Source organism: Cheilinus undulatus, linkage group 17 (assembly GCF_018320785.1).
Source record: "Cheilinus undulatus linkage group 17, ASM1832078v1, whole genome shotgun sequence".
NCBI lineage: Eukaryota > Metazoa > Chordata > Actinopteri > Labriformes > Labridae > Cheilinus > Cheilinus undulatus.
Window position 1 is genome coordinate 2318721 of NC_054881.1, and position 212423 is coordinate 2531143.

Here is a 212423-nt window from a genome sequence, read left to right on the forward strand (position 1 = left end):
CCAAGGGCTTCTCTGTCCCCTGTTCGGTCTTTATTTTGGCAGTTATTAAAGAGGAAGTGAACTTGCTGGTTTCTTCTGTCTTTGGCACATGTGATGTTTGCAGCCTCGAGAGTTTTCAGAGTCTCTTTAGGTTTCGTTCCATCCGAATGTGTGATGAGGGGGACGATGTTCCTCTCCATGTCTTTTCCAAACAGAGAAACCACTGAATCCAAGATGTACCTCAAGCGGTCACTCAGGCCATTGCATCCTGTTTTAAGCACCAAACCAACAACATTGATTTCATGAACTCCATCCCTCAAGCGGAACAAGTCAAACAATCTTTCCCTGACAACAGCTCGAGCTACCCCTCTGAAGTCACCGAATCCTGGTGTATCGATGACGGTCAGAGAGTAGGGCAGAGTTTTACCTTCAAAATCAAAGATCTCGTACACGATCACGTCTGATGTGTGACCTTCAAACTGGCTTCTCTCTTTGTCAACGATCTTAAACCAGACATTGTCCTCCCACGTCACTCCCATGTCATAGTTGACCAAAGCGTTGATCATGGTAGATTTCCCCGTATCTGTTTCACCAACAAGCAAGACGGTTCTGTTCGTCTTGTTCAGATCTTTTTCACCAAAACTGAGTCTCCTGATTGTTCCAATATAGTCCTTCTTTGGTGTCAGCTGGTAGACTGTGGGAGATCCTGAATGGATCAGTTCTTTGCAGATGATCTTGTCAAATTTGCAGGAGCTGTCCATTTTCCTGTAGAAATAGAAAAACTTCAATCAAGACTTGAAAATTCTCAACCTCCACCTCTCTTCATGAGAGTGAGAGCTGGCGACAACAGCTCAAATCTGTTACTAATAACTGAGTTTGGCATAACCTATTATTTGTTAGTTAGAAGCATTCATTTATTATAATCAATCTTAAACTTTTACATCAATTTGAAAAGCCAGAATGGCTAAGTTAGCATTACCAACATAGCTAAAGTTAACAGAGCATATAAAGGCAGCATTGCTACATAAGCTATGCTGGCTGCATTAGGATGTTTTCATGGAGGACCAGCTTTTTCCTGTAAACAGACTGTTTATTTGGCTTTATTACATGTTTTGTAATGGGGTGTTCCTGGTCAGGTTTTGAAAGGGATACTTCAACATTTTGGTAAATTCACCCATTGCCATAATTCCTGTAGTCTGAGTAACAGGTTCGTTTCCTTTAGTTGTCAGTGCAAGCTGTTTCTAGATCTGGGGGAACCGATATACCAGCTGTGCAGCTAACGCTATGGAGACAGACGGTATTTTTGGCTTTCCAAAAACTCATCAAATACACAATCCAACAACTCCAAAATGCTCTCGTGGACAAGTTGTGACCTGCACATTCACCACGCTATGAAATACTAACGTATAATTATGTTACATTACGACACATGAAGCAAATACTCGGAACTACTTTCCGAGTAAACCACTGGGCGGAGTGACACAGTGCGCGCCTGTGGCAGTGCCGTAGTTACTTGGTAGTTCCAGCTTTGCATTTAGCTTTAAAACATCTCCTTCTCATAATGTTCCATGATTATTTCATAGTGTGGTGAATGTGCAGGTCACAACTTGTCCACGAGAGCGTTTTGGAGTTGCTGGATTGTGTATCTGATGAGTTTGATGAGGGAAAGCAAAAAATACCATCTGTCTCTACTGAGTTGGCACAGCAGCTATGAACTCAGCAGCGCCAATCTAACAATAGCTTGCATGGACAACTAAAGGTAACAAACCTATTACTAAGACTATGGGAATTATGGCAATGGGCAAATTTGCCAAAATGTTAAAGTATCCCTTTAACTGTAAACATTAGGTATCCTATCCCTGACCCTAACCCTAAACCTAAGTTAAATCGGATTTTATCCCAAATTTTTAGGGTGTATTTTTTGTTCTGAAAGAGAACAGAGTCTCAGATAAATGGCCTGTGAGAGTGTCCATCAGAAATAAACGGTCTGTAGCCAGTCCCCCTCCTAACTGTTGAAAACAGCATTCTGTCTAGACCGTGACTCTCCACATACGCTCATCAGAGCTCCAGCCTTGAGAAGGTGGACGACAACAACAACGTTGGCCACCTGAGTTCTGTTTGTGCTCAGTCAGAGAAGCTGAAATTCTGTAAACTTACCAAGCCACTTCAGAGGCTTCGGCCACTGGAAGATTGAGACGAGTCTTCGCTAGAGATTTTCCATTCTGGTCACGTTTGTCCTGATCTGTAAACATGGAGGAGACATGAGATGAATTAAACAAGATTCATACACTCTTAGATTACTAATCAACTCATAGTTTATCCATAAGCAACATTTGGAAGAATTCTTTAGTAAATTTAAGAAGACCCAAAATATTGGATTTGTTATTTTTGAGGTGTGATTGCATCTTAAAGTAGGGGGCACTACAGTAAAACCATAAAAATTAACATTGAAATTAGTAGAGGGGCACACCCTGATCATACATGTGAAATTTGAAGGGTAATCGAGTGTTTCATAAGTTACCCCCACTTCCTGTGTCATGGCGAAAGATCAATATGGCCGCCATGGCCACTGGGGCATCTGTTAATGAGTCATGTCAATGTTAGGACAGATATTGGTGAGTTCAGGTGAAAATCAGAGCATGATAGGTGCTACAGCAACACTCCCTGACAGGTTGTATGGCATGGCTGTCAAGCTTGATGGGGGCGGGCCTTCCTGCTCTCATGGCCGGCAGCTGATGAGAGGCAGGGGGCCGCTGTTTTGATCAAGCTGAGGCAGGCAGGTGGGCTGGAGAGGAGTGTAGAACAATGCAATGCCGAGAGCTACCTCGTGGAGAACGCTGGACCAAAAATAGAGTTTTTCCTCAGTTTAATTTATGTTTCTAAGTTTATCTTTGAGTTTCGTCGTGTGTTTATGTTACAAAACAATTAACTATCATCCGTCACCACTCTGAGGAGGAGGTGTGGGGTCTGAAGTGGAGCGGGTAGGCCGAGGCAGAGTCGCATTGTGGCGGAGGTTAAGCTGCAACAGGTAGGGTCCGTCTCCTGTTCCTTGCCACATGCTAGTATGGCACGGGCAGCAGACGCCTGGAAGCCCTAGACCAACGTTATGTTTCCCAGGGTCGTGTTTGCCATGACAATAGGTTCAAAACACTAAAAATAACACAAAAATGACCCATTTCCTGACTGAGGCAAAGGATCAAAATGGCCGCCATGACCACTGGGTCATCTGGGAATGAAACATGTCCATGTCGGGACAGATATTGAGGAATTCAAGTCAAAATCAGAGCATGATAGATTCAATACATTAAGAAAAATGCAGAAATGATCCATTTGCATCACTTCCTGTTGGCAGGGAGGGCGCCATGATCAGCTGTTTTCATGTGGGGAAGTTCAGTGTGATACTGATGTGTTGCCATAACATGTTGAAGACCATAGAATGATGTCCCCCAAGTTGCATCAGTTTTCAGTGAATAATTGTCAAAAAAAAAGGACTTATTTTGAAATTCGGGCGGAGCTGGTGGACCCTCCTGTTGGGATTTTGGCATGGGTCCAAGAGGCTTTTTTGTAGGTGTGGTCATGGTGCATGTCCTGCCCAAAGATCAGCTGTTTAAGTTCAACGGTGTTCGGGGGCTGAATTTTTAAAGTAAGAAAAGAGGAAAAAGTGACAAATTCAATGTTGTTTTGTCAGAGGAGGGCGGAGTTATGAATTTTTGATGTTAGTGCATGATTTGATAAAGGGTCAGTGTGTGATCATCTGTGGGAAGTTTGGTGATGATTGGTATAAGCACTGAACAGTTATGGGCAATAATTGTTGTTTTTACACCATGTTTTTTGAGAGAAATGGTGAAAAAAAGTGGTCATCAAAGTTTTGGGCCTTATCATGGCCCCGTCCCCTGGTGAAAACTGAAGCTTTTGGTAACTTTTGGTGTCCATCTTGTGTAGTTTCAGTAGAAACCACTCTGGAGTCAATCAGATAAGTCCCCTTAGATAAGTTCATTCAGATGCGAGGACTGTAAATTGACCAAAAATGGCCAAATTCTGACACTTTTCCTTGATGATATCATTCCGTGCATTTTAGAGGATGGTCCCAACAGGATTTTTTTCTACGTCTAGCAATGATACATATGTGTACCAAGTTTCATGCATGTCGCTCAAACCTGTGCGTGGAGCTTCTGAATAAAAGCAAAAACCAGGTTTTGGGGCCCCTGAGGGGCACTTTTTTGAGCGAGATGAACCGAATCACCAGAAGACAAAATTTTTCACCAGGATCTAACAAGCCACCAAATTTCGTGAGTTTTGGTACACATATGTATCATGACTAGACGAACAAAAAATCCTCTTGGGACCATCTTCTAAAATGTACAGGAAGTGACATCATCAAGGAAAAGTGTCTGAATTTTGGCCGTTTTTCGGTCAATTTACAGTCCTCGCATTTGAACGAACTCGTCTGAGGGGATCTATCTGATTGACTCCAGGGTGGTTTCTGCTGAAACTACACAAGATGGAGATCTCAGCGTGTGCTCTGCAGGAGTGTTCACAGGGGGGCGGGGCCATAATAACGCCCCAAACTTTGAAGACCACTTTTTTCACCATTTTTCTCAAAAAATATGGTGTAAAAACAACAATTATTTTTTCAGTGCTTACACAAATCATCACAAAACTTCCCACAGATAATCACACAAGGACCCTCTATCAAATCATGCACTAACATCAGAAATTCATAACTCTGCCCCCTTCTGACAAAACAACATTGAATTTGGCACTTTCTCCACTTTACTCACTTTAAAAATTCAGCCTCCAAACACCACTGAACTTAAGCAGATGATCTTCTGATAGCCACACCTACAAAAAAGCCTCTTGGACCCATGCCCAAATCATCATCTATGGTCTTCAACATGTTATGGCAACACATCAGTATCACACTGAACACGCCCACATGAAAACAGTTCATCATGGCGCCCTCCCCTGCCAACAGGAAGTGATGCAAATGGGTCATTTCTGCATTTGTCTTAGTGTGTTGAACCTTTCACACTCCATGGCGGCCATTTTGATCCTTCACCATTGGACAGGAAGTTGGTCATTTTTTGTGTTATTTTTAATGTATTGAATCTATCATGCTCTGATTTTGACCTGAATTCCTCAATATCTGTCCCGACATGGACATGTTTCATTCCCAAATGACCCAGTGGCCATGTCAGCCATTTTGATCCTTTGCCTCAGACTGGAAATGGGAAATTTCTGTATTATTCTCAGTGTTTTGAAACTATGATGCTCTGATTTTCACCTGAACTCACCAATATCTGTCCTAACATTGACATGACTCTTTAACATATGCCCCCTGTGGCCATTTGATCCTTCGCCATGACACAGGAAGTGGGTGTAACTCTCATATGAAAAACCTGATTGCCTTCAAATTTCTCATGTATGATCAGGTTCTGCCTCTCTACAAACATCAATGTTAATTTCATGGTTTTGTTGCAGCGCCCCCTACTGTAAGATGCCATTAGCACCTCCAAAATAAAAAATCAAATTAAGACATTTTTAAAAACACTCCATCAGCTGGGAATTTAAAGGCCACTACTGAAGATAAACATCATCAGAAACAATCTCTGTAAAGTTGTTTATTTTAGCAGTCCTCCAGCTGTTTACTGCCTCCTTCCTACTGATCCTCGTCTCCTGTACAGACTTCCTGCCACTCAGCTGCTGGAATTATACTGGTTCCACCCACCGTGACATCATGTTGTGTTATAAATACAGCAGAAGACATGTTTAATGTGTTCCCCTCTCACAGCTGACCTTGTCCTCCCGTGCTGCTGCTGATTTCTAGTTCCTCCACCAGATCTCTCCTCCTCATCTTCTCTAGAATCTCTTTCACCACATCTGTAGACTGCAGGTTGTACGTCCCCATGATCTTATCCACGGTGTCCATCGGGTCCGCTCTCTCCAGCTCTCTCTTTGGGATCTTGATTCCATAGTCTTGGAGGCACCATTTGAACTTCTTGAACTCTTCCTCTCCCAAATCCTCCAGTGTGTCTGAAAGCAGTTCTCTAACAGACATCCTCCCCTCCTTCTACTGGACGTTTCACTGTTAAAACAGACCAGACAGATCAGATTAAACAGACATATCTAAATACAGCTGAGGTGCTGTTAGAGACCCTTGGTTAAACATGAAACTTTGATATTTTGATCATGAAAACATGAATATTATTTCGAAGGCCCTAGCACTGATCTACTTCTGTATCTGTATGTGGTATTTCCTGTTTGAAGAACCTCTTATTTGGGGGCTGGATGCTCAAAAACTCACCAAACTTTACAGACAAGGGTCCCACAGTAAAATGTGAGACAGGAGACTGGGTAAGAGCTACATCCATGAAAATTGGTACACATATGTATCATGATAAGATGTTTAAAAAAAAAAAAAAAAGTCTCTTGGGGTCATCCTCTAAAATGTACAGGAAGCACACTAAAACAGTTAAGGGTCAAATGTTGGTGTTTTTGGGCAATTCACAAGTTTCATACTTTAACTAACTAGTGTAAGGGATTTCATGCAATTGACTCCAGATATTTTTTGCCCATACTAGACAACCTGGAGGTCTAAAGTTGTAAGAACTGAGAGTTTTCACCTTGAGACAGGGCCGTGACCAGAGCCCAAACTTAAACTACTTTTCTGTACATTTTTGTAGTGAAAATACACCAATAATGCCTTATAACTTTTTAATGCTTATGTCCATCATCACCAAACTTCACAGGGATGATCACACACTGATCTTAAACGTTCATACATCAACATCATTACTGTGTCACAGCGCCCCCTTCTGGCAAATCAACATTTCTGCCTCTGACTTTTCCACAGTGTTCCCTTTAAATATTCAGCCCCCGCACACCATTCAGCCAAGGCTTGTGATTTTTGGTCTGCATATGGGTCATCATCAGACCTACAAAAAAGCCTCTTGGACCCATGACCAAATCCGAACAGGAAGTCCACAAGCTTCTTATTAATTTCAAAATAAGTCAATTTGATGGTGCCAAATGACTTTAACATATAACTTAAGTATAAAACATTGTGATATTCTGCTCTTTCTTGCAACACAACGGTATCACACTGGACACGCTCCCATGAAAATATCTCATCACTGCGCCCCCTACTGGCAACAGGAAGTAACACAAACAGGTCATGTCTTCATTCCTCTTGTGCTTAACCTACAGAGCTCTGATTTTGGAAGAAAGGCCTCAATAACTGGCCACAACACAGGTGTGTTTTATTGAAGGATGTCTCACTGGTGATGGCGAGCGTTTCAATATCACGCCAATTTGACAGGAAGTATGTGCAACTTCCATACCAAACATCTGATTGCCTTCAAATTTAACATGTAGGATCAAGGTTCAAAAGTTAATATATCATTATGATGTAGCACCCCTACTGGCAACAGGAAGTAAAACAATTGAGCAATTTGTTACCTCGCCATTTCACAGGAAGTCACTGGAAAATTCTGAATTGTATCAAATCTCACATATTAGCACGTGTCACCAGGGTTTCCGCTACATGTAATTGATCGTGGTGAACCGCCACACCAAAATAAAAGCCGCCATGCCTTCAGAATTATGATCTTTTTTATCAGATGTCAGAAACGTAAATTATACTGTATGAATGGATCCATATAAACATATAGTCTATATTTGCGCACATTTATGTACCACAGGAGTTTGAGATCGTAATCAACAACTGTGACACTGCTCTGCAAGTAACTTAATTTTGAAAAATGAACACCGGAGTCTCAACTTCCTGTCTGTCATCACACACAGACAGCTGATAAATTCAACTTTCGCTTAGGTTAGTACTTCCCTGATTATAATCTGGTGATTATCATCATCAACCGTGTACCATGATGGCTCGTTGTCGTAAAAACTCCAGCATAACTTTGGTTCCATTTCTGTTAAAATACAAGTCTGGATAAAAACAACAGCAGTGGACTGTCAGGCGTTCATTTCATCCGTGATATTTGCCTCACTATGTGTCCTAAATGTTCCGTCCGTGAGTGCGGGTCGGTCTGACAAGCATTGACGAGCGTTAGCCTGTTGAATAAGTGAGTGATAAATGTTTATAAGTTATAATATCAATAACTTTAAGAGGCTGAGGCTGACCTGTGGCCCCTCTGGGATAAAATAAATACAAGAGGACGTAATAAAAGCAGAATCCCACTATGAGAGTCTGTCATTGAAATCATATCATCAGGCTGTTGTCATTAGTGTGATCTTAAGTGTTCATGTATGTTTGTAAGGGGAAGGCAAAGTTAAAGCATAAGAAATATGATTTTCATTTTTTGGAAAAAAATAAAAAATCTGTGTGTGTTTATCCTGTAACATGTTCAAGTTGTTTAATTTAGCAGAACTAAAATAATGTTTTCTTTTAGTTTTCAGAATATAGACATTTAAACTCTAACATTATTTTGACAGCTTTGGAATATCCATGGTCAAGGGACCCCAATGTTTTTTTTTTGTTGTTTGTTTGTTTAAAAAAAAACACATTAAGTTTTAAGTTGTGAGAATTTTTGTGATAATTTTACTTAAAAAAAGCACAGTTTTAAAAAATCCTGGAGGAAACCCTAGTCACTCTACATATTTAAATGTGTATTTAAAAGTGTATTACATGATTCTGCTATTGCACCACCAGAAGCATCTCTAATGTATACTTTCCTGTTTTTTTTTCTCTGTTTACATGATAAATAACAGTCCTAGGAGGACAGACATGCTCTCTGAGCTCTGCTGCCTCACACTGGTTTACACCCAGTATCCCCACACCCCCCTGGTTGTGACATGAGCCGGGGTGCGAGGGCCCCTCGGTGCTGCTGCAGCCCAGTTATCGTTACAGTGAAGTTAAATGATTCAGTGACGTCTTCATATCCAGCTGTTTTCCAGCTGAGCGTCGTGCTGGCATGTCAATAAATACCAAACAGTCCTCAGCTGTGAAAAACAGGAAATGACTGCAGAGTTTGCAAAGATCTGAAAAACAAGGGATCAATACAGATAAGAAGCACACAGAGGAGTTTTTTGTTTGTTTACAGTTTATTATAACAGACTGCTCAGGATCACTGTGGCCTTAAAAGTTAAGATAAAACACTGAAAACGTCCTGTATGCTAGAATGTGATTAATAATCTGATTAAGGCAGATCCTCCAGCTAAACCAGGTCTAGTCTCATGTTGTTTTAGATGCTGTAAAAACTCTTAAACCAGTGCTGGGCCTCTTTCCCGCCTCAGTCAGAGCTTCTCCAGTAGATTAATTCTCATGTGTGCGGCCTGAATCACATCCTGACTTCAGAGACAGAACAGAAGCTTCACTCACCACAGACTTCTCCATCAAACACGGAGGAAAGTGTTTCTTTATGAGGCTGGAGGTGAAATAATCCTCACAGGATCAACAAATACAGCAGTAACATGCTGTTTACACGGTTTACCGACTGAACTCACGTTTAACTTAAAGATTTCGACGCCATTGCCACATTTCCTGTTCACCGTTTTCCTTCTTTAAAACAGTGAACCTGTAGGTCTGTTTTCATGCAGTCACAGCGCCCTCTGCTGGACAAACTGCACCACCCCTGTAATCTGAGCTCTCTGCTGTGTTTAAAGACTGGATATGAAGTGAATACTGCACTCAACATTAGAGTTACTCTGGGTGAAATGGACTCAGTTAGAGGGAAAAATACTGGTGGATTATTTATTTATGTGAATCAATTTAACTTTAAATAAAAAAATAAAACATGCGGCCTTGTTAAAGTCAGTAAAATACACAGAATTGGTGAAAGTAAAGAAAACTAAAAAACAAAACAGGATTTAAAAAATGAAAGAACAACTAGAAATATAAACTCTGTGACTGTTGAGTGGTCTGGTGGACCCCCTTCATAACTGAGTTTCTTAAACAAAGACAGACCTGACAGAGTATCCCCCTTTAAATCAAATTCATCATTTCTTTCAAAGACATTTAATGAAAAAGAAACTGCACTTAAATCAACATGTTGGTGGAAAAAAAAATCTTTCATCACTGTTAATGTTCATTTTTTTACCAGTTGTTGTTTTTTTCTTTTGTTGCTGTTGAGTTTGTCTTCAGTTGTGCAGTTGTGTTTCTACCTTTCAGTTGAGTTTTCTGCTATTTTGTCATTTTCTATTTTTTTCAGTTGTTTTTATAACAGTTGTGTGTTTTATTTTAACAGTTATGTTTTCTAGTTTTTGCAGTTGTGTTTAGTTTTTTGTTGTTTTTGGATGTTTTTCTTTGCAGGTGTGTTTTGCACATCAGGGCCTCCTTATTTGTCTCAAACGTCACAGCAGTGATGGAGAGTTTTAACGACTCAGACCACAACAGCTGACAGAAGCATCCAGGATGTGAGGAATGATGTTTTTATGGTAATATTTATTTATTTATTATTTAAATCTATTTAACCAGGAGAACCTCACTGAGATGGAGAATCTCATTTACTAGAGTGTCCAAGACAGGCAGCAGCACAGTCAAAATATAACAATATTATAATATAAAATCAAAAATACATCCTTGCAGAAGCATGTGATGATCAGGTGGACATCCCTGTTGGCTCTAATCAATCAGTGATCAATACTGAAACAGATAAGAGAAAGTTTCTGCAGTAAGGATTACTGTAAAGTTCAGCTGAGTTTGTTCAGTCTCTCTGAGAATGATAAAGTTGAGCTGAGTTTGTTTAGTCTCTCTGAGAATGATAAAGTTCACATCAGTGAGCGTAAAGTTCAGGCTGCTTTACAGGAATGTCAGAGTGAGTTGGGGGGGTCCAGGCTATACAGACGGATAAATAGAGGAGAGTTTCAGTGACCAGGGACAGCTGCTGATCACTTCAACCACAGAAAACCCTCTCAGAGTAAGTCCTTTTACTCCGCTAGCCTCTTCTGTTAAAGGGATATTCTGGAGTTTTTGATGCTGGGTTGTATAATGTACTGGACAATAGCAGTGGTATTATTGTCCTCTGGAGGGGAAGCATAGAGGGACATTTTTCCTTTATTGTCATTTTAAAATGCAGCCTAGAAACTCTTTGTCATATATCCTGATTTAGAGGGAACTTGAGAGGCACTTTGTCAGATTTAGTGTTTAGAGAGCACTGAGCTTATTTATGTCTACACCTAAAAGGTCACTAGGTCAATTCTGTCTCTTAAAGGGCACTGATTGTGTCTCTTTAGAGCAGGGACCAGAAAATTTGGTTATCAAGAGGGCTGCATTCATTTCACTGTCAATGCCAAAGGGCTGAACTGTTTCAGACTGTTGGATATTCTCAGTTTAAACGCTGTGATTACTAATAACAGTCAAAAGAAGAATAATTTATTAGACCAATGTTCATGTTTTTAAACTCGGGTACAAATAAAAATGTTTTTAATAAGATATACACAGAATTACATCAGTTTAAAGCTGCTTTATCAACATTCTTACTAAGTATTTTACTTTGATTTTTGTTATGATGAATATAAAATATTTTTAAAGAAACTGTTTCAGCCAATTAAATGTACCAAAAAGAAAAACAATAACTCAATATATATACAGTTCTTAACAAATGTATTAGACCACCTGTCATATTTGTCTCAGAGACCAGCCAGCATCATGAAGTGCTTTAATGCGGACTCTTTCATTTTCAGTCAGCTCTCCATGTTTTGAACAGGAATGAGGAATTTCAAACCACACCCAAATGTGAGCCGGCTCACTGGGCTTCTCTGAGAAGTCAGAAATGAATCAAGCATAACATTCAACCACTAAAACTCTTTTTTCTGTTCAGGAATGACAGTTAATAACTATAATTTAACATATTAATCAAGAAATATTAATGTGCTTTATGATTTTTTTCAGTTTTTTTGGAAATCAGTAAATTTGAAAATTCATGGATAACAATAATAATTAAATTGTAGCATTAAAAATATCATTTGGGTTAAAGAGCTTCTACATATTGGTGTATTAACCATTGCAGAAACATCAAAAATGATTTTGGTAATTACCAATGCTGTTAATTTAGGGCAGCTGTGGCAGAAACCTGACTGTGGTTAGGGTTAGGGTGGGCTAATACATTTGTTAAGCACTGTATATGTATATGTGTGTGTGTGTGTGTGTGTGTGTAAATCAGAAAATAAGTAGAAAAAAATAATGAATCAAAATAACAGCATGAAGATAAATTACAAAACATTAAAATTAAGAAAATTAATAAAAATTTAAAAATAAAATAACAAAAAAACGAAGAAGAAATTAAGCGTCGATAAATTTCAAATATTTAATGAAAACTGCGTCCTATATGTCTAAGATATGCTACATAATGTTCAATGAAAATCTTTTCCAAAGAAAAATTTTTAATGAAATCAAATCAATCAAAAATTACATTTAAAAAATGAAAATAAATTGTAAAATTATAACAACAATAACTGTCTAATTAAAAGACAGGAAAAACTGAAGTTAAATAAAATTTTTAAAATTAAAAATGTAACCGAAACAAAAATAAAAGAAATTTAGAATTTAATTAATACATTTCTAATGTTGATGAAATAAAACATAGAAAATAGATATTAAACATAGATATAAACAGAGATTCAAAATGAATTTAAAAATGAATAAAGAAAGAAGAAATACATTTTTGCTATATGTGTCTAATCAGCAAACATGTACGTCTCAGCAGTGTTAAAGGAGACGTGCAGTGGCTGCTGAAGGTAGCTGATAGCATGCTGTAGCACAAAAGTTGACACTGTGGTCCAGGGATGGCCCCCTTGTTACCAAGTCTGGCCGCCGTACAGTACGCCTATGAGGAAGCATCTACGATAACAGTGGGTTATCCTGTTACCATTTTCTCTCTCCACAGGATCACTGAGCTGATAATCAAGGGAAGTTTGTGGTGACAGTCCTGGTGTTAGTCTAGGCCTGTGCTGACGTACCCTGACGTCACCATAAAACCGTGTACCTCACTGAATCCTGATGATGTCATTCAGTTTGAGTTTTTAAGGTGAACCTCATGAGTGTGTCGCTGAGGCGATGAGACACACAAGGCTTTGGCCCGACCTGGACTCTGATCCATAGCCAGGTGCTGATGTGGCTTATTTTGGTGATGGTTCCTGTTTTCGGGGCCATTTGGGGGATGAATCATGCTGGTTTTGTAATAATAAAACAGAAAGGAGAAGTGTTCTGCACGGCTGGTGGGATTGAAGGCGTTGACAGAAGCCTGTAAATGAGCTTCTAATAAAGTGGCTAACATTTTCACAGTCTCTGCCTACGCACGTGTGTGTGCCGCTTGTCTGGACCAGTCTGGAAGCAGAGGGGCTTCAAAAGAGCAAATGAAAGTCTGATACAGTGTTTGATTTGATGTCAGCCAGGACGCTCCTGACACGGCTTGTTATTGTGAAATGTCAGGCCCACAGAAAGGGGAACAGCGGCATCATACCAGGTAACAATGCAGTTCATGAGGCTGCTAAAAGTGCCTCCAAGAGTCACGTAGCCATACTGGCACCAGCCATCTCTCTTGAGGATATGCAGAAGAACGCCTGAACCTGAATTAAAAAATCGGACCAGTAAGATCTACGCCAGCACGAAACTTATCTGGTTGGATGCTCTGCCGCTAGCACTAATGAGCTAGTGGAGAAATTGGTTAGAAGTGGCAAAAATGAGAAAAAATCGCTGTCAAGCCAGAATAGGAAAAAGGTCGTTTTACTGTTTAGTTGTGTATTTGTTGGTTTGTTTGTTTTATATGGGGGGTGGGACTTAGGTTTCCTAAATGTGCTGCTGCAGCGGAGGCAGAGTAGACAGCCACATGCAGCAGCACCAGGTGTGCAGCATGCTGCTTGATTATACTACTGGGTAGGAGCTGCAGAGCAGCAGCAGGAGATCAGAGGAGACATTGGAGACGCCACCGGTCAGTTTATTTGTTTATTTAACAATTAAAGTAACTTTAAACTGATATTTTGAATTAATAGATATGATTGAACTGCCTAGATGTAGTAGTTTGTAGTAGTTTAAATGCTATTTGGGGTTGGGCAGAGTTAAGCAGTTTTATTCAGCAGATAATTTTGATTTTTGGTCAGGAAATAGACATTAAAAATCTGGGTTTTTTAATAGGTTGAGTGTTTCAACATGTTTGGGTTTTCCTGGATTATTTGTTTACAAAAGGACTGATTTTCATTTTGGAGAAAATAAATGAAAGAAACTTCAAGAACTGAGTTGTCCTGCGTCCTCTGGTGTCACCTCAGCCCTTTCAAGTTCAGGCAAAACCTCCTGATCAACTAGAGAACTTGACCATTGCAGAAGTGGGTTAAAGTGGCAGAAAAAGGGCATATTAAGTGGTAAAAGGGGATTCAATAGTGTTTGAAATGGTGTTAAAGCAGCAGAAATAGCTGGAAATTTGGTGAAATGGGATGAAAATTGATATAAAGTGGCAAAAATGGTCATAGCAAATTGTGAAATGTGGCTTAAAAAGTGGTTGAAGGGGTTAATAGTGGAAATAATGAGTCAACAGGGCCAACAATAGGCAGATAGTGGCAAGATTTGGTTTAGAAGTGGCAAAAACAGGCAGAAAAAAGTGGTGGAAAAGGTTTCAAATTGACAAAAATGGGGTTTAAGTTGCAAAAATGTGTTAAAATTGGCGAAATTGATGGAAGAAGTGATGAAAATGGGTTAGAATTTGGCAAAATTGGTGTCAAGTGGCAACAGTGTGATTCAAAAATGTTCTTAGTTTTTTTAAGGCATCTGGAGACCCCCTCTCAGTGTCTCGTGACTCCAAATGGGGTCCCAACCCCAACATTGAGAACCCCTGGTTTAGTGGACCTTATAAAGGTCCTCCGCTTGAGCAGTTACAGGAGTTAAAGGAGAGCTTACAGCAGCTTGGTGCCATCCATAAATCTGTTTTTTCTGCAGGAAAAAAGCCGAGAACCAGAGGTGGAGAGGCCGGAGACCGGGTGTACCTCAAGGTCTTCCTAAGGAAGTGGCACGAGCCGCGTCGGGAGGGTCCTTACACAGTGGTGCGAGTGACGCCTACGGTCCTTCAGGTGGAAGGAAGCACGACGTGGTATCATCTGAATCTGAATCACTGCGTCAGAAGGCCCAGCAGAGATAACGGCGGTAAATACTCTTAAAAGAAAGGATCCCAGAATGACTCTGCCTTTGGGCCTGAGAGGAACTGTGCTGTTGGTGTGGTTGATGACAGGCTACTGGAGCCCAGAGGGGCCAAAAACAGTGCTGGGGGTGAAGGGGACGGGGCCGAGCAACGTCGCCAAGAGAGCAACACGGTCACCAGAAGGAGTCAAAGACGCCGCCATAGGTGAGAACGATGCAACCCAAATTCCACCAACACAACTCCAGACAGTGTTGAAACCCACGCCAGTGTTCTCAGACACACCAAACAACGCAGGAAGACACAACGAGTATGGACACATTAAAACACGTACGAAAGCAGCCCTTCAAAGACTGTGGTCCTGGCATGCTCAGTGGAATATTCCTGATGAATACGCCACATTAGACACAAAATACAACATGATAGTGGTCTCAAAAGTTTACACCAGACCTCAGCTGTGTGGTATCACACTGACAGACGGTAGAGGAGAGTGGGGAGGGTCACGGTGTCAATTAATTGTGAGACGAGGAAGACCACTGAGAGTTGAGATGAAGTTAGCCACTGAATTTTCTCCAAACTGTGAGTACTTCCTGTACGTAAGGGCGAAATATGAAATTGGCGAAGCGAGAGTCTCCCTGAAGTTTACACGAGTGGTCAGGGAAGATCCGGAGATTCCAACAGTTCCCCCTATGAACGGACAAGTATCTGCTACTAGAGCGCAATTCTCTGTCTCGCCACAAGAAGTGAATGATGACGAGTTCAAACGTGACATTCGGGTCATAAAAGTAGAGGGTCAAACCGGGGAGGAAAACGCACTGTGTGGGTGGACGATTGAGTACAGGAAGGGTACGTCACACTGGGACTCTAACGCATGCAGGATGGTGGTCGATAACAAGCAGGGGAACTGGTTTGTTGAGATTTCTCTGCAGATAGTTGATCAGAATAACGGATATGTTCTCGAGCTGACAGCCACTAAAAGTGGAGGAAGACAGGAGAGGAAAGTTCTCCCGTTAGCATTCCCACGTGTCAACGCTGGACCAACAGTTCCCACCAACATGATTAGAACAATGCCAAGAGTCCTGACAGAGCTAGCTACAGGAGGGGAGAAGATGCAGGACATGACTTTGACAACACGGGGTCCAGAGGTAAATGTTAGAACTACTATAGAAGCCACGAAATCTCCCAGTATTGTAGTAAAAACTGAAAAATCTCAGGTTAAGCCGACGATTAGCACAAGGGTAACTGCAGAGAAGCCGGCAACACCAACAAAGACACACGGGCCTGAAATGAACCCTAACCCTACGACTGCTGTCCTAACCACAACAAATAAAGAGGAAGAGGATTCTGATGATGAGGCAGGGCTGGATGTGATGTTCAAAGGATGGGGGTCAGGGTTCACTGATGAGCTGTGGGAGGCAGCTAGACATAATGGATGGTATAAATGGGCGTTGTTTGCAGCCAAAGAGATGCAGTCTGATGAGTGTATACTGTGCACAGAGTCTCCACTCTCTCTGCCGACAGTCGTACCAGAAAAATACACATTTGAAGGATGTGCACGATACCAGAGGGAGCGGTGTAAGAAAGGACAGGTCTCTGCTGATTTGCTGAAACAGTCTCCGATGTTTAAGAACATTTTCAGGCTCCCGGTATGTGGTTTCATGTGCCGCCTTCTTTACGGATCAAGGCGGAGTCACCGCTACCTTGGCAGGTGTCCAGCTTGTAAGACTGACGGGGCTTGTGCAGAGTTTAGGGTTCTTACTACACAAGCAGAGCCACCGGTGGATTATAAAGTAGATTACTCACAGGACTATGAGTGTTTTACCAGTGGAGGATTCTCCAACGACACTAGGGGTGTGTTTGTAGGGAATACTACGGTCCGTTGCAACGTAACATGGGTATTGTCATGGTTCCCAGAGTCAAATAACGCTAAGCCCTTTATTCATGATCCTGCTGAAGATGAAGTCAGTGTAACCATGACGACACCGATGTTGCATCTGTTTTTTGAACAGTCTAACGGTGTCGCGGATAGTTACTGGATGTGTGGAGGTAACAGGCTAAGAAATGTTCTGCCGTCCAGGTGGATCGGGTTGTGTACCTTAGTGAGACTACGTATACCGGTTGTTCTGACATATGAGGGAGTGAGGGAAGTCCTGGGCACAGATCATGCACCACTGGTAGGCAGAAGGTCTAAGCGACAGTACAGTCCTGTTCAGGAAATTAAACTAGGCGCCCTCGGCCTTCCAACAGGAATACCGGAGGAGTTCAAGGCTCAGAATGAAGTCAGGGCGGGGCTACGGTCTCTACTGCCCTGGCTTCAGATCCATGCTAACGTGAAATGGATTAACTATCTCTACTTCTCCTCACAGAGATACTTAAATGTCACTTATGAGCTGTTCAGGACCGTTGGCGATCAACTACACGCCACGAGCACGATGGCGTGGCAGAACAGGCAGGCGTTAGACTGGCTCCTGGCGGAGAGAGGAGGCGTGTGCTCACAGTTTGGAGATTATTGTTGTACTTATATTCCTAATAACACAGCTCATGAGGGAGCTTTCTCAGTGGCTATGAGGAAGCTAGAACAACTGGGGGCGGAGCTAAAGGAGAATGCTGGTAAGGGTGGGGACCTGTCTCTGGATTGGCTGGACAAAATCTTAGGAAAATGGTCGTTGTTGGCCAAAGCAGCCGTGAGTGCTGTGATAGTCCTAATTCTGATTTCCTGTTTGGCATGTTGCATCGTACCCATCCTACGGAGGCAAGAAGACGCCAGACCTCTAGATGGGACTCATGGTCGATCTCACTGTGGCGCAAAAGGTGACGCCAGGTGTGACGGCTCCGTTCGTGCCTGATCTAATCCCTGTCCCGAGCTTCAGACGAGGAAGAGGACTCTGGGTAAAAATAAAGGTGGAATATACGAAACTGTTTTCCATCAGGGGCGTTTCTCGGCTGTTGCTGAAGAGGACTTTGCATAAGATGGTCATCGTGGATGTGTGTGCGGTTCCAACATCAGAAGAGACTCTGTGGACCTGACAGTGACTGTTTCAGTGCTCTGTAAACAAAAATATCAAAAACAATAATGTATTGTACTATTATATCCAAATGTGTTATCGTTGATTCTGTGTTACCTCAGTGCGTCCAGATGTGGATGGTTGCTTCGGTGAGCTGGACAGGGGTGTCGGTCTTCTACACTGACCTTTTGTAAACCCTGAATATTCAGATGTGTATAACAGGGGTGTCAAACTCAAACACAGCAGGGGTCCAAATCTGAATTTAGGTCAAACCTGAGGGCCTAACAGGGTCCAGATTTAACCAAAAGCTGTCAACCGAGTTTTTACAGATAATGAATTATAGGGGAAATTAAACAGTGATGAAAAATCACTGTAAGATTTCTATAAAGAAAAAGTAAAAGTGATTAAATATCACAGCATCAGTGTTACTGTGTCCTTGTCAAATACATGCTAAATAAATAAATAAATGAGTTAAAGGCTCAAAAACTTTATAAGTCCTAAAGCATTGGTCATCAACTGGCGGCCTGAGGGCCAAATCAGGCCCCCCAAAGCTTTCTATCTGGCCCCAGAGGATCGTTAAATTCAGAAAAAGGAGGAAAAGATGTTCAGATTTTAGGAGTGTCTTCTGGCTTCAAATGTCTGGAGCTGTTTAATAAAATCCAAGAACAATGACTGTTGAAATAGTTTTAGAATGATCTGATTTTCATCTGTTTTTACAGAAATTCACTCCTCAGTCAGTATTAGTAAATATATTTTTAAAAATGGGTTAGGACTGGCTGAAATGTTGCAAGAATGGCCAGAGTAAGTGATAAAATGGGTTAGAGTGTGTCAAAATGGGGCAAAAATGTGCAGGAAAAGAGGTTAAGATGGGGCAAAAAAAAGGTAAAAGAGGGAAAAAGGGGGCAAAAAGTCTAAAAAAATGAGTTATTAGTGGCAAAAATGGTGCAAAAAAAGTAATAAAAAAAGGGGTTAAAAAGTGGCAAAATAGATACTAAAGTAGCACAAAGGGGCAAAAATGTGCAGGAAAAGAGGTTAAAATGGGGCAAAAAAAAATTGGTAAAAGAGGAAGGCTCAGAAAGTCTAAAAAATGAGTTATTAGTGGCAAAAAAAAGTTGGAAAAAAGTAATGAAATGGGTTAAAAAGTGTCAAAAATGGATGCAAGAGTGGCACAAAGGGGATAAAACATGCAGGGAAAGTGGTTTAAAAGGGGTTAGAGAATAGAAAAATGGCAAAAAGCATCAAAAACGAGTAAAAAGTGGCAAAAACATTGCAAAAATAGCCTGGCAAAGTAGTGAAAAGCGGTTAAAGAGCGGCACACAGGAGCAATGATTGGCAGGAAAGTTGCAAAAGAGGGTTAAGGAGTGTCAGAATGGGCAAAAGTGGCAAACAATGTTTTAAAAGGGGCAGAAACGACCAAAAATAAGTTGAGGGGCAGAAAATGTTGCAGAAATGTCCAAATGAAGCAATGAAAGGGTTAAAAGTGTCATTAATGAATAAATATTAGAGCTTAATCACAGCTGGGGAGGGACCATTAGTTGGGACTTTCAGGGGCCCGGACAGTTCTGTGGGCCGGTCTGTCTCTCTGTGACTGCTGCATTAAAGATAACAGGATAGATCTCACTGGCAATGACTGAAAATGTCCTGAGTTTTTAAAATAAATGCAGATAATCATACAATAATATTTTAATCAGAATGAAATTTTCATTTAATTTTTGTCAATTTGAAAGTCCGGCCCCCAGAGTCTCTGTGGAGACTAAATCTGGCCCTTGTGCAAAGGTACTTGATGACCCCTGTCCTAAGGGGTCAACATGTCCTGGTCATTAATGCTGCTAGCATTTATATTTATGGGTGTTTTGGTTAGATTAAGTTTGCAAGCTTTGCTTAGGGTTGTACAAAATAAATTGGTCATTAATGTTTGTAATCTTTGTATCCTCAAACTAAACCTGTACATTGTAATATACTTTATATAAGAAAAACAATCAAGTGTAGTGTGTTGTTACCTCCGCCAAGGAGGTCATGTGATCGGGTGGGTTTGTTTGTTTGTTTGTTTGTTTGTTAGCAACATAACTCAAAAAGTTGTGGATGGATTTTGATGAAATGTCAGGAAATGTCAGAAATGGCACAAGGAAGAACTGAGTAGATTTTGGGACTGATCCGGATCACCATCTGGATCCAGGAATTTTTTTAAGGATTCTTTACTATTGGGAGATAGGGCTAATGGCGGAGGTCTGCGCTGTTACCACTTTACACCAGGAGATGGCGGACATGAGTAACTTCAATCCCAGCAGCATTTTGGCCGTGTTTCCATTCAAAGTTTTGGAGTTTATAGAGTTTGAAAGACGCACGCCCGGTCGAGGAGACGAGTCGGAGCGTAACAGAGAGAAAGACAGAGAATTATGGCGAGAATACTCACAATGCTGGGATGGATCCAGGTATTTTTAAAGGATTCTTTACTATTGGGAGACAGGGATAATGGCGGAGGTCTGCACTCTCTGAGTGCTTTTCTAGTTTTATAATGTACCTTGTTTTTAAGTCCCTGGAAAGCTAAATCCAATCTTTGTTTCCCAACACTTCAGATGTAGTGGAATAAGGCATTTAAATGCCTGGAATGATTTACAAAAAAAAGTTGAAACTTAATGAACTGATCTCATCGGACACTTTAAAGAGAAAGTTGAAAGACTTGAAGTTAGACACATCAGATTGTGTGTGTGTGTGTGTGTGTGTGTGGGCCACTGATGTATATGGACCATAGGTGGTTTAACCATTAGGCAAAGGTAGGCAATTCCCTGGGGCCTCATCCATAAGGGGGGCCTCAAGAGTTTGCCTAGGTTTGTTTTCCTACAATTGTAGCTCACTTGTGTTTTTGCCACTCCCCAGATCAAAGAAAATTATTCATAGTTTAACATTTAGAGCCGTGAGGAACATCGTAAAAAAGAGGCACGGCAGAGCGCAGCTGCAGCATCACCTCTGCTCTCTCACTGAGTCTTGTCTCCACACCTCTGACTGGTTTCTTGTACAGGGGTCTTAATGAATGTCAGAGCCAGAGGATTTTACCTTGTAGAACCAAAGTTCTTCCCCTGAGTGGGATTAAAACAGCTGCTCTCAGGATAACAAACACTTTCTCTAATTGTATTAAACTCCAGCTCTCAGTAAATGGTAGAAATTCTTCTCATAACAGTGAAAATGATTTAATAACTGAACATTCAATCCTAATCTGGACACAGGCTGTCCTAGGACATGAGAGGTCGGCATGTTTGATCTGGGCGCAGCTCATCCATAATTACACACGGAGATGGCCCCATTCATGATGCATGCAGGGGTGTCAGGGGATTCAGAGAGTGGACATGAAGAAGAACTACTCTAGGGGCTCAGACGTGCTTAAAAGTCAAGTTTTTACTCAGCAGGTGAGGGTTTATATCTCTACAAGCAGTAATAGCACTGAAGTGTGATGAATCCTCGTTCATATGGTGGTCATCAAAGAAGTTGAGGTGAGTGATGGGGGGGCTCCCATTGAGCTTTGCCTGGGGCCTCCAAGTCACCAAAACCGCCCCTGTCGATACGACAAAATATGAAGGAGGAGATAGCCGGCGAAGAAGAAGAAGAAGAATATAGTTTTTTTTAAAAATGGCCGATGTGAATATGACACTATTACACTTGTATAATGGTTGGCTGTCCTCAAACAGCCTTTGACTCCTGTTCTAGGTGGACAGATGTTTCCTGGACCAGTCAATCGTTAATGTGACGTGGTGGAGCCGAAAAACTTGGAAGCATTTTCCTGTATTCCGAGAAATGTTTTGGCAGTTAGTTTGGGGCAAATGTGTGTGTGTGTGTGTGTGTGGGGTGAACATTGAGAAGTGTTTAGTTAGGTGCACGTAGACACACACAAGGACTGAGAGGTCTCGCTCTTAACTCTGTGACTCTGCAAATACGTGCCGAATTAAAATATCATCCAAGGTTGCTTTTAACTCCTTCGTCTTTTTGTATAAGTGCTGAGCAGTAACCTGAGCCATGACGATTACTAATGCAATCAACAGAGGAAGAAGATACTGGTAATTTATTATACCAACATTCATGTTTTTAAACTCAAGTTCAAATGAAAATATTTTTGATAAGATATACACAGAATTAAATCAATTTCAAGCTACTTTATCAACACACTTACTTGGTGTTTTACTTGGACAAAAATAAATAACAGATTGAAAATAAATTTTAAAATAAATAAAGAAATTAAAAAGTAACTGCCAAGAAATTGAAATAAAAACTCAAATAAAAGAAATTCAGAAGTTAATAAATACATTTTAATAACAATTCTGCACATAAAGAGTTTAAAAAGAAAAATAAATTAAAAGTTCATACAAAAAAAATTAAATATTCTTTTAAAGCAACCCACTCAAAAACAAACATGGCGACTGTGGAGGAGGTATCGATAATGTACCTCTTGCATAAAAGACAAAGATGGAGGCAGCATTTCTACCCACTCACACAACTTTCCCTCAAAAAGTTCTGCCATTGTTATTTCTTCTTCATGTCTCACCAGAGCTACGCATCGGATAGTGACAGCAACACCGCCCCCACGGTTTCCGGTGGTACTGCTCCGTTTGGCCCGTATCCATAAGCTTTATGGAAACGTGCAGAAATACCCACAAAATGAATGCAGAGCACGGACAGAAGGCTCCGTCCGTATCCAGATTCGTATTTAACGTTGAGCATAAATGGGCCTTAAGCCCCCCCCCCTTCAATCCTAGTGACGGCCCTGTTTACTAGAGTGTCCTGGCCAAGACAGACAGCAGCACTGTCAAAGTATAATAATGATAATATAAAATCAGAAATACATCCTTGCAGAAGCATGTGATGATCAGGTGGACATCCCTGTTGGCTCTAATCAATCAGTGATCAATACTGAAACAGATCAGAGAAAGTTGCTGCAGTAAGGATTACTGTAAAGTTGAGCTGAGTTTGTTTAGTCTCTCTGAGAATGATAAAGTTGAGCTGAGTTTGTTTAGTCTCTCTGAGAATGATAAAGTTGAGCTGAGTTTGTTTAGTCTCTCTGAGAATGATAAAGTTGAGCTGAGTTTGTTTAGTCTCTCTGAGAATGATAAAGTTCAGCTGAGTTTGTTCAGTCTCTCTGAGAATGATAAAGTTCACATCAGTGAGCGTAAAGTTCAGGCTGCTTTACAGGAATGTCAGAGTGAGTTGGGGGGGTCCAGGCTATACAGACGGATAAATAGAGGAGAGTTTCAGTGACCAGGGACAGCTGCTGATCACTTCAACCACAGAAAACCCTCTCAGAGTAAGTCCTTTTACTCCACTAGCCTCTTTGGTTAAAGGGATATTCTGGAGTTTTTGATGCTGGCTTGTATAATGTACTGGACAATAGCAGTGGTATTATTGTCCTCTGGAGGGGAAGCATAGAGGGACATTTTTCCTTTATTGTCATTTTAAAATGCAGCCTAGAAACTCTTTGTCATATATCCTGATTTAGAGGGAACTTGAGAGGCACTTTGTCAGATTTAGTGTTTAGAGAGCACTGAGCTTATTTATGTCTACACCTAAAAGGTCACTAGGTCAATTCTGTCTCTTAAAGGGCACTGATTGTGTCTCTTTAGAGCAGGGATGAGAAAATTTGGTTATCAAGAGGGCTGCATTCATTTCACTGTCAATGCCAAAGGGCTGAACTGTTTCAGACTGTTGGATATTCTCAGTTTAAACGCTGTGATCATGTAGGCATACTGTGTTTTACACTATTATACTTGTATAATCCAGCTCAAAGGATGATTATGTAGGTATGTCGTGTTTTGCATATGTGAACTAGATAAAAATGCAATTTCACCTGAAATTGCGTGGGAGCTGAACTGTGGAAGAACTGCAGAAAACTGTTGGAAAGCAAATAAAAGCTGAAAATAGCATAAAATGCCATAAAAGTAGCAGAAAATGGCATTTAGTAGCTAAAATATGATTAAAGAAATACTTGAAAAAGCCTAAAATTAGCTGAAATTTGTATTCAATTGCTGATAATGCATAGAAAAATTGGTTCCTCAGGATGGAAATTTATGTTAGTGCAGCTGAACAGCTGTAGGGGTGTTGGTCACACTTTGAAGCTTACTGTGCAAAAACCTTCGATCCTTTGACCTGAAATTGTTTTTTGTGAGCAAGAGGAGACGTGTGGCTACATTTTTTTGTTTATATTATAACTGTGGACCAACTATTTTGTTCAGGAGAGCAGTGTGTCGAGGAAGTTCTGCCTCTATTTTAAAAATTATAAAAGTTAGAAATGTGAAAAGTCACAGCAGTCCAATGACGAAGAAACTGAGTTTTTTAAACTTTAAACGGTGTCGACACAAAAAAGTATGAAGGAGGAGATAGCCGGCAAAGAATAATAATGAAAAAAACTAAATGGCCGAAGCAAATATGACACTATTACACTTGTATAATGGTTGGCTGTCCTCAAACAGCCTTTGACTCCTGTTCTAGGTGGACAGATGTTTCCTGGACCAGTCAGTCATTAATGTGACATGGTGGGAGCGATGGACTGAGAGGTCTCACTCTTAACTCTGTAACTCTGCAAATACGTGCCGTATTAAAATATCACCCAAGGTTGCTTTTAACTCCTTCGTCTTTTTGTATAAGTTCTGTGGAGTAACGTAAAACACGACAATTACTGACAGAAATCAAAAGAAGAAGAAGTTGCTGATAATTTATTATACCGATATTCATGTTTTTAAACTCAAGTTCAAATAAAAATATTTCTTAAATAAGACACACACAGAATTAAATCTGTTTCAAGCTACTTCATCAACACACTTACTTGGTGTTTTACTTTGATTTTTGTTTTGTCTACTATAAAGAAAACAGTAACTCTCTATATACAGTGCTTAATAAATGTATTAGACCACCCTAACCCTAACCACAGTCAGGTTTATGCCACAGCTGCCCTAAATTAACAGCATTGGTAATTACCAAAATCATTTTTTATATTTCTGCAATGGTTAATACACCAATATGTAGAAGCTCTTTAACCCAAATGATATTTTAAATGCTAAAATAGTATTATTATTGTTATCCATGAATTTTCAAATTTACTGATTTACAAAAAACTGACAAAAATAGTAAACCACATTAATATTTCTGATTAATATGTCAAATTAACGTGGAGAGCTGACTGAAAATGAAAGAGTCCGCATTAAAGCACTTCATGATGCTGGATGGTCTCTGAGACAAATATGACAGGTGGTCTAATACATTTGTTAAGATCTGTATATGTAAATTAAAATATAAGTTAAAAAAAATACATAAATAATAATAAATTTAAAAATTAAGATAAAACACGAAAATTTTAATGAAGAAGATAAATAAAAATTTAAAAAATAAAATAAATAAATTAAAAAAAAAGAAATTAAGCATTGATAAATTTCAAATATATTTATAAAATCCATGCCCTCTATGACTAAGACATGGTACAGAGTTTTCAATCAAAATAATTTCCAAAAGAAAACTGTTAATGAAATCAAATGAAAAAAAAAAATCTCAAAGATAATCAATAATTGCCTAGTAAAAAACATTTAAAAAAAAACTGAAGTTAAATACAATTTTAAAAATTAAAAATGTGTCAGAAAGGGAAAAAAAGGAAATTTAGAATTTAATTAATACATTGCTAATGTTAATATAAAAGAATAGAAAATAAATATTTAACACAAATAAAAAAGAGATTAAAAATAAATTTAAAAATGAATTAAAAAATATATAGTAACTGCCAAAAAATGTAAATAAAAACTCAAATAGAAGAGATTCAGAAGTTACATTTTAATAAAAATTCTGCACATAAAGAGTTTAAAAAGAAATTTCAAAAGGAATTAAAAATTAAAAGTTAATACAAATAAAATAGAAATTTGGAAATAAAGGTTTGAATAGTTTGAATTAATCAAAAGACTCAATAAAATAAGTAATCCTTTATCAGCAGCTAGAGATCACAGAGAAATGTCTCTGTTGTCATGCTTTGATGGTATTCAGACTTTTTTTAAGGTTCATGATTTATGGCTATGTTGGTGTCGTCTCAAAATAAAATTAAACTAGAAAAGCACTTGGAGAGCGCAGACCTCCACTATTAGCCCTTTCTCCCAGCAGTAAAGAATCCTTTAAAAAGGTCCTGGATCCAGCCAGTAATCCGGTTCACTCCCAGAATCTAATCAGCTCTTCCTTATGCCATTTCTGACATTTCCTGAAAATTTCACCAAAATCTGTCCACAACTTTTTGAGTTATGTTGCTAACAAACTAACAAACCCTGCCGATCACATGACCTCCTTGGAGGAGGTAAAAATAAACCTGGGGTCCAGATTTAAAGCTGTGGGGGTCTGGTGTGGCCCAGGGTCCATCAGATAGAGACTGATTCAGGGCATTTTTATTCATTAGTACCTTGAACTGATCTAACGGACGCTCCTGTGTTACTGATGTGTTCCAGGCAGTCATGTGGAGGTCAGTCCTGGTGCTCAGTTTGCTCTGTTGGGGGACCGACGGGGCAGTGACCTGCAAAGACGCGAGAAACAACGCAGTACCCTGGTAAATAATCCCACAGGCCTGATGAAGTGGTCCTTTTCCACTGAGATAAACAGATTAACAGTCAGCGCCCACGTTTGTCTTTGCTGCCTTTGACAAAGCTGCTGGAAGGAAATCTGTCAGACCTCAAACTCAGAGAGAAAAATCTGTGTGGTGGAGCTTTGGTTAAAAATGTTCAACAGTTTTATTTTTTGAATCCGTACATTAACGTCAGCCTACAGGCAGTGAGAGTTTGAAACAGAGCTGTGTCTGGTTCAGAGGTGTCAATGACGAAGTAAAAACACTTCGTTACCTTACTTAAGTAGAAATTTTGTGTATCTGTACTTTACTGGAGTAATTATTTTTCAGCCTACTTTTTACTTCTACTCATTACATTTTCACGCAATTATCTGTTCTTCCTACTCCTTGCATTTTAAAAATAGCCTTGTTACTCCTGTGTTATTTCGGCTTGTTTTCATTCCAGCTTGTCATCGTTCAAAAAAACACAAAGAAAAACTAGGGCTGCAAAGCCGCACTGAAGGGCCCTTGCACCCTGGCACATGTTGGGGTGTGGCGCAACCGCCAGTGTGTGGCAATAGTGGAGTGTTGGCAGACCTGTGCAGTGTGCAGCAACACTCCAGAGAGACCATGGAGATTGTCCTCTGAGCGTCCTTGCACTGAAAAAAATAAGCACAGTGCACTTTGTCTATGAGATAGTCCTGACCCTCAACAGTAGTAATATGTCAGAGGTGGATGTTGATGTGTAGAAATGATGAGGGAAGGACTATTCATCATGTAAAATTGAGTAAAGATAGCAATTGTTATTTCTGAGGTGTAATTGCATCTTACAGTAGGGGGCGCTACAGCAAAACCATGAAATTAACATTGAAATTTGCAGAGAGGCAGACCCTGATCATACATGTGAAATTTGAAGGCCTTTGTGTGTTTCATATGAGAGTTACACCCACTTTCTGTGTCATGGCGAAGGATCAAAATGGCCACCATGGCCACTGGGGCATCTGTTAATGAGTCATGGCAATATTAGGACAGATACTGATGAGTCTAGGTGAAAATCAGAGCATGATAGGTTCTAAACAGTAAGCAAAATACAGAAATGACCCACTTCCTGTCTGAGGCAAAGGATCAAAATGGCCGCCATGGCCACTGGGTCATCTAGGAATGATACATGTCCATGTTGGGAAAGATATTGAGGGCTTTAGGTCAAAATCAGAGCATGATAGATTGAACAGAGTAAGAATATCACAGAAATGACCCCGTCCTGTCCAGTGGCGAAGGATCAAAATGGCCGCCATGGCCACTGGGATGCCTGTAAATGAAAGGGCGTGTTCAGTGTGATACTGATGTGTTGCCATAACATGCTGAAGGCCATAGAATGATGTCCTCCAAAATCACATCAGTTTTCAGTGAATAAATGTCAAAAAAGAGGCATTATTTTGAAATAGTGGCGGAGCTGATGGACTTCCTGTTGGGATTTTAGCATGGGTCCAAGAGGCTTTTTTGTAGGTGTGGTCATGGTGCATGTCCTGCCTGAAGATCATCGGCCTAAGTTTTACGGTGTTTGGGGGCTGAAGTTTTAAAGTGAGAAAAGTGGAAAAAGTGACTAAATCAATGTTGTTTTGTCAGAAGGGGGCGGAGCTATTGATTTCTGATGCTGGTGCATGATTTGATAGAGGGTCCATGGGTGATCATCTCTGAGAAGTTTGCCGATGATTGGTGAAAGCACTGAAAAGTTATGGACAACACCTGTTGTTTTGCACCATGTTTTTTGAGAAAAATGGTGAAAATAGTAGTTGTCAAAGTTTGGGCTCTTACAACGGCCACGCCCCCCGGTGAAAACTCCTGCAGCTGAGATCTCCATTTTGTGTAGTTTTAGGAAATACCACTCTGGAGTCCAGGAGGTAAGTCCCCTCGGACGAGTTCATTCAGATGCGAGGACTGTAAATTGACCAAAAAACAGCCAAATTTGGACACTTTTCCTTTATAATGTCACTTCCTGTGCATTTTAGAGGATGGTCCCAAGAGGATTTTTGGTCCCAAGTATCATGTATGTTGCTCAAACTTGTGGACGGGGCTCCTGAATTCCAGCGAAAACCAGGTTTTGGTGCCCCTGAGGGGCACTTTTTTTTTTAACAAGATGAATGGAACCACCAGAATAGGAAACTTTTCACCAGGATCTAACACGCCACCAAATTTGGTCAGTTTTGGAGCATGTTGAGGCCCCCAAAACTCAAAAGTTGTGATAAAAAAAAACCAAAGGACTCCTACAGATACAATAAGGCTCTCGCACTGGCCAGTGCTCGGGCCCTAAATATAACATTATAGTCATTATGGCCTTTAGAAAAATGTTTTTTTGGGGAGGTGGGGTAGTGAACTATAGGCCCCTGTGGCGCGGCCTAAGCTTTTGTCCTTAATAGCGTTTTTTCTATCTTACATTACTTTTACTTTTATACTTTAAGTAGTTCAGAAACCAGTACTTTTATACTTTTACTTGAGTAAAAAACTTGAGTTGGTACTTCAACTTCTCCAGAAGTCTTTTTAAACCCTAGTATCTAAACTTCTACCTGAGTAATGAATGTGAATCCTTTTGACACCTCTGGTCTGGTTCAGGTACATCCTGTATAAGGCCCCCTCCCTACAGGCCAAGTACCTGACCGGTCTGGAGTACCTGTACATCGATTCAACTACATCGACAGATGTCGATCCACAGCGCTACAATAACATCGCTGACAGAAACGGCGTCCTGGCAAACACTCTGCAGCCCATGTTCACTCCCATCAGATCCATGGTGAGATAACACACTGAGCATGCTCACACTCGTCTACCTGGGTTCAGAGAGTTAGACAGTTGGTGAGACTGATACTACATTTAATAACTGGTGGTAAAGTTGTCCCCTTCTGGCTCCGCCCACAGGGGGGCCAAACTGGGGGCCCATGGAGGTCAGGAAAGCCATGGTCCACTGTGATAGCCATGTTTTATTTCTAATATGAATAATAACCACTCTTAATAAAGCAGCAATAACAACAATACTAAGACTAGGAAAGTCAGACTCCACGGCCAAGATATGACGTCCACAAACGTCAGGATGCCCAAGAATAAGGCAGAGAAAACTGAACAAACTTAAAAGAAGCAACACAAAAACTGAGCACCGGCAAAAATGGGTTAGGAGTGGCTAAAGAGAGGCAGCATGGGTTTAAAGAGGAAAAATATGTGTTCAAACAGACAAAAATGAAATAACAGTGGCCAAAAGTGGGTTAAGAAAATCAAAAAAGGGTAAAAAAAAAAAAAAAAAAAAGGGATGAAATGAATGGAGAAAAGCGGTTAAAGAGTGCAAATATTGGTTAAATATGACAAAAATGGAAAAACAGTGGCAAAATAGTCCAAGGACCAAAAGAAGTGAAAAAAAGTGGTTGAAGAGGGGAAAGGGGGGTGATATGGGCAGAAATGGGTTTAAACAGTCAAAAATGGGTTACCAGTCCTAAAAACAGGCTGGGAAGTTGGCTAAAAGCCAAAATGGGTAAAAATGGTGACAAGTAGTTAAAGAGTTCAAAAATGGGTTTGTAGTGGCAAAAATGGTGGAAAATAGTTGTGAAAAGTGATTAAAGAGAAACAAATGGGTTTAAAGAGACACAATTTAAACAGCAGCAAAAAGACGTGTTAAAGAAGGCAAAACGCAGGACTGATGGGTTTTAGGTGGCAAAAAGTGATGGAGAAAAAAAGTGGTTAAAGAGAAACAAAATTGGTTGACAAAAATGGGTGGGGAAAAAATGGCCTCAGAAAGGTAAAAAGTGGCAAATGGGTAAAAGGGGGATACAAATCATCATTTAGATGAGTGTAAAGGGGCTTAAAAGCTGCTATAAAGGTGAATAAAATAAACGTCCCTGTCTAAAGCTGTTCCTAAACCAGTAAAGGTCTTCTGGTCCTCTGAACCCTAGTCCAGTCAGCAGTCTTCACCGTGGTCACAGCTGTGTGTGCTGAACCAGTCACAGACTAAAGGCTCAGGAAACATTTTCAGCAATATTCTGATATTCTGGGTTTTTGATTTTCATGAGCAGTACGCTGATGATAATCTAGTTTTTGACAAACACCTGTCCCTCACCTAAAAGAGAAGCTAACATAGATGTGTCTGCAGGGAAGTGAACATTATCTCTGCCTGCTGAACGTGGAATAACATTCATTCTAATCTGAAGCTGATCTTCTGTCCTGTTCTTCTCGTTTTCTCTCATTTCAGCCGGCTACCTTTGGATTCATCAGCTACAGCGATCAGCCTCCAGGAAGCAGAGCTAGTGACAAGTTTGGCCACAGTAAAGGTAAAAATCACCTGTGGGACCGTCCTGTCATTTCATCCCCAGCAGATGGATGAGCATTAGCACCCCATCCTAGAACAGGCCTGGATCAGTGTGATTTAAGGAGAAGGGGGTGGGGCTACCTATGGGCGGGGTTAAGCTGGACTACAGGATGGTAAAATGTGGTGAGAACTGTAGCAATTTGCAAAGATGTACAGTGCTGTGGAACAGTTTCTTCACACTACTTTAAACCCATGTTCACAACTTAAGTCCATTTTAGCTACTTCTTTATGCTACATAAAACCCATGTTCACAACTTAAGTCCATTTTAGCTACTTCTTTATGCTACATAAAACCCATGTTCACTACTTAAGTCCATTTTAGCTACTTCTTTATGCTACATAAAACCCATGTTCACTACTTAAGTCCATTTTAGCTACTTCTTTATGCTACATAAAACCCATGTTCACTACTTAAGTCCATTTTAGCTACTTCTTTATGCTACATAAAACCCATGTTCACAACTTAAGTCCATTTTAGCTACTTCTTTATGCTACATAAAACCCATGTTCACTACTTAAGTCCATTTTAGCTACTTCTTTATGCTACATAAAACCCATGTTCACTACTTAAGTCCATTTTAGCTACTTCTTTATGCTACATAAAACCCATGTTCACAACTTAAGTCCATTTTAGCTACTTCTTTATGCTACATAAAACCCATGTTCACTACTTTAGTCCATTTTAGCTACTTCTTTATGCTACATAAAACCCATGTTCACTACTTAAGTCCATTTTAGCTACTTCTTTATGCTACATAAAACCCATGTTCACTACTTTAGTCCATTTTAGCTACTTCTTTATGCTACATAAAACCCATGTTCACTACTTTAGTCCATTTTAGCTACTTCTTTATGCTACTTTGAACCCACGTTCAGCACTTTAGTCCATTTTAGCTACCTCTTTATGCTACATAAAACCCATGTTCACTACTTAAGTCCATTTTAGCTACTTCTTTTGGCTACTTTGAACCCACGTTCAGCACTTTAGTCCATTTTAGCTACTTCTTTTGGCTACTTTGAACCCATGTTCAGTGCTTTAGTCCATTTTAGCTACTTCTTTTGGCTACTTTGAACCCATGTTCAGCACTTTAGTCCATTTTAGCTACTTCTTTTGGCTACTTTGAACCCATGTTCAGTGCTTTAGTCCATTTTAGCTACTTCTTTTGGCTACTTTGAACCCATGTTCAGCACTTTAGTACATTTTAGCTACTTCTTTTGGCTACTTTGAACCCACGTTCAGTGCTTTAGTCCATTTTAGCTACTTCTTTTGGCTACTTTGAACCCACGTTCAGTGCTTTAGTCCATTTTAGCTACTTCTTTTGGCTACTTTGAACCCACGTTCAGTGCTTTAGTCCATTTTAGCTATCTTTTTTGCCACTTTAAGCCATTTTTGGCTCATTTTAACCCATTTTTGATGCTTTTGGCCATTACTACCTTTTTTGTAACTTTTGGCCACATTTTACTAATTTTTGCCACTATTTTCCTCTTCTTTAGTGGCCCATTTTAGCTACTTAATTTTATCAATTTCAACTCTGTTTTGCTGCTTTCTATCCCTGTTTTTCACCTTTATTCAAATTCCCCCTTTATTCCCCCTGCTTATACATTCATACAGTATGTAATGCCAGTCTGTATTTAGGCTCATTAATGTGACCTCAGCTCTAACTCTTCTGGTTCTCCAGGGGTCCTGATGATGGATAAAACCAGCACTGGAGTCTGGCTCTTTCACAGCACACCTCAGTTCCCTTTCAGGAGAGACCGGGATCATTTCTGGCCTGACAGCGGAACGACTAACGCCCAGATCTTTCTCTGTGTCACATTCCCCTACAGCGAGTTCAGTAAGATAGGTAAAAAAAACCCTGAGTGTGTAGATACAGGCCTTGTTGGTTGAACTGAAGGTCGCTGTAAACACCCTGTGTTCATGTTTCCAGGCACACATCTGCAGTACATCAGAGCTTACCCGTTTGAGCATGATCTGCCAGCGGACTTTCATCAAGAACTTCGGGACGCTGTGAACTGGGTCTCAGCTCAGCCATCCAATAACTTCATGACGTTGATGTCAACCGACCCGTTTCAGAGATTTTCCAGCATCGCTAAACGCACATCAGAGCAGCCAAAAGGTGAGGTAGGCTGGGTTCCTGTTCAGCCAAGTTATGACCAAGGATTTGCAACAAGATGAGACCACTTTAGGGCCGGATCAGACTGCACAAAGTCAGCCCAGTGCAGTCTTGGATGCTGGTTTAGTGTAGATGCTAGAGCAGGCGCCCACATACAGACTCAGATTCAGTCTGGACTAGAGTTCACCAGAAGGCATGAGGGAGACTCCATGGTCAAGAGGAAGAAAGTTCTTTGGTCTGATGAGACCAGAATGGAGACTCCAAACACTGACATCACCACAAACACACCATCCCCACTGTGGAGCACACTGGTGGCAGCATCATGCTTTAGGGATGCTTCTCAGCAGCATTGTGACATGGGGATGCTTCTCAGCAGCATCACGCTGTGGGGATGCTTCTCAGCAGCTGGAAGGCTTGTAAAGGTGGAGGGTAAATAAATGAGGAACATACAGGAAAATCCTGGAAGACAATCTTATTCAATCTGAATGTTTTAACCACATTTTAACACATTTTTTTTGCTACTTTTAACCTTTTTTTTGTTTTTTGCCCTCATTTGCTACTTTCTGCCCACTTTAACTGATTTCAGCTACTTTTTTTCCAATTTTGTCACTTTTTGGCCACATTAATCCATTTTTGCCCCTTTTCATCACTGTTGTTGCCAGTTGTGGCCCATTTTTTGCTGCTTAATTTTACTACTTTGTTCCCAGTTCTGCTGCTTTTCTAACTGTTTTATGCTGTAAACATGAAGAATTTCTTGCCCTTCATGTCCCAACCAGCAGCATTATTGACCCAAACACATGGCAGATACCTCAGAGTGTCCGTACTTTTGGAGAACTTCATGGTGGAGGTGGTGTAAGGAGTGGGGTGATGAACCAGCATGTAAACATCACTGAAGCTACTCCCTCGCTGGGACTTCCCTGATTTCACTGACTTAAATAGAGGCAAACGTGACAAACGTGTACATGAATATCTTCATCTATTACTGCTGCAGCTCTACGTAGTGGTCAGTGGTAGCTGTGAGCGTCCTCTTTCTCCTCCTCCAGAGGTCACATGACTGAAGCTATGAGTTTAACTCACTAGATGTAAAGTAACTCGTGTCTTTCTTCTTACAGACGGAGATCTTTACGTCACCCTTGCACAAAGACTCAACAGTGACGTTCACGTCTAGACGTGGGGCGGCCAGCGTGAACGTGCACGTTCGTTTTGCTCTGCTGGTTATAAGAAAGTGTTGAACGTCAAGAGTATCTCGACCTCCCTGGGTGACTGGGAGCCTGGGAACGACCACTCTAAGTGGTGTGTGACTAAGAGCCAAAATATCCCACGGGTCTGTATCGGTGATGTAAACAGGGCGACGACACAGTACCTGAGGTGGGGGGGTGCTCTGTGCGTTGAAAACGAGGGGACAAGAAACATCTTCCTGCAGTTTGCTGGGGCACCTGAGGGCTGCCCAGCTTTAGACTCAGTGATAGAGTTCTTTGGCTTTAAATGGTGAGTCCAAGTGACAGAGTCTCTTTGTTATTGGTTAGAAACTATTAAGATAGCTGAATGTTTGACTAACTTCTATTGATCTAGACCACTGATACTCAACCCGTGGCTCTGGGGCCACATGTGGCTCATTTGTGATGATTTGTGGCTCTTTTATGTCTTAATTTGAAATATTTTTCCAGAACAAACCTTAAAAAGTAAAATTTTACCTCAAAAATTATCTATTAATCATGACGTTAATACGCTGGTTTCCCACACTTATACAGTAGGTTTTAATGTTCAAACTTTCCCTTTTTTTGTAATTTTTTGTCCCTGTTTTTACTTTTTTTGTCACTTTTAATCAGTGTCTGCTGCTTTTAGCCTATTTTTACCACTCCTTGTAGTTACTTTTTGACCATAATTGCCACTTTGATCCTATTTTTGCCATTTTTCATCACTTTAATTCTACTTCTTTGCAATTTTTCACACATTTAAGCTCCCTTTTGCTATTATATGCCAATTTTCCTTAATTTTCCAACCTTTTTGCAGCTTTTTCGCCCATTTAAGTCGCTTTTTATTCATTTGTTGCAGCTTTTTGATGACCTGTAACTCAATTTTTTGTGACTTTGCACCCATTGTTACCACTTTTCACCCAATTTTCTCCATTTTGTGGCTATTTTGCCCCCTTTCACTTCATTTTTTGCCACTTTTAATCAATTTCTGCTGTTTTTAGCCCATTTTTACTGCTTCTTGTAACAACTTTTCAACCATTATTGCCACCTTTATCCTATTTTTGCCGTTTTCATCACTTTTAGCCACTTTAATCCTAATTCTTTGCAGTTTTTCACCACCTAACCTTCCCTTTGCCATTAAATGCCAACTTTTCCCTCTTTATCCAACCTTCTTACAGCTTTTCACCCATCTAAGTCACTTTGTACTCATTTTTTGCAGCTTTTTCACCACCTGTAACTCAAATTTTTGTGACTTTGCACTCATTTTTACCCCTTTTCACCCTGTTTTTTGCCCCCTTTCACCTCAATTTTTTGCCACTTTTATCCATTTCTACTGCTTTTAGCCCATTTTTTTACCGGCTCCTTTAGCTACTTTTTGACTATTATTGTCACCTTTATCCTATTTTTGCCCTTTTTCATCATTTTAAGCCAATTTCATCCTATTTCTTTGCAGTTTTAACCCATTAAACCTGCCTTTTGCCATTAAATACAAATTTTCCCTATTTTTCCTTACCTTTTAACAGCTTTTTTCCCATTCTAGTCACTTTTTACTCATTTTATGCAGCTTTTTGACCACTTGTAGCTCAATTTTTGTGACTTTGCACCCATTTTTACCACTTTCACCCAGTTTTCTCCATTGTATGCCTATTTTGCCCACTTTCATCTATTTTTTTGCCACTTTAACCCATTTTTGCCACTTTTCACCACTTCGATTGTGGCTCTTGCAAAGGTATTTTTCAACTCTTTGGCTTTTTGCTTGAGCAGGGTTGAGTAACGCTGATCTAGACTTCAATTGATTATAGTCTTTGATAAACGTGTCCTCAGTGTAAGAATAAATACAAAGACAGGGCCGATGTTTTTTCATCCAAAAATACAAGGCAGACTCACCTTTAGTGTGTTAGAATGAGTAAAACCAGTCTGATCTACCTGTCATTTAAGATGTGCTCAGTGAATGAATATGGTCAAAGAAAAATAACACCCAGAATTAAAGGGTTAGGTAGAGTTAGCCCTCGTCTTTTTGCCTTTTTGGCCCCTGCCCCTGAATGCACCACCAGCTATTCCCCTAGATCTCCATGCAGATATCCACAGTCACACTGTTTAACCCTGCTGCAGTAACCAAACCAAGGGGTTACTTCCATGCATTGATTTGGCCAGGAGTGGAGCAATCTGATTGGTGGACCAACAGGCCAATCAGAGAGGTAATGAAGGGCTCAAACTTATGAGATTAACGGCGTTGACATGTTAGCTCGTTGTTAGCACTGAAGTGGTGAACTGGTTCAAATGTATTGTGTTAAATTTCAAACAATAAAAGCTTTTATTCTGGCCATCCTGTGTTCTTTGAAATGCTCTCAGAGATCCTGACATCAGCTGATGATGGATGCTGTTAGGCACCACATGAGAAACTCATTAACCCTTAGAGAGAATGTGACAAACTGTTCATTCTTCATGTTCTGATGTTCATGTTCATGGCATGGATTTTAGCAGGACTGTGAATTTTCATTTGATCTTGTTATTTCCAGCTCAGCTCCTACAGCAGTGTTACTCAACCCTGCCCAACCAGAGAGCCACAGTGTTGAAAAACAGATTTACAAGAGCCACAATCTAAGTGGGGAAAAGCAGCAATTAAAATAATTTAAAGGTGTCAAAAATGGTCAAAAAGGGGCAAACACTGGGAGAAGAGTGGCAAAAATGGCAGGAGGCAACCAAATAATGAGATAAAAGTGGCAAAAATGTTGCAAAAAATGAGTGAAAAGTGACTAAAATGGGCTAAAATTGGAAAAGAGGTGGGAAAAATGGGGAGAAAGTGTCATTTAATCACAAAAGGCAGCGTAAATGGGTGAGGAGTGGCAGAAAATTGCAAAAAGCAGGAAACACTGGGTGAAAAGTGGCAAAAAACTTGGTCAAAGGTGGCAAAAATGGCCCAAAAGTGGAAAAAAAGGTGGAGAAAAATGAGTGAAAAGTGACTAAAATGGGCAAAAATCAGAAAAATGGTGGGGAAAATGGGCAAAAAGTATGAATTAAGTGATAAAATGAGGAATAAGTGGCATATAATGGCAAAAGGCAACTTAAATGGGTAAAAAGGGGCAAAAAAGGCAAAAAAAAGGGGTAAAAAATTGCCAAAAGCTGCATTGAAGTGTCAAAAATGGGCTAAAAGTAGCAATTAAATATGCAGAAAAAAATAGTGGTTGACAATTAAAGCCTGCTGTGTAAGTGTGGGAAACAAACTCATTAATGTTACTTGCAATGAATAATTTCTGAGGTAAAATTTTCTGGGGAATAATATTTTAAATTAAGACATAAAAGAGCCACAAACCATCAAAAATGAGCCACATGTGGCTCTAGAGCCACAGGTTGAGTATCACTGCTCTACAGTAAGTCTAAAACACAGTTTACAAGCAAACGTTACACTCAGTGACAAAAAACTGGTATTCAGAGTTAAAATCTTAATAACTACGCCAGTTTTGATGACAAAGTAGAGTCAGTATTTGACAATGCAGATAATGAATAAAAATTAATGTTGCTGTTTATCATTGACGTGCCCCAGGCCGTTAAAAGTAAAATTAAAAAATCATTTTTTAAAATGTTTTTTATGATATGTTTAATATTGAAAATAATACATTTTTCTGTTGTTTTTTCCGTGTAAAGTGTGTCGGCATCATGACAAAAACTGGCATTCAAAGGGTTAAAGCTTTAAAATTCATGAAGGTTTGGCATCAATAATTAGGTCAAAAATATTCTTAATGAAAATAGAATAAGATATTAATCTATAATATCTTTATAGCTGCTGTAGGAAAATCACATTTTTTGCACTTATTATCTTGAGCATGACTGATATTAAAGTGCACTTTTCTGGAATATTCCAGCCTGTTTGAATGCAGAGAAATGTTTTTATAAATGCATCTAAAATCAGAGTAGTGACAGGATGAAAGTCTGCAGCTTTTATTTGATTTGACAGTTGAGGCACAACAAGAAAACATTTAGAAACTCTGCATGCAGGCCAGTCCTATAAACATGCACACAACATACAAAAAAGAAATAGTTTAAAGACATTTAGAGACCGATCTGTTCAAAAGTAGAGAATTTAAAGATTCACAGGAAACAGAACGACTAACATCAATAATGTTAACATCCATCTGTAGAGCTACAGTGAGACATTTCTTTAGTCCACACGCCGTCATCAATGTTAAATACTCTCATAAACGTGTTGGTCTGGCAGACATGGCTTTTCAAAGAGCATCAAATCTCCTGCAAGGAAGGCTTTATTCTTCATGGCAGTGCACGGTGGCGGTCAGAGCGCCGCGGTCTTTAGACGTGTGAAAGGAAAACATGAGCACATGAACACGACTTCTTGATTATCAGGAGTGTGTTCGGATGGAAAAAAGCTTCAAACTTTAAAATAATAACGCTGGATTAACACTGAAGAGTTTGTTTTTTTAGTAAATGCTCTGAGCTCTGTTCTTCTCTAGGCTGATATGGTTTATGTGCATTTCTAATTAAAGCTTTTTTTTCAAGTTTGGGGAAAGACTAATAAGAACACAACAACTCTAAAAGTCTTAATTCACTGAACAGCGGAGGCTTCTTCTTAAAGCAGCGACACAGTTTTATATCTGAGGACATTAAAACCAGCATTAATAAGAGGAGAAAACATTTTTACAAAGATCTTCTCAACCAGTGGCTTTAAACATCCTTAATACAGATTTAACGTACTTCCTTCCTCCTTACGCTGGCTAAACACTGACAATGTTAGGGTGCACCACATTAGGGATCCAAGCAAGATGGAGAGGAGCGACTCTGAACGCCTCCTGTCTCTTTAGATATCCAGGAGTCCGCCATATTGCTTTTCATCAGTCAGTCCTCAGTGGTTCATGAGACAGATAACTGAAGTTTAGGTTGGTAAAAACAGGACATGTGGGAGAGCAACCAGTCTCAGACTGCCATGGCCATTCTGCAGAGCTCAGTGGTTCTGTGATGCAGTGGTTCTTAACCACTGGGTGGTGCCAGAGACCCAGGACCCCAGAGGCCGCCCATAAAGAGGGATAAGAGAGTAGGTTTCTGGGACCCAGCCAAACAGGGGGCCCATGGAGGTCAGAAAAATCATGGTCGATTGTGAAGTTAAGCTGTGAAAAACACATCTCATATTTGACCTGAATGATAACCACTCTTATCAGTGGTGTGCACGGGGTGGGGGTGGGGGGGCAGTCGCCAGAACTATATCTCACAGAACCAGTTTGGATTATCTGCTACTAATATGGTGTTAAAATGCACTATAATACAGGAAATGGCATTTACTTCATTGAAAATGTTGATGCTGATCCTAACTACAAACTAACTTGAGTGGTCTGTCTAGTTAGTCTGTTTTAAGGCTATATAATGTGCCATTTTTGGAACATATAATCATGTCTAAAGTGCCCTCTTCAGTGGCGAGAACGCGCTGTATGTGCCCTTTTCTTTCTTTTTGCCCCTGCACTTGAAAAAATCTGTGCCCGCCACTGACTCTTATCAAAGAAACAAATATCTCTTTCTATTCATTTGTGTGGTAAATAGCCTTCTTAAAATGAAAATAACACGTTAAAAAATATTTGAAATTGGTGAAAAATTGCTTTAATAAGTTAATAATGGCAGAAAAAGGTGGGAAAGGTGTTGAAATTGGATTTTTGAAGTTTAAAATGGGTTAAAAGCGGCAAAAAAAATAGATAAAAGTGGCAAAAAACTAACAAAAAATGGATTAAATTAGCAAAAAAATTGGGTGGAGTGAGATGAAAAATTGATATAAACTATCAAAAATGGGATAACTGTGGTTAAGATGGGCAAAAAAGGGGTGCAAAAAGTGGTTAATAGGGCAATAATGAGGCAACAAGTGACAAAGTGACAAAAACAGGCAGAAAAAAGTGGCGGAAAGGGTTTAGCCTTCTTAAAAATGTTGATCGCTTTTGTTGGAAAAATAAGAATTAAAATGGGACTAAAATGGCTAAAATGGGTTAATAATGGCAAAGAAAAGGTGGAAAAAGTGGTGAAATTGGATTTAAAAGTAGCAGAAATGGGATAGAAGTGGCAAAAATGGGCATAAATAGTGATAAAAGGGAGTTAAAATGTGGCTGAAATGGCTTTATAGTGGCAAAAATAGGTGGAAATTTGGTGAAATGGGATGGAAAATTGATATAAACTGGCAAAAAAGTGTTAATTGAGAGAGAAAGGATAGGCAGATGTTGGCAGAAATTGGTTAAACTTGAAAAATTGGGCATATCAAATGGTGAAATGAGGTTAAAATGGGAAAAAATGGGTGGAAAAAGGAGTTAATAGTGGCAATAATGGGTCAACAGTGTCAACATTAGGTTTAAGTGGCAAGAATTAGTTTAGAAGTGGCAAAAACAGGCAGAAAAAAAGTGGTGGAAAGAGTTTAAAACTGACCCAAATAGGTATGAAATGGCAAAAATCTGTTAAAATTGGTGGGGAAAAATGATGAAAAGGGGTAAAAAAAAAAAAAAAGACAAAATTGGTGTAAAGTGGCAACAGTGTGACTTAAAAAATGTTCTTAGTTTTTTAGGGCATCTAAAGACCCCTCTCACTGTGTCGCGACTCCAAAGGGGGTCCCGAACCCAAGGTTGAGAACCACTGGCTTAATGGATGTGGCTGTAGTCATGTGCAGACAAGGTCACTCATAAGTGGGGTAAATGGGAGAGGTTTCTGGGGCCCAGCCAAACTGGGGGACCATGGAGGTCAGCAGAACTATGGTCCTTAAAGTTAAGCTGTGATATCCATGTTTCATGTTTAACCTGAAAAAATAACCATTTTTATCAAAGAAACAAATAACTTTTTTATCATTCATGTAGTAAATAGCTTTCTTAAAAATGTTTATCCCTTTTGTTGAAAAAAAAAAAAAGAATTATAATGGGATAAAAATGACAAAATGGGTTAATAATGGCAATGAAAAAGTGGAAAAAGTGGTGAAACTGGATTTAAAAGTAGCAGAAATGGGTTAGACATGGCAACAAGAAAAAAAATCAATGGGAAAAACTGGGAAAAAATGGGCATAAATGGTGGAAAAGGGGAATTCAAAAGTGGCTGAAATTGATTTAAATTGGCAAAAAAGGTGGAAATTTGGTGGAAAAAAAATGGAATTGAAAACTTGATAAAGACTGGCAAAAAGTGTTAACTGAGAAAAAGAAAATAGGCAAAAAAAAAAAAGGTTAAAAATTGGTGTAAAGTGGCAACAGTGTAATTTAAAAATATTCTAGTTTTTTTTTTTAGGGAATCTGGTGACCCCTTATCAGCGTCTCGCGACCCCCAAGGGGTTCTCCACCCCAAGGTTGAGAACCACTGGACTAGAGTGTAGCCAGCTCAGTGAAATATACCTGTATAGTGCAACTAGTGGTCAGAAACGTCACCAAGGCGCCATTTCTACAGGAAGTGTGGGGAGAAGAGAAAACATAAGAACATGTTCTGGTCCTTTAGTGTTGCTATTTTTTCCACTAAGTAGTTTTTTTGTGCGTTTGCAGACCATTTAGGGATAAATGATAATCATGTCTTTGATATGTTTTGCTCTTCTGAAAGTCCAGTGGACTGTTTTCTTTAGATTGGGGTTAAATGTTGTATCATTTGGTAATAAAACAGGAATAATCAGCCAAAATCATCCGTACTGTAAACATGTTCAAACTTCACCTTCTTTCTGATTCTAAAGCAGGAATGGTGCGTTCAAGGCCACATGAGAGTCACGAGTTAGTCAACGGTCACGGCATCACGTCACGTCACTGTACGTACGCAGTGAGGGTTCACTGATGGAAGCGGCGGTGTGGCGCAGACATAGACGAGCGTGCCGGGGTTTAACGTTTGGCCTCTCGGGGGTAAAACTCGGCCAGCGTGCTCTGAGGGATCCTCTTCAGCATCTCTTTGGGGAAGATCCTCAGCAGCTGCCAGCCGATGTCCAGCGTCTCGAACACGCTCCTGTTCTCGTAGGCACCTGCACGCACAAGCACACGAGACATTTATAAGGCTTCGGCATCCAGACGAACACAGTGAGAGCCATTAGCCACAAGTGGGGAAAACTTGGAGCACTGTGTGCCAGAATGAATCCAAGAGTGCGTGGACAATTCATCCAGGAAGTCCCAAAAGAACCAAGAAAAGCATACAAAGAACTACAATAGTCGGCCATAGTTGGAAGTTTTGGGGAAGTGGGTGGAGCTGGCCAGGAGCGAGGGTTTCCCTCGCTCCTGGCCAGCTCCACCTGCTTTCCCAAAACTTGCCCACAAAGAACAGTCAACAAAAGGATGTTCTGTTTTGCCCCACTGCACCTTGGGAGATGAAGTTCTTCTCAAACTTGGTGAGGAACTCCAGGTAGAGCAGGTCATCAGACGTCAGCGCCTCCTCCCCGACCACCGCCTTCATCGCCTGCACGTCCTTCCCGATGGCGTAGCACGCATACTGCAACACACAGACACGTTTTCAGGACGGGGGGGATGAAGGCGAGCAGTAGGAAACAGGAAGTGTGTGTGAGCTCACGAGCTGATTGGAGACGTCAGAGTGGTCCCTGCGGGTCATTCCCTCTCCGATGGCCGACTTCATCAGACGAGAGAGAGACGGCAGCACGTTGATAGGAGGATAGATCTGCACCACAGAGGGAAAGCAAAAACTGAGGCTTGTTCGGAGATTTCTCAAAGATAGAAAAAAAAGAACAGCTGGAGAGAGGCAGAAAATATGGAGAGAAGAAGTGGAGGAAGACGTGCAGCAAACATCAGCGGTTGGTCAGTTCTTTGGGGTCTTCAGAAATGAGAGGGATGGGGGACTGGTTCAGGCCAAGCATAACAAAATTTACACTAAAAGTTCTGAATTTCTAGGAAATTTTCCTTTCTAAACATGCAAACAAATTCCCTAAAATTAAAAAAAAATTACCTAAAAAATTCTAGGAAAAATCTTCAACATATTTTTAGGTATCTCATAAAACCACCCCCAACCTTCTTCAAATATTGTTGTAGTAAAGCCTCGACATTCCAATAAAAAGGTAAGTCCCGCAACCGGGGAAGAAACTAACTCTCTGTGAAATTTATATGAAAAGATTTAAGTATTTAAAAAAACAAAAGTCCAAATTATTACAACTACAATATCTAAACATTCACAAAAAAGCCTGAAAAGCTCCAGTCAGATTCCCCCAAACATCCAAATATATTTCCAAAATTCCCATAAAAAAGGCACAAAAAAGTTCAAACAAATTTCCCACCAAGCTTCCAATAAAACTCTAAACTATACAAACATGAACAAAATCTATACTTAAAGTTCTGAATTTCTTGGAAATGTTACTTTTCAAAATTTCACACAAATTCTCTTAAAATATTAAAAGAACAAATCATTTCTGTGAACATTGTTAATTATCTTGTTATGTATCCTCTAAAAATGCCAAATATTTTCTTTAAATACTGACCCAAAATGTTGTCATAATACCTGAACATCCCACTAAAAAATCCACTAAATTATCATCAAACTCTCCAAAATGTCAAATGAAACTTCTTATCAAATCCCAGTGATTTACAAAAACATTCACTAAAATTCCATGAAAAAGATGGTCAGTTTCCCAAACATCCAAACAAATTCCAATAAGTTTCCATGAAAATTATTCAAAATGTCAAAGGATTCTTCCACCTAAATTCCCAATCAAATTCAAAAATGTATATAAACATTTCCCAAACTCCCATCTCCTCATTGGCTCATTAAACCAACTGGCTGGTAAGTCCCACAACCGGGGAAAAGATTCACCATCTTTGAAATTTCAGTGAAAAAATAAAAAATTTAAATCATACTCCAGAATTAATTAGAATCGCAAAATCAACAAATAGATTTCATAAATCTCCATGAAAAAGCCCCAAAACAAGTTCAAGCGAATTTACCCAACACTTCCAATGAAACTCGCCAAAATACACAAACCTCAAAATTTCCAAGCAAATTCCCATAAATTATTATAAAGCAAATTTCCAATGAAACCTCAAAATATAGAGGCATGATACAAGCACAAAGTTCTGAATTTCTTGGAAATGTTCCTCTCCAAAATCCACACGCATTCTCTAAAATAAGACAAATAAAAATATATAAAAAAGTTCTTGAAGTATGCCATAAAATACCACAAAACCTCTTCAAATATTGTTCCAAAACTCTTATTATCACAAAGCTTTAACATTAAAAATATCCTCAAATATCTGTTGTGATCACCTGAAAATTATCAAGCAAATTTCCAACATTTCAAATTTAATTCTTCTTAAAAAGAATTACATAACATTTCCCAATAACTTACATACATTCACAAAAATTCCATGAAAATGAAGGAAAATTTATTCCCTAAAAATTTCCATTAAAATTATTTAAAAAATGTTAAAAATGTACATATATATATTTACCAAGCTTCCATCTCCTCATTAGCCTGTCATTTCAGCAACTGACTGGTAAGTCTCACAACCTGGGAGGAAACTCTCAGGAAAATTTTATGTAAAAATCAAAGAAAATTCTCCCCCCAAAAAAACTCTAAAATTATAAACTCAAAATGTATGAATAAATTTCCTAAATTCTCATGAAAATACAAAAAAAATACAAAAATAAATCAAAACTAATTTCCCCCTAACTTCCATTGAAACTCTGCAAAATACGGACGGCCATCTCCACAGCAGTGCTTGAAAATTTCTAAGCAAATTCTCAGAAATATTATAAAGCAAATTTCCACTGAAACCCCAAAATACACAAGCATGAACAACATATCAACTTTTTAGAGTTCTTGGAAACTTTCCTCTCCAAATCTACACACATTCTCTAAAATAAAAAATTATAAAAAATATGACATTCCTTAAGTATGCCATAAAATACCAAAAACATCTAGAAATATTGTTCTTAAATCATCGTTATCTTAGAGCTTTAGCGTTAAAAAAAAAAAAAACTTCTATGTGAATTCCTGAAAATTATCTGGCAAATGTCGAACATTTTGAATTTAATTAAATTTTTTTCTATAAAATTCCAAGTAACTTGCATAAATATTCCCAAAAATTCTGGAAAGAATTGATGGAAAGTTTGTCCCCAAGAAATTATCCTTAAAATGGTTTAAAATTTAAAAAATGTAAATGTATAAATTCCTCAAACTTCCATTCACCCTTCATTTAAGCAACTGGTTGGTAAGTCCCACAACTGGGGAAGAAACTCTCATGAAACTTTGATAAAAAATCAAATATTCAAAGCAAATGCCCCCCAAAAAATTCAAATTAAAATCTCCAAATTTATAAATGGATTTCCCAAATTCCCATGAAAATGCCAAACAGTTCCAGTGCAAACTACCAGTGAAAAATCTCTAAAATATGGACTACCATCTCCACAGCAGTGCTTGAAAATTTCTGAGCAAATTCCCTAAAATATTTTAAAGCAACCCCCTAAAATTCAAATCAAAGTTCAAAAATATGAACGCATTTCTGTCAAAGATCCTACCAGCAGAAATCAAGACTACTTCTCAGGAAAGGTGAAATGTAACGTCCTCATATGTTCATGCAGGGTCTAGCTCCAGTCTCAGTGCCCCAAATGCTTTGTTTGTTTAGTGTAGCTTCCATTACAAGGATGTCCATGTCAAAATGAGGGAGAAAAGCTGTTAAAAAGAGACCGATAGTAATTGTGAACTGGTAGCTGGTGGAATGACAGTGCTGAAGGGGGCGTGGCCAGTACCTGTCTGTTGTGAAGCTGTCGGTCCACGTAGATCTGCCCCTCGGTGATGTAGCCCGTCAGGTCAGGAATGGGATGAGTGATGTCTGAGAGGAACAGCGCTCATTAGCATCCTGTTAGCATTAGCATTAGCATCTTTGTGGGTGTGCGTACCGTCGTTGGGCATGGTGAGGATGGGGATCTGAGTGATGGAGCCGCTCCGTCCCTCCACCCGTCCCGCTCTCTCATAGATGGTCGCCAGGTCGGTGTACATGTAACCGGGGAAACCGCGGCGTCCGGGCACTTCCTCTCTGGCTGCAGACACCTGAGTTCACACGAGTTTTGTACAGGTGTTATTTCCTACTTCCTGGAGTCCTTTCAGAATAAAAGCACAGAAACAGTGTCTGACCTCTCGCAGGGCCTCGGCGTAGGAGCTCATGTCGGTGAGGATGACCAGGACGTGTTTCTCGCACTGATAGGCCAGGTACTCTGCTGATGTCAGAGCTAAACGGGGCGTGATGATTCGCTCGATGCTGCAAGAGAGAAGAGAGTTTGTCCTCTGCTCACTTTGACTTTTTCTGACGGTTTCTGTTCAAGGTAAAAGAAAAAAGTAAAACAAATATTTTAACTCTCTGTTTCAGATAATATACAGTACTGTAGCGAAGGTTTAGGCCTGTAGGGCAGTAAGGCTTCACCACAGGGGCCATTTTTACCACTTTTACCTTTAATTAGCTCCAGCATGTAGTACCACCCTACCTTGTCACACTTTTTGTTAGTGTTTCTCCATTTCACAGCCATGTTTGCCACTTTAACCCTTTTTTTTTACAGCTCATTTAGTTTACCAGTTTCAGCAGTTTTTGCTGCTTTTTCCCGTTTTTGCCACTTCTCACCACTGTTTTCCCATTTAAAACCTTATAATGCTGCTTTTTGCCATTTTTGCCACCTGTTACCATTACATGACACTTTTCTCCATTTCTTAACATTCTTTGTGCTGCTCTTTGTCCATCTTTTACTGAATTTTGCTTCCCGTTGCCACTATTAAACCATTATTGCTGCTTTTCTTCCATTTCTGCCACTTCTTTTCACCACTTTAACCCTTTTTGTCATTCTCTGCTCTTTTTCTAAACCACATTGCCATTTTTTCTTCTTTTTTTCCATCTTTGTCACGTTGTGCCATTGTTTATCATCTAACAGGTATTTTTACCACTTCTTACCAATATTTCCACATTTTAAAACCTTTTTATGCTGCTTCTTACCAATTTGTGCTGTTTTTTTTTTTTTTCATTTTTCTACTTTGTGTAACTGTTTTGCCACTTAACAGCCATGTTTGCCACTTTATACCATTTCTTGCCACTTTTATGATATTTTAAAACATTTTTTCCTGCTGCTTTTAGCCCAGTTTTGCTACTCTTTTCGCCACCTTTATCCATACTTGGCTTTTTTCCCCATTTTTGCCCCTGTCGCCACTATTAAACCATTATTGCTACTTTTCGTTTTTTGCCACTTTAACCCTTTATGTTGCTGTATTCTGCTCATTTTGTATATCAAGTTGCCATTTTTGCGTTTTCCCATCCTTGCTGCACGCTGTGGACCTGGGTGAGATCGTCTCTTTTTTGTATTTTCTCTCCTGGTATATCAGTGTTAAGCGATCAATCGCATATTTTTGTTTTAGTGCTGTTTTCTCATGAGGAGATATCGTGGTTTTCCCTCCTTCCTGTGGATTATATTGATTGTGTTTGCTTGCAACATGGACTTTAAAAAGACACTTAAAAGCGCTTGGAAAAGGACTAGTTAGCGGTTTGCGTTAGATTGGGACTTTTAGTTCATTTTGAAATTCAACAGACTGAGATAAAATCATTACTTTTTCTTTTAAGTTTAGACACGAGGTGCGCTGATGTTCTGGGGAGGGTATAATCAAATGTGAAGCACTTTGAAATTATTATGTTCTGTGGAGAGATTTCTTGATGGCACTTATTCAGAGTTGTTGTTTATTTCATTGTCAAATTTTCTTTACATTTAAAGGTTTTCTATTTTCCTTAAAACTTCCCCCTTGTGTGTTTAACACTAACTTGGGAAAGGTTAAGTGTTACAAACTGTCCTCCAGTTTGATGGTCTGATTGTTTCCTAAGCAGTGAAAGTTCAGAGGTCATCTCTCTATCAGAACAAAGGCGGTGAGAAGAAGGAGGGCGTCCTACGTGGGGTCGTTGGCGAGGTTCAGGAACAAGCAGACGTTGTCCATCGAGCCGTTCTCCTCAAAGTCAGACTTAAAGAAGCGAGCTGTCTCCATGTTCACCTGGCAGCAGAGAGAAAAGACACGCTGGTCACATTTCAATCTTTATAGTCGAGAAAAAAAAATACCTTTAACAGCTGGTCTGTGCGTTTAAGATGTTGGTTCATCCAGGAATGATCAGAAAAAATGTTACAATAAAGAATGGAAACTATCAAATAAATCTCTGTGAACATAAATACAGACATATTACATTTACATTAATATCTGGCATTTAAAAGATAATTTTTAAACCTTCTATGTCGTCATCATAGGGTTAGGTTGTAACATCAAGTTAATCTGTATTTCTTTTCCTGTTTTATTGTGAAATCTAACATCATTTCCCTGCCTCTCAGCTCCTAGATTACCAGCAGCTGCTCTTAGCGCTGACCTGTCTCCAATCATCTCATTAGCAGCTATATATACTCCTTTATTCACCCTGAGGCTGTCTCTGTGTGTTCACTGCTTCCCAGCCTGACTCTAGTTTCTGTTTCTTTCTCAGATTAACCTTTACCCTTTACCTGTCGTCAGGTTGGAATTTCTGTGTCCCATTAAGTTACGCTGTGATAACCATATTATGTTTCATATCTGAATAATAACCCCTCTTATTTACACTGTAGTAAAATCTACCCTTCTTCATTATCTAAACCTCTTTACTTAAAACAGAATTGTCTTTTTATTGGTAATGTTAACAGAGTGGAGCGGCACAGAGAACTACACGATGTGGAAAGACTTCATGCAACATCTGGATGCCAGAAAATAAAGCAGAACAAACTGAGACAAGTTTAATGGAAATGAATAGAATATTTATGAAAAGTGACAAAATAGGTGAAAAGAAAAAAATGGGCCAAAATTGTTTAAAAGTTGTAAAATGAAGCAAAACTGGGCCACAATTGGCAAAAAAAGGAGCAGCGTGAGGCCAAAAGACAAAGCTAACATGGACTGACAGCAGCAAACATGAGTTAAAAATAGAAAAAACCAGCGTAAAAGTACCAAAAATGGGTTGAAAGCTCAAAAATGGGGTAAAGCAGCAAAAAATGGGTTAAAGGGGAAAAATATGTTTAAAAAAGAAAAAATAGAAAAGGGTTTAAAAGTGGCAAGAAGAAAACAGCTAAAATGAGCCACAACTGGCAAAAAGTGGCAAAAGTCAGTAACTTGTTGCCAAAAAGGGGAAAAAATGGGTTAAAAGTAGCCAAAAGACATAGCTAACATGGACTGACAGCAGCAAACATGAGTTAAAAATGGAAAAAAAGGGCAAAAAGTACCAAAAATGTGTTGAAAGCTGTGAAAAAGGGGGAAAGCAGCAAAAATAGGTTAAAGGGGGAAAAATAGGGTAAAGATGGGGTTAAAGGTAGCAAAAAATACAGATAAAATGGGCCAGAAATAGCAAAAAAGTGTCAAAAGTAAGTTAAGAGTGGCAAAAAAGTGGAAAAATGGGTGAAAAGAAGCAACGAGACATAATCAAAATGGGCCAAAAGCAGGAAAAGTGGGTTAAAAGTGAAAAAGCAAGGACAAAAAAGTAGCAAAAAATAAGTTGAAAGTTGCAAAATGGTAGAATCGCAGCAGAAATAGGGTGAAAAAAAGGGCTGAAATTGGTAAGAAGAAATATTTAGAAAGAATTACAATTGGCTAAAAAATTTGGAAAATAAAGGCAAAAATTGGTCAAATGTGGCCAAAAAGTGACAAAAGTGGCAAAAGGCAGCAAAAATTGGTCAAAGTAGTAAAAAGGAGTAGAACTAGGCCGAAAAAGTGCTAAAATTGAATTTTGGCAACAAAATAGCAAAAATAAGTAGCTAAAACGGGCTTAACACTGCAAAAATTGGCAAAAAGTGGAAAACAATGAAGTTGCAAAAAGCTGCTGAACGTTGCAAAATGGAGGAGAAGCAGTGAAAAAATGGTTAAAAGTAAAACAAAGAAATGGATAAAACAGGCCACAACTGTCGAACAAAAGTGGCAAATAGCAGCAAAAATGGGCAAAAAGCAGGGTTAAAGCAACAGGTGTGCATTCAAAGCAGAAAAAAATGGTTAAAGTAGCAAAAAAAGTAGCAAAAGTGGTCAGAAAATGTGTTAAAATGTGTTAAAAAAAATCAAAAATAATTTCAACACCTGAACCCATGGAGGAATTTAAAGTCACCATTTAACCTCACAAGCATGTGTGAGCATGTGTTTGGTGGTGGGTGAAGGCTGGAGTACCCGGAGAGAACCCACGCATCCACGGGGGGAACATTCAAACGCTGCACAGTAAGACCCTGACCGGGACGTGAACCAGGAACCTTCTAGCTGTGAGGGACAGCGCTAACCCCTGCACCCAGAGTGAATCTATTCATGAAAAGTCATCCTCCAGTCCTCACCCCCATGGCTGCAAACACGATGGCGAAGTTGTCCTCGCTGTAGTCCATCACATCCTTCGACTTATTCACCAAACCGGCCTGACGACAGATCTGAGCTGCGATCTGAAAACACCCGAGACGTTTAATTCACCTTAAAGATTAATAATAGAGGAATCTATAAGCAGATAAATCCAGAGAGAAGGAAACATCAGCTGCAGAACATGATAAAAAGGAGCTCAATCTAAAAAACTCCAACATCAGACCCATGGCCCATTTACGTCCTTAAAGGGAAAGACTGGAGATTTTGATCATAGTCTGTAATCTAATCCAGAAGGAGTTGTAGTAAAAACTGTACTCATGCTTCTGTGCAGTTATGAGCGTGCATGTGAGAACCTCGTTGTGCGGCAGTCCTGCAGCAGAGAAGATGGGTATCTTCTGTCCTCTGGCGATGCTGTTCATGCCGTCGATGGCTGATATTCCCGTCTGGATCATCTCCTCGGGGTAAATACGACACTGAGGGTTAATGGGCTGACCTGAAACATGAGAACAGTCATTAGGAACAAAAATGGAGGACAGATTCATGGAAAAGCTTTTAGAAACTTAGCTTTTATAATATGTGTGCTATCGTTAGCCCTTTGCTAGCTAAGCTAAGTCACATCTGACCTCTCCCCTCTTGGTTTTTCAGCCTTATGAAAGCAGAAACTTTAACAACACTCTAAAGTAGATCCTGTAGTTCACCGCTTACGTGTGCTAACCTCAGCTAAAGGCTTGACAGGCCTCCTGTGCATAGTAATAGTTGCTAACGTAGGACTGAACATTGGCTGTTTTAGGGAGGGGCCTAACAAAGTATCAATTTTAGACTAGATATAAATGCAATTTCAGCTGAAATTGCGTGGGGATGCTGAGAGCTGAACTGTGGAAGAACTGCTGAAATAGCTGAAAATAGCATAAAAAAATCCCTGAAAATAGCATAAAATAGCTGAAAATAGCATTAAGAATCTCTAAAAATAGCATAAAATAGCTGAATAGCATACAATGGCTGAAAATAGCATATAAATGGCATAAATAGCTCAAAAGCATAAAAATTGTTGAAAATTGCAAAAAAAGCTAAAGAGTGCAATACCTGAGTATTGAAAAATGTAAAAAAATAAAAAAATTTAAAACAGACATTTAGAATTTTGTCTCAAGATTTACACTTAAGCACATTGTTCTATAATAGTTATAGTTAAAAAAGTATAAATAGTATTAAAAGTGTTATATATAATAGCTGAAAAGAGCACAAGAAGCTGAAGAGTTTGACAGTAGAATAGTCAAAATAGCCCAAGAAATGCCAAAGTTATGCGGAGTTGAAAAAAGTGCAATGTTTTTTAGAAAAGCCCCATTCATTCGAATGAGAAAAATTTTGCAGAAAAAGTTAATTATTTTAAAAATTATAAAAGTTATAAATGAAAAAAGTCACAGCCATCATGTCCAAAAAGAGCTGAATAGAATGATATTAGAACGATGAGTATCGCTCAAAGAGTGAAAGAGGAGATGGGGTCCAAAAACGTACGGGAAAACAAAATGGCCGACGCGAATATCAACAGTGCGGATGCTTACTCAGCATCCCCACAAATTAGCCCAGCTCTTGCACATAAATTGACTCAGTTTAATTAAAAAAAAAAAAAACTCACCCATGATGTCCAGGTAGTCTTCAGCCAGGACTGCTGGTCCTCTGTCGATGGGTTTACCAGATCCATTAAACACACGACCTGCAAACATGATTAAGACTTTATCTCCTCTCCTCAGATCCACACTGGCACACCAGCCTTCAGTTTAAGTAACTCATATCTGCAGAGCCTCAGATTCCACCACATTAGTGGCTTTAAATGATGAATTGATTTAATGAATTTCCCTTCAGGGATTAATAAAGTTATTGTATTGTTTCTTACCCAACATGTCCTCAGAGACAGGGGTCCGTAAAATGTCCCCTGTGAACTCACAGCTTGTCTTCTTAGCGTCGATACCTGAAGTTCCCTCAAACACCTGCAGGGGGCGGAGTGGAAGAGAAAAGAGGAGACAGAACCATGGATCCAGGCTGTTCACCACTGAAGAAGAAGGTTTACTTACTGTGGTTGTGTCCGAAATCACTCCCTATTTACTATATAGTGAATACGCCATGTTGTAGTGGTGTCCGAATTCTGAGTGAGCATTGTTATTCACTATATAGTGCACTCATTCTTTCCCACAATGCATTGAGAAAAGTAGAGACCAACCGATGGTCACTAGCCCAGCAATATTTACCATCATGCATCACTGCTGCTGCTGTCAAACATGACGGACGAACGAGAGGAGCACAGGAACACATATAAAAACTTTTTAAATGCTTTTTTCTTTGCTGGTTTTACCAAATCTGTAAGAAAACGTTAGGGAACTCTGAGGATTACAAGACATGAGACCACCATCTTTATGCAAAAATAATGATAAGCTTTTGGGAGAATATCCGTTTGCAGTAAAGAGGAAGCCAGCCCTAGGTATAAATGCACCAGACGTTTCCGCATCATGATTCCGCAACAATTTTCGTCCGTGCAGCCGTCCGCATGGGACGCATAAGTGAGCCTTAACTAGCAGTAGCTAACTGCTTAACGAGTGGAAAGACTGAGGCACTAACTGGTTAACTAGCAGAAAGACTGAGGCACTAACTGGTTAACTAGCAGAAAGACTGAGGCACTAACTGGTTAACTAGCAGAAAGACTGAGGCACTAACTGGTTAACTAACAGAAAGACTGAGGCACTAACTGGTTAACTAGCAGAAAGACTGAGGCACTAACTGGTTAACTAGCAGAAAGACTGAGGCACTAACTGGTTAACTAGCAGTAAGACTGAGGCACTAACTGTTAAGTTAACCAGGAAAAAAAAATGTAACTAACTGCTAGATAACCAGGGAAAGTATGATGAACTAAAAAGGGAGAGACTTAACCCCAACCAAGACTGCTTGCCAGGAAAACTAGCAGTTAGTTCCTGATTATATCCATTATTAACTAGCAGTTAGTTACTGATTATATCCATTATTAACCAGCAGTTAGTTCCTGATTATATCCATTATCAACTAGCAGTTAGTTCCTGATTATATCCATTATTAACTAGCAGTTAGTTCCTGATTATATCCATTATTAACCAGCAGTTAGTTCCTGATTATATCCATTATTAACTAGCAGTTAGTTACTGATTATATCCATTATCAACTAGCAGTTAGTTCCTGATTATATCCATTATTAACTAGCAGTTAGTTCCTGATTATATCCATTATTAACTAGCAGTTAGTTACTGATTATATCCATTATTAACTAGCAGTTAGTTCCTGATTATATCCATTATTAACTAGCAGTTAGTTACTGATTATATCCATTATTAACTAGCAGTTAGTTACTGATTATATCCATTATTAACTAGCAGTTAGTTCCTGATTATATCCATTATTAACTAGCAGTTAGTTCCTGATTATATCCATTATTAACTAGCAGTTAGTTACTGATTATATCCATTATTAACTAGCAGTTAGTTACTGATTATATCCATTATTAACTAGCAGTTAGTTCCTGATTATATCCATTATTAACTAGCAGTTAGTTCCTGATTATATCCATTATTAACTAGCAGTTAGTTCCTGATTATATCCATTATTAACTAGCAGTAAGTTCCTTATTATATCCATTATTAACTAGCAGTTAGTTCCTGATTATATCCATTATTAACTAGCAGTTAGTTGCTGATTATATCCATTATTAACCAGTAGTTAGTTACTGATTATATCCATTATTAACTAGCAGTTAGTTACTGATTATATCCATTATTTACCAGTAGTTAGTTACTGATTATATCCATTATTAACTAGCAGTAAGTTCCTTATTATATCCATTATTAACTAGCAGTTAGTTCCTGATTATATCCATTATTAACTAGCAGTTAGTTCCTGATTATATCCATTATTAACTAGCAGTTAGTTCCTGATTATATCCATTATTAACTAGCAGTTAGTTACTGATTATATCCATTATTAACTAGCAGTTAGTTCCTGATTATATCCATTATTAACTAGCAGTTAGTTCCTGATTATATCCATTATTAACTAGCAGTTAGTTCCTTATTATATCCATTATTAACTAGCAGTTAGTTCCTTATTATATCCATTATTAACTAGCAGTTAGTTCCTGATTATATCCATTATTAACTATCAGGTAGTTCCTGATTATATCCATTATTAACTAGCAGTTAGTTCCTGATTATATCCATTATTAACTATCAGGTAGTTCCTGATTATATCCATTATTAACTAGCAGTTAGTTACTGATTATATCCATTATTAACCAGTAGTTAGTTACTGATTATATCCATTATTAACTAGCAGTTAGTTACTGATTATATCCATTATTAACTAGCAGTTAGTTCCTGATTATATCCATTATTAACTATCAGGTAGTTCCTGATTATATCCATTATTAACCAGTAGTTAGTTACTGATTATATCCATTATTAACTAGCAGTTAGTTCCTGATTATATCCATTATTAACTATCAGGTAGTTCCTGATTATATCCATTATTAACCAGTAGTTAGTTACTGATTATATCCATTATTAACTATCAGGTAGTTCCTGATTATATCCATTATTAACTAGCAGTTAGTTCCTGATTATATCCATTATTAACTATCAGGTAGTTCCTGATTATATCCATTATTAACTAGCAGTTAGTTCCTGATTATATCCATTATTAACTATCAGGTAGTTCCTGATTATATCCATTATTAACCAGTAGTTAGTTACTGATTATATCCATTATTAACTATCAGGTAGTTCCTGATTATATCCATTATTAACCAGTAGTTAGTTACTGATTATATCCATTATTAACTATCAGGTAGTTCCTGATTATATCCATTATTAACTAGCAGTTAGTTCCTGATTATATCCATTATTAACTATCAGGTAGTTCCTGATTATATCCATTATTAACTAGCAGTTAGTTCCTGATTATATCCATTATTAACTATCAGGTAGTTCCTGATTATATCCATTATTAACTAGCAGTTAGTTCCTGATTATATCCATTATTAACTATCAGGTAGTTCCTGATTATATCCATTATTAACTAGCAGTTAGTTACTGATTATATCCATTATTAACTAGCAGTTAGTTACTGATTATATCCATTATTAACTATCAGGTAGTTCCTGATTATATCCATTATTAACTAGCAGTTAGTTACTGATTATATCCATTATTAACTAGCAGTTAGTTACTGATTATATCCATTATTAACTAGCAGTAAGTTCCTTATTATATCCATTATTAACTAGCAGTTAGTTACTGATTATATCCATTATTAACTAGCAGTTAGTTACTGATTATATCCATTATTAACTAGCAGTTAGTTCCTGATTATATCCATTATTAACTAGCAGTTAGTTACTGATTATATCCATTATTAACTAGCAGTTAGTTACTGATTATATCCATTATTAACCAGTAGTTAGTTACTGATTATATCCATTATTAACTAGCAGTTAGTTACTGATTATATCCATTATTAACCAGCAGTTAGTTACTGATTATATCCATTATTAACTAGCAGTAAGTTCCTTATTATATCCATTATTAACTAGCAGTTAGTTCCTGATTATATCCATTATTAACTAGCAGTTAGTTCCTGATTATATCCATTATTAACTAGCAGTTAGTTCCTGATTATATCCATTATTAACTAGCAGTTAGTTCCTGATTATATCCATTATTAACTAGCAGTTAGTTCCTGATTATATCCATTATTAACTAGCAGTTAGTTCCTGATTATATCCATTATTAACTAGCAGTTAGTTCCTGATTATATCCATTATTAACTAGCAGTTAGTTACTGATTATATCCATTATTAACTAGCAGTTAGTTACTGATTATATCCATTATTAACTAGCAGTTAGTTACTGATTATATCCATTATTAACTAGCAGTTAGTTCCTGATTATATCCATTATTAACTAGCAGTAAGTTCCTTATTATATCCATTATTAACTAGCAGTAAGTTCCTTATTATATCCATTATTAACTAGCAGTTAGTTCCTGATTATATCCATTATTAACTATCAGGTAGTTCCTGATTATATCCATTATTAACCAGTAGTTAGTTACTGATTATATCCATTATTAACTAGCAGTTAGTTCCTGATTATATCCATTATTAACTAGCAGTTAGTTACTGATTATATCCATTATTAACTAGCAGTAAGTTCCTTATTATATCCATTATTAACTAGCAGTTAGTTCCTGATTATATCCATTATTAACTAGCAGTTAGTTCCTGATTATATCCATTATTAACTAGCAGTTAGTTCCTGATTATATCCATTATTAACTATCAGGTAGTTCCTGATTATATCCATTATTAACTAGCAGTTAGTTACTGATTATATCCATTATTAACTATCAGGTAGTTCCTGATTATATCCATTATTAACCAGTAGTTAGTTACTGATTATATCCATTATTAACCAGCAGTTAGTTACTGATTATATCCATTATTAACTAGCAGTTAGTTCCTGATTATATCCATTATTAACTATCAGGTAGTTCCTGATTATATCCATTATTAACCAGCAGTTAGTTACTGATTATATCCATTATTAACTAGTAGTTAGTTACTGATTATATCCATTATTAACTAGTAGTTAGTTACTGATTATATCCATTATTAACCAGCAGTTAGTTACTGATTATATCCATTATTAACTAGTAGTTAGTTACTGATTATATCCATTTTTAACCAGTAGTTAGTTACTGATTATATCCATTATTAACTAGCAGTTAGTTCCTGATTATATCTATTATTAACCAGTAGTTAGTTACTGATTATATCCATTATTAACTAGCAGTTAGTTCCTGATTATATCTATTATTAACCAGTAGTTAGTTACTGATTATATCCATTATTAACCAGCAGTTAGTTACTGATTATATCCATTATTAACTAGCAGTTAGTTCCTGATTATATCCATTATTAACTAGTAGTTAGTTACTGATTATATCCATTTTTAACCAGCAGTTAGTTCCTGATTATATCTATTATTAACCAGTAGTTAGTTACTGATTATATCCATTTTTAACCAGCAGTTAGTTCCTGATTATATCTATTATTAACCAGTAGTTAGTTACTGATTATATCCATTATTAACTAGCAGTTAGTTCCTGATTATATCCATTATTAACCAGCAGTTAGTTACCCTTTCTTTCTCTTATTAACTAGCCGTTAGTTATTCTTTCGGCCCTTGGTTTACCAGCAGTGATTAACGTGTTTTTTACATTGATAAACAGATTGTTTCGTCATGGTTGACAGCAGTGAATGACTCTTTTTTTCCAGGTTAATTATTATTTACTTCATCATGTTTTTTCCTTACAAACGAGCTGCTAGTTCCTCATTTATTCTCTCATTACATACGCCAATCCTTGTGTTACCCACTTAATTTCTGTTTGTCCCACCAGGATATTCCCGCTCTGCTGCTGTTGGTTAAAAACTCAAAGCTGTTGTCTGAATGTCCCACCAGCCACTGTGACGTTTTTCTGAGAGTACCTGCACCACGGCTTTGGAGCCGGTGACCTCCAGCACCTGTCCACTCCTCTTCGTCCCATCGGGCAGCGTGAGGTGGACGATCTCTGCGTACCGCGGGAACTGAAGAAACAGCCATGCAATAGTTAGTGACAGAAAAATCTACGTTTTAACCCTGAAAAAAACAATCATTGTTGATTTGAATGTTTCTTCAAAAAAATGTGAAGCCATATAAAGTTTTAAAAGTAGCCGTTAGTTTGTGACAGCTATAGCGGGGTTTAGTTCGCTGCTGTTGAAGCGATTAGCTCAGGTGTAGCTTTAGCAGCAGTTTTATAACAACTGTGCCACATTTGTTTATAAAAATAAGAGTGAAGAAGTTCATAGAACTGCATAGAAAGGTGGTAATGGCTGAAAAGATGTTATTCTTCTCCCAACCTGCTGCAGCATGAGTCTGTGATAGTTAGGCAGGGTAAACCAGTCAAAGTGACTGCTGCAGGGGAAACTACTAGCTTGGATGTAGCTTTAGTGACTGTGTTTTTACAACCAGATCTGGACACGGTGTATCTACTGAAAGTGGAGCAAAGACTCGCACTGAAAACCTCACTCAGTGGGGGAAATGTTTGTCCAGTTCTCTCTAGCCTCGGCTTGAGTTTTATCCACCAACAAGTTCCACTGCAACAGCCACTAACAGCTCACGCAACGTAGCTGAGCATGCATACTACCGGCCATTATGAGCTCGACAGGCAGAATGTTCGTCCAATCACCTCCCGAGAATCTTCTGAAAGGTCCTGCCCTTCCCAACGCCCTCTACAGGAGGTTTTACCAGAATAATGTGAAATACAACACGACCTATAAGGCGTGTCTGGTTCCTCTTTTCCCCACAGTTACTTGGGTGTCGGCCTATTCTTCCTCGCCTCGTCTCTCGTTAGTCTGACAGAAGCTGACAGCTGCTGGTCGATCATTTTGAAGCGTAGGAAGATTCAGCTGACAGGCTAAACACCTCCTTTCTGTTTGGCTCAGTTTGATCAGAACTCCTCAACATTTCTTTTTAAAAAGGAGAGCAGAGAACCACGCTGAAAGGAGGAAAAGATGCTTTTTCTCCTCTCCTGAACGGCTTCACCTTGAGTTTGATTGACCAACTGGCTCCACTGATAGTGGAGACTTAAGGATGGACTGTCTTACTCTTCATATATGTCTGATTGGCCCAGTTATACTGAAGTGAAGACGAGGGTTAAGACCCTTAACTTTCTCTTTCAGAGCTGCACTCTGCTCTGTGTGAATGAAACACAGTGGAGTTATTCTTCTATGTTTGCTCGTCCTTACCTTCACCTGATCCAGGATCACCAGTGGACCGTTGACTCCAGACACGGTTTTATAGGCTGAGGAAGCAGGAAATAAAACATCAGAGCTTTTAGAAGGTAAATCCAGATCCAGTAAGAGCCCTATGATCTCTACTGTGTTCCTTTAATACCAGTAATCTCATTAGCTTCCGGTCTAAGACCTTTAGAGTCTTCCGTTATGGTGTGCTCATCTCTGATGGAAATTCTTCTTGTTTTAAGATGAGAATAAAGAAAATAACCTTCCTGTCTTAGAGTGAATCCCAGTTTAATGGGTGTAAGGTAAAACTTTAATGCATCTGATCACATTACTGTAGTTGAGGCTGTGGAAGGACGAGCAGAGCTGCAGAGAGGATTTATTTTTGTTCTAGGAGGCCCACACACATTCAGCAGCTCAAACATCCAAATCTGCATCATAGTTTTACTCCTTTGGGTTGTAAAATGCAAGTTGATCAGGCAAAAGCATCAAAATTGTGAGCTTGCATCTGTAAATGACTCATTTTGTCAAATTTCTAGTCAAAGCTTTAAACAGAATCAGGGAAGTGTCACAGCAGATCAAAGGAGCTACAATAGGAGAGCTGCAAACACTGATTTTTGCACAATTAACATCCTCATTATTGAGGATTATTTTACTGATTTTTGCATGATTAATATCCTCTTTATTGAGGGTTATTTTACAGATTTTTGCACGATAATTATCCTGATTATTGATGATTATTTTACTGATTTTTGCCCAATTAATATCCTCATTATTGAGGATTATTTTAGTGATTGTAGCACAATTAATATCTTCATTATTGAGGATTATTTTACCATAAATTGCTCACAGGATCAACAAATTCTATCAGCTCTTTTCAGCAGAATAAATGATGATATAAATGAAATTTTTCCTTTGAATTCAGGCTCTGACGTTTCACGTTGACATGGATTAATCTTTTAAAACGATGCACACTACAATGTAAAGTCATATAACCACGCAAAATTGCACAAAAATCAAAAGTTTGCATCTCCACATGTCTGATTTTGTGGAACTCTTGGTCAAAATAATAAGTTTGACAAAAGAACTGCAAATATCAGATCAGATCAGCTGCAAACTCTCAGATGAGGAGGAAGATAAAGCATGATTAGCAGGTTATTAGCTGTTAATTTTCCACGCAGGAATCAAATAGCTTCATTTAGGCACACTGATCAGTCAGTAAAGTCTGAACTAACAACCCCTCTCCAGACTAACTAACCCTCTGCAGACTAACTAACCCTCTGCAGACTAGGAAAAAACTCTCTGCAGACTAACTAACTAACCCTCTGCAGACTAACCCTCTGCAGACTAACAAACTCTCTACAGACTATCTAACCCTCTGCAGACTAACTAACAAACCATTTGCAGACTAACTAACAAACCATTTGCAGACTAACCCTCTGCAGACTAACTAACAAACCATTTGCAGACTAACTAACAAACCATTTGCAGACTATCAAACCCTCTGCAGACTTTCTTACCCTTTGCAGACTAACAAACCCTCTGCAGACTATCTAACCCTCTGCAGACTAACTAACCCTCTGCAGACTATCTAACCCTCTGCAGACTAACTAACCCTCTGCAGACTATCTAACCCTCTGCAGACTATCTAACCCTCTGCAGACTAACTAACCCTCTGCAGACTATCTAACCCTCTGCAGACTAACTAACCCTCTGCAGACTAACTAACTAACCCTCTGAAGACTAACTAACCCTCTGCAGACTATCTAACCCTCTGCAGACTAACTAACCCTCTACAGACTAACAAACCCTCTGCAGACTAACTAACCCTCTGAAGACTAACTAACCCTCTGCAGACTATCAAACCCTCTACAGACTAACAAACCCTCTGCAGACTAACTAACCCTCTGAAGACTAACTAACCCTCTGCAGACTAACTAACCCTCTGCAGACTAACTAACTAACCCTCTGAAGACTAACTAACCCTCTGCAGACTAACTAACCCTCTGCAGACTATCTAACCCTCTGCAGACTAACTAACCCTCTGCAGACTATCTAACCCTCTGCAGACTAACTAACCCTCTGCAGACTAACTAACTAACCCTCTGAAGACTAACTAACCCTCTGCAGACTATCTAACCCTCTGCAGACTAACTAACCCTCTGCAGACTATCTAACCCTCTGCAGACTATCAAACCCTCTACAGACTAACAAACCCTCTGCAGACTAACTAACCCTCTGAAGACTAACTAACCCTCTGCAGACTATCAAACCCTCTACAGACTAACTAACCCTCTGCAGACTAACTAACCCTCTGAAGACTAACTAACCCTCTGCAGACTATCTAACCCTCTGCAGACTAACTAACCCTCTGCAGACTAACTAACCCTCTGCAGACTAACTAACTAACCCTCTGCAGACTAACTAACCCTCTGCAGACTAACTAACTAACCCTCTGAAGACTATCTAACCCTCTGCAGACTATCTAACCCTCTGCAGACTAACTAACCCTCTGCAGACTAACTAACTAACCCTCTGAAGACTATCTAACCCTCTGCAGACTATCTAACCCTCTGCAGACTAACTAACCCTCTACAGACTAACAAACCCTCTGCAGACTAACTAACCCTCTGAAGACTAACTAACCCTCTGCAGACTATCAAACCCTCTACAGACTAACTAACCCTCTGCAGACTAACTAACCCTCTGAAGACTAACTAACCCTCTGCAGACTATCTAACCCTCTGCAGACTAACTAACCCTCTGCAGACTAACTAACCCTCTGCAGACTAACTAACTAACCCTCTGAAGACTAACTAACCCTCTGCAGACTAACTAACTAACCCTCTGAAGACTAACTAACCCTCTGCAGACTAACTAACCCTCTGCAGACTAACTAACTAACCCTCTGAAGACTAACTAACCCTCTGCAGACTAACTAACTAACCCTCTGAAGACTATCTAACCCTCTGCAGACTATCTAACCCTCTGCAGACTAACTAACCCTCTACAGACTAACAAACCCTCTGCAGACTAACTAACCCTCTGCAGACTATCTAACCCTCTGCAGACTAACATCCACACACAGCCAGGCTTCACTCGGACTCACTGAGGCGGGGTTGGGAGATGTAATCCCGGCTCACGGCCATCACCTGCTCCCGGGTGGCGGTGGGGGCGACCGGGGGAGCCGCGGGTCTGGTCCCGCTGACCGCGGAGGTGAGCTCGCTCATGGCTCCGTTCACCATCCCTCTGAGCGCCTTCATCGCCATGTTTGCACCTGCAGCAGCCGCAGAGGCAGCGCACACGGTCGTGACAGGCTCCGCGCATGCGTAGTAAGCACGGCAGCTGCATCATCGGGGTGTTGATACTATGAGGATGTTTGATCAGTCTTTAAAGTCACCAGAAAAGGTTTGTGTGTGTCAACAGCTGTAGTTTTTCTCTGCTACGTAATAAATGTGAAAAAAGAAAAAACTGAGGGAGACATTAGCGTGAGCTACAGGTGGGAGAGTTAGATTTACTCACAGCTACATGGCTGGACATGTGCTGGCTTATACCTCTAGAGCAGGGGGGTCAGACTCAATCACAGCAGGGACCGGATTCTGGACTCGGGTCTAACCTGAGGGCCTATAGGGTCGATATTTAACCATAAACTGTCAACCTTGTTTACAGCAGAAATGAATCATGGAGGTAAAAAAAACTTAACACTGATGATAAATGATTTTGATTTTGAGATTTAAAGGTCAACGTGATGAGTTAAAAACTCAAAATCTGAGATAAAAAGTCAAACTTGTAAGTTTTAAAGGTACAAACATGACATTTGAATGTTTTTAAAAGGCAAAATATGAGATAGAACACTGAAACCATGAATTTTAACAGTCAAAAACCAAGGCCCGGGGGCCAAATCCGGTCCTTGGTGCAGTTATACCCGGCCCACCAGATCATTTATTTTTATTCTAACTGGCCCACCAGTATGAGGTCTGCAGATTTCCTCCAGTATAAAAATGTAAACGTAACCTTGATGATTTATAATATTCTTGTTGAATTAAAAAATTAAGAGTAAAAATAATCTGATAAAAAGTTAGGAATGTAGGAGAAATGTGTGTTTTCTCTTTATTTTCAATTTTGCATCTCACAATAATGACAAAAAGTTAAAGTTTTGACTTTTTCTTTCATATTTTAACATTTAAGTCTCATAACTTTGACTTTTTCTTTCATATTTTTACCTTTTAGATTTATAGTTTTACATTTTGAATCCTATTTTGACCTTTTAAAGTCATGATGTTTGATTTCATCTCACATTTTGACCTTTTTCAACTCCTAACTTTAACTTTTGTCTAGTTTCCTTTAAAACTCTTGATTTTTAATGTTATTTCATATTTTGATTTTGAAATTTAATGTCATATTTTGAATTTTTTACTGACATTTTTGATGTTTATCTACTATTTTCATTGTTAGATGTCATGATTTTGAGTTTTATCCCAGTTTTGCTGACCATTTCAACTCAGGTTTTTTTTTTTAATTAAAAAACATAAAAAAAAAAACATTGAAAATGACCCTTTTTCAGTATGCTACATGCAAAGGAATGTTTTTCTGGGTAGAATTATTGCAGCCTTGGATATGTCAATAATTCACAGCAACATCAGTGTTTATACATTTCTATTTTTTGTGCAATGTCAAATACTGACTCTAAAGCTGCTCAGTTCCAAAACTGTGCTTTTATACTGTAGAAATACATTTAATTATACATTAATGAGTTTTTTATGTGGTGCCTAACAGCATCCATCATCAGCTGATGTCAGGATCTCTGAGAGCATTTCAAAGAACACAGGGTGGCCAGCATCAAAGTTTTTATTGTTTGAAATTTCACACAATACATTTGAACCAGTTCACCACTTCAGTGCTAACAACGAGCTAACATGTCAACGCCGTTAATCTCATAAGTTTGAGCCCTTCATTACCCCTCTGATTGGCCTGTTGATCCACTAATCAGATTGCTCCACTCCTGGCCAAGTCAATGCATGGAAGTAAACCCTTGGTTTGGTTACTGCAGCAGGGTTAAACAGTGTGACTGTGGATATCTGCACAGAGGTCCAGGGGAACAGCTAGTGGTGCATTCAGGGACCGGGGCCAAAAAAGTCAAAAAGACGAGGGCTAACTCTACCTAACCCTTTAAATCTGGGTGTTATTTTTCTTTGACCATGTTCATTTACTGAACACATCTTAACTGGCAGGTAAACCAGACTGGTTTTACTCGTTCTAACACACTAAAGGTGAGTCTGCCTTGTATTTTTATGAACGCGGCCCTCAATGAAAAAATGTTTACCCTGTCTTTATATTCATTCTTTCACTGAGGACACGTTTATCACAGACTATAATCAATTAAAGTCTAAATCAATAGAAGATACTCAAACAGTAAGCTGTTTTAATATCTAACACAGGGGTGTCAAACTCAGTCACAGCAGGGGCCGGATTCTGGATTTGGGTCTGACCTGAGGGCCTAACAGAGTCCACATTTAAACATTGAGTGTCAACCTAAATGAGTTTAGGATTAAAAGGTCAACATGATCAGTTAAAAACTCAAAATCTGAGATAAAACGTCAAACTTTTAAGTTTTAAAGGTAAAAACGTGACATTAAAATGTTTTTAAAAGGCAAAATATGAGAAAGAATACTGAAACCATGAATTTTAACAGTCAAAAAATGAGATTAAAAAAAATACGAGTTTTAAAAGTCAAAATATGAAGTAAAATTCAAAATCATGAGTTTTAAAGGTAGAAAAATGAGATAAAAGTCAAAGTTAGGAGTTGAAATGGTCAGCAAGACTGGGATAAAATTCAAAATCGTGATATTTAACAACCAAAATGCGAGATAAACATCAAAATCATAAGTTAACTATGTCCAAATATGTAATTAAATTTCAAATTCATGCGTTTTAAAAGTCAAAATATGAAATAACATTTAAAATCATGAGTTTTAAATGTAAATAATCAAGATTAAAGTCCAAGTTAGGAGTTGAAAAAGGTCAAAATGTAAGATAAAAGCCAAAATCATGACTTTAAAAGGTCAAAATAGGATTCAAAATGTAAAATTATAGCTCTAGATGGTAAAAATTTGAGATAAAAAGTCAAAGTTATGAGATTTAAAAGTTAAAATATGAAATTATAAAGTCAAAACCGTAACTTTTTGTCATAACTGTGAGATGTAAAATTGAAAATATAGAGGAAACACAAATTTCTCCTACATTCCTGACTTTTTATCTAGTTATTTTTACTGTTTACTCTTTCTAATTTTTATGATTCAACAAGGATTTTTTTTAAATCATCAAGGTTAAGTTTATATTTTTATACTGGAGGAAATCTGCAGACCTCATACTGGTGGACCAGTTCTAATAAAATATCATATGATCTGGTGGGTCGGGTATAACTGCATCACGGGCCGGGTTTGGCCCCCGGGCCTTGAGTTTGACACCCCTGATCTAACAGGAAGGGTTAGCGAAGGATTCACTATCCAGTTAACTGTAACCCATAGAACTCTCTCATTGAGTCTAAAGCTGAGCAGTCATCAGTGGCCCTGGCAAACTGCAGAAATGCGTGCTGTATCCTGGCGTTTTCCATGCACAGAGCACCCCCCCACCTCTGGTACTGCGTCGTCGCCCTGTTTACATCACCGATACAGACCCAGAGGTTATCTTGGCTCTTAGTCACACACCACTTAGAGTGGTCGTTCCCAGGCTCCCAGTCACCCAGGTAGGTCGAGATACTCTTGACGTTCAACACTTTCTTATAACCAATAATGCAAAGCGAACGTTTACGATCAGGCTGGCCGCCCCACGTCTGGACGTGAACGTCACTGTTGAGTCCTTGTGCAAGGGTGACGTAAAGATCTCCATCTGTAAGAAGAAAGACACGAGTTACTTTACATCTAGTGAGTTAAAACTCATAGCTTCAGTCATGTGACCTCTGGAGGAGGAGAAAGAGGACGCTCACAGCTACCACTGACCACTACGTAGAGCTGCAGCAGTAATAGATGAAGATATTCATGTACACGTTTGTCACGTTTGCCTCTATTTAAGTCAGTAAAATCAGGGACGTCCCAGCGAGGGAGTAGCTTCAGTGATGTTTACATGCTGGTTTATCACCCCACTCCTTACACCACCTCCACCATGAGATTTTACAAAAGTACGGACACTCTGAGGTATCTGCCATGGGTTTGGGTCAATAATGCTGCTGGTTGGGACATGAAGGGCAAGAAATTCTTCATGTTTACAGCATAAAGCAGTTAGAAAAGCAGCAGAACTGGGAACAAAGTAGTAAAATTAAGCAGCAAAAAATGGGCCACAGCTGGCAACGACACTGATGAAAAAGTGACTTACTTTTATGATACCTCTATCTAATCAATATGATCAATAAATTATTTTTAATAATTCTGAATACAACCTGATAAATACTAAAAATGCCCTCAATTGGATTATCAGTTACCAAAAACACCTAATGAATCAAATGAGATACAAAACATATACAGCGCTTAACAAATGTATTAGCCCACCCTAACCCTAACCAAAGTAAGCTTCCTGCCACAGCTGCCCTAAATCAACAGCATTGGTAATTACCAGTCATTTTTGATGTTTCTGCAATGGTTAATACAACAATATGTAGAAGCTCTTTAACCCAAATGATATTTTTAATGCTAAAATAGAATTATTATTGTTATCCATGAATTTTCAAATTTACTGATTTACAAAACAACTGAAAAAATAGTAAAGCACATTAATATTTCTGATTAATATGTCAAATTATAGTTATTTACTGTCATTCCTGAACAGAAAAATGAGTTTTAGTGGTTGAATGTTATGCATGATTCATTTCTGACTTCTCAGAGAAGCCCAGTGAGCCGGCCGGTCATAACTTGGCTGAACAGGAACCCAGCCTACCTCACCTTTTGGCTGCTCTGACGTGCGTTTAGCGATGCTGGAAAATCTCTGAAACGGGTCGGTAGACATCAGCGTCATGAAGTTATTGGATGGCTGAGCTGAGACCCAGTTCGCAGCGTCCCGAAGTTCTTGATGAAAGTCCGCTGGCAGATCATGCTCAAACGGGTAAGCTCTGATGTACTGCAGATGTGTGCCTGGAAACATGAACACAGGGTGTTTACAGCGACCTTCAGTTCAACCAATCTACATCCGATCTACACTCAGGTTTTTTTATTTTACCTATCTTATTGAACTCGCTGTAGGGGAATGTGACACAGAGAAAGATCTGGGCGTTAGTCGTTCCGCTGTCAGGCCAGAAATGATCCCGGTCTCTCCTGAAAGGGAACTGAGGTGTGCTGTGAAAGAGCCAGACTCCAGTGCTGGTTTTATCCATCATCAGGACCCCTGGAGAACCAGAAGAGTTAGAGCTGAGGTCACATTAATGAGCCTAAATACAGACTGGCATTACATACTGTATGAATGTATAAGCAGGGGGACTAAAGGGGAGGTCTTTCTAGGGCCCGGCCAAATGGGGGGCCCATGGAGGACAGCGATACATGATCCATTGTAAAGATAATCTGTGAAAACCATGTTCTATTTCTGACCTGAATAGAAACCACTCCAATCAAAGCAGCACAAAAACTGAATTTTATTTATTTACGCTTTGGTACAACAACAGAATGATGGTGAAAAAAAGAGACAGAAAATGGGTGAAAATTTGCAAAATGGGTTAAGAGTGGAATAAGAAGTAACAAAATTGGGCAGAAATGGTAGAATTTGTTTGAAGGTGGAAAACAAGGATAGAGAGCAGCAAAAAAGAGTTGAAATTGGTAAACTGAAGTGGCTAAAATGGGCCAAAGCAGTGAACATGGGTTCAAAGTAGCATAAAGAAGTAGCTAAAATGGGCTAAAGCAGTGAACATGGGTTCAAAGTAGCATAAAGAAGTAGCTAAAATGGGCTAAAGCAGTGAACATGGGTTCAAAGTAGCCAAAAGAAGTAGCTAAAATGGATTAAAAGCAGCAAGTTTTTTTGTCTTTTTCTCAGGAATGTGAAAGATTAAAGACTTTAGAGTTGTTTGAGTCACAATATGTTTCATTTTTTGAGAAAATTCAACAAAGTAGAAATTCTGTGCTCACTATGAATACCGTACCATGATGTACTCTGATGAGTTTAATGTTTTTCTGTACATGGTCCCTGATGAATAAAAGTAAAAATAAATAAAAATAAATGAATACAGTACCAAGAGTTGAATAAAATGTTAGTGTTATTTAGCAAGTTAGGATAAATGGTGGAACTAGTTGAGTGGATTGAAAAAAGTCAGGTGGTATTTACGCTCTGCTGGAGGAAGACTTCTGGATCTGTGAGCTATGACACGCCACTTCCCACCCTGACGTTGATACAGTACGGCACCAAGACCTTCATTCAAAGCATCTGTATGCAACACAAAGGGGGGGTCCAAGTCTGGGTATGCCAGGATTGGTGGATTAGTGAGCATGTCCACAAACCTCCAAACCATGGCCTGGTGTTCTGGTGGAGGTCCACTTTATCAGTGTTTTTCATGACAACTGCCCTTTGTCCACTTTCTTCCTCATCTGGTCCTTTTTTGTGTGTTTAGCTGAAGATGTTTCAGTGCATGATGTTAGACTCTGCAATAGTTCAAACAAGGGTCTTGTAAAGCGGGGAAAGTCCTGAATGAAAGACCTGTAGTAGCTTAGAAAGCCCAGTAGGGTTCACCTACTGTTTTTGCTTCTCTCACTTTCAGTTTCACACAAGAGTACCTTGATGCAGGCAAGATGGCCGACATACATCCAATCCTTGCCAGAAGTCTCATCTGGAAGTCTGTACGTCTAAGGTCAGGCTTAGGCATTAAAACCTGAGTGGTTCGGTTCAGGGTAAGGCAGTGGGGAAGGTGATTTATTTTAGTTTTTTTTCTGAGTCTAACAAAAAGAAGAAACTTCCGCCTGGGACTTCCGGCATGGATTGGATGTATCACGACGCCCATGTCGGCCATCTTGACTGCAGTTGGGTCCCTCTCAGATCTCTTGGATCAACACCAATGCCATCTGCGGACACTATTCTGCCAACACGTCTGATTTGACCTTTGAACAGTTCACACTCCTTAGGACGCACTTCAATTCCATGTTCACGCATTCTGCAGAGTACTTTCCTCACATCTTCAAGGTGTTCAGTGATTCTTTTGGAAAAGCACACAACTAATTTTTGGTTTAAACTTCCCACTACAATTATTTGGGGATTTTGGGGGCAAAGAATTTGGACTAAAATGTGATTTTCAATTTTGTAAACTGCCAGTCAAACTATCAAAATTCCACCAACAGGTCCTCCATCACTGGAAACTCATATTTAAACATCATTTCTCTCCCCACAACACACCAGTTTGGAACGATTGATGTATATTCATTAAAAAAAATCTTTCTATTTTAAAGGGCGGTTTGATCAAGGAATTTGGTCTGTTTTACATTTAATGGATGACAGAGGCAATATTTTAGATTTGACAGAATTCTGTAATAAAAATAACTTCAACTGCACCCAAAAAGAATATAATGTTGTAGTTGATGCAAATCCAAGAGCTCTTCTAACTACAACCAAGGAATACTTATTTTATGAAACACTTCCCCATCTGAACCCAAAACAGTCTTTTTTCAGATGAAAAACGTAGCAAAAACACATTTCTAAGATCATTACTCTAAAAGAGTGTTTCCCCTCACCCTTCAAAAGGAGCTTTTACTTACAAGGATACTCAAATATTGTTTTCACCTCTAGAAAAATCACATGCAACGATTTGAAATATCCTATTCCCCCTAAAGCCAAAGAAGTGCACTTTAAAACGATGAATGAGATGTATCCATGTAGACATTTTATGCACCTTAACTTTAATATCAATGTACACTCTGCAAAAATGCTACTCAAACTCAGGAACACCTTTTCTTTTCTTGTCATACTTATGATTTATTTTGGAAAAGTTAACGTTAACATATAATAATGTAAAACTTGGCATTGTTTTGGAGGATTCAAAGTTGGAATTTCTGTTAAATAACCTATCAATCCTTGCAAAACATTTTATTCAGAAATGTAAGTTTACGAATGTTACTTCCTGGTCTTTTTGAAAGAGCTTTCTATTTTTTTAATACTTTAAAAGGTATCAAAGCTAAAAATGCACAGTGTCTTCTGAGCATTTGTTAGTCTTCTCCTTTGATCAGACCCCAGGAAACTGAAATTAGAATAGTTTATTGAACTTCGGGAATTAGCTTTTTCTTCCCCCTTTAACTGGCTATCTATGGTTGTTTTTCTTTCTTTTCTTTATTGTTCTGCTCAGTCTCAAAAGTGATTGTCTTTGGAAATTAATCTGCTTGTAAGATTTGTATTCACAAATAAAGTTTAAAAAAAAACAAACAAACTTGTTCTGACGTTTTCATGGCTTCCTGGCTCTTTTCCCCTTTTCCCACAACAAGACTTCTTGTCACTGTGAGTGCAGAGCGCCGTCTTCTGGACAAACTCAGTGCAGCACATTAGCTCCACACATACTGCTTCATTCACTGACTTTCCTTTTAGAAAATTCACATGAATTTACACAAAAAACAAAGGCTTTTCAACAAACTTGTTAATTTAAATGAAGTGCAATTTCAAGACCTGTACACATATGTAAAGAAATAAATGGACTTCAAAGTTAAAAAAATTAAGAAATAAATAGGGAAATATGAAAATAAACAAATATAGAAGCATATAAATAAATAAATGAGTCATGAAAGGAAAAAAAGACAAATAAATACATCAATATTTCCACATTTTTGCTTTTTTAAATGCATTTATTTATTCCTGCATTTATTTATTCATTCATTTCTATCCGTAATTATTTCTCTATTTATTTCAACATTGATTGATTGATTTTTACATTTGTGATTTTTTGCTCCACCATAGTGCATGGCCACTCTTCACTCATTTTTGCTGCTTTTTCACAATTTTTTTTGTCACTTGTAACTCATTTGCTGTCACTTCTCAGCCATTTTTTCCATGTTTTCTTCTGGTTGTTGCCTTTTTATGCCCATTTTGCCACCTTCAGCTTATTTTTATTGCCACTTTAAGCCTTTGTTGCCACTTTTCGTCACTTAGATTGTGGCTATTGCTCGGGTATTTTTCAACAATTTGGCTCTTTGCTTGAGTAGGGTTGAGTAACACAGCTCTACATACACTGAAAGAAATGGCTCATTAGATTTACTTGATTAAATCCTCCTAACAGTTTGCACACACTCTAATTAAGTTAATTCTACTGCTCTATTGTCATGTACAACTTACTTGTGAGAATCAAGTAAAATATACTTACTGACAAGCTTAAAGTTACAGAAAAAATTAAGTAAATTTTACAAAGCCAAATTTAACTCATAATTTTATCGACTTGATCTAATTAAGTAAAGTCAATTTACCTTTTTCAGAGAAGGGAACATTAGTTTCACCAAAATATCAAGTAAATATAATGTATCTTCTATATTTACCGTTATGAAATTATTTAGTGTTTTTAAATTATTTTTCTGACATTATTAATTACTTAGTTATATGAGGTAAAACAACCCTGCATAATCATGCATGTTGCTGATTTACTTTTGTTAAAGTTACATGATTTATAAAAACCTTTTAACAGAATTTTAGTAAAAACTACACGACTGCAAAAATACAGTAAACCGTGTTTATTTTTTTTTTAAATCAAACTCAGCGATGAGACAACGATCACATTTGCACAACAAACCCTGAAACATTTCACAACCATAAACTAAGGACGCCCAATAGAATAAGAAAGTTATTGGTATTGACTTTAAATATAATACCAGATAGTGGCCAACAGAGTAATACAACACACCAAACAAACACAGGGGTGCTGCTTCCTTGTTTAAATGCCCAATGCTAATGCCATGTCTGGAGTGATGATGATTTGAAAAGCAATTTGCAAAAACTAAAAATATAAATATCAAATAATTTTAATATGTAAACTTGCTCTAAAACAGTGCAAAGCAAGTGCACAATTAAAACCTTGATACCTTAAAAGGATACTTTAACATTTTGGCAGATTCATCCATTGCCATAATTCCTATAGTCTTAGTAATAGGTTTGTTTCCTTCAGTTGTCGGTGCCAGATGTTTTTAGATCGGGGGGACCCTTAAACCAGCTGCACCGCGAACGCTACATTAGCGGGCGGAATTTTTGCTTTCCCTCGTCAAACTCATCAAGTACACAATCCTCCAAAACGCTCTCGTGGACAAGTTGTGACCTGCACATTCACCACGCTATGAAATAATCGTTGAACATGTTCAGAGCTGAAGAGGGCACTGCCAGTCAGAGCGCAGAGAACCATGTGGCTGCATGTTTATGGAGGGTCAGATTAGCTGCTGATGTAGTTCCAGGCTGTCAAAATCATTTTTAGCTGAAGGTTGCATTAGCAGCCAAAGTCCTTGTCATGGACAGTAAATTAGAGACAGTAATTTTAGCTTTAAAGTTTGCTTTAACCTTTGGGGACAGTTCTGTTCCATCTAGTTGAGGAAGAAATTTTCAAACACTTCAAAAGTGTATCAAAGAGTCGGTGGGTAGGCAATGTTCAGGGCATGTATCAGCTCCACGAGAAGCATGCAGGCTTTAGCAGTTTTTTAGCAGCTTTCAAGAAGACTGGACTGTTACGTCCGGGAACTTTACCTCTCCCTCTTTGAGTGTGTGTGTGTGTGTGTGTGTGAGTGTTCTTGTTTGTATGCAACTGTCTGACTGTGCAAGGGACGTCTGACTGGCCTGGAGGTCCTACAGCCCTATCCACCAACCAGAAGGGAGTGCAGAGAATAAAAAGAGCCTGCTGACCAGAACCCGGCAGCAAGCTGTAGCCAGCCATGCTCGCGTGCCTCTTTGCTAATTGCTGTTAAACTTCTGACGATTCTGTAAACTTGTGGAGGCACTAGATTTGTGATTTTGGTATAGCCAAATTAGTTACTTCTTACACACTCTTAGTTTTATTTGTTAGTTGGGGCTGTTCTGTATTTCCTTTTGTTAATTAGAGTAGTAAGGTTTTTGTTTTCTTTTATTTTGGTAAAACTTTAGTACGTTTAATGACTCTAGGCTAAAGTCTCTTTTTGTTCTCGTTTTCCACTTTGCACAGCACTCATTTAGTCTTCAGTTGCCTCATTTTGGTTCAATTGTCAAACCAACTTTACTTTTGTCAATAAAAAACTTTATTCAAACCTTTTAACATCCTGGTTTTTATGTTACTTCCCTTTCCCTAGCGAGCTGGTTGTAACATGGACACATCCACTGGTTCCTCTCCATCTATGCCGTGGACAACCAAGATCTCCCTGCGGCTGTCCTCCTGCAACATCAACACAGGAAAAAGACAGCACAACTTAAGAAAACTCTGTTCAGAAGCAAACTTAAATAACTGTCAGTGACTACAGAAAAATGTAATTTGTTAGTAGAACGTGTATTTAAAATCCTACGTAAAAAAGATAATGATGGTTTAATTTAAAGTGTAAATATATCCATTAAAACTCAGTGAATCTTTCCATGTAAGGCTATTGTTAATAATATTTTTGCTGTCCAAATGAAGAGTACACCTTGTGCATTATTTTGCTTGAATGTTGCTCTCATTGATTCAGTATGTGGGACCTCTGCCTCAACTAGATTTTATTTAAAAGGATAACTTTATGTCATGAAACAAAAGAATGAGGCTGTAAATAACAGCCTTGTGTCTTATGTCAATTCTCTGGTTCTGTGAAGACATTCGTGTTGTCATACACAAACACCAGAGTTGTGTAAGGTATCAAAAAGTCATATTTCAACCTTGATAAAAGATAAACTCACTTAAAGGGATACTTCAACATTTTGGCAAATTCGTCCATTGCCGTAATTCCTATAGTCTTAGTAATAGGTTTGTTACCTTCAGTTGTCGGTGCAAGCTGTTTTTAGATCGGCGCTGCCGAGTTCAGAGCTGCTGTGCCAACTCAATGTAAGCAGACGGTATTCCGGCTTTCCCTCATCAAATACACAATCCAACAACTCCCAAACGCTCTCATGGACAAGTTGTGACCTGCACATTCACCACGCTATGAAATAATAACCTATAATTATTTAACATTAGGACACATGAAGCAAATACTCGGAACTATTTCTTGAGTAAACCACTGGGCGGAGTGACACAGTGCAGCAGCCATGTCTGGAGTGTAGTTCCAGCTTTGCATATAGCTTTAAAACATCTCCGTCTCGTAATGTTCCAGGATTATTTTATAGCGTGGTGAATGTGCAGGTCACAACTTGTCCACGAGAGCGTTTTGGAGTTGTTGGATTGTGTATTTGATGAGTTTGATGAGGGAAAGCCGGAATACCGTCTGCTTACATTGAGTTGGCACAGCAGCTCCGAACTAGGCAGTGCCGATCTAGAAACAGCTTGCACGGACAGCTGAAGGTAACAAACCTATTACTAATTTTACTGCATATATATTTGCATAACATTTTTTTGCATGACCACCTCATTACATAGGAAGCCTACTTTTTCTGCCGGTTGCCAGCGTTGAGTTCAGTCTGTCTGCCTCGCTTCCTAGTCTTCAGTTGTCCAGCCTGGATGGGAGGAAGGGCAACCTTTGAAGAAAAAAGACACATTTATAAAAGTGAAACCATGACCGTAAACTTTAAGCCACTATTATCATTATTTTTTACAAAATCATGCATTTAAGAAAAAGAAACTATGTGATGCAGACAGAAGTATTTACATGCATGAATCAGACTACTGTCATAGCTTTGGACCAACAACTACTCCTTCAAACCCCTCAGTTAACCCTTTCTATATGTCTGGAGTTTTATTGCCATAACTCTGTCAAAGTTTGTCCGATTTGAAAAATTCCAACGGTGTTGGAAAGCTGAGAATTGTGGGCATGCTCACATATATGGTTCATCACGGTACTCGCAACCATATAACGTGGGCATTCATAACAATACACCAGAAGTTAGGAGAGACAACTACACAGATTCTCAGCACCATAACTCCTCGAAAGTTTGCTCAATTTAAAAAATTCCAACTCTGACAGAGAGCTGAGAATCTGTGCTTTCCGGCGATATATGATGTGTGGTATATATATTACAGTAATGTCAAACAGCACCATGAAAAGGTCAGCTTTGCAGAAGACCAGTGAGAAAGGAGAGTGAAGGAAGAGAGTAAAAGGAGGGCGAGCGAGAGTGGTGTTTGGTTTTCTAAAAATAGCGTTAGATAGTGGCATTTGTGCATGACTGTGTTTTATCACACACATTTATAATGTCGGGGAGACCATCAAGAACGGTAAAACAGCCGCTACGGTTCATAGAGGAGGACAGCGATTTGAAGGATGCATCTTCTGAACTGAGGTTTAGTATAGCTCTCTTTCGCACACCCAGAGTCCTAGACTCCAAAAAGGACTGGTGATTGGTCTAAACATGTATAGGTTCACATTTCAAATGTCCAATCAAAACTTCATGAGCAATAACAACATTTCTTCTCATAAAAGCCATGAAAAACAAATCTGTTTTTGTGTTTTTCTTCTTTTAAACCGCTAACAATTCCATATAACGTGCAATAATCATTAACCAGATGTTGAAAAGTCAAGTTCAAGTACTCCTGGGAAAAGGGAGCAAAGCTCTCAGACTGAGGGCATTTCCTGACTACTTTACAGCCAGAATAACTAAATATGTCCAAATCGCCATTTTTAGACCCAGCAGGTGAAGGGTTCATACTCAAGCAGCTCACCTGTATCTGTAAAACTGACGTCACCTGGGCAGCTCCCTGTTGACAAAGATGAAGCATTTTTAATACATGCTAAAGCTAAATGCTTTAAAGCTCTTTAACTGAATTTAATTTGAGGAACACTTGGTTAACACAAAATGCCTTTGCCAGCATGTTTCATTGTCTAGTCTTTAAACAACCTGCACCTTCATAGTTTTGATGCATTAAAACGAAAACAGACTGAGCTAGTCAGCAAAAGTTTTATTGTGCAGTGCTTTACAGGGTAACTATCCTCTCAGAAATGGGAACATGACAGCTGTACAGATGAGCTAAATGCGGGGTTTTCTCTGCCCTCGTCCCGGCGTTTAAACCTCCCCAAACTGGCAAAACCTCCCCTAAACCCCCGAAGACAAAATTCTTCTGCGTGCTCTGAAAGTGCTCATTTAAATCTAGCTCTAACAAATACAATAAAACACGGAACCATTGAGTCATTTTGTGGGCAAAAAATACGGACTTTACAAGCATGCTGCAACGTTTTTCCACAGTTTTTCCGTCTAACGTCAATAACTGCTGCATTTACCCTGCTAGCCTGTTTCAGACTACTGTTTCTGCTATCAGAAATTTCACCGCTAACACACAAACAACCCTCCTCATGAGTGCTGCAGAGGTGGAATATAACGCTAGAGCCTATGTCTGCATACTTGGATGTCATAGTAATAAACACTAGGGCAAAAACATCTTAACTGCGGTCTGAGTCACTGTGCATGTTTCTACGTCTGATAAGCTACTAATACGGTATTTACACAGAGAAGCAAGCAATGTCAGAATCAGATAAGTAGCGTAAAGCTCAAACTCAAACCGCACACTGACCTTCATTTCTAAAATAAAGACCAAAAACTCAAAACTTACCGTCAAAGCTCCGGACGCCGCTGCTCTGTTGAGAAGTGAGAGACGTCGGCCGGCTGATGCAACACCGCGCACGGTCTGATTCAACTGAGCATGTGCAGGATTCAAACTGTTAAAAACTTTATTTGATTAACATTTACTTGGTTTATTTAGGTTTGTGAGTTACTAGCACAAAACACTTACATAAAATGACAAAAACGGTAGTAAGGTTTACTTTTTGCACACAGTTCATCGATTACATGATTTAAACGTGTATATTTACTTGAAAATTCAGCTCAAATTCAATGTGAACATATGTCTGAGGGAACTGTAAAATAGCCATGCTGTGGCCTCAGGTAGTCCATTGATGAAAAAGCCATAAAGAAACGACACGGAGACCGGTTTAAGGTTTTTAGGTATACTTTAATTACGGGGGGCAGAGTGACGGCGCGCACGGGGTACAGGTCACCGGGCAAACCAGCTATATACCTGTGGGTCTGTGTGTGAGTCACCTACCTTGGTCGGGCCGCGAACCAGCGACCTCTTGCGCCGGCGGCGAGCACCCTAACCACTACGCTATATCACTCCGCCCGTAACACAGCGGAAGAGAAGGGGGTTTTATCTCTATCCATGTGTTTTTGTCTTTTTGTTTTCATAACGGTCGGGCAGATGCTCGCATGCTGCGGGAACTGGCGAATCCTCTGAAGATAGAATTAATCATTTGTGACACTTTCAATCAAATGCGATGAGATCCAGCTGAAATGTGTGGAATCCCGTTTCATCACGTTTTAAATCTCGCGCGGTTAGCATGCTACAGGCTAGCCAGGCTCACAGCCGTGAAGACGTAACTTCAGTTGGTGGAGGGATGAAGGCTAATGAGGACCAAAATCGGTGAGCAACATAGTTCATTTTAAATGCAGAGTTTTTTTTGTTGGTGTTTTGCGTAGAGGATGTGAGGCTGCTAATGACGGCTAATAAGCTGTGGGCTAACTGGGAGTTTACTGGTTGTTTAATGTGTGAAATGCAACAAAAGGCAAATCATCTGGACCTAATTTCACTTTTTTAACGATATTTTTTCAATAGACATTAGATATCAGTAAAATCCTTAATCTGTGAAATATAATTGAAGTCATAGCCCTCTGATTACAGTACTAGGTGTTTATTACAAACAGAGCTGCACAGCTTACACAGGTGGTTTTTACCTTTACTGTGACCAAACTTGTCACTAGCTCTGCTTCCTGGAGGCTGATCGCTGTAGCTGATGAATCCAAAGGTAGCCGGCTGAAATGAGACAAAACGAGAAGAACAGGACAGAAGATCAGCTTCAGATTAGAATGAATGTTATTCCACGTTCAGCAGGCAGAGATAATGTTCACTTCCCTGCAGACACATCTATGTTAGCTTCTCTTTTAGGTGAGGGACAGGTGTTTGTCAAAAACTAGATTATCATCAGCGTACTGCTCATGAAAATCAAAAACCCAGAATATCAGAATATTGCTGAAAATGTTTCCTGAGCCTTTAGTCTGTGACTGGTTCAGCACACACAGCTGTGACCACGGTGAAGACTGCTGACTGGACTAGGGTTCAGAGGACCAGAAGACCTTTACTGGTTTAGGAACAGCTTTAGACAGGGACGTTTATTTTATTCACCTTTATAGCAGCTTTTAAGCCCCTTTACACTCATCTAAATGATGATTTTTGCCACTTTCATATCCCTTTTTTTGCCCAGTTTTGCCATTTTTTGTCACCCATTATTCTGTTTCTACTGGCTGATGTACTCTTTAACTGCTTTTCACCATTTCTGCTGCCCACCCATTTTTTTTCTTTTTTTCTTTTTCTTTTTTTAGCCCATTTTTGCCACTATTATTCCATTTTTCCTGTTGGAAGCCAGTTTTGCAAAGTTTTTGTCCTAACACACCAGAAATGTTGGAGTATGGTTGCTGTGAACATGTGAAAACTCTGAGATCTACATGAGACTGAATTCTGCATTTAGGCCATTTCATCTCTTTCCTGGCTTGGTTTCATGTGGGCGGGGCCAATATGTGGGCTCACGATGTCATGAGCCCACAGTAGAGAATGACCCCGCCCCTCTAACGCTCCAATACTGTGGAAGGAAGCAGTCGCCTGGAGCAGGGACTTCTGCTTCATTTTGTGCGAAGGAATTCAGTCTTGTACTCTCGTTCTATAATGTTCATGTTTCATTGCAAAGTTATTGTTCTGCATGTTTTGTTTATTGGTTCATGTTTTTAGGGGAAAATATTTTTCCAAGTATGACACCATGAGTGAGGGGGTTAATGCTGCAGGCTACCTGTGTCCTGAGTGGGCGTGGCTTCAGCTCATTCAACAGACACGCCCACACCATCCTGGAGCAGATTTTACTGCCTCATTTTTCATGATTTGAAGCTTCATTTTATAAATTTGGAGATGCTTTACGTGACTGAAATTTGACCTGGGGGTTCATAACACAGTGATCTATCATACCACAAACCTAAATACAGATTTATTTTTACTTTACAGGGTCTTTAACTGCTTTTCACCATTTCTTTTGCCCATTTTTGCTTTTCTCAGCCCATTCTTCAGACTTTTCTTTTTGTTTAACACATTTTTGCCATTTTAAACCCATTTTTTTTCTCTTTAACCACTTTTCACCACTTTAAACCCATTTTTCCTATTTAATGCCTTTCCTAACACATTTTTTGCTGCTGATATTTAAATTTTGTCTCTTTAAACCCCTTTGTGTACTCTTTCATTGCTTTTCACCATTTCCTCCATCCCTTTTAACCCCATTTTGCCACTTTTGCCTCTCGTAGACCATTTTTTTGCCACCCATTATTCTGTTTTAACCAGTTGTTGCACTCCTTAACTTCTTCTGCCCATTTTTACCCATTTTGGTGTTTCTTAGACCATGTTTCACGCTGTTATCCCATTTTTGTCTATTTTAACCCATTTTTGTCAACCAATTTTGTTTCTTTTTAACCACTTTTCACCACTTTTTCTCCATTACTTTTTGCCACTTTAAACCCATTTTTCCTATTTTATGCCTTCCTTAACACGTTTTTTTGCTGTTGATATTTAAATTGTGTTTGGTTAAACCCATTTTGTTTCTCTTTAATCACTTTTCACCTTTAATTTCATCCATTTCTTTAAACCCATTTTGGCACTCATTTACTGCTTGTCATAATTTCTTCTGCCCATTTTTACCCATTTTGGGTTTTAGCCAAATTCTCAGCCCATTGTTAGGACTGGTATCCCATTTTTGTCTGTTTAAACCCTTTTCCCCTCTTTAACCTCTTTCACTACTGTTTTTCCACCAATTTTTGCCACTGTAACAATTGTTTTCCACTTCTTTGGTCCTTGGGCTGTTTTCCCACTGTTATTCCATTTTTGTCTCATTGAACCCATTTTTAATAACTTTTATTTTATTTTTACAGCACTTTTAAAAACAGGGGTTCACAAACTGCTTTGACATGCAGAAAAACAACCAGAAGAAACCAGCGAAAGATAAAGACGACAAACAACAACGACAACAAGAGAACACTAAAGGTAAGAGAAACTAAACAACAGCAAAATCCAGACTATATGTTCAGCCCAAACAACATTATTAGTAAAACATTGTTAGAAATAAAAAATCCATGGAAGTCATAAGAGTTTTGATATGTTTCACATGACATCGCCAGAACCGAGACGTCATAAAAACAAAGACAACAAATACAAAGAACCAACGAGTACCCGGCCAACACAGGAACCCAACCACAAAACCTGAGACCAAGGGGACTGCAGTTTTAAAAGGCAAGTAAAAGACAAGCAATAGGAACTAAAAACATGAAGAGAGGTAAAACTGTAAAGGAAAAAATAAATGTAAGAGAATAAGTATGAGGAAGGAAAACACTAAAATGGTAAAATGGTACACTGATCAAGAGGATGAAAGCAAGGCAAGCACTCTTTAACCACTTTTCACCATTCGTTTAACATATTTTTACCCTTTTTCTACTTTTCTTAACTCCTTTTTCCCACTGTTGTTCCATTTTTGTCTCATTTAACCCATTTTTGAGCTCTTTAACCACTTTTCACCATTCATTTCACCCATTTTTACCCTCTTTTCACTTTTCTTAACCCATTTTTGCCACTGTTATTCCATTTTGTCTCATTTAACCCATTTCTGAGCTCTTTAACCGCTTTTCTCCATTCATTTCATCCATTTTCACCCTCTTTTTGCTTTTCTTAACCCATTTTGCCACTGTTATTCCATTTTTGTCTCATTTAACCCATTTTTGAGCTCTTTAACAGCTTTTCTCCATTCATTTCATCCATGTTTACCCTTTTGTTGCTTGTCTAACTAATTTTTGCACTCTTTAACTGCTTTTCTCCATTCATTTAATCCATTTTTACCCTTTTGTTGAACCCATTTTTTGCCACTGTTATTCCATATTTGTCTGTTTTAACAAATATTTTTCCTCTTTGACCCCATGCTGCCTCTCTTTAGCCACTCCTAACCTGTTTTTTTGCCAGTGCTCAGTTTTTGTGTTGCTTCTTTTAAGTGTGTTCGGTTCTTTCTGCTTCATTCGTCGTCATCCCGAAGTTTGTGGACGTCATGTCTGAGCCGTGGAGTCTGACATTACTTCCCTAGTCCTAGTATTGTTGTTATTGCTGCTTTATTAAGAGTGGTTATTATTCAGGTTAGAAATAAAACATGCTATCACAGTGGACCATGGCTTTTCTGACCTCCATGGGCCCCCAGTTTGGTCCCCTTATGGGCGGAGCCAGAAGGGGACAACTTTACCACCAGTTATTAAAGGCGTTCATCTGCACCAACTGTCTAAGTCTCTGAACCCAGGTAGATGAGAGTGAGCATGCTCAGTGTGTTATCTCACCATGGATCTGATGGGAGTGAACATGGGCTGCAGAGTGTTTGCCAGGACGCCGTTTCTGTCAGCGATGCCATTATAGAAGGGTGGAACGGCATGTACCGTCCTCTCTGTAGTTGAATCGATGTACAGGTACTCCAGACCGGTCAGGGACTTGGACTGTAGGGAGGGGGCCTTATACAGGATGTACCTGAACCAAACACAGCAGAGAAGAAGGGAGCTCAGACTCTCACTGCCTGTAGGCTGACGTTAATGTAGTACAGAGTAAAAGAAATAAAACTGTTGAACATTTTTAACCAAAGCTCCACCACACAGACTTTTCTCTCTGAGTTTGAGGTCTGACAGATTTCCTCCAGCAGCTTTGTCAAAGGCAGCAAAGACAAACGTGGGCGCTGACTGTTAATCTGTTTATCTCAGTGGAAAAGGACCACTTCATCAGGTCTGTGGGATTATTTACCAGGGTACTGCGTTGTTTCTCTCGTCTTTGCAGGTCACTGCCCCGCCGGTCCCCCAACAGAGCAAACTGAGCACCAGGACTGACCTCCACATGACTGCCTGGAACACATCAGTAACACAGGAGCGTCCGTTAGATCAGTTCAAGGTACTAATGAATGAAAATGCCCTGAATCAGTCTCTATCTGATTCACATCGGACCCCAACAGCCTTAAATCTGGCCCCCAGGTTTATTATTTCATTTTATTGTGAGACAACACCAACATAGCTCAGTTTTATCAGTGATGTTTGATCCATAGAGAAATCCTCTGTCAGCCATCTTTAGTGAATAGTGCACTGAATAGTCGTAGCAGAGGATCGGTGAAACAAATCCTCCCTCAAGACTGAAACATCCCCGCACTTTAGCCTGCCGATAACATGGCCCTTCTAGAGGGGGTGTGTGTTTCCTGTGTGGAACGTGTCGGCTGGCTCCCCTTCGTCTCAACCCTGTCTTTCTTCACACATTACTGATCAGGGAATAACTTTAGGCTTTTATTTTATCAGCCTTCTCAACACAGTCTCACTAACCCCATCATTTTAAGAACACTGAAATAACTCTGACTCTGCTTGTGCCCTACCATTTGAAAAATCATCTGAAGTCCATTTTAAAATACCAATAAATCATAAACCTTAAAAATCAGCCTGAATGCCATCAAAGCATGACAGCAGAAACATTTCTCTGTGATCTCTAGCTGCTGATAAAGGATTAGTTATTTTACTGAGTTTTTTGATAAATTTAAACTATTCAAACCTTTATTTCCAAATGTCTATTAATTTAGAATAATATTTTATTTTATTTGGATTAACTTTAAATTTTCAATTTCTTTTGAAATTCATTCTTAAACTCTTTATGTGTAGAATTTTTATTAAAATTTATTTATTAACTTCTGAATTTCTTTTATTTCAATTTTATTTCAATTTCGTGGCAGTTATTATGTTAAATTTTTCTTTATTCATTTTTAAATTTATTTTTAATCTCTTTTTTATTTTTTGTTTTCTAGTTTTTATTTCATTATCTAAAATTATGTACCATATCTTAGTCATACGGCTGCAGTTTTCACTAACATATGTAAAATTTAAAAATGATTAATTTCTTTTACTTCAATGTATATTTTATTTTCTAGTTTGTATTCATTTTATTATTATTTTTTTTGTATTTTATATTCATTTTTGAAATTTTTCTTAATTATTTATTTATTTGACTAATGTTTTGAATTACATACAGTGCTTAACAAATGTATAAGGGCACCCTAACCCTAACCAAAGTAAGGTTTATGCCACAGCTGCCCTAAATTAACAGCATTGGTAATTACCAAAATCATTTTTGATGTTTCTGCAATGGTTAATACACCAATATGTAGAAGCTCTTTAACCCAAATGATATTTTTAATGCTAAAATAGAATTATTATTGTTATCCATGAATTTTCAAATAAATTGATTTACAAAACAACTGAAAAAATAGTAAAGCACATTAATATTTCTTGATTAATATGTTAAATTATAGTTATTTACTGTCATTCCTGAACAGAAAAATGAGTTTTAGTGGTTGAATGTTATGCTTGATTCATTTCTGACTTCTCAGAGAAGCCCAGTGAGCCGGCTCACATTTGGGTGTGGTTTGAAATTCCTCATTCCTGTTCAAAACATGGAGAGCTGACTGAAAATGAAAGAGTCCGCATTAAAGCACTTCATGATGCTGGCTGGTCTCTGAGACAAATATGACAGGTGGTCTAATACATTTGTTAAGAACTGTATATATATTGAGTTATTGTTTTTCTTTTTGGTACATTTAATTGGCTGAAACAGTTTCTTTAAAAATATTTTATATTCATCATAACAAAAATCAAAGTAAAATGCCGAGTAAGAATGTTGATAAAGCAGCTTTAAACTGATGTAATTCTGTGTATATCTTATTAAAAACATTTTTATTTGTACCTGAGTTTAAAAACATGAACATTGGTCTAATAAATTATTCTTCTTTTGACTGTTATTAGTAATCACAGCGGTTAAACTGAGAATATCCAACAGTCTGAAACAGTTCAGCTCTTTGGCATTGACAGTGAAATGAATGCAGCCCTCTTGATAACCAAATTTTCTGGTCCCTGCTCTAAAGAGACACAATCAGTGCCCTTTAAGAGACAGAATTGACCTAGTGACCTTTTAGGTGTAGACATAAATAAGCTCAGTGCTCTCTAAACACTAAATCTGACAAAGTGCTTCTCAAGTTCCCTCTAAATCAGGAAATATGACAAAGAGTTTCTAGGCTGCATTTTAAAATGACAATAAAGGAAAAATGTCCCTCTATGCTTCCCCTCCAGAGGACAATAATACCACTGCTATTGTCCAGTACATTATACAAGCCAGCATCAAAAACTCCAGAATATCCCTTTAACCAAAGAGGCTAGTGGAGTAAAAGGACTTACTCTGAGAGGGTTTTCTGTGGTTGAAGTGATCAGCAGCTGTCCCTGGTCACTGAAACTCTCCTCTATTTATCCGTCTGTATAGCCTGGACCCCCCCAACTCACTCTGACATTCCTGTAAAGCAGCCTGAACTTTACGCTCACTGATGTGAACTTTATCATTCTCAGAGAGACTAAACAAACTCAGCTGAACTTTACAGTAATCCTTACTGCAGAAACTTTCTCTTATCTGTTTCAGTATTGATCACTGATTGATTAGAGTCAACAGGGATGTCCACCTGATCATCACATGCTTCTGCCAGGACACTCTAGTAAACAGGGCCGTCACTAAACAGTAAAATAATCTGATAAAAAGTCAGGAACCCGGGAGAAATTTGTGTTTTCTCTGTATTTTCAATTTTCCATCTCACAGTTATTGACTTTTTATTTCATATTCTTAATTTTTTATCTCATAACTTCGACTTTTTATCTCATATTTTTACCTTTTAGATTCATAATTTAAAATTTTAAACCCTATTTAGACCTTTTATAGTGATGTTTTTTAATTTTATCTTAATGCCTTGAACTTTTTCAACTCCCAACTTTTACTTTATCTCATTTTTTTTACCTTTAAACTCATGATTTTTAATGTTATTTCACATTTTGACCTTTAAAACTCCTGAATTTGAAATTTAATCTCATATTTTGACATTTTAAACTGATGATTTTGATGTTTGTCTAGTATTTTGTTTGTTAAATATCATGATTTTGAATTTTTATCTCAGTTTTGCTGCCCATTTTAACTCCTAACTTTGACTTCTATCCCATTTTCTACCTTTAAAACTCATGATTTTGAATTTTATCTCATTTATTGACCTTTTTCAACTCCCAACTTTTACTATATCTCATTTTTTTAACCTTTACACTCATGATTTTTAATGTTATTTCATATTTTGACTTTTAAAACTCATCAATTTGAAATTTAATGTCATATTTTGACATTTTAAACTGATGGTTTTAATGTTTGTCACATTTTGATTTTTAGATATCATGATTTTGAATTTTATCCTGGATTTACTGAACATTTCAACTCCTAACCTTGACTTCTATCCCATTTTTCTACCTTTAAAACTCATGATGTTGAATTTTATTTCATATTTTGACTTTAAAACTCATGTTTCTGACATTTTGTACTGTTAAAATTCATGGTTTCAGTATTCTTTGTCATATTGTGCAATGTCATGTTTTTACCTTTTAAACTCATAAGTTTGACGTTTTATCTCAGAATTTGAGTTTTTAACTGATCATGTTGACCTTTGATCTCTAACTCATTTAGGTTGATAGTCAATGGTCAACGGATTCCAAATTCAGAATCTGGCCCCTGCTCTATCTACTTTGCAGAGGTCATTATCACACCTCCATGAACCCTAAAGGGGCCTACCAGCTCTCTCCTCATGAATCCGGCCCAGAACATGACTCCGCCCCCTACGTGATGATGTCACAGCCTTGTTTGGACATGGTGGCCATCCACCAGTAGGTTTATTGGTTAGGGGGGGCTGAATAGTAGGTTTATTGGTTAGGGGCTGAATAGTAGGTTTATTGGTTGGGGGCTGAATAGTAGGTTTATTGGTTAGGGGCTGAATAGTAGGTTTATTGGTTAGGGGCTGAATAGTAGGTTTATTGGTTAGGGGCTGAATAGTAGGTTTATTGGTTGGGGGCTGAATAGTAGGTTTATTGGTTAGGGGCTGAATAGTAGGTTTATTGGTTGGGGCTGAATAGTAGGTTTATTGGTTAGGGGCTGAATAGTAGGTTTATTGGTTAGGGGCTGAATAGTAGGTTTATTGGTTAGGGGCTGAATAGTAGGTTTATTGGTTGGGGGCTGAATAGTAGGTTTATTGGTTGGGGGCTGAATAGTAGGTTTATTGGTTAGGGGGTTGAATAGTAGGTTTATTGGTTAGGGGCTGAATAGTAGGTTTATTCGTTAGGGGGGGCTGAATAGTAGGTTTATTGGTTAGGGGTTGAATAGTAGGTTTATTGGTTGGGGGGGCTGAATAGTAGGTTTATTGGTTGGGGGGGCTGAATAGTAGGTTTATTGGTTAGGGGGGCTGAATAGTAGGTTTATTGGTTAGGGGGGTTGAATAGTAGGTTTATTGGTTAGGGGGGCTGAATAGTAGGTTTAATGGTTGGGGGGGGCTGAATAGTAGGTTTATTGGTTAGGGGCTGAATAGTAGGTTTATTGGTTAGGGGCTGAATAGTAGGTTTATTGGTTAGGGGCTGAATAGTAGGTTTATTGGTTAGGGGCTGAATAGCAGGTTTATTGGTTAGGGGCTGAATAGTAGGTTTATTGGTTAGGGGCTGAATAGTAGGTTTATTGGTTAGGGGCTGAATAGTAGGTTTATTGGTTGGGGGCTGAATAGTAGGTTTATTGGTTGGGCTGAATAGTAGGTTTATTGGTTAGGGGGCTGAATAGTAGGTTTATTGGTTGGGGCTGAATAGTAGGTTTATTGGTTGGGGCTGAATAGTAGGTTTATTGGTTGGGGGCTGAATAGTAGGTTTATTGGTTAGGGGTTGAATAGTAGGTTTATTGGTTAGGGGCTGAATAGTAGGTTTATTGGTTGGGGCTGAATAGTAGGTTTATTGGTTAGGGGTTGAATAGTAGGTTTATTGGTTAGGGGCTGAATAGTAGGTTTATTGGTTGGGGGCTGAATAGTAGGTTTATTGGTTGGGGCTGAATAGTAGGTTTATTGGTTAGGGGTTGAATAGTAGGTTTATTGGTTGGGGCTGAATAGTAGGTTTATTGGTTAGGGGGGCTGAATAGTAGGTTTATTGGTTAGGGGGGCTGAATAGTAGGTTTAGTGGTTAGTGCTGCTGAATATGAGCTGTATTGGTTAGGGGGGCTGAATAGTAGGTTTATTGGTTAGGGGGGGCTGAATAGTAGGTTAATTGGTTTGGGGTGCTGAATAGTATGTTTATTTGTTAGGGGGGCTGAATAGTAGGTTTATTGGTTAGGGGCTGAATAGTAGGTTTATTGGTTGGGGGCTGAATAGTAGGTTTATTGGTTAGGGGCTGAATAGTAGGTTTATTGGTTAGGGGGCTGAATAGTAGGTTTATTGGTTGGGGCTGAATAGTAGGTTTATTGGTTGGGGCTGAATAGTAGGTTTATTGGTTAGGGGGCTGAATAGTAGGTTTATTGGTTGGGGCTGAATAGTAGGTTTATTGGTTGGGGGCTGAATAGTAGGTTTATTGGTTGGGGCTGAATAGTAGGTTTATTGGTTAGGGGCTGAATAGTAGGTTTATTGGTTAGGGGCTGAATAGTAGGTTTATTGGTTGGGGGCTGAATAGTAGGTTTATTGGTTGGGGCTGAATAGTAGGTTTATTGGTTAGGGGTTGAATAGTAGGTTTATTGGTTAGGGGGGCTGAATAGTAGGTTTATTGGTTTGGGGGGGCTCAATAGTAGGTTTATTGGTTCGGGGGGGCTGAATAGTAGGTTTATTGGTTGGGGGGGGCTGAATAGTAGGTTTATTGGTTAGGGGGGTTGAATAGTAGGTTTATTGGTTAGGGGGGGCTGAATAGTAGGTTTATTGGTTGGGGGGGGGCTGAATAGTAGGTTTATTGGTTGGGGGGGGCTGAATATTAGGTGGATTGGTTAGGGGGGCTGAATAGTAGGTGTATTGGTTAGGGGCTGAATAGTAGGTTTATTGGTTAGGGGCTGAATAGTAGGTTTATTGGTTAGGGGCTGAATAGTAGGTTTATTGGTTAGGGGCTGAATAGTAGGTTTATTGGTTAGGGGCTGAATAGTAGGTTTATTGGTTAGGGGGGGCTGAATAGTAGGTTTATTGGTTAGGGGGGTTGAATAGTAGGTTTATTGGTTAGGGGGGGCTGAATAGTAGGTTTATTGGTTGGGGGGGGGCTGAATAGTAGGTTTATTGGTTGGGGGGGGCTGAATAGTAGGTTTATTGGTTAGGGGGGCTGAATAGTAGGTTTATTGGTTAGGGGGGTTGAATAGTAGGTTTATTGGTTAGGGGGGGCTGAATAGTAGGTTTATTGGTTGGGGGGGGCTGAATAGTAGGTTTATTGGTTGGGGGGGGCTGAATAGTAGGTAAGCCTCTGGAGCAGTGGCACTCAATGTGTGGGTCTTTTTTACTTCATTTGAATATTATCCCCCCCCCAGAAAGCCTTAGAAAAGGGAACCTTTGACCTTAGAAATTAATCACATTATATTTTTCCCTTTTTTCATCACTTTTCATCCATTTATGCTATCTTTTGCCATTAAAGACCATTTTTTCCCCCTTTTTACCCCATTTTTTGCCACTTCTCTCCCACTGAAGCAACCTTTTGCCATAAGATTTTTCGAGGCAGATGTCTGTTTGAGCAAATTAAAAGACGTAAAATCCAGATTTTTATCAGTATGGTGCAAATTTCAGCTATAAAACCAACACTGCTGTGTTTTCTCATAGTTCAGTCAGATACCTCAGTGTACAGTTGAAAAAAAATGTTAAAGTGTTCACTACCTCTTTAAACTACCTTCTGCCATTAAGTACCACTTTTTTCTCTAGATTTTTGCCCATTTTTGCAACGTCTGTTAGCCACTTTTATCCAATTTTTGCCCCTTTTTCAGCATATTTTGTCCATTTAAGCTACCTTTTGCCATCACCTTCCACTTGTTTCCTATTTTTTGCCCTATTTTGCCACTCTTGACTGCTTTTTGCCCATTTTAATTACTTTTCTCATTTTTCTGGCACATTTTTGCCACCTTAACTTATTTTATTGCTTAGACTGTGGCTCTTGCAAAGGTATTTTTCATCAGTTTGGCTCTTTGGTTGAGTTTCACTGGTCTGGAGGATCCTACACCTTGAGGTTGGTGGGACTCCAGAGGCACCGGCAGCTTCAAATCCCTGTTTGCTGCTTTGTAATGACATTTTATCAGCTGCTCTCTTAATCTGATGGATTTACCTAACAGAAACACTCCTGCATACTTATTTGGCATTGCATACATGTGTAGCACATTTTCAAAATGTCAGCTTTGTCTGGTTGCCAGAGTCAAAGAGGCATTTTTTATTTGACTGAGAAATTAAAAACAAAATCTGTTTATTTGGATTCAGGAAGCCTGCTGGCTCAGTTTAGAAAAAGGCAAACAAGCATTTTTGTTCATGAAGATTTTAAAAGCACTGTGACGCGGAGACATTGGTTTTTCTTCTGCTGGATCTAAAACGATCTCTGAAGAAGAAGCACAAACTCTCTGTCCCACACTGATAAACTCAGTCCAGAAGATTATTTCTCTCTAGTTTAATCTCACTGTACAGAGCTGATGCTTCACTGTAAGTCCAGCCGGTTTAAAATAACAGCTAAAAGGCCAGTCAGGACCACATCCTCTGAACTCAGAAGACAGGTTTTCATTATCCATGAATCTGAGTTATTTCTAGAGAAATGACAAGAATAAAATGTTTAATGCTGCCTGTCAGAGCCTGGTGACATACTCAACACACACACAGAGAAAAACACTCAATAATAAAAATATCTTAAGTTAAGGTGGTGAGACTGTAACTCTCAGGCCCTCCTAGAGGCTTTTAGGGATTTTTGATTGTACTTTTTTCTCTTACTTTGGCAGTTATCATGCTAAGATGATGATATTTAACGAAGATGTTCAGTTTTTAATGAATGTTTGAAATGTCATTATCACTGTGTAGACAAAAACTCACACTGTCCCTCCTAGAGCCCTTTTAGGCCTCATTGACTACCATTAAAACCACTTATTTTCATTCTACTGCCACTGCAGTAAGAAATAAGAAATCCTGTTTATTCCTCTGTAACCAAGTTATTCAGAGGGAAAAATATGTGCACACCAAACAAAAATGCTGCCAAATTTCGCCATTTTTCAGTGTTTGCAGAGAGGCCTTGTGGGAGATAATGAGGTGGTTTGAACTGATAGGATATATCAGTGACTGTGGGTCAAACATCAGTGTTGCTGCTAATCATTGACGTATCCCAGACTGGTAATCCCTGCACAAAAACAATCTGCTTTGCATTTTTCAAATAGAAAATAATTCATTTTTGTGTCAGAAAATGTGGAATTATGTAAATAGACTGGCATTTATAGGGTTAAAATTATGAAAAATAATTCACATCTGCTATACATGACGAGGACTGGAGGTAATTAAGCTACCTTTGCCATTAAATACCACTGTTTTGTGTCTTTTGTTTGACGTGTTTCTGGACTTTGTAACGTGTCAACCAGGATGATTATGATACTGGGGTGAGGTTTTCATGGGATCTTCTGTTGTTGGGGTTTTGTCCTTCCTATTATGTTCTTCCCTTGTGTTTTGATGCCTTGTCTTAATTGTAATTCTGTCTATTGTCAAAGCACTTTGTAAGCCTCTGTTTTTAAAAGGTGCTATACAAAATTACCATTTACCATTTTTGCCCATCTTTCTGACACTTTTTCCCCATTTTTGCCCTTTCACCCCATTTTTTCAGCTTCTTCTTGCCACTTTTTCCCATTTTTGACACTTTTATCCTCCTTTTTCATCACTTTTCGCCCATTTAAGCTACCTTTTGCCATTAAGCACCACTTTTTCACACTGTTATACCATTTCTTTTTGACCCTTTTCCCCATTTTTGCCACTTTTCCCCATTCAAGCTACCTTTGCCATTAAAATCCACTTTCCCCCTACTTTTTTGCCCATTTCTGCAATGTCTTTTAGCCACTTTTATCCAATTTTTGCCCTGGAGTTGAGGACCTAATATTTTAAAAGAAAAAAAAAAAAAAGCTTTTTCATTCATTTTGAAAACTCTTAAATATATCAAATGTCCTAAAAGGGCTTTAAAAGGGAGAGTGTGATTTTTTTAAAGGAGGGTCTGAGGGTTAAAATACTGCATGTTAACAGCTCCTCTGGTGTGTTTGGCTAACATGAGGTCAGACTGAAAAAGGCACATCTGCTGACAACCTCTCACACCGGTAGCAATAGTTAGCGGGTAAACGTGGTGTTTTAATCCCGCTGTTCTTCTGTAAATCCACATTAAAGCTGCTCCAGTCAATCAGGCCAATAAAACGCTCCGTGCCTAAGCACAGCCGGCGCACTAAAGCTGCATTCACCAGGCCGGCTGGTCCAGCTCTGCAGGAACTTTTATTCGTCTGTGGAAAGTTGGGATTGGTACCAAAATATCAGATCAGTGCCGTCCTGCTTTTGCACCCTACTCTTAGGGCGGTGGTTCTCAACCTGGGGTCTAGGCACCTCTGAGGGGTGCCCAGGGATCTCAGGGGGGCGGGACCCTGTCTGCTCTGTAGCTGTCAAAATGAGATGTACATTTAAATTAATTATTAAAAACATAATGTGCTACGCCATATCAACAAAAATATGTCAATTTATTAGCAAATGCGTATTTTTTTTTTGAGGGGTGTATTTCTGAGCCTTTAAGATTATTTACAAGAAAACTCAGAATTCAGACTTTTAAAAGTGTTAAATTCTGACTTTAGAAACACTAAAATTTAAAGCTATTAAAACTGTCATTTACAACAGTGTAAAGTCAAAAATGCACAAGAAACCAAACTGAAACAGTGACTGAATTTTTTTTACTTTTTTTTACTTTACTATCTCAAAATGTTAGAGTTAAAAAAAAAAAAAAAATCTCCTGAATCTTTAATTCTTTTCAAGGTCATATATTATGCAAAATACACTTTTCCAGCAAAAAATGTGCCCCAAGAATCCAGAAAATCCATTCCCTCTCTTAATCCACCTTTCAGAAAATGTGAGCTGAAACAAGTTCTCTTATTTTCCCCTCATGATGTCATGTGGATGTGGGGAGATAGCCCCGCCCCCAGGCTCAGTTGGCCCTCCAAACTTGTAAGAAAGTTCTCCCTCCTCTCAGGATCAGGAGAGCCACATCCATTTCCTGAGAGGGGCGTGGTCAGAGGGCGGAGTCAGACAGCTCATTAACATTTAAAGCCACAGACACAGAAACAGCTCGTGGGTTTTTAGACATGCAGACATCCAATACTGGAGTGTTTTTTCAGAAACAACTTCACAGGCATGTTTTAGGGACCTCTGAGACGGATATAAACTTATCTTAAGGGGCAAAATATGCAACTTTTAAACATAAAAATGAACAGATCCTGTTTGTTTGTTTTATTTTTTAGTGGCCCTAACACGCTGTCGTGATAATGAGTATTTATACGTAGAGCGAGTGTCTGTAGGCCGACTATTTTGGGATTTTGACAACGAAAACAGTTCAAATTGATCAGGGCGTCAAAAGATTTCCATGTTTACTTTTGCAGGATTTCTGTAGTTAATCACAATTAATCACACCCTTTTTATGACATCAAAAATGTGCATTTAAAACTATTTATGTCATTTTTGGATCTTTCTGCTCTCTTAAACCAAAGGTAACTGACTTACAGAGGATACAGGCCTGCTTTTACAGGCACACTGAAGACCTAACCACAGAAAAAGGAACTTTTTATGGATTGAAAAGAAAAATAAAACAGTTAAATGTTTTATACCACAGTATTTAGGGGACTCTGGACTTTTCCTCTGAGCTGTCTGTGAGTTTTAGGACAAAGCAGGACAGTACGGTTCTGTTTATGGAACCATTCCCAACTTTCCTAAACCCAGGAGAACTGAAGGAAGCTGCTTGGTTTAAATGCTCCTAAAAGTCTGACAAAAACAGAAACTTTTAGTGAGAAAACTCTGATCCATCCATGATGATGCTGCAGTAGGATGAACACATCTCCAGCATTTTTAACCTCTAAGTCATCAAATCCAGATCCATCTTCCTCCAGAGCGTGTCCCAGCATCCTCTCTCTATAAACCCCCGTATGGGGGGTCTCTGCCTCTGTGTGCTTGTCTGTAGTGATGCCTGCTCCTCGGAGCGTCCCACTCCTCTTCCTTACGCCCGTCATGCCCGTTGGACTCGTTAGCCCAAAGCGGGGAGTACTGTGGAAGGACAGGAGGAGGGGGAGGAGCTTTCCAACTGTCCTGCTGCCAGTGGGACGAGGACCTCCGCTCCCAATCCCGGTCGGGATACCTGGGCCTGCTCTCCTCGAACTGGGGGGGTCTGCTCCACTGGCTGTCGAGATGAGGCGCCGTCCATTGATACGGGTTGAAACTGGCTCCCATTGGTGGACAGAAAGGAGGAGGAGGGTAGGGGAGGAGGCCGTTAGAGGTTGAGCGAGGGTTTCTTTCTCTCTTCTTTCTATTTCTGAAAAAATAAAATGTAAAATGGGTAAAATGGTAAAAGGTAAAATGTAAAAAATCACTTATTTTTATCATTCCTGTTATTTTTCATAGTTTCAACTATCTTTAAAAACCACCAGTTCTTTTAAAAGCATCTTTGTGAGAAAAAAAGAGGGAGAAAAGCTGTTAAAAAGGCTCAGACAGCCATGTGTCATGTGACTACAAACGACCTATGGGATTAAAGTTCTGTGCCGCTCCTCCTCTCTACCTGTGGCGCCGGGACTCGGAGTGAGGCCGTCTCTCGTCTTGGCCGCCTGGATCTAACGGTCGACGTGAAGCGAGGCGTCGGGACTTGAAGTGAGGCGGTCTCTCATCTTGGTCGTCTGAATCTAACGGTCGACGGGAAGCGAGGCGTTGGGACTCGGGGTGAGGTCGTCCCTCGTCTTGGCCGTCTGAATCTAACGGTCGATGTGAAGCGAGGCCTTTCATTGGCTCCTGCTCGGACTCCTCCATCCCATCATTACTGTCAATAAAGATCACACACACACAGGTTAGACCAATCACAACAGGGCAGGTAAGAGAGGTAAGGTGACCTTTATGTGGCCCAGATTTAAAGACAGTCCCTTGATTCTTCAGGGGGTTTTTGTAGAACATGGGTCATTATTTTAGCCAGCTGGTCCAATAAAAGCAGCTGTTATTATCTCACACGTACGCAGACATCTATCTCTGGATTAATCTGAGACTGAAAGAAGCAGAAAGCATGAGGACACTTGGCAGATTCTGGAGCAGAGCAGAGTAAAGACTGGAAATAATTTGATTAAAAGTCAGGAATGTGGAAAATAAATTTGTTTTCATTTCATATTTTCAGTGTTGTATCTCACAATGATGACTTATGGTTTTAACTTTTGGTCTTATATTTTAAACTTTTAGAATCTCAATTTTGAATCATAAGTTAAAGTTTGATATTTTAAACTCATCATTTTTTTATTTCTTCTCACAGTTTGACCATTAAAACTCATGATTTTGAATTTTATCTCATATTTTGACCTTTTCAACTCAGAATTTTGACTTTTTCTCTTATATTTTGACCTTTCAGATCAGAAAATTTAAATTTTGAGCAATATTTTGACTTTCAAAACTCATAATTTTAAATTGATCTCATATTTTGACCTTTTCATCTCTTAATTTTGATTTTTTTTTCTCACATTTTGACATTTTCATCTCATAACTTTGTCTTTTATATCTTATCTTGACCTTTAAAACTAATGAGTAAGAGTTAGGCGTGGGTAAAAATATTGTTTAATCGCTGCATTGCAATATTTCCCCCCCAATTCAATATCGATTCAGCAAATCCTCTGAATCGATTCACCTCCTGGCCAGTGGGGGTCACTGCGCGTGTGATTCGCGTGTGTGTGGATGGAGGCCGCACTCGACCAAACAACAACCAACCATAACCATGTTATGTGAGGTTTATCACAAATAAGAAATGTTAAAGTTTACATGCACTTTACTTTTTCAGTGTTTATACAGAACTGGCATGTTTTTTACTTTTGTACTCCTTATGCACAAGTAAGTTATTATTGTGCAAATTTTTATTTTCAGATGTTTTATTGCGAAAAAATGTGAGGTGACCTACCACATATGTTCACATGGGCATGAAAATTATTACTGGAAATTGTCAACAGGTCATTTGTGTATTTCTAGTTCTTACTGAATCAACATCAAAGCATTTAAATCAATATCCAATCGATATCGGATTGGATTGCAACCTAAAGAATCAAAATCAAATTGAATCGTGAGGTTCTTAGCAATACCCAGCTTTATTAAGAATTGTATCTTGTTGTTTTCAACTTGAAAACTCATGATTTGGAATTTTATCTCATTTTTTGACCTTTAAAACTCAAAATTTTGAATTTAATCCCATATTTGAACTTTTGAACTCATGATTTTGACTTTTTCTCTTATATTTTGACCTTTCAGATCAACAATTTTAAATTTATTTTGACTTTCAAAACTCATGATTTTGAATTTCATCTCATATTTTGACCTTTTCATCTCATAAGTTTGACTTTTTCTCTTATATTTTGACCTTTCAGATCAGCAATTTTAAATTTTGAGCCATATTTTGACTTTTTCAACTCATAACTTTGTCCTTTACACCTTATTTTGACCTTTAAAACTAATAATCAAGAATTGTATCTAATTATTTTTAATTTGAAAACTCGTGATTTCAAATTTTATCTAATTTTTGGACCTTTAAAACTCATAATTTTGATTTCTATCCTATATTTGAACTTTTAAACTCATGATTTTGAATTTTATCTCATATTTTGATCTTTTCATCTCATAATTTTGATTTTTTTTCCTCACATTATGACAGTTTCAGCTTATAACTTTGACTTTTATATCTTATTTTGACCTTTAAAACTAATGATTAATATTGCATCTTATTGTTTTGAACTTGAAAATATTAATAATATTAATATTAATATTTTCACCATCAAAAATCATGATATCAGCTTTCTATCTCACATATTTGCCTTTTAAATACATTATTTTGACTTTAAATGTATGTTTTTACCTTTTGAACCAATAAGTTTGACTTTTTCATCTCAGATTTTAAGCCTTAGACTTGTCATGTTGAGTTTTTTATCATCAAAATCATTTATAATCAGTTAAAATCAAGTTTTTTCCCCCCATAATTCATTTCTGGTGAAAAAGAGGCTGACATTTAATGGTTAATCTTGACCCTGTTAGGCCCTCAGGTTAGACCCAAGGTCAGAATCCGGCCCCTGCTGTAGAGCATCCTGTTCTCTGATTTCCAACATTCTGGGTGGAAAATCTTAAAAGTTGCAGGCGAACTGCATAAACACACATCTTTACCAGTATGAGCTCAGATTAACAAACACGTGCTAGGCCTGGTTACTCGTCATCCAAACATAAAACAGATCACTCATCATCACTGCTCCTCACCTCCTCTTTGGTCCACTCTGAAGATCCTCCAGGTAGTTCTGACGCTCTATGTCGTGGCCCCTCGAAGAGTTGAACACTAAAGAGAACGGTGATTTTAAATGTTTTAGGTGATTTTAAAGTTCACACTGAAACGCACATTAAAAACGAGTACTCACGCTGCACGGCCTCTTTAGGATCCATGCCGTCGACGTCGATCAGATACCTGCAGGTCACACACTCAGCTGTTAGTGAAATCCCCTCCTGCTGGAGCAGCTCTGACTGTTTTTACAATGAACTCACCTGCAGATCAGGTATCCTGTACGGTTCAGACCATGGGTGCAGTGGACTCCGATCAGCTTGTCTGGAATCAGAGTTATCTCACATGTTACATGTGTGAGTGGAAACAGACTGGAGGTCATACGATGCACACAGAAATCACGTCATTTATGTTCATGTTAATAATACTATTAATACTAATCTAATACCACTCAGAGCTATTATACTGTATCAAAACTACTAAAATCAGCCTCCTGTGACCTGAGCTTTTCTTTGGGATGCATTTTTAGTTTCTCCCTCTTATTCAGGCTCAGTAGGACCTGATAAATTTAAACTTCAGCCTCGTCTTTAAACAGGAATTAGCTTTGACCAATAATGGTGTCCAAAAATCTCCTGAAGCTCCTGTTTTCACAGAAAACCCAGACCTGGATCAATTTTAGAGCTGACGTTAACGCTGAGTGTTGCTGGGGGACTCATTTTGATGACGGACCACAAGGACAGGTCCGTCACAAAGGCCAAGCATGAAAAAATGTACACTAAATGTTAAATTTCCTGGAAATTTTCCTTTCCAAATTAACACAAAATTCCTAAAATAAAAAAAAAATGACCTTAAAATTCATTGAAAATTCTTCAACATGTATTTTACAGTATCCAATTAAAAAACAAACATTTCTTCATAATTCCCAAATATCTCAGTGAAACTTTATTATGAATCTTAAATATCCCAATTAAAATTCCTCCCAAAAGTCTTTGTAAATCCCTGCAAAGGTTTGAGATAATTCCCCAAAATTCCTAGTCAAATTCCCCTAAAATTAAAAAAACAACAAAAAAATAAATAAATAAATAAAAAATATTTTTCCCTAAATTATGAGGGTTGGGAACTTCCCCCAAACATCCAAATTCCCTGAAAAATTCTATAAAAATTCTTATATTATCATGTGACCCCCCATCCCAAAAATTTTAAAAACTGATTTTCAAATTCCCATAAAATGAAAAAAAAAAAAAAAAAAAAAAAAAAAAAAAACACAGGAAAAAATAAATTGAAAATAAATAAATAAATAAAATTTAAAAAAAATTCAATGAAACAAGTCACAAATATTCCCTCGGAAATTTCCATCAAATTTTTTTTGAAATTTTGAAAGGAACCTCCTCCCCATTAATAAAGATTTTCAAGCAAATTCCAAGCGATTTCCATCAAAAAATCCAAAAATTTTAAAATAAATTTTGCAGATTTTCAAGAAAAAACTAAAAGAATTGCAGAGAAAATCCCCTCTCAAAAATTCAAATCAGATCCCTAAAAAATTACAAATACATTTCACAGATTTCTGCGAACACGCTTGAACATTTTCCGACAAATTTCCCCAAATCTACAAAAAATCCCACAAATTTCCATGAAATTACCTGAAAATTCCCCAAAACATCCAAACAAATTCTTATGAAAATGGTCAAAAAAATCTCAAAGCAAATTTCCCACAAAACTTCCGATGAAATTCTCAAAAAGATTTAAAGACCTCCCCAAAATTTCCATGAAAACGCCTGAAAATTTCCAAGCAAAATTCCCTGAAATACATAGGGGGGTTGATGACATTAACCAATCCTACATGAGTCTTCTGTTCATGTGGAAAAGCCCAAACCAGGATATAAACTTGTTTTTGAGGCCTCACCGTTGTCTGCGTTTTCTCTCAGAAAGTTCCGGACGGCCCGTTTGAAGCTCAGGATGGTTTTGTCGCTGGGAACCTCGTGACCGGCCGTCAAGATTTTTACAAACATCAGAGACTCCGGTAAATCCTACAGACAGAAAACAGTTTAGATGATTTAAATCCCTTTACTTCTCTATTAGAGTGTTTAAACACCTCAAACCTGTTGGCTGGTCACCTGTAGTTTGTAGTATCGTGTGGTGAACGTGAGGTCGATGATCAAACCCAGCTCCTGGTTTTCTTCACTCAGAGCGTCGAGCAGCTCCCAGGGTCCAAACACGTCCCGGGAGGGCAGCTGACAGATCAAGGACTGAAAGAAAACACAGATTTACATGGACGACCACGACTTCACTGCTGTTAGAAATCACAGACATTACCTCTGAGCAATGTTAAACCTCTGTTTTCAAAGCTGCTACACACATAAAGTTATTATTATTACTATTACTGTTATTGAGTCGTCCTTCTGACCTGCTTGAGAGGAACTTTGAAGGCGATGAAACGCGTCCCATGAAGCCTTTTTCCAACAGCTTTGTAGTCCAGCCATCTATTAAACAGAAACACATCAGAAATATGAACACTCAACAGTATTCATAAATAAATAAATTAACATTAAACCCAATTTTAGGCATCATGGTGTCAGCAGATGTTAATATAGAAAGAAGTGTATTATAATAACAACTAATTGCACATGCTAAAAAATGGTGGAGTAATGGTGAAAAGTGGTTAAAAAGTGGCAAAAACAAGAAAAGTAATGTCATAAATGGTGGAATAATAATGAAAAGTGGTTAAAAAGTGGCAAAAACAGGATAAGTAATGTAAAAAAAAGGTGGAATAATGGTGAAAAGTGGTTAAAAAGTGGCAAAAACAGGATAAGTAATGTTATAAATGGTGGAATAATAATGAAAAGGGGTTAAAAAGTGGCAAAAACAGGATAAGTAATGTAAAAAATGGTGGAATAGTGGTAAAAAGTGGTTAAAAAGTGGCAAAAACAAGATAAGTAATGTAAAAAATGTTGGAATAGTGGTAAAAAAGTGGTTAAAAAGTGGCAAAAACAAGATAAGTAATGTAAAAAATGGTGGAATAATGGTGAAAAGGGGTTAAAAAGTGGCAAAAACAGGATAAGTAATGTTATAAATGGTGGAATAATAATGAAAAGTGGTTAAAAAGTGGCAGAAAAAAAGGGTAAGTAATTTATAAATGGTGGAATAATGGTGAAAAGAGGTTAAAAAGTGGCAGAAAAAAAAGGGTAAGTAATGTTATAAATGGTGGAATAATGGTGAAAAGGGGTTAAAAAGTGGCAAAAACAGGATAAGTAATGTAAAAAATGGTGGAATAATGGTGAAAAGGGGTTAAAAAGTGGCAAAAACAGGATAAGTAATGTTATAAATGGTGGAATAATGGTGAAAAGTGGTTAAAAAGTGGCAAAAACAGGATAAGTAATGTTATAAATGGTGTAATAATGGTGAAAAGGGGTTAAAAAGTGGCAAAAACAGGATAAGTAATGTTATAAATGGTGGAATAATAATGAAAAGTGGTTAAAAAGTGGCAGAAAAAAAGGGTAAGTAATTTATAAATGGTGGAATAATGGTGAAAAGAGGTTAAAAAGTGGCAAAAATCAGTTAAGTAATGCTAAAAAGGCTGGAATAATGACGTTAAGCAGTTAAAAAGTTCCAAATTGTGTTTAGAGGGGCTAAATGGGTGGAATAACCGTTAAATAGTCGTCAAAAGTGTGAAATAAAATTGTGAAAAGCGAAAATTGTTGACAATAACCAGACACCAGTGTGTGGAAATAAGTGAGGCTATTTGCATGAATTAACGGGTGTTAGCTGAATAAAATAAGCCTGAATTAACACCCAGCTGTGGTATAAAGTTCATATTTCATCTAAATAATCTCCACAGAAGGTTTAAGACCATTTACGTAAATTTTATTTACGTCTAAATAAAAGAACACAACCTTTAACTCACCTGTCAGGTATTCCGTTTTTCTTCTTGTGCCCGGACATTTCCACAGAGCTCCTTTATCCCTTTAAAGTTTCCTTTTTGTTGTTTTTTAAATGAAATAAAAGTAAAAATATCTAAAAACCCTCCGACGTCACCACGTGTGGTCACAGCTCGGCTGTTTTAAATGTTTACGTTCATTTACCCTGGTGGAAACGTCTTAAAAAGCGACTATTACTGCTAATAAAAGATTTAAAATACCAGTAACTTTACTGTATTATCGTCTCCATAGTGGAATTAAACAACTCCAAACCTCCTCTACTGTCGCAGTGGAGACGGAACGCTGCTACTGTTTGATACCGGCTACCGTCGCACACTGATGACGTAGAGACACGTATTCTCAAAAACAGCAGAAGCCTCCACACTGCCACCTGGTGGTTAAAGCCATATATGATTATATAATGACTATAATGTCTATGATGTCTATAATGTCTATAATGTCTATAATGACTATGATGTCTATGATGTCTATAATGTCTATAATGTCTATAATGACTATAATGACTATAATGTCTATAATGACTATAATGTCTATAATGACTATAATGACTATAATGTCTATAATGTCTATAATGTCTATAATGACTATAATGACTATAATGACTATAATGTCTATAATGACTATGATGTCTATGATGTCTATGATGTCTATAATGTCTATAATGTCTATAATGACTATAATGTCTATAATGTCTATAATGTCTATAATGACTATAATGACTATAATGACTATAATGTCTATAATGTCTATAATGACTATAATGTCTATAATGTCTATAATGACTATAATGACTATAATGACTATAATGTCTATAATGACTATAATGACTATAATGTCTATAATGTCTATAATGACTATAATGTCTATAATGTCTATAATGACTATAATGACTATAATGACTATAATGACTATAATGACTATAATGTCTATAATGACTATAATGACTATAATGTCTATAATGTCTATAATGACTATAATGTCTATAATGACTATAATGACTATAATGTCTATAATGACTATAATGACTATAATGACTATAATGTCTATAATGACTATAATGACTATAATGTCTATAATGACTATAATGATAATGTCTATAATGTCTATAATGACTATAATGTCTATAATGACTATAATGACTATAATGTCTATAATGACTATAATGACTATAATGACTATAATGTCTATAATGACTATAATGACTATAATGTCTATAATGTCTATAATGACTATAATGTCTATAATGTCTATAATGACTATAATGACTATAATGACTATAATGTCTATAATGACTATAATGACTATAATGACTATAATGTCTATAATGACTATAATGTCTATAATGTCTATAATGACTATAATGTCTATAATGTCTATAATGTCTATAATGACTATAATGACTATAATGTCTATAATGTCTATAATGACTATAATGTCTATAATGTCTATAATGACTATAATGACTATAATGACTATAATGTCTATAATGTCTATAATGACTATAATGACTATAATGTCTATAATGACTATAATGACTATAATGTCTATAATGTCTATAATGACTATAATGACTATAATGTCTATAATGTCTATAATGACTATAATGTCTATAATGACTATAATGACTATAATGACTATAATGTCTATAATGTCTATAATGTCTATAATGACTATAATGACTATAATGTCTATAATGACTATAATGACTATAATGTCTATAATGTCTATAATGACTATAATGACTATAATGTCTATAATGACTATAATGACTATAATGTCTATAATGACTATAATGTCTATAATGTCTATAATGTCTATAATGACTATAATGACTATAATGTCTATAATGACTATAATGACTATAATGTCTATAATGACTATAATGACTATAATGTCTATAATGACTATAATGACTATAATGACTATAATGTCTATAATGACTATAATGACTATAATGTCTATAATGTCTATAATGACTATAATGACTATAATGTCTATAATGACTATAATGACTATAATGACTATAATGTCTATAATGTCTATAATGACTATAATGACTATAATGTCTATAATGTCTATAATGACTATAATGTCTATAATGTCTATAATGTCTATAATGACTATAATGACTATAATGTCTATAAGGACTATAATGTCTATAATGTCTATAATGACTATAATGTCTATAATGTCTATGGTTAAAGCCATATATGATTATATAATGTCTATAATGTCTATAATGACTATAATGTCTATAATGACTATAATGTCTATAATGTCTATAATGACTATAATGACTATAATGTCTATAATGACTATAATGTCTATAATGTCTATAATGACTATAATGTCTATAATGTCTATAATGTCTATAATGACTATAATGTCTATAATGTCTATAATGTCTATAATGACTATAATGTCTATAATGTCTTTAATGACTATAATGACTATAATGACTATAATGTCTATAATGTCTATAATGACTATAATGTCTATAATGACTATAATGTCTATAATGTCTATAATGACTATAATGTCTATAATGACTATAATGACTATAATGTCTATAATGACTATAATGACTATAATGTCTATAATGTCTATAATGACTATAATGACTATAATGTCTATAATGACTATAATGACTATAATGACTATAATGACTATAATGTCTATAATGACTATAATGACTATAATGACTATAATGACTATAATGTCTATAATGTCTATAATGACTATAATGACTATAATGTCTATAATGTCTATAATGTCTATAATGACTATAATGTCTATAATGACTATAATGACTATAATGACTATAATGTCTATAATGTCTATAATGTCTATAATGACTATAATGTCTATAATGTCTATAATGACTATAATGACTATAATGACTATAATGTCTATAATGACTATAATGACTATAATGACTATAATGTCTATAATGACTATAATGACTATAATGTCTATAATGTCTATAATGACTATAATGTCTATAATGTCTATGGTTAAAGCCATATATGATTATATAATGTCTATAATGTCTATAATGACTATAATGTCTATAATGTCTATAATGACTATAATGTCTATAATGTCTATAATGACTATAATGACTATAATGTCTATAATGACTATAATGTCTATAATGTCTATAATGTCTATAATGACTATAATGTCTATAATGTCTATGGTTAAAGCCATATATGATTATATAATGTCTATAATGTCTATAATGTCTATAATGTCTATAATGACTATAATGTCTATAATGTCTATAATGACTATAATGTCTATAATGTCTATAATGACTATAATGACTATAATGACTATAATGTCTATAATGTCTATAATGTCTATAATGACTATAATGTCTATAATGTCTATGGTTAAAGCCATATATGATTATATAATGTCTATAATGTCTATAATGACTATAATGTCTATAATGTCTATAATGACTATAATGTCTATAATGTCTATAATGACTATAATGTCTATAATGTCTATAATGACTATAATGACTATAATGTCTATAATGACTATAATGTCTATAATGTCTATAATGTCTATAATGACTATAATGTCTATAATGTCTATGGTTAAAGCCATATATGATTATATAATGTCTATAATGTCTATAATGACTATAATGTCTATAATGACTATAATGTCTATAATGTCTATAATGACTATAATGTCTATAATGTCTATAATGACTATAATGACTATAATGTCTATAATGTCTATAATGACTATAATGACTATAATGTCTATAATGACTATAATGTCTATAATGTCTATAATGTCTATAATGTCTATAATGACTATAATGACTATAATGTCTATAATGTCTATAATGACTATAATGTCTATAATGTCTATAATGACTATAATGACTATAATGTCTATAATGTCTATAATGACTATAATGTCTATAATGTCTATAATGACTATAATGTCTATAATGTCTATAATGACTATAATGTCTATAATGACTATAATGTCTATAATGTCTATAATGACTATAACGTCTATAACGTCTATAACGTCTATAACGACTATAACGTCTATAACGTCTATAACGTCTATAACGACTATAATGTCTATAACGACTATAATGTCTATAATGACTATAATGTCTATAATGTCTATAATGACTATAATGACTATAATGTCTATAATGACTATAACGTCTATAACGTCTATAACGTCTATAACGACTATAACGTCTATAACGTCTATAACGTCTATAACGACTATAATGTCTATAATGACTATAATGTCTATAATGACTATAATGACTATAATGTCTATAATGTCTATAATGACTATAATGACTATAATGTCTATAATGTCTATAATGTCTATAATGACTATAATGTCTATAATGACTATAATGACTATAATGTCTATAATGTCTATAATGTCTATGGTTAAAGCCATATATGATTATATAATGACTATAATGTCTATAATGACTATAATGTCTATAATGTCTATAATGACTATAATGACTATAATGTCTATAATGACTATAATGACTATAATGTCTATAATGTCTATAATGTCTATGGTTAAAGCCATATATGATTATATAATGTCTATAATGTCTATAATGACTATAATGTCTATAATGACTATAATGACTATAATGACTATAATGTCTATAATGACTATAATGACTATAATGACTATAATGACTATAATGTCTATAATGACTATAATGTCTATAATGACTATAATGACTATAATGTCTATAATGTCTATAATGACTATAATGACTATAATGACTATAATGTCTATAATGACTATAATGACTATAATGACTATAATGTCTATAATGACTATAATGTCTATAATGACTATAATGACTATAATGTCTATAATGTCTATAATGACTATAATGACTATAATGACTATAATGTCTATAATGACTATAATGACTATAATGACTATAATGTCTATAATGACTATAATGACTATAATGACTATAATGACTATAATGTCTATAATGACTATAATGTCTATAATGACTATAATGACTATAATGTCTATAATGTCTATAATGACTATAATGACTATAATGTCTATAATGACTATAATGACTATAATGTCTATAATGTCTATAATGTCTATGGTTAAAGCCATATATGATTATATAATGTCTATAATGTCTATAATGACTATAATGTCTATAATGACTATAATGACTATAATGACTATAATGACTATAATGACTATAATGTCTATAATGACTATAATGTCTATAATGACTATAATGACTATAATGTCTATAATGTCTATAATGACTATAATGTCTATAATGACTATAATGACTATAATGACTATAATGTCTATAATGACTATAATGACTATAATGTCTATAATGTCTATAATGTCTATGGTTAAAGCCATATATGATTATATAATGTCTATAATGTCTATAATGACTATAATGTCTATAATGACTATAATGACTATAATGACTATAATGACTATAATGACTATAATGTCTATAATGACTATAATGACTATAATGTCTATAATGACTATAATGACTATAATGTCTATAATGACTATAATGTCTATAATGTCTATAATGTCTACAATGACTATAACGTCTATAATGTCTATAATGACTATAACGACTATAACGTCTATAACGTCTATAACGACTATAACGTCTATAACGTCTATAACGACTATAACGTCTATAACGACTTTAATGTCTATAATGTCTATAATGACTATAATGTCTATAATGTCTATAATGTCTATAATGTCTATGGTTAAAGCGACGTTTGAACACAGATCTGTTGGTCTGGAAAATGACTGTGTGATAAAACATGAAAAAATAGAGTTAAAAAAAAACAGAGACGTTAAAATGTGATACTAAGTAATTTTAGTTAAAATGATAATTATTATTACTATTTTTATTTTCTAGTGTTTTAACTGGTAGCTGACGTCTGTATTTTTGTTGACTTATTTATATGCCATGTTTTTAACGGTCCCTTTAAAGGTGGCCTTCAGCGCTTTGAACCTTTGAATCTACTAAATGATCAGTATCTGGGAAGTAGGGCTGGGCGATTATGGCAGAAATAAAAATTACCATTAATTGGACTTTTTACCTCGATTATGATTAATGAACATTTATTCCACCCCCAACCTCCGATTCTGTTTGTTCTGTAAATATTTGTAGAATTTTACAACAAACAACTGAAAGGAACATGCACAGATGAACAATTTCTGGTTATTCATTGAAACATTTGAAATTAAAAACACATCAGCTGAAATAAAAATGTTTTTCATAAAATGGTTAGAGGCTCTAAATGTCGGTTTGGATTAATTTTTGATTAATTGCCCAGCTCTACTGGGAAGTATACGCCCATATATGGCACCACACATCCTTTTAAAAGTTATAGATTATTATTAGGAGAGAAATGAAGCATTTATTTAAAATAAAGGAGTGGAATTAGAAAGACACTTAACATTAAACATATATATTAGTAAAAATAAAGCACAGAATAAGAAATAAACATGTATAACATGGCTGAAATAGTTATAAATACAAAACACATCGTTGTAAACCAGCGCCCTGCTTAATGAATCATATTAACAACAATAAACACAGCCACACCCGCCTCCATCGCTGATATCCAGCTCTGTGTGTGATGAAGTGGATCAAATCAGACAGGACAAATCTTCAGGATGACTGATGAGACTCTATCAGTGGAAAGTTCCCTCTGACTGGTAACCAGTGAGACCAGTTTAATGACCTGTCTGCAGGAAGTCTCAACTCTAATAGTCAGGAGATTTTACTGTCAATGACACCCCTCATGATCCTCACAGACCTGAAGTTCACATTTCTAGCATTTCTGCTTCATGAGAGCTGAGAGCTGGAAAGAGAGAGACTGGAAACACTGGAAACACTGGGAGGAGAGGCTGACACACAGCAAACAGCTGGTCCTGGTTAGATACATGTATATCCATAACTACCATGTATTATAACATTTAAGTTGCTTTAACAGCTTGGTTCTAGACGGTATTTTCTCCCTTTTCTTCCATTAGACTCTGCAGAAAAATCACAAATGTTCCCTTCATAAACCTCCTCTCATCTCCAATAACAGTTTTAATGTCAGCTTTAAAACTGGAGAGAATTTTATTTGACATTTTCATGGAAGTTTGAGGGATTTAGTTTGGATGTTTTCAGGCAACTTTGTGGAAATTTGTCTGGAAAGTTTTAGGGAATTTTGGGGACTTTTTTATTGGAAGGTTCATGCTTTATTAAAACTTTTTCAGAGTGTTTAAAGAAATTGTGGGGAACTTTTTATGAGATAGTTTAAAAGAAATGAAACATGTTAACAAACATGAATATAAGAATAAAAATAATACAGAATTTCACAGATATTCAGGTGCTTTTGTTGAAATTTTAGGGATTTTTGTGGCTTTAGGACAGGAAAGTTCTCTATCCCCTGAAACAGAATGGTCTTTTTATTTGTAATGTTAACAGTGATGATGAGCACAAGAGGATAATGGTGAGGAAAGACTGCATAGCTAGGACAGAATGTGCTCAAACGTCAGGATGGTAGAAAATAGCCATCTTAAGAAGGCTAAATGAATAAATAAAGATTTTTTAATGTTTTTTTGTTTATTTTTTTAATCATTTTTTTGACGTATTTTTTTGTTTCATTTTTAGATTTTTTTTATGTTTTTTGTTTATTTTTTAGATCATTTTTTGACTTGTTTTTTTCATTCATTTTTGGATGTTTTTTTTCTTAATTTTTTCTATCATTTTTTAAATGTGTTTTGTTCATTTTTTGACGTGTTTTTAAAATAATTTTTAAAATAATTTTTTCATTCATTTTTTTGATCTTTTTTTTTTACATATTTTTCTTAACCAATTTTTTGCCCCTTTCTGCCTTTTTTGCCTCTGTTGACCCATTATTGCCTCTATCAACCCCTTTTACACCCATTTTTGCCCCTTCTAACCACAGTTAATCCATTTTTGCCCGTTTATATCAAATTTTCATCCCATTTCACTGAATTTCCACCAATTTTTTTGCAATTTAAAGCAATTTCAGCCCATTTATAATCCAATTTTTGCACTTTTAACCCATTTTTTCTTTAAAAATCCAATTTCACCACCTTTTCACCATTTTTTGCCATTATTAACCAATTTAACCCAGTTTGGCTGGGTCCCAGAGACCTTCCCCTTTCCCCCGTATGGTCAGCCTTGTCTGCACTATTCTTGAATATTCATGTCTGTTCAGCCACCTTCAGGTACAGCGGGGGTCCCGGTCTCTGGTACCTTTATTTTGGGGGTCGTGAGCTGAAAAGGTTGAGAACCCCTGGTGTATATTGTAATGCTATCTCTAAATCTGGCCTGGAAGGTAAACGACTCTGTTTTGACCTTTTGCATGAACTTCATGAAACGACAGAATGTGATTTCTTCTTTTATTGTTTGTTACAAACACACACATTTACATCAACTAAAGCTTTAAACATTCACAGTCAGATCCAGAGCTATGTACACTATGTTCAGGTCATTCCAGCTTCCTGTTACCGCCTAACTGATGGACGGCGCCCGTGCTCTCATGTTTTCAGGATGGACCAATGACGTGGCAGAGAGCCCCACCGCAGTCCCGGCCTCTTTCCCCGCCTCAGCGAATGGGAAAACCTCTCTGGTGAGTCGCGTCATGAGGCACGGCATCTCCTTCTTCCCGGCAAAGTCCCGACCTTTGGCCTGGAAGTCGTAGGCGACCCTGTGTGAGAGTCGGGTCATGAGGCGAGTCAGCTCCAGGTTTCGGTTCCCCTCCTCCTTTAGGAGCTTACAGAAGGTCTGCAGGAAGACGGAGCCCAGAGGATGCATGAACGCCCCGTAGCCTGAGGAGAGGATGGAGGACAGATGATTAGAGTTAGGGCAGAGTCTGAACTCTGATAGGACCATCACTGACTGGGTTTGGACCAATCAGAGACAAGTTACTCCACTTTAGTCTCTGTCCATACATACCAGACTCTCTGGTTTAATTATCTTTAAAAATGAAATGTTCAAAAGCAAGGATGAATGTTTGATGATGAAGCTTCAAAGGCAAGGATTGAACGTTATTAATCTTTAAAGGATGAAATATATTTAAATGCAAGATGGTAATGTTTAATAATTTTTGAGGGATAACAGCTTCAAAAGCAAGGATGGAATGTTTTATCAGCTTGAAGGGAAGACATCATCTTCAATGGCAAGGATGGAATGTTTTTAAGTCTTTAAAGAATGACATCATCGTCATAAGCAAGCAAGAAATTTTTTAATTATCTAAAGAATGACGTCATCTTCAAAGTCAAGGATGGAATCTGCTATAATAAGGATGTCATCATTGTCAAAATTAGGGATGGAAGGTGTTACAGGCTAAGGATTATGCCATCTTCAAAAGCAAGGATGGAATGTTTTATAATCTTGAGAGGATAACATTTTCTTCAAAGGCAAGGAGGGAAAGTTATTAATCTTTAAAGGGAAGACATCATCTTCAATGGCAAGGATGAAATCATCTTTAAAAACAAGCAACAAATGTTTTAATTATCTTTAAAGGATGATGTCATCTTCAAAGTCAAGATGGAATGTTCTATAACATTTAAAGGTTGAAATATCCTAAAGGCATGAAAAGATTGTTTAATAATCTTAAAAAGATGACAACTTCAAAAGCAAGGATGGAATGTTTTAAGGTCTGAGAGACAATGTAATCTTTAAAGGCAAGGATGGAATAGTTTTGAGTGTTTAAAGGATGACATCATCTTCATAAGCAAGCATTTTTATTATTTTTAAAGGATGACATCTTTAAAAGCCCAGATGGAGTGTTTTAAAATTTTTGAAGGATGAATGCTTGAACGGCAAGGATGGAATGTTTGATAATCTTTAAAGGATGAAATATCTTCAAAGGCAAGAATTGGATGTTGTATAATCTTTGAAAGGATAACAGCTTCAGAAGCAAGGAGGGAATGTTTTATCAGCTTAAAGGGACAACATCATCTTCAATGGCAAGGGAGGATCGTTTTAATTATCTTTCAAAGATGGCATCATCAAAGATGGAATGTTCTATAATAAGGATGTCATCATCATCAGAAGTAGGGATGGAAGGTGTTATAGGCCTTAAAGGATTATGTCATCTTCAAAGGCAAGGATGGAATGTTTTTTAATTATTAAAGGATGATGTCATCAAAAGTAGAGGGCAGAATGTTTGGGAATATTTGGGAATTTTTTCCCTTAATTTTTGCCTCGCCAGTTCCGCCCACTTCTCCAAAAGTTGCCAATAAAAGACAACATAAGGCAAAGATTGCTGGTATTTCTGGACTAGCCAGCTCTAAGAGCCAGTTCCTCAAGTGAATGTTGGGAGCTGGCTCCTGTTTCAGAGACGGGTTCTTGTTCTACTCTACCTGGAGCTGTGGCGTACATCACGGCCGTGTCGACGGGAACACAGAGCTGCTGTGAGAAGCCGCCGTCTGTGGTGTCAGTGGCCGAATCCACCTCCACGCCGTCATCCAGAGCGTTTCCACGGCACGCCTGCAGAGACAGAAACCAGACTTTAGAGCTCGTTAAAACACCTCTATCTCTGTCTCCTCCTCTCCTTCAGCTGTTTACCTGCACGAGGAACAGCTTGGCCTTCGTCTCCATGCACTCGTTATCAAACAAGGAGAAGATCTTTGACAGTCGGACGGGTTTCCCGTCAGCCCCGTACATGCAGTCCTCCTCGCCGTGAGATGACAGCACCGCCATAAAACAATCCTTCACCGGCCGCCTGCTCTCTGCAAACACATGCTCAGACAATTACACACTTCACTCAGCATGCGTTAGTCACTATACATGAACACACAAAGGTGTGAGCTGCAGGTATGCATTCAGGCCCGCCTCCCTGCACGACACCAGTCAAGTCTGCTGCTCTGAGAACATTTTGTTCCTTAAAAATGAACTTTTAAATGTAAATCATCACAAATACTGGGGTCTAAAATGTCCTATTTTGACTCGCTGTCCTGTTTTATCTGACTGTTTCAGGATTACATAACCAGTAATCACATTTAGTGGGTCATATGTGACCGTTCCTTATTTTATCTGTTACTGATAAGCAGTTATCAAACTCTGAATGATTGTTTAGACTGTTTACGTCTGTCATGGTCAAAGAAATGTTACATAACTTGTTTTTATTAGACATAAATAACCATTAAATAAGAGGCTCCTTAACATGGAAGGATCCTTTACACCTCCATGGAAAGATTTATGCAACCTGGTCATGACTGATTGATTTATTGATTGTATAATGTGTCACACAAACAAATCGCCCAAATTGCTCGAGGCTTTATGAGACACCAGAAACAGCTGCAGACTCATTTAAACATGAAAAATACTGATACCTGTTTAAATACCGCAGCGACAAAAATCAAAGTCATAGAAACCAAATATTAGGCACTGTGTTTGGTTAATAAAAAACACACACACACTCCTGCACATCTTTTTACAGCTTTTGTTGAGCCTGTTTTCCAAAATTTTCATCTTTGATTAAATATTGCATCAGCAGATCTGAAACTTTAAAACTGTAAAATCAGCTGTAAATATTGATTTTAGTTGCTTGCAAATATTAGCCTATAAAGGCTTAAAATACTGGCCTATTGTTGCCCAGTATTGGTCTTAAATACTTGTCAATAATAGCTTCAAATATTGGCCTATAGAGGCTTGAAATACTGGCCTTTCATGGCTGCACACCTTTATTAGTTTTAAATATCAGCCAACAGTGGCTGTAAATACTGGCCTCTAATGGCTGTGAATATTGTCCCATTTTAGCTTAAATGTAAGCTTGTATTGGTCTTAAATGACTGGAAATATAGGTTTATTTTGCTGAAATGTAGGCCTATATTGGCCTATTTTAGCTGTATATATTGGCCTGTATCAGCTTTAAAAAAAGATTTTATTGGTTGTAAATACAGGCCTGTGTTAGCTGTAAACATCAGCCTACAGTGGCTGTAAATATTACCCACTAATGGCTGTGAATATTGGCCCTTTTTAGCTAAAAAGATGACATATGTTGGTCTTAAATACTGGCCTATGATGGCTGTAAATATAGGTTTATTTTGCTGAAATGCAAGCCTATTTGCCTATTTTTGCTGCAAATATTGACCTGTATCAGCTTTTAATATAAGCTTTTCTTGCTTGTAAATACAGGCCTATGTTAGCTGTAAACATCAGCCTACCTCGGCTGTTAATATTGGCCTGAATTTGCTTGGAATAGATCCCTCAAATGGCTGTGAATAGTGTCCCTTTATAGCTAAAATGTTAGCTTGTATGGTCTTAAATACAGGCCTATGATGGCTGTAAATACAGGTTTATTTGTGATGAAATGCAAGCCTATTTCCGCCAATCTTAGCATTCTATATTGGCTTTATCTGCTTTAAATATAAGCTTTTATTGGCTGTAAATAAGACTATGTTGGTTTAAAATTTCAGCTTATAATGGCCGCAAATGTTAGCTTTAATTGGCTTTAAATATTGCCCTGTAGTTGCTGTAATATTGGCCCATTTTAGCTACATTTTTTTCTAAATTAATCTTAAATGTTAGCTTTTTATATTTGCTTGTATCATCTTTGAATATAAGCCAATATTGTTTTGAATATTGGTCTGGATAGAAGCCTATGTTGGCTGTAAATATTGGCCTCTTTTGTCATTAAATATTACATCCTACTTGCTATGAATATTGGTCTGTTCTGCAGATATTTTGGCCTATTGTAGTCCTGAATAACGGCCTTTATTGATCTTTAATACAGGCCTATAGTGGCTGTGAATATGCCTATGTTGTCTTAAATACTGGCCTATAGTAGCTTCATACATTTGCCTGTATCTGCTTTGAATATAAGCCTGTGTTGGCTGTAATATTTGTCTACATTGCCAGAAATATTGGCATATATTAGCTTTAAATATTGGACTGTATCTGCTTTAAATATAAGCCTGTGTTGGCTGTAAATAACAGGCAACACTGGCTTTAAATAATAGCCTTTGTTTGTTGAGCTGTACTGGCCAATGCTGGTATCAAATACTGGCTTATATTTGCTGAGATGATGGCATATATTTGCTTTAAATATTGGCCTTAATTGGCTTTTAATGTTGGAATGTATTGTCTGTAAATGCTGTCCCAATGCTGCTCAAAATCTCAAAATGTAGCCAGTAAATTTGTGCCGTTTTTCACCATTTTAACTCATGTTAATCAACTAAGAAGTGCAGATATTCATTTCTTTGTTGGATATAAAAGGAAGTAGAGACCTGAATTGCTTGCAATAAAGAAATCAGCCAGAGCATGAAGCCACATTTGACCTACATGAAGTTTGCAGACTCATATTTTACATGCAGACATGTCTTTTTTTTATCATTTTAAAACTAAAATGAGCAATAATGGCTCAGAAAAGTAGTGGATAAAGGCATGCCTTCAGTGCATTAGCTGGTTAAACTTCCTTTTTTTAAATCTGCAAAGACTGAGTGTACTCGAGTTTTTGTCACCTTTGTGGAAGAGCTCGTAGATCTCGTCGCTGCTCAGGTCGCTGCAGATCTTCACCTTAAAGCCCAGCTTGGTCAGGATGTGGTGGAGCTTCTTGGTGTCCTTCTCGGCCCCCGGCCTCCAGCCCAGTGAGACCCCGGGGTAAAACTGACCCACAGAGACCAGAAGGGCCCTGTTAACCTCTCCGGTCTGCTCAGTCAGTCCTCTCCACAGCGGCATCCTGCTTCCCTGTCTGTGTGTCTGAGGGTTAGAGGAAGAAGAGTCTCCAGCAGACTTTAGTACATTTGTAGAGTAAAACCCACACCTTCAGTCACACCTGTTCGACCATATATGGAGTGTCGTTTTCGTGCTGTTACAGGTTTGCACAGGATTATATCACATGATTGCATAACTCTGTTCTTTCTTCATTATGTGCTGGGAAATGTCTGCCTGAGGCGTGTCTTCATCAGCTGTTTGCTCGGACACATGAGCCAACGCTGGAGCAGAAACCGTTTAACTAAGTGGGTTTATAAGTCATGACCAACTTCCTTGTACTTTCCTGTTACCTTTAACGAAGGATGGAGGGAGTTTCAGGCCAAAGATAAAGAAAAAAGAAGAATTTATATCAGTTAGTACTCAACATGCTTTTCATTTAGCAGGAGAAAAAGTGGCAAAAAGGGCAGAAAGTGGCAAAATTTGGGTGAGAAATGAAAAAAATGAGCTACAGGTAGCAAAAATGGGCAAAAGTGGTGAAAACATGACAAAAAATAAGTGAAAAGTGACTAAAATGGACAAAAGGCAGCAAAGAGTGGCAAACATTTGGGAAAAACTTGGCATTTAATATCAAAAAGCAATTTGAATGGGTGGAAAGTGGCAAAAAAAAGGGAAAAATGCAAATAGTAAAAAGCAGGATAAAAGAGTCAAAGTCTGGGCAAAAGTGACAAAAGTGGGCTTAAAGCAGTAAAAATTGATTAAAAAAAGGCAAAAAGAATTGCAAATAAGGGCAATGGAAATACAGACAAATTTAGAAGTCGACGATTAAAGCCAGCTGTAGAAGTTTGAGAAACAAACTGATTAATGTGACCTGCAACAGATAATTTCTGAGGTCAAAGTTTCCCTTTATTTAAGGTTTTCTGGGGAATAATATTTAAAATTAAGACAAAAAGAGCCACAAATCCTCACAAAAGAGCCACACGTTGAGTATCAGTGGTATAAAGCCTTCACTATCTTGATTTTCTTAACATGACTTCTGATCATTAATAGTCACAAATCTAGTTTAAATTGATAGAAATGTGTATTTTATGCAATTTCTATTATTTTTTAAAAATCTGGAACCCCTTCAGTCATGTGAAAGCACATTTCCCAAACTAAACTTTGTACAGTTCCCAAAAGGATATCATGTATCTGTGATAGCTGTGCAGCGCTTAAAGAAAATATGACTTTTTAAATGATAAAGTTCTTATATTATATATTTCCTTTCTCACTGTTACACTTATACTCGATGTGACACATTTTGTGCGCCATTTCCCCAGGCCTTCTGTAGCTTACCCTCTTTGAATATGCTTAGACACTGCCTTTGAGAAAAGTCTGCTCATGCAGCAGTGACCATCTGTGGCTTACCATCCTTGAAGATGTGTGGTTAGCCTCTGAGAACAGCCTGCCCTATCAGAAGTGACCTTCTGTGGCTTCCTCTCCTTGAGGATTGTCTTCTGGACAAGAGTCAACCATCGGTAATAAAAACATGAGCCCAGAGAGTTTAAGAACTCAGTGAATATTTATTAACACAGAGGAGGAACCAGAAAATAGATTTAGACTCATTAGAACCAGGTGAAAAAGCATTTTACCAAACAAACAAACCCCGGTGCCACACTTCGCTTCAATACCAGATAATCATTCATAAAAAGGATTAGAAAACGTGAGTCAGCAAAAAAATACAACATTTATGACGTTAGAGATGCAGTCAAATATTGACCAATTATTGTCTTTTCATACTAAAATAAAAGGGACAGATCTATAAAAAAGTTTATAAAAGAAGCTTATTTACAGCATTAAAGAGGTATCAATCAGGATTTGACCGGCTCACAGCTGATTGGTTCTTCTGACAGAGAAGGGCTGTGATTGGGTGAAGGCACTGTGGGAGCTGGCAGCTGACTGGTGAGAGGATGTAGTGGGCGGGACTAGAAAAGGTTGAGAGATCAGAGGAGGAGGAGGAGGGGGAGGAGGAGGAGAACACCTAGAGGAGGTCATGAGCGGCGAGGCGGTGGGTGTGTCACAGGAAGAGGATGGCGTGGAGGGGCCGGGGGTGATGGCGTGGCGGCTCAGTGGTCGGGGCGTCCGGTGGGGTTTTGTGGTGAGGGAGAGAGGCTGCAGCTGCTCGCCGTGGGGTGACATGTGGCCGCTGTAGGAGGACGAGTGCGTGTGTTCGGTGTGCGTCGGGGCCGGGGCGGCGGGAGAGGCCAGGGCTGTGGTGGGCGTGGCTGGGGAGTCCAGGGAGGAGGCGGGGCTTGCCTGGGAAAGGTGTGTGTGCGTGAGGTGGGAGATAGTGTGGGGCTGAGTGATGTGGGGACGGGGGTGAGAGTGTGCCATCTGAGTGAGAGGAGCGTGGGTGGGAGGAGTCTCCTCTGACGGGATGCGAGGTCGCTTCAGCTGCAGCGGCGAGTCGTCGTCGAGAGCTGGGACGGAAACAAAAACAAAAAAATTACGTTAACGACATTACTACATGTTCTATAGGGCAAGGATGGAATGCTTTATATGGTTTGATAATATCATCTCAAAAGGCAAGGATGGAATTTTCTATAAGCTTTGAAGGATGACATCCTCCTAAAAAGCAAGGATGGAGTGTTTGATAAGACTTGATGACATGATCTTTGAAGCATGGATGGAATGTTTTAATAGCCTAATGACATTGACTTTAAAGGCAAAGATGGAATGTTTCATAAGCTTTGATGACATGACTTAGAAGGCTAGGATAGAATGTTTTATACATTTTGACGACACCATCTTTATACACAATGATGGAATGTTTTATAAGATTTGATGACATCATTAAAGGCAAGGATGGAATATTTTCAAAGTTTTAATGACATCATCTTAAAAGGCAAGGATGGGATATTTTATAAGCTTAAAGGACATATTCTTGAAAGGCAAAGATAAAATGTTTTGCAAGCTTTGATGACATCATCTTTAAAGGCTAGGATTGAATGTATAATAAGATTTGATGACATGATCTTAAAAGGCAAGAATTAAATGTTTTATAAGCTTTGATGGCATATGTCTTTAAAGGCAAGGATGGAATGTTTTTATAAGTTTTGGTGACATTGTCTTTGAAGGCAAGGATGAAATGTTTTATAAGCTTTGATAACATGATCTTAAAAGGCAAGGATTTAATGTTTTATAAGCTTTGATAACATAATCTTAAAGGGCAAGGATTTAATGATTATAAGCTTTGATGGCATATTTCTTTAAAGGCAAGGATGGAATGTTTTATAAGCCTTGATGACATCATCTTTGAAGGCAGAGATGATATCAAACTTGACCCCAGACTCTGGGATCTAGAACATTCTTATCCAGGCCTTGGTTCCTAATGTGGAACAATGTTTAAGGGACTATTTTTATAAATGTTCTTTTTTGGAAATCAGCATCATCTCACCTTCAAACTGCGTGTCGCTCTTCGTCCTCTTCCTCTTCTTCTTTTTACCCTGCAGTTAGAAAATAAAAACAGATTTACCTTCATGTCTGACATCCGCAGAAATCAAACCATTCCAGAATTTAGACGTTGATATGATTTGTCTAAAAAGAGGAACAAAAACACCAACAGGCTCCATGTGCTGGATTATTCTTGATTATCTGACAACTTTAACATGATCCCATTAATCCAAACTGGGGGTTACCAGGTAAATGGATGAGACTGCATCATTATCTGCTATGCCAGCAGCAAGATCATCAACCAAACCCTCATCTACGCCACTGCACTGAGTGGACTTCTTCAGACTAGTCTGAAGAAGAGTATGTTGGTTCAAGACGTCACTTCATTGGCTATTAAAGCCTGATTTGGGAGCTTCTTGGTGTGCGGACCTTCTCTGTCTTAGACTTTACAGCCAGGCATGACGTGCACAAATGTCAGGATGACAAAAATAAAACAGAAGAAACTGAGACAATTTTTTTTAGAAATACAGTGAATAATTAAATAATTGTGGGAAGAGACTAAAATGGATAAAAAGTGGCATGGATGGATTAAAATGTGAGGAAAAATTGCAAAAAATTGTTGCAGAAATGGACAAAAAAGGAGCAAAAGGTGGTTTAGACGCGACATAAATGAAAATGTGATAAGTTGCAAATACATTTTTAAAAAGTGAAAAGAAGTAAAAAGTGCAAAAAATGAACAAAAAGTGGCAAAACAATGGCAAAAGGTGGTTAAAGTAGGCAAAAAAGTGCAAATTAATTTCACAGAAATGAGCAAAAAGGTTTTTTTTTAAGTTTGAGAAATCACTTTAAAGGGGCGAGAATATATATTTTTAAAAGTGGCAAAACAATGGCAAAAGGTGGTTAAAGTAGGCAAAAAAGTGCAAATTAATTTCACAGAAATGAGCAAAAAGGTTTTTTTTTAAGTTTGAGAAATCACTTTAAAGGGGCGAGAATATATATTTTTAAAAGTGGCAAAGAAATGTGGCACTAATATGGATGTAAAAACTGTCAAAAGTGGTTAAATAGTACTACAAATGAATTATTCTGACATCAGAACCCAACGATATCTTGACACATTTTTCATGTCTAGAATGAAGGAGCTGTTAGCCAGGATGCTAACACCAATGCTAATGATCAAACACACCCATACTCGGGGTTTATCAGAGGCCCAGCTTATTCTTTGGGCCAGTCTGGACTGTGTAATTCTAAAATACTCGTTAGAAAGTGTTAAGCCTAGCTATACAGACAGACTATGTCGCGGTGCAGTGTTGTGTGGTAACGCTGTTTGCCGGAGGTAACTCACGTAGTTGTCCCGAGCCGACCAGCCGGGGTAGAGCTTGGAGTGGAGGAGTCGTTCTTTTCGAGCCATCTCGTAATATTTGGCCTGTTCCTCTTTGGTCAGTGAATGCCACTGTGGACAGGAAACACAGAAACACTCTGTCAGCTTCATTAACTATAAAAACTTTTAGTTATACCACTTTATTCTTGAAGTAGCATGATCGGAGATGGTCATACATGGAAAGAGTTTCCTCTCATACTAAGGCTTCTTTAGGTATGATTTACTTTTCTAAATTCATAAAAAGAGCGTTTTCAGACTAATTCTAGTTCTTTAAAGGAAGTCAGAGTGTTTTCAGGGCAGTGACTGACCCGCTGTCCCAGGATCTGATTGATGGTGGCGCTCTCCTTCACTTTGCACTGAGCGACCACCTTAGGCCGCTCCTCTCTCATGTACAGCATGAAGGCGTTCAGCGGCTTCTTGATGTGAGGCTTCTTCTCCTCTTCTCTCTCCACCTTCTGAGGCTCCACTACCACCATCGACTTCCTGTGGAGTGACGTCACAGGTTAACAGGGTTAAAAACAATTACTTTATCTACAACACCATTTCCAAAAAAGCTGGGATGCTGTGTAAATGTAAGTAAAAACAGATGTCAATGATTTTCAAATCTCATAAACCCATATTTGATTCACAATAGAACAGAAACAACATGTGAGATTTTAACATTTCATGATAAATATTAACTCATTTTGAATTTGATGGCAGCAACACATCTCAAAAAAGTAGGGATGGGCAACAAAAGGCTGGAAAAATACTAATGAAAAACAGCTGGAGAACTGTTTGCATCTAACTCGGTCTATTATAGGGATGCTTTAACACAGTGTTACTCAACCCTGATTAACCAAAGAGCCAAATTGTTGAAAAATACCTTTGCAAAAGCCACAATCAAGTGGTGAAAAGTGGCAAAAATGGGTTGAAGTAGCCCCCCCCAAAAAAAAAAAAAATCTTAAAGGTGGCAAAAATAGTCAAAAAGTGGCAAAAAACGAGAGAAAAGTGACTAAAATGCAGTCAAGAGTGGCAAAATAGGGCAAAAAATAGGAAACAAGTGGTTTTAATGGCAAAATGTAGCTTAAATGGGCAATAAATGGTGAAAAAGGGCAAAAATGGGATAAAAGTGGCAAAAATAAGTGCAAAAATGGGCAAAAAAAGAGGAAACACGTGGTATTTAATGGAAAAGGGTAGCTTAAAAGGGTGAAAGGTTGTTAAGAAAGGGTGAAAGGGGTAAAAAGAGAGTTAAAAGTTGCAAAAAAAGTGAGAAAAGTGGCAAAAATAAGTGCAAAAATGGGCAAAATATAAGAAACAAGTGGTTTTAATGGCAAAATGTAGCTTAAATGGGCAATAAATAGTGAAAAGGGGCAAAAAAGAGCAAACAAGTGGTATTTAATGGAAAAGGATAGCTTAAAGGGGTGAAAGGTTGTTAAAAAACGTGAAAGGGGCAAAAAGAGGGTTAAAAGTGGCAAAAATGGGGGAAAGTGGCAAAAAGAAGTGGCCAAAATGGGCAAGAAAGGAGAAAAAACAGTGGTATTTAATAGCAAAGGTAGCTTAATTGGGTGAAAAGTGGCAAAAAATGGTGAAAAAAGGCAAAAATGAGATAAATGGGACAATTAAGTTTGACAATTAAAGCCTTCTGTATAAGTCTGCGAAACAAACTAATAAATGTGACATATTTATAAGGTCAAAGTTTCCCTTTTCTAAGGTTTTCTGGGGAAATAATATTTTAAATTAGGATATTAAAGAGCCACAAATAATCACAAAAGAGCCACATGTTGAGTATCACTGCTATAACAGACGACATAAGGCTGCAGATTTCTAACCAACGCTTCGACATCTGTCTTGATAACAGAGGCCTGGCTGCATGAAAACATTCCAGACCTAGCCACGGAGCTAGAAGGCCACACCATATACAAAGCAGACCAGACACCCGGTTTGTTAAGACTAGAGGGGGTTGTTGGCTCTCCCCTCCCTCCCCTTAAAGACATCTACCAGAGTCGTCTCTGCCTCCAGGATCCTGATGGCATTTAGCACCCAGAATGCATAAAAGAGGTGGCAACCACTGAAGTAATGTTTCACTAAAGAGAGTTTGAAGAAGGAAGAGTAAAACAAGCAGAACCCTGGTGTTTTCAGACGTTCTGATCATTTTAAAGACTTTTATATTTAAGGTTTTTTACCCGGGCTGGCTGCTGCCTCCAGGCTCCTGCTTCACTACCGTGGGGACGATGGCGGGGTGAGGGATGGACGAATGCGGAGTCCGCACCACCTGTGGAGAAAAGCTCCTCGACACCAGGCTGCTGGGCAGACACACCAATCAGGTCAAAGCCAATTAAATTAAACATTAAATGCATCTTTATTATGAAATACAGAGGAATAAGAAAAGCAGAGAATGTAATACTGCTGTAGCTTAGAGCTATAAGCTCACTAATGTGGAGTTAATGTGTCTCACCTGGACATGTTCATGGCCAGAGCAGCAGGTGAGAACCCCCCCGCGATGGGATACATGGACTGTCCCTGCCTGCAAACAAACAGAGTCAGTTATCCTGCTGTCACATTCATCCTGGAGCAGTTTGTGTTTGACTTTAACTCACAGCCATCCCAGGGGGATCTGAGCCATCCCTCCAGGTGAGACCGGGTACACCGGGGTGTGGGGTGTCCTCGACACACCTGCTGCACAGGTGAGGAACACACAAGGTCAATTTATCACTCTTAATTCCTCCAATAATAAGGAGTGTAAGCTGTCTGTGAGGACTGCAGGTGGAGCACAGGTGAGGTGGTGATGCTTACCTGTGTCAGGAGAGAATCCAGGTGAGGCTCTATGAGGGGAGAAAGGCTCAGGGCTGTAGGGCAGCAGCAGGTGAGACATGTGAGGGTGCTGCACCACCGGCATGTTGTTGGACTGTAAACAGAGGGGAGGTGGTGAGTGAGGACGCAGTCTGGCCACCAGAGGTCAGTATTTACACTCTCATGAGACAATACAGTTACCTTAATGTCCTGGACCAGAGGCCCTTTATCAGTTTATTCAAATAAAATCTCTCTTTTACCTTGTTTACAGATTTATTCTTACTTAGAGCTGTTTTTCTATCTCTTCCTTTGGTTATTTTAATTATATAACTTTGAATTTAATCTCTTGGGGTGATTTAAGTGATGTCAGGGTACACTTGCATGGATGCTGCCACCAAGTGATGCATGGATGGATGGATACATGGATGGGTGGATACATGGATGGGTGGATGGATGGATGAATGGGTGGATGGATGGATGGATGCATGGGTGGATGGATGAATAATTTCTTGTTGTTACTGCAGCAGTGAGGGATCATCTTATCAAACAAAGCCCGGTTTAATCATCGTTCCTCACACTGTGTTTCTGGATTTATGAAGTTGTTTTCTGGAATCTTTCTAGAAGAGGTGAAAATAATCCAGGTTTCACTGTAAATCAGAGCACTCACTGTTCATGATCACAGCTGTTCTTTTCTTCTAACAGAACTCACTAGATCACGCTTAAACGGAGGAATATTTTAGCCTATAGCCGAATGGTTTTCCTGCACGTCTCTCCCCCCCGATGTAAACTACCATCACAGATTCATGGATTAATTTCTCACACTGAAGCAGAAAAGCTTTTTAAAAATACCGACAAACTCTGAGTGAGTTACTGCAGAGCATTTTTGGAGTTTAAAACAAACTCAGTTCTCCCTCATCGTGTTAAATTCATTGAAGAACATAAAAAGTTGGTTTACTGTTAAATAGGGAACGATTTGTGAAAATAATCAAATTGCAATTTTGTTTTCCCAATATTTCAATTGAGATTTAATATGTAATTTATTTTTTGAGGTTCCTCAACTGTTGTATTGTTCAGCAACCACAAGCAATAAATCCTTCAGTATCAAATCCAGCTCAACATTAGATGAATTAAACTAGGGATGAAAGGTTTGTTAGAAGCAATTTTCACTCCTATTGCAAATTTGATATCGATTGATTTCCTGAATTTGATATTTTTTAATGATATTCTTGTTTTGATTAAGAAAATGACATTCATGAACAGGAAATGTAGGATCTTTTGTAAACTTTGTAAGCTTGTAGAGCAAAACATCTCTGCTGCAAAAAAATTATCAAAATGATTTCAGGTTAAGGAAATATTGCAGTCTGCAGCAGGTCACACTGCAATTTAATCTATTTGTGATTATTTGCCCGGCCCTAATAAGATAAGATACACTTTATTGTCCCCAGGCAGTGGTGCAAGGTAGAGCCCTGCACTGGAGCCCTAGGCCTGAGGGGCCCGACAGCCCGACAGCCCGACAGCCCGACAGCCCGAGGGCCGGGCTTCGGGCCAATGATCATACCATTACCTCGGACACGGGCTGGGCTCTTTTGTTTTAAACTTGCCAGTTAGAGCAATGTGTCATGTTTGTGTTTAACCAATTTAAATGGGAACACTTGAACGCAGCAGCTGCTCTGCCCCCTCCCTTCCCGCTCTACATGTCCCAGCCAGCGTTAGCAGCAGCGAGTGTGCTTTCAGCGCAGCTGGAAGAGTGATGGAAGAAAAGAGGACTGGACTTGCCCCTGAAACTGTGGATCTATTCTTTTTCTGCATGATGCCAAGTAAACAGACTGCTCTTCTTGTGGTGTTTAAAGAACAGAGTTTGCCATGTTAAGCAGCTCACTGTTGTTGAACTGGACGTCGCCATGCTCAGAATTGATTAATATTTCTACTATAGAATAGAATAGAAGTGTTTATTTGTTAATAGGCCTACAATTGCTGCGATATGCAGGTCAGCTGTTGCTGTGTGCTGCTGCATCGCGCACGCGTAAAAAAAAAAACAAAAAAAAAAAAAACAAAGTCGGACTTCATACGGGTTCAGGCCGGGCTGGGCTAGGGCTCCACCCCCTCGGGCCCGGGCCGGACTTGGGCCCAGATAATAGGCCCATGCAGGGCACTAGTGCAAGGTACACAGCTCAAAACATACTCTGACGTGCAAACATCAAGATTTAAGAATAAAGTACAGTCTGAAAATACGATATAAGAGCCTCAGACATCATTAGAGTTAATACAAGAAATACTGACAAAACACTAACGTTAAATAAAAAGGCATATAGAGTTATTTTTTTAGGCAGGTAAGCAAGAAAGGTCTGGAGCATGGCGTGTTCAGTGGGGCTGTACTGTAAGGTTGTCAAAACATTCTTCAATATCCATGCATTCCCTCTAAACTCAATTAAAGACAGTACTAAAAAAATCTGTATAAAATTGATATTTCTTTGATATGACAGGTTTAGGGGGAGGAATGAATCTATCAAAAATTGCAGGGAAAATCCTGCAAATTCTCTGAATTATACCATGCCAACATAGCCAGACATTATCACTGATGTAACTATGATTTGTTTGTGTGTCCGTGTGTGTGTGTGTGTGTGTGTGTGTGTGTGTGTGTGTTTCAGGTGTTACCAGGTGTGATGGAGTAGCAGAGTCTCTCATGGCTCTTCCTTGGTCGGTCAGAGGCCACTGAAATGGGAGATACTGAGGAGAGAGAGAGAGAGAAGCTGTTACAGACCTGAAAAACACATTCCTCATTAACCATCATTTATTTTCATACAATTTCAAAATGAATAGATTCAACTGTACAAATGTAAAAAATAGCTGAATGTGCCTTTAACAAGGTGGCATCTTCTATCCAAAACACAAAAATTACAGACTGAGCGTCAGAAAAGCTGAAATTCAACAGAACAGTGATACTCAACATGTGGCTATTTAGTGATTATTTGTGTCTCTTTTATGTCATAATTTGAAATATTATTCCCCCAGAAAACCTTAAAAAAGGGAAACTTTGACCTTAGAAATTATCCATTGCAAGTCCCATTAACACACACCTCTACAGTTGGCTTTAATTCTCAACCTTTATTTTTTGTCTTTAAATGTCTGTTGCCCTTATTTGCAATTTTCTGCCCCTGTTAATCCATTTTTACTGCTTTAAGCCCACTTTTTCCACTTCTTTTTGCAACTTTTTGTTCATTTTTGCCACCATTATCAAGTTTTTGCCCCTTTTCCCCCAGTTTTTGACTCTTTTACCCTGCTTTTGCTATTTTTGTCACCTTTCACTCATTTACGCTGCATTTGCCATCAAATGCCAATTTTTTCCAAATTTTTTTGCCACCTTTTGCCCATTTTAGTCACTTTTCACTCATTTTTTGTCATGTTTCTGCTACTCTTTGGCCATTTTTGCCAACTGTAACTCTTTTGTTGTCACTTTTCACCCAAATTTTGCCACTTTCTGCCTTTATTGCCACATTTCTCCCAATTTTTGTCACTTTTCACCCAGTTTTTGGCATTTTATGCCTACTTCTCACGCTTTTTTTAATGCTTTTTGAACATGTTGCCACCATTAACTTATTATAATGCCACTCTAATCCATTATGCCACTTTTCACCACTTCGATTGTGGCTCTTCCAAAGTATTTTTTTTAACAATCTGGCTCTTTGGTTGAGCAGAGTTGAGTTACGCTGTTCTAGAAGCTGTTGGTGCCACTTTTATAATTACTGTATGAAAGATTCCTAAAAATGGGTTTCTGAAAAGATGAAATTAATCGTCTTGCTTATGCATATGAACCACCCAGGTTTCCAATAATTTGATATTTTTGACTCCAGAGTGTTACTGATGGGTTTGGGGTCTGGTTGTAAACAGAGAACAGCAGCTGTGTTTTATGCTGCGTGAAGCCTGGGAAATAAAGGACTACAACTCCCAGTGCCACAGGTCAGATGTCACTTCCTGTCCATTTGTTTGTTGAGACCTGCTGATTCATGGAGGATTGAATTCCTCTGAAAGGAACGCTGGCGTTCTCAGGAACAGCCGACAAGCCAGCGATGCTAGCTGCAGTGAAACTGTTTTGTATTACGGCGCTACCTGAGCTTCTTTTAACTACACTGCATGTTTTAGACTCTGCACCACAGCGCCACCTTTCTGCACTAAAAATAAAACCTGAATGAAATAAACCAGGCTGAGCTGGTGGCTCATGGGAGCAGGAGACCGTGTTCATCGGGTCATCGAGGGAGGACGCCGTCATCAAGGTCTAGACCCCCGTATTAGCGACAATCCAGTACAGCTGCCTTTGTTTAACTATCCAGCTCCTAGTGGTGGTTCTCATCTTGTTGGCAGGCTAAAGCGCTAGCTTCAGGAACAATTAGAAAATGGATTATACATGGATAAAAAGACATCCAATATCGGACTTACTTGAGTGGATTTAATCTTAAAAAACCCTGGAAAGTCACGAAAGTTCCAGGCTAGCTAAAAAAAGTTCTGTAAGAGCTCAGGATAGCATCATTAGAATGGCACAATGGGAGGCTTTTAGAAGATACAGCAAGAAAGCGGCTATGATTTATGGTTCAAAAGTTATTTAACTTTAAAAAACATGTGTTTTCTAGTCATACACAGCAACGCCATCCTCAGAGGGTTGAAAAAGGCCAAATTTCATAAGACAGCTGCATAGAGGGATGAATCCATCAAAAATTGCACACTGAAACACAAATGTTTGTGCCTTTTTTGCAGGAATTGCTTTCAGTCTTCAGTAATTTAAAAAAATAAAACCCAGTTTTGATTTTCTAGGTAGGATTTTTGTTTTCATTGCTGTGGTTTTAAATCAGGAAAAAGCTCATACAAAAATCTAGCCTGTTCTTAAAGTGAATTTATAAGAGTACTGCACACTTTGAGACACCACTGACTGTGTTTCTATTTCTTTACTCTGTGCCAGAGACGTCAGAATAAACCTGAGTGTGTGACGGGGACTCTCTCCTGTTGCAAACAGACAAAGGCTTGTTTTCATCCTTCAGGGACATTAATATAAAGAAAATTATCCAAGGCTGCAACCAGAACAAGATTTGGCTTCTTCCAAACCAGATCTGTTTTTTCTTTTCCCCACAGAGGATAAAACTTCCAGAAACATCCGAGTGAGCAGGATGTTGTGGTCAGAGCGAGCCCACACACCTCTGATAAAAGGTGAGATATCACGCTCTAATGTTGTTCATCTCGCATGTTTACATTCTTTCTGCTGCTGTACACACACACACACACACACACACACACACACACACAACAACACACCGTGAGCTGAAGCAGCTTTGACGGGAGCTCTGCTGTCCTGGAGGGAGAATAAAACCTAAAGAACGCCACAGGAGCACGCTCAGTGTGTCTGGTCTTGTCTCAGACAAAGAACAGAACCCTGAACGTTTGCCTCGCCCCGGTCTCCCCCCATCCCCTCCACATAAACACCCCTCAAACCACCAGGGTCCCACTGTTGACCGAGCTGTCTGAGACTGGAAGACCCCCCCATACACACACACACACACACACACACAAACACAGCCACAGAGAGAAAGAGAAGGGGCCTTTAGAGCTCATTCATGTGTGAGTGACGTCAGCAGACGCGGAGAGAGGAGCTCTGATACCTGACCAACACCATCCTAACCACCCTAAAAGATTTATTTTAGCACTGTGCAATAATGGCGAGCTTTGGCGAGTCTTATAAAAAGTCACAGACAACTTTAGAGACCAAAATTATCAGTAAATACAGAACAATGGCATTCATGAAGCCTTGGAGGACAAACAGTGTCGTTTGTCTCTTTTTATAGACTTCTCCATGGCCTTAAGCACCGTAGATTGCTGAATTTTATTGGACCGTGTTAAAGCTACCGGGTTTTCAGAGGATGATGATAGTTCACTATCTGAGTGGTAGAACCCAGGCCGGTCAACTAAAGGGTGTACGGTAAGGTGCTACAAATCTAGACGGGCGTGTCACAAGGTTCAGGACTGGGCCCTCTGTTATTTACTATCTAAACTTAGCACATAAAGAAAATCAGTGTTTGATAGATTAGGGCAGTGACGTGTGGCTCTTTTGTGATTATTACTGGCTCTTTTATGTCTTAATTTTAAATATTATTCCCCCAGAAACATTTTTGCCCTTTTTCACGCTTTTTTGCCACTTTCCACCCATTTAAGCTACCTTTTGCCATTAAATACCACTTGTTTCCTATGTTTTTTTGCCCCTTTTTTGCCACTGCTTTCTGCCACTTTTATCCCATTTTTACCATTTTTCTGGCCCCTTTTTCCCATTTAGGCTATTTTTTGCCATTAGCTAAATACCACTTTTTTTCCTACTGTTTGCCCGTTTTTGCCACTTCTTGTTGCCACCTTTCCCAATTTTTGCCACTTTGATCCCATATTTGCCTTTTTTCACCATTTTTTTTGCCACTTTTCGTCCATTAAGGCCACCTTTTGCCATAGATACCACTTGTTTCCCATTTTTGCCACTATTTTCCATTTTTTGCCACTTTTATCCAAATTTTTGCCATTTTTTCATGATTTTTTTGCCCCTTTGACTGCTTTTTGCCCATTTTAGTCACTTAAAAAAAAGCCATATATTTCCACTTCTGGACCATTTTTTGCCAGCTGTAACTCATCTTTTGTTACTCCTAACCCACTTTGCTACTTTCTGACCCCTTTTTATCCCCTTTTCACCCATTTTTGCTGCATTTGACCATTTTTGCCACCTTTAACTTATTTTTATTGCTACTTTGAGCTGTTTTTGCCAATTTTCACCACTTAGATTGTGGCTCTTGCAGAGGTATTTTCCAACCATGTGGCTCTTTGATTGAGCAGGGTTGAGTAACACTGGATTGGGGCCTGTGCTCATAGCTGGCTTTTTAGGTACTGGCAGTGTTAATTTTTCATTCAAAACTAGTGTGGTCCAGCATTCTGAGCGCTCGCTCTAGTTGGAAAACGCGCCCTCAGAATCAGGTGTTTTTGTCGCCATTCTCAAAGTTGGAAATTGTTCAACGTTGGGGACAGCGCTGCGCTCATCAGTGTCACTTCTTCCTCACTTGCCAATCAAAATCAAGAGGGGGTGGGACTTCTGACTATAGCAGAGAAACTGATCTGACTCATCTTTCCTTGTCTTTTTTCGAGGGTAGTTTTCAGGTCTGCAGCTGCTGCCTGTGTCAGGACAGGATTCCTTTACATTGTCTGCTTGCCTGCTGTCTGATATTTCCTTGGAAAACGGAAATATTAAGCACATAGAGCTTTAAAAAAACATTACAGAAGCAAGGATTTATTTTTTGTAACGTAGCAACAATAACTGCTGGCGAGAAATGCTCTGGAGGTGAGGTCCTGAGCGCTGCCAGCCATGGACATGCAGCCTTATTTCTTTGTTGTAACGATGTTCTTGGCTGTAAATCTTATACTGCTGGAAAGCCTGTTTATTTACCTTTAAATGGTGCCACAATTGTAAAGAACATGCATTTGATGCACAGGTCGCCAGGACAAGTCTAATCTCTGGATCATATGAATCACTTTTTTTTTTTTTTTTTTTTTTCAAGAATCAATTCGGGCAGTCAGCGGGAGAATAAAAGCTGTCTGGGTATCATAAAAGCTTTGCAGAAATATTTCTGTAAGGTGCCAGTCAAACATGGGATATGAAATAAAACCTGTGTGACTTAACACAGGTTTCCAGCCAATAAAAATGCGCTACACCATCACAGCCAATCACAATGTGCCATGTCATCAGCAGGCGCAGGCTCCCGGACACATCTGGTACCTACACTGGCTTACAATCATAAAATAAAAGTAAATGTTATGCAACAAAAAGGCATAAAATAACATTAAACTAAGATATTGGAGGGGTTTTTGTCACTTTTAGGTCTCTATTAACAAAGAATTTTACATTTGGGGCTCAATTTCTTCCCCGCATTCGCCACCATCTTTATTTGAGTGATAACTCTCAAAACCAAGGGAGCTCCAGGAACATCTCAGAACTGAGGGAGATAAAGCCCTCAAACTGCCCCTCAACTCAACTCTTGGAAGAACTGGGCCAGCCCTCACACTTCACGGGAACGTGCATTTTGAGACTGAGGGTTAAGATTGAGGGTTAAAGGGAGAACCGGGATTCAGACTGGGTATCGATATCTGTGTTTGAATTCAGTCTGGTAGGTATCAGATGTGTCAATACCGGTTCATCCCTACACCTCTAATTGTGTCCTATGTTGCTGCTGCAGCTTGTGGTTTTTAACAATGAACTTCTCATCACTGATTCACCTCCAAACATAAGAATCAAAACGTTTTAAACTCACACTGTCATGGATTACAACCAGAGTTAGATGCTGCTGGACATTAGAAAGAATGCATGCACTTCTACAGACCTGCAGGCTACGTCCACATATACAGTACATGTCTGAACCTTAATCTGCTGTTTCCTCTCCATAAATATGCTGATTTATGACGATGGTTCTCCTACAGAGGATCAACATTTTAAACACCTTCTGTCTCTGACTGGATCTGATTTATCTATCCACTCATGCATAGTTTATGTAATCTAAAAGCCTTTATGATGATTAAACTTGTTGCATTTCCATCAGTGTGATTCTGATGTCTCATCTTTTTTGATTCCTACGATGGAAACCTACATGTGCACACGTCCCTACTCTGCTGTTTAAAACCCCATGACTTCTACTTGCCCCCCCCTCCTCCAAACACGCACACACTTCACTCCAGAACTCAGCCTCATCCCCCCCGCTCTGAGGCCCGAGGAAGCTCTGGCTGAGAGACTAACTGGATCCAGCTGTTGGAAATACCAGGGAAATCTACGTACACACAAACTCCTGCACAATCAGAGTCTATTACTGAGGGAAGCATAAAATCAGTGGGTGACTCAGGAGGAGGGGGGTTATTAGGCTTACTGCTGTTTACGAAACACTGCACAGCAAACTCACAGAGAGTTTGTTTTGAAGACAAAGGATGGATGGAGATGATGAGAACCTGTGCATTCATCTCTCATTCATTCAGCTTCTGCATGAAATGGTAAAATGTCAACATCTGTTTATGTTCTAGTGGGAATAAAACACAGGTTATGAGATTTGCAAATCATTGCATTCTGTTTTTACTTCAGTGCCCCAGCTTTTACGGAACTAGGGCTGTAAATCAGTGCACATCCTGCTGAAACATGGCATGTGCATGTGTTTATGTTTGCATGTTTATAGCAGCATGTATGACTGTTGTCTTAGACAGGTCATCCTCTCGGTATTTTAAGACTCTGCAGACAATGTGGAGTAAACAGAGGAATTCTGGGATTGTTCATCCTGCTGAAAGGGACCAACTTTAACTAAACACCACCACGCACAGATGCTCAGCTTTGTCAACACAGAGCTTTTTAATAGAGAGCTGGTTTAAAGCGTGACGCCTGACATCTCCTGCATGATCGACACTCACACATACCTGCAGCTTATCTCTGCCTTGCTCTGCCTTTCACGGCTGCCCAGGTGTGACAGCGCTCTCTGAGCGTGTGCATGACTGATTTCTGGAGCTCTTTTTCCTCGTTATGCTTCATGGCACATTTTTACACACTGAGGTGACGTGGATGAGCTTTATAGGCTGGCTAAAGCTGCACAGGTGTGATGCAGGTTCAAGGAGGATTCTGTTTTCTTCCTGGGTTTCAATGACTGAGAACAAAGCGATTCTTAAAGGTACACCCACACCAGGTCCAGCTGCCCTTACAGAGCTGAAACAGGATTGCCCCCCCACCCCAGCCTGCACTGAGGCTGGCTCTGAACATTCTGGATGTCTGTATTTTCTTTGAATGATCCTACATTGAGATCTTTGTCTGCTGCTCTTCCACATTAAACTCAGAGGTACAAACGTGTCCTCCAAGGCAGTGGTTCTCAACCTTGGGGTCGGGACCAGGGCCGTAGCTAGTGATTTTGGGCCCCCAGAAAGAATTTGCACAGGGCCCCTCTTAACTGGGGAGACAAGCAAAATATGTTGAGTCTTTTTTATTTACAAATATCTATGCATTTTAATGTATTTTTGAAGCATAATTTCCCAATTTGTGAGCAACATTTTTACCATGGTTAAATTATATTTACTTGCAAAATTTCACAGCGCTGTACAATACCATTTAGACATTTTTAAGGGAGGAGCAGTATTGTATTTTACTCTATTTTATGCAGATTTCAGTCTGTTGACTGATTCATTTAGTCCAGTGTTACCCAACCAAAGAGCTAAAGTGTTGAAAAATGCATTTGCAAGAGCCACAGTCTAATAGGTGAAAGTGCAATTAAGATCCAATTCCAATTAAGATTAAGATTAAAGGTTAAATGTAGCAAATATGGTCAAATAGCTGCGAACACTGAGAGGAAAGTGGAAAAATGAGAAGAAAAAGTGTCAAAGTGGCAAAATGGGGGCAAGTGACCAAAAAAATGAGTGAACAGTGGCAAAAATGGTCCCAAAGTGACAAAAATGTGGCCAAAAATGAGTGAAAAGTGACTTAAATGGGTATAAAGGTAGAAAAAATTGGCAAGAAGTGGCATTTAGTTGCAAAAGGCACCTTATATAATAATAATAATAATAATAATAATAATAATAATAAATTTATTTATAAAGCACTTTCAGGCAAAGTGCTGTACATAGAGATAAAATCAACTTGACAATAAAAACATCAGAGAATCCACATATACAAACATACTGAGACAATACAAATAAACATCAGTAAAACAATTTAAGACTCATATAGGCAAGAAGTGGCAAAAAAACAGGGCAAGAAAGGGCAAAAAATTGCAAAAAGCAGGATAAAAGTTTCAGAAATGGGCAAGAAAGAGATACAACAAAATTCAAAGAGGCTGGGATAGTAAATCTTTGTGCTTCTGAATTTCCGCCCGCCCGCTCGCTCTGGCGCTCTCAGAGACAATTTACGAACACACCCACAATAGCCTGGTTTTTTATGTACCTGTTCATCTTTGTTTTTTAATAAAAATGAATGAATTCACATACTTTTATGATATTTTTGGGACTCAAACTCTTGGACAGCTAATTCAGAAAAAATACTTTCAAAATTTAAGACTATATAAAGTTGTGATAAGACTTTTTAACACTTTTTAAGGGTCTTAATTTTCCCAAAACTGATTTATCACCTTTTAATACTTTTCAAGACCCCGCGGATACCCTGCCATAAAATGAGTTAACAGTGGCAAAAAGGGTCTCAAAGTGGCAAAAAACGTGGCTAAAAATGAGTGAAAAGTGACATAAAGAGTAAAAAGCATCAAAGAGTGGCTAAATGGGAAATAAGTTGCATTTAACTGCACAGGGCAGCTGAAATGACACTGCTTTAATCACTTTTGATTTAATAATGTCACTAATTACTTGAAAATAAATCAAAATACACTTTTCATTGCAGGCTTGCCGAGGGCTTCTCCCTACTGTGGGCCCAGATAATCAGTACCCTTTTTCCCCCTGTGCTACATCCATGGTTGGGACCCCCATGGGGGTCGCCAGACACTAAGAGGGGGTCTCCAGATGCCATAAGGATAACTATGAATATTTTTGAATTACACTTGTTGCTACTTTAAATTTTAACAAGTTTTTATCATTTTTATTCCCATCAGGTCTGCCCGTTTGAACACATTTTGTCACATAAATCCCATTTTGTCCACTTTAAACACTTTCCATCACTTCTTCAGCCTGTTTGTTTCCACTTCTAAACCAATTCTTGCCACTTCACATCAACGTTGCCTCTGTTGACCAAGTATTGCAATTATTAACCACTTTTTAAACCACATTTATGCCGATTTTTGCTCATTTTAGACCAAATTTCACTCTTTGATAGCTCATTTTTGCCAGTTTAACCCATTTCTGCCCATTTTTATGTCTCAGTTAACCATTTTTGCCAGTTTATATCAATTTTACATCCCATTTAAACAAATTTTCCATTCAGTTTTGCCAGTTTAAAGCCATTTCAACTAGGGCTGAACGATATGCAAAACTTATCTAATTGTGATTTTTTTTCTCTGAGACACTGGTGTGCGTGCGCAGTTTGAAAACATGGTGAGAGAGAGAGCGAAAGAGCAAGAGAGAGAGTGAAAGAGTGAGAGAGAGAGCGAGAGAGAGAGCGAAAGAGCAAGAGAGAGAGCGAAAGAGCGAGAGAGAGAGTGAGAGAGAGAGCGAAAGAGCAAGAGAGAGAGCGAGAGAGAGAGCGAAAGAGCGAGAGAGAGAGCGAGCAAAAGAGCGAGAGAGAGCAAGCGAGCGAGAGAGAGCGCGAGAGAGAGTGAAAGAGCGAGAGCGAGCGAAAGAGCGAGAGAGAGAGAGCGAGAGAGACAGCGAAAGAGCGAGAGAGAGCGAGAGAGAGCGAAAGAGTGAGAGAGAGAGCGGGAGAGAGCAAAAGAACGAGAGAGAGAGTGAGAGAGAGAGCGAAAGAGTGAGAGAGAGAGCGAGAGCGAAAGAGTGAGAGAGCGAGAGAGAGCGAAAGAGCGAGAGAGCGAAAGAGCGAGAGAGAGAGCGAGAGAGACAGCGAAAGAGCGAGAGAGAGCGAGAGAGAGCGAAAGAGTGAGAGAGAGAGCGGGAGAGAGCAAAAGAACGAGAGAGAGAGCGAGAGAGAGAGCGAAAGAGTGAGAGAGAGAGTGAGAGAGAGAGCGAAAGAGCGAAAGAGCGAGAGAGAGAGAGATGGTACACAAAGGTACATGAAACAGTGAAAGTGTTCTTTCTGTACCAGTTTTTCTTCGATCTGTAAGACTAGATCTAGTCTTAAGCACTGAATTTAAAGAAAAGTATTCTTGGATCTTATGTACAATTTGCACAAAGTGCAGCTACCTCTTATGGGCAAAAGGTGCCATCTTTAATGCACATGTGTATGTTTGTTGTTAATATTTTAATGTTCTGCCAACAAAGTACATTGTGTATGTTATTTTATTTGATTTAAAAAAAACCTGGTTAAATGATTTCAGTGTGTGTATTAGCACTTTTTGAACATTTTGAGCACATTTAAAAAATACCGTGATAATAATGATAACCGTGATAATTTTGGTCACAATAACCATTATATGAAATGTTCATATCGTTACATCCCTAAACGGGACCCTCAAAGATCCTCACTGTCATGACTTTAGGGAGAGGTTTTAGGGAACTAGCAGGTCAGGAACATCACACAGACCTGGATCTCCCTTCACTCAGGAGAGCAGCAGGCCAGGTCTGTTCATGTATTTAGACTTTTAAAGGTCAACCTGAGAGTTTTCTGACTCTGCTCTGTTTGGATCCTTCAGGATCTTTAAACATGAAGAACCTGTGTGTCTGCAGCAGCTCTGAGGAGCAGACAGGAGGTCAGGGAGCAGACAGGTTGTCTACATGCTCCCTCCTGCTTCCTGCCTGTGCTCACCAGTACAGTAAACAGCCTGTATTATGGTTCAGGTAGCGTCCGGCTAAGCGTGCCTTGTTTACCTTGACTCGCCTTCAGACTGGCAGGCGCATGTCCTCCTCCTGTGTCCTCCGTAAACACACCTAACGCTCCGTCTCCAAGAACACAACGTCTCCATTGTGTGCTGAGAAATGTGAGGGAGGAGCGGAGCGCGGGGAGGAAGAGGAGGAGTGTCGTCTCAAGGCTACAAACAATCAGTGTGTCTGTGTGGGCGGAGCCACAGGCGGTGTGTTAGGGATAATGAGGTGGAACGATGCCCCTGTGGAGCCGTGCTTTAGGACCATTCAGACTCTGCTAATGACAACAATGGGCCACTAACACACAGGGAGGGATGCACAGAGCCCATTTTTGCCAGTTTCACCCTTTTTTTTCCAATTTCTGCCTATGCTTACCCATTTTTCCCCAATTAATATCGAATTTTCATCCCATTTTACCAAATTTCCACCTATTTTTGACACTTTAACACAATTTCAGCAACTTTTTAATCCCCTTTTACAACTTAATTTGCCTGTTTTTGCCACTTTAACCTGTTGCCATTTTTTGGTTATTTTTGCCACTTTTGTCTAACTTTGGCACTTCTAACCCCTTTCTGCTTCTTTAAAAATTAATTTCACCACCATTTCCACTATTTTTTGTCATTATTAACCCATTTTGGCATTTTTTGGTTATTTTTGCCACTTTTGTCTAAATTTTTAACGTATATTAATTCTGTTTTTATCAAAAGGATCTACATTTTTAAGAGGGCCACTTACTACACAAATAAATTAAAAAGATATTTGTTTCTTTGATAAGCATATACCACAGCTTACCTTTACAATGGCCCATGATTTTAATTGTGATGGCCCCCATTTCACTTTAAAACGTCACAGACAGCTCAGTGGACGAGTCAGAAGACACTTTAAAATTTACCTTTGGACTGTTCACTTATTTCCTCCTCACGCCACATTAAGCTCCTTTGTCTGTGCTTAAATTAATGATAAAATCTTCCACTGATAAAAGCAGGTCTGTATCCAAACAGGAAGTCAGTCAATATGTGGGCTAGTGACATCATGAGCCCACATACTGGCCCCGCCCACATAAAACCCAGCCAGGAAACATGTGGAAAAGTTTCTAACAGTGTAAATCCAGAATTCAGTCACATGTAGATCTCAATGTTTTCATGTTTACAGCAACCAGATTCCAACAGATCTAGAGTGTTCAGACACAAAGTTTGGATTTTACTTTACAGGGTCGTTAACTAAAATAACCTTGATAGGGGCCCAAAGTTCTGATTTTCAGTAAATTAACTCAACCAAAAATGCTGAAAACTAGACTTTGGAAGGAGCACAATAAAAAGCTGAACAAAGAGACTGGCTAAGACTCTGGGAGGACATGGATGCTAATGTTTCATTTCCCATTATCATTCTTGAAAATATTTCCATCCATGATAACAGGATAAATAACAGAAAATCTAAAAAAAACTATCAGAATTTACTGATTTTCCCGCAAATACAGTATATGAAAAGATGTCTGGCCTTTTTTTCCCTCAAACCACTAACATCCCGCTGAAAACAGCGCCGCGACCCACTTTTGGGTCCCGACCCACCAGTTGAGAACCACTGCCCTACATGATTTACAGCTTATCTAATACAGCCACCATTGCACATGACAGGTTTTCTACCAAAAATACATTTAAAATTTTGAGTTTTAGTTGTAATGACATAAAAATTGATTTGAAATCCAAAACGAAAATAAATTAAATAGTTAACTAAATATTTCTATGTTTGGAGATCCTCTACCTCAGGGGTGTCAAACTCAAGGTCCGGGGGCCAAATCCAGCCCCTGGTGCAGTTTTACCCGGTCCACAGGTCTGAGGTCTGCAGATTCCCTCCAGTATAGAAATGTAATTTAACCTTGAAGATTTAAAAGATCCTTTGTTAAGTCATAAAAATGTGAAAAAGTAAAGAGTAAAAATAATGAGATGGAAAGTAAGGAATGGGGGAGAGAAAATAATTTGTGTTTTTATTAAATATTTTCAATTTGCATCAGACTTAAACTTAGAAATTTGACTTTTTAATCTCAAATTGTGAACTTTTAGACTCCAATTTTAAATTTCAAGTCATATTTTGAAATCTCAAGGTCATGATTTCAAATCTAATCTCATATTTTGCCCTTTTTAAAAACTCCTAAATTTGACATTTAATCCCATATTTGGACTTTTTAAACTCACAGTTTAGAATTTCATCTCAATTAGATTCACAACCGTAAATTTTAAGTCATCTCAACCTTTCATACTCAACATTTTGTTTTTTTACTCATATTTTGACCTTGTTCAACTTCTAACTTTGTTTTTTAATCCCATATTTCAACCTTTTAAACTCATGATTTTGTGTTTTATCTCATATTTTGACCTTTAAACTCCTAAGACTTTTAACTTTCCATCTCATATATTTGCTTTTTGAAAACATTATTTTAACTTTTGATTTGTGTTTTGACCTTTTTAACTAATATTTTGACTTTTTATCTCAGAATTTTGAGCCTTTAAACTTATTATTTTGTCCTCTTTTTAATCTCAAAATCATTTATCATCAGTTTTCTCCCTGTTAATGTATTACCTGTGAAAAAAGGATGACAGTTTATGGTTAAATGTTGACCCTGTTGGGCCCTCATGTTAGACCTGAATCCAGATTTCAGTCTCTGCTGTGGTTGAGTTTGACACTCCTGATCTACCTGGAAGGTTTGACACTGTTTTTATGTTAAGTTTATTTTTATGTTCCAATTTATCAATAAGTTATTCTTACTTTTGTAAAGGGTGCTAACTTCATTAAAAATAAATACATAGATAAATAACGGTCCATGTAAAACATGCGCCTAGCCACATGATCCATGCTTAAATCCATACATGGGTACTGACTAATATAAGCAAAGCACTGCTCTGTCTGTGAGAGTACAGATAAACAGACAAGTCGGCTAAAACAGTACTTCAGCTGTAGGCTAATCAGTTCATAATCTTACACCACATCAGCATTATCAATTAAACCAAAAAGATGTATTTCTACCTCTGACAGCTGGCTGGACTAAATCACATTTTTGTATTTATTAGTCATTAATCCCCAAAATATTTAAATTATTCCCAAAGTTTAAAAAAATGGAAGAATAGCCCTTTATTAGCAGAGAATGATCACTCAAACCCACAGTGATCAGAGAGTGGGTAAATATCCACTCCAGGGCATTCTTGACTTCAGGCCGTCTAAACCGTCCTCTTCAGAAATATGGCTTAAATTCCTGGCTGTGCCAGCGAGGCAGTTTCTAGATTAGTGGTTATGAGTGTTGCTGCATGAACCCATCACACAGTCTCCCTATAATCCACGCTGAGCCTCCATAAAGCTTCAGGGAACGGGAAATTGGGCAACACGCTGTCAATCGCGCCGTGCGGCGGCAGCAGCAGCTAATCTGCAGAGCGCTCATTCCTGCTGCAGACCGAGTCCAGGCCTGTCTAACCCTGTACCATCACACACCACCTTATCATAACAGGCTGCAGGCGGCTCTCACACACTCAAACACACACTCCAAAACAAATGCACAAAGACAGCTCTCACGACCGGGATGACTCAGAGGGATCCAGGTCTCCGTTAGCAAAACAATGTGGAGCAGCTTGAACCTGTCGCTGTGAGCCGGGCGAGTCAGCTTTAAGTTACGCCTCAGAGTCTTTAACATGACGTCGACGCCGCATAACCACCTGAAGATGCTGAAACTCTACGACAACAAGGAGGGGTCAACATGTTAACCAGCTTTCATTTAAGATCAGACAATATCTGACTGCTGAGTGACCTTTTGATGTTCAGACAAACAAAGACGACAAACCTCACAATCACCAGTGTTTTCAGTCCACAGAGATCAGGACTGCATCAGGGACCAGAGTCTACATCAGAGTAGACCTGACCCTAGCAAAGCACTGAGTGTGAAAATCAGGTCCGATACCAATACTGATGTTTGAAATATCCATTTATCCAATGCCTATGTTAGTCATCACTTCTGTTCATGCCATGGATTTGCTAATGGCTGATTTCTGGGGCCCATTAAATGTTAACCTGATGCACTGATAAATCCCTGCTCATGCTTTATTTGCTCAAAGTGAACACAAGTGTGCCAGACTCAAGACATCTGCACAAAAGATGCAGTTTTTCAACTAATCTGTATGTAGTTATTTCTCAGCCTGCAGTGAGACAATGTAAGCTTTCACGTGTGCAACGAAATTTCTCTGGGTGAAACTTCAGCTCATTTTTTTCATGCAAAAACACAGCTAGTACTTTTAAGAATGTGCATCGTTTCTGCAAAAACCGCTTTGCATTTGGCTCCAAATCATTTGCATTTTCTTGCCGTTTCTTTGCGTCACTCTTGGTGTGCAGAGACTTTCAGGCCCCACACTCCAGGTCCATTTGAGTAGGCAGTAACCATGCAGATGTGAGCTGAAACAGAGCTGTCAAGTAGGGATGCACGATATTGGATTTTTGCCGATATATATCTACGCACTCGTTTCAAGTTTGAAGTAAAAGAGGGTCATTGCTGGAGTCACAAAAATGATTAACCATCCGTAGCAGCAGGATAGACTCATATATCCACACAAAGTATCAACAAATGTTGATGACTGTGGTTGTCACCATGGCTTGTTCCTCTTGGAGAATCTGCCAAATGGGCCTCTATAACACCTTCCTGTGCTGAAAGGCTCAGACTAGCAGGAGATTTAGAAGGATTTATCTCCTTGGACACTCCTCTCTTTCTTCCTTGTCCCATCAGTAGATAGTTGAGACAGAGGTTTTTGTGGTTTGTCTGCCTTGGCACAATCTTATCAAGTTTATTCTTGACTAATTAGCCATGACGTTATTAAGCAAAGTCAATAGCGACAGTGGATTACAGCTTCATCCATGGATAAATGCTAACAGTAAACTCGCTGCAGCAAAGATAATAAAACAAACAAAATAAAAAGTTCAAACCACAGGACAAACAAAGAAGGGTTCAGCCAGAGAACAAAAGTGGACGTGTCAGCGGACGCAGTCTTACCGTCCTGGCGGCAGGTGTGAGCGGGCCGTTGGTGAGGTAGGGACTGCAGAGGTTCCCGATGTCTGGGAACATGAACAAGGGATACCCGACGTACGGGGAGGGCGTGAAGAGGCCTCCATCCTGCCGCCTCCTTACAGCTGAGGAAGAGGAGGATGCAAATAATCAATACACGTCATTTCACACAGAAATATCTGATCAATCAGGAGCCTGTATGTCATTTCACACAGAAATATCTGATCAATCAGGAGCCTGTTTGGGTTAGATAATAAAGATTATAGATTCTTCATTCTGACCAGGAGATCAGGAGGAAAGGGAGTGAAAGGTAGAAGAGGCGTTGCCGAGCTGCAGCCACATTTGCACAGCCGAGGGTGGAAGAATACTGGGATGCTGTGAATAAAGCTTTATTATATTTACAGCATGTTGATGCAGAATAAGGATGCACACCCCAGGCTTTTTTTTAATCTGTGTCTCGTGATTCCAGGTGTTTCCATCCTCCCTGTAGTCTGGTATTTGAATGTTTTGGTGTTTTGTTCTTCTTTTAATTTCTAAGTATTCTCTCCTCTTCTCCAACCCATCACACAAACTCATTTTTACCCTCTGTGCTTTTATTTTGAAGGACCTGAAGAGAAGATCCTCATGGGGGTAACCAGGTGTTTTTTGGTGAGACCAGTAGAACCAGTCACTGTGCGATGGGGATGAATAACCAGTATTCCCACTAAGCTTATCAGAACACTTTAATTCAACCTGAGCAGGTACAAGGGTGATAAAATCAAAAATTCTTTAAAGCTGCACTAGATCAGAAACTGGTGAGAAAAATCTGGATAATATCTTTGAGACTGGGGTTACTGGATGTGTAAAGATTACAACAATGGCTATCAGGTTAACCAGGAAGTCACGTTGTAGCACAACACAGCAGAGTTTAATTCTGCACACTCTGGAGTCCTATGATGCAACTGTGTGTGTCTGAGAAGTGGTCAGAATTGTTTAATGATACAATAGCTAATAAACTCTTATCCCACAATGCATTGCTGCTCTCCAGTCTATCCCGTGTTGGAGCTTGCCAGCCAACAAACAGAGTAAAATAAAACTAATGGTGCAGTAAAACCTTAATATCTACCTCTTTGGTCAGAAATATATCAGTGACAATGTGCAATAATAACTACTGTCAAAAAGTGCAATAACACAAGTGAATTATTTTCTCTGTGTGCAATAACAACATGCAAGAAATCTTTGGTGCAGTGATATTAAATGTAAAAAAAAAAAAATTCTCATGCTGGCAGAAAAAAATGCAATTCAACACAAAGATTTACTGATGCTGTATCAGTAGAAATCCATCAAAGATGCAGGTGTAAAATCAGTGAGTAATCATGTTCAACGTGTGTGTTTCAGCAAAAAATATTAATGCATATAAATAAATGTTACTGCTAATCTTTCACATACACCAGGCTGCAATAATCAAACAATAAATTATCCAGTTTGCACAAAGTGTATTGAAAATAAATAATTTCTTGTTTTTGTTAAACCATAAGAAAATAGTTGTATCATAGCAAAAATTTGGCAATTTATCAGTTAAATTTTGGTTTAAAAATTCCATCAATATGTGATATTCATGATTAGGACTGATTCTGGTAAAATTTTTTAAAATAATATTTTATAACAAATTTATAGCATGATTTTTATGTGCACATTTTTATGCAAAGGAACCTTAAAGAGCATTTTATGAAATATGACACTGCATAAACCAGTGGTTCTCAACTGGCTGAGTCACGGGACCCACCATCAACTCCTCAAGGAGAATTGTGACCCAGATTTTGGAGATTTTTTTGGCCAATCAGATGTACTAAATAAAAAACTAGTAGCGCTTGGGTCCAAGACAGTACAAAAGGTACAAAACATGCATGTTTTATAGAGTTTCATGGACAATTTGACTGCAGTTTTTTCCCCAGGCACACATCCGTGGCCCACTGAAAAGGGCTTCACGACCCACGTTTGGGCCCCGAACCACCAGTTGAGCAAAAGAACATTAATTAGCCATTTTAAAGGTGCATCAAAGGGTTAATAATCAGGATCTCAATAATAACCATAATCATAGTAATGATGATTTCTGCCATAATAGAGCAGCTCTAACATACTACAGAGGAGGGCCCATCCATGTTTCAGGCGTTTCCATAGTTACCACTAAATGTCAAGCTGACTTTATGAGTTTTTATTTCCAGGCTGCACAGGAACCGGTCCTGACTGTCAGGACTGGTTCCTGTACAGCCTTAGCAGAAGACTGACAGGACTTTAGAGGTGAAAAAGTTTCATGTAAATGTAATAGTACTCATTGTAAAGGCTCTCCAGAATAAAGGCTACTGTTGTCACCAGATAAAGCCCACATAATGTAGCAATATCTGCGATCAAGAATGATTAACATCATAAAACCATGTAAGAAAAGAGAGCAGAGGCTATTTATGAGCATTATTTAGTCTGATTCTGATCTAGTTTGGGCTCATATTAAAGGATTTAATTTAAAACAGAAAGCTGTAAGTGACCACAGCAATCAAATTTAACTTCATTCCACACTAAGGGATGCGTCCAGGCAGCAGTTATAAATCCAAACCCTCCAAATATTAAGATTCTTCCCTAAAAACCCTAAAACCCCTGCATGCAGTCTTACCTTCCTCAAACAGCAGACTCTGCCTTGCCCTTGTCTCCAGATCTGGGTCTATCTTTGGGCGTCTGTCCGCCTGCAGAAACCACAAACACAAACGTAAACAAAGAAGCCGAGAGGAGCGGAGAGTAGACCGAGGACCCAGCAGCAGAGCCCCCTAAAAAGTTAACGGTCAACCGTAAACTCACCTCCGAGTCCGAGCTGCTGTTGGTCTCGGACTCGTTGACCAGAGAGGACTTGACATCGTCCAGGTCCCGTCCGGCGGTCACATTCCTCTTCTCCTCCTGTTCCCCTTCGTCTTTGAAGGCTATCAGCTCGTCAGTGGCTCCCAGGTCGTCTCCGTCTGCTCCGTTTAGCTGCGGCATGTTGGTTCGGACGTTAGCTGCAACAGCTAACAGTAAAGGAGCAGTTAGAGCGAGTCCATGCTAACTTACAGCTAGTAGTGATGTGGCGTTAGCGAACGAGCCGGTTCAACGAGCCGACTCTTTTAGCGAACGATAAGATTCGGATCCCATCTGAAGGCCGTTTTACACCATTATTACTATTTATATGTCTTTTGTCATGTATGTTGTGATGATTAGTAGAAATGATCTTTCCCCACACTTCTGTAGCATAGACAAACCATGCATTAGGACTGATGCTTGACAGTTTAACATAAATGTTTTCCATTAGGTTTGTTTTACAGTTCAGCCAATGAGAAAATTTAATCTTACTATCAATATGTGACAGGGAGGCAGTATATCTTGAGACAAATACACTGCATTTTCATGAATCAAAAAAAAAAGATCACAGCATTAGTAATATACAAGCAAAAATATCAATCATATCTTGTGATGTTGTTAAATTAGAACAGTCAAATAAAGCCAAACTGGTACTAAAATGAAGAGCCATTGGAGAGTCAAAAGAGTTGACTCTTCTTGCTGAGCCAAGTCAAATGATCCGGATCACTAAACAGAGCCTAAATTCCCATCACTAACAGCTCCAGTCCATGCTAACAACAGCTAACAGTAAACGAGCAGTTAGAGCGAGTTCATGCTAACTTAGCAGGCGTTCACGGTCTACTAAGACAGTTGGAAAAAAAAGCTTCATACTGGAAGATAACTCACATTAAGCCACACAAGAACATGCTGACATAGAGGTTAAACTACCTTCTTAAAGATATTTCTCTAAATACTGGTTTTACTTCCAGCTGTAATGGTGGTATCTTTATTTCTTTAAAAAGTATAGATGTTATTTCTGTTATTTCTGTAGTTATTTCCAGTGTTATAAATGTGTTGCTTTTATCCAGTGGCTGACTCAGGATATCTGAGGGCCAGGGGCAAATCTAGTAAACAGGACATCTACTCTATGCTGAGGGACGATAGCCCAGTAGTTTTATCAAACTTTGCCCACTATCAGGGCACCAAAGAGGGCAATTTGTTACATTTAACCCATTTAGAAGGCAACAAAGAGGATAGGTAGTCAAACTTGGCCCATTTATAGGGCACCAAGGCAGGCAGTTTTGTCATCTTCTTTCCACTGGGGGCACCAGAGAGCAATTTTCCAGTTTTGTTATTTATCTATTTATTTGCACAGTTGTTAAACATTTTTAATTTCAATACTTAGGTACATCTTTCACAAGGAAAGAGTAAAAATGCAGGATTGTGCAGGTGAGGTAGGAAACCAAAGTAGGGCTCATATTTAAACCTCACTATATTATAATATAATTAAGACCGATGCAAAAAAGACACCAAGTGAAGAAGAGGCAAGGAAAGTCACAAAAAAGTGACAAAGGAGGGCAAACTGGAAAACGCTGACCATTTAGAGGGCACCAAAGAGGAGTATTTGTCTATTTTTACCCACTAAGAAAGCACTTAGACAAATTTCTGCCACTAAGAAGGTACCAAAGATGGCAGTTTGTCCCTATTTTCTATCTACAATGGGACCAAAGATGACCATTTTTCAAATTATTTACTTTTAATGTCAGTTTAGTTTAAATCAGTTTGTGCAGCAATTTCATTTGTTAGTTAGTGGGGATGCTGAGCATCCACACTATTGATATTCACGTCGGCCATTTTGTTTATTCTTCTTCTTCCGCGCCAGCTTTTTCCTCATTCATACTTTGTCGTATCAACACTGTTTAAACTTTCAAAAAATCAGTTTCTTCGTCATTCAACTGCTATGACTTTTCTCATTTCAAACTTTTATGATTTTTTAAAATGTTTAAATTTGTTTAACAATATTAAACAGATGGCAAAATTTCACAAATCTACACTTTCTTCAGCACTTCATAACTTTGGCATTCCTTGGGCTATTTTCACTTTTCTACTATCAAACTCTTCAGCTTCTTGTGCTGTTTTCAGCTATCTTTAATACTTTTTAAAACTATTTATTCTTTTTAAACTATTTTTTTTCTCTAAAACTAAAATAACATTATTTCAGATGGGCAAGCTCTTTAAATCCTCCAAAAAATTTTGTTAACTAAATTCTATATTTTGAGCAATGATTTCACATTCTTCACAAATCAGGCATTGCCCTCTTCAGCTTTTATGCTATTTTCAGCTATTTTTTTTAAAGCTATTTTCAACTATTTTTATGCTATTTCAGCCATTAAATGCCATTTTCAGCTACTTTGGGGCTATTTTCAGCTTTGTTTAGGCTAATTAAAGCTATTTTTATCCTTTTTTAGCTATTAAATGTTATTTTCAGCTACCGTTATGTCATTTTATGCTATTTTCAGCAGTTCTTCCACAATACAGCTCTCAGCATCCCCACACAATTTCAGCTGAAATTGCAATTTTGATCTATTTTATTATTATTATTTTTGCACAAATGCTTCATTTAAGTTAAATTCTTGTGTTAGTGTATTTGTAATACTGGTTCCCTTTAAGGAGCAAGATACGTTCAAATAGACAACTCTTCACTTTTAAAACTAACTTTTAAAATTTCTCTCGAAATCAGTTTTGATTTTAGATAACTCTGGATTTTATTTTAGTTTCAACTGACTAAAATAATTTTTACACTTTAATATTAGTCATTTCGTCAGTTTTATCATACTGGCCTTGTTGTGTTTAATGTTGCTCTGTAAACAACCTCGCCTGATTATTACCAAACAGTCCTTAATAATTTAGTAATAACTGCCCATGTCTATTGACTTGGTTCAGTTCTGAACAATAAGTAAGACGTGTTAATAAGTACGTCCATGTTGTTGGAAGTGGCTCACTGCGACTTTAAAGCTCGTGAAATCACTGAAGTCGGAAGAACAACTTCCCAACTTTTAGTCTCCGAGCATCACAAAGGCCCTTGAACGCAGCACCACAAAAACAACATAGAGTTCTGAAAAGCCGTTAAAATGCTAAGCTAACGTTTACGATGTATTAACGAGCTCAAAGGCAGCGTTTCCGTTAAACCGTTGGATTATTTTGCTGTCCGTGACTTTTAAACACTAAAACAGAGAACGTAAGCAGGCTAACATGCTAGCTGGCTACCTACGCGTCACTTTCTGGCGTCGAAATCCTGAGGGGTAGAAGTCCTTCAGCGTAAATCCGCGAAGAAAGGAGTCCATAAAAAGCAGTGCAACGGCTAAAACACTCCGGGTGGGTTTAAACTGCTCATAAAAGTCACTTATGAGAAGCTCGGTGTCGCTGACATTATAAAAATAGTCCGGTAGAAAAGTTTAGGTGTCCGTGTCTGCAGTTAGTCCAGTGGAAAAAGTCGAGGCCTCTTTGATTTAACTCCTTTACGTTAATCCAGTTCAAATCGTGCATTATTCCCCGCATCGGTATCCTTAACGGCCACTTTTCGCATTTTTAACTCTTTGCTGATTCCAGCCGTTTTGGTGGAGGCTCTCGGTGTGGAGGCGTGGGAAACAGTCGGGCTGGAGTGGAGAAGGAAAAGACTGTGGGGTTGACGGAATACCCGGCGGGGGGAGGACCGGAGGAGGAACGAGGGATCTCAACTGACTCTGGGTCAGTTCAGAAAACACGCTCTGCGCCTGCGCAGACAGCAGAGCAGTGAGCTGGACTGATCCTGGACCAGGCACAACAGGTTGATCCCGTTTGTTTGCAGAGGAGGCACAAAGAGAAGGGAGGAGGAGTTCAGATGGACAAAAAGGACACTTTAAGAGTTTAAAGGAGCAGTTAGACACTTTTTTGACCTCATGACCCGAGGAGGGAACAAATCTGGGCCTACGTTTTCACACAGTGTTGATTTGAAGATGGGTACCATAGTCAGGCCTGCCCAGAGAGTTGTCTAGACCCCCGATAAAACAGAGAATGGGCCCCTGATAAACCCAGAGAATGGCCCCTGATAAACCACAGAATGGCCCCTGATAAACCCAGAGAATGGGCCCTGATAAACCCAGAGAATGGGCCCCTGATAAACCCAGAGAATGGCCCCTGATAAACCCAGAGAATGGGCCCTGATAAACCCAGAGAATGGGCCCCTGATAAACCCAGAGAATGGGCCCTGATAAACCCAGAGAATGGGCCCCTGATAAACCCAGAGAATGGGCCCCTGATAAACCCAGAGAATGGCCCCTGATAAACCCAGAGAATGGGCCCCTGATAAACCCAGAGAATGGCCCCTGATAAACCCAGAGAATGGGCCCTGATAAACCCAGAGAATGGCCCCTGATAAACCCAGAGAATGGGCCCTGATAAACCCAGAGAATGGCCCCTGATAAACCCAGAGAATGGGCCCCTGATAAACCCAGAGAATGGCCCCTGATAAACCCAGAGAATGGCCCCTGATAAACCCAGAGAATGGGCCCTGATAAACCCAGAGAATGGCCCCTGATAAACCCAGAGAATGGGCCCCTGATAAACCCAGAGAATGGCCCCTGATAAACCCAGAGAATGGGCCCTGATAAACCCAGAGAATGGCCCCTGATAAACCCAGAGAATGGACCCTGATAAACCCAGAGAATGGGCCCTGATAAAACCAGAGAATGGGCTCCAGATAAACCCAGAGAATGGCCCCTGATAAACCCAGAGAATGGCCCCTGATAAACCCAGAGAATGGGCCCCTGATAAACCCAGAGAATGGCCCCTGATAAACCCAGAGAATGGGCCCCTGATAAACCCAGAGAATGGGCCCCTGATAAACCCAGAGAATGGCCCCTGATAAACCCAGAGAATGGGCCCCTGATAAACCCAGAGAATGGCCCCTGATAAACCAGAACAGAGCATTCTGGCTAACAGTTCTCTCATTTTGGAGCTAAAGAGTGTTAGGCTACTCTTTGGTTCTGATGGTGAAATTATGCTTTGTGCCACTCTTTAAACCCTAGTTAAAAACTTTTGCCCATTTTTACGACTTTTGTTAGCCATTTTCATCAATTTTTGCCACTTTTAACCCTTTTTTTTTTACACTAAAATCCAATTTCACTACCGTTTCTTCTCATTTTTGTCACTTTTAACTCACTGTTGCCACTTTTTGCCACTCTCTGGCCTCTATTAACAGATTTTGCCACTTTTAACCCATTTGCTTTAATGAACCCATTTTTGCCCATTTTAAAATCGTATTTCACCATCTTCTGTGCTCATTTTTGCCACTTTGTAGCCATTTTTACCATTTGCACCACTATGCCCTGCCCATTTTGCCACTTTGTAGCCATTTTACACATTTGCACCACTATGCCCTGCCCATTTTTGCCACTTTATTTTGTTGCAATAATTTAACATTTTTCTCTTGAAGTTGTCGCTGTTTCTCCTTCTCTATTCTCCTGATATTTTGCACCCTTTTTTAGTTATGAAGTTTTACTTTACCCTCATAAAGATATCAGATTTATTTACTGAGAAAAAAGACCGTTTGGACCTCAGATGGTACAAAACAGGTGACAAGTCAGAGAGGCAGTATAAAACAAACATGTTTCCAAAGTTGCATTGACTTCTTGGCACATTCACTCTTTTCTGAGGTCTCTAGGACCTACTTTTGGGTCCCAACCCACTTTTTGAGAAACTTTTATGAGTATGCTGTATTTTTTTTACTTGGATGGAAAAGGCATGACCCACCCTACTCTGCCTCTGATTGGCTAGGACTCGTTGTTCCCTTTGTTGATTGGTTGAGTAAGCCAAGTAACCCTCATTTATGTCATAAACACCCCGGCTAGCAAACAAGAAGCACTGAATCAGGAAAGTCTGTTCATAGCGGCATATTCTTTTTAAATATCTGTGTTCATGACCAGGACACTAATGACTGGACTACACAGGTTAGACTGATGATATATCGCCATCTTGATGATTTGTCGCGCCCCATACAGAGGGATTAAAACAGTCTAAAGTAATTACAAACACACCGCACATGAATACTCTCGAGTACACGCCGTTAATCAGTGCAAATCGGCCCCACTGTGGTTAGAGTTTCAGCTGCAGTCAGAGCACAATACCAGGTCAGCAGCAGGTCAAAGCCACGACCAGCTGTAACAACCATGAAGGGAAAACATGTGTTCTGTCCATCAACACGGCTGCACGACTTTCGACACAGGATTACTTACTCTGAGAGAGCAAGGAGGGCAGAAGCAGAAGAAAAGTGAACTTGGTTGATGCAGGATCTGCTAAATGTCGCTGTCTCTGTACCAAATAACAACAAACAAAGAAAACCATACAGTAGTCCATAGACCAGACCAGATTTCAGTACTATTCAGGGTGATACGAGCATTCCAACCCCCACTGTAAAATGAATTTTAGACACTGGTGCATGTGCTAGTTAAGGCTCATGGTCAGGAAATTTGTTTTTTATACCCTTCAGGTCCATTAGCCCTAAAACCTGCACAGAGGCTTTAGCCTACATGCATCGCTGACATTCACCTACTTAAAAATGTAACTATATGTAAAAATGATGCAGACCATAAGCCTAGTGACTGGGCTGCTGGGTGACTGTCAGTCTCTGGGTAATGTCTACAGGCATACTGTACATCTGCTGTGAAATCACGTCAGACGACCAATGCATCACCTCTGTAGGCTGAACCCACCTGTATCAGAACGCTTCCTTTGCAGAGAGTTTTATCACCCCCTCGGAGCATCAACTGCAACAAATGAGACCGAGCCCAGTGACTGTGTCAGTCTAGTGAGCAGAAATTGGTTAGAAGTGGCAGAAATTTGATAAAATTGGCAAAAAAATAAGAAAAGTAAAGTGTCAAAAAATTGGATAAAGCTGCAAAAATTGGTCTGAGTGGAAAAAATGGGCATAGATAAGGGTAAGGGGAATCAAAAGTGGTTGAAATTACTTTAAATTGGCAAAAATGGGTGGAAAATTTGGTGAAATGGGATGAGAAATTATATAAACTGGCAAAAATGGTTAACTAAGTCAGAAAAGGGGGCAGAAATTGGCAGAAATGGGTCAAACTGGCAAAAATAAGCATATCAAATCGTGAAATGTGGTTGAAACGTGTGTAAAGTGTGATAAAAAAAGTGGTTAACAGAGGCAATAATGGGTCAACGGAGGCAACAATAGGTGTAAGGTGGCAAGACTTAGTTTAGAAGATGCAAAAACAGGCAGAAAAAAGTGTTGGAAAGGTTTTGAAATGGGAAAATGGGTTTAAAGTGGCAAAAATGTGTCAAAATTTGCAAAAATAAGAAAAAAGTGGCAAAAAAGTAGTTAAAGTGGCAAAAATGGGCACAGATAGTGGTAAGGGGATCAAAAAGTGGCTGAAATGACTTAAAATTGGCAAAAATGAGTGGAAAATTTGGTGAAATGGGATGGAAAATTGAGATAAACTGGCAAAAATGGTTAACTACGACAGAAATGGGTTAAACTGGTAAAAATGAGCATATCAAATAGTGAAATGTGGTTGAAATGTGTGTAAAATGTGGTAAAAGTGGTTAATAGAGGCAATAATGAGTCAACAGAGGCAACAATAGGTGTAACTGGTTTAGAAGCGGCAAAAACAGGCAGAAAAAAGTGGTGGAAAGGGTTTGAAATGGGAAAAATATGTTCAAATTGGTGGGAAAAAAGTGATAACAGTTAAAAATTTAGCAAAATTGGTGAAAAAGTGGTAACAGTATTATTTTAAAAATATTCCTAGTTTTTTTAGGCCATCTTGCAACCCCTCTCTCAGCGTCTCATGACCACCATGGGGGTCCCGACCCCAAGGTTGAGAACCCCTGAGCTATTGAACCGGGAATTACAGAACGACATGGACACAAAAACATCCAGTCTTGTAGTGCTAATGATGGATACGGTGAACCTTTAAGGTTGTGGAGTTTTGAGCAGAACTAGTTTACGTACGTTAAGGATAACGCCACAGTACTGAAGCTTCAGCATGTCAGATAATAGCCAGTCTTACACTCTGCATCCTTTATTTTAATCCACCATGAGTGCGAACCCTGAATATCCATCAGTCTAGCTGTGTTAGGGTTAGATGAATCAGACACTTGGACTGAGTTTTTGCAGCATGATTTATTTGCTTCTGTTGCATCTGTTTCCCATCTTTTTTACCGGTGCTAGTTGATGTAAAAACGAGCATAAATATAAATCTAGAGGCTTTACTTTCACTTCACTTCAGACAGAAGACTTTGTGCTTTCTTAAAGTCGTTCTTTGTGCTCCGGTCTGCAGCAGAAAGAGAAAAAGAGAGAGTGACTCCATCTGGATCCAGGAGTACGCCCAAGTCTCCAGTTTCATTTCCAGCATTACGAGCAGGAAACGGGGTTACAGACCCTTAAACCTGCAAGTGTTCACAGTCGACGTCTGTTACTGGAGCTGAAATATCCCCCTCATCCTCCACCCCTCCTCCTCTGCTCGGTGATGGAGCTGAAATATCCATCACATTCCTGACGGGCCTCTTCAGCCCTGTCAGGCAGATTGAGATATGAGCGGTCTGCTGGAGGGGAAAAATGAAAAAAAGAGAAACACAAACTGTGGCCAGACACTGAGACAGCCATTGTGAGCTCGCTCTGCACACCAGCAGCTGTGTGTATCAGCAGGAGGGGATTACAGACGGGGTTCAGGGTTTGGCTCGGGGCCAGGCTGTGAGGATCCTCTCTCCCCCCCAAAGCTATGCAGGAGCCGGGGGGACGAGAGAGGAGGCGAAAGGGGGTGTCACCGCATACCTCGGCTCACTCCTAACCTCCAAATCTGCGTCTGACGTGCAGCCCACCCTCCACCACAGGTCGGGATTTAGAGCCGGTGGGTGTGAGTGGAGGTTTGAGAGGCTGTCAAGGGAGGGAGGAAATCCCTCTTTTGTTTCCAGGGAAGCCAAGTGTTGGCTTTGTGTGTTTAAGGAGGAAACTCGAAGACGGCGCGGGCGGAAGGATGAATATGTGGGACACTCAACATGACAGCTGCTGGGAAACAGACAGAAAGAGAAAGTGGAGGAGGGAGGAGCTTTAGACGTCAAAATCATTCAACTTCATATCCTTTAGATCATGTTTTTAATGTTTCTACATTTATTTAAAGAGCTAATAATCAGATAAATCAATGAAGTCTGTACAAATCAATGAAACAAATACACTCTGGATATATGCACGACTATAAAACACAGAAACATGTTCCTTTAAAGCACAGTGAACATTTATTTAAAGCTCCAATTCCAAAAAAGTTGGGACACACCGCTCAAAAGATGTTCCCTGGGTTAGTCAGAAGCCTGAAATGAAAAGTGTGTTTTTATCTATTTTTTTCTTAGTAATTAGTGTCATTATTGAATCAAAAGTGACAAAATGAATCAGTCAACAGACTGAAATTTGTATTAAACAGAGTAAAATAGATACTGGGGGTCTCCTGCTCCTCCCTTTAAAGGAACCCTGCATGATCAGACAAGCTCATCTTGTTGGATAGATATCTGTATGTCTCATATACATATTGAATTAAAAAACTCTCAAGATATCTGCATTTTGAGTCATTTGAGTTTATAAATTAACCAGGAGACCGCCATGTTTTGGTCTGCGCTGGCGCCATGACGTCACAGTTCCGTGGCGTGATCCTCACTGCTCCTCTGCAGTAACCTGTTTCAGACTGGCAGCCAGTGTTAGGGCTGATCTCAGAAACGCGGCATGTCTCACGCACGGAGAATTCTATATTATATTTGCACCACGAGCGGTTATCTGTCCATCTAGACAGGAAAATGATAAATACAGAGCCGTATTTACCTTGTTGTAGCAAATATGTACATCCACATGGGTAGAAAATGATTGAAATCTGTTTTTTGATAAACCAGACGAAGGCCATGAGCTAAAATGTGTCTGTTTAAGGAAGTTGTTCCCCGAACTTTTACTCTATATGAAGCTCTCTGTTTCCACACAGTTCAGGTACCGATAAACACAGAACAAAAGGACTTCCGCATTGCACCTTTCAAAATAAAGTCCACTTTAGCATTTCTTTGGAGAAACTCCATTTGTATATACATAATACTTTTATTTTGAAAAGCTCCCGGCACGCTTCCACTATATCCTGAAATCCGTCACTTGTAGTGAGCTTTATTGAGGTAAAACTTAGAAGAATGACAGAGCTTTGACAGCAGGGAGACAAAACCAACACGCAGATATCATGGCAGCAGTTACCGCTCAGCAATGGAGAGGAGCCGTGACGTCACACTAACGTGACGCAGATGAAAACATGGCGGTCTCCTGGTGAGTTTATGGGCTGAAATGAACTCAAAATGTAGATATGTGGGATATTTAGTGAGTTTTTTAGTTTAATATACATTTGAGACATACAAATATCTATCCAACAAGATGAACTTGTCTGATCATGCAGGGTTCCTTTTATAAACTTTTAATGCAAATAAATTCAGTTCAACCATAGTAAAAATGTTGCTCATAATGGGGAAATTATGCTTCAAAATATTTGCAAAAAATGATGCAACATTTGTTGTTTATCAGCATAATCAGCTTCTTACAGGAAGCTGATTCTTCAACCAATCAGAGGACTGAAGTAAGTCCAGCTCCATCCTTTAGGGCAGACGTTCTCAAATGGTGTGACAGGGCACACTAGTGTGCCTTGAGGCAAGTCAAGTTGTGCCTTGGGAACTTGTCCAACCATATGTTATTACTACGACTTTAAGGCAAGTACTGTAACCAGTAGGGCTGAACGATTTGCAAAAATAATCTAATTGCGATTTTTCTACAAAAATTGTGATTGCGATTTAATATGGGATTTTTCTTTGGTTAATCTTACATTTTTAGACAAATTCAAGCAATAAATAATTCCATAAATAAGACCATTTGTATTGAAAAAAATTGAAATTATTTCCAAAGCAATTAATACATAGAAGCATGAATCTGAATATGGGGGTGCAACAAGCTTTATGCTATAAAGGAGGAGGCTGGGGTGGAGGAGTTGGAGCTTTATGCTATAAAGGAGGAGGCTGGGGTGGAGGAGGTGAAGGTGGCTGGTCTGACTTTCACGAAGTAACGCTAGGCTTCATCAGATTTAGACAGGATGAGCCAAGTATTTTTGCTCGTATTGCAAATGTGATTTCATTTGCTTTGTTTAAGAACAATATCATTTTTATGTCACTCATTTTGATTAAGAAAAACATACATAAAACAAAAAAGGCGGATTTTTATAAACCATTATAAGAAAATTGACACTTGAATGTTTGCATAATGTGCACAAAATCTCTGCTGCTGCAAAATGTTGATTTATTAAACTGGTATTTTGACAAATTTCAATCTAAATAACTATTGCAACTAAGGCGATTTGAAAATTGCAGCAGGCCATATTGCGATTTAATCTAATTTGCGATTAATTGCCCAGCCCTAGTAACCAGGCCTGCCCACAGATCTGGGTGGAAAAAAACCCTGAGAATGGGACCTTCCCTGTTGTGATTTATTGATGATATCAGTGTATGTGTGTTGGATTGGTAGCATTGGTGCTAGCATCCTGGCTAACAGTTACCTCATTTAGAGCTGAAAATCATGGCAAGCTATTATTGGGTTAATTAGACTGGTTCTTTTGACAGCTTAAGCCACTTTGCTGCTTTTTTTTTGCATTTTTGTCACTTCTTTTTACCACTTTTGACCCAGTTTTGACACTTTTTTGAAACATTTCACCACATTTAACCCATTTTTGCAACCTCTTTGCCACTTTTCGGCCAATTTTGCTACTGTTTGGCCATTTCTTACTCCTTCTTAACCACTTTTAACTCATTTTTACTACCTTATTGCAACTTTAACCTTTTTTGCCACTTTTCTGCCACTCTTGCCTTTTTTTTTGCCTAATTTTGCCCTTTTTTCACTTTCAACCCATTTTTACAACTTTTTTTTTAATTTTTCAACAATTTACCACTTTAAGCCACTTATAACTCATTTTTGCCACTATCTTTAGACTTTCAGCAAGTTTCTGACAGTTTTGGTCCATTGTTTGGCCCCTTTTTTCCTACCAAATTTTGCCCATTTCTGACTTTGTTTTGCCACTTTTTTGCCCAATTTTCCATGTTTTTCCATCACCTTTAACCCATTTTTGCCACTTTTTGGCCTAATTTTCCATGTTTTTCCATCACCTTTAACCCATTTTTGCCACTTTTTTGCCTAATTTTCCATGTTTTTCCATCACCTTTAACCCATTTTTGCCACTTTTTGCCTAATTTTGCCATCTCCATGATCCCCCAGTTGGCTGGGCCCCAGAAAGCTCTCCACTTTATCTCCCCTTGTAGCCTTGACTGTAACATTATTTAAAAAGTCTATTTTATACTGAATTAAATATGGTGTGCCTTGACATTTTGGCTTAACCTTAGGTTTGCCTTGGGTGAAAGAAGTTTGAAAGTCACTGCTTTAGGGCCAGATAAGAACGCTTGGTTCTCCAACAGAACAGCAGAAGAAGAAGGTAGGATGGTACTGATCAGTTTTGGTTACTTTGACAATGGAAATGTAAATAATTGTGTTCTGAATGAAGTGAATAGCAGCACTTAATGGAGACGCAGATAAAGAGAAAACAAACAAAGGAAACAAAAAGACACAGGAGGAGGGTTACGAGCCAATGAAGACTAATTGCCACCAGGTTGTTCTCCACGGGGGACACAACGGCTGAGTGAGAGCAGCAGTGTGTGGCTTTAAATGTGTGTGTTTAAATGTGTGTGTTGAGGGAACAACTGCCTACTCTTCCTCTAAGTTAATTTAATTTTAAAACACGTGTATGTAAAGTCTTTCTGGCCTTGTTTCCTATGACACCAGTCCTTCCAGTATCTCTCCTCTGCTGGGTGGAGCTTCAGCGTCTGCTCAGCTGGAGTAAATAAAAGCAGCAGAAACTAAAACCCTCCTCTGTTTCTGAAACAAGTCGGAGACGAAACTTCTGCAGAGGAAGAATGAGGATTTAGCTCCAGGCTGAGAATAATTCAGGAGCTTCTCTGTGAGTGTTTACACAGCTCAGAGCTCATTACGGCTCAGAAACCCAGAGGAAATGAGACGTTGTTAGAGCCAAACTCTCGCTGTTAAAACCTCACAACAGCTGCTTTTAAAATCCAGCAGCAGGATTAGAGACGTCCAGAGGTGGAGATGTTTTCCTACACCAGTCTGAGACTTTAAATTGAATATCTTAGTCCTGATACAGAGCTGGAAGATTATGAAACTCCGCCCCAAATTCTTATTTTTAGCTTATATGTAGGGTTAGATGTTTCAGGTCATCAAAAACATTTTAATTTAGACAAAAATAACCTTTTTAAATGATGAAAGGGTTACAAAGACGTTTCTAAGGCTTTGGGACTCTTAGAGCCATTCCCCACAAATGGGGAAAACTGTGAACAGTGGTGAACCCTCCCACAAGTAGCCGGCTGTTTCTTAAACTTCTTAAGCCAACCATGGTGAGAGCCATTACACATAAAAGGGGAAAACTATAAACAATGTTAAAACTTCACAGGGGTATCAGATTGTTTCTTAAAGCTATGGAACTCCAGGCAGCCACACTGAGAACCATTATCCACAGAGGGGGAAAACTGTGAACAGTGGTGAACCTCCACAGGAGTGACCAACCCTTTCTTAACATTTGAGTATTAAGCCAACCATGGTAAGCATCATTATCCACAAAGGGGAAAACTTTCAACAATGTTAAAATTTAGAGTGTTTCTAATGCTTTGGGACTCCAGCCAACCACGTTGAGAGCAATTATCCACAAAAGGGGAAAACTGTGAACAGTGGTTAACCTTCACACGAGTGGCCAGCCATTTTTAAGACTTTGGGACTCTAGCCAACAATGTTGAGAGCCATTATACACAGAAGGGGAAAACTGTGAACAGCATTGAACCTTTACAGGAGTGGCTGGCCATTTCTTAAGATTTGGGAATCCAGCCAACCAAGGTTAGCATCATTATCTTCAAAAGGAGAAAACTTGGAATAGTGTTGAACCTCCCCATGAGTGGCCGGCCATTTCTAAGGCTTTCAAATGCAAAGAAGAGCGGGCCAAAATTCCTCCACAGTGATGTGAAAGACTCTTTGACAGTTATCACAAACGTTTGCTTGTAGTTGTCGCTGCCGAGGTTGGAACAACCAGTTATTAAAATTAGGTGGCGATAATTTTTTCCACATAGGTCCAGGTAGATTTGGATGTCTTTGTTCCCTTAATAAATGAAACCCATCATTTAAAAACTGACTTATGTGTTTACTCAGGTTATCTTTGTCTAACTTTGATTTTTTTAATGATCTGAAATATTTGTGACATTTTCCACGGCACTGAATCAAATTTGCAATATGTGTCAAAATATTTGCATTTAGATATTCTCAGCCCTGGTTTAATTTTTAAATATTTTAATTATAATACAGAATGATTTGTTGTTTGTGTTTGTTGAAAGTTTGAACTCTCACCCTGGTCAAACTAACCAACCATGGGGGTCTAACCGGCTTTGGCACAGTCTGGATAGTCCAGTGTGAGAGTGCCAACCCCTGGTACAGCAGCAGAGGTGTGAAGGAGAGCGTTAACAGTACCTGTGACAGCCAGACCTGATAACAGCAGAGATCGGGTCTGAGTTGGAGGCTGTTAGCTCTGCCGGGGGACCGGGGGTGGAGGGGAGGGGGTGACGGCTGAAGAGGGGACAGGGGGGAGGGAGTTCAGCCTCGGGGGGCAATTTGTTCTTGAGCTTTGGTCCATCAATCACCCATTCATTTACTAACAGGATCGTCTGCCGGGCCACACACATGCAGAGGGGCGCGTCTGTGTGGAGCAGGGAAATCTCTGTAGAAGTAGATTAACGTCAACACCAGAGCTAAATTAGATTAACAAAGCTCAGATTAAAGGCTAGATAAATATTCAAATGTCATGGAATAACTTGTTGTTCTTAAAGTTTTATTGTCAGTGTTTTTTACATACAAGGAATATGACTTTGAGTTTAGTGAAAAAAAATCACAGAGAAAGAATAAAAATTGAGAGGCCAATACAAATATTAGAGCATGGAAACTTAAATAGATTCTGATGGAAAAATACAGGAGTCAAATAAAGATATCAGGAACAATATAAACATCATAAAAGTATGTACAGAGGTGCAAAAATAGAAAATGTACAGATGTGCAGGTTTGAAGGTGACAGTACAGTTTTTATCAAAATGAGTAGAACACAAAGTTGCATTTATGATCAGAAAAGACAAAGTCCAGTGTGGTTAATGTACCACTAAAAGCCTGTTTTAAATATGCATTGTTTGTCTGCTGGCTCTGAGGTTTAGTGAGTGTCTGTGGTGGGGGCTTTTGGTCCTGATGGACCTCAACTTCCTGCCAGAGGAGAGGGCCGGAGTACTGTTCATGATGCTGACAGAAAGATGGGGAGAAACTGTTCTAGTGGCAGGAGGTTTTGGTCCTGATTGACTTCAGCTACCTGCCAGAGGGGAGGGCCAGAGTACTGTGAGAGAAGTCAGCTGACCTGTCAGTGCACCTGCACACCTCAGAGTCCTGGAGGCGCTCGTGGGAGGATGAAAAATTGCAGCCAATCACCCTCTCTGCAGAGCAGAAACGCTACAGCCTGTTCCCTTCCCTCATGTTCAGCTCCCACTCGAGGCCCTGGGTAATCAGGGTCCCAGGGACGAGGCTGAAAGAGTCCACACTGGAAACTGTGGAGTCACAGTGGGGTATGGGACAGGGGTGTAGGCAGCAGCATCCTTCCTTAAATCTACAACCATCTCCACTGTCTTTAGAGGGTTACTCTGTCCACACCAGGACACCAGAGGGTTTCAACTCACCTGTAGGCAGACTCACCCCCACCAGAGATGAGTCCAGGGAGGTTTCATATGTGGCCTTATCATGCAGAAGTTTGGTAAAAAATTAATGGCTTACTGGTAAACATGAACTTTTGTTTTATGAATGTAAAGAAACATTGTTCTTGTTTATCCCTTATACAGTATCAGTGATTACAGCTTAATAAGACCCATACAAACACACCTTTACTGTCTGAATTTAAACAACATAAAAGAGGAGAGTTTAACATAAAACCTCCTTAAAAACTCACCACAACACCGAAAGTGTATTCATCCACCTCTGAAAATAGTCCACAACTGCTGCACCATCTCCCTCTGATGGTGTCTCCTTCATGTCTTGTTTGATCGCTCCCCCTAGTGATGAAAAATAGAACTGCACACACTGAGATTTATGATGTGTTGTTTCTGTTCTATTGTGAATCAAATTTATATTTAAGAATCATTGCATTCTGTGTTTATTTACATTTTCCACAGCACCTATCCCAACTATTTTAGAATTGGGGTTGTAAATCTTTCATAAATGTTGCTGCTTTATATGATTGTTTTACTTGGAGCTTTGGATTTAAATTGAGGATTGATTGATATTTAGTGTTTTTATCTAAAGTAAAACTCCACACAGCTGCTTTGGAGATTTTGTCATCCCAGGATTTCTGAGAAATGGTGTGACTTCAAACATGAGTGAAACGGAAAGTAAAGCAGGGAGGGGAGGACACTTAGATAAGATAAGGGGAGACTTAACAGCTGCATTTACAGCAGATAAAACTTTTATTATTCAGAGTCTGTTTCTGTGAAATCATGAGTCCAAAGAGCGTTAGTCCTCTGATATAAACTCTGCTCCGTCTGACTCCTCAGACCAGAGATCTTCCTGAAGCTGACAGGTGAACAACAGGTAAGAACGCTCTTAAACGCGACAGACACAACAGGATATTAACACCATAGTGAACAGAACAGTATAAATGTAACTGGTGACCTGAGCTTCTGTTCACTGCCAGTAGAATCACTGTCTCATATTTTTACTGAAATTTTAAACTAAATGCCACAGAAAATGTCAAATTATGTATTCTAGTTTTGCAGAAATGTTTTTATCACTGCAGCCGATGTCAGAGAAAAATCATGACCAATCACAAGATAGCAGCACAAATCATGAATGAGATACGGCAACAGAACGGGAACTTCCTGTAGAAGCTGATGTGTTCCTATGTAGCAGACTGTCATTAGCATCCAGCATTTCCATGACAACAGGAAACAAGTCATGTCTGTGATGGCGGCTCCGTCATCACAGCCTCTGCTACAGGACCCGTCCTGTTTGAACTAAAATGAGGCTTTCTCTGGCTTTGAAAACTGCTGGAAATGTCTGACTTAATGTAATAATTCTAACAAATGTTAGCTTTTTATTGATTATGTTACCAACGTGGATGGCACGTTGTTAACATAAAGTAGGAAAGTAGTGTCAGACTTCATATCTAAGCCACGATCTGCACAAATGTCAGGATGCCAGACAATAAAGTAGAAAAAACTGACACAGCGTTAATGGAAAATGATTAAACATTAAAGAGAAGAAAGTGGGTTAAAAGTGGAAAAAATTAAAACTGATCAGAGAGAAAAAGACAGTACAAAATGATCAGAATGCAGCAAGAAAGGGGGTTAAAGTGGCAAAAATGGCCATTTAGTGGTTTAACAGTGACAAAAACGAGAAAAACGTGGCAAAAGTGCTCTAAATGTGGCAAAAATAGGATAAAATAGCAAAAAAGTCCAAGAAACGGGTGAAAAACAACAGGAATGGGTGAAAGGAGACAAAAAACAGCAAAAAGTTGCAAACATGGCCATTAAGAGGAAAAACTGTGTCAAAAATGAGTGGGAAAGGTGTCAAAAATGGGCTAAAACAGCAAATAATTTGGAGAAAGGGGTAAAAAAAAAAAAAAAAAAAACAGCAAAAAATTGGTCCAAAAGGCAAAACAGTACAAAATGAGCAGAATGCAGAAAAAGAAATGGTTAAAGTTGCAAAAATGGGCAAGTGAAGGGCATAATGGGCCAAAAGAGTGACAAAAATAAGTGAAGAGAGGAAAAAATAGGTAAGAAGGGGCAAAAATGCATTAAAATGCCAACTTAGTTGGAGAAAATAGCTTAAAAAAACAGCAGAAATGGGTTACAAGTACCAAAAATAAGTTGCAAAAATGGACTAGAGATCGCAAAAAGATGTGGCACAATGGATAAAAATAGCAAAAATTGTGCCAATATAACAGTGACAAAAATAAGCAAAAATTGGGTGGTGGTAGTGCGTTGTAAAGTAGCACCAGTAAATAATCCCATGTGAAAGAAAAATTAGAGCCTCACACACTTTATAGCTCCTAAATGAGACAACTGTTAGCCAGGATGCTAGCACCACTGCTACTGATAAACACACATACACTGATATTCATAAATCACAGCTGGAGAGAAAAACTCATGCAAACATGTTAAACAATCATTTCAAAAACATGCAAATCAGAGATTTTATTTTGGTATATCCTCAAATGAGAAGTAGAATTGTGGTTCCATGCAAGCTAAATCAGTGTTTTGGATGTTCTCTAACAAAGATTTACTGATTTAATACAAAGCTGTCAGTGATTAACTGGACAGAGTCATGTCCATGAGTTCACTGTGTGTGCTTTATGACTTTATTATTTCAGTTACGACACAATATGGGAGATGAATGCTGATAACTTCTTCTTCTTCTTCTTCTTCACAGCCATGAAGCAGAGGCCACTGACTTTTTCTTTCTTTTCCATTCAGAGAGCTGATAAGCTGCTCCATATTCCTGCTCCTGTAGATCTGTTGTCATGGCAACGTGAGTAACAAGTGATTCAAAGACATTTCTTTATTTCATCATAGCCAAAATAAGTTCATGTTTTAATGTAAAAATGTTTGCCAAATGTATGTCAATGAAACAAAACTCCAAAAAAGAATCTGTGATGGGAGAACACAGATTCAGGGAAATGAGACATTACAGGGTCTGATTTGTTGTAAAAAGATTTTACCTCCAAATAGGTCGTTAGCAGTCATGTGATCCCAATGCAAGATGGAAGGGAGGAAGTGAAGAACAGTTAAAGGGAAAGGAGGAAAATTAGTACTTTATAGCTCTAAATGGACCTATAGGCCTATAGATCACTTCTACATATAGTAACTTTAAAAAGTTTTGACCTTCGTGGATATTGTTACCTTTTATTGATTTGAAAAATCAATCACAGTCAATACATGGTCATAGCATGATGCTGCTGAGAAGCATCCCCACAGCACGATGCTGCTGAGAAGCATCCCCACAGCACGATGCTGCTGAGAAGCATCCCCACAGCATGATGCTGCTGAGAAGCATCCCCACAGCATGATGCTGCCACCTCGTGCTCCACAGTGGGGATGGCGTGTTTGTGGTGATGTCAGCGTTTGGCGTTTCCATTCTGGTCTCATCAGACCAAAGAACTTTCTTCCTCTTGACCATGGAGTCTCCCACAGTCCTTCTGGTGAACTCTAGTCCAGATTGAATCTGAGTTTTCTTCAACAGTGTCTTTCTCTTTGCCACTCTCCCATAAAGCTCTGACTGGTGAAGAACCCGGCCAACAGTTGTTGTCTGCAGAGTCTCTCCATCTCAGCTGCTGAAGCTTGGAGCTCCTTCAGAGTAGTCATAGGTGTCTTGGTGTCCTCTCTCACTAGTCTCCTTCTTGCACGCCCACTCAGTCTGTGAGGACGGTCTGATCTAGGCAGGTTAACACATGTGACATATTCCTTCATTTCCTCATGATGGATTTAACTGAACTCTGGGGGATGTTCAGAGACTTGGAGATGTTTCTGTCTCCATCCCCCGACTTCAACTTTTCAAGAACCTTTTCTCTGAGTGTTCTTTTGTCTTCATGATGTAATGGTGTAGTGCAGTGGATAATTGCATATTTCACAGGAATCGTTCAAATAGTGATACAAGCATGACAATTTGGTACACGTACTCTTCAAGGTCTACTCTTTTCAAAAATAATGGTGGCCACGAAAAAAATCCAAGATGGCAATCATTTTTCAAGATGGCTGCCTTATTTGACCACATTTTGCTTTATTTCATTTTTTAAAAATTGTTGCCTAAGGATTATTTTTAAGATAAAAATGTTTCTTGATAACCAGCTTCATGAGTTTAATTATTGTCATAACATAAAATTTGATTACAAAGATGGCATCCAAGATGGCCGCCATTAATTTAAAGTATTCATACCTAGGCAGCTACTGGACATACATACATGATTTTTTTGGTGTGCACATACATTTTTTGGGTCGTAGAATCCAGTGGAGCCATTTTCACATTAGTAAGTACAGAACTGAGGCAATGATGAGAGCTTACTAATGCAATAGTGTGAATGTCAGCATACAACCAGGGCAAACACATCGCTGCTGTGTAACTCAGCATGGGGTTCAGTGTCAGCTGATCTAGCTTTACTAATACTGCAGTATTAGAGTAGTAGTTGTAGTACAGTTTAGTTTTGTGTCCCAAATGCTGTCTAACAGCCCCATATCAGTTAGCTAGTAAACAGTAGTTGGTAGGTATTAGATATAGTTAGATAGCTGCACCTGAATTGACAGGGCGTGCCAGCGCATGAGAGCCGAGCCAAGGGTAGGAAGGCTCTACATGACTTGCTCATGTAGTTACCAGGATGGTGTACAGATCACACGGGACTTAAGTGATGGCCTTCCACAACAAGGGCAAGAAAACTGCCTGGCAAACATGGGGCATTTGTCCAGAGGCCTTCCCTGTCTTCTCCAAGCTGAGCCAGTCACCTCTCACAGTAGAAGATGGCGACCTGGAGATACTGGAGAAGTCTGTCATACTGATGGATGACAGGTCCAGCACTGCTGTTTTAGTATTTACAGTATGACCTTGGTGGGTTAGTGTGACAAAATGTAAAAATGTATCAGTTCAATTCATTCTCTTCTTATTACTTGTTTATTTATCTTTTTTTTTAAATGCCATAGTGAAATAGTCACTATTGTCAGAAGTACCTTTGAGTTTTGACCCTGGTGGTTATTTATGATGGTGAAAACAAAAATAAAAATCATTATTATACGGCTGTGTTAATATTTATTTTCCTTGGCACCTGCACTATTCGATTCACGTGAAAATTATTTCATCACCTTAAAGGGTTACATTAACCGATAAATCGATGCCACATTCTTGACTACAAAGATCATTGCTGGTTCTGACTGAGACGTTCTTGATTACTTTGCCATCCAATAGAAATATGATGAAATGAACAGGGTACCATTGCTAAACTTTGGCATTCTTTTGGAACTAACATGGCAGCTGACAAAATCTTTGAATGAATGTAAAACTTTAAGTTTCTTATAAAGTTTTCCTTTGAATCACCTAACTTTGAAAATATGGGTTGTAAGCCAGGATATGCATAGATCTGTGTATTTTTTCTTTGTTGGATAAATAACTTTGGAAGAAAGAATTTGTTCAAGGAATTAGTGCATTATATGGAAGCCCAACTGCTCGAATAAAAATAAATGGATATTTATCAGATACAATCAAATTAGAACGAGGAACGAGACAAGGCTGTGGAATGTCACCGTTACTTTTTGCTCTCTATATAGAGCCGCTGGCTCAATGGATAAGACAAGCTGAACATATTAAAGGCGTCTCAATTGGTCATGAACAACATAAAATTGCATTATATGCGGACGACGTACTGGTATACCTAACTGAACCTTTAAATTCGTTGACTGATCTGATGGAAATTTTAGATTCATTTGGACTTTATGCAGGATATAAGCTCAATGTTCAAAAGACCCAGATTCTGACATTTAATTTTACTCCAACAAAACAGTTACAAGAAAAATTTAAGATGAAATGGGATCAGACTACATTAAAATACCTAGGTGTGCTGTTACCTAAAGAAATAACAACACTGGGGGAGATTAATTATAATCCTCTTTTGACTCAAATTAAAGCAGATATACAGAGATGGAGCTGTAACCCATTTATTAGTCTTATTCAAAGAATTGAAATGGTCAAAATGAACATTCTTCCAAGATTTCTCTTCCTATTTCAAGCACTCCCGGGGAAAAAACCCCGGGTAAGGTTTAAAACTCTCCAACTTCCAAAAGATGACGGAGGTATGGCACTACCGAATATGAGAGACTATTTTTATTCAGCCCAGATAAGACCATTACTAAATCTTTGCAATAAAGACTACAACTCTAGATGGAAGGAAATAGAACTTTCACTGACTAAGGACCAACCAATCCAGGCAGTGTTAGCAAATCAAGATTTAGGAAAAATTATAGACAATGTACAAAACCTCTGGATAAAATTTCAGCTGAAGGTCTGGAAGTCCATCAGAGAAGATTATTATTTGCAGGAAAAATTTAGGTTAATAAGATGGCGTGCCTACGACCCAGACTTTATGCCTAATCGGTCAGACTCCAGATTCCAAAAATGGATAGCTCAGGGAATCACAACATTATATTCGGTTACCGATAAGGGTCACTTGATGAGCTTCCAGACAATGAAAGATAAGTATTCTCTTGAACAGCAAGACTTTTTCAGATATTTAGAGTTACGTCACTATTATGACAAGACTCTTAAAAACCAACCAACAGATATGGAAGAACCCATACTAAAAGAATTTATAGCAGCATACAAATCAGAGATTAAAAGGGGAAGCATATCTAGGTTATATAAAGGCTTTATAGCAAAAAAATCTCATTCAACAGAATACATAAAAAACAAATGGGAGAAGGAAAGCAATGTTGTTATTTCACAGGAAGAATGGAGGAAGTATTGTGACTCTCTATGGAAATGTACAAACTCATTCACATGGAGAGAATTTGTATGGAAATGTTTAGTTAGATATTTTATTACTCCAAAACAAAAATCATATAAAGGGGAGGACTCAAAATGCTGGAGACAGTGTGGGAGTCAGGATGCTAATCATTGGCATATTTTTTGGGAATGTCCATCAATGAAAACTTTTTGGTCAAAGCTGCATAAAAAAATTGAGAGCATATTTGATATGAAAATACCGTTCAGTTTTCACACTTTATTCTTTGGAAAGGTTGACTTTATTTCAGGACATTTTAACATGTATTTATTAAACATTCTAATATCGGCTGGAAAAAAAGACCATAACCAGACATTGGCTGCATCCTGACTCCCCCACAATCGAAGAATGGGAGGATATAGTTAACGAAATTTATGTTATTGAAAAAATTACTTTCTCCCTTCGATTACAAATGGACAGATTCACACAGCTTTGGTCAAGATGGATTACCCACAAGCGTCAGCCCCAGTAACTTTTTGATTTCTATAAACTAACAAGATGGATACTTTATAAATGCAATTTGATGTTAATCTCATAACCAAATCTTTGCATAAGTACCCACTGAATGTACACACATAGCATTCTGTATATTGTATTTTTATTGCACACTAATTGTTTATGCTTTTCAGTCTTAGTTGGAAAAAGAAATCTTGTTGATCAGTCTCAGTATTCAAGTGTATGTTGATGTGATTACACATTCCTCAAGACTGTGCATAGTTACTAAATGAAAAGATTGTAACTAAAAACAGGGAAAAATGGGAATTCTGAGAAAAGAAGAATTTTCAAGAGAAGTCATGTCAGATACAAATATGTCATTGTGGATTTTTCTTACCTTTTGCCATGTAAAAGCATGACTGTAGATATGTAAAATTACCCTGAATTTCCCCTAAATAAAGAATTGCAAAAAAAAAAAAACTTTGGAAGACAGGATCAAACAAAATAGGTAATATACTGTATATATTTATATATATATATATATATATTTTAAAGATTTGTTTTTGGGCCTTTTCGTGCCTTTATTTGGATAGAGGAGGACGTGAATAGACACAGAAACAGGGGCGAGAGCAGGGGAGCAGCCGGATTAGAACCCGGGCTGCCCGCATACATGGTGCGTGCCTTAAACCATTGACTACCAGCAATATTTTTAAATGAAAATATATGTTTCATGGCAGACGTCCTTAATTGCCATTTGATGAAGCAGTTCAGGTAGTCTTAATGGTTATTGGAACAAGTCCATTAGATTTTCTGACCCGAGAAAGGTAGGATTAGACACAAAAATCATTTGTCTATCTCTATTAGTAGCTGAGATATGGGGAAATTTGTCTTTTGCGGCAGCCATCTCGGACGCCATCTTGGTTAAAGTCTAATATGCAACTGCCATAGACAAAATCCCCTTCACTTGCCATTTTAGTGTCCAAAAACCTAGACTTGGACAATAATTGTGTTTTTTGTCTTCAATTTTTAACCCATTACAATGGGGCTCAGTGTGATGTGTGGGCCATCTTGGAAAATTGTCGCCATCATGGATTTTTGCATGGCCAGCGTTTGTTTTTGTTTTTTTTTTTAAGTAGGCTTTGAGGAGTACATGTACCAAATATCATGTTTGTATCACCATTTGAACCATTATTTCACTTAACCACGCCACTATATATGCTTCCATATAGTTCATGCTTTTTGACATAAAAACAAGTTTGGCAGTCATTTGGAGAAACTTACCTTTCTTCACAGAGGGCTTTTATTCTGTATTTTTCCATGTCTAATAATTTAAAACTTCAGAAGAAGGACAGGGCTGTGACAGGAGGGAGATACTGACAAAAAGCAGGAAATACTTGGCTGGTATAAAAGTCATGATGGTGTGAGTTAGAGTGGACACAGAGTTGATGGGATGGGTCTGACCAGGAGAGGAGACGATGTTCACAGGATCAGGAAGGATCTGTCTCTACAGCTGGTAGACTGACTGTGCTCATTGATAGTAACTCATTTAATGTCTTTATTTTTACAGGAACATCTTATCCAAATATGACTCTATCCCCAAACGGCTGATCCGTCCGGGATCTCCAAACATCTACAAGCTTCTACCAGAGACACAGAATATTGGAGGCCTGACTAGACTGACCTTAGGAACAAAAAACATGATCAAGGTGAACAAAACCATCTTACTGGTTGGTGAAACAGGATCAGGAAAGTCTACTCTGATCAACTCTCTGGTCAACTACGCCATGGGAGTGGAGTGGGAGGACAACGTCTGGTTTGACATCATAGAGGAGAAAAAAAGTCAACCTGAAAATCCAGAGGAAAAGGATGATCAGTCCAAAAGTCAGACATCAGACGTGGTCGTGTACGAGATCTTTGGTTTTGAAGGTAAACCTCTGTCCTACTCTCTGACCATCATCGATACTCCAGGATACGGAGACACCAGAGGGACTGAATGTGATGACATTGTTAGTGAAAGACTGCTCGACCTGTTCAGTTCAAAGGATGGAGTCCATGAGATCACTGCTGTGGGTCTGGTCATGAAAGCTTCTGTGAATCGACTCGATGACAGACAAACTTACATCTATGACTCAGTGCTGTCTCTGTTTGGAAAAAACATGGAAAACAACATCATTGCCCTCATCACTCACTCAAACGGTAAAAAACCCAAAAATGTTCTGACGGCCATCGAGGCAGCAAAGATAACGTGTGCCAGAGATGACAGGAAACAGCCGATCTACTTCCTGTTTGATAACTGCCAGAATGAAGACAGAGATGAGGATGAAGAAGACCCTGATCATGCATCTGAAATAACCAAGAAAGGAATGAGACAGTTCACAGAATTTTTAGGAAGAATTGAACCTCAGAGGCTGCAGGTCACAGTGGATGTTCTTGAGGAGAGAAAGGGGCTACACGCCTGCATTGGAAATCTGCAAGAACGAATCGAGCATATTGAGGAAAAACGGAAAGCGATTAAGAAGAATGAGAAAACTCTGAGGCAACTTGAAGAAGATACTGAGAAAAAAGAGGGCACCAAGGTGCCGATTGAGAAGACATACAGAGAGAAAGAATGGTTTGATGTCAAGAGAAGATGGTATGAAGGGTTGAATAAAATGGGAGCTGTGTGCTGTGAAATCTGTGAGGAGAACTGTCACTCTGATTGCAGAGTAGCCATTAATGCGGGATTTTGTGAGGTCATGTCAAACAACTACTGCACTTCATGTTCTAGGAAGTGTCACGTATCACATCATGTGAAAGAACACAAGAAGTATGTGACAAAGACAAGAATAGTCTGGTGTACCCCTGATGAAATACTAGAAGAAGCAAGAAAGATGCATGAAGAATGCAAGGATTTGAAAAGCTATTTGGAAAAACTTAAGAAGGAGGAGAAAGACCTTCAGAAAGAGAAGGACAAGTTGTTAGAAGAGTCCTTCCAGCATATTGTCAAGCTGGAGCAGATCGCTCTGAATGCCGACTCCCTGTCCATCCTTGTCCACTTGGACTTCCTGATTAAGAAAATGGAGGAGAAAGGAGACACTGAGAAGGTCAAGAAACTGAAGGAGATGAGAGCTCGAGTAGATAAAGGAATGGAGAGGGGAATGCAGTACAAAGAAGGAGCAGGTGGGAAAAGGAGGAAACTGCAGGAAAGCAATTAAAACCAGAGGCAAATCCAGACTTTTTTTGATAGGGTGGCCTGGAGCCTGTTTGCCCAGACAAGAATGATCATTTATTTACCCTGTCAGGTTTCCCAAATATATTTTTTCTGCTCACACTTCCTTTTACCCTCAATTGTAAACAATATACTTAAACTCCTTCACTTGTGGAAAAGAGTCACTCCCCACCTGGAGGGTGTAATCTACTAGCTGCTGTCAAAGACTGTCTAAATGATATTAACTGCTGGATGGCTCAGAACTTTCTTCAACTCAATAATTCCAAATCCAAAGTCGTTCTTTTCAATATTCAGAACTCTCCCAATACAATCACAAACAGCCTTGGTCCATTGTCTTCAAATTTTAAATCAACAGTTCGAAATCTAGGAGTAGTATTTGACTCCAACCTCACCTTAACAACACACATTAATAAAGTTATACAGTCATGCTTTTTTCATTTACGCACAGTTGCCAAAATAAAACCAATTCTCCACCAGTCAGATATGGTAAAGGTAATCCACGCTCTCATTTTTTCCCGTCTGGACTATTGTAACTCTCTCTTGTCTGGTCTCTGCCAAAAATCCCTCTCTCGCCTTCAACTGGTTCAAAATGCAGCAGCTAGGCTCCTAACCGGTTTTAACAGACGACATCACATCACCCTGATTTTAGCGTCTTTACACTGGCTACCCATTAGTTTTAGAATTGATTTTAAGATTTTACTTATTACTTTTAAAGCACTGAAGGGTCTGGCTACAGAATATATTATAGAACTTTTAATCCCCTATGTCCCAGCCCGCAGCCTCAGATCCTCGGGTGGGAACCTCCTGGTCGTTCCAAAGTCGAGACTCAAATCTAAGGGTGACAGGGCCTTCTCCATCAGAGCCCCTCGACTTTGGAACGACCTACCCTAGGAGATAAGGCATGCAGAATCATTGACATCTTTTAAATCACTTCTTAAAACTCATTTTTATAGACTGGCTTTTATGTGATGTCGTCTTCTTATTATTTGGTTTTTATCTTCTCACATATTTTAATTTAATTTCCTCTTAATCTCACCTTTACTCCCTGTCAACCTCATTTTATTTCCTTGCCCCTTGGCTGTTTTTAATCGTTACTGTCTTCCTCACTCTATTGATTTTATGTCTTTATTGCTTCCCTTTTGTTTACCTCTGTTATAATATTTATCAATTTTATTGCTTTTACAGTTTTAGAGCTTGTTTTACTCTGTTTTAATATCTGTTTTTGCCTTCTTATTTACATTTTACTGTTTTACTTTTAATTTCTCATGTCTTTAGTTTTGGTGCTCTTGGTCTCAGCCTGTGTAGCTGGGTTCCTGCATTGCCTGGGTTCCTATCGTTCTAATGTCATCTATGTGAAACTTATCATGCTGCTGTCTTGGCCAGGACTCCTTTGTAAAAGAGATTTTTGTATCTCAATGGGAATAAATCCTGGTTAAATAAAGGTTAAATAAATAAAAATAAATAAATTGTTTTATGGTACTGTTGTCTGTGTCTTGCCTGCATCCTGATGATGTTCATGATGTTTTAGTTGGGCAGTATGGTTTCATGTCTGCACTCTGATTGATGTCTGTGATGTCTTAGTTTGCATGGCATCACATGACGTCTAGCTTTTGATGTATTTGGATGTTGATGAATTATTATCTTGTCCTTATTTAGTTTCTTTGGAGTCTGCTGATGTTGTCTGCACGTCATGTTCTGTCTTCTTGTCTTCTGTTCGGGTTTGTTGCTTTGTTTTTCTGCTTGTGTCTGCACATGTCAAAGCACTTTGTAAACCCCTGTTTTTAAAAGTGCTATACAAATAAAGTTATTATTATTATTATTATTAACGGCATCTTACAGTAGGGGGTGCTACAGCAAAACCATTGAAATTTGTAGAGAGGTAGATGTTGATCATGCATGTGAAATTTGAAGGAAATAGGATGTTTCATATGAGAGTTACACCCACTTCCTGTGTCATGGTGAAGAATCAAAGTGGCCACCATGGCCACTGGGGCATCCGGGAATGAAACATGTCGATGTTGGTACAGATATGGAGAAGTTCAGGTAAAAATCAGAGCGTGATAGGTTAAACACAGTAAGAGGAATACAGAAATGACCCACTTCCTGTCCAATGGAAAAGGAACAAAATGGCGAACATGACCACTGGGGTGTCTGTTAATGAAAAATGTCAATGTTGGGACGGATATTGAGTACTTCAGGTCAAAATTAGAGCACAATAGGTTCAACAAACTAAGACAAATGCAGAAATGACCCATTTGCATCACTTCCTGTTGGCGGTAGAGGGCATGATGATGGCTTTTTTTCTTGTGGGCGTGTTCAGTGTGATACTGATGTGTTGCCAGAACAATTTGAAGACCATAGAATGATCTACCCCAAAGTTAATTCAGGTGGAGCCGGTGGACTTCCTGTTAGGATTTTGGCATGGGTCCAAGAGGCTTTTCTTTAGCGCTGATGATGATCCATATGCAGAGTGAAAATCATAGGCCTAGGATGAACGGTGTAAGGGGGCTGAATTATTTTGTGGCAACCCAAAAGTCATACATGAAAAATCAACGGAGTAAATGTTCACCTGGCAGAAGGGGGTGCTGTGACAAAGTGCTGATATTGGTGTATTGATGTATTTAGGACCAATGTGTGATTATCCATGTGAAGTTTGGTGATGATTGACATAAGCACTAAAAAGCTACAAGACAATATCGTAGAATTTTTACTGTAAAAAACACACCAAAAATAGTGTAAAATCTGGCCCCTATTACGGCCCCGCCTCCAGATGAAAACATGATCTACAGGTGGTCTAGTTTATGCAAAAAAAATTCTGCAGTCCATCAGATGAAATCCCTCGGACAAGTTTGTTCAAATGCAAAATGTGTGCTTTTGTGAAAACACCAACATTTGACCAAAAATGGTTTGTAGTTCAGCTCCTGTACATTTTAGAGGATGGTCATAGTGTAAATTTATGTTCGTCTCGTCATGATATATATGTGTACCAATTTTGGTGCATGTAGGTCTTACCCAGGAGCCTATCTCACTTTTGGGATGGGGCCCCTGTGCAATGGTATGCACGGTTCCACTCAAATACAAAAATTTTACTCAGGGGACAATTTTGGGTAAAGTTTGGTGAGTTTTGGAGCATGTTAAAGGCCCCAAATTAGTGTTTCTTTGGACGGAATAACAATAGCAAACAGCTACAGTTTCAATAGGATCTTCGCCGATCCTAGGTAGGTGCTCAGGCCCTAATAAATGATGGAAACTGAACAAATAAATGATGTGGAAAGGAGGAATTATACTGTTCTTTATAACACAAACACAGCAGTGCCTGTTTCTGTAAGAAGCCAGAAACCTTCTGGACTTTACTGAAACACGCAATGAAACATATTTGGATGAGATGATACACCTGCTCTATAATCAGCATCACAATGCAGGTGGGCCATCTGATGCTTTGTTAAAGGCCCACAAAAAGTGTGCTCTCTAAAACTTTGTAAACAAGTCAAAAGGCACAGCTTTAAGGCTCCCTGGTTGTGTTGCTGGCCTATCACTGCACATACGCACCACTGTGCAGAGATGCTGAGCCATTATCCAGTTCTCTGGGGAAAAAACACCCCTTTCCATGTAAAATTGGCTTCATTGCATTAAACGTCTAATGACGAGGACAGTTAAAGCATTACATTAATAGAGGAAAGATCAGTGAACTGTCTGTGACAGCTGATGTAGGTGTGCTGCAGTTCTTTTGATGATCAAACTTTCCAGAGATCAGATGACTTTAATAAAAAATGATGTTTAAATAAGGTCAGGAAACATTACTGTGACATTGGCATCACTACTGCGTGGAAGAGCTCAGATGGCTTTAACATGGAGTTTTTTGCAAACTCCACCAGGAGAGTCTTCATCTCTCCACTCTGCCATAAAGCACAGATCTGCAGAGCGCTGCAGTGATGGTTGTCCTTCTGGAACTTTGTCCCATCTCTACAGGATCTTTGGAGCTCAGTCAGAGTAACCATTAGGTTTTTGGTCACCTCTCACACTAAGGCCCTTCTCCTCCTATTGCTAACTTTAGCCTGGTGACCAGCTCTTGAAAGAGTCCTGGTTGGTCCAGACGTCTTCGTGTGAGAATTCTGGGGTCCACTGTTCTCTTGGGAACCTTCAGAGCAGCAGAAATGTTTTTGTAGACTTCCCCAGATCTGTGCCTGTCAACAATCCTGTCTCTGCAGCTCCTCTGACCTTTGACCCTTGGTTTCTGCTCTGACATCATTGTCATCTGTGAGGCCTTCTATAGAGAGGTGTGAGCCTTTAGAATCATATCCAATCAGGTTAATTTAACACAGGTGGACTCAAGTCAAGGAGTAGAAACATGTCAGCAAAGATCAGAGACATGGAGGAACCTGAGATACATTTACACGGTCTGAATACTAATGTCAGTTTGAGATTTCAGTTTTAATTTTTAATACATGTACAAAAAAATTCCAAAAATCTAATTTTCTCGTTGTCATGATGGGGCTCTGAGTGTAGATTAATGAGAATAAGAAATACATTTGGAAACTAAATGAAATGTGTTTTTCATTAATTGCTGTGTCATGATGCTGTTGTCTTTTAGTCACATGATTTCAGAGAAAAGCTGTGATTTCTGACTATCAGTGAAAGTGAAAGTAAAAGGAGGGAGGATGGGGTACTGCAGCAGAGACCCTGTGTCTGGCGAATCAGCTGACCACAGAGTACCAGCCCTCCCTTATAAAAAACCTCTGCTCTCTCTGAGTCCTCAGCCAGAGAAGATTTCTGAAGCTGACTGCTGAACTACAGGTAAGATCAACATGAAGAATAAATGACTGAAGCTTTCAGAGATATTAATGCTGAGAGCATCTTTATGTTATTAATTATTGCTATAGCAACCTCACGTCTTCTTGTCACAGCTTCTCTGGGATATCACTGCTATTATTTTTCATTTATTTGTGTTTTGTTATTGTTTGCATGTGCCTAGAGTTTAGGTTTTCACTTGTTTTTTACTCAATATCTCAGACTTGTCTTAATTGTTCATGATGTCGGTACAGTTTGAGATCATAAAGAAAACACAAACGTCTCCAATAATTGAAGAAAAGTGCATCTCATCTAAGGATGCACACTGTGATGGATCTGATATCAGCATCAGCAGATATCAGCTCAGAGATTAATAATCATTAACAGCTGATGAGATGATTTCTCACCATATTATGGGCTGTTAAACTGCCCTGTATTATTTGTTAAAATCAGCTGTCTGTGTGGGCTGCACGGTGGTGCAGGGGTTAGTGCTGCCACCTCTCAGCTAGGGTGCCTGCTTCACCTTTCTGTGCAGAGTTTGCATGTTCTCCTCTTGCATGTGTGGGTTCTCTCCAGGTAATCTGGCTTCCTCCCACCACCAAACACATGCTTGATAGGTTAACTGGTGACTCTAGATTGCCCGTAGGTGTGAGTGTGAGCGTGCCTGGTTGATTATCTCTACATGTCAGCCCTGTGATTGACATGTGACCAGTCCTGGGTGTATCCGGCCTCTCGCCCAATGACAGCTGGGATAGGCTCCAGCCCCCCACTACCTCAAATGAGATGAGCAGTGTAGAAAATGGATGGATGGATCCAGGCCCACAGAATTTTCTGGGCCCCTGACAAATGGACTAACTCCCCATGTGTGATTTACTGATAAATACAGTAAATATATGTGTGTTGGATCATTAGCATTAGTGCTAGCATCCTGGCTAACAGTTCCCTCATTTTGGAGCCAAAACATGTAGCAGGCTGTAATTGGGTTCTGATGTTGAAATTATTCATTCACACCACCCTCTTAGCCTTTTTCGTCATAAATCATTTCATCTAACCCTATTTTTGCCACTTTATATCTGATTTTCACCATTTCCATCACAGTTTTGGTCACTTTTTTGCCTTACTTGACCCATTTTTTGCATCTTTCAACCCATTTTTTGTCAATTTTTAACTGATTTTCATCATTTCCCTAAGAGTTTTGACTCCTTTATGCCTTACTTTATCCTTTTTTGCATCTTTCAACCCATTTTTGCCACCTTTTAACCACTTTTCACCATTTCAAAGTTTTGACCCCCTTTGGCATTTTGACACATTTTTTGCATCTTTTACCCATTTTTGACAGTTTTTAACTGATTTACATCATTTCCCCGATTTATCCAACTGTGACCACTTTTTAACCACTTGCCATCCTTTTCCCACTCATTTTTGCCTTTTGTGGTCCATTTTTTGCATCTTTTAACCCTTTTTTGCCACTTTTTAACTGCTTTTCACCATTTGCCTCACAATTTTGACCCTTTTTTGCTTCACTTGACTCATTTTTTGCCTCTTTCAACCTATTTTTGCCACTTTTAAACCACTTTTCACAATTTCCCTCAGAGTTTTGACCCCTTACATTTTTTGCCAGTTTTTTACTGCTTTACATCACCCCCCCATGGGCCATTTTTGAAACCTTTGACTAATTTTGCCACTTTTCTCCATTTTCCCATACACTTTAAATTTCTTTGATCCATTCTGGTGGCTTTTAACCCATTTTTCCCCTCTTACTCTCAATTATATAATTATTTTCCCCCTAACGTTATTTCACTTCCTTCTACTTTATTCTCTGGCATCTTGATATTTCTGCACATATGAAGTCTGACATCACTTCCCATATACAGTCATGGACGAAAATGTTGGCACCCCTGGAATTTTTCCAGAAAATACATCATTTCTCCCAGAAATTGTTGCAATCAACAAATGTTTTGGTATACATGTGTTTATTGCCTTTATGTTCATTGGTACAACACAAAAAATCCAAAGGAAAAAGACAACATTGACATAATTTTACACAAAACTCAAAAAATGGGCCAGGCAAAATTATTGGCACCCTCAACTTAATGTTTGGTTGCACACCCTCGGAAAAAATAACTGAAACAAATCTCTTCCTATAACCATCAACAAGCTTCTTACACCTCTCAGCTGGAATTTTGGACCACTCTTCTTTTGCAAACTGCTCCAGGTCTCTCAGATTTGAAGGGTTCCTTCTTCAACAGCAGTTTTGAGATCTCTCCATAGGTGTTCAGTGGGATTTAGATCTGGACTCATTGCTGGCCACTTCAGAACTCTCCAGCTTTGTCTCCAACCATTTCTTGGTGCTTTCTGAGGTATGTTTGGGGTCATTGTCCTGCTGGAACACCCATGACCTCTGACCCAGACCCAGCTTTCTGACACTAGGCCCTACATTGTGGCCCAAAATCTTTTGATAGTCTCCAGATTTCATGATTCCTTGCAGACAGTCAAGGCACCCAGTGCCAGAGGCAGCAAAATAACCCCAAAACATCCTCGAAGCTCCACCATGTTTGACTGTAGGTACTGTTTTCTTTTCTTTGTAGGCCTCGTTCTGTTTTCTGTAAACAGTAGAATGATGTGCTTTTCCAAAAAGCTCTACCTTAGTCTCATCTGTCCACAAAATGTTCTCCCAGAAGGATTGAGGCTTACTCAGGTACATGTTTGCAAACTCCAGTCTGGCTTTTTTATGTCTGTTTGTCAGCAGTGGGGTTCTCCTCGGTCTCCTGCCATAGCGCTTCATCTCATTCAGATGACCACGTATGGTCCCAGCTGACACTTTTGCACCCTGAGTCTGCAGGACAGCCTGAATTTGTGTGGAAGTTGACTGAGGATGTTTATCCACCATTCCAACTATCCTGCGTTGCATTCTTTTGTCAGTTTTTCTCTTCCGTCCACGTCCAGGGAGATCAGCCACAGCTCCATGGGTTATAAACTTCTTGATTATATTACACACAGTGGACAAAGGAATTCAGGATCTCTGGAGATGGTCTTTAACCTTGAGGTTGTTCATATTTTTCCACAGTTTTGCTTCTTAAGTCCTCAGACAATTCTGGGCTCTTCTTTCTCTCCTCCATGCTTGGTGTGACACACACAGACATACAACACAAAGGTTGAGTCAACTTTTAGACATTCTAACTGGCTTCAGGTGTGATTTCTAGATTGCAGCACCTGTTACTGCCACAGGTGAGTTTAAATGAGCATCACATGCTGGAAATAAAATCATTTACCCACAGTTTTAAAAGGGTGCCAACAATTTTGTCCGGGCCATTTTTTGAGTTTTGTGTAAAATTATGTCAATTTTGGCTTTTTTCTTCGAATTTTTTCTATTGCTCTAATGCACATAAAGGCAATAAACGTGTATGCCAAAAACATTTGTAACTGCAACAATTTCTGGGAGAAATGGTGTATTTTCTGGAAAAATTCCAGGGGTGCCAACATTTTCGTCCATGACTGTATTTTAGTCATTTTGCCCATGCATATTGTTAATATTAACAGAAAAAGGGAACTTTGTTTTAAGAAAAGGGCTTTACATTTAAATTGGGCTTTATTGTGCTACAGAAAAAATTTGAGTGGTTATCTGTCAGGTTAAAAACAAAATATGCTTATCACAGCTTAACTTTACAATGGACCAGGATCTTCCTGATCTGGGGGGCAGTCAGTCTTTGAAAAAGCAAAAAAAGGAGCACACTCCTGACTTTTAACAGAAAAATAGGTGCACGACCACAAAGGTAAACTAGAAGCTGGAAAGGTCAGCACTGAAAATGTCCTTTTACCATTTATCAAGGCATAACAGGCCACAACGGACGCATTCCGACACGTAGGTCTTCTTCAGCGTTGTAGACAAAGAGCGGAAGGGCACCTTATATACAGGAAGTAACACTAACAATACAGGTACACCCTTCAAAATAAGACTCTTAGTTTAAGCAGGGTAAAACAAAACCACTCAAGGAAAAGTGAAAAAATAAAATATGTTGTCTATCTTTTAAAATGTCCATGCGGTTTTTGTTATGTCGGAAAAACTACAAGAGAACTTAAAGTCCGCATCCCTGAACATAAAAGCACCATCAGAAATAAGGATGAGAAATCTTCAGTAGCTAGACATTTTAATGAAGTAGGCCATGAAGTATGCACATTAAGATTCCAAGGTATTGAAGTGGTAAAGATCCCTAAGAGAGGGGGGAACCGAGATAAGTTATTACTTCAAAGGGAAGCATATTGGATACACTTCAAACTGAACACCCGAAAGGTCTTAAATGAGGAGCTTTTACTTGGTTGTTTTCTGTAAGACTGTTTAGCACTCATTTCTGTGTCTTGTGCACCACTTCTGTGCTGGTTGTTGGGTCTAGGTGAAGCAGCAGGCCTTTTTATACAGTTTCTATGTGTCCTGTCTGCAATTAGGAAAGTTAGGTCTGGTAAGGGGACTCCTGTTTGTTACTGTTTAGGTCTATTTATCTAAACTTAGTAGAATTTTCTTTCAGTGAATTGCTTATTATTTACATGTTTCCCTTATTTGAAGTGTCTTCATTCCCATCAATTGCTTTGTTTTTGATTTTTTCATTTTTTCTCTGTTTATCATCCTGTTTTGGTTAACTTTTTCTACTCTAGATCCCTAACTGTATGCCTAAGAGTATTTCCTATATATAAAATTCCTGTGGAATTTATTACAGGTAATTTTGAGACACTCACTTTTTGAACAACACTGTTTTTTTGTAAAGTGTTATAGTATTTACAATGTTTTAAATACTGATTGTCTGACACATGACTCTCCAGTTTAGGATAGATACCTGGATACCTGATATGTCTTTTTTTAAATGTATTATCATATCAGGCTTCTGGCCACTAGGTGGAGTGTGTACTTATTCAAGACTTAAATTACATTGTTCTTCTCTTGGATAACTGGCTCCTTCCCGGAGCTTTTTAAAGCTATTTGATGTTTCTATTGAACTTGATGGATTTAGTTTAAGATAGAAATTACTATTAGTCATTCAATATTTTAAATGATAAATTTGTTTCTGGAGAGTCATGTCTTGAGCACTCTAACAGTGGTCTTTTTGTGAGTCTTTACACTGGTTAAACTCATATCTTTTATGTACATTTATATCTTTAGCTAGGTTTCATTGAGCGGTTTTGTTTTACCCTGCTTAAACTAAGAGTCTTATTTTGAAGGATGTACCTGTATTGTTAGTGTTACTTCCTGTATATAAGGTGCCCTTCTGCTCTTTGTCTACAACGCTGAAGAAGGCCTACGTGTCGAAACGCGTCCATTGTGGCCTGTTATGCCTTAATAAACAGTAAAAGGACATTTTGAGTGCTGACCTTTCCTGCTTCTGGGCAGTCAGTCTTTACCCGTCATGATTTAAACAGAAAACAGTGTCTAATGAGAATGCTAAAAACCACATGACAGCTGGCAGGAAGTGGAGGTCACTAACATTTTGTTCTCTCTTTAGTGTCCTCATAAACTGCTCTATCCTGACCTGGTGAAGCTGCTACCATGGAAGAGTGAGTAATATTTAAATATTTGTTAACGCCAAAATGTTTCATTTCTCACCAGTTGTTGTTTGAATTCTATGCTAAAGTCAGAGCCCTATCATGGCTACACATGCTAGCTAGTTTGCTAGGCCTGTGCAAGGCTAAAATCAGATTCAGGTAGATTATTCTGGGTTTACATTTCCTAGCAACAGAGCAAGCAGGCACTGAAGGATGCATGCTTGATGGCAAGTATCTCTGGGCGAGGCTTTCCTTTGTGGGCCACCCCTTTGTGGGTCATCCTGTGGGCCCATCACCCATGGAGGCTGGATGCCCTGCATGCCATGCCTATAAAAAGTATAATATCAAAGAGAAAAAGATTTTCTAAAAAATAATACCAATAAAACAAATACATAATGTTAAATAAGTGCCTGCATAAATATCCCTCCATCAAGTCAGGATTTAGTAGAGTCTCATTTGTCTGCAGTCTCAGCTCTGAGTCTGTGTGGATAGATCTCAGTCAGGATCAAACATCTGGACTCTGGAGTTTTACTCCATTCTTCTTTGCAGAGTTTCCTACAGGGTTTATAAAAGCACGTCTGATGTCCTTACATTTTTGTTGCTGTTACTAAAGTTAATTTGGAAGAAAGAATCCATCCCAAAAGTCTGCTGTAGAGCAGAGGGAATCCTGATTCCCAAGGAGACGGAGTCATCTGGTCTGAGCAAGGTTTGAACCATCTCACTCCTGAATTTGGAGGGGAAATTTATCTTTAGTATCATGGCACAGAGGTTATCCAGTTATTTAGAAATTAACAGATTAATAAACACAATAGTGCAGGAAGCAGGGATCCCAGGTTTTACAGGGTGTATAGAATGCACAAGAATGATTTGGCACCAGATCACTAGATCTAGTAAATGTGTTTGGGTCAGTACCTCATAGTCTTATCTGGAGGGCGTTTGATTTCTTTAGAGTGCCAGAGGTAGTGGTAAATCTATATTTCATATTTCAGAGGTGTTAGGATGTGTATTAGTACTGATAATTTCACAACAGGCTGGCAAAGACTAGAGGCAGGTATTATGGCAGGGTTCATGATTCCTCCAGTAGCTTTCACAATGGCGATGGAAATCCTCGTTAGAGCTTCCAAGTGGGTGGTAGGTGAAGAATCTCAACTGGGCTAGTATGGAGATCAAGCCTAGTAAGTCCAGGACCAGTGGGTTTGATGAGCAAGACAGCATGGCGTTTCAGGATTTGAGCATGCAGATGAAAGTCTTTTAGTCCTTGGTCGTCCTGATCTTACTGAGGCCTGGATGCTGACTGATGCTTAGAGGCACCAACTGGACTCCTTTGTGTTGATTTGTCTTTGGTGAATAATTGGGCATCATTGTTAGACCGTGTATCTAACGGTGATGTGTTCAAGAGAGCAGGAAAGGGAAGCTTGCTTTTGCACCTGTTATACTTTCCCAAGCCTGAGACAGCTCACTGCATCCTGGGTGCACAGGACCTGGTGGGGAGGTCCGGACACTGAGGACGACCATGTTCAAGGATCCCTGGAGAGATGGGGCATCAGGAGGATGGTCTGGAGGATGGCCATCAGGAGGCCGGCGCGATACAGGCCCAAGACTGATGTGGCAAAGTGCCTAACTGACATACAGTCCTGTATCTGACCTGACCCAGTCAAAGTCTGGACTTAAATCTGATTGACTGGGCTAAATTCCTTGGCTTGCTTGCAGTTGTTGCTGCCAAAGGTGGAACAACCAGTTATTAGGGCTAGGGGAAAGGACGTTTTCTTACAGGGCCAGGTAGGTTTGGATGGATTTCTACCCTCAACCGACTTTAGTATTTACTCAGGTTATCTTTGTCTAATATTAAAACTATACTATATTCATGAAAAAGCAGACCATCTGATTTCAAGTCCAGTAGTTTTTGATCTCCTTTCTCTGATTTTTACAGGAACACCTCATCAAAATATGATGGCATCCCCTGTAAAGCTCTGATCCGTCCAGGATCTCCAAACATCTACAAGCTTCTACCAAAGAAACAGAATATTGGAACCCTGACTAGACTGACCTTTGGGACAAAAAGTGTGACCAAGTTGAACAAAACCATCTTACTGGTTGGTGAAACAGGATCAGGAAAGTCTACTCTGATCAACTCTCTGGTCAACTACGCCATGGGAGTGGAGTGGAAGGACAACGTCTGATTTGACATCATAGAGGAGAAAAAAAGCCGATCAGAGAGTCAGACATCAGACGTGATCGTGTACGAGATCTTTGGGTTCGAAGAAAGAACTCTGCCCTACTCTCTGACCATCCTACCCCGGGATACGGCGACACCAGAGGGAGCGAATACGATGCCATCATCAATCGAAGATTGCTCGACTTGTTCCGCTCAAATGATGGAGTCCATGAGATCAGTGCTGCAGGGCTGGTCCTCAAAGCTACTGAGAATCGACTTCATGACAGACAAAAATACATTTTTGATTCAGTGTTGTCTCTGTTTGGAAACAACATGGAAAACAACATCGTTGCCCTCATCACTCACTCAACTGGCAGGAAACCCAAAAATGTTCTAGTGGCTCTTGAGGATGCAAAGATAAAGTGCGCCAAAGATGGCAAGAATCAGCCGGTTTACTTCCTGTTTGATAACTGCCAGGATGAGGACAGAGAAGAAGACCCAGAAGGTCTTGAACATGCAGATGAATTATCATCCAAAGGAATGCATGACTTCACAAAGTTTCTAGAGAAACTGGAACCTCAAAGGCTGCAGACTACCGTGGATGTTCTGAATGAAAGAATTAGACTGAAAGCCTCCATTGAAAACCTGAAAGGACGAGTGGAGTTTATTGAGAAAAAACAGAGAGAGATCCAAGAGACCAAGAAAGCCCTGAATAAAGAAAAAGAAGAAATGACAGGCAAAGTTAAGATTCAGGAGGTCTACAAAGAAAAAGTCAAGTTTGGTGGTGGGAGGAAGTGGTGGTCATTGTGGCTGAATAAAATAGGAGCTATACGCTGTACACAATGTGAGGAGAACTGCCACGACCCATGCACACTGGCCTGGAGTCCAGAAAGCTGTAAGGTCATGGAGGAAGGTAACTGCACCATATGCACAGGGAAGTGTCCTGTATCAGCTCACGAGAAAGGAGAATGGAGGTATGAGGTGAAGACGAGAGAGGTTTGGAAGACTCTAGGAGAAATGGAAGAGAAGTATGAAAGGAGCAAAGAAGGTGGTGAGCAGACTACAACCCTTTTAAAGAGTCTTGAAGATGAAATGGAGGAGCTCCAGAAAGCCAAAGATCAGTGGTTGGAAGAGTCCCACCAGCATGTTCTCACACTGGAGCACAAAGCTCTGAATGTTGATGCGCTGTCCACTCACGAACACTTAGACTTCCTGATCGAGAAAATGAGGGAGAAAGGAGACGCAGAAAAAGCCCAGAAACTGGAGAGCATTAAAAGTCGACAAGAAAGTAAAAAACAGGAGGAAACCGAAGAGGGAACATGGTGAAGCCCCAAAGTGAGACGGAGTAGATCAGGGCCTCACCTCTGTTTTCTGTAAATTAGCATAATCACATGGAGTATCTGCAGTAGAGCCTAGCTTCTTGCCTTGAAAAGACAACACAGCCTAGCATCTCCTTGAGCATTTACACTGACCATCGCCTCACACAGTCTGACCTCAGAAACACTGAACTGTTCATACTGCCGCCCCAAAACAGATAAATGTTGCATCCTCCTCAGCTAAGAGCTAACTGGCTAGTGACCTCAGTCTGTTTAGAGGTGCAAACACAGAAAAGTGCATTTTGAAACTACAAAAATGATCATGCACCGACTCCACGTGTAGTATAAACACTATAGGCCCTGTGGAACCTCATGGTAGCATGTTCTTACCACGAGAACACAAACGTTCAGCTCAGACACTGTGTTAATGTTAACAACACACATTTTTGAAGGGTATGCTTTTTTTTTTAACTGTATTTATTTATTTATTCATTCATTCATTTATTGATTATAGGGTACAGTTTATTTTAATGAACATGGGCATATAAATGTGCCAGAGTGTTACCAAAGGCTGATATCAATCCATAGTCCACAGATTGGGACTACAAATTTTAAAAAGTAATACCAGGATCTGTAACGGGGCAATCATCAGCCCTGTAGACTTTTTCTACCCACTCAGCCTGCCTGTGACCAAAAATGTCCCATTAAACCACAGTTATTGATCCTCCGGCAATCACAATGAAACAGCATGCACTTATGATATCAGCCTTTTATTCTGCTGTCTTTGCTTTACATTTACAATTTTTCCTCCTTGTCACCAAATGTCAGCCATTTTCCATATATGGCAAAGGGGGAAATTGCATGCTTTTTTTCCTGGTTCCCTTCAGCTGCACTATTTAAACAATTTAGTAAATCTTAAAATGTAGAGAAATATTAACTCATAAAAATCAAAGTTGGTGCTTGTTATTTACAAAGGCAAGGCCCTTCAAAGAAATCGAATTTGCAGGTAGGATATAAGAAATATTCAGATTTAGAATTTTTACATTAAAAATATCAGTTTTACACTCAAACTGACATTGGAAGAGTAAAATTGCTAAAAAAAAAAAATTTTATTCTTAATCTAGTTTTTGTCATGGAAAAAAAGGCCGTCGACAAACATTTTTAGTCATAGTTTTAGTCATCAAAATTAACACTGACACAAAGTGACAAAAATGGGTGAAAAAAGGCAAAAAAAAAGTCAAAAAAGTGACAAAATGTGGTTAAAAGTGGTATAAATGGTCCACAAGTTGAGAAAAAGTTGCAAAACAGTAACCTGGCACGGTAAACCTCCCATAGACTGTGTTTGGGAAAGGGCAGAGGCTTTGAAAAAACTCGGGAGTGTGATTGGATGAACGTTCTGTCTGTCACATCTTTATGGGCCAATCAGAGCAACAAAACACGTGACGTAGCTGCTTCCGAGGAGTAAACTCCATAGAGAACTGCATAACGTGAACAATGACAACTGTAGACATGTCAGTACACGACTTTTGTGGTTTTTGAAAAGAAAACAACTCACTGCTGTTCTTTGTTCTTCTTTTAACAAAGAAATGTCATCAAGTTCTGATCAAACTGGCGCTTTAGCAGCATCCACGCTGATCTCTTTTGCCATAACTGCACCAGTCTCTTATTGTTGCTTGCTTACATCACGACTCCGCCGCACCTGTAAGTACAGCCCCTCATCACTGATTGGTCCTGCCACTTTCTGACCAGGTCCAAACGGTTCAGATGGGAGCTTTGCAAGATGGATTCACCAGTGAGAAACACGATCCATCTGCTTTGCAAGGTTAGCAAAATGGACAATAAGTGACTAAAACAAGGTGATACTGGGTGACAAACAGCTCGAAGTGAGTTAAAAGTGGCAAAAATGGGCTGAATGCTGCTAAAAATTGGTAAAAGTGGCAAAAAGAAGTGACATGGCTGAAAATGTGCTGGTTCAAAGTCACATGAATAAATATTTTCAACATCAGAACCCAACAACAGCTTCACACTCATTCCAGCTCCTTAATGAGCGACTGTTACGCCGGGTGTACACTATGCGACTTCAAGCTGACCGTATGACAGTCGTGGCAGAATGTCATCTCATACTGTACGACTGAATTGTTTACGATGCATGACCATTGTGCATGGGTTGTGTGCTCACACTGTACGAGTGAAATTGGGACGGACTGTGACAGAAACCCACGAATTTCCTTTTTAAAAGACCTCACATGCCGAGTGAAGTGTCTCCCGTCAAATTATCTCTCTCTCCCTCTCTATCTCTCCCACTTTTGCCCCTCTCTCTCTCTCTCTCTTGCTTTCTCTCTCCCACTATCTCTCTCTATCCCATACACACAAACAGCATCACCTCTGTGTCAGCTGCAGGTCCTGCTCGTTTATTTCCTTTATCATAGCGGGGTGCATCAGAAAGTTATTCCAGCCGTTGTCATTGTAATTTAGGACGCTGTCTGGCCGTTTACAAAGGAAAACAATCCCCCAAAGCTTTTATTCTGCTCTCGCTGTGAAGTGTCCAAAATATCAAAGTGCACACCCAGCTTTAACCAGTATGCAAGCACCAATGCCACTGATCCAACACACATGACCTCTTTGATTTTTCTGTGCTAGTCTATTAGGACTGAAACTACAGACAGACAACTTTTCCTAGTACAGACATTATATATGAAACTGTAACAGGTACACATAAGACTGAGAGAGAGAGACTCTACCTCCCTGTACTCCCTCACTGTCATGAAGGAAAAGAGAAAAGAGCAGATTATTAGAGAGGAGTTTCATCACCTTCACCAACCAGCATCATCCTCCTCATCCAAATCCACTGACTGGCCTGATCGGCTTCATCTGGCATCTTCTTCACTGACTTTTAGAAACTCTGTCCCTGCAGGGAGAGATGCAGAAGAAAGACAGACAAGTTGTTGCTGGCTCTCATTCACCAGTGTAATGAATTTCACATTAATAAATGTAGAGAACAAGCTCTAATACTCTATTCCAGTGGTTCTCAAATGGTGGGGCAAGGCCCACTAGTGTCCCCAGGTGTGATTTATTGATATCAGTGCATGTGTGTTAGATCAGCAGTATTTTTGCAATTTTTTTCATCACCTTTAACCTCTTATTACCAATTATTTGCAACTTTTAATCATTTTGTACCACTGTTTTGCTACTTTTAACCCATTTTTACCTCATTATGCCAATTTTCACCCATTTGTTGCCTTTGTTTGGCCAATCTTTGCCCAATTTTTCTTCACTTTTAACCCATTTTTACTCACCTTTTTGCCACTGGTCACCCATTATTGAACCTTTTTTGACATTTTCACTCATTTTTACCAATTTTAACCCATTGTCTGGCCACTTTTTTTTTTTTTTTTGCCAATTTTACTATAGTTGGGCCATTTTTGCCAAAATTTTCATCACTATCAATCCCTTATAACCACCTTCATGCAACTTTGAACCCATTATTGCAACATTATGCCAATTAAGCCTATTTTCACCTTTGTTCAGCCACCTTTTTTTCCATTTTTGGTCACATTTTTCATCACTTTTAAACCATTTTTACTACCTTTGCCCAATCTTTTTACCTTATTGGCACTTTCACCACATTTTGCCACTGTTAACCCATTTTTTGGACACTTTCTGCCAATTTCTGCCCATGTTTTACTTTGTTTCATCACTTTTTGCCCAATTTTACCCTACTTTTCTTCACTTTTAACCTATTTTTACTCACTTTTTGCCACTGGTCACCCATTATTGCAACCTTTTTGACATTTTCACTCATTTTTACCACTATTAACCTATTGTCTGGCTATTTTTTTGCCAATTTCTGCCAATTTTTTACTTTGTTTCACCACTTTTTGCCCAATTTTGCCATGTTTTGCATCACTATCAACAATATGAATACGGTGAGATTTTGGCTTAACCCTTGGTGTGCCTTGGGCAAATAAAGTTTGAAAACCACTGCTCTGCTAGACAAGAACATGCATTTTTCCTTATGACCAAAACTACAAAAAAATTATTCTTAAACAAATAAGATTTCACATTCCTACATATTATCAGTACAAAACAAAAGATTTATAATTTAAACGTCACTGCATCTTATATAATAACTCAGCAGTAGTATTTTAAGCAAAGTCATACTAAACACAGAAAACACACACACACACTCCAGGCTGCTGAATCTGCCACTATAAATAGTTAAGCTAGCAAACACGTTCTACTTTTAAGTTTCCAACACTGAATAAATGTACTTAAACTATTTACCATCGACTTATTTCACTGTTAACATTTACCTTAGAACCACAGGAACCTTTAACATAGCTTCATTCATTTTTAACCCTCCATTATTAGCTGTAAAGAAGCAGAAGAAACAGACACGTTGATGCTGCCTCTCATTCAACAGTGGAATGAATGAGGCGCAGTCAACCTGCTCCCCCTAGCGGTCAGATCCGGAGGTACACCAAAACCAATCCACAGCAGATATGAGCTGAAAATAAGTTTAACAAAATACTAAAACATTTTAAAGGCAGACTACGCGATTTTTTTTCCACTAGGTGTCGTAGGAGAGCAAAGTCTTGAAAATGTAAACAAAGAGGAGTTTTTGACACACCTTTGCCACTTTGAAGCCTCCCCCTTTAGCCACTTTAGCTTCTGTTGATCCTAAACACCGATCATATACAAGTTTATATGTAACGTTCAAGGCTACCTTTACTGCTAATATCTTTTTCCAGCTGCAGTAAACCATTTCACGAGCTCTTCTTATCCTGGCCGGTTATGTTATAGCATCAATTAAACATGAAAACATCAGCTTCAAACAAGACTTGGGTGATTTGAGATAAACAAAATTTGAGACACTACCTGATTTGAGTAGAGCTACCTCCATCTGCAGCCTCCATTTATTAGCAGCAGGCTAACATTAGCACGCCTAGCTTCCATTCATTTTTAACCCCACATTTATTTCAGCCGCGCTATCACACTCAGCTTAAATGTCCAACCATAAGAATAGTGCTGTGTCAATAAATCAACACTGGACAAATGTCGAGACAATGCGCACAATGAATGAAAAGATGTAGCCTACTTATGCATCCAGGAGAAGCAAAGCCAGTTCTGAGTCATGCAAGAGCTTTTTAGCGTCGCGTAGGGCTCGCCACTGAGGAAAAGCAAGTCCGATATTAAGTCTAGTTTTTCCTTTCGCTTTGTCAGAGGGTTTCCTAGACAAATGAGGGGAAGTCGGTGGCAGGCCTTCGGTCGGCCGCTTCAGACTGGGCTCTGCCATTTACCCTCCTCTCAGCTGTTTGGGTGAAACGTTTACCTGCAGCAGCACTGCTGCCCCTGGGGGCGTGTCTAGGAGGAGAGGGGCGTGTGCCAGAGGAGAGAGTTACCGCCCCAATCCGGTCCGGACCAGACAGAGTTATAAACATCCCATATAAACAAAACTACAGGGTACTGAAGTTTTAATTCAGTGTGTTCAAACTGTACTCAGAAAAACATTTACATAGCATATGTTTGATTTTTATTACATTTAAAGGTGCAGTGTGTAATATTTAGCCTATTAGCATTTAGAAAAACAAGCTTGGTTAAAATGAAACATTACATTTATAAGTAGATTGATCTAAATTAGTGTTGACATCTGATAACACATTTTTTAAATTTATGTTTTAAATTAACTCAGAATAAGCCTTTTATTCATACATAGGGAGGGCCCCCTCCAAGGACGCTGCCATCTTGGATTTTTGCATTTTGCCTGTTTCTATGGCACCATAGAAGAAACCAAATAACAGTTAAGCATGTATTGATTTTTACACTTAACTGGTTCCCACAGTTATCACCAGAGAAATGAACATCACACTCCAGAATTGACTGTTAGATGTTGACAGTCCCAATTTTACACACTGCACCTTTAAGTGTAAAATGTCGAGTATTCTAGGCGGGGTCCCCAGTTGCCCTAAAAAACTAAGAATATTTTATAAATTACACTGTTACCACTTTACACCAATTTTGTTGTTTTTTTTTTACCCCTTTTCATCATGTTCCCACCAATTTTAACCCATTTTAACCATTTAACAACTATTTTGTCAGCTTTAAACTCTTTACACCACTTTTTTTTTTTTTTACCTGTTTTTGCCTCTTCTAGATAATTTTTGCCTGTTAAGCTTAATGTTGCCTCTGTTGACCCATTATTACCCATATTAACCCCTTTTTTACCACTTTTTACCTCCAGTTTTTCCCATTTTAACCACATTTCACCATTTCAAATGTCAATTTTTGCTGGTTTCACCAATTTCTGCCAGAATCTGCTTATTTTTACTTTCTCAGTTAACCCTTTTTGCCAGTTTGTAATTAACTTTTCATCCAATTTCACCAAATTTCCACTAATTTTTGCCAATTTAAAACCATTTCATCCATTTTTTAACTCCCTTTAACCGCTATTTATGCCCATTTTTGCCACTTCTAACCCATTTCGGCTACTTTTAAACCACCACCTTTTCCACCATTTTTGGCCATTATTAACCCATTGTACCAATTTTTAAACCAATTTTTATTCATTTTTTTAAACAAAGGGGGTTTACATTTTTAAGAAGGCTATTTACTACACTATAAAGATGTTTTTCATTGATGAGAGTGGTCATTGTTCAGGTTAAAAATGAAATATGGATATCCCAGCTTAACTTTAGAAAGGACTGTGGTTTTGTTGACCTCCATGACCCCCAGTTTGGCTGGGTGCCAGAAAGCTCTCCCATTTACCCCCCTTTATGGACGGCCTTGTCTCCACATGACTATTCTTAATTGTGCATGACTGTGTTCAACCTTTAGGTATAGTGGGGATCCTGGTCTCTGGCACCTTTATTTTGGGGTCAGGGGCTGAAAAAGTTGAGGACCTCTGATCTACAGGATGAGTCCTAACTTTCCATCCATGTTCATCTTCTGCTCCTAAATCTGCATCTAAGCCTGAGTTAGCTGTGAGACTGTGCTGTAACTAGGAGTTTCTTATTGGACCGGCAGACATGGACCAGTTTGTACCACAGTCTAAAACAATGTCTTTAGATCCATCAACATGGGGCCATAGAAGTCTGCCGGATATATTTATCAGTGATTATTGTAAATATGTGTGCATTATTATATATAATATATATTCTCTCTGCATTTTCTATGGATTCATGTAACTGAATATTTTATATCTTACGTGGAATAAAAGGATAACTGGACTCTTGGGTCATGTTCTGTATGTTCAGCTGTCTTTGCTTGTATTGCCTCTAGTAAAGATGAATCCATTACAAAGTTTGAAAATATTAAATTTCTGTATTATTATTACACTAAATAACATCTGTCATGCTAGGCTATCTGTGCACGTTATCTCCAAGGACTCCAGATTACATGATTTCCTCATACAGAGCCGATAAAAACGATTCACCCCTCAGGATGTTTTATCCTTTCATTAATATCATAAATCAATCATGGCCGATATAATTTGGCTTTTTTGACAAAAAACAACATCAGAGTGAAAACAGATTTCTACAAAGTAAGGCCAATTAAATAAAGACATGTCATGTAAAATCAGTGCCTGCATAAATATTCCTCCTTCTAGTCAGGATTTAGTAGAGTCTCCTTTGTCTGCAGTCACAGCTCTGAGTCTGTGTGGATAGGTCTCAGTCAGGATCAAACATCTGGACTCTGGAGTTTTACTCCATTCGTCTTTGCAGAGTTCCCTACAGGGTTTATAAAAGCACGTCTGATGTCCTTACATTATTTTTGTGGTTATTAAAGTTAAGAAGCAATCCATTCCAAAAGTCTGCTGTAGAGCAGTTAGAATCCTGATTCCCAAGGAGAAGGACTCATCTGATCTAAGCAAATTTCGTGCCATCTCTCCTGAATGTTTAGGGGAAGATTTTCTTCAGCATCAAATAATAACAAAAACAATAAAATAGAATAAATACAATAATAAATTAAAAACATGGTAATGTTACCTGCACACCTCAGAGTCCTGGAGGTGTTCAGCTAATGGAAAGGTGAAAAATTGCAGCCAATCACCCTCTTTGCAGAGCAGAAATGCTGCATTCCGTCCCTCATGTTCAGCTCCCACTCGAGGTCCTGAGTGATTAGGGTCTCAGGGACGAGGCTGAAAGAGTCCACACTGGAAACTGTGGAGTCACAGTGGGGTATGGGACAGGGGTGTAGGCAGCAGCATCCTTCCTTAAATCTACAACCATCTCCACTGTCTTTAGAGGGTTACTCTGTCCACACCAGGACACCAGAGGGTTTCAACTCACCTGTAGGCAGACTCACCCCCACCAGAGATGAGTCCAGTGAGGTTTCATATGTGGCCTTATCATGCAGAAGTTTGGTAAAAATTAAGAGATAAGTACATGAATGGCTTGCTGGTAAACATTGTTCTTGTTTATCCCTTATACTGTATCAGTGATTACAGCTTAATAAGACCCATTCAAACACACCTTTACTGTAAGAATTTAAATAACAAACATAAAAGAGGAGAGTTAAACATAACGCCTCCTTAAAAACTCACCAGAGCACCAAAAGTGGATTCATCCGTCTCTGAAAATAGTCCACAACTGCTGCACCATCTCCCTCTGATGGTGTCTCCTTCATGTCTTGTTTGATAGCTCCCCCTAGTGATGAAAAATAGAACTGCACACACTGAGATCAATCACAACATGATGTCCCATCTGATGTGTTGTTTCTGTTCTATTGTGAATCAAATATAAGTTTATGATATTTGAAAATAATTGCATTCTGTGTTTATTTACATTTTCCACAGCAACCATCCCAACCTTTTTGGAATTAGGATTGTAAATCTTTCATAAATTGTACTGCTATATGTGATTTTTGTTTTTACTAGGGGCTTTGGATTTAAAATGAGGACTGAATGATATTTAGTGTTTTTATTAGACGTTAAACTCTACACAGCTGCTTTGGAGATTTTGTCATCCCAAGTTTTCTGAGCAGGGGTGGACTGGGACAAAAATTCAGCTCTGTCCAGACCAGCCCACAACATTATCAGCGGACACCACATAGAAGTCCACAAATCTCATGCAAACTACAAAGGAGAGTTACATTTCTTGATAGCAGTTAACAAATAAAGCATGTAACTATGAACTCAAGGACTAAAACCAACAGCTATAGCAATCAATCAATCTTTATTCATTATAGTGTCAACAGAAGTTATGTCATGACTAGGGGTGAGACGAAACTAACGAGAAGAACCCTTAGTTAAAGTGTAACTAAGCCCCCAGGTTTTGGCTGAAGTGCCTCTGCACTCGAAATAAAAAAAAAAAAAAAATCCTCATTGTGGGCGGGCTGGAAGGAGGAGCTAAGACCTGCCTGTCACTCTCTGCAGCCCCCATCCGCACCGCCAACCAGACCCCCCTTCCACACACAAACCAAACAAGCACACATTTAGCTGACCCGAACCCTGCTTATCAAGCTAACAATGAGCGACAAATTTCTCACATCACTATTAACATTTGCACAACAGCTGGTGCATTTCTAAAAACAATTAGTACAAACTGCAAAACCTCACTGATAACCTGCAAAAGCAGGTCACATGCTCAAAATGGAGAGGCCATTCCTCAAGAGCAAGTATTCATGTCAATGAAAGTGTGCGTGTCATAAAAAAAAGTCCTGACACCATCATTTATGAACAAGATAGTCAAATGGCTTTGTCATGTCTTCATTGTGACACTTTACTAGTGTTTTCCAATGCAAATAAGTCAGATCATTGTGACACTACCTGAAAATGCTCAAGACAGCACTATTGGCACAGCCTTTTGAAAACTACAGTAAAAATGATAAATTGCTGCATTTAATGAGGTAACTGAGCACAAGACACTGAATACATATGATTTACATTTTTACTGAATAATGCTCTTTGAAATTTTAATTTCTTTACAGCTGGTGCAAAAGAATAATAGAACCTTTGGATAGAGCTGTTTAAAAACAATATTATAGTCCACTGGAACTGTTCAATTTAGGCAAGTGTCTGGAAAAAAGTGATAAAGAAATGTATAAAATTTGCTTGACAGATTTTGACAACTAGTTGAACATTTTTGTATGTAATGACTCAGCAACTAAATGAGAACTATTAGTTTTATAGGGAATGACTATTCAGCATTCAGAAGTATAGTTCATTTTGATGACATGACAAATGATAATGTTACAAAACAGCAGAGAATTGTATGAAAGCAGTTGATGCATGTCCAAAAGCATTTGCAATCTGTTAGAAGGAATGACGAACTGCTGATATGATGTGCACAAATGACTCAATGTTGTGGAGGTTGAACTAACAGCTATGAGAGTTTTAATTCTGATCAGAGAATTTAAAGTCTCATACTTGTACTCCAGAGCAAAATACATATGTATCCCTTTAGAAACATTTTATGTGCAGCCATTCTACTTTTAAAAGGAACCCTGCATGATCAGACAAGTTCATCTTGTTGGATAGATATTTGTATGTCTCATATACATATTGAACTAAAAAACTCACAAGATACTGCATTTTGAGTCATTTGAGCTTATAAATTAACCAGGAGACCGCCAAATTGTGTTCCGTGCTGGCACTGTGACATCCCAGTTACATGGTCATAGACTGTAGAAAGAATTGGACCAACCCTGTGTGACGTCAGTCGTCTGCTTACAATAGGCGGACTCAAACGGCTCTTGAAGCCAATCCATGGAGGCTTCCATATTGAAATTGCGGCCTCAGCCGAACTTAACGCCCACCCACTAAGCATGACTTCCTGTCAGCCTGCTAGCTAGCATTCTGGTTGACAGAAACGGAGCCTCTGCCTGCCGAGCTATCTGTCAATCAAATGAGACGCGCCAATCAGCTTTCATCTGAAGTATAATCCAAACGATCGTGGTACAAAAAAATTCACCCCCCATACAGTAAAAGCACAATAAGACACCAGCTAATGAGACACGTTTGGTGTTTTGAACCAGGCTGTAAACCAGTTTATTTAATGTCAAAACCAGCTGTTTAACATGTGAGCAGACGGAACTTTCGGTGTTCCTGCAGCCAGCCCCAAGGGATTTTGTTGTAGCCCCCCCCCCCCCCCGAAAAATGCACCAACCACCACTGGTAGTAGTGCAGTTTAGTTTCCTAAATGCTCTCTAACATCAGCCCCACATCTGATTAATATTGTAGTTAGCATATTTAGATGTAGTTACATAGCTGCAGCTGAATAGACAGGATGTTCCAGCACAGAAACAACCAAACTTTAGGAGCTACACCAGATCAGACTGTTAAACTCTGGAGGCTAGAGCTCTCTGGGAAAGTGTCAGGCTTTTAGAAGTACTGTGTGCGGAATTTTTGACCATTTTCTCTGATATCATGTCAGTAATTTTCAATAATAAACAGAAACTTCCTGCTGTTAGCATTAGCATCTAATGCTGCAATCATGAATGTTCAGTCTAGCTCTGATATTTCTGACATTATGGTTGATAATCAGATCTAAAAACAGGAATTCTACTCCCAGAACCAGGGCTGAGCCTTTATTCTACTGAGGAGATAACAAGCTGATCATGAACCAATAAAAACATCCACAGGCTTCCATTGAAGGATAGAAACAAACTTGATTTAATCTACAGCTTCACTGGTGACACTGGGAGTCTGAATCTGAACAGTTTTCATTAAACAACATCAATGTTTACAAGACAAGATCAGGTTTCAGTCAGGATGACTCCAGATGAATGTTAGAAGAGTGAAATAAAGAATAAAATACATAAAAGAGAAAGACATTCAGATCAGAAACTTATTCTACATCAACCTCAGACTTCCAGATGATCTCTGTTCTTCTAAAGGTTCTCAGCTTCAGCAGCTTCTAAGGTTCACATTAAGATTTGCTGTTTTTATGATATTTAACAGAAAAATCAAAGACAAAGAGGATTCAACACACAAGAGTAGCTACTTTTATCTAGGATAGCTCTATAAACACAGAAACACTCTAGGTCCCTGAAAACTCCCTTCTGTTAAACTCTGTCCACTCTCTTTGAATTTCAACTTGTTGATTCTTCATTTTGACTTTTCACTGCTTTCCTGCAGTTTTCTCCTTTTCCCACCCGTTCATCTTTTGTACCACATCGCCTTCTTCTTTCTTTCATCTACTCGAGCTCTCATCTCCTTCAGTTTCTCAACCTTCTCAGTGTTTCCTTTCTCCTCCATTTTCTTAATCAGGAGGTCCAAGTGGTCAAGGATGGACAAGGAGTCGACTTTCAGAGCGATCTGCTCCAGCCTGACAATATGCTGAAAGGAATCTTCTAACAACTTGTCCTTTTCTTTCTGAAGGTCTTCCTCCTCCTTCTTAAGTTTTTCCAACAGGCTTTTCAAATCCTTGCATTCTGCATGCTTCTTTTTTATTTCTTCCAGTATTTCATCAGGGGTACGCTGGACTGTTTTTTTCTTTTGCACATACCACCACTCTGCTTTCACATGATGTTTTACGTCACACTTGTTGGTGCATACAGTGCACTTGTTGTTTTCAAAGACATGACAGTCGCCCACAAAGTGGTACCAATTGCAATCAGGGTGGCAGTTCTCCTCACACCGTTCACAGCACACAGATCCTACGCTATTCCACCACAATGCGTACCACTTCCTCCCACCTGCAAACTTTTCTTTCTCTTTGTAGACTTCCTCAATCTCCACCTTGATGTCCTTCTTGGTCTTCATATTTTTTTCCAGACTATCTATAGCTTCCTTGTTCTTCTTCATCACATTCTGTTTCTCCTCAATGAACTTCATTCGTTCTTGCAGATTTCCAATGCAGGCCTGTATCCTCTTTCTCTCCTCAAGAACAGTTACTGTAACCTGCAGCCTCTGAGGTTCAGTTCTTCCTAAAAATTCTGTGAACTGTCTCATTCCTTTCCGGGTTGTTGGATATGAATTATCAGGGTCTTCTTCATCCTCATCTCTGTCTTCATTCTGGCAGTTATCAAACAGGAAGTAGATCGGCTCTTTATTCTCATCTCTGGCACACATTATCTTTGCTGCCTCGATGGGCGTCAGAGCGTTTTTGGTTTTTTTACCAGTTGAGTGAGTGATGAGGGCAATGATGTTGTTTTCCATGTTTTTTCCAAACAGAGGCAGCACTGAGTCATAGATGTACCTTTGTCTGTCACTGACTTGGTTCTCAGAAGCTTTCATGACCAGACCCACAGCAGTGATCTCATGGACTCCATCCTCTGAACCAAACAGGTCGAACAGTCTTTCACTAACAATGTCATCACATTCAGTCCCTCTGGTGTCTCCATATCCTGGAGTATCGATGATGGTCAGAGAGTAGGGCAGAGGTTTACCTTCAAAACCAAAGATCTCGTACACAACCACGTCTGATGCCTTACTGTTGGACTGATCATCCTTTTCCTCTGGATTTTCAGGTTGACTTTTTTTCTCCTCTATGATGTCAAACCAGACGTTGTCCTCCCACTCCACTCCCATGGCGTAGTTGACCAGAGAGTTGATCGGAGTAGACTTTCCTGATCCTGTTTCACCAACCAGTAAGATGGTTTTGTTCACCTTGATCATGTTTTTTGTTCCTAAGGTCAGTCTAGTCAGGCCTCCAATATTCTGTGTCTTTGGTAGAAGCTTGTAGATGTTTGGAGATCCTGGACGGATCAGCTGTTTGGGGATGGAGTCAGCCCTCTGTGAAGAAAGGCAAGTTTCTCCAAATGAATGCCAAACTTGTTGTTACATCAAACGCGTGAACTATAAGTCTTACCATATAGTGCTAGTATTCTCTATGATATATTCCATGTAGGCAGACACTTCTGCTAAAACAAGGTTAATACGGCTCTCTGTTCATCATTCTCCTGTCTATTTTGGCTGAGAGATACATGTTGCTGGGGTAAAATATAGGCGAGCCCTTTATTCTCAAGATTTTATCTAAGCATAGACAGGCTCTCTGAAAGCTCTGACTTGTTAATAGACACGTCAAAATCAAAGTCAAGACAGATTGCAGTCATTACATGGCATTCATGCTTCCAGACTTAAATATTCACCACCTTTAAAGTCACTGAACTAATTCAACAGAGGTCCAGACAGTTGGCGCTAGTAGTCTAAGTATTAGTGAACTGGGATCTCCTGAGTGCAGTGAATGTGTCTCAGTGATTATAGTATCAAGACACCTGTGTCTGGAAGGTCCAGTCATTGGTTAGTCAGTACTTCTGGCTACCATTACACCATGAAAACAAAAGAACACTCAGAGAAAAGGTTATTGAAAAGTCTGTCAGGGGATGGAGACAGAAACATCTCCAAGTCTCTGAACATCCCCCAGAGTTCAGTTAAACCCATCATGAGGAAATGAAGGAATATGTCACGTGTAAATCTGCCTAGATCAGACTGAGAATATGTTTTAACTGATCAGACCTCACAGACTGAGTGGGCGTGCAAGAAGGAGACTAGAGAGAGAGGACACCAAGACACCTATGACTACTCTGAAGGAGCTCCAAGCTTCAGCAGCTGAGATGGAGAGACTCTGATGACAACAACTGTTGGCCGGGTTCTTCACCAGTCAGAGCTTTATGGGAGAGTGGCAAAGAGAAAGACACTGTTGAAGAAAACTCAGATTCAATATGGACGAGAGTTCACCAGAAGGACTGTGGGAGACTCCATGGTCAAGAGGAAGAAAGTTCTTTGGTCTGATGAGACATGGCAGCTGTGAAGTTATCATCATTTATCTCCCATAATGAAATAATAAAGTCCTAAAGCACTGCCTTGAAGATGAACCTTCTACAGTGAACACATAGACATGACTCTTTGTCTTGACTTATTTGTCTCTCTTTGCCTCGTCAGATATTCACCAGGTCTGGTACCACAACTGTTATGTTAGCTTGAGAATGGCCCCTGATAAACCCAGAGAATGGCCCCTGATAAACCCAGAGATGGCCCCTGATAAACCCAGAGAATGGCCCCTGATAAACCCAGAGAATGGCCCCTGATAAACCCAGAGAATGGCCCCTGATAAACCCAGAGAATGGCCCCTGATAAACCCAGAGAATGGCCCCTGATAAACCCAGAGAATGGCCCCTGATAAACCCAGAGAATGGCCCCTGATAAACCCAGAGAATGGCCCCTGATAAACCCAGAGAATGGCCCCTGATAAACCCAGAGAATGGACCCTGATAAACCCAGAGAATGGACCCTGATAAACCCAGAGAATGGACCCTGATAAACCCAGAGAATGGACCCTGGACCCTGAGTAAATACTAAAGTCAGTTAAGGGAAGAAATCCATCCAAACCTACCTGGCCCTTTATGAGAAAGCCCTAATAACTGGTTGTTCCACTTTTGGCAGCAACAACTGCAAGCAAGCCGAGGAATTTAGCCCCATGCCACAGCATCTCAATCAGATTTAAGTCCAGACTTTGACTGGGTCAGGTCAGATACAGGACTGTATGTCAGTTAGGCACTTTGCCACATCAATCTTGGTCCTGTATCACTCCGGCCTCCTGATGGCCATCCTCCAGACCATCCTCCTGATGTCCAATCTCTCCAGGGATCCTCAAACATGGCCGTCCTCAGTGTCTGGACCTGCCCACCGGGTCCTGGGCTAGGCCTGTGAGGGTAACAAATTTTGATGGACGATATATTGTCCCACAAATGATTGCTGATAAATGCTATTATTGTCGACATTATTTTGAGACCAAATTCACCAGTAATGTAATGATAATATATCATAATAATGCACGTACACCCTTTCAAATGCAATAACCTTTTATTTCTCATGAGTATTTTTACCGTTGTAATTGGAATGTCAAGAACTTTTAAATATCCTAAATAAATAAAACAAACACCATTTGCACTGTTCTGTTTGTATTTACTTTGTCAACTAAATACCTCGGTGAGTGTTGACTGTCGTGACAAAGGCTCTACATCTCGAGGTGCAGTTTTTTTTCCCCAGCTGGGAAAACTGGGCCGGGTGGTTATGTTTTAGGTGGGCGTGCAAGTTTTCTGTGTTGCCTTTTTTGTCGCCACCACTCTTGAACAGATTCGGCATACTGGCTCGTCCGTGTTGATGGGCTCACCTTGCTCATTCGTTTTGAAGCCAGAATATTCCCACACTGGGGCTGTGGCATTTGGCTCTGCAATCATCTTTTTCCTCCTAATTTCTACTATGTTACTTTGCGTTGCTCCTCACAAGGCTCACTAGCTGCAATGTGTGTATATGCTAGCAGCCCTGCATTCCCCCACAGAGACAAAGAGACTGGATGACTGACAGGAGGGTTCACTCTGTTCATTCTGCTATGGAGCAAACGCGCCCAGGTGCTGAGACCGATGCACAGAGTGAACCCTCTTGTCATCCAGCCTGTTTGGAGGTGAGAGACGAGGAAAACAAACATGCATGCACATGGCAATATATTGAGACCAGCAAAATTATTGAGTTCATTTTCATTTATCGTGTGATTAACTGATTTATTGATTATTGTCCCAGGCCTATCCTGGGCACCCAGGATGCAGTGAGCTGTCTCAGGCTTGGGAAAGCATGACATGTGCAAAAGCAAGCTTCCCTTTCCTGCTCTCTTGAACACATCACCGTTAGATACACGGTCTAACAATGATGCCCAAATATTCGCCAAAGACAAATCAACACAAAGGAGTCCAGTCGGTGCCTCTAAGCATCAGTCAGCATCCAGGCCTCACAGGAGAACAGTAAGACCAGGAGGACCAAGGACTAAAAGACTTTTGTTTGCATGCTCAAATCCTGTAACACCACGCTGTCTTGCTCATCAAACCCACTGGTCCTGGTCTTACTAGGCCTGATCTTCATACTAGCCCACTTGAGATTCTTATTTAGCCTCTCTTGTGGCCTCCTTGTACACGCTGCAGTGGTGGTCACCAGTGTCATGTCATCCATGTAAGCCCTGATTGGTAGGAGGTGCATCCCACCCTTCCATCTCTCCTCACCTACCACCCACTTGGACACCCTAACGAGGATTTCCATCGTCATTGTGAAAGCTACTGGAGGAATCGTGAACCCTGCCATAATACCTACCTCTAATCTTTGCCAGCCTGATGTGAAATTATAAGTACTAATACACATCCTAACACCTCTGAAATATGTTTTAACTAGATTTACCACTACCTCTGCCATTCTGAAGAAATCAAACGCCATCCAAATAAGCCTATGAGGTACTGACCCAAACACACTTGCTTGATCTAGTGATCTAGATCTGGTTCCAAATCATTCTTGTGCATTCTATACACCCTGTAAAACCTGGGATCCCTGCTTCCTGCACTATTGTGTTTATTAATCTATTAATTTCTGAATAATTTGATAACCTCTGTGCCATGATACTGAAGATAAATGTCCCTTACAAATTCAAGAGTGAAATGGTTCAATACTTGCTCAGATCAGATGACTCCTTCTCCTTGGGAATCAGGATTCCCTCTGCTCTACAGCAGGCTTTTGGGATGAATTGTTTCTCCCAAATTAACTTTAGTAACAGCAACAAAAATGTAAGGACATCAGATGTGCTTTTATAAACCCTGTAGGGAACCCTGCAAAGAAGAATGGATTAAAACTCCAGAGTCCAGATGTTTGATCCTGACTGAGATCTATCCACACAGACTCAGAGCTGTGACTGAAGACAAAGGAGGCTCTACTAAATACTGACTAGATGGAGGGATATTTATGCAGTCACTTATTTAATGTTATGCATTTGTTTTACTGGCATTACTTTGTAGAAATTCTTTTCTCTCTGATATACTTTTTTCAGGCATTGCATGCAGGGCATCCTGGAAGGCAAGGCATTCTGGAACCTGCGCCTCTGAAAGTGGCTGCAAAGTCTGGTGTCTCTTAACTGCTTTCAATTTTTGCTCTATTTTTCATATTTTTGTTGTGTTTTGTCAGCTGCTGATGGAGGTTTCTGTTGGGAGAAGAGTTTATTCAAGAGAGGTGCTTTTTTCATTGAGACAGAACAAATCTGGACAACAACATCCAATTCCAATGGATATCTTGAGGTGTTTTCGTGGTTGCCATGCTGGTGCAAAAGTTAAGGCTAGGAAATGGAGATATAAGCCCTTTCTTCCATCAGTCATCATGGGAAACGTCAACTCTCTGCCCAACAAAAGTGACGAGCTGGAGCTATCGGTGAAGACTGACAAACATATTGTGAATGCAGTCTCCTGTGTTTTACTGAAACCTGGTTGAATCAAAACAACTCAGACTCAACTGTGGATCTACCTGGCTTCACTCTCATAAGGTCAGACAGAGATGCTAAAGCTAGTGGCAAGAAAAAAGAAGGGGGTCTGGCTTTATTTGTTAACCAGAGATGGTGTAACTCTTAACACATAACTGTCAAGGAGAAGTTGTGTTGTCCAAATATTGAACTGTTGGCAGTTGCCCTTCGGCCGTATTATGTTCCAAGGGAGTTCAGTCATATCATAACAATACTTGTATACATTCCACCCAGAGCATGAGAGTGGAGTGGAGCGATGAGATTTCCCGCTCCTTGCTCACAGAGCTGTTCCTTGCGCCCGCTCGTCCGCTCAGAGGGGATTCACGCCGCTCCGCTCATTATCGCTCCACCTTCCACCCAAATTTCTACCCGCTCCACTCCAATCACTCACTACTCACTCAACAACAACACGGAAGCGCATTACCATTACCATCTTCTCGGTTTCAGACACTGGGAAATACTGTTGTTTTTAAAAAATGACGATGGTGTTACTATTAGTATATCAACACTGTGCAGGCATCTCAAGTCTCTCGGATTATTCCGGCAGAAAGCCCAGTCTGACGTGCTGGATGTCACTGTCTCTCTGCAGGAGCAATGAAACCAACAAGGGATGCTTCACGGATATTGTTTTACTGAGTACATCAACTTCTGTAGAGACACAGTCATACCTGCAACGACTGTTCACTGTTTCCCAAACAAACCATGGATCACAAGTGACATAAAGGCAATCCTCAACCAGAAAAAGAAAGCTTTTAGAGACGGTGACAAAGAACAGCTCAAACAAGTGCATCATGAGTTGAAGAGGAGGCTGAAGATGGCAAAGCTGGAATACAAAAAGAAGATAGAGAGGAATTTTCAACACAGCAACATCCGTGATGTGTGGAGAGAAATCAGTACCATCTCTGGACACCACAATAAAAAGAAAAGACAGCCAATAGTGGGTGATGTGGAAAGTGCTGATGAACTCAACCTGTTCTTCAACAGATTTGACACTGTGGACACACCTACTTCCACTGCTGCTGCTCCTCCTTCTTCTCCTCAACATATGGAAATCTCCACTGCTACTCCTCCTTCTCCTTCTCCATCTCCTACACATGTCTCCACAGCTGCAGCCACTTCCCTTCTAGCACCTGTACCCTTCCCTGTCACAGAGACAGGGGTGAGGTTGGAGCTTGGGAGACTTTGCTCTGGGAAGGCAGCTGGCCCAGATGGTGTGTGTCCAAGGCTGCTTAAAGACTGTGCTACGCAACTGTGTCAACCTCTCCACAGGACCTTCAACCTGAGTCTTCAGCTGGGGCGGGTGCCTGCTCTGTGGAAAACATCCTGTGTTGTACCGGTACCAAAAATAAATGTCTGGCTGAACTTAATGACTACAGACAAATTGCCCTTACCTCACACATCATGAAAACTCTGGAGCGGCTGATTCTACGCCTACTGAGGCTTGAGGTCAAAGACAAACTCAGTTCCCCGCAGTTTGCATACAAAGAACACATTGGAGTGGATGATGCCATCCTTTACATGCTTCACCGTGCCCTGTCTCATCTGGAGGAACCTGGCGTTTATGTGAGAATCATGTTCTTTGATTTTTCAAACGCATTCAACTCCATCCAACCCACCATACTCAAAGACAAGCTCACGTAGATGGGAGTGGATCCTTCCTGTGTTTCTTGGATCACAGATTACCTGACAGGAAGGCCACAGTTTGTCAGGCTGGGGAACTGTGTTTCTGGGACATTAATGAGCAGGATAGGGGCTCTACAAGGGACGGTCCTGGCTCCATTCCTCTTCACACTGTATACATCAGACTTCAAATACAGCACTGAGTCCTGCCACATCAGGAAAAACTCAGATGACACTGCTATCGTGGCATGTATCAAAAATGGACAAGAAGTCGAATACAGGGATCTGATAAGTGCCTTCAGTGACTGGAGTCACAAAGACTGCCTCCTACTCAACACCTCAAAGACAAAGGAAATGATCATAGATTTCCGCAGAACCAAACCCCCTCTTCAGCCAGTGAACACTTGTGGCGTGGACATCGAGATGGTGACATTGTATAAATATTTAGGTGTACACCTGCATAATAAGTTGGACTGGTCTAAAAACGTAGACTTCATCTACAAAAAGGAGCAGAGCCACCTCCTTTGCCTCAGAAGACTCTGATCAACAGACATCTGCAGTAAGATGCTGCAGATGTTTTATCAGTCTGTGGTGGCAAGTGTTCTGTTTTATGCTGCAGTCTGCTGGGGAGGCAGTGTAAAACACAAGGATGCAAGGCGTCTGAACAAACTGGTTAAGAAAGCTGGCTCTGTGGTCAGAATCAAGCTGAACTCATTGGAGGATGAGGTGGAGAGATGCACAATGAAGAAGGTGGAGGCCATTCTGATGAACATGTATCATCTAATTCATATCTCCCTAAATGACCAAAAAAACAACAGTGGTGGACGGCTCTTCTCTCTCCGATGCAGGACAGTCAGCATCCAACAGCAATTACACGTTATAATTCTACCATAAGCCGTTTCGCAAATACCGCCATCTTGGAGATTGCGCATTGCATTGTGGGTATGTACTGAAGCACTCTGGGATTGAAAGCGTCTAAACACCATCTCTACACCATGCTGTACACTCTCCGATCTCCGACAGACGGCCACGATGGACACAGAAGATCACTTTAGTAATATGACTGTGAGTCAATTAAAACATTATTTATCAGAACGTGATATTGCAGCATCAAATGCATTGAAAAAAGATTTAGTTGCCCGCTGCCGTGCAGCACATTTGTTAAATCTTCAACCAAAGGCTACACCGGAAGAATATAATGAAGAAATCGCGAACCAGAGGCTGTCCAAATTAATTTTAGATGGGGGCATAATCTGCCTACCTGATCCAGATATCCTCCAAGATGGTTGAGAAGACAGCGCATTGAGTTATCCACATCTGTTACAGAGTGGTATAGAAACATACTTTGACAAAAGTAAGCAATCAATGAGAATATTTTCCAAATCGTTTTTTAACACTTGTTGGCTGTCTTGTTTATCTGCTCTGGCAATTTGCATGACATCTTGACATGTACTATTAGGCTATACATTTAACTCCTATACTATGTATACATTTAGTAATGATGCCAGCTAATTAGGCTTATGTGTTTTCTCTTATAGAAAACCGAGCAATTGGCATTTTAACTGGTGGTGCCGAGGCTTTGAGGGACGGAAAGTCCCTTCACATGTCAGACCATGTCCATAATGTGCAATATCATGGCATTGGGGAAAACTTGCCATCTTGTTTCCTGAGGGCCACAGTGATCAGAGAAACCAACACCTCTCTGGCACCCTATAAATGCTGGGTGATTGTGCACAAGACAAAAGCATTGTTGGCCTATATTGATTTGACAAACAATATCACGTTCATTTCAAGAAAATATTCTTATTAAAACCACATTTTCGTTTTTTATTTGCAGTTTGAAAGAAAACAGGAAAAGCTCGCACACTGATCAGTGTGCGAGCTTTTCCTGTTTTCATCTTGACATTTTGTTTGGCCTACGCACCTGGTGTGAGTTTATTCCTTGGACTTGTAGTAAGACAAACACCATTTCTTCTATTTTATTTGCAGTTTGAAAATGTTTTGACAAACACACTCATCCATTGTTTTTCTCATGTCCTTTCATAATACAAAGGTTACGTGGCACATGCAAGCATGTGGCATCCCTTTGCCATACAGTGATCGAAAGAGTGGCGAGGGGGGAAAACACAACAGTGACTCAACAGAGGCAAAAGTGGCATGCGCCATCCAAAAAGCCACACAGTGCAGAGTTCCTTTAAGACATCCATATTCAAAAAGTTAAAGGTGATGTTTTGTGTACATTTAATAATTGAAATTATCAATTATTTGGTGTAGCTGGCTGTCCTTTTCTGTGATTTATTATATTTATTCCCTTCTATGGATGTGACATACTGCTACAATTGAATGCTAATAACTCACTGTATTACAAACCCAAACATTATGTAGTAAGTCTATTTCATATTACTGTCCACTGAGCCACAAGTCTCCTGTCTTGTTTTTACTCTCTTGCATCTGTGAAGCCACAAGGTCCTATTTACCTCAGCCTGCCAAATCATGTCACCAAAGACCAGTTTGTAATTTTTACTCATTTGTACTTTCAGGAAACTGTGTCATTGAGGAGAAAGTGTGTCATACCCGGAGGTTCCAGTTTGACCCTCTAGCTCTACATCACAGAACCAAAAAATCCATCAATGACATGGACCTCCAGGGGCTCTGAGAAGCTACAAGTGGAAGTGCTGGGATTCTCATGTTCCTGCCCGCTGCCCCTGATCCAGCACATGCATTACCTGACCTGAGGGACTGTGGTATAGCACAATGGGAGGAGGCCCCTGAAGATCCACTACAGCAAGCGAATGTTGCACTGCCCCCTACACTCCCATCCCTAGCAGCTACACACTGCTCTTCCAAAGATCAGTTCTTTGAGGCAGCTGTACAGCAGTTGGACCAAGATGATGTTTCAGCCGTGTGTCAGCACACATTAGACCAGAGTAATTCAGATGGATGGCGTGACTACAGAGTAGGGCGTGTTACAGCCAGCAAAGCACATGAAGTGTTTAAAAAAGTGAACCATGGGGTAGTAAACAGTAGGAATACTGCTTTGCTGAAAGAAATTATGAACTATGTGCACCAGCTCACTCGCCAGCTATTCATTGGGGCAATTATAATGAAAAATATGCTGTGCTCAACTTTGAGAGGCTGAACCGACGTAAGCATAAGGGCATGAAACAGCCCCCTGTGGACTTATTCTGTACAGCCAGCTGCCCATAATGGCTGCATCACCAGATGCACTTGTAACTTGCAAGTGTTGTGGCACTCATCCCCTTGAGGTGAAGAACCCCTTCAAACATCGAGCTCTCAGTATCCCAAAGTTTGCTGGACAACCAGATTCTTGCCTTCATGTCACACCAACAGGTTTGGTCCAGTGATTTTTTCTATAGCTACAATGATATGATTAAATATAGAATATGCAAAAAAATAAAATGTTTAAGTCATTCTGTGGGAAGCAGCATCACTTAAGAGTTGATTAGATTTAACTTGCTTATATTGCAATATTGTCTATCAAATGGGTGACATATAAAAAAGTAATTTGAGATATTGCTGTTCCCTACAAACAGGTGAAATGAAGCTGAAGGCAACACATCCCTATTACTTCCAAGTGCAACTACAGATGCTGGTCACCGATGCAGATGTGGGGTACTTCTTTCTTCAAACTGCTTCCCCATACAACAGATACCACACAGAGGAAATCAAAGTCAACAATTTTCTTCCAGTCGCCGATTCAACCAGAGATACTGGAAGGGACTTTCAAGAGCTCAATGGAGAAAGGTGAAGAAAGGGGGACAGCCGGTTCATCTGGTCCAGAGGCTCACCAAAGTTCCACAATTGATGAGCTGCCACCATCCAGTGCAGGAAACATGGTTACACCCACCTCATCAGCTGTGGAGTGTCCTTTTGTTGTGTGCACAAAGGAATGTGTGGGTGACCCACACACAATGGAAGAAATGAGTATTTATTGTTTCTCATGCAAGGAGTGGTCACATTGGACATGTGTAGGGTTAGGTGGTCAGGAGGCCTTCCTCCAAAAAAAGGTGACCAATTGGTTTTGTGCAAAATGTGAACTGTTAGAACATTAATTCAAGTATGATATTGGTTAAATATTCTCTGGCACCCCTGCACTGGTGTCATGGCAACCACTTTGAGAAACCCTGGTTAAGTGAACTGAATAAGTGAAATGTGAACATTCCTACAGCCTATGCATACTGTGTACTGTTTAATGCACTAAAACAATTTCATTATACAACACTTGAAGAAAAAGTACACATGATTTGTGAAAAAAGGAAAACACAAAATACCTGTTTTGTTTGCATTTATTTTGCACTAAAAATGCACACATTTTTTTGTTAACCAAAAATGCACAATGCTCTACGGCACTTTCACTGTTTGTTTACAATACATTCACTACATGTGTCAATGTTTTCACATTTATATAATAAATGTTCTTTAAGAATACTGCAGTCTGCAAGTAAGGTTTTTAGCTTTTCTTTACAAATACATTGTATGTACAGACAAAACACTAAAGGGGTGGCTACACAATATTCCTGTTTTGTTACAGTATTGACAGTGGTGGATTAAGTACTCAAATCCAATAATTGCTTCAAAGTATAGATACTCTTCTGGGAAATATTACCCAACTACAAGTTCAAGGTACAAGGTTGCTTAGTTAAATTTGTTCTTGAGTCCAATATCTTAGTGACACTTCAGTGGAATTATGGATGGCTGCAAGTTTATAAGTGCTGCCACAACAACAACAATATCATCAAAAATATCAAACATGTCTAAAGGGAGTTCAGATTTCATGATGTCAAAATCCTTAATCCTGCCAATAACACGTTCAATGTGAATTCGAGCATTAGCAACTTGTTTGGTTCTCCTGTTGTCAGCATCTGAAAACTGCTTTTTGGATTTCAAAAATGGAGGGATTACAAGGGTCACTCCTTTGTCTAGAAGTAGCTCTAGGATGTTGAATCCTCTGTCTGCAGGCAGGATATCACCCCTCTCTAGCATGTCAATGACACCTGACCTCTTGACAATTTCCTTGTCGCTCATGTATCCCCCTGCAGATTTTGATACAAAAGACATTGTTCCCGCTGGTGTACATGCCACCAAAACCTTAGCAGTAGGTCTTCCCTTGTATTGTGAGTATATCTGGCTATTGGCTTTTGCCTCTGTATGGGTATCTCAGTGCAGTCTATGATGGCACGCACATATTTGTACTTTCTGAAGCACTCAGGGTAGTACAGGTGTATCTGCTCTTGTGTAGGCCAATAGATGAGTGGCCGTAATTCTTTTGCAAGCAGAGCCAGCCATGTAGAAATAATCTGAGATACAACACTGGTGTAGATTTTAAAAAGATAGGCAAGAAACTTTACAGACAAATTGAGCTTCAATTTCATCAAAGTTAACAAAAGTTCATTCTCATGGGACAATTTTCTCTGCGGCCCTGGCTTTTTTTCTGCAACAATCTGGTACCTCTTTGCGTTTTGAGACTGTGCACCTTTGAAATAATGTATTGAGGGCAGTTTTGACCGCACCTCATTAAACATCCACTGGAAGATGGCATAGTTTTCTAAGCCTGTGTGCAGACACATCAGTTCATCTGAATGCTTGATGGCAGAAATATCATAAAGTACTGGAAATGACTGTTTCTCATGTGATAACAATCTCTCAAAGTCATCTCTCTCATGCAACAGTTCTTCCTGAATGTCACTGTCAGATAAGATTCCATCTCTCTCCTGCACAACATGCTTTGATTTCATCTGGCACTTTTCACAAAGACAGGAACATGTGCAGGCACTTGCTGGCTTAAAACAGTAATTGTGTAGCTCCCACAGGTCAGAGGTGCTGTATGATGATGATTTGTATGGTGACAATTTGTATGGTGACTGGGATGTTAATGGCTGTGAAGCATACTCAAGTCAAACACCTGCTACAGTGTCATGATGATCACTGTAGCTGTGGTCACCTGACCCTGGGCAGACTGGAGTTTGACTGGTGGCTTCCTCACTGGGTCCTGGGGGCTGACTGGAAGCTTCATCCTTGAGGCCTGTTCTTCTCTTTTTAGTGGCAATGTCCTCGGCACTCTTTCTCTTCACCTTTACAATCAGAAAGACTTTATTATCACACCTTAAAAAAAATTCATAATAAAAACATTGCTAAGGGTCAAATTATTTTTTCTTGGATCCTCATACTTGCAGGTCAATATAAAACAGAAAAAACAAATGACAAAATAACTAAGAACATCAACATTAACAACATGTTAACAAAGAGTAGAGATAGCCTATGGTCTGCTTAGATTTAAAACCTACCTTCCCATGCCTTGTAGTCAGATATGTGCTTTCATCATCATCCAGAGACCAGCTGCTAATGATTCTTTGAATCTCGAAGTTGTCACTGTGGCTATCCTTGTCTGAATACCCCCTCATGTACAGGGATGGGTGGGGTTGTATTCCAATTGGTTTGCCCAGTACAAAATGATTGCTGCAGATTCTGGTGTGATCAGTGATCTTGGGTAGGTCTTTTCTGTTGATGAGCTTCACCCACAGAGAGCGCCATTAGGGAGGGCAAAAGTGGAACTTGAACTCAGGAACATGATCTTTGATTATCCACCTAAAATATCACAATACATATTTAATGCACACAAGTAGCATAGTTTAGCTCATGTATATATCTGGTGAACATTCAATTAACCTCCATTTTAAGGTATGAGACTCAAGAAATGACATTAAAACATGAACATATAACAATAAATTAAACAACAATTAAACAACTAACTGAAATTATGCGTGTACACGAACACAGCATGGTTTAATCGGTCAGTTAGCCTAAGTCAAATATGTGTCAACATGAGGAGGCATATTAATAAATCCACAGTTATTGGTATTGGAATTACATTACTGAGTTGTGTTTTTAATTGTAATACAGATTATAAACTTATTACATGTTGACCCTGACAAGTACCCCCTATTATGATTAAAAAACAAACTGAAAACGAATACACCTAATGTTATATGCACTATTTGTTTTAGTTTTGTTTTGCAGAAATGAAACAGTGCTGTCGCAAACAAATGGATTTATGGAGCTGGAGGTTTTTATTTTGCAAATGCAGATTAACAGTACAGTTGCAGTTTCCAAAGAAACATTGCAAAAAGGATAACACAAGAGCCCTTGGCTGATTTCCATTGTGCTCCCGTGAACCCAATTCATAAGCACAGACAGAACATACATTATGTAATTTATGGTACATGTATTTACTGTAATGTGACTGAAACTACTAGTAAACTGATTGAAGTATTAATATAACGAAAATAGCAATGATAAATGTAAACGGAATCAAAATGAAATGTTAATCGTTTGTTTAAACACATCCACCTAAGAGAGAGGAAGTCACTTAAAGATGAGAACATTTAACAATAATTCTACAGACATATGCAGTCAAACTTACTTGGACTTATATCGGCGATCATTCCTACACCCGTACACAGCACATCGATTGGATCCACCCGTCGTTAGCAATACAAACAAGGACGTTATTCCAAATAACAGGGAGACTCCACGGTGTACACACGTTGAGAAGACGGTGCTTGGACGCTTTCAATCCCAGAGTGCTTCAGTGCATACCCACAATGCAATGCACAATCTCCAAGATGGTGGTATTTGCGAAATGGCTTATAAACAGATAACAGCCCTCCAGACAAATGAATTTCCCTTCGGGGACAAATAAAGTTATTGTTATTGTTATCCAGCCTCCACGTCCATCCCTGAAGGTGATGGGCCCACAGGATGGGGGCTCACAGTTACTTCTCAGGTTGAGCCTGACTTGACCCCACAAAGGAAAGCCTCGCCCAGAGATACTTGCCATCAAGCATGCATCCTTCAGTGCCTGCTTGTTAGGAAATATAAACCCAGAATAATCTACCTGAATCCGTTTTCAGCCTTGGACAGGCCTAGCAAAGTAGCTAGCATGTGTAGCCATGCATGTGCTCTGACTTTAGCATTCAAACAACAACTGGTGAGAAATGAAACATTTTGGTGTTAATTAATATCTAAATATTACTCACTCTTCCATGGTAGCAGCTTCACCAGGTCAGGATAGAGCAGTTTATCAGGACACTAAAGAGAGAACATAATGTTAGTGACCTCCACTTCCTGGCAGCTGTCAGACACTGTTGGAATTTTGATATCAGATATCCTAATATCTAAAAATTTCAATTTTGATAGCTGATACTGGTATCCATACAGACATTAAATCCTAGTTCAGACCTAAAACTTCAGTCCTTAAAACACACAATTTAAAGTCTAAGTAAAAAACAAATCAACAAACGTCAGACCTTAAAACAGAGTTTAAAGTTAAAGGAATGAGAATGACAAAAAAAAAAAAAACTTCAGCTGGTGAATGTTGGTCCCCTCTCCACTAACTTATTCAGACATACGGCTGATCCGTCCAAGGCCGCCTGTAAGGGGGGATAAAGTGGAGAGCTTTCTCGGGCCCAGCCAAACTGGGGGGCTCATGGAGGTCAGGAAGATCCTGGTCCATTGGAAAGTTAAGCTGATAAAGCCATATTTTGTGTTTAACCTGACTAATAACTAGGGATGCACCAATCCACTTTTTTCCAGTTCCGATCCGATAAATATGTGCCAATACTTATACTGATTCCCATATATATATATATATATATATATATATATATATATATTTTTTTTTTTAACAATTATTATTGTTGTTGGTATAATGTGTGAGGTTACATGAGGCTGTAGTAAACCACCCAGCTCCTCTTATTGAAAAGCAAAAAAAAAAAAATATACAAAAATGAATTGAATTTAAATGTATTCCAAACAAATTTATTTGAACTACTACTAAAAAATAAATATCAACATTATCCAAAAAATAAAAACTACTGAGTGTAAGTTATAAATCCCTGTCCATAATGCTCTATAATGAACCTCCGGCCACTAGAGACCGCTGTAG

General features: G+C 39.0%; 7 protein-coding genes and 1 pseudogene across 12 annotated transcripts in view; 2 read left to right on the plus strand and 6 right to left on the minus strand.

Annotated features, from left to right (window-relative positions):
- LOC121524716 overlaps positions 1–9491 on the minus strand; it is an 11742-nt gene extending 2251 nt beyond the window's left edge. The window contains exons 1-4 of the mRNA XM_041810197.1: positions 9320–9491; positions 5776–6064; positions 2137–2221; positions 1–744 (exon numbers count right to left, since the gene is read on the minus strand). The exon at positions 1–744 is cut by the window's left edge and continues 2251 nt beyond it. Coding sequence (XP_041666131.1) covers positions 1–744; positions 2137–2221; positions 5776–6037 — 1091 coding nt within the window. The 5' untranslated portion in view covers positions 6038–6064; positions 9320–9491. The remainder of the gene's footprint in view (positions 745–2136; positions 2222–5775; positions 6065–9319) is intronic.
- Positions 9492–23234: 13743 nt separating this feature from the next.
- Positions 23235–34519, plus strand: LOC121524687 (deoxyribonuclease-2-alpha-like). The gene is made up of 7 exons (XM_041810151.1): positions 23235–23357; positions 26524–26621; positions 29226–29403; positions 30847–30925; positions 32643–32807; positions 32892–33080; positions 34190–34519. The coding sequence occupies exons 2-7, from the start codon at positions 26530–26532 to the stop codon at positions 34243–34245; spliced, it is 759 nt and encodes a 252-aa protein (XP_041666085.1). The 5' UTR covers positions 23235–23357; positions 26524–26529; the 3' UTR covers positions 34246–34519.
- A 6774-nt stretch (positions 34520–41293) lies between these two features.
- On the minus strand, positions 41294–62707 carry LOC121525144 (V-type proton ATPase subunit B, brain isoform-like). The gene is made up of 14 exons (XM_041810970.1): positions 62522–62707; positions 59422–59477; positions 58123–58221; positions 52456–52549; positions 52198–52275; positions 50918–51057; positions 50546–50647; positions 48124–48221; positions 46338–46461; positions 46103–46253; positions 45953–46035; positions 42770–42874; positions 42562–42691; positions 41294–42230 (listed from the first exon to the last, which is right to left on the minus strand). The coding sequence occupies exons 1-14, from the start codon at positions 62679–62681 to the stop codon at positions 42094–42096; spliced, it is 1557 nt and encodes a 518-aa protein (XP_041666904.1). The 5' UTR covers positions 62682–62707; the 3' UTR covers positions 41294–42093.
- A 3020-nt stretch (positions 62708–65727) lies between these two features.
- LOC121525068 (plancitoxin-1-like) lies at positions 65728–84981 on the minus strand. Of its 2 annotated transcripts, XM_041810822.1 has the most exons (7): positions 84781–84981; positions 82322–82419; positions 81871–82054; positions 78202–78280; positions 67621–67785; positions 67347–67535; positions 65728–66300 (listed from the first exon to the last, which is right to left on the minus strand). In XM_041810822.1, exons 2-7 carry the CDS (start codon positions 82411–82413, stop codon positions 65915–65917), a joined length of 1095 nt encoding a protein of 364 aa, XP_041666756.1. In that variant the 5' UTR covers positions 82414–82419; positions 84781–84981; the 3' UTR covers positions 65728–65914. The 2 variants fall into 2 exon arrangements, with proteins under 2 accessions (XP_041666756.1, XP_041666755.1); XM_041810821.1 differs by lacking the exon at positions 84781–84981 and having other exon boundaries at positions 82322–82448.
- Positions 84982–92098: 7117 nt separating this feature from the next.
- Positions 92099–101150, minus strand: LOC121525067 (RNA/RNP complex-1-interacting phosphatase-like). Its single transcript, XM_041810820.1, has 9 exons — positions 100817–101150; positions 99320–99395; positions 99030–99161; positions 98819–98942; positions 97179–97239; positions 97055–97101; positions 96900–96975; positions 94195–94449; positions 92099–93951 (listed from the first exon to the last, which is right to left on the minus strand). Exons 1-9 carry the CDS (start codon positions 100852–100854, stop codon positions 93555–93557), a joined length of 1206 nt encoding a protein of 401 aa, XP_041666754.1. The 5' UTR covers positions 100855–101150; the 3' UTR covers positions 92099–93554.
- An 8275-nt stretch (positions 101151–109425) lies between these two features.
- LOC121525206 lies at positions 109426–115884 on the minus strand (annotated as a pseudogene).
- Positions 115885–116115: 231 nt separating this feature from the next.
- LOC121524704 (transcription factor 7-like 1-A) lies at positions 116116–147173 on the minus strand. 5 transcript variants are annotated; one of them, XM_041810181.1, is made up of 13 exons: positions 146746–147173; positions 143463–143665; positions 143281–143350; positions 140622–140758; positions 124811–124882; positions 122159–122270; positions 121963–122038; positions 121821–121889; positions 121549–121665; positions 119692–119866; positions 119348–119455; positions 118010–118058; positions 116116–117032 (listed from the first exon to the last, which is right to left on the minus strand). In XM_041810181.1, exons 1-13 carry the CDS (start codon positions 146816–146818, stop codon positions 116440–116442), a joined length of 1854 nt encoding a protein of 617 aa, XP_041666115.1. In that variant the 5' UTR covers positions 146819–147173; the 3' UTR covers positions 116116–116439. The 5 variants fall into 5 exon arrangements, with proteins under 5 accessions (XP_041666115.1, XP_041666114.1, XP_041666113.1 ...); XM_041810180.1 differs by having other exon boundaries at positions 121549–121668; XM_041810179.1 differs by having other exon boundaries at positions 121963–122041.
- Positions 147174–164056: 16883 nt separating this feature from the next.
- LOC121525207 lies at positions 164057–169873 on the plus strand. Its single transcript, XM_041811062.1, has 2 exons — positions 164057–164214; positions 168198–169873. The coding sequence occupies exons 1-2, from the start codon at positions 164057–164059 to the stop codon at positions 169822–169824; spliced, it is 1785 nt and encodes a 594-aa protein (XP_041666996.1). The 3' UTR covers positions 169825–169873.
- Positions 169874–212423: the final 42550 nt, after the last annotated feature.

Coding starts and splice junctions, on each gene's coding strand:
- LOC121524687 (XM_041810151.1), top strand. CDS start 26,530: ATGTGGAGGTCAGTCCTGGTGCTCAGTTTGCTCTGTTGGGGGACCGAC. Junction 26,622..29,225: donor AGAAACAACGCAGTACCCTG/GTAAATAATCCC, acceptor GGTCTGGTTCAG/GTACATCCTGTATAAGGCCC. Junction 30,926..32,642: donor CAAGTTTGGCCACAGTAAAG/GTAAAAATCACC, acceptor CTGGTTCTCCAG/GGGTCCTGATGATGGATAAA.
- LOC121525144 (XM_041810970.1), bottom strand. CDS start 62,681: ATGGCGATGAAGGCGCTCAGAGGGATGGTGAACGGAGCCATGAGCGAG. Junction 51,058..52,197: donor AGACTACCTGGACATCATGG/GTGAGTTTTTTT, acceptor CTCATGTTTCAG/GTCAGCCCATTAACCCTCAG. Junction 42,231..42,561: donor GAAGAACTTCATCTCCCAAG/GTGCAGTGGGGC, acceptor TTGTGCGTGCAG/GTGCCTACGAGAACAGGAGC.
- LOC121525068 (XM_041810822.1), bottom strand. CDS start 82,413: ATGTGGAGGTCAGTCCTGGTGCTCAGTTTGCTCTGTTGGGGGACCGGC. Junction 82,055..82,321: donor AGAAACAACGCAGTACCCTG/GTAAATAATCCC, acceptor TGTTTGGTTCAG/GTACATCCTGTATAAGGCCC. Junction 67,536..67,620: donor CAGCGAGTTCAATAAGATAG/GTAAAATAAAAA, acceptor TCATGTTTCCAG/GCACACATCTGCAGTACATC.
- LOC121525067 (XM_041810820.1), bottom strand. CDS start 100,854: ATGTCCGGGCACAAGAAGAAAAACGGAATACCTGACAG. Junction 99,396..100,816: donor AAAAACGGAATACCTGACAG/GTGAGTTAAAGG, acceptor TCTGTTTAATAG/ATGGCTGGACTACAAAGCTG. Junction 94,450..96,899: donor CAGAGTGGACCAAAGAGGAG/GTGAGGAGCAGT, acceptor CTTTATTGACAG/TAATGATGGGATGGAGGAGT.
- LOC121524704 (XM_041810178.1), bottom strand. CDS start 146,818: ATGGACTCCTTTCTTCGCGGATTTACGCTGAAGGACTTCTACCCCTCA. Junction 122,042..122,158: donor TGGATTCTCTCCTGACACAG/GTAAGCATCACC, acceptor TCACCTGTGCAG/CAGGTGTGTCGAGGACACCC. Junction 119,867..121,548: donor GGAGGCAGCAGCCAGCCCGG/GTAAAAAACCTT, acceptor GTCACTCCACAG/GAAGTCGATGGTGGTAGTGG.
- LOC121525207 (XM_041811062.1), top strand. CDS start 164,057: ATGGCCTTCCACAACAAGGGCAAGAAAACTGCCTGGCAAACATGGGGC. Junction 164,215..168,197: donor GTCATACTGATGGATGACAG/GTCCAGCACTGC, acceptor TTATTTTTACAG/GAACATCTTATCCAAATATG.